Genomic DNA, 288358 nt, shown 5'->3' on the forward strand with positions numbered 1-288358 from the left:
GCATTTTCGGCAATGGATACAGCAAGCATTGAGTGGTGTCTTATTATACGCCTTTTACTTTTCGAAAATCTACAAGAGATTAGATTTTGGATGCAGTGTTAAAAATGTAATGTTAAAATTATGACGAGTAAATTAAAACGATCGTACTTCGCCAGCCTGAAAATGACGTTCAGATGATAAAAATTACAGGTGGTTAAGGCATTCGACTCGTAATCTGAGGGTTACTAAATGTTAACATTTAGTTGTCGTCGGTGGTTTAACCTACAACACGCCCTTTTTATTATTAAAAAAAATACTACGAGTGGAAACAAAATTAGCTAAACATCGTTATAGCATTTCAGTAGTTTCTAAATAAATTATTACTCGTATGTGTATGATAGTTGTAAGCACTATGACCTTATCAAACTCTTTCTTGTTTAACAAGTTTTGGTTTGTTAAACACAAAGGGCTATCTGTGTTGTGCCCACTGTAGGTTTCAAAATAAAATTTGTGAAGTTATTAGCCCTCAGGCTTAGTGCTGAGTCAGGGGTTGGACCTATATGTAACAAAAACTGGGGAAATTCAAAATATCAATTTTATTTTAATGGTTTAAACATTGATACAATAAAATAAACTATTTTAACTATGTTAAATACAATTTAACTAACTTGGTAAAACTTAAAAGTCACAGTTTAAATCCCAAAAGCTGTCGAAGCATTAAAAAGCAGCAGGCCTAAAATCTAGAATAAAAATCGGGGAATCAACACAAGTTTTTTTTTTCATATTCCTCTCAATTCATCTTTATTCGTATTCAAAATCGTAGACATGTAAGAATGGCATTTTAGATCTGTCTTTTGTCTCGCGTAAGTTTCTGTCAAAGTGGGGTTTTGTCGGTGGAAAGAATGTGAAAATTCTGAAACGCTATTTGTATATACAGCACACAATACTTTATAAGGTACGGTTTAGACAACGAAAGCTAGCGAGACATTAGAAACTAACATAAGTGTAAAATTTGTGATCAAAATCACTTGGACCCCAGTGACACAGCGAAATGTCTTTGGACTCGCACACCTACGAACACCTGGTGGGCAGATCACAGATGGCTTATTGTGTAGCTTTTTGCTTAATTCTAAATAAACACGAATTGCTTAAACTGCAATTTCTTTTCCCTTTTCACATTCTTCTTAATCATATTTGAATTCAAAAAGCACATTGTTTGTATTCTAGTATTATAACGGGTCTATTGCACTTCGTTGGTTTATGTTCAAAGCAATACTAATAAGCTTTGCTTTCGGCAATACTAGTTATTACACAGAGTAGCACAATAAAAAAACATTACACATGTATGCCATTCATGGATTGTTTTTCCTCACTGAGTTTACACATTTAAGAAAAAGAAGCGAAAATTCATAAGTAATTTACCAGTTATTCTCTTGAACAATTATTAATAACTGATTGTAACAGGATAGTCGCATCATATATTCAAATATCTAAAGCATTTTGTGTTATTAGTGATGAGTAAATGATTTTGTTCAAGACTATAAATTAGCTATCATGTGTTACGCATATAAAATAGGTTAAGAAATATATCCGAAATATGAATACAGCTTAATGTAAAATACACTAGCAAGCAAGCAAATAAAAAAAAAAAATCTTAAATAGTGATTGACAACTCATTGCATAAGCTGTGCAACTACATTTTCTTAACTTCATCCGGTAATGAAGAGTGGGTTCACCTATTCTATAAACATGACAGTACATCCATAAATGTTTCTAATAAATCCATCCAAAGACTCGAAGTTAAGAAACGTCAGTTTCAGGATTTTCGAACGTTGATTAGTTTTTCCAGTAAAAATAAAAACACTGAATTGTATTGAAAGAAAAACAAAATCAGTGTCGTTTGGAGGTAGTTTGTCTTAAATTCGCGGGAAGATTCTACAGTTAAATATACATTGTGTTAGGTATTATATTTAATCTCGGACGATTTTCCAATTCACTTTGTTACGAATTACGATTTCAAATAAACGGAAACTGAAATTTGAACATAGAAGTTAATTGAATGCTAAAATGCATCAAATTTACAATACTTGTCAGTAAGGTTGATACACACAATTTTCTCTCTTAACACAAATGGCCCGGCATGGCCAAACGTGTTAAGGCGTTCAACTCGTAATCTGAGGGTCGCGGGTTCGCATCCCGGTCGCGCCAAACATGCTCGCCCTTTCAGCCGTGGGGGCGTTATAATGTGACAGTCAATCCAACTATTCGTTGGTAAAATAGTAGCCTAAAAGTTGGCGGTGGGTGGTGATGACTAGCTGCCTTCCCTCTAGTCTTACACTGCTAAATTAGGGATGGCTAGCACAGATAGCCCTCGAGTAGCTTTGGGCGAAATTCCAAAACAAACAAAACTCTTAACACAAATATATTTTCACCAACAAACAACAGTACAATATATAGTAACGGTTATTACAAATAATTATATATATAGACACACACACATAAGTTTTACAAACAACATTAAGTCCTTCATCCGCTCTGAAACTGAATAATTTATCGACGGTTCACAAAGCGCAAATTACTTATGTTGATACACAGATCAACTTCACTTGACGAGAATTCAGCTAGCTCTGTTCTTAGGCCAGGTGAGTTAAGGCGTGTGACTCGTAATCTGAGGATCGCGGGTTCGTATCCCCGTTGCAATCAAACATACTCGCCTTTTCAGCCTTGGGGGCGTTATAATGTGACGGTCAATCCCACTATTCGTTGGTAAAAGAGTAGCCTAAGAGTTTGCGGTGGGTGGTGATGACTACCTGCTTTCCCTCTAGTCTTATACTGCTAAATTAGGGACGGCTATCGCAGATAGCCCTCGAGTAGCTTTGCGCGAAATTAAAAAAACTAACAAACAAGCTCTCTTCTTAACACGTGCGTTTTTTGTTTAACCCGGTGAAAATATTTAACGTCTTCATAGAAATAAATACTAACGCCCACAGTTAATTCTCTCGAGATGAACGGTAATGTTCTATAAACATTTCTTATTAAATATCTGTAGTTTCCTAATTAGTAAGCGTTTGTCACAGTTATAGCTTCCAAGGCTTATACTATATTGACTATCGCCGACCAACAATATTCTTCTGTCTCCTCGCGTCTTGCGATGGCTACCTTTTATACTCATTAGGAGAAATTCTCGAAAATTCACTTGCAACAAATACCCGAAGGTACGCTAGTACTTACGTAAAACATATATTGTTGATTCTAACACTCGATAATCTTCTACAAATTTAGAGAACAGGTGGGACTGGCATTTATGGGCTGTATGCCCACTATTTATTATGCTATCACAAAAATATTTTACTGAGACAGTTTATCCAGATATATATATGCATATATTTATTTCTCACACACACAAAAAAGCAGAGTCACGTCCAAAAAGTGACAAGAACTCCCAAATGAGTTTCACAACTGTCGACTGGTTTCGAGATGATGGCAGTGAGTCTGATAAGTTCAACTGCTCATTATGTAACTGAAAGATTTAAGTGAAAGGCTCGAATTTTGTAAATAAGTGTCGACTGGTGTTTCTCGCAAAGCTCTAACAATCGGGTAAATTATTCATTCTATTCTACAAATTATGAACAAATACTACGTGTATGCTTTTGGTTTTGAGAGATGGTGGTGGTAACATGACAACATGTTTAACAAAGTCGGTAGCATTGAATGTTTGGCTGCATATATCGCTTACTGCAACTATAGATCATAGATACATTTATCAGCCAACATATCTAACACATTGCGATACCGCAGAAAATGTTGGGTATTAGAAAGATTCCAATATGGTCCGTTCAAATACACTCCAGCCTCTCGAAACAAGTTTTGTGAGTACAAACCTACTATATGATTCTCAAAGGACATAACTTTGTTATTACAGATAAACTCTCACACAATAAGTGGTAGCTATCAGAGATTATTATTACTGTATTGCTTTTTTAAATGACAAGGAATGAATTTTTGCTACGTGTGAATCAAGTGCTATTTCTGTACCATTCTTAGAACTTCTAAATGTAGAATTATTGTACCCTAATAGACAATGGAGGATGAAGCTAGCTGTCCCTAATTTAACAGTGAAGACAAGTGAAAGGCAGCTAACCATTACCACTCATCGCCAACTCTTGGGCTATTCTTTTTACCAACGAATAGTAGGATTGACCATAACATTATAACCCCCACGGCTGAAAGGGCAAGCAAGTTTGGTGGACGGTGATTCAAACCCGCAATCCTCAGACTTCTAGTCGAGCGCCCTAACCACCTGGCAATGTCTGGCCTAGAATGAAGTGTACATGTCTCTCATCGCGCGTTTAGTAAATATTTATGAAAATTACTATAACCTAAATGCAACACTGACAGACCTCTAATTTAAGTTCTTTCTTCTATCATCTGTGTACCGAAAACATGCCGTAAAACAATAACAGCTTGTACAAAGATCTGAAAGTTTCATAAACGCTTCCACAATCATAATCAGTCACAAACATGTTAACCAGGATTATGTTGGCAATACTAATATCAATGGTTGCTTGGATGACCTAACGTCTACGCTCATTACATCATTAACATTTACGTGACGAAGACAACAAACTGTGAAATACTTTAAAAAAAAACAAAAAAAAAACAAGTAAAGCATCGTCGTATTGCATAACAACTTTAAGATAAAATTAATATTCAATAAAAAATACGTAAGCACTACGAAACATTAATATCATCAAGGATTTTGTCCAGTGATGTGTCTATGGTGTAATTTGGTCAACAGCTTTTTAGTGTGGTATCAGTTCATAAGAATGAATATTAATATCGTTTCATTTTTGGCGTATCGATACACCAATTATACACTGGTCAACAAAGATTTTGTTGCATTTATATCAAACACTTGGTATTACATAATTTCTTGCCCTGATTTCAGATCTGAAGTTAGTTTTTTCCTTAGTGCTCTACTTTTTTTGCAATCAAGGTATTTGAAAATCTCAAAATTTCGTCATCATCAGATTGACGTCGCAGTCTATGATGAAAAATATGTGATAAAATATGTTATAAAACTCTTTAATATAGCTGGGTAATAAAAAAGAAAATGCAAGATAGTATAAATGTATTCAAGTTATTTATATAAATTCAATTTTATATCAAGTTATAATTCAATTTATTTATATAAAACTGATTAGTAGATAAGACATTTGCTACTATGAGGAGGCAAAGCCCAATTGCAGTCTACTCAGGCACGAATTTCCGCTTGTAGCTCTTGCGTTTGTGGACTGTCTCAGGGCATTCTCGTTTAATGCTCCAGCAGTAATCTGCCATCATATGTTTGTCCCATCTCCCTTGGTAACGCTCTTCCATGGTCTTGAGGTCCTGATGGAACCGGTCGCCTTGCTCGTCACTTACAGCTCCTGGGTTCTCAGGGAATCTATCAAGATGACTGTACAGGTAATGGAGTTTGACACTCATGTTACATCCAAGATCGCGAAAAGCTGACAACATATTCGCTACAAGGGTTCATAGTTGTCAGCTTTTTTTATTACCGAGAAAGTTTGCCATCACCGCCACAAATGAAAGCCATGCAGTCCTTTCCTTGTCGTTCATCTTTCTGGCAAATTCTTGATCACGCACAGGGAGCATTCAGGGAGCACAAAAAATATGTGTTGGAAGCATTCATCGTCAGTATTCAACGCCTTCATAAACTGTTTCATCAAGCCCAGCTTGATATGGAGAGGAGGAAATATGATCTTTTCTCGATTGACAATTGGATCGTTCACAATATTTGGCATACCTGCCTTCAGAGTCTCACGTATGGGCCACTCCTTCTGGTTCCAGTGCTTTTCTCGAGCTCGGCTGTCCCACATACAAAGATAGCAGGGGTACTTTGTAAATCCTCTTTGTTGACCTAGGAGGAAATTAACCATTTTGAGGTCCACACAAATTGTCCAGTTGTGCTCGTGGTATTTTAGTAGGTCAATCACAGTCTTAATATCATTATATTCCTCTCGTAAGTACACAGAGTGTCCAATTGGAACAGCTGCATAGACATTGCCATTATGAAGTAGAACGCACTTCAAACTTTGCTTAGAACAATCTAGAAATAATCGCCAGTCATTTGAATGGTATACTGGCATCCCTAATTCCTGGAGAAGACCTGAGATATTATGACAATAAACAAACATATTTTCCTCTGTAAAAAATGGCACAAAAGCCTGCTCCCGATTTCGGAAGTATGACACTTTAGTTGTCTGGCTCAGCTGATCCTTTTCTTGCATCCTGGAAGCTAACACTTCAGCTGCATTTTTGGAGAGACCCAAATCACGCACAAGGTCATTCAACTCTGGCTGGCTAAACTGTTGAGGAGTTAATGACTGTGGGGTCTCATAAGAAGGATCGCCAGATTCTGAAAATATTTCTTGAGTTTCATCAGCAGTCTCTTGCTCTTGGTCACTACCCACATCTTCAGATGGAAGAAATCCTTTAAAAACTGGGCTTTGGAGCTCATCAGAGTGCAGAGTAGGTCGGATTGCTGAGGGGATACTAGGATATGAGATTTTGTGTCTGTTTTTCTTGCCAATGCCCTTTGTATTGACCAGAAAAAAATAGCAGTCAGTTATGTGGTCCATTGGTTCTCGCCAGGTCATGGGAATTCCGAAAGGTAAACCCTTACGTTTCCCTTTTGTCCAGTCACGCAGCATTTCCTCGCAGTTATGACACACAATATGTGAGGCCCATTTCTTGTCTTGGTCACCAAGAGCAAGTCCAAAGTATGCTTTATAAGCACGCCTCACAAACGATGTTATATTACGCTTTTGACGAATAACCGTGAAGCATCCACAAATATAACAGAAAGCGTTCGGCTTGTTCTCACATTGACGTCTCCTTGTAGCCATGATCAGATCTGAAACAAAATCAAAACAATTTTAATATCTCTGTTGATAACATAAACGTGTAAGTAATTAACACGTTTCCTGCGATGGGACCTACCGGTGTCCCACTATTGTCTTACCTTTAACTAAGTTACAGGCTAGAGACAAATGTAACGACAACCTCACGTTATCATAGCTCATGCAGCACTGAAGCTGTCAGATGTACAAGAGCATCGCAGCAGTTGCCGGTTTACCAATATAGGCATCGCAGGAAACGTGTTAATTTGACCACAAAAGGCTAGAATGAAAAACTTAAAATTGCATTAAAACTAGAGCATGTAGAGCTGAACCGTTTTCATATTTGAATTTAGCAGGTCACAAAGGGTAAGAATGAGTAAAAAAATCTTATGCAACTGAGATTTCGAAAAAAATTAGCCAGATACTTAAAATTAGTCTAAGTCATTCTGTAATACTTTAACACTCTCAACAGAGCTAAAAATAACCACAAAGAAAATGATCGCAAGGTAGTGATGCTTTATTGAATTTCAGGCAAAGCTACTTCAGGGTTATCTACACTGGCTAGACCTAATTATGAAGTGATAAACTAGAACAAATGCAGCTAATCACCACCATTCAACAGCAATTCGTGGGCTTCTATAATCGAATAGTGGGAGTTGATCGTCAGTCTTATACTAACTCACAACCTAAAGTACAGAGCGAGAGTTTTACTTGTTTTTTCGGTAGTAACGTAATGTGAGCCACGGATCTACAGTTTGTATGCCAACCATTGGGCTATGCTCGGCACCAAGGAGGTTGATAAATCACTTAAAACATTGAATAAATGCTAGGAGTACAGCTAATATAATTTTAGGATATAACTTTTATTCATAGACATATTGATTAAAAGACAAAGGGCGTACATAGCGATACAAGTCACTAACAAGGCTTAATTAAGAACTTTGTGTACAGTTTAGATTTCCTTCTCCAAGAAAGTGTATCGACTTACTGGAACATGTTTACCATGCAGATTCTGTGAACGACTGAATATCTATAGAATAAGATTCTGTGTCTTGGTGTCACCTAACTACTTCTAAATTACTGGATTCACCAATTTTTAAATAGTGCCAAATTAATCGTCTCGATCCCAAGATTTGAAGAAGAGTAAAACCTTCCACCCAACCGCTTAAAGAACTCAGATATTTGGCAAAATAATTTTTATGGGATTTCCCTGAAAGCTGACATTGATTTACATTAGAGCACGTAAATAAGTAGGCCAACTAATTAACGTTTGCAGCCTGGTTAAAGAAATTAAGTTTATATTATAGCCTTAAGGAAAAGTGCAAAACAGTAGTTGAAGAATTGAAACTGCATTATAACAGTTTTAATAAACTAGGTCAAAGACCTGCGAGTTCGCTAGTATTACAGAGAGACCTTAAGGGAGCTTATATTCTCTTCCAAAAAAGATAAGAGATGACCATATTGAAGTCTACAATATTATCCTATGTTCTGACGGACTTCTGAGATGTTTTTTCAAACTTCAATAAATAATAGTATGAGAGGTTTGATGAAAAGATAAAATTTGGAAAAATACAGGCGAGGTTCCAATTAATAAGTTTATTTTTCTACCTGTTTGATGGCCTGTTGAATGAGTTGACAGTCGGACAGCACTTTACAGAAGATTAAGTAGGGTTTAGAATTATTTTAACGTTTCATCAGCGATGAAAGTTTAAGGACAGCCTTAAAGAACCCTATCACATTTTTTTTTGTCTATATCTTACTTCGGTTACCTCTAGAGCACACAACGTTTACTTTATATACTAGTAATTACTTCTTAAAGAATTTATAAGATTTGATATTTATTTTTTATGGTTTGTTTGTTTGTATATAAGCACAAAGCTATGTAATGAGCTGTCTGTGCTATTTTGATCGCAAATATTAAAACTTAGTTTCTAGCAGTGCAAGTCCGCAGAAATACCACTGTGCCAGGGGGCATTTTTATGGAAGATCTTAACATTTTGAGGAGTTTTTTGTATAATTCATAATAATGTCTTTCTTTTCCTTTGAAAATCCAAATACAGTTCAGCTATTTGTATACACTATCTATAAAAACAACAATTTATGCTCTAATACATTAAACTTTTTCAAAACTGAGAGACCCATTTCATGTTTAATGAATTTGTAGCGAAGCTAGAGATCTATAACTCATTATAAAAAACTTATGAATGACCTAAGACACTTGCTGAGCAAGAAAACACTGTTAACTGCAAATGTGTTAAAACACTGTGGAAATTACCGCTAACAGGTTAAACTGACAAAATAATAATAATAATAATAAATTTCTGTAAGCAAATAACCATGTAAATTGTAAATCAAAGTAGCATTAAAAATACAGATGGCTAAAACCAGTGTTAGTGAACGTTTCACTCCACACACAATTTTGTATCAAACCAATGATTAAGAAGTTAGATTGTGAATGTATTCTCAAGACGGTTGGTAAAACTTTAATTAAAATACAGTATAGAACAATGTTTCGATCTTCTTAGGTCATCTTCAAGTAAACAAATAGTTTGCAACTGACTGTTGCCAAGCGCATTTCTTAGGGACGAGAATGTAAACGAGTACGGGATTATAGGGAACGTTGCAGTAGATGCTAGGTTGTTAATTAGTATAGGTATAAAGGTGTTTCTTTATATTGGTTCAATTTTGGTTTGAGTTGTTGCATAAGTAAGACTTCTTTGATTTTGCGTCTGTTTGTATTTATTTCCCTACTTTGTATGAGGGTATTTTCTACGATTATGTTATGTTTATTTGATATGCAGTGTCCAAAAACGTGAGGTGTTTTTGTGTGTGTGTGTGTGTTTTTTCTAATGTGGTTTCCATTTTTCTTCATGTTTCTCCAACAAAGAAGTCATGAGAGCTGTTACATTGTATTTGGTAAATAATCTTAGTGATGAGTTGCAGTGCAGTTTTACATAGTTTGGACTTCAGTTATACACCTGGTTTTTGAATAAATTTAGTGTTTACTGGAATGTTGTGTTTTAAGTTATTTTTCTAAATGTTGGTTGGTTGATTTGGCATTTTATGGCGCAAAGCAACTAGGCTATCTCCCCCAAACATCTGGTAAAAAGTTAAAATTAAAGTAAAATTATTAAAATGTGTAAAAAGGAAATCAAGGTAAAACATGGCAAAGTTTAATTTTTGAATTAAAAACATAAATATCATTAAATCCAATTTTTACATCTAGGTTACAGTTGTAAAAGAAAAACTACAGTAAGAAAAGTTGTAAAGGACTTTCTGTAACATAATTTTAATTATCACAACTCGCAAGGATGACTAACGGGTAAATTCATACATCAGCGTTAGATACCTGAAGTTGACCTTTCCAGCCCTGGTTTCGAGTTATTTGACGTTAAGGCCATTTTCTAATTTCAAATTGCACTAGTTGTACTTTAACTCTTAAAAATGAATCACATTAAAAAAGGTCTAATTTATAAACTAAAAACTTAAATTGCATTAAAAAGAGTAATGGCCTTTAAAAAACTAAAAACATTTGTAAGGTGGAGAGTGTTACCATCACCAATAACACTGTCTTACTTTTCGGATAAACCTTGGGACAGAACACGTTTAAAATGGTGCCGTCGTTGAGATTCATAACGACAGCAAGACAGTAAAATGTGGCTCATTGTGACCTGAGTGTTACACAGACAGTACATTGGTGCATCAGTCCCAGATAAAAGTAAACGATGAGTTAAAAACTGTGACCATGCGTAGTCTAGTTATAACAACATCCTCGTTCCGATCCTTACTGAAGCAAGATGGCCAAAGGCAAATATAGGGTTTTATTTGAAAAAGCTTGTTTTCAGGTTGCTCACTCCAAAGCGACTGCCAACTGGCACAGAGCCGAGCCTTGAAGGTAAAACCATAGTCCATGTATGGAACAAGTAAAACAATGATAGTGTCAGAACAGACAGATTTAGCTGCGGTGTCAGCGAGCTCATATTCGCGAATACCAACGTGGCCTGGTATCCAGAAAAACTAGATAAAAGTAGATGTTAAAGAGAAATGAGCCAGTCGGTTTTGAGTATCGGCAAAAACAGGGTGAGAACTCACATGAAGCCATTCCAGTATACTGAGTCAGTATAAATAGTGCAATTTGAGTACTGCTTGGCTTTTATGTCATCCAGGGCAAGAGAAATGGCGTACAGTTCAGCAGCGAACGCACAAACCGTGGAGAAGATTCCGTGCACAACCACCAAACCACAAGAAACCGTGGCAGAGAACACAGAGTCACCTGAGTTCGAAGCATCTGTATAAATAGGAACGGAAGGATGGTTCAAAAGATGTTCAGCAAATAACAGTCAGTAGTTCCAATCCGGAGTGTCTACTTTTCTCAGATGACTTAAAGAAAGTAACATTTGGGGATTGTAAAAAGCAGTGATGGGATGGGCTGACCAGTGGCTACAGCAATGTTATCCAAGGGCAAACCCAATTCATCAAACTACATCTGAACACAAAGACCAAAAGGAACAATATCAGATCGTCTGTTCTGAGAGAGCATGGTCCACCGAGGAGGGAAAACAGGTGGGATGCTGTGATAAAGATTAAAGTTTCGAAGCCATACAGTAAAGACAGTTGCAAACGGAAGTGTGGAAAGTCCTGGTGCAGAGCCGAAGTCCCTGGTGATGAATGAGATCCAGCATCTTCAAGGCCGAGGTCTTAGCAAATCCACAGATCAGTGATCCATAATCTATTTTTGATCGAATAGAAGCACGATATATCTTTAGAATAGATCATCGATCCGATCCCCACGTGGTAGAATACGGAGCTGCTTGACGTGTGGTATAAAGGTCACCTTATGGTCAAAGATAAGCCACAAGAACTTTGTCTCAGGGACCACAAATAACACAACTTCACGGATACAGAGTGCAGGATCGGGGTGAATACCCCGTTGGTGGCAAAAGTGCATGCAATCGGTTTTAGAGAGAGAGAAGTTAAAACCGTTTACTATGGTCTACTTCAGTAAACGATTGAGGGCAGTATCTGGTTGCCGCTCAATATACCTCATGTTCAATGACTGACATGATATGTGAAAGTCGTCGACATAGAGCCCGTTTGCAACAGTAAGAGGGAGTTGTTCATTGATTGCATTAATCGTTATACCGAAAAGTGTAACACTCAAAACACGACTTTGAGGGACTCCAAATTTCTGTAGAAAAGAACGAGAAAGTGTCGAACCTACACGACTTGGAATCTCCTGTCCATCAAAATTGTTTAATAAAATGGGCAAATGGCCATGTAACCCATATAAATGGAGGTCTCGCAAAATGCTATACCTCCATGTTGTATCATAAGACTTCCCAATCTCAAAGAATATTGATACAAGATGTCATTTGAGAAGGGCTTCTCTGATTGACGTTTTAAGTCGAATCAGGTGGTACGTGGTGGAGTGCTGTCATCGGAACCCACACGAAGTGGGTGAGAGGAGGTTGTTTGATTCGAGGAACCAAACAAGACGACCATTAGCCGTCCATTCTAAGGTTTTACGGAGACAGCTCGTTAAAGTAATTGGACAGTAGTTTGAAGGAATCTTGGGATCCTTCCCAGACTTAGAGAAAAGTGGGATAATAGCCTGGCGCCAAGCATCAGGAAAAACATTCTCTTGCCAGATCCAATTATAAACAATGAGAAGAATTGCAAGAGATGCAGGAGATATATGGTGTAGCATCTTGTAGTGTACATCATTAGGTCTGACTAGTGTACTGCCAGATCAATGAAGGGCCAGTTTGAGTTCCACCAGTGTAAAGGGGCGATTATAGTCATAGAGATAATCAGCTCGAAAGAAAAGAGGTGATCACTTTGGCCGAGTTTTGATCACTAAGAAGTTGGTGGATAAAGCAGAATTACAAGATACCCGTCAAAAGTTTTCACCTAGAGTATTAGCTACTTCCAGGCCATCAGAGAACAAGATCGAGAGAAGGACAGAATTATATTGTCCACTGACCTTTCGAATCTCGTCCCATATTATTTTGGAACTGTTGGTACAAGATATTCTGGTTGTGAACTTAATCCAAGATTCCTTCTAGCTTTGACGTCTTACCCCCTAAGCATGTACACGGGCCTGCTGGAAAATGATGCAGTTTGAAAGCGTGAGATACCTATGAAAAGTATCCCAGGTCCGTTTTTGAGTCTTCCATGCCATGTGGCAAGCAGGAATCCACCACGGACGAGGATATCGTGGAAAACGTGTCGAAGTTTTAGGACTACACTGAGCAGCTGCTTGTATAATACAGTCAGCCAATCAGTGATGTCAAGAAAACCCACTTGTAGCGAAAATATATATGCAAAAACGGCTCGTTTGGGTTGAGAAAATATTTTACATAGAAGAGCGAACAACGTTTCGACCTTCTTCGGTCATCGTCAGGTTCACAAAGAAAGAGGTAATTGACCGGAAGCTAACCACATGTTTGGAAGGGGTTGTGTAACTGAGTGTCGAAATGTAGAGGGCGATGTTAGATGTTTTAATATATAATTTTATTTATTTTATTATATTAATATAGGTATAAAGGCGTTTCTTTATATTGGTTTATTTTGGGCTTGAGTTGTTGTATAAGTAAGGCTTCTTTAATTTTGCGTTTGTTTCTTTATTTAGTATTTGAGTGTTTTCTATGGTTATGTTGTGTTTATTTGACTTGCAGTGTTCAAAACCGTGTGCAGGTGACTTTTTATGTTCTATGAATCTGGTTTCCATTTTTCTAATCTAATATTTTACATAGAAGAGCGAGCAACGTTTCGACCTTCTTCGGTCATCGTCAATGAATAAAATCCTATCAGACACGATGCAACTGAACAAATACAACTAAAAATGAAAAAAGCCAACACAATTTCACAAACACTTTATTCCTACCAACGTAAAATCGACTCACGCACACCACAAATATACGGCATCCCCAAAACTCATAAACCAGATTGTCCATTACAACCAATAATGTTCACATATGAATCGTTTAATTACAATCTTGGTAAATACATTGCATGGGCATTCTCCAAATATGTAACATCTGTCAGCTCATTCATCAAAGACTCTTTTAATTTCAAGTCTAATATAAATCAACTTAATCATAAAGCCTTAATGGCCAGTTTCGATGTTATATCCCTCTTTACAGAAGTTCCAACCACTGAAGCCTGCAAGATAGCCTTAGAACTCTATATCCGAGACCCTAACCCAACTATAGACATTCCTAGCAACCAATTAACAACCCTCATAGAATTCACCACGATAAAGACAAACTTCATGTTCAACAACCACAACTATATACAAACAAATGGTCTAAGCATGGGCAACCCAGTATCACCAGTTCTAGTCAATATTTTTATGACACAAGTTGCAACACAAGCAATTAACACAGTATACCGGTACAGATATGTAGACGACACGGTTGCGGGATTCAAATCTACAGAACACATACTTAATTTTTTCAATCACATTAACTCTATACATCCCAACATTAACTTCACATGTGAACAGGAAGAAAGCAATCAGATATAATTTCTTAACCTCAAAATTACAAGAACCGACACACAATTCAAGACAGAAATCCACCGAAAAATCACCCATACTGAACTATACATTCCTTGGGACTCAGCACATGAATTTTGTTTGTTTGTTTGTTTGTTTTGGAATTTTGCACAAAGCTACTCGAGGGCTATCTGTGCTAGCCGTCCCTAATTTAGCAGTGTAAGACTAGAGGGAAGGCAACTAGTCATCACCACCCACTGCCAACTCTTGGGCTACTCTTTTACCAACGAATAGCGGGATTGATCGTCACATTATAGCGCCCCCACGGCTGAAAGGGCGAGCATGTTTGGCGCGACGCGGGCGCGAACCCGCGACCCTCGGATTACGAGTCGCACGCCTTACGCGCTTGGCCATGCCAGGCCCCATCACATGAAACAAAACAAAAACTCAACATACTAAGAAACCAAATAAACACAGCCATAAAACTATGCTCACCAGATAAAATTAACGATGAATTAGACAAAATAAAACAATACTTCATCAACATCAATAAGTTTCCTCCACAAACCGTAGAAAACATTATACGCACACACCTAGACAGAAAGCAAAATCAACCAACAAAAGTAAATATATCTCACGAATCAAAAAATCACGAAACCAAATACTGCTGCATACCGTATATTCCTGACATCAGCAGACAAATAACCAACATTTGGCTAAAACTAGTAACAAAATATGACATTCCAGTTAATACCAAATTTATTCAAAAACCAGGCACAAAACTGAGATCTATACTATGTAAAAACTACACTGACAAACACCACACCAACATTATTTATAAAATACAATGTGATAACTGCCACAACTTCTATATTGGAAAAAACAAGTAGAAAAATGGAAACCAGATTCAAAGAACATAAAAAGTCACTTGTTTTTGTTTGTTTTGTTTGTTTTTGGAATTTCGCACAAAGCTACTCGAGGGCTATCTGTGCTAGCCGTCCCTAATTTAGCAGTGTAAGACTAGAGGGAAGGCAGCTAGTCATCACCACCCACCGCCAACTCTTGGGCTACGCTTTTACCAACGAATAGTGGGATTGACCGTCAAATTATAACGCCCCCCCCCCGGCTGGGAGGGCGAGCATGTTTGGCGCGACGCGGGCGCGAACCCGCGACCCTCGGTTTACGAGTCGCGCGCCTTACGCATTTGGCCATGCCGGGCCTAAAAAGTCACCTTCACACGTTTTCGAACACTGCAACTCAAATAAACACAACAAAACCATTGAAAACACTCAAATACTGAATAAAGAAACAAACATAAACAAACGCAAAATTAAAGCCTTACTTATACAACAACTTAAACCCAAAATAAACCAATATATACCTATATTAATATAATAAAATAAATAAAATTATATATTCAAACATCTAACATCGCCCTCTACATTTCTACACTCAGTTACACAACCCCTTCCAAACATATGGTTAGCTTCCGGTCAGTTACCTCTTTCTTTGTGAACCTGACGATGACCGAAGAAGGTCGAAACGTTGTTCGCTCTTCTTTGTAAAATATTTTCTCAACCCAAACGAGCCGTTTTTGCATATATACAGTCAGCCAATGCTGCCATGCAGTCGTCTATTGATGGCTTACAGACGATTGCAGGATCAAGTTCTGGAAGAGCAGTGAAATAAAGCTAGTCGGCTTGCTTCAGCTTCCACCAGGGCACGCGTGTCGGGTGGCATCGTTCACGGCCAGTCTTTCTCAAAATTATTAGGAAAATGATCAGTGACTCATAGGTAATTGTCAACACTCCATGAAAAGTGGGAGAATAGTGAAGGGGAGAAAATTGACATATCAGTTGTAGTGAAGGATTGAGGTGCATGAAATAAGTATAAGAACCGGTGTTGAAAAGAGAAAGGTTGTGATCTGAGTGACCCCTCCCATCAATATTAATTTCTTTCCAGAGGAGATTATGTCCATTAAAGTTTATCTGGATTAAAAATGGAAATGATAGTTATTCAAGGAGAGCATTAAGGTCTGACTGATGATAGGCCTCTTCAGGAAATATGTAGAGAGAACAAACAGTGATGATACTACCGAAGGAAACACGGATGGTAATGGTCTCCAAGGGTGTGTTGAGTGGCAAAGACAGAGTGGGCACATGCTGATCAACCAACAGTACTAAACGTCCATGCACTCGTCCATCACACGACCTGTCACTTCTGTACAGAGAAAAAGGTGACTGTATCGGAAGGTTTCAGAAATGTTTCCTGTAAGGAAAAACATACAGAGTGGTAGAAAGCAACCAGAGTTTTGATGTCATCCAGATTAAAACGTAAACCTCGACAGTCCCATTGTATCAAAGAGACCATTTTTATTTATGTGTAGGCGAAATGGTTGGAGAACCCTTCTGTTTACGACCATGTTTTTTTCTTTACTGCCTTTATTCGAGGGAGTTCAATTGACCACCATGGATCCTGCCCTGAGTTGATTGGGCAGGTATTTGCTGTTGGAAGAGGATTCCAGTGAATGAGAACGTGATCGGATAATCGTTTTACATATTGGGGTGGGGGAAGGTGTACCCAAGGAAATGCCCGTACCCGGAACCAAAGGTTTATTTGTTTTGAATTTCGCGCAAAGCAAGCCCTCTCTATTTAGCAGTGTAAGACTAGAGAGAAGGCAGCTAGTCATTACCACCCAGCCATCTCTTGGGCTACTCTTTTACCAATGAATAGTGGGATTGACCATCACATTATAATACCTCCATGGCTGAAAGGGCGAGCATGTTTGGTGTGATGGAGATTCGAACCCGCGACCCTCGGATTATGAGTCAAGTGTTTTAACCACCTGGCCCAAAATTAAAGGAAATGGATCTTGGGGTTTGCTGGAATGAATGTTAGGGACAGAGATGGGTGTTAAAGTTGGTTAATCAACCTTTTTAATATGGAGGTCAAAAGGCTTTTCACATGGTTTGAGAATGACTCGTTTGGGGGCACAGAGAGAACCTCCTGCACTCCCACTGTAGTAGTAAAACAAAGTGTTGCAGCATATGTCCAAGAAAAAGTGGTGGACAGTAACTTTCGAGCCTCAGGGTAAGTAATGTTTTGAATCGTCTTCAAATGCTGCGCCTCTCTTTCTTCCAACCACTTAGTGTAAGAACAAAAGTAGGATGGGTGAGAGTCATTGCAATGAATACAATGAGGGTTTGTTTCACACTTATAGGCATCGTGATCCTTGCCACCGGAACGAGCACACGTCAAGGAATCACAACATGATGTCTTCGAATGCCCAAACCACTGACAATGGAAACATAAGAGGGTTTGGAATGTATGGCTGTATCTTGCAATTAAGATAACCTGCCTTGATGGCGGCAGGTGGATGCGGTGATGTAAATGTTTAAATGAGGACATTAGTTGGCATCATAATTCCATCTTTGCGAGTGGAGATACGTCTAACTTCAGAAACTCCTTGGATAGAGGAAGCAGCGATAATCTCCGACTTCGAAATGTTCTTCAAGTCCCTTTCTACAATACTCCTCTTGACGAATTCAAAGTAGCATGTAACGTAACTTCAATGAGTATATCCTCAATCGCCTTTGAGTGTAAGAGGAGTTCACTGTGTTTAGATGTGAATGTTTCACCAATATGTCACCAGAGTGAAGCGTTTTGACTGACTTTGGAAAGCCTGCAAGTCTCTTCTGAATAAAAAAGGGAGACATTTGCCCTAAAGAGAATGTAGTATTAGAAAATGAGATACAACAGATGTTAGAGATGTTGAAGATTGCTGCTCAGAATCTTCAAGACATGTTCGTTTACCTATGAACTGTTTTTTCACTATTTTATTTAAGTCTTTATTTGGGGGATCCATAATTAAAAAGAACGTTTCGGCGTCCGCTGACCCCATCCACCATGGAGCCCTTTGGCGAAATACACTACAATACCAAAGAAGGATACTGCAGCAATGTCAGGGTTTCGTGAGCACTATACCCAAACACCAGCATTAGATACAATGTCCACAACACCTATTGAGAAGATCCAACACTGGTACTTGGTTGACCCTAGCCCAAATGGACCAGCCGATTGACCCTAGGAGGCCACACCAAGGCTGTACGTCTACAGGAATCCAAGACGAAAGTGGTGTGTTAGGGTTGGACTTCTCAACCATCATGATCCTCTACTCCCCTTCACGGGTCACCACGCACGGCAAACATGTGGGTATATGTTTAGATCCCAGAGGAGGTAAACTCATAAATCAGAATCTTCCCTGGGAAGTCCCCTCATGACATACTGGAATCCACACCAAAGGATTTTCTAAATGTTGGTTATATTTTCGCTCATTTCAGGATTATATGGTATAAAGCAGTGTAAGATTTTATAGTTTGTGGATTTGTTTTGAATTGCGTGAGTGTTTTCTAATAGCCAAGCCATGTCAGACTATCTGCCGAGTCCATCGAGGGGAGTTGAGTCCCTGATTATAGCGTTGTAAATCCGTAGAGTTACAGCTGTACTTTGAATTGTGTATCGATTCTTATGATATTGAGAAATGCTATTTGGTTAGTTTTCAGGTGTTCACAGATGAACTTAATGTTGGGATGTATGGAATTAACATAGTTTAAAAAAACTGTTCTGTAGATGTGAATCCAACAGTTGTATCGTCAAAATATCTGTACCAATACAGTGGTGAGTGTAAGGCTTAACTGATCGCTTGAGATTCAATCTGTGTCATGAAAATACTGGCTGGAAATAGTGACATGGGATTACTCATACTTAAGCCATTTATTTGTAGGTAGTTTTGGTAATTGAACATAAAGTTAGTTTTGGTGATAGTGAATTCTATAAGTGTTGGGGTCTTGGATATATAGTTCTAAGGCTATCCTTCAGGCTTCAGTTTTGGGGGCTCCTGTGAAGAGGGAGATTACATCGAAACTGGCCATTAAAGCTTTATGATTTAGTTGATTAAGAATATATTTAAAGTTAGGAGTCTCAGAAAAAGAAGCCGGCTGATGTTACATATTTAGAAAATGCCCATGCTACGTTAGGAGTGTGTACAGTTAACAATAGCTTAATGTAGATAAGTTATAACATCTGAAGCAACGTCTGTATAACCACATCCAGTATTTGAAATGTTACACTCCCACATTTTTATCTGGCTTTTCTGATCAGGAATGGATGACCCATCCACATTTCTTAGGTTATTATCAATGAAAATTAACATAGTGCACGGATTAAATAAATAAAAATAAACAATGAGGATATGCAATTTTACTTAAAGGAATGCAATCTTTTTCATAGCTTTTCCTTGAGTGAATGTAATGTTATTTCATTATTTATATCCCTGACATCTAATGATCTAGAATATGTGGCTCTATATTCACTCTGATGTGCACAACCTCCCAATCTGACTCATGAAAGATAAGTTTCTTAGCTATTCTTATTCTGAGTTTTGGTGAAATTTACAGTTACAAAAGGAAAACAAAATCCCTGGTGAGTAATTGGTGCTCAAAAACCCTATCATGTTTGCTGTGGTTGGTTTGAATGTAGTTTGTAACTGATGATCATATTAATTCAAGAAACAAGTATTCCAAAATATATGCTAAGTTTGGTTTGAATTTTGCACAAAGCCACTTAAGGGCTATCTGCACTAGCTGTCCCCAGTAAAGCAGTGTAAGACTAGAGGGAAGGCAATTAGTCATAACCACCCACTGCCAACTCTTGGGTCACTCTTTTACCACAAATAGTGGGTATATGCTAAGAGAATTAGTGCTGTGTTCTGCATGATGAAGTTCTAGGTAAAATTTGTTTATACTATAAATATCTTCTAATGAAAAGTAAGCAAATTAAATAAAATCAAAACTAAAAAAAATAGCTTAGAAGTTAATAAAGCCACTTCCACATAACAAACAGTACATAACCTTAGATATTTATAGATATGAAAAATAAATCTATAATGATTAAAAAGCACTGAATCAACATTAATAAAAGGAGAAGATTCATCAAGTGACAACTAAAATGTGATACTATGATATTTATATACAAATGTATAACATCTCTGGTATATCCAGTGAAATTTAGTTAATGTTTAACATATATATAATAAGTTTGTTAGGCGATGAAGTACAGTTATGGGCTGCCATGGATTGGGACAACTATGACTGCCCTAAACTAATAAATTATCAATTGCATGTGTTGGTTTTTACTTTTATGTCAAGTAACTAAGTTGGTCTTGAAGCCCAAGATGTTGAAAAACCCTGCACTACATAACAGGATCTGCACAAGATACTGACTACATAATAATCCCATAACTCTTAATAAATGAATCACATTAAAGTTAAGTAAGAAGACTGGATACAAAATGTTATACAATGTGCAATTTTTATTAGAAAACTAAACATAAACACATTGTGCACCTAATGTAACACTTACATAGGACAATTCCTTTCACTGTATCCCTTTTACATGGTGGCATCATAAGTTGTATCTTTTGAAGTGTTGGGATAACAAAGGCCTACTCTGGTACCAGTGTAATTAATTTCACAAATACTTGGCATAATTCTACCTACTTCCTTTCAGAATTTAATGAATTGCTAAAAATAGAGTATAGCAGTATTAAATATTATTATATTTTGTTTAACTGTTATTAAAAACTGGGCTTGAACTAAACATTTTTACATATAACTATGCAGGGAGAAAGTTTGGCCTTCATATGAGGAAGACATAACCATTGACTATAAAAACCAATACAGGATAAACCTGTGGATATAACAATTAGTTTAGTTGTTTGGCTTTTGTTGGTGCAAAGTAACTAGGCTATCTGTCTGCTCCAAACAACTGATAAAAAATATAAAAATAAAATTATTATAAAATGTAAAAATAAATCAAGTTAAAATGAAACAATGTCCAAAATTGAGATGAAAGAGTCAAACAGAAATGAACAGATCAATGGCTCATACAAGGTTACAAACACAAGCAAGTTGGGCAGTGTCACCACTGCCAGTGACACTGTCCAATGTCAGGGATAAACCCTTAGAAAAATGTGTGAGAAATGGTGCCTTCACTCACAGTTGTAACAATGACATAACAGTAAAATGTGGGCTTTTGTGACTTAAGTGTCGCAAAGGCCACACATTGGTGAATCAGTCCCAAATAAAAGAAAATGATGAGTTAAAAACTCTTACAAATGCATACCCTAGTTTGGCCAACTTCCTCCTTCCAATCCTTACGGAAACAATACAGCCAAGGAACAAGAAGGTTTGTTCTGGAAAAGCTTGTTACAATGTTGTTAACTCCAAATTGACTCCTGACTTGCTTGAAGCTGAGCCTTCAACACAGGACTATAGTCTACATACAGGATAGGCATGGCTGTGATGGCACGAGAGCAAACAGACTTAATTGAAGTGTCAGTGAGCTTGTTCTCATGATTACTGAAGTGGCCAGGTATTTAACAAAAAAAAAGATAGGAACAGAAGAGAAAGAAAAATGGGCCAGTTATTTTAAACTATTGATGAGAACTAACACCAAGAAATACCAAATTGATAAAATGTATAACTTACCGTTGCATTTTTTTCAACCTAAGTGTGACCTATCAACATCTACGGTTGTACTTGAAGCAATTCAATTTTTAAAATATGTCTTTCATGGAAAAATAGAAAGTCTTTGTTCCAGCAAAGAGAACATTTCTGAAAGAATAGAGATAAGGTTAGTAAGAGTAATGTTGAATATGTAAAACAAACATTAGCCATTAATCTTGCCAAAGAAAAGGCAACCAGAAAGTCTTTGTTCCAGCAAAGAGAACATTTCTGAAAGAATAGAGATAAGGTTAGTAAGAGTAATGTTGAATATGTAAAACAAACATTAGCCATTAATCTTGCCAAAGAAAAGGCAACCACTCTGGTTAGATGTAAGAAAACCATAGTAAAGATATCAGGAAGAGCCATGAAATGTCACAAGTTAGCTCTAAAAAAAAGCCACAAAAAAGATAGGCATAAAGCTGAGTCACTCTTGAGACTTAGTACCAAAAACAGCTATGAGACAAGTGTGAAACACTGTTAAATAAAATAATTAGGAAGTAGGAATGGGAGCACTAACATCTAAGGAAACAAGGTAGGAATGGGTAGGATAACATAACAACATTTGGTGGTTTTTGACACTGTGTAACCTCAAAGTTGGTGTGGCTATCTTTTTCACCATTCCGATTTTGTATTTTACTTTGAACTTCAATCCAATTATAGACTTGAAATGAGTGTTATCAGTAGCTAATCCCTTTGAAATACTAAACAAATTCAAAATTTTCAAACATAAGCAATTTTTATACTATTCTTTTGGCACATTCATCACTAGTCACATTACATACATGTTTCTGTACTTGGTTGCTGAAACAAACTCTATAAAAGAGAAATTTAGTGATATACTTCTTTCTTTTAGTTTGAATAATCACCAAGGTACATGAAGTAGGAATAGGAAGAATGATGATCACACCAACTTTGAGGTTGCTCTGTATCAAAATTCACTAGTGTTGTAATATTGTACCACATAAATTAGTACACTTTACTGCATATAAAGGCTTGTTTAGAATATGATAGTCACAGAAGAATTGGTGGTGGTTTGGAGCCATACTAGTTTGTTTGGATAGCTAGACAGGATGTTTCATGCTGGTATAATTTGCTGTGCTGTCAATTAGTGCCTCTCTAGCATATTGGGTGTTGGAATGCTAACTTCAAGAGGAAAGTTTTCAACTTTCAACATGAAAACCCATTTCGTGAAGTTCCCGACAAACTTCTTGTACTAACGTTGCTTCCAGAGGCAGTTTGGAACTTAGTAGTGAATGTTGGAACTGTGGACAGATGATTTTTATGTGCTATGTGCTTAAGCACTCATCAGTCCTGTTCTGTAAACTTCTGTGGCCTACCACTTTGTCGATGAGCTGTTGTTGCTCCTAAATGTTTCCACTTCACAATAACAGCACTTACAGTTGACCAGAGAAGCTCTAGCAGGGCAAACATTTGAGGAACTGACTTGTTGGAAAGGTGGCATCCTATGACAGTGCCACATTGCAAGTCACTGAGCTCTTCATTATGACCCATTCTGCTTGCAATGGTTGTCTATGGAGATTGCATGGCTGTATGCTTGATTTTATGCACCTGTTAGCAATGGGCATGGCTGTAATAGCCGAACCCACTAATTAGAATGGGTGTCCACATACTTTTGGCTATGTAGTGTATATATTTTTATATAAAAAATAGGAAATACTACAGTCAAATTATGAGATAGAAAGGTTTTTACAAACTGTTTAGCATGGTTATCTTCAACAAATGTTCAAGGAATCTACCAGGAACTGATAATTTAGATTTATTAACTTCTAATCAAGAAATGATTGATAAGGTGGAAATTGAGGAAAATATGGTTGTTAGTGATAATTACTGAACTAAACTTGATGTTTTGTTGCACATAGAGATAAGAAATAATGAGATTTTAATTCCAAATTTCAAAATGACGTGAAAGAGATAATTCTTTTATTTTATGGTTTTCTTTACTGTATTATTTTTTCTATCCTTTAGTTTAGCTATGAATTTACAGTTACAGTAAAACACTATTCACTTTTTACTAGAGCATGATGATTTTGAGTGTGTATTCAGTGGCAGTAATACAAATGAGGGTACAAAGGATGAAGAAAATTACACAAACAGGTGAAAACAAAAAATTCTATATTTTAGGAAGGTTTTATAAAGTGATGAGTTCCAAAATAATCACTTTCCTTTTTTTATCTTCACATACATGTAAACCATGTAAATCATAGCCAATGGTCAGAAATCATGTTGAAATATATATAGATGTACACAAACAAATTATAAGAAAGGATAAATAGAAGAGTAGGGTTTAATAGCAAGTACCAAACAATAATGGGAAGCCTACAAAGAGAAGTCACTGATTTGAAAATGTATTAATTATTAAATCAGTTGATTTACATGGTTTCAATAACTGGCTTAGGTTTGACTAAGCTGTTATTGATACTGTTTCTAAAACACTTTTTAACCTGCTTACATAATTTTATCCCCCCCCCCAATTGTCTTTATTAGCTAGATTTGTATGTATTATGAAGCTGACACTAGCTTCCTTTTGCTATGATGTAGAGATATTAACATTGTGAAAGAGTGAAAGATTGTCGATTTATGGTAATAGCTAGTCACAGGAGATACAACTTCATGTTCTAATCAGTAAGTAAGAAGTGCTCCTTTATCTTCAAAATGGATAAGTTCCCAAGGTATAATTAGAAATAATTATTGCTCAATACTGTTCTTAATATTGAGAGATGGTTTAATATTGAAACTTTATGTTATTCTGTTGTAAATTAGTTTTAGTTTTATGGTTCTTTCCCCTAATTTATTTGATGTTTATTGATACTGATCACCATGAGATTAATGTTGTATTGTTTATTAATGTTTTATCTAGTCCTGGTCAGACATGGGTTAACTAAATATTTTTTGTGATAAAATTTGTACACTAATTGATTGAAAGTTCTTTTTATATTTCTGTTGTTATATTTAATAAATTGTTTTTGTTTAACCCTGACTGTGGAAGCATTTTGTTCAGGCCATTAGAAAGAAAATTTTAAAGGAATAAGTGAATAATTATTTGTATGAATTTGATAACTGAATTAGCAGGATATAATGATCAATTTTAGAATTTTTTTAAAATAAATTCTTAAATATTCAAGATAGACATGTTTTTCACAGAAGAAAAATAAGGATGGTTATAAGTGAACAACCAGGTTGACTTACAAAGTATATAAAGGATAAAATTAAATAAAAGTACTAAATAAATATGTATTATATTAAATTAACGTAAAACATTAAAATTAACTACAATGATGGGCAATTTGAAAGAGCAAGAGAGTTGGTTAAATAGCAAATTTGGAAATTAAAAAAGTTATGCAAAAAAGGATTGCCTGAAAATGTAAAAATTAATAGTAAGTACTTCTTCAAATACAATAAGCATAAACAAATGTTAGGATGTGGGTGTATGGCTATTAAGGGATGATGTAGAAAAGCTAGTGTCCAATAGGATGCTTAGTTTATTAGATTCTATTTTTTATTCAGGTTTACTAATGAATGTTTAAGAAATATTCCTCATCCTGAACAGCTTGAAACAAGATTGAAGAAAATTATCATATTAATTCTAAGCCTGTCATGAAAAAAAAAAAAAAAAAGTGAAGTCTATAAAATGATAAAGCTCCTGGGCAGATACCTACCCAAGGGTTTTGAAAGAAATTAAGAACTGGATGACAAGAACCACTTGCTATTATTTTTTTTAAAGTCCTTGAAAAGTAAGCAGGTTGGAAGCTGGCTAATGTTACCCATCGTTCTGGAGGTGATAAAAATTGTCTCTGTAATTACAGACCTATTAATTTTACATAAATGATGGGAAAAAGCTATTGAAAGTCTGGTAGAAAGATGCTTGGCAAAGTCATTTAAAAAAAATGTAAAAACTTGTTGGCTAGTTGGTGTGGTTTCACTGGGGAAACCTTGCCCTAATAATACTTTGACATTCCTTAATGAGGTTACAGCTTGTGTAAATGAGGGTACAGGTGTAGATTTGATACATCTGGATTTTCAAAAAGCATTTGACAAGGTGCTACATGAAAAAGCTTATAAAAACATTATCTCTGAGAATGTGGTGGATAAGTTGACTGACTCAGTGGAAAGTAAAGTGGCTTGATGGAAGAAAGCAGAGACTGCTATAAATGGAATTCATTCAAGTAGGATTAATGTCACAAGTGGAATGTCTCAGAGCTTGGTATTACAACCTTTTATTTTTGATTCACACCAGTGATATAGATGAAGGAATGGTCAATAGTTTAATGATGACATTAAAGTTTTGGGTGTTGCTGCTGCTATACAAAAGGACTCAGATTATTTGGCTACTTGAACAAAGAAATAATAAATGGCTTTTAATTATACTAAATGAGATTTCAATTTTAATTATGATTATAATTTTGATGGGAATAACCTTAATATTGTTCTGAAATAAAAATTATCTTGATATTCTGATTGAACAGCATATTAAGCCATCCAAGCAATTTGAATAAAAATCTAAAGAAGTTACAATGTCATTGTATTGGTCACTGGTTAAACCACATTAAGAGTAGTGTGTTCACATCTTGGGCTCCTTACCTTAGAAAAATACACCAAATTGCAAGAAAGGCCTCAGAGTAGGGCTACTAGAATGATTGCTAAGATGAAAAAGCTGTCATACAAATATGGATTAATACTTCTTATTTTGTTTTCTCCTGACAAACAGAAGAATTAGAGGGGATCCGATCAAAGAGTTTAAGATTGTTAAGAAAGTTGACAGTGTTGATGCCATATCTTTTGTCATATTCAGTGGTGATAAGAAGATTATGGAACATAAATATAAATTTTGGGAGGAGTCATTTTCAGCTAAGACAGCTTTATGTTACTAATGGAATAGTTGGCCTTTGGAATGTGTTGCTTTTAGATGTAGTAAATGTTTTTCATTTAAGGAAAATCTAGATAAGCATTTGAATGATAAGGACTGGTTTTAAGTTTTTATTGTTTAACATCATAGTCAGAAAGAACTAAATCAAACAAAGGGTCCCATGTTGTTTTATAATATTATCTTATGTTCATTTAAAACCTTTCCCATAAGTAAAAATATTTTCTTAAATAAAGAGACCACAGTTGTACACACTATTTTAAAGGTGTCTATGTATTGATTTGTTAATCAATTTGTAAGTTTTTGATAATGGCTACAAAAGTTACCTAAGGAAGTCCCATCAGTGGAAGTTAGAGGAAAACTAGTGTTTTGGACTGTAGAGTAGCTTGACAACAAAAAAGTAAATTTTTTAAATGATAAAGTTTAGTTGAACCAGACTTTTGTTACTAATATTGTGGTATGCCTTGGGAGTTAGTGTTCAAAACTTTGCTCTTTCTTACTAATATCAATGACATTACATTAAAAGGTCTGTTGATCCACCAAGTTTGTCCAATTTGCTCAAAAAACAGCAATGCTGAAATACTTCCCTGATCATTCAGTTATTTATAAAGCTTTCCTTTAAACTTTTCTTCAACAATTCAATATTCTTCTTAAGCTTAAGATAAGGGGTCATGATACTTCAAATGATGCCTAACCAGCAACCTATATATTAAAATAGCATTATTTTACTTGCAGGTTACATTCAGTACTTCTGCAAACAGGAATATTATCACCATAAGCAGGTTTGCTGATAATATTAAACTCTTGTGAATTTCTTAACTATGTAGAGGTATATTACACTTACAGAATAATTTGGATCACATGCGCATGTATGCCCATACACAGAATGTGTGAAAGGAGGATTCTAACTGGTGAGATCAAGAGCCATCACATATTGTGCAAAGCACAATTAGCATACTCCCCCCCATAAAATTTGTATAAAATAGGTGCTACAAGATCAAATATGGAAGCAATTTTGCATGAAATATAGCTTAAACAATTGCATGGCTCCTAAATATAAAATCTAAACATCCAAAATATTAAATAACATAAGCAGCTGCTCTATAATTATATAAGCATTACCTTCTTACATCACACAATACAGGATTCAACTCAATATTGACTGAATTGGCAAATTGAACAGTTACTTAGCAAATTATCTTTTATTTGAATAAGTACACGGCAAGGCATTTAGATTATAGCAACATTATTATAGAAATATACTAAAATAGGGCCCCAATCAACAGCTTGACTTTGTCAAAAATGACCAGATTTTCATATCTAAAAATTGGGATCACTTTCTTATTTCTACTAATTGAAAATTATAAACAATGTATTTTTATTTACATTACTGATACTATTAGTACTATATAGATACCTCTCTCACTCTCTAACGAGTGAAGATTCTCGAGGAATTTGTTAGTCAGAAGTTTTTTGCGTAAAATTCTGAGCAAGTGTCATTCACTTTCATCCTTATGTTAGTTGTAATACATGCTTCATTACTTCAAAATCGAATACTGAATGTAAATAGCAGTTGCGATTTGAAACCGGTCATCTCTTTGAGAGGTGCAAAATCACATTTAGTCTTAAGAAGTTACAACTACAAATTGAATTGAATTGGGTGTAAAGGAAACTTTTTTTTTTATTTACATAAATAATTTTAATGAAGAACTACAGTTATCAATTGATATCGCCGTAATGATACATAACATTTTTTTAACTTCCTGGAAGCAAAGTTTTACGCGTATAATCCTACACGTTCACAATTTTTCTAACGTTTGTTCTTACATCAACACATTTTTGTTTTCAAAAATAATCTCGCCTCCAGAATGCTCCGATGATAACCATAATGGCAGAGGAACACCAATGAGAAAGAACTGTATTGGGCATGTGACTAAAGGCGTGTAACAAAGAGATGGCGGGGCGAATAGGTACTACCCTCTTTGTTTCGAACGTGACCTCGTTTCTAGTGTTTGGCCTGTAACGTAATGTAAGCGTAGAGTATGTTGACGGAAGAGAAAATTATATGTAACATGTGCCCATGTGGATTATATTTGCAAAGGAATAACCAGTTGAAGAAGAAAATTTGTAAGTGTTACAAAATTTCAGTCTAAATAGTTGAATATCATTGTTAATTTATTGAAACAACCATATAAAATTTTGCTTGTGTAAATATTGCGCATTCCGTCACGCGACAGAGAAGGCGATGGTCTTATTTAAATAATTTAAAACGTATATTTCATAGGAGATACTGTTCTTATATAATATGTGTTTTTTAAAAACAAATATTCAAAATGGGATATGGTGTTTAATATCTATTATATTTTAAATAACTGTCGTGCTTGTGTTAAGATCGTGGCTAAATTTTATTAGTAACTGTAGAATCAATCCGATGGGGTTATTCACTTCGGTACTAGAAGTAGGACAAAGGATTTTATTTATTGTCTATTCATCCCTGTATCTAGCCGCATTGGAGATGAAATTTCTAATTTCTTAAACTAAGTAAACATTTCAATAATGTACAACTTTAAGTATTTTGTATAAAAGTACACCAGAATGTTTTTTTTGTCTCTTGAAATGTGTTGTGCATACCGGTTGGATTTAAATACTTGATAAAATTTAAGAAGAAACGACTTTTATACTGCAGATAAATATAATATATATATTTATTTAAACCAGCTAGCTATAGTTAGTTACGTTTATTACCCCTGAAGAAGCCGCAAAGGTGAAACGTTGGTTTAAATAAAAATATATTCTTTTATATTTATATGGAGTGTAAAGGCCGTTTTTTCCTAACTTTTCCAAAAATTATACTCTTATTTAAACTAGCACCGTACCTTTTTATAATTTATAAACTTATATTTGGTTTTTACTGTTGTTGTACTTACAAGTTTACTGAAGTCGGTTTTATTATTATGATATATATTTATATATGCAGTTTGGGGCATATTTTTAGGACTCATTGTTCTAAAGGGCCCGTGAATAATAAGAATTTTGGACTCGTTTTCTGTCTGTATCCTGATACAGAAAAAAGTAGTGATGAATTTTATACATATTTATAGCATCAAAAATATTATTTTAAGCTGTCCGACTTTTACTTTTATTTCGGATAATTTGAATATATCTTGTAATGATTAACTTACGAGGTCTGTTCAAAAAATACTCGGACTGTTTGAATTGCGCGGCTCCAGTTGGTTCCAGGGGAATCCGCTTGGTGTCGCTAGGTTTGCACAGATCAGCTGATTACGACGCCATTTCCCGATTGCAGATATCTTCATTTGTGTATTAGCTACGCGGTTTTAAGTGAAGTGCGATTTTTTTCGTTTGGCGGATTTCAGAATGAATGACCTGAAGGAGCAACGACTTGCTGTGAAACTTTGTGTTAAACTTGGAAAATCTGCGACTGAAACTTTTGCTATGCTTAACACGGCTTAAGGTGATGTTGCTATGAAGCGCACGGCATGTTTCAAGTGGCATGAACGTTTTAAGGATGATCGACAGTCCATTGAAGATTATGAGCGTCCTGGACGTCCTTCCACGTCAACTGACGACCCACACGTCGACAAAATCAACACCCTGGTGCGGGCAAATCGACGTTTGACTGTCAGGGAGCTTGCTGAAGAGTGTGGGATATCAGTTGGATCTTGTTACGAGATTTTGACCGAAATATTGAAGATGCATCGCGTTGCTGCGACATTTGTGCTTTAGAACTCGTGAGTTTTTGGCCAAACACTCGATCACTGTTCTTCCCCACAATTTATCGTAATTGAATTTCAGAAAATGAATATTGATATCACATACTACGATTGTTTGTTTTGAATTTCGCACAAAGCTACTCGAGGGCTATCTGCGCTAGCCGTCCCTAATTTAGCAGTGTAAGACTAGAGGGAAGGCAGCTAGTCATCACAACCCACCGCCAACTCTAGGGTTACTCTTTTACCAACGAATAGTGGGATTGACCATCACATTATGACGCCCCCACGGCTGAAAGGGGGAGCATGTTTGTTGCGACCGGGATTCGAACCCGCGACCCTCGGATTAGGAGTCGAACGCCTTAACACTCTTGGCCATGCCGGGCCCACTATGATAGTACAGGGTATTACGTAGAATGTCGGATGTGGAAACTGTGGGCGAGTAAAGAATATAATGAAGAGAAAGGCAACATACAAATAACACGCAAGTAGAAGCCATTCCATATATATTTAATCAACATAACTGAATGTCTGAACTGATAAGCATACCACGAAAAGTAAATAGTACGAATAAGAAGTAGCTACAGTGACTTAAATATAATATAGTAGGCACACTAAACGTTACTACAGAACAAAAATTGGCAGCGGTGAGATATTTTAAATGAATTAATGTAGATAAGTTCTCATATTTGAGGCTGGGGGAAGATGACGGAACGTGCCCCAACCTTGAGCCCCTAGTGAAGTACCACTTTGAATTGTTGAATAAAGACTTGTGTATAATTGTTCGGGAAGGTCGTTGAACATTTTGGAACATTTGGAAATAAATGAAGCTTGTAAGAAGCTGTGAAAGTACCATATACATGTAAATCTTGGGGTGACATCTATCCAGGGTTAAGAATGATTTTCTTTATGAATTTCAGATATTTAGTAGTATAATTTTTGAATACTTTTTATGCGAAATTACAGGAAGTGCGTCTAAATTTTAATTGAAATCTCTGAAGAATCAGTATTTTACTTACATCTAAATTTCATGGGTCTAAATGGATTAGCATGGTAATTATAATAGCCAAGAGGAAGATGCTAAATTATATCCGGGTAATATTTATAAACTTTTTAAATATCTTCTTTTCTAAAAAGTAAAGAACTGAACGCACAAAAAATATAGTTAGTAAAAATTGTTTATTATTTGTTTTTAACTATCACCCAACGGCATCAGGAAACTAATGGTGTCAGTATTTGATTTTCCATGTTGTCACAGAAAAGCATAATTAAATTATAAGTGTGATCGCTGTGCATGTACATTTAACATACACCCACAAGAACCAGTAGAAGGACAGTCACTGTACTCTGACAGTATCGTTTTCACATTATGTCGTCGTCCTCCGCTGGGACAGCGTCTAGTCTACGGATGTACAATACTAAAATCAGGAGTTATACGTGACTTTGATATAAGAAAAAAAACAACTCATATGCACAAAATATACCTTATATTGTTTTTGCTTAGGTGAAGTAATACAGACAGAATTTGTAATTGTGTAAATATTTCATGATGCTAACCCTAAATACACAGAAGTAATTATCCGTGATCTTATTGTACTAAGTTGTCGTGCACCGTATATGTTTCAGTTATTCATATCATCTATACCAAGCTGCTTAATGACGAAGCAAGGTCTATATGATAGTGAAACGAGTTGTTAAAGGATAAAAAATCTCTGTATTGGAAAAAAACTAAAGAGAAAAACAAACTTAACAGACTTGGATAAATATTACTTTAACTCGTACTTAATTAAAACATCAAACAATTTCTAGCAAGAAAATATTTTTATTTCCAGGTGTATTTTTGTACACAGGATGGCCTTGTGAAAGAACTCTGGAGTCGGTGAGTCTGGTTCGAATCCATGAGATACCACAAAATATTTTTCACACTTTAAATTTCAACTATGGGGCTTTATAAGAGTGACAGCCAGTAGTTAGTAAGGTGCTGTTACACTTATAGCAGAGATGCTAAGGTTTTCTGCTGCCGCCACTCATTTTGAACTACTGACCAGATTGAAGACAAATAACATTAGTATCTCTGCTATAAATGTAGATATAGTCGTTTCACATTGTTGCCATTTGTTAGTCTAAAGAAACAGTTAATTTACTGTTGTAAACTCTCCTGCCTTTCGTTACACTTTTTGTTTTCTGTAATACATTCATTTATTAACGTGAATTTGTATTATTATATATTATACCCAATGTTCCACAAAGAAATATCCTCATTCAACTAATAATGCATTTACTTCATTTATTATAAAGTATCGAGAAAAATTAAGCAGAAGTATTAACACTAATTATTTTTTTACACTTAACGAAACAAATAATTTAATACTCGTTCCGAAAAGAAGTAGGAATAAAGAAAGACCATCAGAATGATCAATACATATGAGGGGGACAAAATACCATGAAGAAAATCTGAAATATTTCACTACGTATATACACATTTATTTATGTATGGGACGCGTTCATGGATGTGTGTGTGTGAGAAGGGTGGCATAATTTCATTTGAAAGCTCTGTCCTTAAATCAGCCCCTCCCTCACCAATAAAAAGTCATTTGGGATTTTTAAATTTTCCACATTGTCGCTCCTACTCATGTGGAAGGGGAAACTTCTTGTGCTCCCTTATGTTCCCTCTTCCTCACGAAACAATAACAAAACCATAGAAATACCACTGGCAGGGTTGTCCCAGAATCTTCTTTGATGTTAAAACACAGATTTTGACTAAACTTGCATTACATTATCCAACAGAAACCATTTAACAAAACACCTGCTTACATTATATTTAATTATTTGTGTTTTTTGGAATCGTTATTTACTGCGTTCACTCAAATTAATACAACGAGTTCCTCTTTATTAATAGAAGCTATGCCATAAGCTGCAACTCTATGCAGATAGCTTGTTTCTTAACGTTGCTGTGTCAATAAGCTAATTGCATAGAGTTGCAGCTTATAGCGTAGCTTCTATTAATAAATAGGATCTCGGGTTCGATTAAAGTTCTGTTAATGTTCGCTTTAGATAAGCAATTGTACAAGTCACAAAGCTCAGTTAGTTGTGTCGAAAAGTTATCGGTGATGTAAGTGTTGCCATCTCGTATCATTGAAGTGAGTTGCACATATCATTAACTTTTCGTCAAGTTAGACTGCTTACACGGGTAAGAACACAAAATTATTCCAGTAACTAATATACAAATTTTGGTTATACTGACTAAAATGCATTAAATTGTTAATTAGGTACCCCTGTGTTAACGATATTCCAGAAGATAACGAGCGCCATTAACTTGGGCACTGTAGTCTTATTTACTACCATCTCGAGACATTGAAATGAATTGTTATTCAAGTATGATACATTTAGAATCAGTGGGCGTTTATTAAAGAGGTAATATACTTTTGTAACCATGAAATCTACGACAGTAAATGAACCCAGCAACTAGTGTTTGTGTACTCTTCAATGTTACTTTCCTTAATATTGGTTATAATATTTAATATATCTACTTTATTATTTATACAGTTTCATTATATTTTTATCACAGAGATTATTTCGAATTGTTAGCTTAGCATATAAATTTGGGATTAACCTAAATATCTTAAGATGGTCGAACCTCATGATATATAATGGGATGGACAACCTAAAATATCGTTGATACCGAGGGTACCTAACTAAAAATGCAACTTCCCTAGTGTTTATAAGCGTATATATATATATATATACACACACACACATATATAATTAGCTATATTCTTTATCATACAAGTTTTCTATATTGATTTAAGTAGCTGGCTTACTTTAATTAGACGTTATGTTGAGCAACTCCTAAAGCACCTTTGAAACAAAGGTTGTATGTATTACTGGTGATTTACAATATATATTTTAACTAATTTTTCATCAATAGTTATCTGATTCTAGAAATAAGAACTAAAATATGGTTTATAAAATAATAACTAACTCTGTATAATATACTTAAAACACTAAAAATATGGTTTCGATACTCGCATTAGGCACAATACATAAAACCCATTGTGTAGCTTTGTACTTAATGACTACCAAATAGTGCATCAATACACACAGAACATAAAACTTATATTGTTTAAAATACATTGATTCATCAACTTGGAACACTTTTTGTTGTCTACGTGTTTAGTTTTAACTATGTACACTATTGACAGAATGAAACGAGAAATTACCAAGGAAAGATAGAAATATAGGCTATCTGCGCTCTGTCCATAGGAAGGAATCAAACCCAGGATTGTAAGCCCGCTGGCTAACCGAGGAACAAAACACAAGTAAAATGAAAAATTGACTAAAAGTTATTTTCATTTTGCTAAAAAATAATTGACTAATTTATTTAACAGGATCGAGATTATGATTGTAACTGGTGACGGTAATTCTTACAGTTTTGTTTCATTTCTTTAACAAACAATTACGAAAAATGATTTTAATATAAGATATTACCTAAATAAATACTATCTATCAGAGGTAAAAAGGTATTTGTAACTTTTACAATTTATGGAAAATTGTAATCTTCCCCCCAAATTGTGATGGTCTAATAAAATGAATTAAGATAACAGATACTTTGAATATTTTCATATTATTCGATTGTACATATTATAGTTACTACTACCACCCAGAAACGTATTCATTATTGTAAACGTTCAAAACACATTTATGTTGATGTTTTAGAGTTAATATCGCATCGTAGGGAACAAGGCGGTTTGTCAGCATCATGTGCTTAAAAAGTTAATTTCTAATTATTTAACTAAATACATTTGAGTGTCAGTCAGTACAGTCACTCTTCGCTGGTCTGTAACAGTAACATCACAGATTAGAAAGCACGGAATTTCTTGGCAACATGTGTACGTGAATGGGTTTGATTGCCTTATTTTATGTAAATTTGTATATTAAAACTAGATTATACTATAATTTTGCTTTTAGGACGGTTTTGTACGTTTGGTTTTTCATACATATTGAGTACAACCATAGATGATTTAGAAATATTGCAATTAATAATTTTCAAATTTCGTTTAGTAAATCATGTTTTTAGGGACATCATTGAATATCGGTGTGTATATTTTTATCAACTTAATGATGCAACGTAATATTGAATCTCATGTGAATATCAGCTGTGTGAATCGTCTTTTTATGGTTTCGTAAATAGTCTTTGGGTTGCATTACATAATAGTTTTCTCAAACCAAATGTATTGACCAGACAATGCTTGTGCTTTCAACAATACAAATACATATGTATAAATTAGCTTGTTTAACACCAGATGGCGATATTGTACACACTAAGCTCTAGTTGATGAACTCCGTTCACGCAAATACATTTTTATTCTCGTAGTGATAGAAATTATACTCAATTACATTAATTTATCTCTTTGTGGCATACTTATGAGTATTTATGTCAGATGAAATTCTCAAAATTCACATTAATGCTTTGTAACAAGATAAAGCAGAAATTTGCTATATTATATTTTTAATCAAAATTTGTTATTTTAAATGTTGTGTATATTGTAACTTGTAAAACTACATTACTACTCAACAGATTTCGCAATGATTTTATAAAGGCAGACTGCAAAGAATTTGTTTTCAAAATTTCGCGCACAGCTGTTAAAGGCTGTCTCTTCTTAGCCATCCCTAATTTTAAAATGATGGAGTATGGAGAAAGTAGCAAGTAAGCAATACACACTTCAAACTCTCGGGCTACTCTTGTCTGATCTAATATTTGGATTTTGATCGCCACTCTTTTAGCATCTCTACTGCCCGATAGAGTGGGATACATATTTGCGGCAATGGACTGCTGATTAAGAATCATTACGCTTACCGTTCCAACACGTTAACCTCGTAAAGTCTGTTAGAAAAAAAAATTGTATTGAATTACTATATATTAACCAATCTCCATAGCACATAAAAGTTGTTAAAATCAAAAGGTATTAGTTGTTGAAGGACAAAAATCGAAAAATTCGCGCTAAATATGTTCTTCACACAAAAGATATTTGTTTTTACCATACTATGTTTCGGCTGTGGCCTTTGAGCTCAGCTCAGAATAAAGAATAGTGGGATGGAATTGGTTTGATTTGTTTGTTTTGAATTTCGCACAAAGCTACTCGATGGCTACCTGCGCTAGTTGTCTCTAATTTTGCAGTGTAAGACTAGAGAGAAGGCAGCTAGTCGTCACCACCCACAGCCAACTCTTGGGCTATCTTTTATCAAAGAATAGTGGGATTGGGCGCACATTTTTACGCCCCCCCCCTCCGGCTGAAAGGGCAAGCATGTTTGGTGCAACGAGGATTCGAACCCGCATCTCTCAGATTACGAGTCGAGTGCCTTAACCACCTGGCCGGGATGAAAGTGAAACTGCGAAATAGAGTAATTAAACACAAGTAGATTTTAATAACAGCATATTCATGTTGTTTATAATAGTAACTACATGAAACTGGATTAAGTTAAAGTTGAGGTTTCTTTTAATATTTTTGATAAACAGTTATCAGAGAAAGCATAATTATAATTTTGGGTTAACTCCTAGTATTCCGACGTGTTTACTATGGATGAGATCCACGTATTAAATCATATTGAGTACTTTAATGATCTTTCCAGCTACAACACTCAATCATTGAGCTGATTAAGAAACAAACAAAACCACTCATTTCAGTGTAAAACATGTAGGAAACCTAACAATAAATAGGTGAATTAACTGCAGCACTATTGTTACTGTTGTTTCATTTTTAGCATCACTTATGACTTCAGTAGCTCAACGGTAAGTCTATGGGCCTATCACTCTAAAAATCGAATTTCGACACTCGTAGTTAGCACAGCACAAATTGCTCACTGTGTAGCTTTTTGTTAAGAACATATTAATACTTATCACTCATAATTTTATTATGGTTCTTGTAACAAAATTGTGAATTCATGCAATCTGGCACATACGAGTAAGTAGTTTTAAAAAGCATACTCAAGTATCCGATTTGATCTCTATCTGTATTTCTTGCTTAAACTTGTACATATTTAATAGTTATAATAAAAAGAAAAAAGATGCAAGTCTTTACAAAAGTTCTAAACTAGAATGTGAAGTTTATGTGCTCTGATTGTGAAATACAATTTTAAACCTCTACTTTTAGTTTTTCCAGGTCAACTGGTTTGTGTCTTCAATAAATATTTTTCAACCTCTAAAGAATGCAGCCTACAGTAATGATGTGGTCAATATAAAGATATGGAGAATTGTAAGGTCTACCAGACATATTCTCGGCTGAATTTATTGTTATAGTTAGGACGTCTAGATTAATGCAATGCAGAACTCCCTGTAAAGTTTCTAAGCTTAGAATTTTTAAGATTATGAACTTCACTTAGTCCAGAGCTGCAGATATAATGAAAAACGAGATTTTATACGTCATCTTTGTGTGTTTTGTTACCGCAAAGCCACATCGAGCTATCTGCTGAGCCCAGCGAGGGAAATCGAACCCCTGATTTTAGCGTTGTAAATCCGTAGACTTACCGCTGTACTAGCGGGGGAACAATACGTCATTTACAGTGTGTTTTCTGTTTAGTACAACTATCTTTAACTTTCTAAAACTGTATTTAAAAATGTGTTAGGATATTAATAGTTCTAATGTTTTTTTTATTAATACTGAAGGCGAGACCGTGTGTGTGTCGTTACCTGAGAGTATAAGAAACTTACATTTTAACCTAATTCTACATTGTTCCCGAATTACATTAGGTGAATATTTTTGTTCTTTTAATTACACGCGAAGCTATTTCACGACTATCTGCGATAGTCTTCCCAATTTTGAAGTAACATACAAACCACCGCAAGTTAAGTGTTTTTTGTGGTAATGTAACACGAACTACTGAACCAAACCATTGTGCCACGCTTGGCTCAAGTTCATGGAAAATGTATGTTATTTCCAGTTTTAATTAGTGCATAAAGAAAGGGAGATGTTGAGAAGGTGACTGTCGATGGTAAAACTGAATGTGTAAATTTTATTTAGTCATGTACGTTGAAAAATCATTAGTGTAGAAGAATGTATATGCAAAAACGGCTCGTTTGGGTTGAAAAAATATTTTACATAGAAGAGCGAACAACGTTTCAACCTTCTTCGGTCATCGTCAGGTTCACAAAGAAAGAGGTAACTGACCGGAAGCTGACCACATGTTTGGAAGGGGTTGTGTAACTGAGTGTCGGAATGTAGAGGGCGGTGTTAGATGTTTTAATATGTAATTTTATTTATTTTATTATATTAATATAGGTATAAAGGCGTTCCTTTATATTAGTTTAATTTGGATTTAAGTTGTAATAGAATATGTTTATATTCTATTATACAGAGAATTGTATAACAGGATGGCTGTTTTAGTTAGTAATCATAAATTAAGTATGATTAAGTGTTTAATCATTTTGTTAACTGTCAGTGGATAGCATCACGTGTTTGCTTGTTTTTGAATTTCGTACAAAGCTATACGAGGTCTATCTGCGCTAGCAGTCCTTAAATTAGCAGTGTAAAACTAGAGGGAAGGCAGCTAATTATCACCACCCACTTCCAATTCTTGGGCTACTATTTTACCAACGAATAGTGGGATTGACCGTTACATTATAATGCCCATACGGCTGAAAGGGAGAGCATGTTTTTGGTGTGACGATCCTCGGATTACGAGTGGGGTGCCTTAACAACGTGGTTGTGCCGAGCCCGGTTTATTTTTCCTTTTGATTATAGATTGGGCTTCGTTGTTAAGTTCAAGCTCTTGTGGTTTTCGGTACTGTAGGCTTATTGCCCTCCATCTAGTTACGAGTTTAAAATTAGGGTTGGGCGCATCTGTAATGTATGCATTTGTGAAGTGACCGCTTAGTCCACATAGACAAAAGGTGTTATTTAAGTTGAAATTTTTAATTTTACTGGAAGTGAAACGTGAAAGCGAGTAAATCATACATAAACAAAATCCTTTAAAACTTCCCCAGGAAGAAAACTCATTGCAATCATTTGAGAAACAAAGAAAAATACAACAACGGTGTGAAAAAAGCATTTTGTTTATGTCTGTATGTGGGGAGTTAAACTGCTGGAGGAGGTATGCTGTTAGGTTTAACTCTTTTATAATTAGAATGAATTTGATCTGTTAAATTAGGATTATATGGTTTCAGGCAATAATGATGTATTATGTGATATATCTAGTTGTATTGTTAGTATTGTTTAAATTTTAAATTATATGTTTGTTGTTGTTTTTAAATTTAATTATGCAGTAGTTGTGTTCTGGCATATTTATTGCGTTCCAAGTATAAATAAATCTTTCTCTAAAAATGTGTAGCTTTTAAAATGCTTTGCTGTTACAAATACTGTGAAACCTATGACTGACAGTGGCCTTATTTAGTCATGAAATTAATTATTGTTATAGTAAAAGGTCGCCTCCTATTCTCCATATCCTTCCACCTGATAATGAGTTTTTAACTTGTAGATAGCAATCACTATACAGGAGCCGTAACCTTATTATACCTTAGCTTTCACTACACCCTCAAGGATATGAAAACTGTTCGTCCAGAGCTTCCTGATCACATGTTAGAGAAGTGGAGCAAAGCAGTGTGACTCCTGATGAACAATACGCAGCTGTTCTTACCTCCAGCAACATTAGCAGGAGCTCCACTATGAGTTCCATTTTACGTTCGGAATTTTCGGGGTGTTTTTGCCTTAGGTCTGACAGATAACAGTGAGGAAATAACCACTTTCTGGATCGAATATCTGGCTGACGGAAGATTTGTGACCGACCTGTGTTTCACCAGGTCTGGAGCCTCGTTCAGGGTCAGATGAAATAGGCCATCGACTTCAGAGCGCACCCGCGTGATCACCGTTAACCATTAGTAAGCCAGCGTGACATTATCAGCCATTTGCGTGCTCGTTCAATAACATCTTCTGTGGCCCTCCCCTATCTTATTTTTCTTCTTCTCTTGGTAATTTCCTCGCTTTGTGTATTTCATTCAGTGTGGGAGATAAACTTTAAAGTAGGAGCCCATTTTCCCGTCTCCGCTAAATTAGTAAACCTCAATCCTCATTATTCAGAGCTTAATTTTGAGTTGTATGAATATTTTTGTAACATATTGCTATTTAACATATGACTTATGCACGTTATTTAACAATGTTATATCTTTACAGTTAAAATTGCATTACCTTTAACTTTTCATTAACGAATTTACATCTAGGAAGTGATCGGGTACTGCGACTCAAAATATACTAGTTAATTTGTTGTTTTGAAATAATGTGTATTGATGATGGAATTAGTAAATTTCGAAACACTTAACGACAATAACAGTAATATTCATCATCTGTTTAGTCTTGAACATTTTATTTTACGGCCCGGTATGGCCAGGTGGTTAAGGCACTCGACTTGTAATCTGAGGGTTCCGGGTTCAACTCCCCGTCACACCAAACCTGCTAGCCCTTTCAACCGTGGGGGCATTGTAATGTGACGGTCACTCCCACTATTCGTTGGTAAAAAAGTAGCCCAAGAGCTGGCGGTGGGTGGTGATAATTCGTTGTCTTCCCTTTAGTCTTACACTGCTAAATTTGGGATAGTTAGCGCAGATAGCTCTTGTGTAGCTTTGCTTCAAAAACAAACATTTTGTTTTTTACTCAAACTACTGCTCTATCACTAAGAAGTGAGAACATTTTCGTCGAACGATCAGTAATTTGGGTAATTTTTTATTATTTTTCTCACTGAAGTTGTTGGTTTTACAAAACGTGAATGATGCTTGCTTGTTAAAATGTTTTAACTGTTCTGCATTTCTGGCACGTTGCTCTTTTTGGAGCAAATAGTGACTTGTTCATTATTGATGTCATTTACAGGCTCTTTATATCCTTGTTAGTTCTGTTTCGTCTTGGTGAGTAAGGGTTGATTCCAAAGAACTTTAATTGAAACATCTTATCTTCACATCCTCCTGTAGCAATTGAGCATTAGTTATAAACTTTTTTTTTTTATTATCATGGGGAGAGACACACACACGTAAACCTGAGTCACTGTAGTGAATTGCCACCTACCGGAGGACTAAGACACTAACTTTATGGGAGATGGCAGATAAAGAAACAATATGGTTGTAGATCTGTTGGCGATCATTTATTTAACACTTTCTGTTTAAACATCTCGTGTAAGATATTGCTATTTTGTTAATAGGATTATGATGAATTATCATTAACTTAACAAATTAGAGTACTTATCTATCAGCCAAATACCAGTAAGTGACAAATAGTGATTTTGAACATACAATTGAAAACACTCTAAAATAAATCTATCCATTAAAAATGTTGTAAAACTGAAATTTTAAAAAATGCTGTTAAATAACAAAACTCATTTATGGAGACGTTCCTCGGAAATTTAAACGCAATTTTCTCCCTTATTTATTTATTAAACGTAAAATAAAATAGCATATCCAAATTAATGCGATTATATTTAAAGTGATTTTTTTCGAAATTCATTCCCTTCTGTTATACTACGGTAATATTATCGTGAACTAGTTTTCTCAGTTTCTTGCTTTCTTCTGCACGAAACAATTCTAGAACCTATCTTGTCATCAGTTGTTGAAAGAGAAAATATATATAGTTTAAGAAGGTTAAATATATTGTTAAATTTAGCACGAAAATATAAAGTGACCTATCTACCTGTCCTTCTAGGGGAAGGGAGGACAAGGGATTAAGAAAATATCACTTTTTGGACTTAAACATAGCTTCTCGGGTATGCCAACTTACGATATTGACAAAGCTGTTAATTACATTTTCCTATTAGAACAGCTGGTACGCTTTCTTGTAGAAGAACGTATTTTAATGACCTACTTTAATATTTAAAAAAAGAAATTTTGTGACTAGCGCAGAGTTATCTTTATTAAGGTACAAAGAAACAACTTCCAAATGGATAAGTCAAAAGAAGAAGACGCCTAATGAGTAAACGTAAAGTAGTCCTAACATTCACTAATCTATAAACATTCAATAACAATAACACGGTTTTGTGTATCAAAATAATGGATGAGTTTAGCAAACAGATTTGTGTTTTTATGGGAATGACATCAGTCATGGTTTAGTGCGATATGATGGATTCGATAGATTTAACACTGAAAACCTATACGTACGATGAAGCATATTTTGTTAAATAATGTAAAAAACGGGCATCTTAAATCTTGTTTTAATGGGAAAGTACATGAAATAGTTGAATTTTATTTTCATCCTGCTTATCTACCATTAAACTGTTTATGAATTTCTTTTAACTTTAACAAATATACTGTGGACCACAACTTTATCAGGTACAATAGGATACTCCTGAAAATATGGTATCAGTTTCTCTTCACTTTAATTGACTCTCTCTAAACACAACTTTACCAAATTTTGTTCATTTTAACTACTAGCTGCATTTTACTTTTATCAAATTTTGTTTCAATTAACTCTTTCAGAACAATTATTTCAAAACTTAAATAATTTTTGGTGTTTTGTCTAATTAAAATAAACCTATGTGTTTGATGTTTTTGGAACAACACAGTATTTTATTTTATTTTGTATTGAAAACTAATGATTACTCGTATGACTTTATCAAAATTTTCATTGAAATAAACTTTTAATGTGGGAAACTGATTTGTGACCATATAAAAGTTTAGTATATAGAAAACGTTTTACTAGCACATGTAAAACCCTCATTCAACTCTGATTTAATGTTTTACCGTTATATTTTTCTTTAACTTACATAAGAGAAACTAACTTGTTATGAGATAAATTTGTTAACATCTTGATAAGATGAGAATTAGATTTGTATTTTAAGTTTATGATGAATTAATATCAAGGGTCATTGCCTAAGAAGCTTTTCTTATTAATTGTTTCTTCTAGTAATCAAATTAAATCGTTATCTGTGTTAATCCGTGGGTATGGGTATGTTAATTAGCTGGTATGGGTAGAGAAAGCACTAATAGAGGATCGAACAACGTTTCGACCTTCTTCGGCCATCGTCAGGAGGTCAAAACGTTATTCTTGTTCGCTCTACTATTAGTGCTTTCTCTATCCATACCAGCCGTTTTTAAATATATAACGTTATCTGTGTTGTTTTATGTCCCCTTATAAGTCAACGGTCAATGTACGGACTTACAATGGTAAAATTCGGGGTTAGATTATTCACAGTGAACAAAGCACATATATATCCAATTGTTTAGCTTTACTCTGAAATAAACAAGCATGTGTTTAAATGTGTAGACCGTGCTGCTATCTAGTGGTAACTTAATATATTACGTGGCTACTTCAGAGGTGAATAATGAAAGTATTTAATCATTTATCAAGTAAATAAATTTACAATAACTTGAATAGCTGCCATTATAGGCTGCTTCTAATGATAACTGAATGTGGCATTTGTTGTTGTTTGTAGTTAAGCACAAAGCTACACAATAGGATATCTGTGCTCTGCCCACCACGGATATCGAAACCCGTATTCTGGCGTTGTAAGTCAACAGATATACCACTGCGTCAGTGGGTGCTAATGTAGAACTTTAAGCTTTAGATGGTCATCTTTATTTTATGATCAATCAACTAATAGACTTTGTTATTGATAATCAAGTATTTTGAACATTAAAGAATTATAATGTGTAGAGGGTGTAGGAACTTTTTATATTGAAAAAAATCTTTGTTGATGTGAAACAATGGAAAACGAAGGATTTTAAATTTTCTGAGATGATAACAAGGTTCAATTTTTTTAGCAGTTTACTTGTTTAAACAATGGCAGATGTTATCAAGTGTGGATGGTGCCGAGTTTGTTCACCTATCTCTGTTCAGCATTCAGGAGAAACTAAACACGAAAGTTATTTTAAGATTGACCTTCTTCAGCAAAGATTGCGTGTTCTACTTAGATGACCTTTTCCTTCAAAATATTGATTGACCTTGAATTTCCAGATTGCGTGTTTAGTCGTTTTAGAGGTTATCTTCCTCGAGGTCGATGCGAGTGTTTAGTAATAAATTATGGTCAAAGTTTTGAAATTTACGTTAAAATAGTTTTAATAAGAAAGCGATGAAGGAATCACTAGATGTTGAGCGTTTTAAGTATATACAGATTTGGCTCGTGTTTCTTTTAATATTTTATTTCAGGTTTCCTTCGTTTTTTAAAAAAATATTAGGTTGTTAACGTATTCTAGCATATTGAAGAGGTGAAAAATATGATGCTTTGGTGAACAGTTGTTCATTTATTCCGTGAGCAGTTTTTGTCTCGATAAAAATAAAGATGTTTGTTTGTTTGGAATTAAGCACAAAGCTACACAAAGGGCTCTCTGTGCTTTCCCCACAACGGGTATCGAAGCACGGTTTTTTGCGGTGTGGGTCCATAGACAATCCACTGTGCCACTGGGGAGCAAAAAAAAAAAAAAAAAGATCTAATGTGTTTTTGTATAACTAGTTTACCGTTTTCAAATTCCCATTTTAATTTTTACTCGTAAAGTTGATGCTCTGTCTTAATGGTTGGCTGTTTTTATAGACATGTGTTTAAGCAGATGATGTAGATACCAAGGCACTAATCCTGCTATTTCTCTTAATTTTTATGTGATGTAGAGTTCTGTTGTAGTATGGGACCCTATCTGTTTCGTGTAGTCCTGGTGTGGTGTAAAATCCTGCGACATCAGTGGAACAACTTTCTTAAGGGTCTTCATACGTACAAGAGTTTTAATGGTTTAGTTCTGCTGTAAAATCAATACCATGTCCAGTTTGGCTAATTTTTGACAGTATTAGACTTAAGGGTGGACATCGCCCTTTATTTTAAGAGAAACGCCCATTTACTTCTCTTGAACAGTAGTTTTAAATGGTTAAGTGATCCTATCTAGCCCACCCAACATTTTCTTTAAGTTTAACCCTAATAACCCTGACAATTTTTCAGCTATAAGTGAAGTTATCGTCTGTAGCGTTTGGAGTATATTTACCAAACCAAATATTTCCTGGGAGACATTGTTTTCTTTGAGATGTAACTGAATTTGCTTAAATTAATCTCATTCTACACTGTTAACTACTTACAATCTAGGCTGTACTTCAGTTTTGAGAAAATTAACTGCAGTTTGTTGTTTCATGTTTGTAGCAAAAAATGTGACTTACATTTAAATATATACTCCTTATTTATTTCATTGTTTAGAGGCAGCTCGAGATTAAAATCAAAATTATTAATCGTTATTTGATTAGAGTATGGAGTTGAGTTGGAGCCACTAATGATTTATAAGTAATCACTCCTCCCTTATAAGAACAACTTTAATTAGTGTCATCCACGCATCCACGTTTTAATTCGAAATTTATTCCAGACAGAGAAAAAGAAATATCTAAGAATGCTTGTTTGTATAATGCTTTCTAAACATTTCCAACTTGCGGCACATAAGCTCTTATAGCATGTATAATGCCACCCATCCTCCTCACTAAAGCAGAAATTATTTTTATTCTGTGTATAAGGGAGAAAAGAAATTAAATTTGAAATAAAAAATGTATTAAGTTTGTAATAAATTTACATTACTAAATAAAAATTACTTAATTGCAAAAATTCCGCGGGACAGAGTTTGGGAAATATTGATGTAAAGTACTGTGAGGGGTGTTGAAAACATTTCAACTATATAGACGATATGAACTACCTCAGTAGTCGTACTTGGTTTGTAGGGGAAATGAAACTGTCATCGGTGTTGGCCTGATTTGAGAAGTCACTCATGTCGATAGCATTGACTATCTAAAATAATTTAGGCAATCACTCCTGGCACGTGGAGACAACGTTAAGAACTAATTTTATCAGTGTTTCTATCTTGTAGGTTTCACTTCAGTAAGCAGTAGTTGCATTTAATCGGTTAAGCTATTAAATAGAACATCGCGTATAACGAGATGATCATACAAGGGATATGATTCAGGTACATATTGTTTCTGTGGCTGACCGAGAGAAAAGGAATTAAACGGCGTGGACAATATTTTGTATTTATCAGTAGAAGTGATTCGTGTTATATTAGTGGTTACACTCACAAAACTTATGAAAAGTAGTTCTTACTTTCTTATTAAATAACAATAAAAGTTATATGTGCATTGTTTAAATAAACACCAATAGACACGATAATTTATTTTTTCAGTTTGGCATCTGTTATTATTTAAAATATCTTTAAAAAATTTGTGCATTCAAAAACTGAAACTCCCTTGTGTTAAGAGTATGAAAAGATAAGCCTTTCTTGTAGAGTAAGTGGTCTCTCGTAACGTAAGCGAGACTCGAATTACCGGAGCACATTCTGGTCTAGTGTTGATTCCTCCAGTAGCCAAACAAATTTGCTCCGGCGACGTCTACCGGAGCAGCTGTTGTATGTCTGTCCATCATCTGGTTCACAGCTGCTAGGAGAAGCAGACTTCTTGGTAGAATAAGAGGGAGGGATGGTTGGGTAACGTGTCACTCTTTCAGCCACCTAGTTTCGCTTGGATGGGCCCAAATAAAAGTTCACTGTTTTCTTTTCTAGTCAAGAGCTACAATTCAGTAGTGAAATAGATAAATTCCTACTTTCTCTAGTCCAAAACTATTTTATTATGACACGAAAACTAGTTATTGGACGCAGCTTTGTGTAGCCAGTAGTCGAACAGTGTTTAAATGTTACCTAACGATAACAATTGATAATCTGTCGTCATTAGAAGAAAATGGAAAAGGAGAAAACGACACGTTCACAGTTTATAATTTCTTAGGTTATTACTGCATTTCTTTGCATATAATATGTATTATGTCAGTTATTACGTATTTTTGAAAAAGGTAAAAGGTATTTTATTAGGCCTGTCTGGAATGCGAGTTGTAAGATACTGAAACACTTACTTATAGTGTAATCCGTTTATTTCATAGTTTGTTAAGAATTTGGACAGCTACATATCAAGGTCTGTCTAGGATGTGAGATAGTACACATAGTTTTGTTTGTTTGTTTGTAGTGAAGCACAAAATTATACAAATATGCTTTATAATTTCGCGTACTTGCCACTGTGTCTCTTGAGAATACTACATAAAAATATTTGTCTAGGATGTGAGTTGTTACGCAGTAAGGCGTGCCTGGTATGCGAGTTAGGTTTACATAAGTTTGGGCTGTTACCCAATAATGTTTGTAGGATGATGTTGAAAATTGGACAATTTTTATTAAATGGAAAAATTACAAAATGGGAAAAAAGTATTTATTATCGAATAAACCTTTAGTTAATATAGATTAAATGAACTTAGGAAAAAGAAAGAAAAACCAAGACTTGTGTTTTCTTTAAAACGAAAGAAAACTACTGCCACTATTGTGAAAAAAAATTATTGTTTAACTAGCTGAAGTACCCGTCCCATGGATGAAAATTACGCAAATTCATGATTAATGAAAGGTTACGTTAGGACATGAAACGTTGTTTCCCTTATACGTATTTTTAAAAGACGCAAAACTGCAGAACACAAAATGTGAAAATGCAAACTTGCATGTATCTCCTCATGGACCCAACAAATCTTCATGCAAATTTGGTGAAGATCCATCAAAATAGGAGCGAAGCAGTAGTAAAAACCGAAAAATGTAAAATGTAAAAGTGGAAATTTGTATATACTTTGGCATTGATCTAATGAGCCTCCATTTCAGTTTAGGTGAAGATCCATTCACACCCTATGGGATCCGGCATGGCCAAGCGTGTTAAGGCGTGCGACTCGTAATCTGAGGGTCGCGGGTTCACATCCCGGTCGCGCCAAACATGCTCGCCCTTTCAGCCGTGGGGGCGTTATAATGTGACGGTCAATCCCACTATTCGTTGGTAAAAGAGTAGCCCAAGAGCTGGCGGTGGGTGGTGATCACTGGCTGCCTTCCCTCTCGTCTTACACTGCTAAATTAGGGACGGCTAGCACAGATAGCCCTCGAGTAGCATTGTGCGAAATTTCAAAACAAACAAACAAACAATCACATCCTATGAAGTAGTTGCATAGATACGAGCATTTTTAGTTGCTTTCTGGCGGATTTCCAATATTTAATTACGAATTTTATACTGATACAATGATGGTTCAAAAAGAAACTAGAAAGAATGATATCGTTTCGATATCTTAATTATGGTTAAATTTTTTATTTCTTATTCGTTGATCATTTATGTTTTCCGAATATCGTGAATTCATTTCTTTCTCATTAACAGTTGACTTTTTTGCTGCAAATATAGTATTGTAACTAGAAGGTGTAATACGTGAGCTCTGTCCTAATGTGTGTTTTTATATAGTATTGTAACTAGAAGGTGTAATACGTGAGCTCTGTCCTAATGTGTGTTTTTATGTAGTATTGTAACTAGAAGGTGTAATACGTGAGCTCTGTCCTAATGTGTGTTTTTATATAGTATTGTAACTAGAAGGTGTAATACGTGAGCTCTGTCCTAATGTGTGTTTTTATGTAGTATTGTAACTAGAAGGTGTAATACGTGAGCTCTGTCCTAATGTGTGTTTTTATATAGTATTGTAACTAGAAGGTGTAATACGTGAGCTCTGTCCTAATGTGTGTTTTTATATAGTATTGTAACTAGAAGGTGTAATACGTGAGCTCTGTCCTAATGTGTGTTTTTATGTAGTATTGTAACTAGAAGGTGTAATACGTGAGCTCTGTCCTAATGTGTTTTTATATAGTATTGTAACTAGAATATGTAACACGTGAGCTCTGTCCTAATGTGTTTTTATATAGTATTGTAACTAGAATATGTAACACGTGAGCTCTGTCCAAATGTGTGTTTTTATATAGTATTGTAACTAGAAGATGTAATACGTGAGCTCTGTCCTAATGTGTTTTTATATAGTATTGTAACTAGAATATGTAACACGTGAGCTCTGTCCTAATGTGTGTTTTTATATAGTATTGTAACTAGAAGGTGTAATACGTGAGCTCTGTCCTAATGTGTGTTTTTATATAGTATTGTAACTAGAAGGTGTAATACGTGAGCTCTGTCCTAATGTGTGTTTTTATGTAGTATTGTAACTAGAAGGTGTAATACGTGAGCTCTGTCCTAATGTGTTTTTATATAGTATTGTAACTAGAATATGTAACACGTGAGCTCTGTCCTAATGTGTTTTTATATAGTATTGTAACTAGAATATGTAACACGTGAGCTCTGTCCAAATGTGTGTTTTTATATAGTATTGTAACTAGAAGATGTAATACGTGAGCTCTGTCCTAATGTGTTTTTATATAGTATTGTAACTAGAATATGTAACACGTGAGCTCTGTCCTAATGTGTGTTTTTATATAGTATTGTAACTAGAAGATGTAATACGTGAGCTTTGTCCTAATGTGTTTTTATATAGTATTGTAACTAGAATATGTAACACGTGAGCTCTGTCATAATGTGTATTTTCTATATTTTGAGGTAATAAATTATCTCGAAGTTTAAAATTTCACAAGAGTAGAAAACGTGTCAGACAGTAAGTGATGTAGAATTTATAACGCATAAAATTGTTACGTAATGGTAGAATTATTGTAATGTTAGCAGAACAATTTTGTTACGTAACAATATAATTATTATAATACTAAGTTATAAAACAGCAGAATTCTTTTGATTCTTTTTGTCTACTTACGAAGTAAGAAACATGGCGGTACTTCTAGAAAAGATAAACGAGGCTTTAATTTATGTATTATATTTTTGGTAATTCAACATCAAGAAATCATAAATTTTATATATATGTGTACGTAATAAGTTTATGCTGTGTTGTTGGAAGATTTTTTTTATTTTATGGTTTGTAATTAATTAAGCACAAGGTTAAATCTGTTATTTCTTCTCTGCCCACTACAGGTATCGGAACCTCGTTTTTAGTTTTGTAAATCCATAGACATTCCGTATTAGGTATTAGTAGGGCAAAGTTTTTCTGTAAAAGCGCCTTCTGGACCACCACCTCTGGTTAATATGACGGAGGTGATTAAAACAAATCTTAAACACACTTTCTTCATTCTGTGGTTAGTAGATTGAAACCAAAGCTTGATCACACCAGCGCAGCAATGAATGTATTTAGTTTCGTAATAAGTTTTTATAAATCTTTTGTTTCTGTCCATTATTGTGTATTCCTACATTTCGCACAACGCAGCATGAAGTAGAAACATTTGTAAATAAGAGGTGTGTTGTGACATTAGCAGCATGAAGTAGAAACATTTGTAAATAAGAGGTGTGTTGTGACATTAGCAGCATGAAGTAGAAACATTTGTAAATAAGAGGTGTGTTGTGACATTAGCAGCATGATGTAGAAACATTTGTAAATAAGAGGTGTGTTGTGACATTAGCAGCATGAAGTAGAAACATTTGTAAATAAGAGGTGTGTTGTGACATTAGCAGCATGAAGTAGAAACATTTGTAAATAAGAGGTGTGTTGTGACATTAGCAGCATGATGTAGAAACATTTGTAAATAAGAGGTGTGTTGTGACATTAGCATGAAGTAGAAACATTTGTAAATAAGAGGTGTGTTGTGACATTAGCAGCATGAAGTAGAAACATTTGTAAATAAGAGGTGTGTTGTGACATTAGCAGCATGAAGTAGAAACATTTGTAAATAAGAGGTGTGTTGTGACATTAGCAGCATGAAGTAGAAACATTTGTAAATAAGAGGTGTGTTGTGACATTAGCAGCATGAAGTAGAAACATTTGTAAATAAGAGGTGTGTTGTGACATTAGCAGCATGAAGTAGAAACATTTGTAAATAAGAGGTGTGTTGTGACATTAGAGTACCTTAGCTTATCTTTTCTCTTGTTACGATGATAGTGAAGTCAGTCAAACTAGCTTCAAATTGACATTATGTATACTGTGCTCAGTGTATTGACTGTAGCACAAGTTTCGGATTAGCCTAATCTATATCGTCTCTATGAGTTGAGTTCTAAATCACAACCACAATGGCCAACTGGTTTTTCGACATTCTGTTAAATACCGATTTCATGGCTATACAGGAAATCATTGTTTGGATAAAAAAATATCGCTGGAGGGTCAAATTTTAAACCCTCTTGACAGTCACTGTTTTCAGCAGAGTGAGATGAGAAACATCTCCTGACCTCCTCTCAGAGCAAGATAATATGTTTACAATTACCTTTCAGTGAGGAACTTCGAAGATTGTTCTGTGTTGACAACATGGGAAGAAAGAGCATTATAATGACAAGTAACATAGATGAACAATTAATTTCAGTTTTGTTTTCAAGAGTTTTTCTACTTTGCAATATACGAATGAGGTCAAGATTTTTAGCGCTGCGTAAGTTGAAAAATATTTTCAAAAAATGATGTAACTGTATCGTATTTTTCAGGACTTTCTTATAAAACCAACTTCTAAACAACACTTTAAAAGGAATGTGGTCGTGGTTCTTAAACAAAGGGTGGGTGTTTGGAGGTGGGGTTCCAGGACCCTATTTCCATATTCGATATTACTTACTTTTAAAAAATATTGACTGATCTTTGCTAGTGGTGTAAGATACGTTACGCCTTTAAAGTTTGATTGAAGTGCTAGTAAGCAAGGAAATTTATCCATAGTTATACTGTTATAGTAGTTAGTTTCTTAGTGTTTTAATAAATGTGTGTGCTATCTGCTGAGTCCACCGAGAGGAATAGAACCTCTGATTTTAACGTTGTAAATCCATAGTATTACCGCTGTATCAGTGGGGGACTAATGTTTTGGTAAAAAGTGGAGTTCCTCTGTTATTTTAGTAAACAGGGGAGTTGATATGTGTTTTACTGTTACAGTAGTACGTTTATTAATGTTTTAGTAAATAGGGCAGTCCATCTGTTATAGTATACTATTATAGTAGATATTTTATTCGTACTGTAATAAATAGGGGTGTTGGTAGACACTTGTACGTGTACAGTAAATGATTATATGGAATAACCAAATAATCATACGTTTAGTTAGGTCTGTAATTTCTTATTTACGACAAGTTTTCAAATTCAGTGATGTCGATGACCGAAGAAGGTCGAAACGTTGTTCGCTCTTCCATGTAAAATATTTTCTCAACCCAAACGAGCCGTTTTTGCATATATAAGATTTCAAATTGATTAGTAAATGAGTCATCATGAATTATTTACGTGTTATTATTTGCTTATAGGTGGATCACTACATCTTTATATTATGTTCCACTTTTGTAATAAATGTTTTTTGTTGTTCACATATATCAACGATTATCGCATTGTACTGTTAAGCATAAAACAATATCGTAACGCTAACTTTTACGGTTTCTGTACATTTGCAGTACATATATAAACACAATACAAGAAAGATATTTGTTGTTCACTGTTGTGAACCAAGTGTGAATAAGAAGTGAATTAAAGTATATCCAAGTTGGAGGTTAGTTAGAGTTGGAAGTTTTATATTGAAGTTAAGTCCAGTAGCTTTCGGTAGATCCGGTTTCTAAGTAACCTGACCCAACGTTTGATTGTTAAACTTTACCTACCAGAAACGCAAGTAAAGCATTATCGAATGCCATTAGTTTTCGAGTTTTTATATTTGAGTATATATATTGTGTATATATTCCCTCCCTACAAGACCCATCATTCAGTGGCGTGATATACTTACATTATCTCTTTCCTCACATACCCCACACCGTTTTTGTGGTATTCTTACACTCTGTTTTTCTCTACATACCCCACACCGTTTCTGTGGTATTCTTACACTCTGTTTTTCTCTACATACCCCACACCGTTTCTGTGGTATTCTTACACTCTGTTTTTCTCTACATACCCCACACTGTATCTGTGGTATTCTTACACTCTGTCTTTCTCTACATACCCCACACCGTTTCTGTGGTATTCTTACACTCTGTTTTTCTCTACATACCCCACACCGTTTCTGTGGTATTCTTACACTCTGTCTTTCTACATACCCCACACTGTATCTGTGGTATTCTTACACTCTGTCTTTCTCTACATACCCCACACCGTTTCTGTGGTATTCTTACACTCTGTCTTTCTCTACATACCCCACACCGTTTTTGTGGTATTCTTACACTCTGTTTTTCTCTACATACCCCACACCGTTTCTGTGGTATTCTTACACTCTGTTTTTCTCTACATACCCCACACCGTTTCTGTGGTTTCTTACACTCTGTTTTTCTCTACATACCCCACACTGTATCTGTATTCTTACACTCTCTTTTCTCTACATACCCCACACCGTTTCTGTGGTTTCTTACACTCTGTTTTTCTCTACATACCCCACACCGTTTCTGTGGTATTCTTACACTCTGTTTTTCTCTACATACCCCACACCGTTTCTGTGGTATTCTTACACTCTGTTTTTCTCTACATACCCCACACTGTATCTGTGGTATTCTTACACTCTGTCTTTCTCTACATACCCCACACCGTTTCTGTGGTATTCTTACACTCTGTTTTTCTCTACATACCCCACACCGTTTCTGTGGTATTCTTACACTCTGTCTTTCTCTACATACCCCACACTGTATCTGTGGTATTCTTACACTCTGTTTTTCTCTACATACCCCACACCGTTTTTGTGGTATTCTTACACTCTGTTTTTCTCTACATACCCCACACCTGTTTTTGTGGTATTCTTACACTCTGTTTTTCTCTACATACCCCACACCGTTTCTGTGGTATTCTTACACTCTGTTTTCTCTACATACCCCACACTGTATCTGTGGTATTCTTACACTCTGTCTTTCTCTACATACCCCACACCGTTTATGTGGTATTCTTACACTCTGTTTTTCTCTACATACCCCACACCGTTTCTGTGGTATTCTTACACTCTGTCTTTCTCTACATACCCCACACTGTATCTGTGGTATTCTTACACTCTGTTTTTCTCTACATACCTCATCCCGTGCCTGTAGTTTATTCCATACTTTGTTTCTCTTATAACGTTGTATCTTATGTAGGCATCCCCTCTCGTTTTGATTATGTATACTTGCTTTTTATGGTACTCCAACGTAATACCTTTTTCTTTTTTTCTGATATCTTTTATCACTTTGTACTATTGTACTCATTTCGGGCTAATGTTGTTCCGCTTGTCCTTGACTATCAACTGGAAAGTAAACTTTTTAATTCTACCTCTGTCCCCCCTTCCCCCAATGGGACAGCTGTAAGTCTCCTGACTTACAACGCTAATATCAGGGGCTCGGCTCTCCTTGGTGGACACAACAGTTGCTCTGGAATAACAAAACACATACACACATTCTGCATTTGTACACGTGTACATGAAAAGGTAATCCACTACTGCCACGTTTATCAATCTTTTTATTGTTAAAAGGACAGTCAACCGACAGCTTCCCTTATTAAACATTTCTGTTGCACATGTGTTATATTAAATTATGTTTAATTATTGTCGGTTCGAGAAGGTTATTCTCGTTGTACGGCTGCAATAAAGAACAAATGTTTACGTAGCGGAAATAGAAATTAAGAGCTTAACAATAAAAAGAAACAAAACATTTTTTTCTCTCTCGTGACTTTAGTGTTTCATTCACGCTGTTTTCTGTTTTCATTGTATTTGAAATTTTATTTGCGTACAGACACATAACTGTACAGAACTATCCATGACAGATCTACAACAGATGGTTAGTTCTGTTTTTCAAAAGGTTTTTGAAACGCGCAACTTAAAAATATTTTGCCTTTTTTCTACTATATTCAGAACTAAAGGTACAGTCTCAAAGTTTAGTATCATAAGGACGTATGCATATTTCTAATGGATGCATGTTATGTAGTTTAGCCCTATATATCCTAATGTAAGAACAGCAACATCGGAATGTTTTAAAAAGAATTATGAAAAATCCAAATATCTCTAATACCAGTGCTCCTGCTACTTCAGGTTTTCAATCGATCGGGTGTTTCGAAGAGCATACCCCCCACTCCTTTAGAAGCTCATCTTTGTGTAAACTCTTTTAAAGAATTTTTCGTGTTATTCCACTTAGCCAGTAATATTACAATGTTATGCACACAAAATTCCGTGAGTTTTAGTAAAGCTGTCAGGCAATTAACCTTCCCTAATAATGTTGATTTGTGATTGAAAGTAACTAATGTTGTAAAACCGCTTATCTGGGGACTGACCCGATTCACCTTAGCAACAGTTGCTATGGCAACAAAGGATGGTGGAAAGGCGAGACAGCTCGAATGATTGCTGATAATGTGGTTGCCTGTATGTCTACGCTTGAATGTGTCTGCATGACGTGAGCTTTAGTAATGGTCCCGTATCTCCACGAAACAGCTGGAGGGAGGGTTAAATTACTCACGTCGGGATCGTGAGAAAGTGTACCGGGCCCCTCAGCTCCTGCCACTGGTTACCGTTACACCGGTCATGCCGTGTAGACTTGTAGGCCACGTGTGGTCAACATGTCGCGGCACTTGACGAGAAATAGCTCTAATGGTTTTTGGTATGACAAGGATATTTCACATAAAGATATTCCCGACAGTCCAAACGAGGGGCGGGGCCTCATCCAACAAAATATTTTTTTTTTCTGTTTCTTCTGATTCTTGCTAGAAAGCTGTATGCACCTTTATTAGAACCACCACTTTTTTTTCGGATGAGAAATTTTGTCATGTGAAAAATGGTTTCAAGGGAAGTTATATATATTTATAAGCGCCCTCTACACTTATGGTTTCGTATTAAACACGATCTGCCTCAAGCCAATTCATTATACAAGGTATTTGCCTTCTTTAGTAAAATTTTCCTCCAAGTTCTGCCAGAGGGTTAAAAAGCTGCAGATGCATATGACCAATATTATTGTTTAATGCTAACTTTTGAATCAATCCCATTAATATTTTATGCCAGGATTGGAAGTATAACGGATTAAAACACACATGTGGGACTTTTACTTTTCACAGCTGTTTTAATAAATCATCTTTGTTTCGAATCTTCCGATTGGAAATTTTGTAATTTGTCCACAACACATTTTCGTGACAGTTTTGCTGTTGAAATCACATCCTATCGTCTTCACGGATGTCTGCTTTTCGTTTCCAAATAGTTGGAAAATGAAAAGCTTTCAAATATAACATTTCGTCTACATCTTGTAGTAATGGTGTTAACGAATTAAAAGTGTCATTATTAAGTGGAAATTGAATGAAATATTTACAAATATGTAATATTGAAAAATCATCAAAGAACACTTAGTATACAAATGAGATAGTTTCAGTTGTTGAAAACAGTTTTACTAGCAATTACTTGTGGTTTAATCCTTTATGTAAGGTGAAGCGAGAGCATTTATGTATTTGAGATGTCTTGGATTCGCTTACGATCTGAGGAAATACAGAAATTACCACATATATGCACCTGTTGTAATTGCCTTGTTATTTATGTTTTCACTTTAATTTTGTTGATTCTGCAGTAAGCTACATGTATTTTGGTGTATGTTCTTTCTGCTTCTATACAAGGCAAAAAAAAAACAGAAAGAAACGCAGAGCAATATATATGTAGATATTTTAATGTAGTCTCTGTTGTTGTTGTTTTTTTCAGTTTTTCAGTTACCACGTACTTTATACAAAATTACACCAGTCATTCTTGCCAACCAAAGTTCCACTGGGTGACACTCTCTACCATTGACCTGATGAAAGCTGATAATTCAGTCCTAAACTGAGTGTGGTACAAGATTTGTTAACTAATGTGAGCTCAAGTGTTGCATTAGACCCTGACTTGGTTTAGTACATCATGGCCTCTTTAATCAAACATGAGGATAACTCGCCCGTGGGGCAAGGTCAAACAATTATACCACTTGTGAACTCCTTGGTAGGCACGAGTATACTCTGTTCAGTGTTTTCCCCTTGTTCTAACAATATAAGTAATGTGACTTTTCGTATTTAGTCAATGAAAATAAGATGTACTTTTCATAATTTTTGTTGCATTATTTTATGGCAGTTTTCACATCTAAATTATAATAATAAAACTTAGTTATACAAATAAACAACAGATGGCGTTAAGCAATCATCGTTAAGAATTCCGAAAATTTTATCGATGAAAGATGGCCGCTACTGTTTTTTTAAATAAACGTTGAACTTTGGACATCAAGATATGTGCAAGAAAATTACATAGTTTAGTATCTCTTAATTGCTTGTTTTATTGTTTTATACATCACTATTTATTTATTTTTTATTTCGGATTTCTTTCTGTGAATTATTTTTAACATTTGTTAGAAACCAAGAGCTTCTGTACAACTTGTACTAGATATTTTGCACATTTATTTGATTGAAATTTTCAGTAATATATAATATCATCCACAAACCATCCAGTGTTTCTCATTTATCTTATAAAACCGTGTGGATGTAAGTAGCTAACCAGTTATTGTAAGATTAAGCTCACCTAGCGACAAAACTGTTTAGCAATTGGTGTGTAAAATTTCTAACAACAAACACTAAACTATAACCAAACAGAGCAACGTCTTCAAAATATAAAGTTTGTTTAAATTTTCTTACAAATGGTTATAAACTGACAGTAATACATTTTATAGTTAGTCAGTGATATTTATCACCAAATTTTAACGCTTCATTGTTTACCTAAAGTATCACAGAGTATTACTGATTCATTCTTTATTGAAGATACTGTAGAGCGTCACCGCTACATTCCTTATTGAAGTTATCACTAATTGGTACTCCAACACTATATATATAGTAAGGATATCACTGACCTTTCTAGACCATTATATTTTAAAGCTAAAGATATTACTAAATGTCACTCCATTGCTGTGCAGTAAGAATATCAGTAAATATTGTGTAATAAGGATAATACTGAATATCACCGCTACGTTACATAGTGAGAATGTTATTGAATTTCATTGCTATGGTTTCTACTAGGAATATCACTGAACGTCACCTCTACGTTGTCTAAACAAGTTATCATTTGATTCATTACTGTAATGATTTCTAACAAAAAAATAAGTTTTTTTAATATACGCTGTAACTTTGTACAAATGGTAAGCGATACCTTTACACTCTTCTTTGGTTTAGTTTTGTGTTCAATTATTAGACTTAGGATAGAGGGTAGCATATTAAAATTATGAATCCAAGGGTTTATGGTTTACGTTACACCACCACAAAAACGCGCTATAACAGCGATAGTCAGATTAAGGCGCTCGACTCGTAATCTGAGGGTCAAAGATTCGAATCCCCGTCGCACCAAACATGCTCCCCCTTTCAGCCGTGGGGACGTTAAAATGTGACGGCCAATCCCACTATTCGTTGGTGAAAAAGTAGCCCAAGAGTTAGCGGTGGGTAGTGATGACCAACTGCCTTCCCTCTAGACTTACACTGCTAAATTAGGGACGGCTAGCGCAGATTGTTTGTTTGTTTTTGAATTTCATGCAAAGCTACACAGGGCTATTTGAACAGCCAAGAGTAACACAATAATTGGTGGCGGGTGCTGTTGACTGTTTGCTTTCCATAAACTCTGGCATTTCAAAATTAGATAGTCTAGGGGGTGTAGTTGGGCTTTCCAAACAATACCCTATTGGGAAAAAGTTTAATTTGATTTTCTGAAAGAGTGACATTTGAAAGTTTGCTAGAAATGCAAGATGTGGTATCAGTTGTTGTTGTTTTTTGTGGGACTTTAAATCGTAAAACTGCAAGAACAGTTGAACAATCACAACGAATTTTCATAATGTCAGACCAGTTTTATTCAGTAATACATAATCACATTTACAAAACTTTGAACTTTCATAACCTTCTTTAAACTTTGTAACTATGTATAAGTGTGTAGTTGCACAGTTACTACAAGAAAATGTCTACCAGCTAACAAAGTCGAACATCAAGCAAACCAGATGTAAATTGGGACAACATTCTTCTGTTTGGAAAATATTAACAACTGTATACATTCAGCCATGTATTATCACTTTAATTCAATAGCCTGTGTTTAGGAAAGGTTAGTTACACTTATTTACTGTAATAAAAAGTAGGAATGCATTCATTCGCAAAAAACAAACAAACATTAAATATATATACATGTACTCCACAATGTCAGTCATGCATTTGACGTAAACCTGAAGAAACTCGTCTGTATGTGTCAGTTAAATACAAGTCAACCATGGCCTGACACGTGTGAAACATATTATTGATTTATTTTTCATATAGGTACATACCTGTTCACAGCCATTTTAATTCTAGATGAAGAAGACAGCTTGAAGTCATTATGATACACAGTTCACTGTACTAAAGTATAAAATTCAACACTTTTCGACCATAAGCTTCTACTCGAAACCTACTGTCGGTATATAGCTTGAACACATACTGATTGGAATCCCAGTGCCACAACACTTCTCGTTTTGTTCACAGTCAGTTTGTAGTATAGAAGGTAGTGGATTATATTTATGGTCAAAGTAAACAGTGTATTAGGAAAAGATTTACATGTGTATCTAGTTGTTTTTACTTCGGAATATGGCCGGCCCACTGCTGTAAAATGGCAATAAAAACAAACTTGTTGACTGGGTGTATGAAAATAATAAACTGTGGAGTAAAATTAAAGTATTTTAATCCTATTTATGTGAATAAAAAAGATAAAAACTTTTGACTCCTGTTACACATGGTAAAAATTATTGTAAATCACTACTTGCGTATATTTAGAGTGTTTTATATGTGTGTTTATAAATGAAGTAGCGAGGAACAGATAGATTTAGCATATAACATTTATGTTCACGGTATAATACTAGCCAGTAATATAGTCTTTTTACTTTTCACAAGTGTAAGATGCGACTAGAATAAAATACTGAATATTTTAAATTTATAATATGTTTAGTTATAATTTTGCAGTTAATAGAAAAATTATGATAATTCCGATTTCGCGTCAACACATCTTGGCTTGAAGTACAAGGACATTGAAACATAGTATTATAGAAATGAAATGAAATAATACTTATTTTCATTTGACAGCACAGTTGGAAATATTTATAAAAGTTTTTTGTTGTTTTTTAAATATAAACTCAAGTCAGACCTTTTCCTTTAAGGGTGTTGAACCAGTCTTGAAATATGAGCTCTGTTGAGAATATTTTCCTTTCGAATAAATAACAGCAACGTTGTAAACTAGTAGATCTTTAAGATATGGTTAACGTAAAAAAAAACAAAAAAACACTAGCTTATAAAGTTTATTATATAACATAACTTTTTAGGCCTTTGTATGATAACTAAAGTTTAAGTCATATATATCCATTCAGACATGATAAAACTTAAGGTAAACGTTAATTAATCATTTAATAATAATGTTTAAAGTTTTGCTGCTAGATTTACACTGTAGGAATAAAATGTATATTACAGTACTATATCATCTTTTAAGAAGGAATGGTCTGGATTTACCGGACGTTGGTTGGCGTTATTTTTGTGGAAGAAATGGACAAATTTTAATTTTTGAATTTTGTACTATCTTATAAGTACCTTTATAAGGCTAAAATATGACCATGAAATAAGTTAGTGTTAAGTAAATGTAACTATCGCTTTTTATAAATGAACGTTGTACATCATAGTTGAACGTTGTACATCATAGTTACAGCTTCACAAAAATAAGTGATGGTAACGACTCCCAAACACAAAATGAATCTACGTAATGACCACCAAGCACAAAAATACATTCCTTATAATGATTACTAAATACTAAAAGAATTCCTCGTAATGACAACCAAACAGAAATAATTCCGGTTATTGTTACAAAGCACAGAAGGACGTAATGACGTCCCTCAATGGATTCAGCAGTAAGATGACGGACTTATTACACTAAAATTCGGGATTTGATTCCCTGTGGTGAATAGAGCGCAGATAGCCTATGAAATAATTGCGTTAAAACAAAGAAACAAACCACATAATGGCTGCTCCGTATAACGTGGAGTATTGATGTGTATGTGTTTTCTTATAGCAAAGCCACATCGGGCTATCTGCTGAGTCCACCGAAGGGAATTGAACCCCTAATTTTAGCGTTGTAAATCCGTAGACTTGCTGCTGTACTATCAGGGGACCTGTATAACGTGAAAACTTCAAATACCGAAAACATGCATAAGTGAACTGACTGACAAACTTGGTTTTTCTCTGTACACTAAACAAAACATGTACATCATTTCTTTTATTACCAAATCCATAATTACAGTTTATTTACTTTTCATGTTCCACAGTCTCTGAACATATTTGCAGGTGCAAATTGTTCTATCAGAATTGCAATTGCCATAGATAATTGGGCAGTGTTTAGTAAAATGTTCAATGAACTGTGTACACTATACGAGAATATGGAAAGTGTGTAATATATGCTGTATTTCAAATAGGAGCTTAAGAATGTTCTTCTGTACATGTATATGTATAACTTGGTGTTAAAAGCAGTGTCCAAGGGTGTGTCTTTCTACAGTGTATAAAGTTCGAAGATTTATTTCACACATTTTCTCTTTTATTGCCAATGCTGGCAGGGTGAGACACATTTGTCTGTCTATCTGTCAACGTATGAACAGGAATCAACTCTGATCTGTCTTCTGAGATCTGCAGTAGCGGCATAACACGAGTGAAAGAACATGTTTTTCTTAGCGTTGTGGTCCCGCCTTGCCCCTGGGTATCAACATGTGACCTGAAGATGTTACGAGGGTTAGGGTCTCCAGTATGTTGCCTACATTTTAGTGCTTAGAAGATCGTGTTTCACCCACTATTTTGTCTTTAATTTTTCATTCAAGTACCTGTGACTTTTTCCACGACGTCACACCACTGTGAATCTTTCCACAGCTTCACACTACTATAAATCTTTCTACATCTTCACATAACTGCGAATCTTTCTACAACACCACATTATTGTGAATCTTTCCTCAGTCTAATATCACTGTAAGTTTTTCTACAACTTCACATCACTGTGAATCTTTTCTCGGCCTAACTGTAAGTTAACTTATCACTGCGAATCTTTCTACAACTCCACATTACTGTGAATCTTTCCTCAGTCTAATATCACTGTAAGTTTTTCTACAACTTCACATCACTGTGAATCACACTACTTCACACTACTATAAATCTTTCTACATCTTCACATAACTGCGAATCTTTCTACAACACCACATTATTGTGAATCTTTCCTCAGTCTAATATCACTGTAAGTTTTTCTACAACTTCACATCACTGTGAATCTTTCCTCGGCCTAACTGTAAGTTAACTTATCACTGCGAATCTTTCTACAACTCCACATTACTGTGAATCTTTCCTCAGTCTAATATCACTGTAAGTTTTTCTACAACTTCACATCACTGTGAATCTTTCCTCGGCCTAACTGTAAGTTAACTTATCACTGCGAATTTTTCTACAACTCCACATTATTGTGAATCTTTCCTCAGTCTAATATCACTGTAAGTTTTTCTACAACTTCACATCACTGTGAATCTTTCCTCGGCCTAACTGTAAGTTAACTTATCACTGTAAGTTTTTCTACAACTTCACATCACTGTGAATCTTTCCTCGGCCTAACTGTAAGTTAACTTATCACTGTAAGTTTTTCTACAACTTCACATCATTGTGAATCTTTCCTCAGTCTAATATCACTGTAAGATTTTCTACAACTTCACATAACTGTGAATCTTTCTACAACTTCACATCATTGTGAATCTTTCCTCAGTCTAATATCACTGTAAGTTTTACTACAACTTCACATAACTGTAAATCTTTCCACAGCTTCACATCACTGTGACTTTTTCCATTACTTCGCATCACTGCGAATCTTTCCAGAACTTCACACCCAAGTAATTCATTCAACAAACTCACACTAACGCTTTCCTTAACCTCATATCATTGTGACCGTAACTTCACACTCGTACTTTGTAATCTGAATTCGCTCTGATTCTTTCCTTGGCCTCATAACATCTCGCTCCTTTCTACAACTTATATAATATCGTTTTAGTGATTTTAATTGTTTCTTACTACTGTATTAATTTACAGTGATTTATATCATTCTGGTCTTTTCCATATTAACATGTTGATAATTCTCTCCACTCCATTCTGTCCATTTGCGTCCACCGCTAGTACAGCGGTAAGTCTACGGATTTATAACGCTAAAATCAGGGATTCGATTCCCCTCGGTTGATTCAGTAGATAGCCTGATGTGGCTTTGCTATGAGAAAACACACACTGTCCATTTGTTAGTATTTCAACACTATAAATATGGGGTTTCCTGCTTTTATTTTTTTTTTTGCATGATTTTTCCACATCTTTTAGTGTTATCGTCCTAGGATTTATAAAGAAATATTAATAAAAATTACAAATTACAGGTTTCTAACTCAAACAATACACTTGTTATATAACATTTCAAAGGCAATTTTGATAGCGACAAGTATTAGTTGTGCAAAATCATTTTTATGCACTAAAACCATTGTCTATATTTTAAAATAATTTAAGTGTGTTGGTCCATTTTTTTTTAGTTAGAATCAAATACAGTTAAACATAGAAACTATAGGTATGTTAACTACGTTTGAGTCAATGCAGGTTCCAATATTGTGCACTTCAAAATTGCTGTGTAACCGACAGGTAAGTCAACAAACTATCATTAAGTCTAATGTCTTGTGGTTTGCTGGAAAACGTATTCTTAGGAAACCCCCAAAATTCTATAAGGCACCTATAAACTGGTATAAACTGAAACGATTCACAAAACACCTTGTGCTTTTCCCTTCCCGCTTCGTAGGGCTAGATGAAGGATGTGCTTTGGGCCAAGTGAAACAACTCTGCGTCTCTCTTATGTTAAAAGAGCTCTCTCCCAGAAACAACACCTCGTGCTACAAATCAGGGACAAACGTAGAAGGCCTGAGGTATTTTGATCCTGTTTTTACCATGATTTTAGGTGTTCTCAGTAAAAAAATCATGTTCTTTTGAAAACGTATTCCATCGATTTTTATTTCAGTTACACTATGTAATACTACACTTAGATAATCTGATCACCTTCGTTAAGGCGTTAAATATAAAAGTTTATATAAACATTATTTTTGTTTAATCGTATTTAGCTGTAACTATTTGAGATGTATTATTATGGAGCTGTTGAATTGTATTATGCTGTTATAACTTCAGATGTATTATCGTTGAACTGTCGAAGTGTATTAAGTTGTAATTGTTATGAATAAGCTGAGCTCTCCCTGTCACATTTTTTGTAATATTTTTACTTTTTCTGCGTTTCTATGAATTGATTTTCCCACTATAAATGACTTATTTAATTTTCTTTTCTTTTTAAGTTTAATTTCACTTTAATTTCGGCTTTTGATTTATTGTAAGCTACGTAAAAAAAAAGAAAAATATATAGGTGTTCTTAATAGGTTATAGAATTTCAAAGCGTGTGTAAATCAAGAGGCCTGAAAAGATTACTTGTTTTGAAATGCGATGCTCCGTAAAATGTAGATCTCACTGGTGTTGTCGTCAGGGTGATTAATTTATTGACAGATGTGTAAACACATCTTAACTCGTATACACTGTGGTTGAACGGTGAGTGTGTCGGTGCAAGGAGTTGGCATGCACTGGTATGGAACTTCTTTTATATGTTTTTCTTTCACGTGCACGAGCACTGCTTGCAAGTAGACTAACAGTCCCTGACCTCTGTGATGGCAAATGGAACTAATTATTCTATTACTTACTGGTCTGTCGAGAGGTCGTGGCTGCTCAAGAATTTCACTGTATTAGTTCATGATAGCTTGGTTTATTGAACGATCGCAGCGCTTAATAAAAAGACAGAAACAGTTAGATATTTTAATACCTGTGAATTTATTTACCCGCAATTAACCATAGTGATCTGACTACCCTCGAAAAGGTTCACAGATTACATGATAAACAGCAAATACCGATATTATATACAGAAAGCAATAGACTTCTTTGTTTTTATTTCAAACTTAGCAGTTAGCTGTCTTCAATAGACTTCTTTGTTTTTATTTCAAACTTAGCAGTTAGCTGTCTTCAATAGACTTCTTTGTTTTTATTTCAAACTTAGCAGTTAGCTGTCTTCAATAGACTTCTTTGTTTTTATTTCAAACTTAGCAGTTAGCTGTCTTCAATAGACTTCTTTGTTTTTATTTCAAACTTAGCAGTCAGCTGTCTTCAATAGACTTCTTTGTTTTTATTTCAAACTTAGCAGTTAGCTGTCTTCAATAGACTTCTTTGTTTTTATTTCAAACTTAGCAGTTAGCTGTCTTCAATAGACATCTTTGTTTTTATTTCAAACTTAGCAGTTAGCTGTCTTCAATAGACTTCTTTGTTTTTATTTCAAACTTAGCAGTTAGCTGTCTTCAATAGACTTCTTTGTTTTTATTTCAAACTTAGCAGTTAGCTGTCTTCAATAGACTTCTTTGTTTTTATTTCAAACTTAGCAGTTAGCTGTCTTCAATAGACTTCTTTGTTTTTATTTCAAACTTAGCAGTTAGCTGTCTTCAATAGACTTCTTTGTTTTTATTTCAAACTTAGCAGTTAGCTGTCTTCAATAGACTTCTTTGTTTTTATTTCAAACTTAGCAGTTAGCTGTCTTCAATAGACTTCTTTGTTTTATTTCAAACTTAGCAGTTAGCTGTCTTCAGTAGACTTCTTTGTTTTTATTTCAAACTTAGCAGTTAGCTGTCTTCAATAGACTTCTTTGTTTTTATTTCAAACTTAGCAGTTAGCTGTCTTCAATAGACTTCTTTGTTTTATTTCAAACTTAGCAGTTAGCTGTCTTCAATAGACTTCAAACTTAGCAGTTAGCTGTCTTCAATAGACTTCTTTGTTTTTATTTCAAACTTAGCAGTTAGCTGTCTTCAATAGACTTCTTTGTTTTTATTTCAAACTTAGCAGTTAGCTGTCTTCAATAGACTTCTTTGTTTTTATTTCAAACTTAGCAGTTAGCTGTCTTCAATAGACTTCTTTGTTTTTATTTCAAACTTAGCAGTTAGCTGTCTTCAATAGACTTCTTTGTTTTTATTTCAAACTTAGCAGTTAGCTGTCTTCAATAGACTTCTTTGTTTTTATTTCAAACTTAGCAGTTAGCTGTCTTCAATAGACTTCTTTGTTTTTATTTCAAACTTAGCAGTTAGCTGTCTTCAATAGACTTCTTTGTTTTTATTTCAAACTTAGCAGTTAGCTGTCTTCAATAGACTTCTTTGTTTTTATTTCAAACTTAGCAGTTAGCTGTCTTCAATAGACTTCTTTGTTTTTATTTCAAACTTAGCAGTTAGCTGTCTTCAATAGACTTCTTTGTTTTTATTTCAAACTTAGCAGTTAGCTGTCTTCAATAGACTTCTTTGTTTTTATTTCAAACTTAGCAGTTAGCTGTCTTCAATAGACTTCTTTGTTTTTATTTCAAACTTAGCAGTTAGCTGTCTTCAATAGACTTCTTTGTTTTTATTTCAAACTTAGCAGTTAGCTGTCTTCAATAGACTTCTTTGTTTTTATTTCAAACTTAGCAGTTAGCTGTCTTCAATAGACTTCTTTGTTTTTATTTCAAACTTAGCAGTTAGCTGTCTTCAATAGACTTCTTTGTTTTTATTTCAAACTTAGCAGTTAGCTGTCTTCAATAGACTTCTTTGTTTTTATTTCAAACTTAGCAGTTAGCTGTCTTCAATAGACTTCTTTGTTTTATTTCAAACTTAGCAGTTAGCTGTCTTCAATAGACTTCTTTGTTTTTATTTCAAACTTAGCAGTTAGCTGTCTTCAATAGACTTCTTTGTTTTTATTTCAAACTTAGCAGTTAGCTGTCTTCAATAGACTTCTTTGTTTTTATTTCAAACTTAGCAGTTAGCTGTCTTCAATAGACTTCTTTGTTTTTATTTCAAACTTAGCAGTTAGCTGTCTTCAATAGACTTCTTTGTTTTTATTTCAAACTTAGCAGTTAGCTGTCTTCAATAGACTTCTTTGTTTTTATTTCAAACTTAGCAGTTAGCTGTCTTCAATAGACTTCTTTGTTTTTATTTCAAACTTAGCAGTTAGCTGTCTTCAATAGACTTCTTTGTTTTTATTTCAAACTTAGCAGTTAGCTGTCTTCAATAGACTTCTTTGTTTTTATTTCAAACTTAGCAGTTAGCTGTCTTCAATAGACTTCTTTGTTTTTATTTCAAACTTAGCAGTTAGCTGTCTTCAATAGACTTCTTTGTTTTTATTTCAAACTTAGCAGTTAGCTGTCTTCAATAGACTTCTTTGTTTTTATTTCAAACTTAGCAGTTAGCTGTCTTCAATAGACTTCTTTGTTTTTATTTCAAACTTAGCAGTTAGCTGTCTTCAATAGACTTCTTTGTTTTTTATTTCATTTCAAACTTAGCAGTTCAGCTGTCTTCAATAGACTTCTTTGTTTTTTTCATTTCAAACTTAGCAGTTAGCTGTCTTCAATAGACTTCTTTGTTTTTATTTCAAACTTAGCAGTTAGCTGTCTTCAATAGACTTCTTTGTTTTTATTTCAAACTTAGCAGTTAGCTGTCTTCAATAGACTTCTTTGTTTTTTATTTCAAACTTAGCAGTTAGCTGTCTTCAATAGACTTCTTTGTTTTTATTTCAAACTTAGCAGTTAGCTGTCTTCAATAGACTTCTTTGTTTTTATTTCAAACTTAGCAGTTAGCTGTCTTCAATAGACTTCTTTGTTTTTATTTCAAACTTAGCAGTTAGCTGTCTTCAATAGACTTCTTTGTTTTTATTTCAAACTTAGCAGTTAGCTGTCTTCAATAGACTTCTTTGTTTTTATTTCAAACTTAGCAGTTAGCTGTCTTCAATAGACTTCTTTGTTTTTATTTCAAACTTAGCAGTTAGCTGTCTTCAATAGACTTCTTTGTTTTTATTTCAAACTTAGCAGTTAGCTGTCTTCAATAGACTTCTTTGTTTTTATTTCAAACTTAGCAGTTAGCTGTCTTCAATAGACTTCTTTGTTTTTATTTCAAACTTAGCAGTTAGCTGTCTTCAATAGACTTCTTTGTTTTATTTCAAACTTAGCAGTTAGCTGTCTTCAATAGACTTCTTTGTTTTTATTTCAAACTTAGCAGTTAGCTGTCTTCAATAGACTTCTTTGTTTTTATTTCAAACTTAGCAGTTAGCTGTCTTCAATAGACTTCTTTGTTTTTATTTCAAACTTAGCAGTTAGCTGTCTTCAATAGACTTCTTTGTTTTTATTTCAAACTTAGCAGTTAGCTGTCTTCAATAGACTTCTTTGTTTTTATTTCAAACTTAGCAGTTAGCTGTCTTCAATAGACTTCTTTGTTTTTATTTCAAACTTAGCAGTTAGCTGTCTTCAATAGACTTCTTTGTTTTTATTTCAAACTTAGCAGTTAGCTGTCTTCAATAGACTTCTTTGTTTTTATTTCAAACTTAGCAGTTAGCTGTCTTCAATAGACTTCTTTGTTTTTATTTCAAACTTAGCAGTTAGCTGTCTTCAATAGACTTCTTTGTTTTTATTTCAAACTTAGCAGTTAGCTGTCTTCAATAGACTTCTTTGTTTTTTATTTCAAACTTAGCAGTTAGCTGTCTTCAATAGACTTCTTTGTTTTATTTCAAACTTAGCAGTTAGCTGTCTTCAATAGACTTCTTTGTTTTATTTCAAACTTAGCAGTTAGCTGTCTTCAATAGACTTCTTTGTTTTTATTTCAAACTTAGCAGTTAGCTGTCTTCAATAGACTTCTTTGTTTTTATTTCAAACTTAGCAGTTAGCTGTCTTCAATAGACTTCTTTGTTTTTATTTCAAACTTAGCAGTTAGCTGTCTTCAATAGACTTCTTTGTTTTTATTTCAAACTTAGCAGTCAGCTGTCTTCAATAGACTTCTTTGTTTTTATTTCAAACTTAGCAGTTAGCTGTCTTCAATAGACTTCTTTGTTTTTATTTCAAACTTAGCAGTCAGCTGTCTTCAATAGACTTCTTTGTTTTTATTTCAAACTTAGCAGTCAGCTGTCTTCAATAGACTTCTTTGTTTTTATTTCAAACTTAGCAGTTAGCTGTCTTCAATAGACTTCTTTGTTTTATTTCAAACTTAGCAGTTAGCTGTCTTCAATAGACTTCTTTGTTTTTATTTCAAACTTAGCAGTTAGCTGTCTTCAATAGACTTCTTTGTTTTATTTCAAACTTAGCAGTCAGCTGTCTTCAATAGACTTCTTTGTTTTTATTTCAAACTTAGCAGTCAGCTGTCTTCAATAGACTTCTTTGTTTTTATTTCAAACTTAGCAGTTAGCTGTCTTCAATAGACTTCTTTGTTTTTATTTCAAACTTAGCAGTTAGCTGTCTTCAATAGACTTCTTTGTTTTATTTCAAACTTAGCAGTCAGCTGTCTTCAATAGACTTCTTTGTTTTATTTCAAACTTAGCAGTTAGCTGTCTTCAATAGACTTCTTTGTTTTTATTTCAAACTTAGCAGTTAGCTGTCTTCAATAGACTTCTTTGTTTTTATTTCAAACTTAGCAGTTAGCTGTCTTCAATAGACTTCTTTGTTTTTATTTCAAACTTAGCAGTTAGCTGTCTTCAATAGACTTCTTTGTTTTATTTCAAACTTAGCAGTTAGCTGTCTTCAATAGACTTCTTTGTTTTTATTTCAAACTTAGCAGTTAGCTGTCTTCAATAGACTTCTTTGTTTTATTTCAAACTTAGCAGTTAGCTGTCTTCATTAGACTTCTTTGTTTTTATTTCAAACTTAGCAGTTAGCTGTCTTCAATAGACTTCTTTGTTTTTATTTCAAACTTAGCAGTTAGCTGTCTTCAATAGACTTCTTTGTTTTTATTTCAAACTTAGCAGTTAGCTGTCTTCAATAGACTTCTTTGTTTTTATTTCAAACTTAGCAGTTAGCTGTCTTCAATAGACTTCTTTGTTTTATTTCAAACTTAGCAGTTAGCTGTCTTCAATAGACTTCTTTGTTTTTATTTCAAACTTAGCAGTTAGCTGTCTTCAATAGACTTCTTTGTTTTTATTTCAAACTTAGCAGTTAGCTGTCTTCAATAGACTTCTTTGTTTTTATTTCAAACTTAGCAGTTAGCTGTCTTCAATAGACTTCTTTGTTTTTATTTCAAACTTAGCAGTTAGCTGTCTTCAAGCTTTTTTTACAGAAAAAAGTTAGACTGTTTTTAAGCTTCTTTTCTGTTTTTGTGAACCGTGCTGTTTAAATCATCTTAAGAGCAAGAAAAGCGCATTTTATTTTATTTTAACAGGCTTCTCATATGCCCCCGCTAGTACAGCGGTATGTCTCCGGATTTACAACGCTAAAATCAGGGGTTCGATTCCCCTCGGTGGGCTGAGCAAATAGCCCGATGTGGCTTTGCTATAAGAAAAACACACTTCTCATATTTTGAAATTTTCTGGAGAACTTTAATATTTTCCAGATTTTGTGTATACTTTCTGATTTTTTTCTCTTTTGGCGCATCAAGCTTCATAGTTAAAAGCACATGGCTTAAGATTGTAAGCCAGAAAAAACACTCGAGCGCTTTCAGAAGGTTAAAATTTTTATTTCAGTAAGAGAAAACGTTTTGGGTTATACATGTCTCCTTTGCTAAAAGTTATCGTTAATGTTAATCCTCTTGACTATAAGTTTGTTTTTGAATTTCGCACAAAGCTACTCGAGGGCTATCTGTGCTAGCCGTCCCTAATTTAGCAGTGTAAGACTAGAGGGAAGGCAGCTAGTCATCACCACCCACCGCCAACTCTCGGGCTACTCTTTTACCAACGAATAGTGGGATTGACCGTCACATTATAACGCCCCCACAGCTGGGAGGGCGAGCATGTTTAGCGCGACGAGGGCGCGAACCCGCGACCCTCGGATTACGAGTCGCACGCCTTACGCGCTAGGCCATGCCGGGCCGACTATAAGTTAACAATTTCAAGTTAAACACACATGTTGCTGTAAAATTTAGGTTAAAGTGTTATCATATCAAAAATACTCTTTCATTTTCAAAAACTTCGAAAAATTTTAGCTCTGGGGGTTGAATTAAATTTCACATCAGTATGTTTAATACAAGTTTCCTTTTTTGTGCCTTTAAAGTCCATCCGTTCTTGTTCGAAGCACAATATATGTTTGAGTTTGAGAATATTTTTAAGCCTGAACAATTTGGTTTTTGTCCAGTCATTAACAGATTATTTTTCTATTATTACAAGTATATTTGATCTAAATTTTGGCACATTAAAATAGCTGTAAATACAGAAAATGTCAAGAGTTATACAATTACATTAGCATTCTGATCATTGAGCCACCATTATCATTGTCTAAGGCCTTTGGTCTGTTCTGAATTTTCAGGATATATTTCAATCGAAACCTCGAATTTTCATGTAGAAAACTTGATTTTGTCTCTGCAACTGTGAACTTTGACATTTGGCCCTGCCTTAGAGATCATTGAGATCCTTCGACAAAACAAATTTTAGCCTGTTCTTCTGGGGCAATCAGTAGTTCTTCAATTCACAAACACGTTCAGTTAAACATTTTTTAAATGCCCCACAAAGCGAGCGTTTATTAGAAATTAGGATTTGATGACTAGAATGTTTAACGATGGTAAACACTTGGTATTGGCTGGTTTCTTCTTGTTCCAATTCTTCGTGGTTTATTTTGAAAATCATACTGCGTGTTTTATATCTGTCTGGACCTCCTTGGTGGAATACATAGCTATAACAAGACCACCAAGAACGTAATAACTTAATAGTATTATAATTAATTATTTATGAGGCCACCCCAAGGGTATTAAGAACTGTTTCCGCCACTAGGAGGGCTAATAAATATGTAAATTCTCAAAGACAGGGAAAAGAACACATTACAAAAGAACTTGTTTAGGTCCATTTGTTTACTATGACTGTCGTTCGCTAGTGCCGTGACGACTTTGTGTTCATTGGTCTTGAGCACTCTTTTGGTAGCGACTTCAGGAACTATTTGAACGGAAACTGTTTAAAAATTAACAAATATTACATCATTGAAACTGTTGCAAAAGCTGGGTACTAATTAATTACAATTTTCTGACGTTAGGTTTTTAGACCAGTACAAATTGTTATGATTGTTATAACAAATTGTTAAGATAAATTATATCCATTTTGAAACACAATTTCGAAACAAATAATTCAAGCAAATTACTTCGATTTGATTCATTCTAAATATGTACTAAACTCTTCAACATGTCTTCCTTTAAAAAAATCGAACTTAAGTAATAAATCGTGGTATTGTTTGAACATATGTATTATTACCGTAACAAAAAAAAGAAGCTAGAACACAGCTCAACAGGTCATGCAACAAAGTAAAACCTAAAATGACCTAAATCATATATGCAAAGACAAAAATGTATCAACTGAAATGACATACACCTACAGAGTCCCTCTCCCACGGCTCAGCGGTAAATCTGATGACTTATAACGATAAGACTCAGGTTTCGATACTCGCTGTGGGCACAGCACAAATAGCCTATTGTGTAGCTTTGTGCTTAATAATAAACCAACAGAACCAGTATTCACAGTCGTTGTCTGTTGCTAATGTGTTTTATATATATAAACTTAGTTTTAACGACTTCTACTTAATAACTGAGTTGAAAAAAAACAGATGTAATTATTTATTGGTTCGTTTAGAAAACATCTTGCGAGTTTTGTATAATAAAAAAACTAAACTGGAATCCAGATAATATGTAATAATTTGACTAGGTGTAACGCGCGTGTGGGTCTCACGTGATGTAATTATGCTGGTCGTGACAGGAAATATTTTTTTCAGTGTTGTCTTGACTGCATAAATACAAAAGTTATGTAAGAAGGAATAATATTTATATTTTGATAGCAACTCAGTTTGTACATTTTTGTTTTTTACACGCCTTCAACAGTTTTGAGAAATGGTATAGTTCAGGAGGAACGAATCTGTATACACGTGTTTTTCTTTAACATAGTAAATAAGTATCAGAATTTATCTGCGTCGTTAATTATCGTTACATTCCAGAGGCCTATCAAATTGCAAGCTGGACTTCAAAGAATAAAATACAGCATTTGTCTAACTTTTTATTTCACGAATCTCAGTTTCACAATACTTTTCTTATTTCTATATCTGACTATAAATACAGGGTGTTCGGAAAGTCACTGTGCAGTTTTGTAATCACATCTTATTCAGTCTATTTCAAGCCAGTAACTGATGGCGGTGTTTAGAAACAAAATAAGAAGGATCCAGGCCTGTATTGATGCCAACGGGGTCACTTTCAAGATTGTTTACAATTGTCATTCATATTTACCTCATGTATTTTTTATTGACACATATCTGTTAATAAATATATATATATTATTTATAAATATAAATGCACAGTGACTTTCCGAACACCTTGTATATAATACACCCTTCATCCAGAAGACTGAACACAAGGTTTATAGCTCATTATTTGCTCAGGAGTCTGAAAATGAAACATATCAATTTATTTATTTGTAAAACTAAACATGTTCTGTTGAATTCAGAACACAAACTTTACATTCAGCAGATAGCCCGATGTGGCTTTGCTATAAGGAAAACACAAACAAATAAACTTTACATTAAATTAATCCATAAGTCTACTGATGTGGTCTTTGCTTCGTTTTTATCAAATGACAGTATTTCACTTTTGCGTGATATAAGTTTTGTACGTTCTATATACATGTTAAACCAATGACTTCGCAAAACTGGCTTTTAAGAACCATTTGATCTTCTGTTGCATTAACCACTGGTTAATGAAAAAAATAAAACTCTTTATTTGTATAATTTGTTTATGTTGCTGTTGGCAGTTATTTATGATAAGAATTATTCCACGAGACTGTAATTCTAAGAACTTATGAGTGAAATTAAAGAAGAGCATGCTATAATACGTCGTGTCTTTACTAGTTTTCACTGAATGTTCACCTAAACCCCACTTCGTAATTGGCAACGGTTTGAATTTGGCTGATGGCTGTTAAATACGGGAAGCAGATGGCTGAGTTTTCGTGTAGGCCTTTCATCGTCCAACACGATCCTAGTTCGTGCATGATTTGTAAAGAACTAACGTTCCCGTGGAGCTTTTGACAACCCGCAATTTTTGGGCAGGGTCACTATCTACGGTAAACAAGCTCTAACAGCAGAGATCTGAAAAGTTGGTAAAACCAGCTGCTGGTAGACAGCGCCGTTGAATCACTCGAGACAGCTGATTTCGGTTAGAACCTGTTAGATTTCTAAACCGTTTCAACGGATCATCCTGTATAATCTCCTTTGTTGTCTGTTCACGATTAAGTATGGTGTTTATTATAGTCGCCAGGTGACGAAACTGCAACACATGAAATTAGTTCTACACTGAAAATTGTTACACATAGATATAAATGTACACGTAAAACAAAACATTTTCCATTATATTTGTTCAGTGTACGAATATCGTAAAACGAATATATCCACATCTGTTCATGGGTATGATATTTGTTTTGGTTATCAGGTGACGGGACTCTTAACACAATTTTTTTTAACCACGAGATATAGTTCATGTAATATAAAAAATATATATACTTAAATTGCTTTGAATCTACTTACTTTTTTACATTAATTAAAAAAAATATTTTATATAATTCATATCCCTAATTTCAAAACAAATATATATTAACAGTAGTGAAGTCAAAATCACTCTACTTAAACTAAATTTCTGATTATGCATGAAGCACTAAACTATTTTAATTCAGTCAAATATATCATTTATTGATTGATAAGTGTCGCATTTAAAGTGAAAAGTACCAATCATATTAGTCCGGCATTGCCAGGTGGTTAAGGCACTCGATTAGTCATCTGTGAATCGCGGGTTCGAATCCCCGTCACACCAAACATACTCGCCCTTTCAGCCGTGGGAGCATTATAATGTGACAGTCAATCCCACTGTTCGTTGATAAAAGAGTAGCCCAAGAGTTGGCGGTGGGTGGTGATGACTATTTGCCTTCCCTCTAGTCTTACACTGCAAAGTTAGGGACAGTTAGCGCAGATAGCCCTCGTGTAGTTTTGCGCGAATTTCAAAAACGAACAAACAATACATTTTTCGGCGCCCCCTAGCAACTCAGCAGGCTCACAACACCGGAAACAGGGTTTCGATACCGTGGTGAGAGGAACACAAATAACCCACAATGTAACTTTGCTTTTAACAACACCAAACTGTTTTCTGTTCATGGCTCAGAAATATATTTTCTTATTCATTAACTACCTAGATAATCGTTTGTCTCCAAACTATCAATAAATTTAAAAGGGCTTTATGTGAAATTTAACTTTTTCATTATTACAAAATAATAAAATAACAAATACCCAAAAATTAAACGTTGAATTTTGGTATTTTTGTTGCAAAGGAACAACCTAGGCTGAGGCTAATGAACTACGCATTCGTTAATTGTAAGTTACATTTCTGAACGAAAACATACTGATTGAATCTACTTTTTTTACTCTCAGTGGCTGAGCGGTAAGCTAACCGTTAGCATCTCCACTCAAACGATGTTACATAAGATGGGCGACTTTCATATACAGCAATATACATATATATAGATATGGCTTTTAGTTCGAAGCATTTAGGTAATTTAAATGTCAAGAGAACACCCAGCACTTGAAACTCCCATAAAAAATTAAGAACGTTACACAGGAAGAGGTACTACTTTTTTTTTCTGGTATACTTGTTATTTTTGAAAATAAAACAATTGTTTAAGCAAGCTTGTTGTAACGCGAAATTGCAGTTACCTTTGTGTGAATAAATACTGAGCTTTTAGTATAATTACTCTTAAGTTTACAAACGATTTATTTGTGTATCAAATACCATAAAGAATAAAATAATAATGTTAATGGTGAAACGGGGTAAAAGGTAAAACATTCTGATAAAAGAAAGAGGAAACTTTATGTGAGAGATAAAGACTCGAGATAAGGCAAGTCGAAACGATACGAAGAATATTAAATCTATTGAGGGTTGTGAGGTAAAGACTCGAGATAAGGCAAGTCGAAACGATACGAAGAATATTAAATCTATTGAGGAGTTAATGTAAACCTTCCTATAGGTCTGGAAAAGTGATAATATTTGTGAATGATTTCCGAAATGTAATGTAAGATAAACATCCAGTCAACTATTGTTTTACTTAAACATAAAGGACATTGGAAACAACTTCTTAAAATTGTTTCCGAACACAATCACAGTGTTTGAAAACGTATGTTCATGCGTAACTACTTAACTCCTAGATTATATTACTATAGGACTGGTGATACAGAGATCAATCTCAAAATAAGAGCACAAATGTAAAAAGAAAACGCTATGAATATTCTCTTATTCATGTATTCATGATGTTACAAAAACACGTAGGTTCAAGAAGTCTTGATAGAAATGAATAAAAACGTCGAGTTTTAGGGTTTTTATTCATTTCTTTTATTCGTATATTTATTTTCTGCAATGTAAGTAGAGTTTTGTTTGTTTCCCTGCAATGAGAAACTTTTTGGGTGGTTACTAAATATTTTTATTTGGTTGAAAGCTTTTTTATTTGAACTGTTATTTTCTTTACTGTGACAGTGTTTTGGATTGGTTGAAGTTTTGCGTATCAGATTTGTGTAAATATATATATATATTTTTCAGTTGGAGAATATCTCTTGATGGCTAAATCTATCTTGTTGATGTGCTCATATTTTATTTGATGGGAGAACTATCTCTTGATGGATAAGTCGTTTGATTGGTTGAAAATCACGTTTGAATTGTTTATTATAATAAATTTTTGGTACAGTTTATTTTCTAAGTGCAACCAATCTTTTTTGAACATATTAGATTTGTTTTAATAAAACAGTTTGTCTAGTTTTTTTATGCTATACGTAATATGGGTAAGGCCATGATCACGTTGGAATGTGCAAAATATCTAGTAATTCGAACCATATGAGAAAAATAACCACGAGAAATAAACTGGTGTATCCTGAAAATTTGTTGCCCCTAAAATTCATCTTGTTAAACTCAATAACATACAGAGGGAAATGTCGGTGTTTCACAGGCTGACGAGAGGGGTGTCCAGAAGTGGTTGTTGATGGGGTAGGGGGCGACAGAAGGGATTTTGGAATATCCAGCCCTCCAGTTTGAACTGAGATACCGCCTTGATGTTTATTTGGATGTGAAGTTTTAATTTAAAATGTTAGCAGTTCCCGGTGGGGTAGAGCAGAAGTAGACATCACAGATGGGGACTTACGTCTCGGTGAGAATGGATTAAACCTTGTGAAACACTCGTGTTTTGAGTCTGACTCACCATGCTAGGAGGTCTAGTGAAAAGCCTGCAGCTCTGGTGTGAGAAAATGGAGAGGAACATCATGTTTGCGCTAGGCTCATTAAATCATATAAAATACGATTGTATTATACAGTGATTTCACCTATCGCTCTTCCGGCGTCCCCATAAGCTGGTATCACACTTGTACTAACCGTTATTCACGATCCAGACATGTAGATGCCATATCCACAGAAACACTGGCCACTATCTAAATCTCCCAGTTTTGAATATGGTGTGATTAGTAAGGCATAAACAGCTGTGCCTCCAAAAAACTTGTTTGCATGCCTGAATGTTTGATCCGGGCAACAACAAGTTTCATTAAACACCAAATACACGTGGATAGATAGATAAATGAATGAATAAACAAAGATAGACAGAGTACATGATATATAGATAAAGTGGTGGAAAAGGAAATGAAATCCGAAATATTAAGCAATGTATTGTAATAAAGTAACAGATATGTTCACATTTTTAAATTGTGTGACCTGTTTCTTTCTTTCAATCTCAGTGTCCGTTCATATTGTGCGTCTAGGTGAATTTGCGATACATTTTAAGATCTGGCAGAAACTATGTTGGGGCTACATATATTTGTGTAGGTAGTTAAAACTACTTGTCTTACTTGGATCGTGTTATTTACTTTATTATCTGCGTTGGAAATGATATATTTTGACAACCCAATTGCTTCGCCCAAAATACACAGCAGGCGAGGACAGTGCATATTAGCCTGACATCTTGTTGCAGTTAGCTTAAAGAGCTTCACATCTTATTTTTAAATCGAAGATAGTCCATGAACATGGAAGTCAAGAGATGGTAGATTTCATGCTAGTTCTAATGTTACAATTTCGTTTCCAACATGAAAAGCTTGGGCATCTCTATCGCAGGAATGCTCCATTGCAAGGCGTGCTCTTAATATGTTTGTAATATTAATTAAGCATCAACAAATTACATCATGTGATGTTTGAATTCTAACTTCTCAGCGAGAGAAATTCAACAAATATATGTTTGTGTATTCTTAGTTCAACATCCGCTAGTTACATCATTGGGTTTTGAACTGCAATTTTTCAAAATAGAAAACTGTATAAATTTTATGCCTCATTACAGGTTCTGTAATTAATATGCTTGTAATTATAGTTTAACATCAGGACTTTACAACTTGTGATTCGGTGCTTGAATGTTAACTACCTAACAAATGAAATACTATAAATATAGTGGTTTATTATAAGGCTGTTAATATGTTTGTTATTTCATTTCAACATCAGATAGTGCTTGAACTGTAACTACATATTACTTTACCAGTAATTGATGGAAATGATATTTTGGAGAACAAATACGACTGTATCTGTACACTGTAACTTCCAGTACTGATTGTTTGTTTCTTTGTTTTCGAATTTCGCACAAAACTACTCGAGGGCTATCTGTGCTAGCCGTCCCTAATTTAGCAGTGTAAGACTAGAGGGAAGGCAGCTAGTCATCACCACCCACCGCCAACTCTTGGGCTACTCTTTTACCAACGAATAGTGGGATTGACCGTAACATTATAACGCCCCCACGGCTGAAAGGGCGAGCATGTTTGGCGCGACCGGGATGCGAACCCGCGACCCTCAGATTACGACTCACACGCCTTAACACGCTTGGCCATGCCGGGCCTTTCCAGTAGTGAAGTCTGATTCTCGAAATATTTTCCCATGCGCATAATTTTGGTAACAAGTTAAACAAAACGTGTAGTTGAACTTAACAATAGGATCGGACTTCCATTCCACTTCAATATGAGTATCGTTGTGATGTATATGGCATCCGAAAAGTAACAATTTACTTTAAAAAATAGTGGATTAAAAATAAAATTTTCTGTAGTTAGAACCTTGCATGACTGGTGGTTATAACTCACAATTTGCAGGTCAGGAGTTTGAATCCTATCACTAAACATGTTCCTCCTTTCATCTGTTATAATGTGATGGTCAGTCCTACTTTTCTATTTGAGTTACCCAAGAGTTAACAGAAGATGGTGTTGACAAGCTGTCTTACTTCTAATCTATCACTTCTAAATTAGGGACGGCTATCGTAGAAAGCCCTTGGTAGATTTTTGTAAAATTCCAGAAGTAAATACTTTTAAAAATAGCAAACCTTTTTTAGGAATTTCTATGATTTCTAGTTTCAGTAGAATTGTTGATAAAATCTATCATTCACAGATATTTTACCTAGTTTAAATAAATGAGAAACATAGTACAATGGATTTTTGATTTAAAAAAAAGCGTATAAAATAAACGACTTCTTTAGTTTTAAAATTGCAGGAATATATCGGAAGATCACGGTGTTGATACTCAAGGGAAGTCAGTTTTATACTTGATATTTCTGTATACTTAAGTGTGAATTATTTTTTACGTGCAAACAATTATATTTCATTGTAAGCGGCAGTTGGGAGCATTTCAACTGCAGCATTGCAGACAAATGAGGTCCGTCATGTCCAAGCGGTTACGGCACTTGACTCGTAATCCGAGGGTCGCGGGCTCGAATCCCGATCATGCTACACATGCTCGTCCTTTCAACCATAAAGACGTTATAAAGTGAAGGTCAATACCACTATTCGTTGATAAAAGAGTAACCCAAGATTTGGCAGTGGGTGGTGATGACAATCTGCCTTCTCTCTAGTCTTACACTGCTAATTTACGGAAGGTTAGCGCAGGTAGCCCTCGTGTAGCTTTGCGCGAAATTCAAAAACAAACAAACAGACAAATGATGAAAATAGATTAGATATACTGAAGAGGAATTGGTAGAATATAAAACAAAAATACAACTTATATATGTAAAAACGGCTCGTTTGGGTTGAGAAAATATTTTACGTAGAGGAGCGAACAACGTTTCGACCTTCTTTGTGAACCTGACGATTACCGAAGAAGGTCGAAACGTTGTTCGCTCCTTTACGTAAAATATTTTCTCAACCCAAACGAGCCGTTTTTACATATATACTTTTCTCTACAAGTGGGTTTTCTCGACATCACTTAAAAATACAACTTGTGGGCATACTTAGGAGACAGAAGATATTTTGGTTTGAGCATATATTTAAATTGAGGAGGGTCAGAGGAATCAACTCGAGAGGTATGCAATGAACCATTCGGTTCAAGAGTGCCAGAAGATACACTGGAGATGATAAGCTTGCATTAAGAAAACTGATACACGTGGAGAAAAATATAGAACATTGGAAAACCATAGTCGTCGACATTCAGAACTTAGAAGGACAATATAATTGGTTGAAAGATATTCTAAATTTATCCGTATTATTACAAGTTTCGCAAGTTATAAAGAAGTTTCGTATCTTAATTTAATTTATTATTTTTAGATTATAGTTTTCTAGTATTGATCAAACGTATGTTTGAGTGTTTATTATTACTACTGAGACATAATTGATAGGCTTATGCACCTATCTTGGTTTTCTTTCTATCTTTACTATCTGTATCATTTCGTACACGCATGTAACGAGTATCGAAATACGGAACACACGGAACTTTTAATTAAGTTGTGTCATTTATTTACTTGTTGTCTATCTTTACTATGTATCATTTAAAACATGCTTGTGTTGAGAACCAAATAAGCGGAACTTGTTTCTCATGCGTGTTCTGTTTTATAAAACAATATTTTTCCACATTAAACAGAACAAGATAAAATATTTACATCGAGACTCTTACAACCGACATGCTTCCAACATATTATTCAAATATTCGTGCAACTTCGTTGGGTTTCCTACAAAAGGTGTCCTTTTGTATAATATCGAGAAACGTAAACATTATTACTACCTCAATATAATGCAGGTTTGTCTAGGAAACATAAAAAAAAGCTATTAAAGCTTTCATATGTTAACAGTATTCTTGTTTTTATGAATACATGAAACCTTAGCCACTCCCACAACCACAAACTTAATAACATCGCTAATGTATGTATGTGCGCTTTTATGACACTTAATGCTGTTATCGTGTTAAGGAAGGGTGAGTGAAAAGTCTATTTCATATTTAATATATGAACGACTATTTTTCAAAGCACCATTACACTTTTGCACACGTCAGTTAAACAGTTTGTGATAAGCGGCCATTTGTGCACACGTCAATTAAACAGTTTGTGATAAACGGTGTTACAGTTGTGCACACGTCAATTAAACAGTTAGTGATAAGCGATGTTACACTTGTGCACACGTTAATTAAACAGTTAGTGATAAGCTTTGTTACATATGTGCACACGTCAATTAAACAGCTTGTGATAAGCGATATTACACTTGTGCACACGCCAATTAAACAGTTTGTGATAAGCAGTGTTACACTTGTGTACATGTCAATTAAACAGTTTGTGATAAGCGGTGTTACACTTGTGTACATGTCAATTAAACAGCTTGTGATAAGCGGTGTTACACTTGTGTACATGTCAATTAAACAGCTTGTGATAAGCGGTGTTACACTTGTGCACACGCCAATCAAACAGTTAGTGATAAGCGGTGTTACACTTGTGCACACGCCAATTAAACAGCTTGTGATAAGCGGTATAAACTGTAAGATAATGAAAACGTAACAAGATATACAATATCTGTACGACATTAAAATACAAAGTTTTTATTTTTGTGTATTAAATGGAAAACGATGCACAAACAGTTAAGATGGCATTTGTTAACTTAGGACGCTTTTGTGATCACCAAAACCCGTTTGAAGTAAAAATGTAGCTCAGGATATCTGGTATGGGCATTAACAATAGAGCAGAGAACAAGGTGTCTACCTTCATTCGTCATCTTCAGATTAACAAACTCACAGTTCTCATTGTTAAACTGACTGAGATACATTTGGGACCCGTTTACTGCTTTACTTCTGTTCCCAACGGAAAGTTTAGTTTGAATTATCTGTCTGTTTTCTATTCCAGTAATTAACTGGTTTTATCTGACTTCAAAAACACGTGTTTCTTAAAACACGCCTGTGTTACGTAATGCACAATACATATGACATATCTATACAGTGAACAAATGTTAAGTATAAACAATTAAGCAACGTTACAACCCATTAATATATTTGAAAACATTATCATATCTTAGAATTTTTTAAACGCTTTTTGCAAATCTGAAAACCTGAGCTTACATTATTTTGTTGTAACCTTATTTTGAAAGTTTTTTTTTTATTCTTAAAGGATATGTTGTTTTATTGGTTATCTGTTAAGAATGTTTTCTGTTCATTCTTAACATTTACACATAAAACAAGCCAAGTTATGTCATCTATATAATACAGCAACATTAAACCATCATATTTCTTTATATGACCTGCGGTTCGAAGTGCACGAGTGTATGATACGTTTCAGCAAAATGATGTTAAGGAGTGTAAACAGGAAAATAAAACATTAAAGCATGAAAATGAAGAATTGTGGAAGGAGATGGCAAGTTTTCGGAGGAAGATGTGTGAAGCGGATATTGTTGAGAAGATTACAACTACTTTTGTTGTATTGACACTGTTTAAAGAAAACAACTTGATCTGCTTAAACTTAAGTTTTCGCTCTCTTAATACTAATCTGTTATAAATTTCTTTGGGTATCGAGCCCAACGTTGCTTGATTGATCTTAATAATTTATAAATACTGCAATGGCTGATGATTTTGATGATATTGTTGGTGTTACACCAACTTTGTCTTCTCTTTCTGATTTACCAAATGTTTTGGATTTGTTTCTGTAGTGGAGTGGCAGTTTTTGTTAAATTTGAGATACAGCGGATTTTCATTAGAATTGAATTTATACAAATATGATATTAATATACTTGTTGGTGATTTTAATATAGATGTTTTGGCATTTGATGATGTTTGTTATAAAATGCAGTTCAGTATTTAGTAAAGTATGTTGAATAAAAAGTTATTATAGACCGTTTTTATTATCATAACCTGTTTAACATTTACACATATTTAATTTGACAAGCCAAGTTATGTCATCTATATACTACAATCAGTTTGTATCCATAATAATTATAGTGATTGGCTTACAATTAATGCAACATTAATGGTGTCATTCCAGCTTTTCCTTCTATTTTTTATCATTCTAGTGATTGTTATACCATCATATTTCTTATATATGACCTGCGGTTCGAAGTGCACGAGTGTATGATACGTTTCAGCAAAATGATGTTAGATGAATCAGGTTTTTGAGTTTCTTGATGGTATGCACACTTTTACGATGATAGGCGTTTCTGTAAAGCTTTTCTGGTATGAGTCATGCACGTGATTGTACGCCTGTCAGCTCAGCTCGAGAGCATAACAGATGTTTTGGTATTTGAAAGAAAAAAAACCCATCAAAAACGTTTAGGTGCTTTCTTTTTACCCTTGATAGCTTCTCAGTTAGACATGTATCTCACAGTGAATCGCGTTTTGTGTTTAGAAACTGTTTTACTCGACAATGGTACATGGTTTTAAGTCGATCTAAGTGTTTACAAAATGAACTTGTACTGACAGTGCTACATGATTTTTATTCCATCATCCTGTAGAAACTGAGTTTATACTCGACAATGCTAAGAGATTTTCGTCCATCACGCTGTATCATAGCGTTTAGAGTTTGAATTTGTTCTCCACTATCAGTGATGACGAGAAACCCACTTGTTGTGAACCTGACGATGACCGAAGAAGGTCGAAACGTTGTTCGCTCTTCTATGTAAAAGTGTTTTCTCAGCCCAAACGAGCCGTTTTTGCATATAAATGTTCTTCACTATGCTACATGGTTTCCGTGCATCATCTTGTATTTAGAAACTGTATTTGTACTCCACAGTACTCTTTCATTTTTCCAGCTATCAGGCTGTATCATAGTGTTCAGAACTTGTTTGTACACCACAGTGCTATATGATTTTCAGTCTCTTAAACTGTACCATGGCGCTTGAAAACTCAGTAGTACTATACAATGCTAAATTATTTTCAGTTCTTAAATCTGTATCATGGAGTTTATAAAATAAATTTGTACTCCACAATAGAACATGATTTTTAGTCTGTCACATTGTACCACGTTTCTTTATAAACCGAATTTGTACTCCAGAATACTATGTGCTTTTTCAATGTATCATAATGTTTAAAGACTCAGTTCCATAATGCTAAATAACTTTCAGTCCATTGCACTATATCACTGTGTTTAGAACCTAAATTTGTAGTATGCAATGTTACTTGATCTTCAGTTCTCTTGTGTCATAGTTTTGACAAACTGTCCGAGAACGTCTGAAAGAATTTTAAGTCTTTCACAGCTATGGGGAATTCTGATTCTCGATATTTCAAATTCAGATCTTCTACCTTACACTGCGGAGTTCCGTAGTTTTGAAAAACTAAGAATGTATATGTGTTAGTGTCATACTATTATTTAACAGATTTTCCGAGGTTTAATCGTAGTTAACAAAATGATGTTCTATATCACATGCTTTTCTTTAAACTTCTTGTTCTTTCTTCGCTAGCTGTACTCAGTCTTATGGACATGTATGCACATTGTCACAATGTCAAATTACTATTGAACAAACGCACTAAAACGACAACTTTGAAAATTTTCCAACTAGTCCACCGATAAGTTTTGAGTATCACTGTTATAATGACCAAAAGTCACTAAGCCTGCTTAGGCAGACTTGAGAAGCATATAGTCGAATGGAATGTCTTCCAGTACAGTTTTCCCCCCTATCTTTCGCATAGAATAGCCGATGATTTAGAGGTGTGGCTTTTTATAAGCTTATGAACTTCAAATACTTGGTTATTATCTTGTTAACAGTTTCATGCAATAAATATTTTCTGCGCAGAATAGCTTTTCTTTTCTTTGGGTATAATAAGTATATGTAAAAATACTAAAACTCCTTTGTTAGAAATATTGTAACATTTGTTTCTACATCGTTTGTTATAATATACGAATATCATTCCCCGGAATTGGTTGTGAGGCTACAGTGGTGATGTTTTATGGGAATTTGTTGGATTCAGATATATAGATACTAAAATATGGCGTCAGAACTCGTATCTTCTACGTCATTTTCTCAAGCCTTTTTTACGTAATTCACTACCCTTTTGAAATCTGTATGCTAGAATGTTATACTGAAGTTCATAATCTTGTTTCACGATTAACATAAACTGTACCACAGTGTCACAGTACGAGTTTATTTCATTACACAGGTTAACAATGTAATACATTCATGATGTGATTTCATTCCATTTTGTGTATCTAGCTGATGCAAATGGTTTGGGTACATTTCAGTTTCATTTTATTGTGTCGCTTACAAACCAAGATTAAAAGGACGACTAGCTTAGAAAAACATTATAAAAGTATAGAAGACCCATCGTGGTAGATTCTATACAAGAGAAGAGGCCTTCTCAAGGAAGGTTCTGTGTTTTTAGTTTATCACCTCTTGGATCTGAACATTCACTCACGTATTTGCTATGGGTGGCGACCTGTGAAGGGGAGGAGAGAATTCATGTGGTCGAGCGGTGTCTGGGGCACTATAACACACTATTTTGGCCTTAAATTTCTGTAGATGGGTAGCCTTATGGTCAGTTACTGGTCTTGTTGGGTTAGGGTTAACTGAGTACCAGTATTAGGCGTTCTCAACGGGTGTTGTAGAAATTATGTCTGATGCTGATGTTTGTGTATAGTGCTCACGAAGCTCTCACGTTGTTGCAATGTCTTTGTTTGGCATTGTTGTGCATCTCCTCGTAGGAATCCATCATCGGCCAAGTCAGTGGGCACTAAATCAGTCTCCTTTTATTATGGCTCCCCTGTCTAAAAAGTAAAAATAAAGTAATAAAACTCAGTTCATTGGTAAACTACCACTCCTTGAACACTATGACTAGAAGTGTTCAACACATCTTCATTCTTTACCTCGTTTTCGATTTTACATTCCTTATCAGAAGATTATTTAGAACAAATGTCTCCATTTTTATTCAGAAGGGATTACAGGGGCTTCTGGATTTCCAAATTCAGTAAAGAAGTTACATTGTGGAGACATCTTGGTCGAAACATCTATACTACACGAGAGTAAACTCCTCTTGAGGTCAAAAACCCTTGGAGACATACCTGTTGAGGCTATTCCATACGCTACTTTGAACTTCTTACGAGGAATTATCGTATGTAGTGATTTAAAAAACATCCCCGAGTCGGAGATTCTCATTGGTCTCTCTAGTGAAAGACTGTCTGGTGTTCGATGCATCTCATCTTTCAAGGACAGAAATAAATATGCTGCCAACCAGTGTTCTTATTTTTACATTTACAACTCCACGTCAACCTGCCTCTGTAATGGCAGGTTATCTTAACTTTAAGGTACTAGCCCCCTCAGATATTCCTAATATCAATAGTTTGGACATTCCAAGACATCTTGTCATGGTTCTTTGACTCGTGTTCGTTGTGGTGGCAAAGACCTTGATGCCTACGAGTGTCAACTTGACCCTCACAGCATCAACTCCATCCCTCTTAAATCTGATCTTCCCTAAGTGGGTAGAAGAGAAAGATATACAATGTCTACATACACTTAACAACATTTTTTTATCCAGAGGCTAGGACGTTGTTGTCCCACACTCAATTTCGAGCGCATGCTGTTGTACTATGCTACATTTTTACTGTAGGAATACAGACAGATCTTTCTGTGCTTCCAACACTCTTTCTCACATCGTGTAACGAGTTGTTTGCTTTGTAAGGATAAAAGAGTAGACAAGTCAAAGTTTGCTCCCGTCTCTGTACCAACTGTTCAACCATTATCTTTTTAGGTTCATCTCCTTTGGTCCAGGTTTTAGGTGACAGCTCAAGTCCATCTTCTTTGGCTTTAACAGACAGAACGATTATTCGTTCATGCCTCTAGTCAGTGGAATTTCCTTCTGCTGACAGAGATCTGCCCAATCGACCCAGGGCAGGTTCATGGAGGTTTAAAGATCTCCTTCCATTAAAGAAAAATGACGTGGTCGCAAGCAGAAAGGTTTTACACCCAGTTCTCTTTCACCTAAATAAAAATGGCTACTTTGATACATTAGAACTGTCGAGGTTTCATTCTAATTTGTATGAAATTAAGGCCTTCATCATTCCGTGTGTTTCTCCTTACAGGAAATATTTCTCGAAACTTGCTGATATCATAACCTTTTGGCAGTTTTTTTACACTGATTTTACACTGAAGGTTTGATTTGTTTTTAAGTTTTGTTCAAAGCTACACAGGGATATCTGCGCTAGCCATCCATGATTTTACAGTGTAAGACAAGAAGGAAGGCCTCTAATCACCATCAGCTAACACCAATTCTTGAGCTTCTCTTTTACCAGTGAAGTGTGTCATTGACCATCACATTATAAAGCCTCCATGGCTGAAAGGGCGAGCATTTTTGATAGAAAGCGAATGCGAACCAGCGACTCTTGGCTTGCGAGTTGAACACCCTAATCACCTGGCCATGCTGTCCCCATACACTGGAATGACAGGTTGTGTGATAGACAAGTTCATGAAGGGGTGGTATTGCTTGTTGACCAGTGTGTACCCACCTTTTCTGTGCCATTGATACATCTTTGGAGGCCATAGCCATCTGTATCTCCTCAGGTTATATCATCACTGTTTGTTCTTTTTACCTGACTCCTGGAGAGATTTACGATTAGTCAGACCTTTATACTTTTATAGAACAGTCGCTATCTCTTGTATCAAATTGGGATGATGATGATGATATTGATAGCAGGAGTTGTTCCATGGAGCATATGTTATGAAATCACAACTCTCTCTCTTCAATAATTGTTCTTTTACCTTTTTTGAAACACCTAGCCAGTATTTTACTGCTGTTAGATTATATATCTGTTCCCCTTCACTTTTCACTCATTTTTCTTGGAGGTTTGATAATGATCCATGGGTTAGTGAATTGTATCGTTTTGAGGGAGATTGGTTGTCGTCACTGCTACCCCTACTGGAGTGCCATGGTGGAAGTTGAAACAAGCTGACTAGTTTTCTTATATCTGTCCCTCTTGGAACTTGATTATGCTATTATGAGACTTCCATCTGTTAACTATTGAATAAAGGCAGTAACTAATTGTATCATCTAAGCAGCTGTTAGTTCTGTACTTAAATCATTAACAAGTTCCCCATAGTATTCTTGTCTATGATGGTCTCCTGCCTGCCAACAGGCACAGAAGGCTCAGAAACAGGCCTGAGATAGTGCAAAACGTTTTCCAGTTGCATTGCTTCCCAGCAGGCTTGTGCCCTTGCTTGGTAGGTGTCACTTCTAAGCCAAAAGGAATCTTTTTTTTTAAGTTTGCAACCTATATGTCTTCTACAACCAGTTCTAAAATCACATGGATTAAGATTCTGAAGGTCACTGGTAGGTATACTTTTCATCTCCTCTCTATTTTGCTCTCTCATGGTCAGGAAGTTGCTCAGGTACAGAGCATAGTGAACACTCTCAGAGTGTGCTTTACTTATCTTTACAGTACTCCTGTTTCTTCCTCTGCCTTTATAACCATGAAGTCTTGGTTAATACAGCCTTTTTGTTTTGGGGCCGATAGTATCTATGATTATAATTTCTCCTTTACAATGGTGAGTCTTCAGATCACTCTTTGTTGGTCTGGTAGTATACTAGTTGGACCAATGACATTCATTATAAGATGTTGCGCCATCTCCATCCTGCCTTTCTTACTCTACATATGGTTTTTATAACCAGATATGGCAGAAAAACATTTTTCCCGATGCTTGGCCCAAGGCTATCGTCCTAACTTTTTCTAAGCCTGGTAATTATTTCAAGATTCCTTCTAATTATCGTCTAACTGTTTTCACTAACTGTCTTCGTAAGATCTTACTGATGATGGTTAATTCTCATCTTGTTTGGTTCCTTGAATCAAACAATCTCCTCTAGCCCACGCAGCGTGGGTTCTCTTAATATCATTCCACTATGGACCACCTTAGGCTTATTGTGACCTCAATCAGGGAAGCCTTCTCAAGAGAGAACATATTTATATGTCTTCTTTGATCTTAAGAAAACTTATGACACTACTTGCAGGTACGGCATTTTGTAGGACCTTCTTTCTTTCATATGGGTTTTTTTGGCCACTTGCCCATTTTTATTCATAATATTTTACATGACAGGTGATTCCAAGCCTGAATTTTTCAACACAGGAACCTGGGGTCTCTTAAAGCTCTATCTTAAGTGTGAAAATCAATGCTTTTACTCAACAACTACTTCTTACAATTGCAAACAGCCTTCATGTCACAGACTTCCACATCTTATGCCAGTCATTGAACATGAGATTTATTGAGATGCATATTCACAGTGCCTTCAATTGCTTATCACAGCAAACAGTTTTACCATTAATATCTCCAAGACTGTTTGCATGCAGTTCTTTCCATCAGCAAGGTTTACGCCTCAACTTTGAATCCCATCTTTGTGATGTTGCTTCTCCCATGGTCCTAGAAGCAAAATTTTCGGGTCTTAACTTTGATCACAAGCCTACTATCATTTTTCACGCCAAGCAGTTACGTTTAAGTGTACTAGGGCACTGAACATTCTCCATGTCATCTTTTTCCACCTACTGGGAGCTCGGCATGGCCAGGTGGTTAAGGTACTAGACCTTCAATCCGATAGTCACAGGTTCGAATCCCCGTTACACCAAACATACTCGCCCTTTCAGCCGTGGGGGCGTTATAATGTGGCAGTCAATCCAACTATTCATTGGTAAAAGAGTAACCCAAGATTTGGCGGCGGGTGATGCTTACTAGCTGCCTTCCCTCTAGTCTTATACTACTAAATTAGGGATGGCTAGCACACGTAGCCCTCGTGTAGTTTTGCGCAAAATTTCAAAACAAACAAATAAAGTGGATCGATCTTCTATGCTTATTATCCATCATGCCTTCATTTGATGCAAACAGGAATATGGGTCTCTGCCAAGGCCTATATTTTGAAAATGTTGGTCTCTATTCACCATCTAGGGTTTTGGCTCTGTGCATGAATATTCTGCACTTCTCTAGTCTAGAGTTTGAACACTGAGCCTCACGAACCTCATCTTCATCACCATTTTCAACTTTCTTTGTAGTATGCTACCAAGCTTCGAGTCTTACCAGAGCATCCATCTGGTATTATGGCTTTCTTCCTCAGTTGGGTATGCTCTTTCATAATAGATGATCTGCTGTTTCTTCTTTTGGTTTTTATATACAGGCACAGTTGACTAAATTAGGTTTGTCTCCAATAATGAGCCCATCCTAGTTGTGACCTTTCTTTGATTCATTTGAGGAAGGTAAATGCTTTGGATTGGAAATATCTTCTCTTTACCGAACATTTTTCTTTCGAATCACTCTTCTCTTTCCATTTATACAGATGGTTTGAAATCATGTGGTCTTTGAGCTCTGCTATGGTTTGTTGTGCTCGGTGGTTGCTCACAGGATCCCCTCTACAGTTTATGTTCAGTACCGAATTGTTTTCCATTCATCTTCTGGATCACGTAGAAGCTATGCAGTACATAGAATGTGCTACCTACACTGGCACGCTTAGCAGTATACTGTAATCGTTTAACGTTAGTTCTCACCATGTTCTCGTTGTTACTTATCAACCACTGGCTTAATTTTGTCAATATTTTGTTTCAATCCAGTTTTTCGCGGGAACAAACTTGCTGATACTGCTTTGCTTCTAAGTGTGTTTACTCTGATGCCGTCACAATCATGCCTGCCCTATATATGATGTAATGGCCTCTATTTAAGGCTTGGTTAAGTGCCAGTTGGCAGTCGACTTGGAGTGAATAACGTCATAACAAGCTTTTACAAATTAACCCCACTGTTGCTCTTTTGCCGTTTTATTTCTGTAAGGATCGGAAAAAGGAAGTTGTTTTGGCTAGACTATTCATTGAACACAATTTCGTAATTTATAGTTTTCTTTTATCTGGTACTGACCCACCAATGTGTAACCTTTGTGACACTGAAGCCACAGTTGCACACGTTTTACTGTTGTGTCGTCGTTACAACTATGAGAGGTGGCGCCTTTTTATACACAGGTTTTCTAAGAGTTTATCCCTGATGTTGGACTATATCATAGATAATGGTGACACTGTCCAACTTCATCGTGTTTTTAGTTTTTTTACGGGCTACAGGCCTTTTTAATTCTATTCAAGTTTCTTTTTTACCTGATTTTTGGCTTTTGTTTAGTTTTGAAGTTGATATTAATTTACATCTTATATTATTTTACTTTTGATGGTTTTACTGGTTGTTTAACGCAGATAGCCTGGTTATTTTTGTGCCAAAAATCGCCAAACCAAGCAAAATATAGAAGGTTCCAGCAAGATATTAAATAGCAGATAAAAAAGGGAATGAAAATGCAAGTTAAAATCTTAAATTCATTTTCCCACAGTCAACGTCTGTTGAAAATTAAGTCTCAGTACGAGCAGAGTTTCTTCTCTAGTGATATTCCAAAACTCGGTATTTTAATTAAAGATAATTAGGTGTATTTTCTGTATGCCACAAGTTCAGGGTTTTTCAGACACACATTTTACTGATTTGCAGTATTTTGGTTAGGCAACCGAAATACATATCTGTATGCTCTAGATACCTGTGAATACTTTTTCAAACCTAGAAGGCACCCAGTATAGATACCACTTTAATTCTTTTGTTTAAAAATTAATAAAATGAAATTGCCTAGTGCGTAACTTGTTTGTTTATTTTTGAATTTCGCGCAAAACTACTCAAGGGCTATCTGCGCTAGCCGTCCCTAATTTAGCAGTGTAAGACTAGAGGGAAGGGAGCTACCAACTTTGCGCAAAATTCAAAACAAACTAAGTTAATTAGTGATGTCGAGAAAACCCAGTTGCAGAGAAAAATGTACATGTAAAAACGTCTCGTTTGGGTTGAGAAAGTTAATATTGTAATGCATAAAGGATAGGCATGCGAAGTTGATTTAATTTATAAGTTGTCTGGAATTGTTTGAAGAAATTATAAGTTAGCATAAAACGTAAAAGATATCATGCTATAAACATTAATAACTGAATGACAATGATTTATTTGGAAATATACATGTATGAAATCTGAGGAAGTTTTTCTCAAAACTGTTACGCTCTTGAAACATAAACACTGATAGTGATGGAAAATTTGAACTTGTCGTGTGAAATCTAGCGGTATTGAATCTGAAACTATAGCCTAATATAGATTATGCTGTAGATACACAAAAAATGATTAGTAAATACGTTTTCTGCGAAATCAAATGATGCAACTGGAAATGAATCCCTGTAGCATGAAATACAAAGTGAAAAGAAACACTGGTTTACACTATTGACTTGTTTGGCTGTCCATAAACCACCTTAATTCATTTCTAAAGGAAACAGCCTTAATGTAACATTTTTATACGTTGTATATTTGTATAATGCATTGTGAAACCATTTAACAATAATCATTTTTAATGAAACACGTGGTTTATATAGGGTTTTAAAATATGCTTCTTTAAGTAAAATTTGTTATGAACTTTCAGTTAACGAACAGAAAGTTTTACTAGTTTATTACTAAGTCTAAACAAAAATAATAATAATAAATTTACAGGTTTATTTTACTTCTATCTTATTGACAATTTTCCATGCAGACGTCACTTTATTGTTAAGGATGTAAACGTTAATCAGAATCGCGATATTTTTGAATATTTGGGTTTGAGAGTGTGTATGGAAATAAGGATAAGTATTACAAGAAGTAGCATCTAATTAAGTTAGATTGCTAGAATATAATTGAGTTATATGATTGAGACTCAGAAATATTACAAGTTAGTGCTAATACTAAGAGATAAAATGATGCAAATAAACAAATTATCGTTGTATCAAATAATCTTCGAACGATATAGCAGATGAAACTAACCAAGTATTACACTGTTTACTACGTTATATTACACAGAATGAGAAACTTAACAGTTGTTGCATGTTACGCTTCGTTATAGTATAAAAAGTATTAGCAAACATTGCGCTTTTCGTTACCTCAGTTGTACCTAAACTTTTCCATCTCACAACTCACCTGAGTAGCAGGACAATTTTCTGAATCCCACTTATAAATGGAGATGAGGATATTCTAATATATTACAAATAAAAGTCTAGTAGTGCTCTTATAAATAATTTCAAAATAAAAATATTTCTATATCCTCTTGTGAGACTCGCAGTTTGGGAACCATTGCACTGCATTATTATTATTATACTTTTATTAAAGAAATTGTTTTGCGCATTGTTAATTTGGCTGAATAGTGTCAGATGTTAGTGAATTAACGGCTGAAAATATCATTAACAGTGTGGGTATCCAACTATTGAATTGTTTATTTGTAGTTAAGCACAGAGCTGCAAAATGTACTATTTGTGCTCTGCCCACGGTTGGTATCGAAACCCGGTATCTAGCGTTTTAATAAGTTCGCAGACATACTGTTTTGCCACTGGGATGTCCAACTGATTAAATCTTTAAAAGTAAGGACAGTATATTTGTTTAGCTCTATTCATTACCAGGTTTATTTTTATTTTTGATGTAATTAGGAGATACTCTACTTTTGTTGAACGTTTCACTGCATTAAACTAGAAAATTACACAGCGTTCTTTATTTAGTAGGTTATCGTGTACGCAAAGGTCAGTAGTTGTTGCTTTTCTTGGTAGGATGTAATAGGAAAAAAATAGACGGTTATTGCACTTTTCATCAGTGGGAGAAAGTTAACAGTTATTATACTTTACGTTGTGATATATTCGAAAGAAGCTAAACTTTTTTAATGTATTTTTACAAAGTCGACGGTTGTTGCACTGTTCATGAGTGGAAGAAAGCTGACATCTATTATGCTTGATGTTCTGATATATTTGAAAGAAGCTAAACCTTTATAATGTTTTTTTCAAAGTGTGTACATATTTGGTGATACAATTATCAAGTCATATTGAACTGTAAACGAAAAAAGTGATATCGTAAAAAATGTATGATCACATGAACACCAAGATTTATACTTACACGTATCCGTCAATCACTGTGAATGTTTGAACTAATCCGCAAGATGGAGCTGTTTTGCTAGTTTTGATTCGATTCGATGTGAAAGAGTAAGGATAACGAGTCAAGTTTTGGCACGTTTTTGACTTCTGTACACTTGGTAAAATGAGGTCGGTATGAACTGGTAACCCTAATTTAAGTGCAAGTGGGAAAATCATTGCTTTGTTAACAAAGACATTTCTTTTTGAAAACTTAGTTTTTATTAAACATCTCATTCTGTCCCACACTGGGATAGTGGCAAGTATCCGCATTTACAACGCTAAAATCAGGGGTTCAATTTTCCTCGATGGACACAGCAGATAGCCCATATGACTTTGCTATGACAAAAAATACACACTTCTCGTTTTTTCAACATTACTGGTTAAATAATTCATTTTAATTTCATGTTTATTTCATAGACACATATTACCTACACATGTTTTTTTTTTCGGTTATAATAATATTTATGCAAAAATATTCATTTAAGTTGTAAAAGAAACGGTAAAAGTTTTAATTTCAGTCGACCACTTATCGTAGAAGAAACGGAAAATGGCTCATTTCAATAGACTGTTGTAAAGTTACAACTATTCTGTTGTAAACTTTGATTACGTTTTTCATATATGAGAAATTAGCCAGCAGTAAAACGAAGTTCAAACATCCTCAACTGTAAACACAACCTGGTAAATATACTGTAGTATACATCATTCTAATTCGCCATTCCATTTGGATATAGATTAAGTATATCCTACCACGCCGCTATTACGTTTTTTTTTATTATTATTCTATGCTAAATGTTGTACATGCATGGAATAATAATCATAACTTAACGTTGGCTCCATCTTGAAAAAATAAGCCACCATTAGGGCAATGAAATGACAGCATTTGGAGACAAGCTTCTTACATAATTATAATCAGTTTTATTTATGGGTAGATGTGTCTTAAAATGTGACGGATTTACTGTTATACTATTATATGTACTGTTAAATCTGTATTCCGAAATTCCCGCTTATTCACTAAAGTTGCAGAAGAATCTTGAGTGTGAGAATAAACAAAGTATGTGAGTACGTAAACACTAGTATATCCTAGTATTGTTGTGCGGGCTAAAATTTCTATGAACTCTCCTCACGTCTATAAGTGTAACCAACGCGACATGCCAAAAGACAATATATATATCTTGGTTTGCTACGGCCAGTATACTATAAACCTCGGAAACTATAATTGTGATTTAACGCTTATTGATTGGGCACTTTAGATATTTGACCAGAAACATTTATAAATTTCGAACGTTACAAACCATTTAACTTTAACAAACTCAGATCAAACATTAGTACTTTTACTAAAACATTATATAACTTCGGTAAAAACCTCGACGTTTGTAATCAACAAAGAATGCAGAGCTACATAGCTCTCTGTTAAAAGAATTGTACCACATCAATTCGAAATTAAGTCGCTCATCGTAAACCTTCGATAAGACATCAAGGAAGTTCCAGACCAGAAAGAAAACTCGATATTGTTTGTAATACTTTTGTCCATAGATCATTATTTGTAATAACAGATATTGTAAATTGTGTTATTGTTTGTATATTAAAGCATATTTGTATAAAAAAAAATAAAAGTATGTATGTGTTAATAATTTAGTACCCATACCAACCATCTTGAGAATGCATTTTTACTTCAAGTGGGTTTCTCGTCATCACGAATTACGAAAAGTGTGTATGCATCAGTGTTGGTTGGCAACTACCATAAATTGAATACATATTGACATTTATTTAACTTTTAAATATAAATTACAATTTAACTCAGTTTTAGGCTATTTGAAATTGTAATACGTAACACAGAGTAACTACGAGGGCTGTTCAAAAAATACGTGGACTGACATCATAAAACAAAATGTACTTTATTTAGAAGTTACAGGTCTGGGACCCCTTCAAAGTACTCTCCTCCCCAACGCACACACTTATCCCAACGGTGTTTCCACTTGTTGAAACAGTCCTGGTACACTTCTTTTGTAATGTCTTCCAGCTCCTTCGTCGCATTTGCCTTAATCTCGGGAATCGTCTCAAATCTTCTTCCTTTCAAGGGTCTTTTGAGTTTGGGGTACAAGAAAAAATTGCAAGGAGCAAGGTCAGGTGAGTAGGGGGGGTGGGGAAGAACAGTGATCAAGTGTTTGGCCAAAAACACACGAGTTCTGAGGCACAAATTTCGCAGCAACGCGGTGTATCTTCAATTTTTCGGTCAAAATCTCGTAACAAGATCCAACTGATATCTTACACTCTCCAGCAAGCTCCCTGACAGTCAGACGTCGATTTGCCCGCACCAAGGTTTTGTTTTGTCGACGTGTGGGTCGTCAGTTGACGTGGAAAGACATCCAGGACGCTCATCATCTTCAATGGATTGTCGACCATCCTTCAAACTTTCATGCCACTTGAAACATGCCGTACGCTTCATAGCAACATCACCGTAAGCCGTGTTAAGCATAGCAAAAGTTTCAGTCGCAGATTTTCCACGTTTAACACAAAATTTCACAGCAAGTCGTTGCTCCTTCAGGTCATTCATTCTGAAATCCGCCAAACGAAAAAATCGCACTTCACTTAAAACCGCGTAGCTAATACACAAATGAAGATATCTGCAATCGGGAAATGGCGTCGTAATCAGCTGATCTGTGCGAACTTAGCGACACCAAGCGGATTCCCCTGGAACCAACTGGAGTCGCGCATTTCAAGCAGTCCGCGTATTTTTTGAACAGACCTCGTATTTTGTAAGATTCTCGAGTTACAGGTCTGTCTTAAGTAAGCTGCATTGTTATTTACTTCTTAATGACCATATTTTGTTGTAGCTGACACGTAACAGAATAGCATATTCAGTGGTGTTTAACAGTTTTAAAAATACCATTTTAGAAGGAATTCCTTTATTTCTTCATCACTGGAGCATAACAGAAACATAAGTTAATGTAAATATAATGTTTGTAGAACATTACTTGCTGTTCAACAGTGCTTAAAGTCTGTAGATAATATAAATGTGTTAAATTTGATCATACTGTTATGTTAATGAATATTTCAGTTTTGAAAACGTGGCTCAGTATGTTCTATACGTTAAAGATACGACGCTGCCCCTTACAGTTTATCTTAATTCTTGTTGATGATGTTTACTGAAAGGAGATACTAAATATGTTGATTGAAGAGGATAAACATGCTTTTTTTTTGTAAAATACACATATATAGCATGGGAAGAGCTGTTCCTGAGAACTGAGTACCAGCTTTGGACACTTTCGTTACCAGTCTCTGATACACGGAGGGATGAGAAAATACTCAAGTGTTATGATAATGTGATGGCTATACGGGTTAGGATTGAAAAAGAAGTCCGGTTTAATTACTCCGTCCATCTGTTTTAAAATAAAGATAACGTAGTGTTGACTCAGACTGTTTCCTAAAAAAATTAACTGTACTTGTATTTATGGCAAAACTGCTAAAGCTATTTCTTAGTGTCCCTAATTTTAAATTGCTGACTAGGGTGAAGGCGGCAGATTAGCAATATCTGCCATTAACGCTAAGGGATTGACTGTCACGCTTACAACGTACCAACAGCTTAAAGTGCCTAGAATTTTTGTAATAGCTACAAATTCTAATCCAGTTTGTCAGCTCCGAAATCCAAAGTTCTATCATGTGTCTAATTTCTGCCATGATTAGTTGTTAGGCTAAAATTTAAAACTTTATTTATGATACTTCTTCTTGTTGTTCATAAAATTGTAAAATAGTCATATATTGCTTTAACTTCTAATATAATATATAATAATAATAATAATATTAAAAGAAAAATCATGTGATCATATTCCACATTTAATCGTGCTCATTTGACGATCGCTCATCTTGACAATAAATTGTAGCATAATTTTCTTTGCAGAAAACTGGTGTAAGGGTTTCACGTCTGAAACATACCATTCCTCCCTGTTGATCTTCCAGAATTCATCTAGCACAGGAGGGTAACGGTTTCTCAGCACCAAACATACTCGCCCTTTCAGCTATGGGGGCGTTGTAATGTGATGGTCAATCCCACTGTTCCTTGGTAATAGAGTAGCCCAAGAGTTGGCAGTGGGTGATGATGACTAGCTACCTTTTCTCTAGTCTTACACTACCAAATTAGGGACGGCTAGCGCAGATAGGCCTCGTGTAGCTTTGCGCGAAATTAAAAAAAAACAACAACAAAAGTAATTTAATCGTGCAATAGCCAGAACATTTTAATAAAAATATGTATATATTAATATTTTCGAATCAATCACTGAGTGGAAATAGGAAAATTACGTACTGTCTAATTACGTAGCATCCAATACTTTTTGTAGTAATCTAAAAACACAAAACTGTTAAGCGTTACTCGTACTTCCCCTCAGGTGAATCAAATTAAACATTTTAAAGTCTGCTTTTACTACTTCTGATGAAACTAACGGGAAATATGAATCATTGCTTGTGGTGGGCAGTCTGGTGCTTTTAATATTAACCTAACTGGAAACATGAACTGCTATTAGTGCTCTTCTGATGAACCTAGCATAAAATATGAAGTGCCACTGATGCTGTCTCGATAACTGTTGTGTTAAAGTAGTATGTGGTTCCTTTGGTGAATCTAAAATATCTAAGGACAGTTGAATGCATAAGCGTGAACAGCTGCCGCATAGACAGGTGTTAGGTTCCAGACATTTCATGGTTAAAATTAATATCCGTGATCTTAGTTGAGGCTAGAAAAACAACAAAACACTTTCTGGCAGTATACCGAAATACGTATCTCTTGGGAGAAATTCACAGCACTTCTAGAAATGAGGGTAAAGAATGGCGGGTTCTTTCCTTCATCTCAAGGTTAGGCTTGTCACGATTCATAAGAGATGGGGGTACCCCCTCCGGATTTCCGTTAATCTATCTTGATGTATTTTATTACAGTGCAATCCTGTGCATTGGAAGGAAAAAAGCGAGTAATTTCAACGATAATGTAGATTTTTAGATCACTTTTCAACTGTACCTAACAATACCAGGACTAGAATGTAGTGGTTGATTGAAGAAGTCGCGAAGAAAAAGAAAGAAACGGAAGTTAGTACATAACGGTATGAAAATGTGTTTTATTGTTATTTGTTGGGAAACTCTCATTTTGAAATGTTTAGTAATACTGAGAAAATAAATAAGAACTGTATCAGATTATAGTTTTTCAGTTGTAAATTTATTATTTTAATACTTGGAATTGTATTTTGTCAAACAACTGTCTTTTATCGTTACTATTTCTCTAAAAGTTAGCTAGAAATTAGTTATAGATGGTATATTCATCTTAATCTTCAGAAAAAATATAATAAAATGTTTTGTGTAAGTACTTAAGGCGTATGTAATGGCATGATTCTACTTCACGTTAATCTGTGGGTATGATCCGAAGGATTTAGAGCGAGAGTCATGTAAACCATTTTAATTAACTGCTTGTCTGTTTTTTGTACTGTTGTTGCTTGCTTATTCGAATGAATAGAATGCAACTTGACGAAGACGACAAGTACTGGAAAGGTTAGGTTATCGGTCGATATTTTTCATTGTATGGAAATTTTAACTTATGTAGAAGAAACTGGAATTTCAATGGGATGAGTTGGTATGCTGAGAATGTTCCAAACAATAAAAATATAATATATACAGTTTCAGTTATCAAATTTAGTTGTGTATTAAAAGTTGTTTATGTAAAAGATTAATTTCGTAAAAAAGGTCAGGGAAAGGCGCTCAGTATTCCTTTTTAAAATTTGTGTTACCTCAAATTTTTTTAAACTGAAAATGAACGTTTCTAAGGAACTTTTTCATGGACCCGTAGCTTTCATAGGCCCTAATGTATTGTTTTGCGAGCTGTGAGTTTTGGACACCAAATTACTGTTTAAATTCTTCGTTACCTGAGACTGCCCAACCAGGCGTGGACAGGGTCGTAGTTAGACTTGAACAAAAAGTTTGTTAGGTAGGGTTACGCGTGCAAAAGGAAAACGAGAAAAACAAAAGAGCGAAACAATGGTGCTCGAGCACTTTTTTTATGCGTATCGTAACTTTTTGACAGAACTTAGTTATGTGGTATAACCCTTATTTTGTAATTTCATTCTGTATAACTTGTTGAGAAAGTACGCGCCTGGCAAGATCGTGTAATGAATCCTAATAAATTAGTACTAACAGTAAGGTCACATGACGACTGCTGACAAAATACTAACAGTAAGGTCACGGAGTGATTACTGATAAAGTACAACTAACATGTTAAGGATACGTGGTAATTACGAAGAAAGTGCTGCTTGTTTGTTTTAGAATTTTGCGCAAAACTACATTAGGGCTACCTACGCTAGCCGTCCCACCGCCTACTCTTGGGCTACTATTTTACCAACGAATAGTGGGATCGACCGTTCCTTCATAACGCCCCCACGGCTGAAAGGGCGAGCATGTTTGGTGTGATGGGAATTCGAACTCGTGACCCTCAGCTTGCTAGTACTTCATCAGTAATCACCACATATCCTTACCATGTCAGTAGTACTTTGTTAGTAACCACCTCGTATGCTTTCCATGTAAATAGTGCTTCATTAGTAAACACCATGTATCCTTACCATATCAGTAGTACTCAAGCGACCTTACTAAAGTATGGATCGGCTTGTCCAGGTGGTTAAGGCACTCGACCCGTAATCCGAGGGTCGCGGGTTCGAATCTCTGTCACACCAAACGTGCTCGCCCTTTCAGCCGTGGAGGCGTTCTAATGATACGGTTAATCCCATTATCCGTTGCTAAAAGAGTAGCCCAGGATTTTGCGTGGATGGTGATGACTAGCTGCCTTCCCTCTAGTCTTACACTGCTAAATTAGGGACGGCTAGCGCAGATAACCTTTGTGTAGCTTTGCGTAAAATTCAAAAACCAAACGAAACTACTGACATGGTGAAAGACGTGATGTTTGCTAATAAAACACAACTGACATGGTAAGGATACGTGGTGATTACTAATAAAGCACTACTGACATGATAAGGATAAGTGGTGATTACCAATAAAACACTACTGACATGGTAAGGATACGTGGTGATTACTAATAAAGCACTACTGACATGGTAAGGATACGTTGTGATTACTAATGAAGTGCTACTGACATGTTTATATATTTATGACATTTTTTTTTCGGACTCGTGTTGATCAATGTTTCATAGGTATGAATATGTTGGTGATTGCTGGTAACAAGCGACGTAAATGTTACTGGTCGCTAGACAAACAAGTAGATATATAATTTTCTTTGTTTAAATATTCTAATACATGAGTAAACGTGAAGGAACAAATGCATTAAGCAAACTACATCTGGCATAGATCGAGAGTTATTTATTTTGTTATTTTATGATATGTGCATGAACACTTGCTTTACCCGTAAGTAAAAGGTAAAAATTTTTATGCAAAAACGGCTCGTTTGGGCTGAGAAAACACTTTACACTTTACATAAAGTGTTTTCTCAGCCCAAACGAGCCGTTTTTGCATATAAATTTCTCAACAAGTGGGTTTCTCGTCATCACTGATTAAAAGGTAAAACAAATGTCCTTCGAGAAACCTCTCGGTTGTGATGTTAACTAGAAAAGTTGGATTATATTCTGATTTTACTGCTTCTATTTCCATTTCTTTTGTCATTTTAGAAATATCTACATATAAAATCTATCGTTTTTGTTAAGTGTATACACACTGTCTGTGTGAAGTGTATAAATTATGTCGAAATGCACTGTATGAAATTGATTAAAGCTTTGTTGTGATAACTGGAAAAGAAATACGTATAGACGTTAGATTATTAAAGGCATTACACTTTTCACCACCTATAGTTTGAAGATCGTGTTTACCTTTGCTATCACAAAATGTAATAAACTCTTTTGCTTTTCATCCAGGAAAATAACTACATTTTAGAGTAATTCTGAAAGCTTTGTGTTCAATGTAATGGATTTTCCTTGAGCACATAAAATAGACTTGGGTTCTTATTTTACAATAAAATATTAATTTATTATTGCTACAAAAATCCCATGGTCATTCTCGAAAAAAATGACCTTGTTAGCTCATACATAGGTTGTTCGTTTCGTAGGAACTGAACCGTCACAATTTGTACTGAAGTTGAATATCCTTTTTGAAGGCTAAGTACAAAATATGTCTACAAAACGTACACAGACTGATGAAGGTTGACCTTGTCACTAAGACAGAGGGATAGAACTAGATTAAGTTGTGAGTTAATTGTTGCTCAGAGCCACGTCACGAGGATTACAGACAGCATCTCACTAGAAGTAGACATATAGAGACAAATTATTTATAATATTATGTTCAGTGGTAAGTTATTTTCATCTTGGTGCATTACCAAGAAGAAACTTATCAACATAAACACACGCTGTATTTAATTAATGTAAGCTATATAAGTTATCGCTACTTGATACTACACCAGGATGATTACAGCAACTGGTTAACATAAACATGTTGGATTTAGTTGTAAGTTATTCCCTACGTGACACGACACCACGATGATTGCAAGGATTGACCACCATGAATATATGTTGAATTTAATTGTAAGTTATTCAGTACTCGGTACTATACTGAGAGGATTACAGAAACTAGCCACAATGAAGATACTTAATTTAGTTTCATGTTATTAGACCATTAATTTCACTTTACTAGTCTTTTAACTCTATATTTATTGTCATATTAAACCTATAGTTTCTTTATATGTTGCTAGGCGTGGGGGTTAGAGCGATTGACTTCCAATCTAAGAGTCAGGGAATGAAAATCTTCTCGAACATATTCGACCTTTCAGCCTTTGTTATAATTTGATAGTCAGTATCATTATTGATAAGCAGTAGCCCAAGAGTTTGCAGTGGGCAGTTATGCCCAACTGCTTTCCCTTTAATGTGTCACTTCAAAATTAGGGACGATTCGCAGACAGTTCTCGAGAAGCTTTGCACGAAATTTTAAAAAAATATGTTTTATGTGTTATCTTACGGAATTTGCATGGTACATGCCTAAAGTCCATAAACACGAATATTTTGTGGATGGATTGTTTTAAATATTGGCAATTATAACTTAACCACACATATAGTCAGTTTTTATCGAAGATGAACATGTAATTAATATATAATTAAAGACAGTTTGAATTTTGTCAATCAGTATAGAATTTAGAATTTTATCATGGTGTTTTATAGTTAACTTTGAGGGTCGGTTAATCTTTATGAATATTCCTTTTCAAGATACTATTTTTCTGTGTCTTGATCTCTTTTTTTTTTTTCCTTTTCGAGAAAGTTCACAACTTAATAAACGCATGTTTATAAATTAATGTGTTTTTGTTGTTAAAGAATCTCACTTTATGCGTAATGAAAGCTTTTATGATCAAATGGATGGAATTCTTGTGAGATCTCAGTTTGCATCAACCGTGACTTATCGTCTTTTAGTCGTTACTTAAGACAGTGGGTGAAAGACTGTTCTTTTTGGCTTTCACATTTCTGTATTGAGTCGCTACTGGATGATACATTTATATTTACATTAAAAAAGAAGACACATTTTTTATAATAAATATACAAATATTCAGTTTACTGTTAAATGAGGACATGGTTCAAAATTGCAATTTTTAGATATTTTAATACGTAATGAACGAAGAGGTTTTGAAAGGAATGTCGAATAATTTTGGATTTTATGTGCATTTTTTAGATTCTACTCATAGCTTAAACTTGATTTAATAAAGGTCTTTTTTAATCTGATTTACCGATAACATGGAGATATCATGGATATTCAGAAACTTTTGAAATTGAAAATATTTTATTCTGGATCTATTGATAACACAATCTATGAATATTTGAACAAAGCTATTATCACTCTGATTTTGTTGAAAATTATTAGCTATTTAGTTCTACATCTGTAATTTAGTTCTGAAAATTTAAAGTTACATATTTTAAGCTGTTAGTTATAATGCCTAATCGTATTTGAAGCCAGTTTTTATGTGGTTTTTAGGCCTATAAATTCTTCAGACAAATAATGTGTAAAAAGTGTTCAGGCTTCAATCAGCTTTGAGCAGCAGACTCCATGTGTAGGGATGGCCAAAGTACTCAAAAAGCATAATACAAATGTACGTGTTAGAAAATAAGTGACAGAGAGTTTTACTTTAAAAGGTGATTGCCTTTCATGTTCATTTGTTTGTCTATCCATTAATTCTCAAAACAAGGCAAAAAACCAACAGTAAGATACAAAACCATTGGTGTTCCTTTAAAAGGCTTACTTACATGATGAAACAGGAATTACCAGCCAATAATAGAAAAACATTAGTTGACTATAACATATAGAATTCTTAATGCTCTGTACACTATATAATCGGTATCTTTGGGGAGCCAACCCTTATAGTACACTTTTGGCCAAAATCTTAAGGTCAATGAACATAAAGAAAAAATATGCATTTTGCGTTATTAGACTCGACCACGTATTTAAGTAGAGCTTCAAAAGATAAAAATAAGAAAAGGGAAAATAAAAATAAAAACCTTTTTTAGTATTTAATAGGGAAAATGTGAACACTATGAAATTAGCCTGAATACTAGCTGGTCAAAAGTTTAACACCATACTGAAACGAAGCGTTAATCGGTAAACACGTAACGAAATTTAGTCATTTGTGTCCAAACATTAGCGTTGTCAACATCTCCCATTGGCATCTCCTGTGCTACACTGGGTAAAAACATAGCAAAGGCTAAAAAGTTGACAGAGTTTGAACGTGGCAGAATTGTCGAGCTGCAAAAGCAAGGTCTCTCTCAACGTGCCATCGCTGGTGAGATTGGGCGTAGTAAAACTGCTGTTGCAAATTTCTTAAAAGACCCTGAAGGATACGAAACGAGAATTTCAAGTGGTCGGCCCAAGAAAATTTCACCGACGTTGAGCAGTAGGACTCGACGGGTTGTCCGGCAAGACACCAGATTAAGGCCCTTACGGACGCAAAATGCAGCTCAAGAATAATAAGACGGCTTCTGCGAGAGAAACGCTTTAAAAAACCGTAAACGTGGGGAAAGACCACGCCTCCTTCCACACCACGAAACAGCTCGGTTAAACTTTGCTGAGAAGCACCAAACATGGAACGTATAAAAGTGGAGGAAGGTTTTGTTCTCTGATGAGAAAAGTTTAACCTGGATGGTCCAGATGGCTTCCAACGTTACTGACACGATAAGGAAATCCCACCGGAGACATTTTCTAGACGACACAGTGGAGGAGGTTCCATCATGATCTGGAGTGCTTTCTCCTTCCATGGAACAATGGAGCTTCAGGTTATACAGGAGCGTCAAACAGCAGCTGGCTACATTGGCATGTTGGAAAAAGCATCCTTATTGACTGAAGGCCCTTGCTTGTGTGGAAGTGACTGAATCTTTCAGTAGGACAACGCTGCAATCCACAATGCCTGCAAGACAAAGAACTTTTTCATGGCGAATAACGTGATTCTTTTCGACCATCGAGCGTGTTCGCCCGAACTGAACCCCATTGAAAATGTTTGGGGGTGGATGGCAAGGGAAGTTATAGAAATGGACGTTAATTCCAAACAGTGCATGATCTTCATGAAGCCATCTTCACCACTTGGAATAACATTCCAGCCAGCCTTCTGCAAACGCTTATATGGACCATGCCAAAGCGAATGTTTGAAGTTATTCGCAATGACGGCCTTGCAACTCACTACTGAGACCTCTTGTTGGGCATTTCCTATCCTGTTTAGGAATTCTTTTTGATATGGTCTTAAACTCTTGACCAGCTAGTATTTAGGCTAATTTCATAATGTTCACGTTTTCCCTATTTCACTCAGGAGGGGGAATGCCATAAAACAAGTAATTAAAATATTTTGTAAAATTAAAATGATGTACAAATGGCATTGCCATAAATAACGCATTCAAGAATATAGGGATGATTCAGCTATACATAGGTCATCCCTACATGACTTTGAATATTAAAATTTAATAATATTAGACTATAAAATGCCTACTTGACTTTAATATTACTACTGTTGGAAGTTATATATTCCTGACCCTTGGCATGCAGTGTGTTTATCCTAATATTAGGATCATGTCAGGGTGTTTGGAAAGTCACTCTGCAGTTTTGTAATCATATTTTATTCAGTCTATTTCAAGCCAGCAACTGATAGCGGTGTTTAGAAGGATCCAGGCCTGTATTGATGCCAACGGGGGTCACTTTCAAAATTGTTTATTGTTGTCATTCATATTTACCTCCTGTATTCTATATTGAAACATGTCTCTTCATAAATATATAAGTGCACAGCGACTTTCCGAACACCCTGTACAAGGAAAACAAAAACGGTTGTTTGTTCATGCCCTCAGTCGCTGGAATCTCCTTCATTTGATGGAGATCTGCTCATTCGACGTAGGACAGAATGCATGAAGGTCAAAAGAACTTCTTGTCATAAAAAATGGCGTAGTTGTAAACAGAAAGGTTCTCCACTCAGGTTTCTTTCATCTAAGTAAAATTGACTGCTTTGATGCAGTGGAGCTGTCAAGGTTTTCGTATAATGTTTTCTACGGTTTGTGGAGGAAACTTATTGATGTTGATGAAGTATTATTTTATTTTGTCTAATTCATCGTTAATTTTATCTGGTGAGCATAGTGAACATAAACGATGAATTAGACAAAATAAAACAATACTTCATCAATATCAGTAAGTTTCCTTCACAAACCGTAGAAAACATTATACACACACACCTAGACAGAAAGCAAAATCAACCACCAAAAGTAAATATATCTCACGAATAAAAAAATCACGAAACCATATACTGCTGCATACCATATATTCCCGACATCAGCAGAAAAATAACCAACATTTGGCAAAAACTAATAACAAAATATGACATTTCAGTTAATACCAAATTTATCAAAAAACAGCACAAAACTAAGGTCTATACTATGTAAAAACTACACTGACAAACAACACATCAACATTATTTATAAAATACAATGTGATAACTGCCACGACTTCTATATTGGAGAAACAAGTAGAAAAATGGAAACCAGATTCAAAGAACATAAAAAGTCACCTTCACACGTTTTCGAACACTGCAAATCAAATAAACACAGCATAACCATAGAAAACAATCAAATACTAAATAAAGAAACAAACATAAACAAACGCAAGATTAAAGAAGCCTTACTTATACAACAACTCAAGCCCAAAATAAACCAATACAAAGGAACACCTTTATACCTATATTAAGAATAATATAATAATAATAAAATAAATAATATAAAATTATATATTCAAACATCTAAGCAGGCCTCTACATTTCGACACTCAGTTACACAACCCCTTTCAAACATGCGGTCAGCTTCCGGTCAATTACCTCTTTCTTTCTTTGTGAACCTGACGATGACAGAAGAAGATCGAAACATTCGCTCCTCTACGTAAAACATTTTCTCAACCCAAACAAGCCGTTTTTACATATATATTTTTCTCTACAAGTGGGTTTTCTCGACATCACTTAATCAACTTTGATAGGGAACCAGAGTTAATGTTATCTAATACTTATATTTATTTGTTTTTTAACTTGTTACTTTTGATATTATGTTTTTTGCCCACCTTTTTTTTTGTAATGCAAAAACATTTATTTCAGAAAGATGGAGCAGAGAATGGCATCATGCCTTTGTTTACATTAGGGGTGTCTATTTCAACACAGCAGTTGCTACAGTACGTATCTGGATAGAAAAGTTTTACTAATGGTGTGTTACAAGTTTGACAATATTGTCTATAATTAATTATCTATATCATTAACACTGTTTTAATTAAGTACATCACACTTTAAACTGTTCGTTTTCAGTTTCCAAGGTCTGATTAGCTAGATAACAGATGACATAAGAAGTAAAATAAAAACAATATCTGTGTGTCTATTTTATTATAATTCATTTGTTTTGTTACTTTCCATGTAATGTTTTTGATAAAATAAATGAAGGCAGCGTGTAGTGCTCTATACTCACCTTCCTTTATTGAAATATTAATTTTAAATAAACATACTTTATTTAAGTTTTTCAAGTTTATACAGAGAGGTTCGATAGTCTTCATAATGATTATCTATTGAAAAACTGGGTAACAACCAACACCTTACACAAATATTAAAAAAAGAAAAACGTAACACATGTATAATACTTACTCCTCCACCAGATTCTGACTTACGTCTGCCTTAACTATTTCAAATAGTTTTATGTTTTAAGTTGTAGCTTAAACAAGTAATGACATGATATTAGAATGTTATTAAGCAAAAAACGAGCAATGGAAAGAATTATTGTTGACATTCTTAAGCGCTTTTTTCAACACGTTTTTAAACCGTGAGTTCTACGAACTTTGGTACCACGACGCTGCACGTCCTTAAACGACTTACCCTACAAGACGGTTCTTGCTGGTGGTTTATTTTATTTAAAAACTCCACTATATAAAATACAACGTTGTTAACTGGGAGTTATCAATCTGGCGTTTCAAGTGAAAAAGAAACGTCTTTTTTTTCATATTTTCTACAAAATTAGTAACATATGTTTTAATTATACATTCTCGTGTTACTGGGGTTTAATTATACCGAAAGAGAAATCTACGGTTTTACCCAGTGCTTATCATTGATTCTGAACTAATCACCGTCTACTCAAGATACTTTTGACCAGCTGAATCTATCGGTATTTGGCTTTCTAGACTAACTTGATAATGAAGTGGGTTAAGTGATCACAGAGAAACAAAGATCGGATTGGGGCAAGTCCTTACAGGAAGAACGATTATTTAGTACCTTTCAACTGTAGACATTATTCTTTTAAAACTTGTGTTACGAGACATTTTTTTAAACTGGCAATTTTTATGTCATAGTGAGCAAAGAAAGGTTCATGGAAATTATGCTAAAACAGGTTATGTGTATGGAACTGTTAGCAGTCGTCTTCGAATTGCATGTGGGTTACAACGACGTACCGAAATTGTTGCAATGCCATCAATAATGTACATGAAAACTAGAATTAGAGTATTAATTTTGAAACTGTACACATTGCTGGTATTCATTTCAATATTTAATAATGTAATTAGCTAGATATGACTAAAATATAACACCAAATGGGAAGAAATATGTTATTCCAGTCATTAGTTTTCTTCATTCAGAGTGGCGAGTGCATACGTGACCATATACCCCTGTATGTCTGTAGGTTTATATTTTCAAAATTATAAATTTGCGCATTTATGATATATAAACTCATTATAATTTTGTTTTAATGTATCAATGAAAATTTCTGTTTCTAAGTTCAATCCCCTTGGTGTGGATTCCTGTACATGGTGAGGGGACCTCCCAGGTAAGGTTCTGTTCTTTCAGTTTACCTCCCCTGAGATCTAAACATCCACCCACGTGTTTGCCGTGCGTGGTCTTGAATTCCTGTAGACGGGCGGCCTTGGGGTGGCCCCCCTGGAGTCAATCGGCTGGTCCACTTGGGATAGGGTCAACCAAGTACCAGTGTTGGATGTTCTCAACAGGTGTTGTGGACATTGCATCTGATGGTGGTATTTGGATATAGTGCTAACAAAACCCTGCCGTTGCTGCAGTATCCTTGTTTGGTATTATAGTGCGTCCCCTTGTAGGGATCCATGATAGGTGGGGTCAGTGGGCACCGAAATATTCCTTTTTTTTATTATGGATCCTCCAAATAAAAACTTAAATAAAATAGTGAAAAAACAGTCCATAGGTAAACAACCATGTCTTTAAGATTCAGAGCAGCAATCTTCAACATCTCTAACACTTGTTGTACCTCATTTTCTTATACTACATTCACTTTCAGACAAACCTTTAGGGCAAATATCTCCCTTTTTCATTCAGAAGGGATTAGAGGGACTTGCTGGCTCTCCAAAGTCAGTAAAGTAGCTTGGATCTGGTGACATATTGGTGGAAACATCCATATCTCAACACAGTGAACTCCTCTTGCATTCAAAGGCGATTGGGGATATACTTATTAAGGTTACACCTCATGCTACTTTGAATTCGTCACGAGGAGTTATTGTTGAGAGGGATTTGAAGAACATTATCGAGTCAGAGATTTTCGCTGGTTTCTCCACCCAAGGAGTTTCTGCAGTGAGGCGTATCTCCACTCGCAAAGATGGAATTACGATGCCGACCAGTGTCCTCATTCAGACATTTACATTTACATCAACACGTCCACCTGCCACCATCAAGGCAGGTTATCTTAATTGCAGGGTACGGCCATAAATTCTCTCAGATGTTTCCAGTGTCAGCGGTTTGGTCACTCAAAGACGTCATGTCGTGGTTCCTTGACGTGTGTTCGTTGCAGTGGCAAGGACCATGATGCTTACGAGTGTGAAACGGACCCTCATTGCATCAGTTGCAATGGCTACCACCCGTCCTACTTTCGTTTTTGTCGTAATTGGTTGGAAGAAAAAGAAGTACAGCATTTGAAAACGATTCCTAACATTACTTATCCTGAGGCTCGAAAGTTACTGTTCACCACTTCATCTCGGACTATGCTGCTGCACTTCGTTCCACTACTACAGTAGGAGTGCAGACGGATCTCTCTGTGCTTTCAAAAGAATCGTTCTCAAACCAGGTCAAAGTCTTTTGACCTCCATGTTTAAATAAGTTAATGAATCAACTTCAATACCCATCTCTTCCTTACATACATTCCAGAAAATCCCAGGATCCACTTCCTTTCGTTCTGGGTACAGGCACTACCTCGGATACATTTTCTTCTCCCACCCCAAAGTGCAAAACGATCATGCGTTCACGTCCTCAGTCGTTGGAAACCTCTTCCAACAGAAAAGACCTGCCATATTGACCAAGGGCAGGATCCATGATGGTCGATAAACCTCCCTCGAATAAAGACAGTGAAGAAAAAAGACGTGGTCGTAAAGAGAAGGGTTCTCCGCTCAATTCGCCTATGTATAAATAAAAATGGCGACCTTGATATAATGGAACTGTTGAGGTTTACGGTCTAATCTGGGTGACATCAAAACACTAATTGCTTCCTATCATCCTGTATGTTTTTCCTTACTGCAAACATTTCTGAAACCTGCCGATATAGTCACTTTTCGGCGGTTTTCTTTCTACAGAAGTGACAGGCTGTGTAATGGATGAGTGCATGGAGAGGTGACACTATTGACTGATCAGCATGTGCCCACCCTGTCTTCGGCACTCGACACACTCTTGAAAGTCTCAGCCATCATTGTTTCCTTGGGTCATACCATCACTGTTTGTTCTCTTTACCTGTCGCCTGGAGAGACCTATGATCAATCGGACTTTGATGCTCTTGTTGAACAGTTCCTTCTCCCTTTTTAATCCTGGGGGACTTTAATGGACATCATCCTCTCTGGGTAAATGCTGATATTGATAGGAAGGGTCGCTTAATCTTGGATTAAGTTCACAACCAGCATATCTTCTACCAACAGTTCCAAATTCATATGGGACAAGATTCAAAAGGTGAGTGGACAATATAATTCTGTCCTCCTCTCGATCTTGCTCTCTGATGGCCAAGAAGTTGCTGATACTCTAGGTGAAAGCTTTTGACGGGTATATAGCAATTCTGCTTCATCCTCCAACTTCTTAGCGATAAAAACGGCCAGAGTGATCACCTCTTTCCTTTTGAGCTGATTGTCTCAATGACTATAATCGCCCCCTTACACTGGTGGAACTCAAACTGGCTCTTCATGGATCTAGCAGTACACCAGTCAGACCTGATGATGTACACTACAAAATGCTGCGCCATATATCTCCTGCATCTCTTGCTATTCTTCTGATTGTTTTTAACTGGATCTGGCAGGAGAATGTTTTTCCTGATGTCTGGTGCCAGGCTATTGTCCTACCTTTCTCTAGGCGTGGAAAGGATCCCAAGATTCTTTCAAACTACCATCCAGTTGCTTTGATGAGCTGTCTCTGTCAGACCACAGAGAGGATGGTTAATGCTCGTCTTGTTTGGTTCCTCGAATTGAACGACCTCCTCTCGCCCACACAGTGTGGGTTCCGACGACAGCGCTCCACCATGGACCATCTGATTCGACTTAAAACGTCAATCAGAGAAGCCTTTCTCAAACAACATCTTGTATCAATATTCTTTTACATTGAGAAGGGTTAGGATACAACATAGAGGTATGGCAGTTTGCGAGACCTCCATATATATGGGTTACGTGGCCATTTGCCCATTTTTTATTAAAAAAATTTTAACGGACAGATAATTCCAAGCGCTTATGGGTTCAACACTTTCCCGTTCTTTTTTATAGGAACTTGTAGTCCCTGAGGACTGTGTTTTGAGTGTCACACTTTTCAGTATAAAGATTAATGCCATCACTTAACAACTCCCTCTTACTGTTGCAAACGGGCTCTATGTTGACGACTTTCACATCTGAAGTTAGTCGTCAAACATGAGGTATATTGAGTGGCAGCTACAGACTGCCCTCAGTCGTTTATTGAAGTAGACCATAGAAACGGCTTTAACTTCTCTCTCTAAAACCGTTTGCATGCACTTTTGCCGCCAATGAGGAATTTATCCTGATCCTGAACTCCGTAACGGTGAAACTGTGCTGCTGTGGTCTCTGAAACAAAGTTCTTGGGGCTTATTTTTTATCGTAAGCCGACCTTTATACCACACATCAAGTAGCTAAGGGACAAATGTATATAAGAGCACTGAACATCCTCTATGTCCTCTTTTCCACCAGTTGGGGAGTGGATCGATGTTCTATGCTAAAAAATATATCGTGCTAAATATATAGTCGAAACTCGACTATGGATCACTGGTCTATGGCTCTGCCAGAATCTCGGCCTTAAAGATGCTGAACCCCATTCATCATCAAGGAATTCGGCTCTGCACTGAGGAACGAAGTTTCAAATCATCCCACATGGGTTTGTGTTTTCCTTTCTCGGTGGGCCATACTTTTTAGAGCAGACGATCTGCCATTGCTTTTTTTGGCCTTTGTATCCAGGCGCAGTTGGATGAATTGGGTCTATCCTTAAAAAACATTGCTGTATCCACTGGTCAGCCCATCTTACCATGGCTTTTTACAGTCCCCAAATGTGATTTATCTTTAAGTCATCTGAGAAAAGCAGACACTCTTAATTGTAAATACTGTCTGTTATTTGCTGAACATCTTTTGAATCATCCTTCCATTCCTATTTATACAGATGGTTCGAAATCAGGTAATTGTGTGGGCTCTGCCATTGTTTGTTGTGGTTCGGTGGTTGCACGCTGAATCCCCTTTACAACGTCTGTATTCACTGCTGAACTGTACGCCATTTCTCTTGCCCTGGATTACGTAGAAACTAAGCATTACTCAAACTGCACTATTTATACTGACTTGCTTAGTTCACTACTGGCCCTGGAATCGCTTCACGTTAGTTCACACCCTTTTCTCGCCGATATTCATAACCGACTGGCTTATTTCTCTTTAACATCTGCTTCTATCCAGTTTTTCTGGACACCGGGCCATGTTAGTATTCGCGGGAACGAGCTCGCCGACACCACAACTAAATCTATTTACTCTGGCACTATCACCGCTGTGCCTTTTCTATACATGGACTATGGTTCTGTATTCAAGGCTTAGCTCTGTGCCAGCTGGCAGTTGACTTGGAGTGAGCAACGTGAAAACAAGCTTTTTCAGAGAAAACCCTATATTGGACTTTGGTCGTCTTGCTTCCGTAATAATCGGAAAGAGGAAGTTGTTATAAGTAGATACGCATTGGTCAGTGTTTTTTAACTAATCATTTTCTTTTATCTGGAACTGATGCACCAGTGTGTAATCTTTGTAACACTCATATCACAATAAGCCATATTTACTTCTTTGCCGTCGTTATGACTCTCAACGACGGCACGATTTTAAACATGTTCTGTCCCAAGGTTTGTCCATAACTGTAGACAGTGTTATTGGTGATGGTGACACTGTTCACCTCGAAAATGGTTTTAGTTTTTTTAAAGGCCATTAATCTTTTTAATGCCATTTAAGTTTTTAACTTATATATTGAACTTTTTTTTTAGTGTGATTCCCTTTTAAGAATCACAATCCATCTTCTTTGATTTGAAATTAGAAAATGGCCGTAATATCAAATAACTTGAGACCAGGATTGGAAAGGCCAACTTCAGGTGACTAACGCTGTTGTTTGAAATACTCGTTAGTTATCCTGGTGAGGTATTATTAAAATTTTATTACAAGTCTTTACATTTTCTATTACTTTACTTTTTGAAAATGGTCATAACGTCAAATAACTCGGAACCAGGACTGGATACGCCAAATTAAGGTGACTGATGGTGTTTTTTATAGTTACCTGTTAGTCTTACTGGTGAGTTATGATAATTACAGTTATGCTAAAGAAACTCCTTTACAACTTGTATTACTGCTGTTTTCTCTTATTGCTGTAGACTAGATGTAAACATTGGTTTTATGCTATTTATGTTTTTCTTAAACTTTGTTTTGTTTTACTTTAATTTCCTTTTATGAATTTTACTAAATTTACTTTAATTTTAACATTTTACTGGATGTTTGGTACAGATAGCCTAGCTGCTTTGTACCATAAAATACCAAATCAACCAACCAACCAACTAAGTTCAAGAAAATATTGGTGTTCATTTTGAGGAAACGTTAAAACAGTGATAAAAAACATGATACTGAAGCTACGACATTTGTTTAGTGACTAGAAAAAATAAGATTTGCAAAAAATATTAAAAACCTCTATTCAAGTGAGGTAGTTTATTTTAGTTTTGGCTGACTAAAATGTAGATAGGACTTGAACCGAATGTCATAATATTCTGTACATGACAATAGGTTTGGTGTTTTCTTGGTTTCTGAATTTCGAGCACAGCTACACAAGGGCTATCTGCGTTATCCATCTCTAATTTAGGATTGTAAGACAAGAGGGAAGGCAGCTATTCATCATCACCCATCACCAACTCTTGGGCTACTCTTTTACCAACGAATAGTAGGATTGAACGTCACATTATAACTGCTTTAATCACCTGGCCATACTGGGACTCATTACAATAGAGAACTAACTATACAGGGATAGCAATAATATAAGTTGCATTAAAGTAATGGGTATTGATGTTCGTTGTAATAGAACAAATAAAAGATCCCTACTATTAAGAGGCATCATTGCTACTGGATATCACTAAGCACGCTGTATACGGATGGACCGAGTAAAATATGGTTACCGTATTCAATCTGTTACAGTATGATACATGCGCATAACTGTTAAACATAATTATGTTTTTGTTTGAGTATCTGATTGTCATTATATTATTCCATCGCTTGTGAGAACTAACTAACAACCATAGTGTTTATCTTTCTTTTCACGCATTAGCCAAAAATACGTTAACTTTTCGCAATGGCTTTAGTACGACAGAAAATCAGTTTAAGAGCACGTGGGAACAGCTCTCACTAAGCACTATAGTGCTTAGTACAAGCTAAGAAAATCATAATTATAGTATAAACGATGTTATCATTACCCCTTGAAGCTAGCTTTCATGCATAAATTGGTGTTCTTTTAATTTAAAAGCTTAAGTACAGGATAAAACAGGAATCACCAGTCAATAACAGATGAAGATTAGGTGATTGTAACATGCAGAATACTCAATGGTTTGAACGACTAAAAAATTAATACATATAATATTAAATTTTATTGGCCACACATTCACAGAATGCACTAACTTTCAGTGAGGGGAGGAACCACAAAACAAGTAATTAAAATATATATTGTAAATGCAAAATGATGTAGGGGTGGCAGTACCAAAGATAATGCAAACATGAATACAGCTGTACATTTTTCATCTTCTTTTCTTACTGTATGTTCCTCAACATTTATGCTCTTAAGAAGTCAAGATTATTACCAGTGATGATTAATAATCTATTTTAGCTAATTGTATAATACAATATCAATATCTAAAGTCATTGTACAAGTGCAATGAAGAAAGTGACAAACTTGATATGATATTAACAATATACGTGTATGAATTATACAAATAAAACAAACTACATCGATGAATTTGTATTTTTTTTTAAGGGGGAACAAGTAATAAAAAAATTGTAAATATTTGGTATATGTATGGATGGAAATGCCAAGAAGTACTAAAACAAAGTAGAGATGAGTACATAAACCACACAAAAATCACTACATAAGTAACCAAATCTTTCGAAGAATAACTTTCATCTACAACTAGATGTTAAATTCCTGTCAGTATCATAAATTCAGGTTGAATAAAAGCATTTAAAATGAATAATGTTATATGGTCTTACAGTGTCTAATAACCATAAGTGTAAGGTTGACTCATTAGTTAGAGGCTACTCCACTACGAATTTTTATATCGTTGGTATATTCATCCCTACCCGCTTCTCTACTTTTTGCCATTGTTATCCCCACATCATACTTGTGACATATAGTGTATTTGACTTGTATGATATTTTCCTTTAATTTCACTCGTGTTCTTATCTTAGAATATTGAAATAATATTTGTTACGTTAAAGATGAAACTAATAAGACTTGCTGCAATAGAACAGACACTAGTAATATTTACCATATCAGAACAGGTGAAGGTACCATTGTTATGTTAGAATAGATAGCATTAGTACTCACTTTATTAGACTAGAGGACAGCACCCTCTCCTTCACCACAATGGTACAGCGGAATTTCTGTGAACTTACAAAGCTAGCAGCCAGGTTTCCATACCCTTGGAGGGCAGAGCACAAATAACTTATTTTGCAGTTTTGTGCTTAATTTCAAACAAACAAACCCGAAGCAGAATTTGTTATATAGAACGGTAGCAATAACATTCATTCTATTAAAATAAAGGACAGCAACATGTTATAGTAAAACAGATATGAATAATATTTATTAAACTACAACAGACAGCAGTAATGTTTATAATATTACAATAAAAGACTTATTATCCGTTACAATATACCAGAGAACTAATACTCTTAACAGTTGAGTGTGTTTTGTTTCTTATAGCAAAGCCACATCGGGCTATTTGCTGTAACCACCGAGGAAATCGAACCCCTGATTTTAGCGTTCTAAATCGGAAGACTTACCGCTGTCTCAGCGGGGGAACTCTTTAACAGTTGAATAAGACCAGTAGTATTCCTTACATTAGATTAAAAAGCATCAGTTTTTGTAAACTAAAACATAGCATTAACCATTTATTATATTGTAACAGAGAACAACTTCTTTCGTTGTACTAAAACAGGTAGAAATAACATCATTTTTAATTGAATCTCTGTGATCGTTCATTGATCATGTGGTTGGTATTTAGTATTTTTCAACCTGGAAGTACGACACATAGCTAGATGAACGACTCGCACACCTCAAGGTTCAAGCATAGCCGCCCATGCTTTATAACTCTCAACCACTGAAAGGAAAACAGCCAGCAGCCCATGCCGCCTACTTGGATATTCTAAATGAATAACAGGACTGGTTGCCATGTTTGTAGCTTCAAGTAGGAGCGTTGTTCAGCTGCAGGAATCTTGGGCCTTTAACACCACTTACCATGTAGTTAATATTGTTATTACCCTCTTCTTAACTAAATCATAAACTATTGTTTTTCTTTTTAGAAATTAAGTTTTCGCTTTAGTGGGATTAAAACAACACATTTTGCACAAAAAGATACAGTTGTGCATACCAGATGTTTGAAAATTTATGACTCGATCATCGTTGAAGTATCCCGTGTGTCTAATATCTGTTTTAGTGAAAACAAGATTTTGAAAAGTACTCTTTATTTGGTACTATACTGTATGATATGTAAGATATATAGACGTGTACATTTATATGTACGTGTGAGTGTGTGTGTGTGTAAAGTGGAATTTTTTAAATACGATTTTATTATTGTCCACTTTATACATACCATTACGATTTGCAGCTCGCCCTGCCTATGGTATTTCTGTTTTATCTCGCTCGCGACACGTTATTGATAGTGGGCAGACATACAAACAGACTTAAGATAGGTTCGATTTAATCAATGAAAGTGGGCCAGAAGAAAAGTCAATCACAGAATAGACGCTCATGTCGTAGGAAAGTTTTGTGTCCCTCTTCTGGAGCCGGCGAATAAGGTAAAATAATTTAAAAAATAAAAATCACCATTATTTTATCAGACAGAACCTGGGAGATATTTATATCATCAGTTACAAATAATAAAAATATGCTTCTATTGTACCAATCAATACCAAACTTGACTAAAATACAAGGAACACCATTATATAAACCGGAGCTTGCTGTCATGCGCCACCTCTGTCGCCCTCTATTTTCCTGTAATCTTTTGGAACAATAAACCCTTGTGTTGCTTTCGTTGTATATACAGCTGTCATGAGTGTATGGAATTGGACAAGAGACGGATGAAAAAACTTAATTGTGCTTTAAATTAGTAATATTTACCATGGACACAAAGGGGAAATGTGTTTTTATGTATATTACAGCCATGTGATATTTCGTTTGTCTGAAATGTAAAGAAAATTACTGTTCTAATATGAAAAAGACTTGTTTTTTATAAACACGCTGCGTATAAAATCGTATTTGCAGTGGATTTTTCCGTAGAAATTAATCAGGCATACGAAAATACTTTCGTTCTAATTTATACTTGAAAATTTTCATAAACTTTAGAAATTTCCACAGCATATAAGAAATATCAAATTTTTATTAAAAGGAATAAAAAATATACATACGAATTTAAAAAAGAAAAGAAACAACTTGAAAAGGCTATGTGGTTTGGTTTTTTTTATTTTACATGTTATTCGAATGTTAATGTTATTCAGCTCTATTGAGTTTGGGTTATAGGAAGAAGATGAAGAGAGATTTATAGGGTGCTGAGACGTTCATAAAAATTCTTTCTGTTGATCAAAAGCTTTTACACCTTTTTTGTTACTTGTTAAATATTCTTCTTCTTTTTGTTACTATTTGGACATTTTTATTCTTTGTTATATTACTTTTTAAACATTTCATTATTTTCTCTGTCTTTTCATTACTCATATTCTTTCGTCTAATTGCACAGATAATTTTACTCCTTACTATGTTACCTTCTTAAACTCTTTTTCCTTTTTCTACCACTTTCTTTTGTTATTCCTTAAATATATATATTTTGCTTGTTCTGTTACTTTCTTCAATATGTATCGGTTTTCATTTCAGTTTCACATTTTTGCTTTCTCAATAACGAAAAGAATGTACCAGACTCGTATTTCTGTTCGTTTTCTGATTTGAAAACCATCTTGTTTCTCTCTGTTATCTCGTTTTTACGATTCTTATCATTACGATCTTATTTCTATTGCACCATCATAATCTTGATTCTGTCTGTCTTCTGCCTTGATAACTTACATCTTCATGGTGTTGTTTCTCTCTGTTCTCTGATAATAAGACTTCTAAGGTTTTGTTTACGTCTGTTCTCTTATATGACGATTGCACCATAATGGACTTGTTTATCCTGTTTTCTGACATCTCATGCACCATTACGGTGTTGTTTCTGTTTGTTCTCTGATAATATGACTTCTAGGGCCTTATTTCTTCTATCTATCCTCTGACAAAACGACGTGCACTATTATTTTCTAATGTTCTTCTTATTTCATTTCTTCGTTAACATCAGTTATGAGATCTTTCTACTAAAACCTTCTTTTGATTTCCATATATTTCCCTTTTCATCTCTGTCAGATATCGCATTCTGCTACTTTATTTTCAAACGGATTTCTAACCATTTTAAACTCATCGACTTTTCATACAAGCTTAGCTGGCTTTGTGTTCAGAATGGCTAGTGTTCGTAGGTTTCAGGGTCAATTATTTCTGAATGTATAGTATTAACCTAACCCTTCCCCATGGTGGTATAACATATATGATTCGAAATTTGTTATTGCTGAAGGATGTGTAGCACAGTTACTCTACCATACTAGAATGTGCTCATAGATAGGTAAAAGATGGAGGTATCCAATCTTTCAGTTAGTGTAGATAAATTATGTCGTCTGATACAGCTGTATAGATTAAACTTCATAGATAAAAATTTAAATCTAAACCACTTGGATTACAATATAAATCTGTCAAAAACGGGTAACATGCAATTGGGTATTTTTGAATACCTGCATACTTAAATGATATTTTATCATTTTTGTAAAAAATAATATCATATGATTTTAAACATTTCGACATAGTTATAAAATTTCGCAGAAAACTGAGTATATATTATATCAGTGTGAACATGTTTACCTATAATATGCGGTTTATCATTTAATATTATCTTAATTCAAACTGTATATGTTTCAAAATGAGAGCTGCACTTAGTTTGCTCTCTGATTATCACTTCTTTTTTTCTAGAGCAGTTTTCTAACCAGTCTCAAGATAAAAATTATGAAGCTTCTGAAACCTATTTCTTACCATGGATGTTCATTAGATGGCGTTTCTACCTAAATATTAGTTTGTTTGTTTTTTTTGTTTCAATACGAGTTTTCATGAAAGGAAATACACTTCGTTGATCAGTATCCTATTTGTTCTATAAGATCAGCTTTTGAATAAGATCCATGATAGTGATTGCCAGAGAATTTCGGAGTTGTGGTTTCGTCAAAGGACACACATAGTTTGATAAAATTATATCGGAGTTATTTATTAGATTTAAAATTAAGCAGTGTATATAAAACAATAAATTTGTGCTAATCAGCCATATTAAACAAACAGTGCTACAAATGATCTGACTGAACGAGTGAAGAAAGTTTACATGATGTATGGATAACGATTAGATATTTGTGCTTGTGACAACAAATTCATTATTACTCAGAGGGCATGGCCAGGTGGGTTAAGGCGTTCGACTCGTAATCTGAGTGTCGCGGGTTCGAATCCCCGTCGCACCAAACATGCTCGCCCTTTCATCCGTTTGGGCGTTATAAAGTGACGGTCAATCCCACTATTCGTTGGTAAAAGAGTAGCCCAAGAGTTGACGGTGGATGGTGATGACTAGCTGCCTTCCCTCTAGTCTTACACTGCTAAATTAGGGACGGCTAGCGCAGATAGCTCTCTTGTAGCTTTGCGCGAAATTCCAAAATAAACCAAACAATTACCCAGAGGGTGGATTTACCCCAGTGAAACTTGTCTTCTCTCCCCTTCCTCTTACTTTCTGGTCCTCGATCTTCTAACCCTTCCGAAAAAAAAAAAGTTATTAGATTATGTGTTGAATATAACCTAAGTTATTTAACTCTGCTTTCTTATATTAACTTACACATTTTCGTCTTTTTGTATTTCATTAATATATTAAAATATGCTTACCTCAAATATTTTTTACCAACATGCTTCAGGCTTATCATTTTTAACCTCTGTACCAATTCAATCACAATCAGGATTCGTTGTTTCGTACGTAACGCCATCATCCTATAGTTCAAAATTCGTTATATTTAATTTTTTTCAAACACTGACATCTTTTGCTGTCCGTTCACGTTAATTTAAATTTATCTATCCTAAACTTCATGTACAGAATGTCTTTCACGCTCAATGAAATCAATAATTAGATGTTTAATTAGCGAGAAACCACAAAATCATTGTATATTTTGGAGGTACGTCCAAAATGACTATCCTCATTTAGAGATACATAAAGAATATCTTGTTTCATTTATAGATAAATTACAGAATACCTTTATTCACCTGGGACACGTTAAAGTAGACATTGTTGAATTTGTAGTGTCTAATAATACACTGTGAAACTTTGTTAGAATTAAAAATACGTTTTTGAAGTTGATAATATAGCCAACATACGCATACTCTTTGAAACGGAGTACGGCCAAATGGTTAAGTATCAGATTATGGTTCCACATTTTGTGTCTCGTTACAGCTCACACAAAAAAGCGCTATACATTTTAGGGCCATAGGTTCGTTATAAGAGCGGCAATCAATTATCAATCTCATTGTTCATTTACAGGAGTCCACAAGTTGGCGGTAGTGCTGAGTACTTGCCTTATTTTTAACATTTATCTTCAAAATTAGGAACAGCTAGCGCTGATAGTCCTCGAGTCTTTTTGCACGAAATTAAACAAACAAACAAGCTAATGCTTTGTAATTTGTCCAAGTGTGGTATTCAGGTTCGTTATTGTCTAACAGATAACTAAGATGTAACGCAATATTAGGGAAGTGGAGAGCATTCGTTTGCAAAATAACTAAATTAACAAAGATATAACTCAAACACTTGTATAAAACAAATAAACAAAATCTCTGGCTGCTGGACGTGTGCGTGTTTTCTTATAGCAAAGCTACATAGGGCTATTTACTCTGTCCAGTGAGGGGAATCGAACCCCTGATTTTAACGTTGTAAATCCGTAGACTTACCGCTGTCCCATTGAGGGTGTGTGTGTGTTTTCTTATAACAAAGCCACATCAGGCTATCTCTGTTGAGTCTACCAAGGAGAATCAAACTTCTGATTTTAGCGTTGTAAATCCGTAGACTAGCGGGGGACCCCAATGAGAAACCTGGCTACTGGAAAAATACTTCTGTACTCAGTGAGGGCAGAAAGGGTTGTATTTATATCATGCTATTAATCCTCTTCATATGTTTCAAGGGCTGTATTTGTATCATGCTATTGATCCTCTTCTTATGTTTCAATCGCTATATTTATATCATGCTATTGATTCTCTTCTTATGTTTCAGGTCTTTTTGATATTTCAGTAATTCAAGGCTGTTTTAGTTTATTTGGAATTACATAATGTGACAAGGTGCATTTGGTTAAAGAGTTATTATTTTGCAGTTATATAAGAACAAAAATATAGTAGTTTAGAACTGCTAAGTTGCAATTATTTGTTGAATTCGCTGGTATTATCACGAATGCATTGCGAGGTGTTTGTTTAAACGTAAGTCCGCAAACTGGGATATCTGCAGTGTGTCCATCGCAGAAATTAAACCCCGAAGTCTAGTGCTACAAACTTTGAAACATATCGAAGATCCATCGAATAACAATGTATTGTTCAAGTTGATTGAGATGGTACGTTGTTATACATAATAACACAATTAATAATGCATTGTTGGACATAGTAATAGTCTAGTAACGCAATTGTGAACTATTTTTTATATGCAGAATTTTCTCAACCCAAACCAGCCGTTTTTACATCTATATTTTTCTCTACAAGTGGGTTTTCTCGTCATCACTGACGATGATGAGTATGGCTGGGAGGTTATCGGAGACTTCAAAATAGTGGCATTCCTGATGGGTCTCCAAGGAGGCTTTACCAAGTTTCCCTGTTATTTTTGCCTTTGGGACAGCAGAGACACCGCAGCACACGATAACAGGAAGCACTGGTCACGACGGACCGAGTTCTCTGTGAGGAAGCACAATGTCAAGTGTAAACCACTAGTGGACCCCCAGAAGGTCTTGTTCCCACCATTACACATAAAATTGGGTCTTATGAAACAATTTATAACAGCTCTTGATAAGGAGTCCGCAGCCTTCAAATACCTTCGAGACTTCAAGCCTAAGCTGTCTGAGGCAAAGGTCAAAGCTGGTGTCTTCGTTGGACCACAAATAATGAAGATCCTGGAGTGCACAGAATTCCCCAAGAAGCTCAGTAGAAAGGGAAAAAAAGCTTGGGGCAGCTTTGTCGCAGTGGTTCGAGACCGAAATTTATGTGGAATTGGTTGAGGCTCTGGTGAAGAACTACGGCAAAATGGGCTGCAGGATGTCCCTGAAAGTCCATATCCTTGACACTTATCTCGATAAATTCAAGGAGAACATGGGAGCATACTCAGAGGAGCGAGGCGAGTGCTTCCACCAAGATATCCTGGACTTTGTACGCCGCTACCAAGGAGCGTATTTGCGGGCTGATACGTGAAAGTGATTTACATTACAGTCGCAAATCTCGAAAACCTACTCACTTCTAAACATTTTTGTTCATTTTTGTATAACTTTAGTATAAATACATGTAAATCTTGATTCATATGTTGTTTTATTCAGACTTTATGTAAATGAAAATGTGCAAATTTGCCCGTTTTTACATAGAAAATAAGTTAATTTTTAAATTTCATTATCCAGGTCACAAAAGCAAAGTTTGAAGGGAATAATAGTCATTTTCTGTACTTTTACAACATAAGCAATTAAGAAATAACGTATACTATCCAGGAACATCATATGTCATTTAACAGAAATATTATCATTGATGATGTAGTATGAAATATCAAAAGCTAAGTTTGGTTTAAGAACATAACGTATGAGGAATTATGCTTAAACATCACTACATGTTTCACAGATATGTAAAACTTCAATATATCTAGAAGTGTTCCTGAAAAATAAACAGCTGATGTATGTTGCCAGGCAAGTTACCGAGGTTTTTATATTAAATTCAACGTACTCAAACCGTTTTCACCGTTACAACTTCTGTACTGAACAATTATCGCACGTCGTAGCTGTTTTTTTTTTTTTAATATTCTTCTTTGCTGTAAAAACTGTGCTTTAAAATAGTAATTGTTGAATACTATTGAACCTAAAGATATTAAAAATACGTTGTTCAACTTGTTGATATTTGTTTGTTTGGCAGACTTCCGACCTCAGGAGTGGATATCCCAACCAGTCAGTAATTAGTATATTTAGTTGAGTGGATAATAATGTAGCCACAGTTGTTTTAAAAAAAGAGAGAGTTCAGAATGACTATCTAGAAGGAGTCGGTTACCATCTGTGGAGTGCGTCATGTACCAATCTACAAACTACATACTCGTTGTTTCTAGGTGGGATTGAGGAACAAAGAGGGGTGATGCCTTTTTTATGGTAAATAGATATATTTAAACAAAGGACGCCGTTTCATCCGCTAAAGAACACCACTAGCTACTTCACTTACAACTACTGTGTTGTTTTATATATTTTCAAATATTTTATATTGTTTCAAATAATCGCAATGCATTTCCATTGTGTTATATACACTTCTAGAACTTACCATAAACTGATGACACTGCATTTTATTGAAATGTTTATTATGAAACAACTTATTGTTATTGGTGGATACTAAATTATATTACAAACTTTATAGCGCTACGGCTAACAATGGACCAAAGGTATTATATTTTACTGTGAAATTTATGATAGTAGAGTTTAACACAGATTAAACAGAGGACAATTTATTGCGATTTATATTATGTAACAACTGCTGTGGACTGAGGACGCTGCTGCAACATATTGTATACTGAAGACTACATTTTGTTGCAATATAAAACAACAGTTTGTTAGGGATTTAGAACACTACAATTTAATAAAATATTTATAACATGATATTTTCCTTATGCAATAAGGAAATTAGAGTTTACTATTTATTATATTTAAGCTTTCAGCGTACTATGATACAAAATTCGCTATGTTGTACAGAATAATACATCTTACTATCGACGGAAATATTACATTTTACCATGATGCTGCTGATTTGTATGGTATTGCAACTTATTATAGGTTTAAACATTAAATTTTACTGTGATATATATGAAATTACAACTTGTTATAGATTGGGGACACTGCAGTTTTGATGTAGTGAACAATAAACAGCTCATGTATGATATTAGATAAGTTACCCAGGTTTTTATATTAGATTCAATGTACTCGAACCGTTTTTACCGTTAAAACTTCTGTACTGGACAATTATCGCACCAGTGATTGAAACGTCGTAGCTGTAGTGTAAATATTCTTCTTTGCTGTAAAAACTGTAATTTAAAATAATAGTTGTTGAATACTGTTGAACCTAAAGATATTAACAAGTACACATCTTTGAACCTGGTGTTATGGTTAAGAATACGTTGTTGAACTTTGAAGATAAGTAGTGTAACTTATAATAATAAAACTAATATAGTATAATATAATACTCATAAACAGTAAGTAATACAGGTATAGACACAATACAAGTAAGAATAAACTAGTAAAGTGTAATATATAGTGGTTTTAGTGTGACTAAACACAACGATAAATTACACGGTAATTTATTTCTTAATTTCAGTATGAAAAATGTTTACTATAAAATACATCAAAAAAACAATGACATTCATTACAACTTTGGGATTGCTTTTACTCTGGATTAACAGAATACCCCCTCCCTTTGTTTTTTACTAACATAGTTAGTAAAGTGTAACACACGGTTGTGTGTTCTAAATTGTAATTAATAAATAGGCTGGAGAAGTATAAGTTATAGAAGGTATTCTACATGAGGACATTGCACTTTATTGTGAGCTATATAATAATACAGCTTGTTACAGACTGGAAATACTACGTTTTACTGTAGTGCACATTTTACCAAAATTTATTAGTAGTTGAAAACACCAAATTCCACTGTGAAATTAAACTTATAGGTTGAAGACAATACCTTTTACTGTAATGTATAGCATACTAAAGCGTTTTGGAGTGAGGACACTATAGTTTAACGTTTATATGCTAAAACCTTTCAGCTTGAGCAAATTACAGTTTATTGTGAGGAGTTAACATCGCTTCATTGTAGTGTGACTAAATAACTTTTTACTACAGACATTGAGAATTACATATATTCTGTATGTGAATTTATAGACTGTTAATTTATTTTCAGAATTCTACCAAAAACCAAGGGATCAGAACTGCGATCTCCTGTACTTGAATTTCCAACACGACTCACTCACTAACTTTTGATCCTAAGATTAGGCCCTCATTTTCATAATACTGAAAACAGAGTGAGTATGCGTATTTACTTTTACACGATAGTCATTTATATTTTTTATCTGTCATTTAAACTAAATATTACCATATGATACTAACACACGCCCCTTTCTGCCCAGTACTTCAGCGGGAAATCTAAGAAGGTATAACTAAAAATCGAGTGTTTGGCAGAGCCCAAATAAGCCATTGAGCAGCTTTGCACTTAACAGCAAACAGTAGTAATAACTAACGATATTTCTCACAAAAACGCAGGTAACTATTGTGTCAGCACCATTCCTTGGTCGTAATGGTATAATTGTCGTTTCAGTATGAAAAATGTATATGATGAAACGATAAAAACAAAACTAACTTTTCTTCAAGGACGGTCTGTTTTATGGATACAAAAAAGGACTAGATGCTTATTCCATAAAATGCTATGAAACACCTGCTAGACCACACAGCATTTCACCTGGATAATGGCGACAACCGCTTTTTTCTTTTTCTTTTTGTTACGTGTCCTGGCCTAGATCTATTACCAGGATATCCTGAGATTAGATATTCACGTGTAGTTTCGAGAGTGTAGCTTATGATGCAAGTCTATAAAATATGAACAGTGGACTTTAATAAAATAGTTTATAGTGTAAAAAATGTTTTGTTTCTCTACCAATAGACTAACAATGAATAAGTCAGTAATACTACAAAGGAACATTCGACACAGGTCCTGCTGTTATGAAATAATCACATTTCCGATTGACCAAATCTCACATGCTCGGCATGTGGTTAAGGCGCTCGACTCGTAATCCGTGGGTCGCGGGTTCGAATCCCCATCGCACCAAACATGCTCGCCCTTTCAGACCTGAGGGCGTTTTAAATGTTCGGTTAATCCCACTATTCGTTTGTAAAAGCGTAGTCCAAGAGTTGGCGGTGGGTAGTAATGACTATCTGCCTTCCCTCTAGTCTTACACTGCTAAATTAGGGACGGCTAGCGCAGGTAGCTTTACACGAAATTAAAAACAAACCAAATCTCACTTGACGATTAGCCGTTTAACCTATGCTTGTAGGACTTTCATATTTTGTATGCCCATGGTTCGTGATTTGTAGTTATAATAGTAGTATGGTTAACAATCAAACCTGAGGGACTTATGAAATTGTTAATTATTCTCACTGTTACAGATATGGACATAACACATTGTATTAAAATTTAGTTAGTCATCTGACTAGTAAAGTATAATGAATAGGCTAGTAATATGTAACAAAATACTGCATAGTAAAGTGTGCTTAATGAATAGGTTAGTAATATGTAACAAAATACTGCATAGTAAAGTGTGCTTAATGAATAGGTTAGTAATATGTAACAAAATACTGCATAGTAAAGTGTGCTTAATGAATAGGCTAATAAAATATAACGTACAAGTGATGTGTACAAAAGTGAATATACTAGTAAAGTGTAACATGCATTGGTGTGTACTACCGTGTAATTAATGAATAGCCGAGTAAAGTGTGGCTTACATTGGTTTGTATTGAAGTATAGTTAATGAATAGGCTTCTAAAATGTATCATTTGTAAGTACTAAAGTGTAAGTAAAAATTAGGCTAATAAATTGCATAATAAAGACTAGTACAGTATAACATGCAACGGCGGTGTTTGCTAAAGTGTAATTAATAAATAGGCTAATAAAGTGTATCAGAAAAAAAGAAAGAAAAGAAAAATGTTGAAGGTCAAACCACCAACAAGTTACATACGAATATATAGTTTATATATATATATAGTTAACTTCTTGATGTTTTGACTTTCAACATTCCTTTTGTTGCTTTGAACAACCACTACGCGTAATTTCTTACATAATTTTATAGTAAATTTTAATTTACTGTTATACGTTCTAAAGTGTAATTAATGAATAGGCTAGTAAAGCCTAAGGTACAGTAATATATAGTAAAGTGTAACATACAGTGGTGGGTACTATAGTGTTTTTAATAAATAGGTTAGTAAAGTGTAATTCACACGTGTGTAATAAAATGTAATTAATGAATGGGCTACTAAAGTGTAGTTAATACATAGGCGAGCAAAATCTAACTTACAGTGGTTTGGACTCAAGTATACTTAGTAAGTAGGCTAGTAAAAAGTAACTTACAGCAGTGTGTACCGAATAAGTTAGTAAAGTGTATTAAAGCGCGATAAGTGAATAAAAAGAAATATATAGGATATCACATAGGCAACAAAGATATCAAAATTCAAGAATAGGTTAAACATTCGCCAGGATATTTTATATTTTTATTTTAAGAGGATGACGTTTCGAACTAGCTATCTCAGTCAGATCGTACAGCCTGCAACAAAGGTGCATGCGTAGATGTTTAAAAAAATCCATGTGTTATATTTTGAAAGCTGAGAATAATTTTTTTCTATGAAATTTACTTCTTATGCGTAAATACTACAAAGTAAGAAAAATAAAAACAGATTAAAATTCAACTGAGACAAAATATCTTTCCTCTAAATTATCTTTTTTTTCGATATTTTGTTTCAGTTTTAATTTCAATCTTTTTTATGTTTTCTTTACTTCTATCATAATATTTAGGTATAAGTTGTAACGTTGCAGAGACGTTTCACGCTCATCGAAAAATGCTACTTACGCTTTTTTTTTTACTATTCTCTGATTAATGAAAAGAGTAGAAAGGTGTAAAATACAGTAATCGGTACTAAGGTGTAACAAATGAATAGGGTAGTAAAGTTGGTATTATGTTGGTGTGTGTAAATAAAATGCACTTAATGAATAGTATTTTAAAGTTAACTTACTGTGATGTGTATTAAAATGTTGTTAATGAATAGCCTAATGAAATGTAACGTACAGTTAGTTATTAGTACTAAAGTGTAATTAACGAATAGGCTAATAGTGCGTAACCAAATACAGAAATGTTTATTAAAGTGTACTTAAGGAATAGGCTGCTAAAGTATAACATACAGTAGTATGTGCTAAAGTGTAATTAGTAGATACGCCAGTACATTTTATTATACAGTGATGTGCACTAAGTTGTAGTCAATGAATAGGCTAGTGAAGTGTAATATACCGTGATGTGTGCTAAAATGTAGTTAATTCAACCCATGATCTAGTTAATTGAAAGTAGTAATGGTTAATAATAATATGAAATCAATGAATAAGCTTGTAACGGAAACATATAGTGGGGTATACTTAAATGTGATTAATTAATAAGCTTGTAAAATATAGCGTAAAGTGATGTTTACTCAAGTGCAGTTAATGCATAGGCTAGTCAATTGCAGCATATAGTGGTTTGTATTAATGTGTAGTTAATGAATATGATACTGAATTGTAACATATAGTGGTGTGTACTAAAGTTTAGTTAGTATATAGGGTTGTACATTGTAACATATAGTGTTGTGTGCTAAAGTGTAGTTAATGAGCAGAGTACAATGCAGTAAAATGTAATAGAGGACGTGCTTGTAAACTATAACACTACACTGCTGTGTAAACTAATTACTTTTGGGACAGGGGTGTTAGATAAGAATACTTTCTGTTGAAGTTATGGCTTAGAAATTCCTCTATTTACTGAAACAAAACAACGACATTGTGCTTAGTTTCTGACGAGGTTTCAGTATCAAACTTGTAAGTTCGTACTGTTTAATGTTATTTAAATTTTCGTATTCACAATATTCCTTAAATTGCGTGATTCAGTGTGAACTGTCTTTTTTTATGGTTTCTGTTAACTTGCTTGAGTTCGTGTAAAGCTAGGGTTACTTTCAGTTAATTTGGATACTTTACTGAGAAGGTATGAATAGATTCTGTTACTTTCCAAAATATATTTTGTGAAAAGTTTTTGCTGATTGTGACAGGTACCTGGTTGGTATGCACAAATATAGTTTTGGTTTTGCTTCATCATGTAGGAACTCTGAGAAATAGACAGTTAACTGTTTACCGGCAATAACGTATTTAATTGCGTTTATGTTTCTAATACGCTATTAAGTTCAACATAATTAAAAGTGTTTTGCTCCTGATTTTCGTTTGTATTCAATGTCCGGTGCATCACGTTACAGTATCCAACAGTAGTCAGCAAGCATTGACGGATACCAGTTGCCCTGATATCGTTTTTCCATTGTAGCAAAACTGAAGATTTCGATGAAATGGTACGTGATGGGCAAATGTGGATGTGATATTCGTGATCAGCAGCCAAATATCTATAAGGAACACCCAACAGTGTTCAAGAAGCAAAAACTTTGTTGTGCAGTATATTTAGTGTATAGCTAGGACTACTTTCGGTTAACATAGATTGTTCATTGTAAATCTGTGAATAGATTCTTTTTACTTAAAGTAGTTAGTCTAAAGTTAATTATAGTATCTACTTCTAACTAAAATAGTTCAATGTAAAGATAATAAGCAGATACTGTTAAATTCATTTAATGAGTGTAAAAGTAGGATTACTTGCAGTTAACTTAAATTGTTCAGTGTAAAGCAATGAGTACATTCTCTTAACTTCGATTAATCGGTGTAACACTGTTATTTTTTGTGAAGCTATTTTGTTAGCACTTTCTTACACAGATCATTATGTGATATTGGGCAGAGAAGCCTGCTTGAAAGTGCTGTTTCTACACGATAATAATATTGTTTTCACACATGTATAAAACTACTCTATTTTAGAATCTTCAGTGCACTTCCGAATCTAATCATTTACACATTTTTTTTTGGTTTTTAGCATCATAATTTATTTTGCAGAAAACAATGTTGCCTTCGTTTGTCCTTTAAGAATAACAAATGAAACCCACAGATTTCATTTTCATGCTGCTATTCAGGAACACCTTTTCAGGTTTCAGCAGCTCTACGTTTTTTTTTAAGGTTAAAATATAAAAAAATTAGTCTATTTTGGGAGTATTTTTATTATTTCCTGTATAATTTAATAAATATCTAAATAATGTAAACTATTTATTACTGACCTTCTCTCTTTATCTAAATGGCACAACTGTGGAAACTTGTACAGTTGCTTTTTTATGCTTCCCACTCCTACAAGTAAGGTTTACTCTTTAATTTTTGTCTCTCTATGTAAAACGGCGGTATTCCTTTTATGTGTAGTATAATATATGAAATGTAAACGATAGCTTTCATACTGACTTTTAGAATTGTCTTGCAGGTTTTTTTCTCGCTCACTACTAGGAAAAAACGCTTTCCAGAAAGAAAAACAAATCTAAACATTTTATGATGAACTTTCAGAACCGACTGAAGGCTTTAAGTATTTTAAACATTATCGTATGATACACGTTTTCTGATTAAAGAAATATTAATCTTATATTCTTGAGGATATAAGTAGTGACTTTATGAAAGTCACTCGTTCGTCTGTCTTGCTCTATAGCAGATGAAGATTCGTTGGAAGAATTATTTAAGCATGATTGGGTTTTTGAAGGTAATTAATAAGCAGGCGTTAGATCAAAGGGTAGTTGTTATTCGTATATTTCTTGAGGCATTCGCGGTCAAAATTATAAGAGAGAGAGTACAAACATTAATCCCTTCTGAGTGTAGGCTCTAACGTAAAGTTTCCCTTATCGCTGTAGCATTAATTTAATGCAAGTTTTCTTTAGATACTGTATTATACATTACATTAGATGATGGGTTACTCGAGATTAATCATTACTTGATCGAAGCCGACAACAGCGTTCAGTGAATGATTTTTCTTAAGTTTTTTTTACAACATACTCATGATTCTGAAGATGAGGAGAGCCAGCCAATAAAAGAATGTATATGCTTGAAATATAGTAGAAATTGAAGTATAAGTTGTGGAAAAAATCCCACGTGGATAATATTATTTCTTATGGAAAAGATACGAATGTAAAGAAATGGAAAGGGAGACAGAGATATCAAGAAATTTTAAAACAGAACAAGAATTGTATGTCTAAAGAAAAAATATAAAAGATAAACGGAAATAAGAAAGGCAGAATGATAAATTGTTTAATGTTTTTATGTTAAATACAGTGCACAAAAGAAAATATTTGCACCGAGAGAAACGTGTAAAGTTTATCAGATAGACACGCTGTTACCGTATAAGATCATTCAAAAACCATGTATTTAGTTCGTTTAAATTGTAATATAATTTATGTCTCTCTTCTCATACTCTATTCATCTATTTCAAGCACTGTTTGAAATATTCTAACGAAACGTCGTTAAATTAGAGTCCTCTAACAACACTTTAAATGTTGAAGATGGAGACAAGCTTAGAAGGGATATTTTCTTAGTCAGTATCTTCCTACAAATTTTAAAATACACATCAGTATTAACCACAAGTAATAAAATAGGTCTTTACAAGGTGTGATATAGATATTCGTAACTTCTGATGGTAATCATCGCATTTGGTGTTGGTTTTACTATTCTTCAGTTTATAGCTGTGTATAGAAAAATGAACGTTATTATAACCACATATTAAATTATAATAAGATTACATTTTACTACAACAGTAAAGCAAAATTTCGACCGTTACATGTTTGTGACTGTTACTATGACAACGTAACTTGGTAACGGTACAGAGTAGTACTAAATATATAACTTGAGACATGAAAAGTAGTGCGTTATGAAGTTTTAATTTTAGAACTTTTGTTGGTTTTGTTTTAGTATAGAAGTTGCTTGGTTTATCCAATTTTTTATCATAAAGACTATATGCATACATATGTGGATACAGGCTCGTGTACACAAATACATATATAATGTTAATTTTAGGTGAAACTTAACCCTTTTTGTTTAATTCAGTATTGCTTTTTTAAGCGTACATCAATATTTAATTTTTTAAACTTAAATTGGTATTTGATTTTCTTCGACAGTTAATTCTATTTGGAAGCTTAGACGTCTTTCAAGTTTCAACTTAAATTACTGTTTTAAATCCACGATCAATTTCAAATCTGAACATAAAGGACTGTTTGAGATTTTAAACCACAAGCATGTTTCTTCTCTGGTCAGTACTTCAAATTAAGGACAGTAACTTTGTCATAGATATGAAATATATTATTTTACAAATAGCTAAACTGCTGTTTCTATGATAAAGTTACACTATTGTTTTTATTCAGTCATTATATCTAACCTTAAGCAATTATTTTATTTGTAAGTTTAAATTATTGTTTGTTTGTTTCAACGAGCGTAAACAGTTGTTTAATTTTTAAACTTATTCTTTGAAATCATAAATTAATTTATTTTATTTTTTACGCTTTATATTTCAAGACAGCTAGTATGGGTATTAAAACTTTTATTAAAATAAAGTACAGAACAACTTTTCGATTGTTTTTAAGTCATCTTTGTTAACCTTTAGAATACATTTTTATTTCAAGTGGATTTCTTGTCTTTGTGAATTACCTCAAGCTTTATCCATTACTATAAGATCATTGGTGACATATTCACTGTTATATACGTACACTGCACCCCCGCTAGTACAGCGGTATATCTTCGGATTTACAACGATAAAATCAGCGGTTCGATTCCTCTCAGTGGTCTCAGCAGATAGCCCGATGTGGCTTTGCTATAAGAAAAACACACGTACGTATACATTCCAGGTTTTATCCTTTGCTGTGAGATCACTAAAAGCATATTCAGTGTTTTACACATGCCATGTTTTGTACATTGTTGTAAGAAGATCATTAATGACGTATTCAATGTTATACATGTGCCATGTTTTATATATTGTTATAAGATCACTATCGATGCATTCAGTGTTATACATGTGCCTCGATGTTTGATGTCACGTCGATGAAGTCATATGCTTTTTAACAGAAAATCGTTCCCCCTTTTCTATCTTTAAGCTGACTATGGTGTCACGTAATGCGCTTTCACTTTTAACGGAGATCAAATTGTTGGTGTAAAAAAAGATTTATTATAACTGTTAATATTTTGTTGGGCAAGTGATCCTGGTTTCCATACTGAAATTATCGTAGCAAATTTATCTTTTTGCTTGATTCATTCTGTTGCCCAACGTTTCTTAAAAGACTTTAGAGCAATTGTTTTATCCAAAAATTTCAGTCGTTACAAAATGTTATATCAGTTGGTCATATTGCTATTTTTTAAATTATTCTATTGAAGTACTTCATTTAATTTGAGAAATCTGTCTTTTTATTTAATATTAAACATTACAAACCTTACACTTAAACTTGTTATTGTTTTGTTTTGAATTAAGCTCAAAGCTACACAATGGGCTACCTGTGCTCTGCCCACCACGGGTATCGAAACCCGGATTTTAGCGTGTAAGTCCGCAGACATACCGCTGAACCACTGGGGGGCTACACTTAAACACAAATTATAAAGTTTCCTGTGTGAACAACCCATTTTTTAATAAGTAAGTATAAAAATAAATAGATGAGTAGAAACAAAACTTTAACAACGAAGTTTATTAAGTTTTGACCTACACATAATTATCTAAATCACATTTGTTACAATAAAAATTCTCACTTCATAGATTTATTACACATTTTATGTACGTGTAACTTCAGTTTTCTTTTCCTACAAATGATAATTTATTTATTTCTGTGTGATTTCTTTTCAATCACTGATAATTTTGAAATGGCGGTTGCAATTTCCTGATAAACAGAAGAATTTATATGTTTACAGGGTTGAACATAACCTTGTATCTTGTCTCTCTGCTTGCTTGAACTTATAAAGACAACGTTTCTTTCCCTGACGCAGTGGTCGAACAAACAGCGATTTCAAAGTCTGATTTATATTTGTAAGGTCAAATGTTCAGATACCTCGGGTCTGTTACTTTATTCAATGCTTGGAGTTTATATCAGTCATTCAAGCCTTTAATTCTGTATACAATGACACTGTTTGTGGAGGATAAAAAAAAAAAGTTAGTCCTAGGATAATGATATAAGTTGACGATTATTGGTAATTGTCAGATTTTAAAAATATAAAATACTTTTACTTATTATGATCTTTAGTAATATTTCACACAGTTTCAATTTTTTATTAAACAATTAATTTTAGTCACCACAAGTACACGAAAATATACTTGGATATATTTGTAATTTACAATAATATAAGACAGCTTAATGTGATCTTATGAGCTAGTCTTCCAACTAAAAATTATGAGTTTATGGAGTACTCATGATTATGATTTCAGCCATTGTTTGTATGGAAAAACTTCCATATATAATACGAACTGGATACATAGTACCCGAAAATATTTGTCTGGAAATGAATTTACAAAATAGGTAATACTACAACATGATCTGAATGCAGAGTAATCGACAATGTTTGTCTGGAGATTAACGTATAAAATACACAATATTAAAACGTATTCAGAGTGATCACCAATATTCATCTGGAGATGAGCTTATAAAATAGACAATGTTATAACGTGTTCAGTGTAATTGTCAATATTCATCTGAAGATGAGCTTATATAATAGACAGTACTATGACATGTTCTGTGTTCAGAGTATTCAACAATATTTGTGAAGAGATTGTGAGCCTATAAAATCACTATCATTACAATCTGACAGTGGTCTTTATAATGTTTGATGTATGAAAAGAAATGTTTGTGAAAGTTACACATTCATTTGATTAGAATTTACTAAACTAGATGTGTTATCACATTTTGTGTTTAAAACAGAGCTGTGATTACACTGCCAAAGGTACAAAGTGAAATATGTTGCTGAACAACATGGATATGTTGATGCTCCCTGTTTCTATTAGGAGCTCTATGGGGTGCATTTTTCACAAGTATAGTATATTGCTATGATATGGCCATAATTGGGACCTAGTAGTAGCTCGTTTTAAGCTGAAGCATTATATGGAAAGTAAAATCTATTTACCTTGAGGGTGAATTATTGAAGTCGAGTGTTAACAATGTCAGACAAAATTAGGATTAAAAAATTTTAAAATTGTTACATTGATTTCTCTCCCTTTTGTAACAAGAAATTGCTGAATACCATTTTTGACATTCCGGTTTTGAAGAACCATCTTTTTAATAAGAAAATGAAATCGGTAAAACAATTAAAATAATTAAACTCCAATTATCACCAATTTCTTAAATATTTAACAATGTTGTACAGAGCTTTGCGACTTTGCAACTGAACAAGTACTCAAACACTTAACAAAAAATAACGGTTTGGTTCTTTAGTTGGTATGGTTCCAGCTGATGAATCAATACAACTCGTTAGGGAAACAGAAAAGAAAGCACGCACACGTAGTGACTAGTAGGCACAGTTGTGTATTGACACACCTACGTCAGACTGTGTTTTAAGGAAGTATAAAATAATATGATGTCTTTAAAGTTTTGTGATAGCTACTATAAACTTTTTTTCAAACTAATATGCGGGAATGCTAATGTTAAAATCAAAAGTAACTATAGGTAATATTCCCTCCTTAAGGAAAGAGTTAATCGATTTACGGTTTTATTATAAAAACTGCATGGTGCTAGACCCTGTTCACAAGTGAATTGTGATTATATACTAGTGTATTTTATATTCACATTAAGCCGTTGTTCCGAGAGAAGGTTAAAGTCACAAATTATTTAAAAGGAGTGTGTATGAAGCTAATCCGGCCGAAGTATGTAATTTGGCAGTTTGAATAATCTTCATCTAAGAAATAAGAAAAAAACAAACTTCTTTTTATGGACCATTACCTCTCTAACTTTCGCTTGTCCATTTCAAGGTCACGAAGTGTCGATGGTCATATCCGGTGTATTTCTTTCCCACCTCCGCTTTGAAATTGTACCTGGTCTCTAGGGAGAAAGTAACTTCCGTTGGTACCTAGTATTCTACTCTGTAGGATCGGCGTGACTGTATTTCCTGTCTCAAATAGATGAGAAAGAACTGAATTTGTTTTTTAAATATCTTTTATACTTTCGCATATGTTTTTTCTGGACACAGGCAAACCTGAGTTCAGCTGTGGAAAAGTCTCGGTGTAACTTGATATGAATAGTTTTTAAATAACTTACTTATTTGTTGAAGTGGAAGAAAGTGGTTAAGCTTTAAGTCGGAGGATTGTAACTGAAATTTAACAACAAATATGATTATTAACTTTCATAACACTCAGTTTATCAGCCTCTTATATGTTGAGAAGGAAATTATAGTTTCTTGTGTCGATTGAGTTTTGGGTGTCTGATAGTTTGCATACAATGAAACAAACTGTGTTCTCCAACATTATTGGGCAATCATTTGGTCTTTGATATTTTATATTTTATATTTCTTCTCGTCTTACGTTCGCCGCGGGCCCGGGATGGCCAGGTGGTTAAGGTACTCGACTCGTAATCCGAGAGTCGCAGGCTCGAATCCCCGTCACACCAAACGTGCTCGTCGTTTCAGCCTTGGGGGCATTATTATGTGACGGTCAACCCCAGTATTCATTGGTAAAAGACTAGCCCAAGTGTTGGCGGTGGGTGGTGATGACTAGCTGCCTTCCCTCTAGTCTTACACTGCTAAATTAGGGACGGCTAGCACAGATAGCCCTCGAGTAGCTTTGTGCGAAATTCAAAAACAAAGAAACAAAAAGTTTGTTCATCGTCATTCTACTTTTTCTACACATAAAGTTCAAAACATCTCTTGTTCACATTCTGTTTCTTTTTAACTTCAGCACTTTTGGTTTTCGTTATTTTTCATTTTAACTTGAGCTTTATCATCCTGCTCACCCTTTATCTCAGCTCCAAAACATTTTGTTTTGTTGTTTATCATTCTCCTTTATTTTAACTGCAGTAGGCGTCTTTTGCTCATCATTGTGGCTTCACATTTCCGACTGCTCTATTAACTGCTTACCAGTCCGTAGGTCGTTTTTCGTATTTTTACGAAAAAAATAAAGGTTATCATATTTTTCTAGATTCCAGATTTTCACGATTTTTTTCCATGTCGCCAGTTTTTACTTTTCTTTTTATCTTAGTATATTATGTTTATTAGCCGTTTGCTATCCCGTTATTTTCTCTACAGACCATTGGCTGTTTTTAATTCCATAAACAAATGCGATTATGACGAGTGATATTTGAAACAGTCAAATTTGTTGGGCCTATAAAATATATATTAAGAAACACTAAAAAGACCTAAACTAACAAATGCCGTAGTTACCTAATGTCGAATATGTGATACTTGTGATTATTAGTTTTGTCTAACAATGCAAAAACTGGTTGCTGAGCCTAAAATGTATGTTATAACTCTTTTAATGAAAGAAGGCGACTTATCATATTATTTTTATGAGTTTCTGTTCACAAGCTATTGACTAGTCAACTCATGTCAATATTAAGCAGTAGATTAGCTATATTTTTTTAGCGATTAAAATACAACTGGAAAAGTTGTTGTATATTATACTAAGAACTATACGCAACCGTATTTTGTCTTAAATTCATTACTCAACTTAAGTGTATGTCAGGTTTCAATTTTAAACAATAAATTTGATTTTACCAGCCTGTAAACATAACCTCGAGCTGTCTGGTTGCTAGTGATCTAGACTGTTCGTCTTCTCATTTGATTAGGGCTTTGTGACCAGTAAGCTGACCTTGTGAGCTAGCTGACTCGAGTTACGTGAGCTGGTTCCTGATTGTGTTTGTTTGTTTAGGAATTTCGCACAAAGCTACTCGAGGGCTATCTGTGCTAGCCGTCCCTAATTTAGCAGTGTAAGACTAGAGGGAAGGCAGCTAGTCATCACCACCCACCGCCAACTCTTGGGCTACTCTTTTACCAACGAATAGTGGGATTGACCGTCACATTATAACGCCCCCACGGCTGGGAGGGCGAGTGTGACTTGTTTAATTGGAAGAAGTGATTATGTTTGGCAGGTTGGTACGGACCTTGTGGTCAGTAAATTTTTCCTATTTGAGGAAATAATCATTATTTCAAGTGATTGTAAATTTAAGTTGTTGTCCACATGTCTTATAGTTTGCATTAATCGTTGTTTTACTTATTTTTTTAGCTTTGCTTTTAACATTTTTCATAGTCTTCATCTTACTGGTTAAAGAATTTTTTTTTCTTGGTTGTGCTGAGAGAAAAGCTATATTGTAGAAAATGTCGAATATGTAAGGCAAATTGTGATAATGTTTTGTTTTTAGAAGTTCAAAAAAAGTATTTTGACTAATGAAACTCATTTATATTGTTACCTATCTCATTAAAACATCTTTTGGTTATAAGGTATTAGAATGGTAACTGGACATACGTAAGAATGATTCCCTGAAAGAACTGATGCCACCGGGATCAATTACATCTTTTACTGTGAGCTTGAACTAATAATGTGAGTTGATTTTGTTTGTTCTTGTGTAAGTTGATCAAATTAATATATCCCAACATAATATATGGAACTTTGAGTGGCAAACATATTTGTTGTATGAAAATGCTTCTAAAATATCTTCAAGCCAACCACATCTTATTATCGTGGTACTAGAGTTAGCATCTAACACAAGTCTTCATAATCTAGTAGTCCATTTATTCTCTACTTAAAGGGCCTTTATATTTACTTAGGACTATATTAGTATTTAGATTACTCTCGACTAAAAGGGCTTTCGTACTTAGAACCATATTAGCATTTATTTTACCCTTGAGTGGAAATGCCTGTATTCTTAATTAGAATAATATTAGTTGTTAGTTTATTCTCAACTATAAGGGCCTTTTCATAATTACGTGTTTTCAAAATTTTGAAAACCATTCAACCTTGTCGGAAATGGTGCCAGTGCCATACTAATTATTTCACGATAATGCATTTCCTTGCGGGTTTTTCTTGGACTTATTAATATTTCCTGTTCCAATCTTTCCTAATTTAAAACAGGCATTATTTATATCTCATCAACACTTTCTCTTAGCATCCATGCGCAACGCAAATTATCCGTCGTCAGGAAACCTGTATTCACAATAGAAATATCTTGTCACTGTACGGCGAACGTGGATATGTGTAGTTTATTCGTATTTATGTGTGATTCTATTTTTTCTATATCTTTTTGTATTTCAATAACTGTAGAACTAGTTTCTCTTTTTCTTTCTTTTTTTTCCCCTGGTGCCTGGGCCGGCATGTCCAGGTGAGTTAAGGCGTGCGACTCGTAATCTGAGGGTCGCGGGTTCGCATCCCCGTCGCGCCAAACATGCTCGCCCTTTCAGCCGTGGGGGCGTTATAATGTAACGGTCAATCCCACTATTCGTTGGTAAAAGAGTAGCCCAAGAGTTGGCGGTGGGTGGTGATGACTAGCTGCCTTCCCTCTAGTCTTACACTGCTAAATTAGGGACGGCTAGCACAGAGCGAGATAGCCCTGGAGTAGCTTTGTGCGAAATTCAAAAACAAACAAACTTTTCTGGTGCCATTGTTTCCTCTTCGTGTCACAGAGTGCGCCACCTCTGATTGTTTGCAACGATGATCATTAACTAAGAGTATAGATCAACGAACTTTGTGCGAGTAGCCAACCAGGTAATACCAAGGTTAATTATGCTTGAAAGTTGTTAAGTGTACTTTCATTCATTGTTGAAAGGTTTCCTAAAGCTTTTTTTTTTTTTTTCCTTTCAATCTAGGGAAATTCTACGACAGGAATATTGTGATAAAGATAAAAATTAACAAGTAACATTTAGATATGATTTTAACATTATATTGAATAAAAATGTACAAAATGAGCATGCTCAGTCCGATAATTTATTGTGAATGTCATAGGTTATATGAAGTAAGTCAACTGTGTTCGTGATATTCATTTTTAGATACGTAAGTTACTTGGCTAATTTCAGATGAACATGAACAAAGCTTTTTTCATAAACAACAATGAAACGTCTTTAACGTGTTATTGTTTTATTTTACATTATCCATGTTAATATCGTTTTAAAATGTATTTTCGTGATTTTGGTTGTAATTTTATAGTGTTTGTATTTGTTTTATAGTGTTTGTATTTATTTAATTTTGCATATTTTTTACTTGTATAATTTGATATTATGTTTGCAGTTTGCGAAATAAAACTAAATCTTCTCTACAAGTGGGTTTTCTCGTCAACACGGATTACTAAATATTATGTAAAAAAAATTATATGCGTAAAAAACGGCTGGTATGGGTAGAGAAAGCCGTTTTTTACATATATAATAATACTTAATACTGTAGAGCAGTGGTTCTTAACCTGGGGATCGTGACCCCTTGGGGGTCGTTTGAAGTTTCTCAGGGTCACGGAAGGTTTGGGAATTATTGGGGAAATCATGGAGCAGTTTGTATTTTTTGTGGCTAGTGTCTGTAACTGCCCACCAATGAGAAACACAGTTGAACCGCGTCGAGATGCTTGTTGCGCAACCACCTGTCTAATTTTGAGTAAAAATGTTCATATATTACAACGTTTTGAATTGCTTAAATTTTAACTATATAATATTAATACATCGAACTAAAAATTTAAATATCAAAGTTTCTATCGTATTTAGTGTATTTTCTCATTATATATATTATATGAACCCTCACACTGAGTGAATAAGTAGGTTTGTATGATGTTCAGTAATTCCATGGATTTTACATTTGTTTAGCACTTGTAGCATTTCTCAAGGTCATTTATTTGTAACATTTGCAATAAATTAGGATCTTTATATAGTTTTGTTTTATTCTACGCAAAGTTCACCATTACAAAAACTATTATAGGGGTCACGGTAAGTCTCAGGAAGTTAGACGATGAAAAAGGTTAAGAACAACTGCTCTCGAGGGTATCAGATTACAGTGACTTAATGAGGTAGAACCAACATTGCTGTCAGCAATTATTTGCAGACGTTTTCTTTTTTTGATATTCTCTTATATTCAAACAAAATATATTATTAACTTAAAATTAGGGTAAGATATTAATAGATTAATTAAGTTCACAATATAACACAATTATTTAAGAGCACTTCCTGCAGGATAAAAGTATACAGATTAATTCAGTTTAAGAAAGTATTGGGCGTAATAGATTAAGTAAGCCTATAACAGATTAGCTGAAAGAACTTTATGTAGGATTGTTTCTTGATAAATTAACTCAATTTAACATGGGATTGGATGTAATCGATTAATTTTATAATAAAATTAGATGTAATGGTTTGTTTTATTTTATAAATATTAGGAATGGACTAAATTAAGTTTGTTTGTTTTACCTTTCAAGAAATTGATGTTTTTCTAATATTTCTTCACGTCAAAATATTTATTATTAATTTCAAAGTTAAGTGTTTAGAGTCGCTAGTGGTGTGGCTTAAATATCTCCAGTTCAAGAAAAATAACAAAACACTGAAGACTTCATAGCTGAACTTCAGAAGTTATGGTCTATAGTATTAAACATATTAAAATAAACGATATTTATATCGTTAAAGTTTTCTATAAGTAACTATTTTCTTTTTTCACGACTTGAGATTAAATAAGTCTTTCTTTTTATAACACGATATGATTTTATTATAAGAGTTTAATAAACATTTTTTCTCTTGCTTCACTTCACAGTCATCATTTAACCAAGAATTACTTCACAATACTTGGTATTCATTCACCTGTATGTATACTGACCTTTGTGCTTGAGTCCTGGCTGGACCCGACATTCCTAGTTTCTTGGGGTAAGCTCAGATTTCTTCTATGTTTGCACGACTAAGTACACCATCTCTCACCTTCTCTCTCCATCCCTGCCTGTGCTTACCCAGTATATTTTCTCTTAAAACTAGAGTGTTTTTATTCTTGTAAACTATTGTCCCAGTAAACTGTTTTAATACTTTTTTGCTTTCATTATTATGTTTTTATGCCGCTTTTACACAACAGTATATTACAGATTCCAGTTTATTCACCTGAAATACACCTATTCCTAAAAATAAATATATCGTTTCGTCTTTTTGTTTATTTGTCATTTCTGTTTATTCATAAGTGTATGGTATTTATACCACACCCATTTGTTGATATACAGAGTATCTATAGAAGTTATAATTTCGAGTCATAATCGGCGAACTGTACTGTCAAATATCAAATATTAAAAATATACCCTGTTCTATAGTTTCCAGTACAGTACAACTAAACTCAGCATGAAACTCTGCTTTTAAATGACATAGAAACAGTCCACTTTCTAATCAAACCAGTTAAAATACCAGCTTGTGTCTTTACAGTGTACTTAAAAGTCTTTCAATTGAACTTTGTATAAACTGGTGCCTTTAAATGAAATCTTGAGTTTTTTTATAGTGTCAATTTTTAAAACATGTTAACAGACGAAATGGTAAAATTACACGGATGAAAGAAGTATGATGGAATGATTTAAGGATTTTTATTGTTAAAAAGGTGTTTTCGTTTAACAAGCATTTGTTCTTAAAACAGTTACATGTAACGGTGTAAGTTTATTTTGATCAAAAGTGATATTTTGTAAGATCAAACAGGTTTAATTTTTTTCATATCCGAGAAAAACGCTTTAAGAATGCAATTTTAAAACCATTGTTTTCAAGAAGGAAAAAAAGGGTTTAGAAAAAATTCTAATGACACTGCGACTGTTCTTTCATCTAAACTGCTATAGTAACCATTGAAGGAACAAACCAGTTTGTAAGGTGAATTTTATCTTATTTTTGTTCTTATTTTATTTCTAAGGAAAAATCTAAACTCGTGCTGTTGCTTGGAGGTATTCACATGCCATATGATAGTTTTATCTTTTAGATGATCACAATAAAATACAGACTGACGTTAACGAGGTGATAGTTTCTTCTTCATCACGAAAGTATTTTATTAGCAGTCAATAAAATATTTTTCAATCAATAAAGAAACCTGCACATGCACTCACGTTTTTATGTAACTTTTTTCTTTACCTCATTTAAAAAAAAGAAGATTTTTCTGCTTTATGGAAAAAAAATTAAGCGAGGCAAAGTTGTTGGTTTAGACAACACTGTATTAGTGTTCGTGTTGCAGTTTTTGTCTCTATGATGAAATTATGCATTGAACGTAACAATTTAGTGCACGTGTGTTCAATCATTTTTAATAAGCCAGAAATACGCCATGTTGTGTTAACTCATGGACATAGGCCTACTGAAGTGATTGGCCAATTTAATGAAGTTTACAGTATCCTCATCTTCCAGCACGTCTTCTTGATGTACATGGTGATTTACTCTAAAATAATACATACAACTGGAAGAGAATATCCATACAAACTCCTCGTTTGCTAATTCAGTGTTTTCATATCATACACACACACAAATAAGAACATGTAATAATAAATAAGAACATGTAATAATGATCTGTTCCATCAGCCCAAAAATGATAAGCTCTAAAGTTAACGACTCAGAAGAAATGACTTAGTAGCTAAATGTCTTGATTTTTTAATTGCTAGTCTTATACATTATAATTACAACCTGAACGTTCACAAAATATTAATATTTATAAATATCAGTTTATCAATAACGTTATTTGATATTGATTTTATTGTTTTCTTTTATTACTAGTGGCACAGCAGTATGTCTACGGACTCACACCATTATAAACCAGGTTTCCATACCCGTGGTGGGCAGAGCAGAGTTAGCTCATTGTGTAGCTTTGTGCTTAATTCCAAATAAACAAACAAATTTTACCGAAAGAGATCGTATAAAATGTTGGTAAGGATCAAGTTGTTTTTTGAAAAGGTTCATTTAAGTTTACGAGATCAGTAGATTACTGCTAGCCGAATTTTATGGATGTTAGAAGGTGTTTAACTATCGACGTTATTTAATTTAACCCGTGTTGTTTTTATATTAGTTTACAGGCAGACAATTTGGAGAAAGTGAAAGAATCGTAAAACTTCGTTTAATACACACCAGTGTTTAGTTTAGGTTACAGAAGTGGAACTATTATATTTGTAGTTTATAATAACAAGTGTGCTTGTTTTATGATATAATTGTTTTCAGGTATATCAATCAATGACATTTGGTAGAATATATTGTTTACAAAATTAACCCTAATTTAAACGAAGCTTTAAGTAACATCTCTCTGATAGAAATTTTTGGACAAAATAAAAATGATTTTGTTCGCATGTTGCAAGAAATGTATCGTAGGTGTTTGTTTATAAATGATAAATATAAAACTTTATATTCTGTTTATTAATTGACAGAGCGTAACAGTAGTGATTTCAAGATAATAGGTCAAATGGATTTAATTGACCTCAATTAAATAGCATATTTCTGAATGATGCATCGGAAATTTTAGGTGTGTTCTTGTTTATTAAATTCCTAATTATTAAGCGTAACGTTCGTGTTTATTACTTGCTTTAAAATATAATAAAGTATCGTAAATAATCAAAGACCCTTTAAAATATGTTAAAGGTACAAGCTTATGTTTGTCTGCAATCTACTTAATATACGTTATTTGTATATTTGAAGTAAAGTGAGAACTAAGCTGGATAATATTATTTGTTTTTTGTTGTGCCTATTTGGCTATTTCCACCACAGGAGGCCCGGCATGGCCATGCGCGTTAAGGCGTGCGACTCGTAATCTGAGGGTCGCGGGTTCACATCCCCGTCGCGCCAAACATGCTCGCCCTTTCAGCCGTGGGTGCGTTATAATGTGACGGTCAATCCCACTATTCGTTGGTAAAAGAGTAGTCCAAGAGTTGGCGGTGGGTGGTGATGACTAGCTGCCTTCCCTCTAGTCTTACACTGCAAAATTAGGGACGGCTAGCACAGATAGCCCTCGAGTAGCTTTGTGCGAAATTCAAAAAACAAACCACCACAGGAAATTGTTGTAAGTCCTGACACTTATTGCCAACCCATCTGGGACTAGATATTAACTACTTTATTAAATGCATGTTAATTTAAGTAACAAAAGCAACTGAAGTAGCTTGGTAGGAAATAATAACATTGTCATTCTTGAAATTTCACACACAAATAATATACTGAAATTAAGGCTATTACTACAGGTTGAGATTTTGTTCAAGAAAAGCCTCAATAGGGAAATGAATAAACTTTATTTAAATCGAAGCAGGAATAGTACCTTCACATCTATGCGGCTTGATTTTAAATCTTTTAGAGTAACAGAGTTACATGCTGCAACAGTTTCGGTAAATAGTGTTCAAAATATAAACATTAAAAACCTATTATTAGAATTTTGTTTTTCAAAATAATATATTATTTCTAACAGAAACAAAATGTTTTCATTAAGTTTAATTTGACATCGTCATCTCAAATCCAAGAAGCTACATCAACTTTGTACGTAACAAATAGTCGTTATCGTTGGTTCTTTCCTGTTTGTTAAATTTCCTGCCTTTAATGAGACAAGAAAATTCAGGCTATAAACATATATACCTAGGGAACAAACGTACTAGAACAAATCATTTATTTGAACTTTAAATGTGATTTTTTGCTTCGATAATTGGTGTCGTTGGCTCAGTAATAACAAGTATTGAAGCAAGAAACGTGTCAAGAGATCAAACAAAATATTTTTCTCCGTTTAAAGTTTGAGTGAGATTTGAATTTAGTTACTAAGCATAAATAATGTTTTGGTTTTAAATGTTCTTTTGCATGCAAACAATAATTAAATATGCTCTTTATTTCACATTTTGTAAAAGGTTATTTCAGAATATTTAAAATTTCCTCCGTATCAAGAATCATTTAAAACTGCTTTTTTTCTGGTAATATATACCTTAATGATTTATAACAGCCTTTTAAGAAATTCCCTGCTTTGTCTAGTTTTAAAATTGAAAAAAATATTGTTTGTCTATTATATATTAGTAACTCCAGACTGTTACAGAAATAAGCAACTGTATGAGTTATGAAAACTGTTTGTATAATAAGACAATAGAGTACAAAATAAAGTGTTCTGACCTGATTCGGTGTACCTGAAATATCCATAATATTAATAGTTAGGGATTATATCCTCTAACAAATACATGTTCGAATTCTTTGATGGCTCAGATTTGTCATGTGAGAGACGTTTGTTTGGATGAGTGTTTGTTATTTACACAAAGATATATATAGATTGGAGAAGCAAGCAGTCTCAAGTTGTGCAAAATATATTTTACGTCACAGCTAATGATTAATTTCGAATTGTGTGACAAACGTCCTCTCCCTGAGGGCATCTGAAGATAACGTGTTAAGCTGCTAGCTGAGATCTTCAAGTTCTGATAAAGATCTGTACTACCAATTCAAAACATCATTAAAACAGTTGGGATCATTGTTAAAGATAATTAATAGCAGTTGAAAACGTTGTTAAAATCAATGCTGTAGTTAGAAATCTTTCTTTTGAAGATCTACGATTGCGATTCGGAACATTTTCTCTTAACTACTAATGGTGGATGACTGTTATCATATTCTAAAACTAGGGATGTTACTTTGGAAAAATTAGGAATATAAAAGAGTAACATTGAAAATCCCAACATAAAACCTATGTAGGTGGAAAACGTCAATATGCTACAGAATATTTGAACAAATACATCATTAGTAGGTGATTAAAGTTGGTCTATGAAAAATCACCTTTGAAAACTCTACTAGGAGGTGGAAGTGAGGAAAATGATAGTATGTTACGCTGACATTTTGTAAATGCCATGACATGTGCGATAAACCATTATTTTTTGTCTTTTATCGTTTTCTATAAACATTTTTCATTTTTGGTATACATACATTTAACATTCAGCTAGCCAGACGCATTGCTAGTTTTAAAACCAACTAGACAGTTGTACCTCCAGTTCTTTGTTTGTTTTTGAATTTCGCACAAAGCTATTCGAGGGCTATCGGTGCTACCCGTCCCTGATTTAGCAGTGTAAGACTAGAGGGAAGGCAGCTAGTCATCACCATCCACCGCCAACTCTTGGACTACTCTTTCACTAACGAATAATGGGATTGACAGTTATATTATAACGCCCCCACGGCTGAAAGGGCGAGCATGTTTAGCGCGTCGGGGATGCGAACCCGCGACCCTCAGATTAGGAGTCGCACGCCTTAACACGCTTGACCATGCCGGGCCCACCTCCAGTTCTAAAACTCATTCAGTCATTATAATCCAGTACTTACATAAATATACTCTTCAAAACAAGAAACGCAAAAGGGATATTTTTGTTATTTTAAAGAGAAATATATGTAATAACGTTACAAGCTCAGAGTATGTGATGTTACACGTGTTAAGGCACTGATTGTCAGACCAAAATGACAATAAAAGTTGTGCACTTTAAAAACGGAGGAAAACATCGGATTTTTCGCCAAAACGCATGCGTGTCCAATAAATTTGTTTGAGAGATCTGCATGTTCTGCAAGTGCAACATGTGCAAAATCCCTATAAAAATGACGGGTTCTCGGTTTCCATAGCTCAGTGTTAAGCCACCGACACGCAATACAGTTACGCCAAGACTAACTGAAGCACAACGCAACAAAGCCATTGGTCGCTTGGAAGCAGGCGAATCTCGATCAGATGTTGCCAGAGCTGTGAATGTCCACCCAAGCACCATCACAAGGCTATGGAATTGTCACCAACAACATGGATCAACTCGTGACCGTCCACGATCTGGCAGACCTCTTGTGACCACGCCCGCACAAGATCGCAACATCCGGTTACGTCACCTTCGGGATAGGACCACCACAGCGACGTCTACTGCCTCAACCATACCAGGGCTGCGTAGGATTTCCGATCAGACCGTACGCAATCGTCTACAAGATGCAAGAATCCGACCTCGACGTCCAGTCAGAGGCGTCATCCTCACCCAGCAACATCGTCAAGCACGGCTGCAGTGGACTCGGGCACATCGGGTATGGCCTCATCGACGATGGAGGCATGTTTGGTTCAGCGATGAATCACGTTTTATGCTTCGTAGGCAGGATGGAAGGACCCGTGTTTACCGTCGCCGAGGTGAACGTTTTGCAGCAAACTGTGTGCAGGATGTTGACAGATTTGGTGGTGGCAGCGTCATGATGTGGGCTGCCATCGCCTACAATGCCAGAACAGACCTTTTGCACATTCGAGGGAATCTTACGGCTCAACGATACGTCGACGAGATTCTTAGGCCCCATGTACAACCCATCATGGTGAACATCAACGACGTTTTTTCAACATGACAACGCCCGTCCTCACACAGCCCGACTCACAACTGTCTTCTTGAGACACCACAACATCAACGTTCTTCCCTGGCCCTCCAGATCACCAGATTTAAACCCCATTGAACATCTTTGGGACGAGTTGGACCGACGTCTGCGACGGCGACAACCTCAACCGCAGACTCTACCTCAGCTTGCAGCAGCTTTGCAGGCTGAGTGGACAGCCATTCCACAGGATGTGATTCGTCATCTCATCGCTTCCATGGGCAGGAGATGCCAAGCAGTTATTGATGCTCACGGGGGGGGCATACTCGTTATTGACGTTGAGTGACGTGAAACTTCACCTAGTGAGCGTGGACTTCGCCTTTGCCGACTTTGGATGTTCAGCAGTGAATGTGCAATGTTTCACACATGTCATACAGAACTACCCGGAATAAACTTGTTAACAATTGTCTCATATTTTGCCTTTTGCGTTTCTTTCTTTGAAGAGTATATTTTAATTTTAGAACTTAACCAACAGGATTATTTGTGTTGACCAATTTGTAAGTTAAAATTTTAGCCACCGGAAACAAGAGGTTTTCATTTTTCTTCTATCTCGTACAGTTTAGCCTTATTACAACAGCCTTCAAATGCATTCAAGTGAAAGGAGCCACATTAAAGAGTCAAACACAACTATAATTCGAACATTCACCTTTCTTCAAGTCCAAAACTTTAGACTTGTTTACAGAAGGCGTTTCTAGTAATGAACAAGTTGGCACAGAATTTATTGTTTGATCATATAATTTATTCTATTTGAAAGACGCTTGTTTATTGAAATGTCAGATATTTTTACACACGCATCTATCTCTATGTCAATTTATCCCTAATACTCCCTCTGTTTCAATCATTCCTCTTATCAGTTATTCAGCTCATAATCAAATCGGCTGTACTGACTCGCACATTGTTGTCACGTGACCGGTGGTGTTTTTCCCAGTCTGACATTCACGTGATAAGCTATACATCACAAATTTAAACCCCAGCAACAGGCTTCCTTGCATATATGTATGCATAAATAATAGGGCATACATAGGATTAAGTGGTAAACATAGAAAGTAACGTATCCATTTTCCTGCTGGGCAAATACACCTCCCCAAGGAGAAGCGTGCGGTCGAGCTCTGTATTCTAAGTAATACTTGGAACATTGAAAACCAAGCAGGTTGTATAATATAACTTTCACCACATTTGCATTTTGAAAGAGGATATTGTATTAAGATGGCTTTTTGTGTCACTTGTTTATTCTCTTGACACGATCTGTATTTAGAATATACACTAAAAATAAATAAAAAACCGCGCACTCAAAATTGTTCTGTTTTTGGATTCTATTGGTTTTTTGGAGAAATAGGTGAATAAAAAAGAGCAGCCATGAATAACATTGTGATGTTCAACAAACTGTAAAGTATTCAGTAGCAAGACAAATGCAATTCAACATTAAGTTGGCAAAAATCTATATTTTAAGGTCAGTATCTAACTTTATTACCAGTCGAAAGTGTCCTTTAAACCAGTAAATGAGGTTCCTTTGGCAGATTTCAACTCCTAACATCTAGACTTAGCGAAGTTGGTATTCAGGTTGAAAGTACGTTGTGAACACACAGGTACTCACTCAAAGAAACTCTTCGTTTAACTCTGGTTTATAAGAACCAGAAGAGTTTATAATCTATGTCTGTGAGCTTGTGTAAGACGAGGGCATTCATCAGCGCTGTTGCCTGGTTTGATGTGGTTTTTAATTTCGCGCAAAATTACACTAGGGCTATCTGCGCTATCCGTCCGTAATTTAGCACTATAAGACTAGAGGGAAGGCAGCTAATCATCTTCACCTACCGCCTACTCTTGGGCTACTCTTTTAGTAACGTATAGTGGGATTAACCGTAACATTATAACACTCCCACAGCTGAAAGGGCGAGCATGTTTGGTGGGAAGGGGATTCGAACCCGCGACCTTCGGATTATCAGTCGGGTGCCTTAACCACTTAGCCATGCCGGGCCGAAAGAGTGCTTTTGATATTAATCGAAAATGCTTTCAATCAAACGTATATTTGTTCTGACATCATTTCTGAATATCATATTCAGGTTTGAAAATGGTGTTGGCATCTTATCAGGAGTCAACAACTAGAGAATTAAGAACAAAAACTGATCCCAAAATATAAGGTAAGAATACGAACAATTTTTTTCGTAGCCTCAGATATGACGGTCAAGTTAGTGAGAGTGTTTGCTTTATATAGCCCCCGCTGGAACAGCAGTATGTCTTCGGATTTAGAACGCCCAAACCAGGGGTTCAGTTCCCCCTGGTGGGTACAGCATATAGTCCGGTGTGGCTTTGCTATAAGAAAAACACACACACATATTGCTTTATTTAACGTTCTCCATTGTTTCAGAATAAACTGTTTCGAAATGTCACATTTGGCATGAATGTGATTAAATAATGAAAGGCAAGGAACCTTGCTTTATTGGCAAGATTAACTTTTATTCTGATAATGGAGACCAGCCATTAGTTCTATCCCTACCCTCGCCCACTCATCATTTTACCTCAGTTATCCGTTTCTACTGAATGAAGGTCATTTCTTAAGCCAATGGATTTCTCTGGACACCATATGTAAACCCCGTATTGTTCACAGGCTAAGTTCTTTTGTTGAGAAATTTATATGCAAAAACGGCTCGTTTGGGCTGAGAAAACACTTTTACATAGAAGAGCGAACAACGTTTCGACCTTCTTCGGTCATCGTCAGGTTCACAAGCCGTTTTTGCATATAAATTTCTCAACAAGTGGGTTTCTCGTCATCACTAAGTTCTTTTGTGTTCAATGACGCGTGACTCAATGTCTTACTCTGATTGGCTACAGAGCGTTCAGTATACCTCCACCGTTCAGCTGCTTTGCTTATAGTCTTAGACCTTACATTATGTGCTGTAATAGGAATCATTAACATGCCCATATCAAATAGTATCTTATATCTTTCTCTTTGATATTATTTTTGTTGGCATTCTGATTAAAATATTTAGCAATATAGATAATCTTAAAGAATCTTTGTCATTTCTTTGGTAATTAAAAAACAGGTAACTAAAATAAATATATAGAGAGAGTACATTTTAGCTAGATAGACAGAGAATCGGATGTATAGACAGAAAGATGGACAATGGACAGACAGATAGCCTAAAGGTTAAATATAAACATATTCAGGTATTACTCCCTTGGCATGCAACAATATAGGTTTTCAAGTTTTGCATAAAGTGCTAGTTAGAATGAGACAAGTCCGAAGCTCAATAACAACAAAACATGCATATAAATTACCCTACAAATAAGAAACTCTCATCTAGGGAAATTCAACAAGTAAAATGCTGAACATGTAACATTTTTTCTGTATTTCTAGCATTACCTACTTGTTCTAAAAATTCCGTTGAAATGGCACACACACGCAAAAAACACGCTTCCAATTGTTTTGTTCTTCTTTCTTACCGAAACAGGGTCATGGTGATAACTATTAAATAGTGTAAAGCTTAATAATCCTTGTGTAAGGTTTAGTTAACTACAAGTAAATTTGTTATTCCGTCCTCCAACTGGCTAATGGCTACCGTGCCAAGGGTGCGTGGTTCACGCCTCGTTGCCATAAAAAAATCGCACTCCGCTCTTTGGGTCCGTGATATGTTTTAAACTCAAGGTCACATCCTTATTATTTGATTAGTCTAAAAGTTGGCGGTGAGTGCTGGCTTCCCTCTGGTATATCAGTTCCGGATTAGGAACGGTTAACGCATAAAACCCTTGTGAAGCTTTGCACGAATATCCGAGACAAACGATATCAAATTGTTGCAAGAATAACAAATGGTAGACATAAATATATGTGAGGACTGTAAGAAACACTTCCTTAACTTCTTCAAAAGCATCAGTTAATTCTAGTAATACAGACTAACTGGATGTGTTGCTTGTTATATAACGCATCATCATGACATGGTCGTATTGAAATTTCAACTACTACTCACATCATTCGTTATTCAGGCAACAATGAAAAAATCTCCCACGTTTGGTTTTTCATATCCTGGTTGAGATATTCCGTCAGACCACCTTTTATTGCTACGTAAGGAGGCATTGGAAACCTTTGTCTGTTACCATACCAAAAGGAATGCTGGTGTATAACGTATTCGGTAATATGAAAATATACCAGTCAATAATGTTTTAACGAAAACAAAGAAATATAGTTTATAACAAATGTTAATACTATGTCGATGGATTCTCATATAATGTTTAACCATTCTTTTGTCTTTGTAAAACCAACAACAGTTTACCAACATTGGAGCTAAATAAATACTTTTCATTCTGACTGATAATGCTATCGTAAGATTGTAAGATCGTAACCCAATATGATTTAAATTTAGCTGATTTTGTGACCCAGAAGAAATATAGAACGTTATAATTCCAGCAGAAGGTTTAGTGCAACAACCACTCAGGAATTTTAAATGCTATCCAAAATGTAGAGGGGAAAATGTTCAGATGGTAAACGATCTATACATTCATCAAATTTAACAATAAATAAAACAACTCAGATAATGGAAACACATTTTGTGGAATATATGCCAAACATACCCACGTTGCTAAAAGTAGAACAACTCTTTAAAGCCAACAAGAAGAGAGTCCATTGGTTGATGAAAGATATACAAACTGTATAGAAAGAACAACGAGAGTACACTTCAGTTGATGACCAACGGACAAACGTTTTAAGATTAAAAGTGGACAAACGCCTCAATTAACAAGTGTTCGTTATTTAGTTGGTGATAGCTTGCTTGATGAATGTAGTTTGATACTATGATATTATCAAATAGACCAATATATAAAGACTAGTGAACATTTAAGTTTGTAGTTATTAAGAATTGCGAATAAATCCAGTCTAGATTGCACAACTTCCTACATTTATGAACTTCACGAACTTTCCTTTATTGATGTACATTATACATGTTTCTTGCAAATCTTGTTCCTTTTTTCACAGTTAAAATATAATTTGAATAATTAGTAATTCTGGAATATTTAGTAAAATACTATTCTCGCTAGTTTATAAGCCTAACTAAAACTTGCTACAACCAATTATAAGTTTCATCAAAATATGAAAAAAAAACAATCTATAAGACGTATTATAAGATACTAGAACCACAGTGAAGCCTAATTAAAACAGTAACTTCATCCGGCATTTGCTTGCATTCACTGCTGATAGAAACCAAATATTGCGCCATATTGAGAAATTTTACGTTTCTATTTGTTGCAACTATCAATGTAAAGAATTAATTAAAAATTGGAGTGACATCACTGACTTTCTTATTTAAAATGTATATGAAATCTCAGTAGTAATTAGTGAGGTTAATTGCAAAGCTGATGGTGTTTTTATTTGATTTTTTTTTATCTAGCACGTATGATATTAGGGAACTACAGCCAACAAAGATATAGAGCCACAAATAATGTAGTGCAAAAATAGTTCAAGATATATATTTTTTAAACTTTAGTGAGGTTCATATCACTTCTATTGGTGACTAGAGCTGTTTACAAAAAATAAAAATATGTCACTTTATAAATTCCATCATCAGCCATTTACATTTACCTACATTACGAATGAAATAAGATAATAGCAGTGAAGCGTGCAAATATTAAACTTTTTTGTAATAGTGTTCTTCCTAATTAAACATATCACAGTCATAACAAAGCCAAAGTTAAACATTCTAGAACAACTTTCAAAAATCTAATTAAACATACTAGAACCATGTCCAACCATTAGACTAAGTAATATACTAAAAGTTTAGCTATGTCTAATTAAATCATATTAGGAACATAATTTGATTAAATAAAACATACTGAAGCCATGCTTGCAGATATTGTTCAACAGGAAGAAAGAAGACTGTGGCATTGTTTAAAATTTAAAAATGAAAGAAAGATAGCAAGTCTTACAATACCTGTAGTGAAAGATCTCTTGATCATACACGAAACTGGTGTTCTAAAGACGATATTAAATATTATAAAATTCAGGTTGTAAACAAATAGGAAGAAGGCTTGATATGAAAAATGGCGTTATAGGAATGCTTATACGAAGACAATTATTGTCTGTTTTGGCGCAAATATACACAATGGGTTATTTGCGCTCTGTTCGTCATGGGGAATTGAACCCCGAATTTTAGCTTGTAACTCCTTAACCTTATTGCTGACCGACTGAGTTACTACCACGGTTGAGAATTTTTCTCTAAATGTAAGTTTCATGATATATAGGCGTACTTTAAGCCTATAAAGAGATTTATAATATAAAAAGAAGTACCATGGATACTCAGTTTCATTGAATTGAGAATACTAAGACTTATTAATCCAATAGGCAAAAATAAATTTAATTTATTCCTAACCACCCTCTATCCGTTGTGTCTACTCATCCTACCATTAACACCGTTTCAGGGTCAAGTAGAGGTATAGAAATGGATTGTTCTCTTATCTCAGTGAATAGCCTTACGTTTTCAGTATTTTGGTTGCTTGTGCGTTGGTTTAAAAATAAAACACAATCCTTAGCACATAGAAGTTTTGTGAAAGGGCCGGATGGAACGCTGGTCAGTTAGATGAATGGTTGCGAATGTAGCTGTGAACTGTCCAGTGGTCGACATACCAAGAAAAGAAGCATTTTGCCTCAGTCTTGACACAAATAAGATTCTATCTATACTTGCGAGTAAATTTTCTCTCTTTGTTGAAAATGGGAAGCAGGTTAAAAGTGCTTTCTATAATTATGTGTCTTGGAAACTCTTTGTAATGTTGTGAATGGTAAATCTTCGTACGAGAACACAAAGATACTCACATCAGTGGTCAATACTTCAGGCAAGTAGAGCCAACACTGTGTCATTGTTGAAAGAAAGGCTCAACTAAGTTAGCGCCGTAAGACTTAAGCTTTAAGTTTATAGTGACTATTTTATGGAACTGAAAAGTAGAATGTGCCACACCTCTTGTGCCTGTCCATTCAACCGTTAACAGCAAAGAGCACCCCTCAAGTCCCTACAGAGATCTCAGAATCATTCTGTAACCTTCAGGTACCTGAACTTCTTCTTAAGAACACTAGCACCTGTTCTAGAGTTTCCTCAATAGCATGGGTGGGACCATAGGAGATCACTTTTTAATTTAAACTAAAATAAAATGTGTCATAATTCTCAGATATGTTCTGAGGGGTTAGCGGATCACGTACCGTAGTTCACAAAATACAGCTCAATTTACAAGATATATACGGGCAGTTTGTAGAAGAAATAAATCAGTCTACTGCAAGTTCATTCAAGATGTAGTAGAGCGTTCTATTGTTGATATAGGATACAAGTGTTTGCAAGATATAGATGGGTGTGCGTGTTACTAGTTTATACACTACAGTTAAATTGTAGATGGATGTACTGTAGTGTAGACTACATACAGACTAGTTTGCTACAGGCTTATACAAGATCTATATTTTACTGTGGCTTATATAGGATACAGACCAGTTCACGAAAATCAGACAAATGTGCTGTAACCTAATGAATATACATACAATCGAGTTTACTACGGATTCACAAATGATATAGACGAGTGTATTGTAGTTTATACATAATATAGACAACATTTTGACAATGTTTTTTTTTTAAGTTGTACAGGATAGAGATCAGTTTACTACAAGTTCATTCGAGATGTAGGCGATCGTGTTCTACTTTGTCGACGAATACAGACCAGCTTATTAGAAGCTCGTACAAGATATGGACGAGTATAGTGACATTTATAGAGGATACAGACCAGTTTACAAGAATAAGACTGGCGTACTGTAGATGATTCAGGATCATAAGTTTACTGCAAGATGACTGTACTTCTGTTGGTATAGTATACAAACAAGTTTACAAGATTTACACTGGTTCACTGTAGCTTATGTAGAATAAAGGCTAGTTGACTCATATTAACACAAGGTGTAGACAACTTTACTGTAGTTTATAGATGGTCCTAACTAATTTACAAGATTTAGACGAATGTACTTTTATGTATATAGGATATATTTCAGTTTAGAAGATATTAAGGAGTGTACCTTACTACTGGTTCATACATACCAGGTACAGATGTCAGAATTGAACTATAGTTTATTCTGATTACAGACCAATTACTGAAGGTTTATACAATATACTAACGGTTGTACTTTAGTTTTTAGAGCACACAGAAAAGTTCACCAGATTTATATTACAGTTAAAGAGATATGAACGAGTGTACTGTAGCTTACACGTTATACAGGCCAATTTACAAGATATATACATACTGATGTAGTGTATTTGATGTTAGATACAGGTAAATTTAGTACAGGTTCTTACAAGATATGCACAAGTATGCAGTATATAATATACGATATAGGCCAGCTTACAAGATATAAATGAGTGTACTTTAGTTTTACGTGATGTATGCAGTTTACAAAATATATATAGGTGAGCTTATACATGGTAGAAATCAGTTTAATACAGGTTCGTACAAGATTAAGACTATAGCTTATACAATATACAGATTTTTACCAGAGTATGACGAGTGTACTGTAGTATGTATAGGGTCAAGGGCTGTTTACAAGATATAACCAAGGATACTGTAGCTTATTGAAGATACAATTCAGTTTATTTGATATATGTTGGTGGATTGTAGTTTTTAGAGAATACAAACCAATTTATAAGCTTTAAGATAATGTACTGTTGGTTGTATACGAGACAATCCAGTTTGGAAAATGTAAAGGAGTGTACTCCAATTTATACAAGATACAAACCATTAAACTGTAGATTTGTACAAGATATAGTCAAGGGCGCTACAAGAAGTACACGAATGTATTGTAGTTTATACAGTATACACACCAGTTTACAAGATATAAACAAGTTGACTCTAGCTGGTACGATACAGACCAATTTAGATGATATTTACATGTATACTGTTGTTTTTACAAGATACATACTAGTTTGGTACAACTAAACTGAAGTGGTGAGCCCCTGTATATATATATATTACTAAGGACACTTCTAGAAAATTCTAAAAGGTTCTTGAAAATTCTCGTAAGTTCGAGAAAATTCTCTATCAGCTACTCAGCACTGAATCTACCTGGAATGTTCTGGAAAATGGGTAAATTTGAAAATTTCATTACCCAGGTCACAAAAGCAAAGTTTGAAGAGAAAAATAGGTCTTTTCCATTTACTTTAGGCATAAGCAATTGGGAAATAACACTTTCTGCCCAGGAACAAGAAAAAGTAAAGATTTTGTTACATAGTGTAATTAGAAGGTCACATACGTAACAATAGTTCATAGATTGTCCACATTTGTTAATATATTAGATCTTGTTTTAACCACCATTAACAGACTTAAGTTTGAGAAATGACCGGTAGTGAGGGAACTGCGTATTGTTATGGTTTACGTTTGATTGAAAAGCTTATTTCATTTTGATACAGACAAAAAATACAGTGTATATCTTTCATGGTTAATTCGTAACTTGTTTTTCGGTTCACTGATTACAGTGATATATTATTTTCTTTACGGTAATAAGAGATATCTGTATGTATCCTACGGTTAGTGAGACTATAAATTGTGGCTTACTTTAAAGATATGTCAGCACAAAAAAAATCATATTCGCACATATAACGAATGAAATAATTCATTGATGATGATTTTATGGTGAAACGAAATTGAACTTATTTTTACGTTAATCACAGGTTTTGCATGTGAGTTTTCACCTTATGATCAGTATGAGGCAGGCGTTAGTACTGTCTATGCAGTGATAGCTCGGATTGTTAATCGAAATGGTATTTAAATATCTCCTCAATATGTCTTCAGAACTTCACAATACTATACAGTGTTTTCTTTTATAACAATATCTATGTAATGACCAAGTCACAAGTTATGAGAATGTTTGTAAATATAGCAAAGAAATTTGAATTTCTTGTTCTTTCTGTATTACATGATAACTCAATAACTAAAACTGGTGTTAACCAATTTTACTGAAGTGACATAGTTTCAAACAAACTACCCTGCTTTTATAAGTATTAATAGCTAATAGTAATTTCTCTAAAGAATCATAATTCTAACGTAAACCCTTGAAGTTAGCTTTCTTACAGACATTTTGTGTTCCCTTCCAAAGCTTAAGTATAAAGCGAAACAGGAATTACCGGCAAATAATAGATAAACAATAAATATTACAGCCGTAACCTTATTGTATTTACTTGGTTATAAGTACGATCTTCCTATGTCTGTTTAAATACTGCATTAAACGAAAACAATAAGCAAACAAGTAAAGGAAAAACTTTTCAAAACAGAAAGTAAATATAGGGATAGCTGATATCGGTCTTTCAAAAATAATACAAAAAGATAGTAGGGATAATAGTTACATCATCCCTACATAAAATTACAGTCAAGAATTAACATATATAAATATATGACTATTCAATCACAGTTTAGTTTAATTTATCATATTTTGGTGTAACATTTTACTACACTGCAAATACCATCCCTACTAACTTCTTTACATTGTTTTTGAAGGATTGGTATTAGCTATCCCTACATGTTATTCCTTTTTGGAAAGTTTTTTCTTTACTTGCATATGTTAATATGTTAAAAGTGAGGTATGGCTTCACAAAATGTTGCCTTTTTATCACGTACGGGCTTCACAGATAAATCACGTTGGATATCATGTTCCACTCTTTCTTAAAAATTGTTTGTAATCAAATAATTGAGATAAATATATCTCTTCTCTTTAGTGTTCAAATCTGAAACGGCTGATTTTCCTGAAGTGTTATCATGAGAAGTAACATGGTATATTTTATTCTTTATACCTAGGCTTAACCGTTAATATCTTCCTGAAGTGCTGAGTATTAAAGTCATATCCTTTCCTACTTTATGCCTAATCGTATTCGTGAATATTCTTCTGAACGTGTTACGGTGAGAAGTGACGTCATAATGTTTCATATTTTATACCTTGTCTTACCCGTGAATATCCTCCTGAAATGTTATCGTGAGTGGCAATATGATATTCTTTCATACGTAATATCTATACTTACCCGTGAATATCCTCCTAAATGTGTTACCATAAGCAAAGTTGTTTATACCTGCAAAAATACAAATATTGTACTACAGTAAGAAGTGAGATTTAATGTTGTGTGAACTTGAAAAAGACTACAGTTTGTTGTTCAACAGTAATTTTAGCAACATGTTTATTTGTAAATAAATGTCTATTACTCAAAATCTTGGAGTGATATCGTGCACACCTGCAAAAAAATCAATATGTTATTCTGCAACATGAGTTTTAATTCAAGGTATGTTTATAAAAGTCACGATTAATGTCGTGTAACTCTGAAAAAGTTTCATAAGTCGTTCAATAGTGACAATTAAATGGATCTGCAAAACATTAATATGTCCTTCAACGGTGACTTTTTTTGCACTAAGTCTTCAACAGTTATGTGGTTTAATTTATTAACATACATGCTGTTATGTTTAACACACTTATATTACTAACAAATGAGGCATAATCTCCCGTATTAATGTAAAAGGCTTAATATTTCGTTCATCATTGAGGTTTAATATTTTGCACATCCGTTCAACAATGTCGCACATAATTTAAATAGGCTTAATATATCGTAATGTTTTTTTATGAATGCTGTTTTATGTTTACTTTTTTAAAAATTCATGCTCAGCTGATGGTTAAATTTTCACATTGTTGGTACAGTTTTTTGACGCTTGTCTTTTCAACAAAAATCAATTATATGTCCAAGAGTTCATGGCTTCTCACCATGTCGATCAAGGTAGTTTTCACTCTGTATATTATATAATATTATTCTACGTTCTGTAACTAATGCGGGCCCTCTGATGCAACTTTAAAATTATTGCTTTGACTTAGAGCTTACGGAGGTGTGGTTTCCAGTGGTTCAGATGCAAGCGCAAGGATTTTTATACTAAAATTTGGAGTTATCTCTGTGATTGGTAGAACGTAGATAAATCATTATACAACTTTGCGCTTAGCAACGAAAAAACAATTTGTTTTCTGATTTTTCAGCAATTTAATTATTTTGTTTTCTAAAACAGTAATTCAATCGATGAAGTTTATGTATAGCTTCTATGAAAGTAGGTTTAAAAATCTAAACAATTATAAGTCTCTTTTTAATTTGAATTTTTTTAATGATATTATTAAATCATTAATCATATCACACACTCTGGAAGTATGTGTGGTGCGGGTGGATATGAGAAATAGCCAGAATATTTAAAAATTATAAACTGTTATATGGAGAAATCTTCTGTTAAGTCCGTCATGTCGACTTCATCTTTTAGAAGAGCTGACGTTGATAGTGAATGATGATCTAAAACATAAGGTATCATGGATCGACTACAAGCTGCTTAGCCTAATTACCAATATTAACACCAAAACTGCAACCCTTCCAGAACACATGCTATACGATAAATTGGCTAAATTCTTTCCAGATTAAAACACTAACAGCATTGATTCTAACAAGGTGATTTTCAACTTTAGTGGTTATACTTAGCGTATCCTGCAAAAATGCTCTAGCTAAGGGCTGAAAAGGTGTGCTTACCTTCCTTTAAACTTAAATTCTGTGGTTACCTGTTCCACTTTGAGGAACCATTTGGGAATGGAATAATAAGTAGGTAACAAAATTATCTTTAATAAACACTGGAAATAGACAATATTATAGTTATCACTATACGTAAGGCATGTATTACCTTTTAATGTTATCTAGAAATTCTTTGTTTAACTGTCTGAGATATCAGTAAGTATCTTCTACCTTGGTATATGGATTATCTTCATAAATTATCTAAAAATGAGATGAAAACCATTCATAATCCAGAGAAACCTTTATAAACCTTCTGAAAATAGATAGGTATTTCCAAACTTAATACAAGGATTAACCAAAAAATGAAATTCTTGGAATTTGTAAAATATCTTTAAACTCAACACATCAATTATCTTTGGAAATTTCATGGAAACTAAATTAACATATTTGGAATTAGTACAATAATTATGTTTAAAAACCTTTGAAATGTAGCATGGAAAAAATAAAAGTTAAAGGCTATTTTTCTGCAATGTTCATTGTGTTAAAGTTATATTTGTTTAGAATTTCGCGTAAAGCTTCTCGAAGATTACTTGCGCTTTTCTTAAACAGTTGAGTAAATAAACTTTTCACGCCCTTGTATGATTTGTAAATGCAGATGTTTTTAGATAGAAAAGTACATGGTACATAATGCTTGGTTATTTTCCAATATAACCTTTTAATTTTGGAATATCGAGTACCAACTAAAATAACTTAGTGAGAGTTTAGTAGTTTCGGGTGTGGTTTTGTATAATTTATTTTATACAATCAAGAACATATATGAGTAGATGCTTGAAGTATATTTTACTTTGTATGGAGATGAAAATGCTTATTATGCAAAAGCAACCCAAACTGTTTTGGTAGTATGTTTAACTCCTTGTTTACAAAAGACCAAATTCAACAAAATAGGGAATCTGGACTTTTCGTGTATCGTTGATTGTTCAGTGCAGCGAATGTAAAATATTTTCACATGGTTGTTGCAGTATTTTAAATATAAAGCATATCCTTGGGTTAGACCTAATTACAGAGGGTGTTTGATATATGTTTATACCAAGATTAAACCTTTCTCTAAAGGGTGTTTTCAAAACTTTTATCTTGTACTTTCTGTTTGGATTGAGCTGGATTGACTATGTAAAGCTTTTCTATCTGGTTGAATTGAACTGTGGAGGTGTTTCTAATGAGAGCCGTGAGAGGGCATTAGCCTTTACATGATAGCTGGAAGAAGAAATTGACCATTTGAATTTTAATTCTTATACGCGATGTGCATCTAGGAAATTTGATAGGGCAAAGGTATTTTTATGAGAGAACCAGTTAAAACTATGCTGTGAGTTTGCAGTCTGTAGCTGTTTAATTATGAAACTGACAACGTTCTCACGCATTGTCTCTAAGCTGTGTTTTGATTGTTCTGGTATTTCTCCTTTGTTCGGTCTGTGTTGTGTTCGTTACTGTTCTTCTACCCCTCATGCCCCCCGCTGTACAGCGGTATGTCTCCGGATTTTCCTCCTTCCAAATGTGCTTCAAACAATGACAGCTTTCTCCGAAATCCTTTAATGATGAAGTTGCCGTCAGTAAAGGGTTTTCCTCGCTCTGCCATCCCATGCACTATTTTGTAACTTGTACGAGTGATAGATTCATTTTCAGCAAACTTTCTCGTGAAGAGATTCTTTTAAGATTCAAAAACACCTTTCATGGATTCAAATTTCTCAGAACGGAACTTTCCTGAAAATTTCAAATATATTGATAGATGTTTTGTTTCATAAAATCATGAATCATGTGTTCGATTTCCCTCGGTGGGCTCAGCAGATACCCCGATGTGGCTTTGCTATAAGAAAACACACAAGCACACAAACACGCCAGTAGAGAATTTGACGAGGAAGTAAATAAGTTCATTTGATAGTCGTCATGGGACTGACCCTACCTTATCTAATCCGATTTTTTAACGAAGTGTGATGGAAAGTTTTGGTTCCTTCGCTCTATTTCATGTTCTACATGTTAACTTAGTTTTTCAGCACACGAACCTTTGAATTTAATGTTTTTGCTAACTTATTGTTAAAACTTCTTCTGTATAAGTACATTTTTCTATTATGATTTCGAATCCAAAAATAAATGTATTTCTTTTAAAATGAGTATTTGCACAAGAGATTTAGTGTATGTGTCTATTTTTTCGTAAAATAATACCGTAACTCTTATTCTACATAAGTTACAATAGTATTTCTCTGGTGGACTGATCATGTTGGAACTTAGTGTAGTAACACGGCAGTTTCAGGAATGCCAGGAAATACATGACGAAATTAAACTGAGTTTCTAGAAAGACGCCATAAATTAAAGTGAATGTAATCTTTATGAATAGCAAAAGCAGTCAAAAGTAAACGAGTTCACTAGATCAGGGGTCACCAAACTACGGCGCTCGAGGTCATTTTGTCCGGCCCGCCAGCAGCTCGCCGCTTGGAAATAAAAAGCGACATTTCATCAAATGTCCGACTGTCATAACAAAATAAATCACACCGATGGTCGCTTTAAGCTGGCAAACACAAGACGTTATGATAAAAATAAACAAGGCTGTCACGCGCATATTTAACCAATAGGAAAATTCTTCTTTCATTCTTGCTGCACGTTTATTCATATCGAGAGGCACGTATCTGTGAAAGCATTAGGATTTCGAAAACAAGTACAGACTTAACCCTTGTCCTATCGACTCGTCTTGTAAATTCAGCGGTCTAGGGTAAATTCAGTAAATTCAGCAAGCTCTTTTCTCTTAGTAGTCGGGTTATGCGCTTTTCGTAACTCGTTCTTAGGTAAGTGTCGTGGCAAACGTACGTTTCAATATATTTTTTTTTGTGTGTTCTTGGACCAGTACAATACTTTCTCACAGCGTTCTGTGTTTTTCATTTTCAGATCCTGTTTTATTTCACCCATCGTTATGGCTGCTTTTAAAAGAAGAAAAGTGGACTCTGAGTGTCGTGCTTTCAATGAAGAATGGGGAGAAAAGTACTTTGTGGAAACAAAAAACCAGAAAGCTACTTGTGTGATATGCACCGAAAGTGTTGCCGTTTTGAAAGAGTACAATCTTCGGTGTCACTATGAAACAAAACACCTATCAACATATTTGAAATTTTCAAGAAAGTTCCGTTCTGAGAAATTTGAATCCATGAAACGTGTTTTTGAATCTTAAAAGAATCTCTTCACGAGAAAGTTTGCTGAAAATGAATCTGTCACTCGTACAAGTTACAAAATAGTGCATGGAATGGCAGAGCGAGAAAAACCTTTTACTGACGGCAACTTCATCATTAAAGGATTTCGGAGAAAGCTGTCATTGTTTGAAGCACATTTGGAAGGAGGAAACCTCTCTCATTTTCAGTGTTTCAATGAGTTTCATCCTGGAATCACAGAAGATGTCAACCTGGAGTTTCAGGAAAAGATTATTGGTGATTTAAATGAGCATTTTTAGAGAGATTTTTGGATCTCAACAAAATCGAAAGTGACATTCTCCTTTTTCAGAATCCTTTTGATTGTGTCATTGATGACGTGTCAGTGGAACTTCAGCTGCAGGTCATCGATTTGCAAGGAAATGACTTGTTGAAAACCAAACATAGAGAGGGGCAACTTATTAAATTTTACAACTGCATACCTAAAGATGATTTTCCAAAGCTGAAGCAGTTCGCATCTGGTATGGCATCAGTGTTCGGAGCAACTGCCTAGGCCACATTCCTAGGACAACGTTTTGTTGTCGAAACTAAACACCCTGCTGGAAATATGCGTATGTAAGTTTATGGAAATTCTGTGTGAACATAAAATGCTATATATTTTTCTCCTTCATCTTCAGGCCATCTCTAAATTAAATTTTAAAATCCAATAGAAAATAATAACATCTGTGCTTTGATTATGAAATTGGTATAAGTTACTTTCCTGCTCCTGTGAAGTACTTACACAAATACACAAATCTACAACAAGACAAGCGAGATAATACAACACTTTATTAACAATAATACAATTTAAGTTTTAGGATACAAATAAAAACTCTAACAACCATGTAATTTAACAATATATAATAAAATGGTCAATAACAATGCTAGAGCAAAGATAGAAAAATATAAGGATTAAGTTATTGTTACAGCATGGGAAGTCATATATTTATGCACAAATTCAGTTGGTAAATATACTCAAATTATTTGATGAAGAGAAGTAAAATCAGCAATAGACGAAAAAGGTTAAAGTCAGATATAACATTTAACTAACAAAACACTGGAAGATACAAATTATAATTGATAAGCTGTCAATAAGAAGAACAATGCCATTTTGTGCACACCAGTTGTTGGTAGAAATGATTAATGAGTATTTATTTGATAAAGAGGTTGTTGTTGTTTTAAATTAAGCACATCATTAAAATAATAATTAAAAATCATCCGGTTTTTAGCATTGTAAGTCCGCAGACATACTGTTGAGCCACTGGGTGGTTGATAAGAAAGATAATGTCATTAATAATGAGTTTATTAAAACAGTTGAAGATAGAGGTGATAAGTATAGGTAATTACAATCACATCATAGATTACACCAAATGTAATTAAAATTAAAATCAAAAGTTGAAGACAGAAATGGGGACAGTATATTCACTTGGTATTTATTTAACTCTATCTCACTGGAGTCCTAATGGTAGCTTTTCCAAAGTAGCAATGGATTTGCAACTTGTGCCAGTTGTCTACTGAATAATTTCTTTAATCTTAGCCAGGATTTTACAGGTTTGATCTAGTTTAGCCTTAGCTTTTGGTAGTTTTTCTTTGTCCTAGGTAGTAGTTCTCCTCGTCCTTTTACGTAGGGCCCACGTTTTAACCCCTCTTGCTTACTTAGCTCTAGCATTGGTGTTTGAGAGCTGAGATATTATGCAGCATATAATGTGAAAGGGTATGCATGGGATACCTTGTCAGAAGTTACAGTGAGGTAGACAGTATAGGTCAAGATTTCTTGGCTTGAAGTGCAAAGTTAAATGATATTGGTGCTCTGACATTTGTAGCAGCAGTTGATAGTTGTTGTTGAGACAGCACTTTCTGCATGGAAACTGTCATCATCACTCTTTTCTAGAGCTTGAGTGGCTTCCTTTCAAACTTTAGCTGTGGGAAGGTTCTCTTTAGGTAAATTATATTATATTCCCTTTGAAGATGGAGTTAATTTGTCACAAGATAACCTGTAATGTGGTACTATAAACACTATTCTGATGAAGATTTGACTGCTGCAGGCTTGAACTTAATCATAGATATCAACATCTTAAAGACAGTTTTGGCTATAACTTGTACACTGCAGGAAGTCCAGGCTACACCATGATAAAATCTCTCTAACACTGACTAGTTCTTCTTATATCGACTTGAAAATTGATGGGACATAAAAGTAGGTGGCATTTGGGAAGACCTCAGAGCTAACCTATTCATGGCTTCATCAAAAGCCTACATGTCAAGCAACTCATCTTATGGCTATGTATCAGAAGATAAAACATTAGGTCTACACTGGAGATCTTTAGAACTGCAAGGAATTGTCCAGGTATTTTAAATTGCCAAAGATAAAACTATCAGAGAAATCTATATGCAAAAACGGCTCGTTTGGGTTGAGAAAATATTTTACGTAGAAGAGCAAACAATGTTTCAACCTTCTTCGGTCATCGTCATCTTTGTTAACCTGTGGGTTTACAAGTGGGTTTTCTCCACATCACTGATTATCAGAGAAACCATCTTCTTCCAGAAGAATCAGTGAAAAATGCTGGGTTGTCAAACAAGAATGAAATACCACTGGCTAGATGAGTAGACAAGTAGCCAAAAAGGTTAACAACTTAATCTTATGCAGAAAAAGTCAGGATTGAAAATGTGTGATTTAGTATAAATTCTGAATTGTTACAAATTCAGCAATATGTGTGGATTTCCAAATTCAGACAATCCAATTACACTACTGTCTGATCTAATACAGTATTAAAATTATTATTGAGTTTACTGCTATTTCTTCAGGTGTACATGTACTCACATGTATGTTGCCTGTCACAAATGTACTCTTCACACCTAAAAACTTCTCTGTCCAACAGGCTTTGTTAGAGTCTTGCATTAGATTAACAAACAGCTGTGACATTCACTGTTATATCTACCATGACAATAACTAATACAGCTACACCTAACCCCAACTGCATCCCTCCTATCTCAGTCTATTGGTTATACCAACAAAATCTGAGTACAGTGGAAGGGGGAAGAGTGTAAAACTGTAAGCATTGATTTCTACAGCTTAACCAAATAAGGAAAAAAAAAAGTTAGTCAGTGTACAAGTAACAGCCTCTAGTTTGTGACATTGTAAATCCAGAATATCTAACTTCTACTATACCTTTTCAGATACAAGTTTAGTATGTAACAGGGAAGTTTCAAAGCAATGTCCTACAATTGCTACTTTCTGCCTTAGGCTGTATACTCACAGTCTACTATATCCTGCATTTTTACTGCATATTGCACTGAAAATAGGTATTAAAACTTCTTTCTTCCCAAATATTTAAATCTACACAGCTAAACATGTTAAGTGATAATCAAATAAAACACCTAACACAACATGTTTATCTCTAACACATAACTACTTTTCTTAACAAAATTTCTTCCAGTCATGAATATTTTGACTTAATTCTAATTGAAAGTGTTTTTCACTATGGCCACTGAAAACATTGAGCAGAACTATTAAAGTAACATAAAGCCACCCATTACTTTCATCCCTTTAACAAAGAATAATATCTAAAAATTATTTCAGTGTAAAAACTGAAAATGTTATTTTATGAGAATTAATGGAAATACTGGATGAACTGTGTCTTTCAATAATGCTTCACAGAAAAGAATTACAATTTAGTTAATATTTCAGTGTTTTTAAATTCAGATCACACCCTTTGGGGTTTGGTACAGCCAGGTGATTAGAGCACTCAACTCGTAATCTGAGGGTCACAGGTTCGAATCCTTGTTACACCAAACATGCTCACCCTTTTAGCTGTGGGGGGGTGTCATAATGTGAGAGTCAACCCACTTTTTATTGGTAAAAGTGCAGCCCAAGTGTTGGCAGTGGGTGGTAATGACTAGTTGCCTTCCCCCTAGTCTTACACTGCTAAATTAGAGACAGCTAATTCAAATATCCATAATATAGTTTTGTGTAACATTCAAAAACAAAGAAACACACCCTTTATTTTTGTTTATTTATTTCTTGAAAATTGTCTTATTTTTGTAATGCATTCATTCTTGTGGTACAACACTAGCAATTGACTTTATGCAATGTTCATATGTTTTACACTTATATTGCTGTATACATATATCTCAATGTTAAATTTGATCAAATATACTGGTAGCATTAAACAGACTGCCTCTGGGTTGCACTCTGTTATCATGGTCACTAAGATGAGCTACTTCCATCAGCTGCCTATGTCTTGACATCCATGGTATCACTATGTGCTTCCAATTCATTTGAATTGCTCTCCATTTTACAATACAAATAATCTCTACCAGTCAAAGCTCATTTATTCTGGATTAAATGCTAAAACTTTAATTAAAATTCATTTTAACAAATGATTCATTTTATCTGAAATTTGAATCTGTGTTTAGTGAGAACAGATAACAATGTGGACATCTTGGTAAAATGGACCACAAAACATTGGTAATATGATTCAAAACTAAAAAAATTGTGGAACTCTAGTTTAGTAACATGATAAGGCCAATCTTGTAGGGATCATAGTAACTCCATATTTACCAACAATATAATCAAGGGACTCTGTTGCATATGCATAAGCTCACACTTCCATGGTCTCAATTTCAAATCTTCCTTTCTTATTTGCTGAAGTACCATACTCATGGTTTTACCAATAGACATTAAATTGGGGCCAAATGTCAAGACATTGTCAACAGAGATCAGACACCTCTCCAACTGCATTTCAGTCAAGTGTCCAACTATCAAAAGCTAGCATCAAACATTTAATCTGCTATCCCTGAATCAGCTATTCAAATCAGTTACCTGCTTGAAATACTTCAAGAAGTGGTCCAAGTCTTCTTTAGCTACATCCATAAACACTGTGAAAGAAATATACTTATTTTTACCTACAAGGGCTAACTATCTCTCAAAGTGTCTCAGCTAAAACAGGCTGAGATGTCCTAAACTTTGGGGCTACAGTATAGTAGATGTGCTCATGGATCCCTGTTAGATCTCTGTTTCTGGCCATAAAAACAATGAGTTGTCAAAGGTAGCTCATCCATTTGCTCTGCATGACCCCAGGATTTTCTGTGATCAATGTTCACACTGGCAACATCTCCCCATCATGAAAAGGGTTTTAACTGTCCCATGAATTACCATTTATACCAATTGGTACCTGCTGTCTCATCTGTTGGAGAAACATTTCAAATTGGAGAACCTTATCTACTAGTGGCATATCCAGTTACTCTTGGTTGGTTTCAAGTGCATTTTATTATGTCAGTGTTGGACTATCCTGGTAGGCAGCCACCTGAGAGTCCTTTAGAGACTTTTTTTTTTCTCTGGCTACCCAGAATGCAAATGCACATAACTATAACAACCCTCAGTCAATTATACCTTCTATGTACTGAGACTGATCTTTAGTTCTAGAAGCTCCAGGAATGTAGTTCCTTTTGCTGAGTCTGTTGTTGCAGTGAGATTGTTATCATTAGCAATGAAAGCCAGAAGAAGAATTTTTGAACCCTCTCTCAGACAGCCATCTAACTTCCTTTTTTTATGCCCTTTAGTTCATAAAAAATATAATTTCCTCTTATGCAAAGGAACATAAAATGCATAAGAGTTAAGAAAGACAGTAAAATATACTCATTAGAGAAATGGAAAACTCCACAAAAACCAATTATTTGGTCACATTACCAAAATTTCTTCCTACTACCTTATTCTGTAGTATCCTTAGATGTACTGATTTCCTTAGCTTGAGGAAAATCAGAAAATGTATCACAAAATTAAATTAAGATTTTCTCTTTCTGACTTAAGGCATCCTTGTTACTCTCTTGTATCTTATTCTAGACTAAGAGATAATAGCATTGTATATAATACTCTGTAATACTCAGTACTTGTGTATTATCAACCTCATAAAAAAGTATATGGCCTTCTTTTCTTGCATATTTTTAGTGACATTAAGATTTAGAAATTTTCTTCACTGTCTAGCTTGAGTGAGGTGGGTTGGGCTTCAGCAAACGTCTTTGAGTATGTTTCAAATCAAGTAGAATTTTTTAAGAAATATCTTCCGGTGTAGAAAATTTTCTCTGTTTTGTTGTTGTTGTTGTTCAATGAAGTAGGACAGCATTAGGCAACTCCTCCAAGTGTACTGAGTGAAATAGATCCAGCTTCAGGAAACCTGGTGTGAAACATGTTTTTATCAGGTGTGTATCCAGCTTCTGGATGTCTTTATTCATGTTTCTTTTATAACATAAGACTGCCTCTTACATAAGACTCACATTTTAAATAATAATAATAAATAAACATGTTCACAAATCTAGATGTATGAATTACTCTTGGGACACTGGCACAACAATTGGGGTTAGATATAATTATTATTTTCTCTTCATCCTGGACTGAGGGGAACATGGCTATCCATAGACATGAAGTACATTTAAAAATAGTTCTGAGAAATGTTATCTTTTATTTTAAATATATAAAATAAAATTTTAAGATATCATGTATATCTCATCATTATTTATCTACTTTCTAGCTGACATAATCACTTTCCTAGTCTTCTTATTTCACGTACTCCAAATCAAACCTTTGAACCAATAGCCTACCCTAACACATATAATCTATATAAAAAAAAAAACTTGCAAGTGATATATATTAATACAAAAGGTTTAAAAAAATTACAATTCACAGGTGAGTCAACAATAAGCGAACATTGAGTACTGGCTATATTAGTGAACTATTTTTCATTTATGAGGTGTGGAATTTATTTTATTTTTAATGTTTTTTAAGGTTTTCACATACTACAGGTTGGGAAGACTTGAAAAATTTACATATTATGTGCAGTGAGAAAAGCACTAAAAGGAAGTATTAATGCTTACCATATTAATTTCACAAAAAGTAACCTTAGAGTCTTGGAGTATATAAATTTATTCATGCAATCTTTCTACATAACACAGAAACTACAATGGTTTCTTTGATTTTTTGTTGCTGTTGTTTAAGGGGTATAACTAACAGGTAAACATAGTTTAAAGTTTTTCTTTGTTTTGTTTATATGGGTAAACTGCCTGGTGAAGTAGTATTTAGATAGCTTTTGATCTACTTCCATATACCTTTCTTCATCAGGTCAGGTGTTTTTTGTGTATTCAGTTCCTGTTGGTTACTCATAAATTCTGCTAGTGTACAAATCATGCATTTCATGATAGTTAACAATGTATATATATAACCATGTGGTTTTGGAACATTTTATTTGTGAATGTAACACTTGAAGGCGCCTTGCAATAAATAGCTCATGGAATCCAATCCAATCACAAAGAAAAGCTAAAATGTGTTCTATAATGGTTTAAGGTGAAGAACTTTATTGTATACGTTTTAAAGGTTTTATTTATTTGAGTTTCAAATAAAATGTTTAGTTTTAGTGTTTTGGGCTTTCGTTATAGTTTGATGCATTTCAGTAAATCTATCTTATGTTTTAGGTTTTGAATGAAAAGCAGATAATTTCTGTTTGAATATTAAGAATATATTATTCCAAATTAGCTTTCTGTTCACTTAAACAAAATTCTAAAATAGTAACACTGATAATTTAATCTCCAGTGCTATCTGATTTTGCGTAGTAATCCTTTCATTTCCTTTTGGGTGCAGACTACATTCAGGTAAGATAAGCAGTTCAGGATCTGTAAACTTGAAGCTAACATACATCATTGCGTCAGAGTTCTATTTAACCTATAATAATAAACACTCGTAGACCTATTAGTCTTTTTGTTAGAGTAAACACGTAAAAAGTCGCCAAGATATAAGAAACAAACGTTAATAAACATAGCAAGTGAATGAAAATGCAATGGCATATACTCAAAATTAGAGTAATTTTGTTTCGAGATTTGTAAGATAATTATAACTTACAATAATTCAGTATGTGTGGATGAAGCTTAGACAACCTTTTTCAACCTAGGCATTCGTTTAGCTTATATTTTGAGCGTTAACTATTTGGATAAAACTTAATAATAAATGTTATTAATTACTCATAACTAGTAGCTTTCTTAATTTATTTATTTGATGTATCTTGCGTCCCTTAAAGATATTTATAAAAGTCTATACAAGAAACTCACTTAACGTATTTAAAGTTTGAGTTACATATTTACGCACTGGTTGCTTAGTTCTTTTGTAGAATTTCGCTAACAATGTTTAACTAGATATTTCAGTTAGTGGAAAATATAATATTACTATACTATATAAAATGGCCCGGCATGGCCAAGTGTGTTAAGGCGTGCGACTCGTAATCTGAGGGTCGCGGGTTCGCATCCCCGTCGCGCCAAACATGCTCGCCCTCCCAGCCGTGGGGGTGTAATAATGTGACGGTCAGTCCCACTATTCGTAGGTAAAAGAGCAGCCCAAGAGTTGGCGCTGGGTGGTGATGACTAGCTGCCTTCCCTCTAGTCTTACACTGCTAAATTAGGGACGGCTAGCAGAGATAGCCCTCGAGTAGCTTTGTGCGAAATTCAAAAACAAACTATATAAAATATAATTTTACTATAATATATAAAATATAATATTACTATGGTATATAAAATATAACATTGCTATAGAATATAAAATCCCTAAACAAATCGAATTTCAGTATTCGTATTCGAATCTTTGTCTCTCCAAACATGCTAGCTCTTTCAGCTGTGGGGGTCGTTATACGTTCTGTTAATCCCACTATTTGTTGATAAAAGAGTAGTCCAAAAGTTGACTGTGGGTGGTGATGATTAGTTGCCTTCCCTCTAGTCTTTCACTACTAAATTAGGGACGGCTTGCGCAGATACCTCTCCTGTAGCTTTGCGCGAAATTCAAACCAAACCAATATTCCTATATTTAAATATTTACATGTGTTAGTGCTTTTTAACAAGTATTATATAACTAAAAATGGATTGATTTGTCGTCAAAACGATTAAAGACAGGATTTTAAATTTGATAGAGCGTCTAACCTTCCATATAAATTAATTATAACATCACTTATTGGCCTTTGAACCCTTGAACTTTACTTTTACAGAAAGAGTTGCAAAATATTTTGGTAAAACAGAACTACTCTATATTAAATGTGCTTTACCAGCTTATCCATTTTATAGCCTGGCTAATGCTGTATAAAGGCATAATCATTATAGCAGTGTTGTTCGTCTAATTATTGTGTTTATTGTTCCAAAATATCGCCCTGATTTTACCGAAAGAAGTCTCCAGAAATTTTAGAAAAAGTTTTTACACAATGTGCCGTTTAAACCTAGGAATGCCAAATGAGTCCTGGGGCACATAAGTAACATCACCAGAAAAACAACTGCACCAAGATATATCAATATTCATTAGATAATCGTTCAAAAATGTACGGAACTTGTAAATAAAGATCGATATTTTTTAGGCGAAGGAATTTAATGTTCCTGAATAGCTCATTGTGACAAAAGTAATTGTGTAATGCCTGGTAGGACTGTAAGAAAATAATTGTTAGCAGTTCAGGCCGTTTTAAGAACGAGTGAGGTGTAATCGGTGATGTCGGGAAAACCCACTTGTAGAGAAAAATATATATGTAAAAACGGATCGTTTGGGTTGAGTGAGGTGTAATAGTTAATAATATGTATTTGCAATTCTTTATAACATGTGCATTGTCTAGATAACATTATTTTTACTATAAAAATGTTCGTTTTTATTTACTTTTCAGGGCGAGGCACCATTTCAGATGCTAGCCACCTTTGCAGTATTCTAGCTACCACACTACTGGTTAATACACTTGTTCTTGTAACTTAGCTAGACATCATTTACTTACAAATATAAATATATTTTCTGGTGAAAAATGCTGAAAGTTTTGCAACGATTTGAGGTAATGTATTCTGCGCGTGTGGAATATTATTATACATATATATTAGTACCTGAGGTTTCAAGTTGTGTTGCGAATCGAATTCACCGTTATAATATGCTTAAAAATAAGTCCATGAACGTTAGTTGGTGTTAGGTAATATTCTTGGTTTTTGAATAATTTATTTTAATTTTACTACTGGTACCTGGTTGCAGTTCCATGAAAAACTGTCATCTTTCATTTAATTGTAATTCATTTTAGTTTTCTGAGATTATATTAACTTCCATTTCATTATGTCATACTTTTTGTAATTAACTTATATTTTGTTGTCATTCCCGGATAATATATTTGAGTTAGCTAATGTTTAATTTAAATTTTTCATCCCTTAAGCCCCGTGGAACGGATACGCTTGTATTCTTGACTTAATACATTAAGATAATGTTTTGTCAAGCAAAGTTTCAGTTTTGTCTTGCGCTATGACTAACTATTGTTTTTATTGTTACCAGTTTGTATAGTGATTTTATCCTCAAAGCAAAGCCAATGAATGCATCTTAGTTACATATAATGACGTTAGTTTCAACCCTGTTTCGTAACACACGGAATGTTAAGAGCATGACAGTTCTGTAACACCTGTATGGAACATTTTTGTGTAGTTTCTCATATAGCAGCTGCCTGTTATGTTTCCAAACCTATTGCTTAAAATTTCCAAGAATTATTGTAGTTACGAAGCTAACAACTGGCAGATTCCAATTGTTGAGCCTGACATATTAGTATGTAGGCATATAAACGCTGTTGCTAGGGTAACAAAACAAAGTTGGATAACCAAACCTTGCCACCTGTTCCTGATGTCAAACAGATGCTGATAATTACTCCGAAATATGTGCGTTACCATGGTTACGGAGTAAGGGGCAAAATGCAGAAACTATGATAACAAAATACATGTAATATACTTTTAATTCAACATTGTTAATAAATCGCCATTCAATGTTTAAACTATTTTACCACTCTTGATACGTTGATATAGTGTTACTCGATGTATAAACCTAGTTACTAGGCGTCATACATTGGTAAGATATCGTTAGTTAGTAATCAGTTATTCTACCAGCTCTCAGACGTTTTAAAAAAAATTCAGTATGTACCATTTAACATGTCAGTAGATTTTAATTACATTGTTTGGAATGTCCAACCCTTTAAATGATTACCAGTTATTTAAAAAAAAGAGAGAGTAATTTCCAGTTCTTAAGGCAGTTTAACAGACATCAAACATTAATGAAGGGATCATTGTTTAAACCTTTTAACGTTTAGTCATTTCTTATACAGGACTGTGCAAAATTGTTAGGACAAGAGAATATTTTGTCGTTCTTTCTATGTCGTTAAAGAATGTAAATTTCAACATTATGGTAATGCTTCACTAATCCCTGTTGACGACTGAATCAGCCAGAGTGAGATTGTTTGTTTTTTGAATTTCGCACAAAGCTACTCGAGGGATATCTGTGCTAGCCGTCCCTAATTTAGCAGTGTAAGACTAGAGGAAAGGCAGCTAGTCATCACCCCCAACCGCCAACTCTTGGGCTACTCTTTTACCAACGAATAGTGGGATTGACCGTAACATTATAACGCCCCCACGGCTAAAAGGGCGAGCATGTTTGGCGCGACGGGGATGCGAACCCGCGACCCTCAGAATTACGAGTCACACGCCTTAACACGCTTGGCCATACCGGGCCTCCAGAGTGAGAATACTTATCATTCTTTAGAATTTCAATATACTTTTAGAAAGAACATGTTTTAAGGGTTCTACTTGAATGAGTATGCTGAACAAATTTAGGGTCTGAACTAACTGATATGGAACTCCATGCATTGTTTCAACTATATAGAAAAGTGCCAGCATGTGATTGGGGTATATGCTAGAATAAATCAATTTAAAAGCACTCCACAAACAAACCTTGATGAAAACAATGTTTCAGTATTATACATTAAATTTTGTTGTCATTCCACAACCCAAAAAAGTGTAGAGAATTCGCATGGAAGCTTTACGTTATGCTGTTTGGAGTTTCCGACAAATTGCTGCAGACTTGAAATGCTCCTCCAAACACTGTCAAGTACAACCTAGATCGTGAGACCGAGACAGGTAAATTTGAAAACAGGAAAGGAAGAGACAGAACATCTAAACGTAATGATAGTGATGTTAAGTATCTTCGTTTATGCCGATTTTGAGAAAAAGAACCACTGATCTCAAACATGAGATAAACGACCATGTACCAAATGACAGAAAAGTGTCCAGATCTACAGTATCAAGAAAACTCAACAAGAATAGAATGTTTGGTTCTGTAGCAGTTAGAAACATTTACTTCGTTCTCAAGATATTCTCAAGAGGTTGAAATTTGTTAAAATGTGTAAAATTGAACGATTGAACCCAAGTTTAAAATATTTATTTCAAACCAGAGATTGTATATCTAGCGGAAGAAAGGTAAAAGATACCCTAATATATAGCACTTATCATGAAGCATGGGGGAGGCTGTTTCATGGTTTAGGGATGTTTTCTGCTGTGACGAGAAGAGATATTTACAAAATATATGGAATAATAGACCAGCGCATGTACCATTAGATACCGATCCCATCATGGTATGTCTAGTGGTTTGTGTATTATTAATAAAGGATTGTACTACCAAGAAGATAATGACCTCAAACACTCATCTATTCTATGCAGAAATTACTTGGGCAAGAAAGAAACTGCTGGAGTCATTCAAATGATGCAATGGCCCCTACAGAGCCCCGATTTCAACCCAGTTGAGCAAGTCTGGGATTTGATAGATCAAATACTTTACAAATCAAATGTTATTTCCAAAGTTTATGAGGTTTTATTAGAGACATTTAAAATAAAATTCTAAAGGACACTTTCATTAAGTATGTTGCAGCAATGCGTGAAAGACTATTTGCAGCTATTAAAGCAAAAACCGAAACACAAAATATTAACCCTTTGCTGAATTCAAGCACTTCCACCGGATTTCTGTTGTAATAAATAGGAGATTAATAAAATTTTAATGTTTCACCTGTGAGTTACCTTCTGTTGTTCTTTAAATGTAGTCTGAAATCTAATTTTTGACTTTATTCTAACACTTCTGTACAAATACTTTACATTGTAAAACATAAGTCTGTGTTTGAACGCTGTTGCTCGTCTAGCGTTCATTAAACCGTTCAGTAAAAATGTGCATTTAACATATGTTAAAATTTACAATAACCGTACATTTACCATATGATAAAAAAACCTTGTTAGAGCTAAAGAATGCTGTCCTCTTTACTTCTGTTAAACATGCAGAATGTATTTTTACTAACCCGTTTCGCAACAAACTATCTGCAAAACACTTCAAACGAATTTATAAGCATGTGAGGCGTGTTGTTTAACGATAAAGTACGTTAATATCAGGAATCACATGATGAATTCGAGTCACTGAAGCTGTGTGAGGTTGGCTATAGTTTAGAGCCAAAGTAATGGTTAATATTGAGTTTAAGCATGTTTCAAAGATATTGATTATTCTAATTACTTTGATTTTGATATACTTCTTATTTTAATATACAACATTAGTAGTAATTATGGAAACAGTGAACAAAATGAACTGCACTTTAATAGATCTAACGTGCTGACACTTTACGCTGTGATTGGTTGTCATCCAATTGTGGCAAGATTCCATTTTCCAGTGAAACCTGTGAGTAAAATTTAAAAAGAAAAGAAGAAGCTATATCTTAATATTCATTAATAGAGCGAACATAATCAGTTAGATTTATTATAATCAATGATACAGAAGTCGTTTGTTTTAACCTAACGAAACATAACCAGTACAGGGCAAGTTTGTTTTAGATAAAAGCTCAGCGATAACGTATATTTATAACGAAGTTTGATTTTTCACGTCTGAGTTAACTGATTATTTTAAGATATACTTGCAATAAACTTGTCACAAACATATGTCATAGAATAAAAATAAAAATCACCTATCTCTCATTATAGCAATGTCCAGTAAGATTGTCTTGTTTTGAATATCTTGCAAAGCTACTTGAGGGATGTTTGCACTAGCTGTCTATAACTTAACTGTAATTTACTAGAAGGAAGATAGCTAGTCACCATCACCCACCGCCAACTCTTGGACTACGCTTTTACTAACGAATAGTGGAATTAATCGTAATATTATAATGCCCCCACGACTGAAAGAGCGAATACTTTCGAAGAAGGCGATTCGGAACCTCCACCCACACAAGAAGAACCCCTTTAAAAATTCCAGTATTCAATATTCTATAAATTCAAAACGAATAATGGATAACACATAGCCAGATTCTGGTCGGTTGTGAAAAAAAGAAAAATATTTTTTCAAGATGGCAGGGCGCGATTTAATGGTGAGTTTACTGGACTGTCTGTCTGAAGACCCAATGTTTGCATTTTATTGCCACAAAAGAAAAAATTGCGCTCCACGCTTTGGGACTGTGAATATGTTATGAGACTGACGGTTAAATCACATTATTTTATTAGAGGAGTTTAAGAGCTGGCGGTGGGTGCTATAGGCTGGCTGCCTTCCCTTTCATCTATCAGTTAAAAACTGGGGACAGCAACATTTTAAGATGAATAGATTCGTCTCACTCATGGTCGATTTATAAATTTGATAACATTGGGGAGGGGGCTTATTGTTTTACAGATAGCCTATTACATATCTTTTATTTCTCTCAGTAGTGAGGCACGTGTTATTATTATTATTATTACCTCACCCATCCTTTACTTTACAGTGGAAGTACTTGTAACACCCGCCCATGTTAGAGTAGCTACTTCCGGCGTAAGTATAAACTTACATAAAAAGGGATTTTGACCTGAACTTGCGATGACATCTGGTAATGCCATATTACCTGACGTCTTTATTTCTTACATGGAGATGAACTATTTTTTATTTTGCAGTAAACTTGGAAGCCATTTTTTGTCAATCAAACAGGCACGCTGCATTTCTTGGTCAGTAAATCATGTATTTAAAGAAATATGCAGATCTCTACGTATGTAAGAACCATGCATTTGCCCACGAACAATTTTTTTTGTTGTTTAAAAACTTAAGAAACTACTGGAACGAAGAAGAAATGGGGATGTTAATAAACTTAACTTCTATTTTGAGCATTTACTTAGTAATTATTCATAACCTACCAGTATAGCATTCACCCAAGCTGTAGAAAACCAAAACCTTTCTCTGTAGGCAATGTGTGTATGTTTCTTTTTTATAGCAAAGCCACATCGTACCGTCTGCTATATCCACTGAGGGGAATCGAAACCCTGATTTTAGCATTGTAAATTCGAAGACTTATCGTAGACCTACGAAAGAGACCACAATGAACGCACTATGACAACATTAACTTTTTTATAAATGTTGTTTCCAAAAAAATTTCGTTTTGTTTTTAAGATGGTTTCTCACGTTATCTCGAAATCGTTACTAAAAAGGGAAAAACACACATAAAATTGTATAAAAGACGCGTAGTATAGTATAATAAATAATAGAAAAAGTCAAATAAGGGTAATTAGTAAAAAAATAGTTTTTATTTTTGTACCTTTCTACGTAAACGTTAGATTTCGATTATAATGTGACGTAAGTGGGTTATAGCCATATGTTCCAAAAATGGAACGTAAAAGCAGTTACTGATGTAGGCCTGATATTAATTCATGTTGCTATGTTATGTGGTATGTGTATATTATATTAGGGACTTAAACCGAGAATATTTTGAGGTATATCTGTAATCATTCCAGAACTCTATATTATTGTTACTTATAATTACAGTTTCCTAACGTTTAAAAAAATTATGTTAAAATTCTCGTAACTCACACATTCTGGTTAAATTTTTTCAGAATATAGGTGGCATTATTTTATTCTGAAGTAGAACGTATGTGCATCTGTTATCGATTATGTGTGGTAGAAACACCAAGCACGAAAGTGTCAGGTTTTTAATTCATTGTATTTTCTGTGAATATTTAAGTTTCTGCAAACTCAATTCAAAGCTATTTTAATTTTTTTATTGTTCTCGTCACGAGAGTCAAATCAGTAAAACTGTCTACCTCCGATCTATCTGTCTATTTCAATTTGCCAAGCTTTCTTTTGTATTTATAAGTATTGTTTTTGTCTACATTTCACTGTCATGTTGCACAAACATGACAAATTATAGTGGCTGATAGGCTTGTTAAATTTCTATTAGTTCTTTTAACAGCTACGTTCAAGGTCACATGGTCGTATGAAAAACCCTATCCTGTCTGGCATTACTTTATACGTTTAATTTGTATTTATCCTTGTAGCACGATAAAATAAAATAAAAAAACAACATATTATTTGTTGAATATTAAGACTAGTTATTAGTTCATTACTTTAACCTTGTTTCACGTGTTTTTTATTTTGTCTACTTATGCAGCACCCCTGGGGGTGTATGAGTCCGCTCCCAGGACTGTTCGCCCGCGCTTGATGACAGGAGCAGGTGACATTTCTAGGGTAAGGTTTTCAACTGGTTCCCTTGGCACATGTCCCTACACTTTTTTCTTTTCTTTTTTTGTGAAAATTTATTCAGTCCCATAACCATCATCCTGTCAAGTATGTAACTAAAAAAGGATTGTCCGATGTCAAGCTAAACAGGACACATAAGTGTCCTTTAGTCCAGCATGAGAATAATCAGGACATATGGAAGCCATTAATCCTGGTACAAAGTTAAATAGGACATAAAACTATCGCCCAGTTTAGTACATAACTAAAAACTAATGAAAACCGCCCAGCGTAGTAAAATTATTAACTTCAGACAAGAAAAAACTGAAAATCAATCTGGTGATGAGTACACTTGATGGGATGTACATTTCTCACGTATTTCCTTATAAGATTATAATACATATAGTTTCATCAGTTGGTATCATTGCTGTTAACGCGATTTTCGGCTGTAAACCGAATAATATCTCATGAGATTCATCCAGCATAAGAGATTTAGTTTAGTCAAAAATACATATATTAAACTATTAACGTAAAATATTTTCCATAATAGAAATGTAACAACGAAAACTAAAATTGAATATAATAAAATTAAATATTCTGATCAATTATCTCGATTAAAGTAATAATAAAGAAATAGTAGAGTATACCGTACTTGGAGATTGGTGTGTTTGTGTTTTTGTATAGCAAAATCACAAAAGGCTCTCTGCTTAGCCCACCGAGGGGAATCGACCTCCTAATTTTAGCGTTGTGAATCCGGAGACATACCGCTGTACTAACTGGGTACCATGAAGATTGGAAACAAGACCAGTGTCCAAATTTTGTTTAAATATTCATCTGTACGAAAATATCCAGACGTTTTGTACTACCAAAATCACTGTGGTTTACACAATCAAATATTGTATAACTTTGGCTAAGAATAAATAAACGAAAAGTCGAAGCTAATTTATTTTAGTATTTCCAGGCTCATTTCGTGTACCATAATGACATTCATTACCCCATGATAATTCTGATGTCGAAAAAAATCTGAATTAAAAATGTACTGTATATTTACATATAATGAATTATACTTCCCCAAAAAGCACTTCCATACATATAAATACATAACTAAATGTCTGTTTGTGCATTTAATGTCTACATAAGTAGTATATTTCAATATTTGCACATTTGTAAATGTTTTTTTAATAAATATGACATATACTGTATGTTATCTGAAACTGAATTTGAATATAATTATTAATCAAACAAGCCTACAGCTATCAGTAGTAGTAGTAGTAAATACAAAAATAGTCTGTTGTACAATAGACTGGTTACTTTACTTTGCTGGGGTATAATTAGCCTGTAGTATATGTCATTTTTTGCAATCACACATTCTCTGTACTTTATATTTGTATACTAATCTAATATTCACATCAGAATTCAGGAACTTGCGAGTAAAAACCATTGATATCATCTCGCTTACCGTATATTAAAAAAATAATTGATTTTATATTGTAAAGACAAGTTCAGAATAAAGTTGTTAATCTAAGGGTGAAATATTACCTTCGAACATTTATATGACGTATATGACGTCATTTCCGATCGTTGAAGTTATATTATTTCAGTGTGAATAATAACCTTAATACTGTTTTCACACGTACTTTGCCTTTACGAAGTATTTTGTTTCTATTTACAACTATGATGCCATGAGTAATTAAGTATCATACATTCAGCAAAAGTGCAGCATTAGTTGAAAATGCATTGGATTTGAAGTAAGATGTTGCTGGTTAGTTAAAAACATTCAGAAAAGTAAGAAGTTGCTCTACATCTAGTAGTTATTACTGTTTCTTTTCTAATCGTGACTCATATATATATATATATATATATATATATAAAATAAAACTGCAGTTGTTTCGTTGAATGTTATTGACAGATACGAGCTCAGAGTCTGACATATACTCTTTCGTAGATTTGAAAACCACCTGTTAGTGAAGAACTACCTGTGAATAGTAACCGTTGGATGTTAACGCCAGCTATCTATCCGAAAACTGCACTGAAAAAACTCGTTCTGATCCCAGCTTGTAGTATCCAAATATGTACCCCATTTCCCTATCATTCATATAGCGCAGTAGTCCATGTTGCTTTTTAACTCTGAGTAGAGTTTACCATTTTACTCTAATTTTCACTGTGTACGTAGCAATGATATAATAACCAATTTGAGACCTATACTTATGTAAAACAAAAATATTGAAAATATCGGCATTGTTTGGACCAAAGAGAATAGAAGTGTCAGTGATGTCGAGAAAACCCACTTGTTGAGAAAAATATATATGTAAAATTTACTCGTTTGGGTTGAGAAAATGTTTTACGTTGAAGAGCGAACAACGTATCGACCTTCTTCGGTCATCGTCAGGTTCACAAAGAAAGAAAGAGGTAAGTGACCACATGTTTGAAAGGGAGCATCCCTCATAGAATTCACCACGATGAAGACAAACTTCATGTTCAACAACCACAACTATATACAAACAAATGACCTAAGCATGGGCAACCCAGTATCACCAGTTCCACCCAATATTTTTATGACACAAGTTGAAATACAAGCAATTAACACAGCATTACATCCACCACTATACTGGTACAGATATGTAGACGACACGATTGCGGGATTCAGATCTACAGAACACACACTTAATTTTTTCAGTCACATTAACGCTATACGTCCCAACATTAACTTCACATGTGAACAGGAAGAAAGCAATCAAATATCATTTCTTAACCTCAAAATTACAAGAACCGACACACAATTCAAAACAGAAATCCACCGAAAAATCACCCATACTGGACTATACATTCCTTGGGACTCAGCACAGGAAACAAAACAAAAACTCAACATACTAAGAAACCAAATAAACACAGCCATAAAACTATGCTCACCAGATAAAATTAAGACAGAAAGCAAAATCAACCAACAAAAGTAAATATATCTCAGGAATCAAAAAATCACAAAACCATATACTGCTGCATACCATATATTCCTGAGATCAGCAGACAAGTAACCAACATTTGGCAAAAATTAGTAACAAAATATGACATTCCAGTTAATACCAAATTTATTCAAAAACCAGGCACAAAACTGAGGTCTATACTACAGTCATGTGAAAAAGTTAGGACACCCTATGAAAGCCTGTGTATTTTTGTAACATTTTTGGATATATAGATATTTAATCTCAATTTCAACAATACTGAGAGATTATAGGAATATAACTAAACAATTAAAACTGAAGAAAAGACTTTTCAAGATCTTCTGTAAATGTAATGCTACAAAAATGCATGTTCTAACTGAGGAAATAGTTAGGACACCCCCACATTTATACCCACTTAAAATGGCTCAACTCACACACATGTGTATCACACCAGGTGCACGTGATTAGAAGATCGTTACTCAGCATTGTGAATGAGGCTTGCCCTATTTAAACCTCAGACATTTAGTTTGGTGTGCTCTTGATTGTTGAAGTGAGAGTGAGCACCATGGTGAGAGCAAAAGAGCTGTCTGAGGCCTTCAGAAAGAAAATTGTAACAGCTTATGAGTCTGGTAAGAGATTTAAAAAAGATCCCAAAAGATTTTGAAATCAGCCATTCTACTGTCCGGAAAATAGTCAACAAGTGGAGGGCTTTCAAAACAACTGCCAACATGCCCAGGTCTGTTCGTCCAAGCAAGTCCACCCCGATAGCAGACCGCAAGATGCTTAAAGAGATCTCCAAAAACCCGAAAATGTCATCACGGGACCTACAGCAGGCTCTGGCTACTTGAATTATTTGGACACCAGAACAGAGGACATGTTTGGTGCAAATCCAAATACAGCATTCCAGGAAAAGAACCTCATACCAACTGTGAAGCATGGAGGTGGAAGTGTCATGGTTTGGGGCTGCTTTGTTGCAGCAGGACCTGGACAGCTCACAATCATGGAATCCACCATGACTTCGACTGTGCATCAGAGGGTGCTTGAGGAACATGTGAGTCCATCTTTAAGAAAATTAAAGCTGAAGCGGAACTGGACCCTGCAACACGACAATGACCCAAAACAAAGTAGTAAATCAACCAAGGCCTGGTTGAAAACTAAGAAATGGAGAGTCCTGGAATGGCCGAGTCAAAGGCCACTACTTAATCCAATTGAGATGCTGTGGAGTTACTTGAAACGGACTGTACATGCAAGAAACCCCTCAAACATCTCACAGCTGACAGAATTCTGCATTGAGGAGTGGGGCAAACTTTCTTCAGACCGATGTCAGAGACTGGTAGATGGCTACAAGAAGCGTCTCACTGCAGTTATTTCAGCCAAAGGGGGTAACACTAGCTATGAGGGGGTAGGGTGTCCTAACGTTTTCCTCAGTTAGAATATGCATTTTTGTAGAATTACATTTACAGAAGATCTTGAAAAGTCTTTTCTTCAGTTTTAATTGTTTAGTTATATTCCTATAATATCTCAGTATTGTTGAAATTGATATTAAATATTTATATATCCAAAAATGTTACAAAAATACACAGGCTTTCATAGGGTGTCCTTACTTTTTCACATGACTGTATGTAAAAACTACACTGGCAAACACCACACCAACATTATTTATAAAATACAATGTAATAACTGCCACGACTTCTATATTAGAGAAACGAGTAGAAAAATGGAAACCAGATTCAAAGAACATAAAAAGTCGCCTTCACACGTTTTCGAACACTGCAAGTCAAATAAACACAACATAACCATAGAAAACACTCAAATACTAAATAAAGAAACAAACATAAACAAACACAAAATCAAAGAAGCCTTACTTATACACCAACTCAAGCCCAAAATAAACCAATACAAAGGAACACCTTTATAACCTATATTAAAAATAATAAAATAAATAATATAAAATTATATATTCAAACATCTAAGCAGGCCTCTACATTTCGACACTCAGTTACACAACCCCTTCCAAACATGTGGTCAGCTTCCGGTCAGTTACCTCTTTCTTTCTTTGTGAACCTGACGATAACCAAAGAAGGTCAAAACGTTGTTCGCTCCTCTACGTAAAAAAATTTCTGAACCCAAACGAGCTGTTTTTACATATATAGAATAGAAGTGTATGCTATAAAAAGTCATTTGAGATAAATAAAAATATTTACTCTAACCAATCACTCTTATCATATCCTTACATTAAACATCAAAGCTGATGAATTTACTATCAAATCTCAAACAGTAATGTTTTGTGCAGGTTAAACATCATTACATAATTGATATTTAGGTATTATGTTTGTTTCATTATTGTCGACAGAACTGAATTTCATTCCCGCCTACTGGTTGGTTAATTCTTTAAGTTTTAAAATAACAACTGCAGTTACACACTTAAAATTAAATAATACTAAACAATAGATATATAGTTTCATATAAGTTCCATTAGAGTAAACAAAAACAAGACCTTGAAGTAGTGTTTAATGACGTCAGACGTCTATGGTTGCCGAGAAGTAAGCACGATCATTCACCTAGTCTGTCTCGTGTTGCTACAAGTTATATGTAGAGGGGCGTTGTCACGAACGCTGAAATAGCCTAAACTTCCAGATTAATGACGAGAAAAACAGACAAATTGAACTTTTACACTTTACTCTTTTAATCATTTTAAGGTGGAATACTTCTGTCATTAAGTTAATCGAAATGTTGTTTACCTCAAGGTAAACGACATGTATGGAACAGTGGTGATGGAATCCAGTATGAAAACATTCGTATTTATAATTATATTAGAAAAATTGATTTTACAAAGAAAACAAGAAAATATGTTCGTTTTATGGTGTTGTTAATTAAATCTATAGAGTATATTTCGAACGTTAGTTTATTTTTTGCAGTCCAAATTTAGCGACCTCTAACGTTTATGTCATGGAAAAATAACAGTTTTTATAACACTTTTTTTATTCCTGACTTTTACATCATTTTTTTGGTACAAGTAGTATAACGATGAGAGAATTTATCATAAGGCCATATCTGTAATATCTACATTTTGTGTACAGACTATATATATATTTGAAAATAACGTTGAGGCATTTAAACTAAACTAGTATCATTAACTCTGTCAGGTACAGTACTTTAAGGTTTTATTACTCTAAAAAAAATATTATATTCTGTTTAAGTATATGTGAATTTACGCTTTGAAAAAAGTTAAATCAATTAAAACATAAAGAATGTAAACAAAATCTTGCTTGATTGGCTCAACATCTGTGATAAACTATGCATAAGCGAGTAACGCAGTTTATTAAGCGATCTAATCAAGTGTATATAAACCGATATTATAGCTTATTCAGTGACCTGACCAACTACACATAAACCATTAGAACAATTTCCTCTGCTAGCTAACCAAATACATGGAACTAATAACATGGTATCATCAGTGATCTGACCAACTAACTAAACGAACAACACTAGTATAGTTTCTTAAATGGTCATATAAGGACTACAGGAAAGAGATTCACTACTACACTTCAGGTACATGTTTTCCTTAGAAATTTACATCTATAACAAAAAGTTGCATCGATTTCTGTGCTTTCTTCTAATATGTGAGGGTTTGATCCATTAATTTCAGTGGCTAAGCATATAAATATCTGAGTATGGATGTAGATAGTACTGAAGAAAGAAAAATGAATAAATGTGGAGACAGTAAATCACAAAACAAAAAGCATAAGGTATCTTTCCGTGTCGTGCCAGTCTAGTTAGTCTCTTAGACGGTTCCTTCATCCAACTATGAACCAATTAGAAACGAGGATGATGTTACCCCGACAAATTTGTCTTATTACCGTGGAACAGAAATGGTCTTACCTGCCCATCGATAACAGTGAAATTACACACATTGTGAGTACATATGGATTTAGGTGAACTATTCAAAGTAAAACATTTCAGTCATCGACTCTTCATTTCACGTTGATTTGTTTGTTTGTTTTTAATTTCGCTCAAAGCTACACCAGTGTTATCTACTAGCCGTTACTAATTTTGTAGTGTAAGACTGAAGGGAAGGCAGCTAGTCATCACCACCAACCGCCAACCCTTGGGCTACTCTTTTACCAACGAATAGTGGGGATTGACTGTAACATTATAACGCCCCCACGGTTGAAAGGGCAAGCATGTTTGGTGTGACGAGGATTTGAACCCGCGACCCTCAGATTACGAATCGAGTGTCTTAACCACCTGGCCATGCCGGGTCTTTTCACATAGAATAATATCATTTCGGAAAACATCGGGGCTGCTCTTAGCTAAGTCAACTTTTTCAACTGGTCAACTAGCTCTGTATAACTCTATCCAAGGTACAGTTATTCGATAAGTTAAAAATTTATGTCCCTTAAGGTGCTAATATTGGAAATGTTGTTTACAAGGAAAATCTATAAACAACATTACCTATATGACTTGAAATATCACAACTTTATATATTTGTCGAATTTCAATACATTCTACAAGCAAAATAATAATATATGAGGAAACGAATGTCTGTCTGATCATGGCGTATGAGTATAAATAAGAAGAGAGGAAGAAATATCAATCATATATGTATAGATGCAAGGCCTACTAAAAGCGACTCCTATGAATGTATGTTGATTTCTGTGTGTATGCGTTGTTAAAATGTAACAGAAACCTTGTTTCTATTGCAAAACTGTTAGATCACAATTATATTTAATGCTATTACATAAAAATGGATTTTTAAAATTGAGTTTCAGTGTAATCTTTGTGTCCCTTGTTGTTTTAAAGGAAATGCGCATGCAATAAACATATTTGAATAAATTTTGAATTTATTTCTAATCCATATATGCATTTATTTCTCTTTCGAATACGTTTCGTGTGTAATTTTCTAGAACTTTGTTTACAAATGCAATATTCTGTTGAGTCCTGAGAATTCTGTTAACAAGAGCAAAACATGGATGACTAATTCAAACTTTTGAAGAAGGATTGTTATAGAGTCATTCTGCTGTGAACAGAAGAAGATTGTCATAGAGTCATTCTACTGTTAATAGAAGAAGATTGTCATAGAGTCATTATACTGTTAACAGAAGAAGATTGTCATAGAGTCATTATACTGTTAACAGAAGGAGTGTTATAGAATCGTTGTATTGTTAAGAGGAGTGTTATAGAGTTTTCTACTGTTAACAAGGGTGAGTAATTAAAAACTTTTGAAAATGGAATAAGTACTCATATTTTATCCCATTAACTGAAAAAAAAAACATTTTTAGAGAAAGTGTTATTCCGTCTAGCGGAGCCGAATGGTTAGCGCGTTTAATTGTGAATTCAAGGGTTTGCACCTAACCTTTCGTGGATCTGAGGGCTACTGCCTTATATTCCGTTTCGAAAGAAAAAAATATTTCACAGGTCTTTTTTTTTTTCGTGTGTATGTTATAAGGGCAACAGTCAGATCCCATTATTCGGTCAGACAAAAATTGACGGTAAGTGCTGTTGACTCACTGCCTTCCCTATATTCGATCAGTTCAAAATTAGTAATGGTTATGGCAGATAGCCCTTTAGAAGCTTATCGTGAATATCCAAAAACAAACCATTCAGCTATTTTTATTTGGTTTTGAAATTTATTTTAGTCTTAGTTTGTGAGTAACTAATCGTATATTTAATAAGTACACTTCTTTATTTGTAGAATAATTCTTCAAGGGTAATGTGAAACTATTGGTGAACCGGCTGTAAAAAACAGTGAAATTGAAATTAATTTTTTATCCTTTTTTCTGTTTGTCTATAATTCCTTTTTATCCTCCATATTTCAGGTTTCTTATAAACACAAGCTGTTTAAATAATAAGCTTAATAGACAATATCTGGACTTTAGAGTAACGTTAATGTTTCGCCATGAGTTTTGATATCTTTGAAACTTGCAAAATGAATCGATTGCTCTTAATGTTTGATATTTTCCACTCTTCCAGTCTTCCTTTTGTTAATCACAAAACATCTAGCAGTCACATTTATCCTTCTTCATAGAATGTTTCACTATATAACTTTTGTATTGAACTAAATCAGCGAGAAAGTGAATACCGGGAAAAGTTATGGTAATCTCACAAATGTTGAAATCTTTTAATGCGTATGCGCAAGTTTAGCTCGTGTATTTCTATCTACGAAAACACATACACACACAAAAGTGATTTTCTTCTTTTCTTTTTTTTCTATCACAATATCTACCATTTCCTAGTACATCTAGCTAGGAAAATTTAATGGGCATAATTTTGAAATATTGTAATACGTCGGCTGCAAACTCAAAAATTTAAGTAGAGGCATGACTTGTTTAAAGTTTACATTTTCCTTGTGTTACTAATTTTTATTAGAATGGTGAAAAAGAATATTATACAAATATCGCCAGTTTTAGATTAAATTATTTGTATAATGTGAGGGACAAATGCATGCTGGAGGATTACATAAACTCTAACCAAAGTCAACCAAAACGAAAGCAACAAGACCAGGCCAACGGGAGAAATTTATATTAGTAATTCTAGTAATTCCATGAGTGGAAGTGAAAGAGAATATCTTATAATATATAACCCACGCCATATACATCTGCTATATACAGTGTCGATGTGACCTTTCGCCCAATATCAGGGCTCATTAAGCCGGGTAGGATACCACAGACATAAAAATGGTCCAAGCGCTATATATATATATCATCACTTTTCATGAACGAACACTTTTAGGCTATGAATCAGGTTAAGCAACGGACTAAGGTAGTATAGGCCGCCAGTATACTACTTGAAATTCTTTTTTGGTAGGTATTGACAGTTATTGTCAGATTTGCAGAAATACAATAGCTTTCTGGTCTATGATGGAGTTAGAAAGCAAGAAACTAAATTATTTCAACATTAACTTGTAAGCAGTTTGTCAAAACAAAGTTATAAATAATCCTAGGATTAAAGATGTTAAAAAACTATTTTGTTCTTCAAGAAGATGCCTGGATGAAACATTTCCACTGCTGTGCCTGGGAAGTATACTATATCTGGATAATAGATTTCAAGCTACAGTTTGCTGTGGAACTGGAGAATAAGGAGTATTGGAAGTTCATTTGACAACACTGGAAGACTTAATCCTTACCGTTTAGGTCCGGCATGGCCAGGTGGTTAAGGCACTCGAGTCATAAGCTGAGAGTCGCGGGTTCGAATTCCCGTCGCACCAAACATGCTTGCCCTTTCAGCCGTGGGGGCGTTATTATGTGACGGTCAATCCCACTATTCGTTGGTAAAAGAGTAACTCACGAGTTGGCGGTGGGTGGTGATGACTAGCTGCCTTCCCTCTAGTCTTACACTACAAAATTAGGGACGGCTAGCGCAGATAGCCTTCGTGTAGCTTTGCGTGAAATTCAAACTAAACCTACCGCTTCTCTTTGATAGACCAAACGGCGATCGTTGCTGTAGCAGCTAATAAAAGCATGTTCCAGAAACTTTCTTCAGCAGTGTACAATGAATCTAAGAGAGGCAGTTTTGCAGTATAAAGATAATTACGTTTCAGTGAACCATGCACTGAACAAACCGTCAGTTGGTCTTTAAAGGTGCAAGGTGGATTAATTAACGTATCAGCTACAAATGAATTCGTCATCAGGTGGCATTTGACGTATCCCATAAAGAATGAACTCAAACTAGAATGTAGATGTAAAAAGGACTTCCAAAACTTGATTGAAAACCAACTGAGTCCAGACCTAGAAGAAAGCTGTATAAACAGTATAATTAGTGGAGTTGAGATTAGTACAGTCGTTAAAGATGCTGTGCCCTGTTTTCTCAACAAAAGAACACACCAATATAATGCTCTTAAGACAGAAAGTTTCAAATTACCAGCAAAAAAAGAGAAAAAGTCTCTTTCATCTTATGAAACATCCGAAAACATGAATTTAAAATTCAAGCAATGTGCAAGCCTATCATATAAGAATAAGTGAATTGTTTCAACGACCATTATTCTTGCATAAGAATCTGGATTTGACATGAGGAAATTGTTCTTTTATGAACTGATGCCACTTTCTTCTGTACTGGTGTACAGTAAGGGCACGTAAGGAAGTCAAGTGAAGGTTTTGTACAATATAATCTATTATACTGTCATTGAAAGCTGAAACTAAAGCAGTATGGCTATAGTGCTGATTGTTGATACAGATGGTGTATTTAATCGTCTGAGAACTTCCCAACGCATGAAATTGCATGATATACATAGAACATTTTTATACAGAATAATTAAACTCGTCTTTACCTGTCCTGATAAAGAAATAGTTTACATTATTTTCGGTAGGTATGAAAGATAGCTGTCAACGAAATCTGAAAAGAATGAGGCCACGAAATAAGAATTAATAGGGTGTCAGTGCAATGGGGTAGATGCATCTCATGCTCCCAAAACAAGTGTTGGCTTACATATTTCTTCTGCAAATCATGGAATCAGTGTGGATTATAGGATTTAGTAGTAGGTGAAGATGCTTACGATAGATAACCTTAAACTACTGATTTCATTGCGAAATGTTGAGGACCTTTCTGACTTCAGGTCAGAATCACCAGCATTATATTCCCCAACATGATATTGCTGTGTCAGTTAACAAGAGATATTTGAAATGCAACCAGCCGTAATCGCTTAACAGGTTGTGACACAACAAATATGTTGTTTTCAAATTGACTGCTTTAATTTGCGTTTGTAATTGAATTCCTTTTAGCTGTACTTATAACTGTAATATCATAGACCCAGATAAACTGAGCAATTTAGAATGTAGCCTGTATGAACGATCCTCGGTTTTTAGACATTATCATCTGTGTACCAGCTTTCACCAGCAGATCTGTATCAAACATGTAACATTTTCTATTCGCATGTTTGGGCAAACTTTCAAGTAAAAGTCTGAAAAGTTTTCTTTCAGCCCTTGAGTTGAAGTTCATTACTTACAAAAAACGAGTACAGTGGTTGTTCAATTCAACCGTCTTTTTTCATATGCGAAGAAATTTTTACAACGTGTATTTACATGTCCTTTCTTGCTATTAACAACATCTTTTGAAAGCTACCGCTAAAATTTGATCCCATTACTCCACATGAGATCCCAACCTAGTCAAAAGAGAGTAGAATGAAAACGTAAAAAACTATAATTTTACATGCTCAGGGTGAAAGACAGAATAACATTTGTTTTAATGGAGTACTCTGTGTTTAACACATCAATGACATGGTCTATTTACTTTGTGTTTATTTGTCCACAGACTTACCATAAAGTGAACGTGAAAACCTATATCTGGAATTAACATTCTTCTTAATGACACACAAAAGTAAGCTTAAAGCACAAGAGGTTAAAAAACAACAACAATGTTATTAAAACCAAATGGTTAAAAAAACTTCCAAACGTTTCGATACAGTCCAGTGTCAAGTGGTACTAAAGACGTTTTATAACCTGTCGATTTTAAATTCAATTTTGTGTGGTGTGTCACTAAAATAGCTGTTGGTGTTATATATAAAGACTATTACACCGTTCTTTATACCAAAATATGAGGGTAGCACATACACATATGTTGCATGAGCTGTTTCTATTCGTACCGTCGTTTTCATTACAGAATAGTTAAATATTGGTAACTTCTTCATAAAAAGGTTTTCTAAAGAAGCTGTGGTCCAGAGAGTTCATGATAAGGTTGCTCAAAAAAGAGTGTACCTTAGAGACAGAAAATAAAGACATAAAAAATCATAATTTTCCATTTTTTCCCGTTATGATTGTTTGTGTTTTCTTATAGCAAAACCACATTAACATTAGGCTATCTGCTGAGCCCACCGAGGGGAATCGAATCCCTAATTTTAGCGTTGTAAATCCATTGATTTGCCGTTGTACCAGCGGGGGACTCCTTTATTTTCCGGAGTTTAAATATTTTCAGTTAGTTTTAAACTTTCTTGTTTTTGAAACGAATGTTTGTTTTCCTTCATATTTCTATCAATACACTTATATTAATGAAATATGTTAACGCCTTTTTATCTGCTTCTGGTAAAGAGTAAGCGAACTCCATAAATTATACAAAAATTACACACACATTAAAGAAGATAATCCAATGTAACAACTGAAATATGATAATGTTATAATATATATATATACTTAAATCAATGCACCTGAATATTACAACTTATAATGATCAGCTTAAATTCAGTCATCACTTAGATATTATTACTTTTACCAATGTTTCGGTCAGTATCTCCAGTAATCTCTCATATCTGACAATAGTTCCAACGTCTTACAAAGATCTGCCATTCTTATTTGTTTGTATTACAATTTTACACAAAGTTACGTATGAGCTAACTGAGCATAGTTGTCTCCAATTTTGAACTGATAAACTAAGTAAGAAAAAGCAAGTAGTCAAACAGCATTCACTCACACCTTTTGGGATACTTTCGTCATATCCAGTGATGGTGTTTGACTGTCATTCTCATAGTGCATCCACAGCCCTTAAGTTTATGTAGTGCGTTTTTACGGCAACAGATCACGATGCGTGAATTATTGGATTCACAGACGGAAGAATGCTAAACCCTGGGACACAATAAATATCAGTATACAAACGAATTCAACAGCTCTTTTAGCCAAAGTGGGTTTTACTGTTTTAACGGACTGTAGAACAATGATCGCTTTTGTAAACATCAAGGAATCTCATTAACATCTGTTTAGTGTGTTTGTTTGTTTCGAATTTCGTGCAAAGATACTCGAGGGCTATCTGCGCTAGCCATCCCTAATTTAGCAGTGTAAGACTAGTGAGAAGGCAGCAAGTCATCATCATCAATCGTCAACTCTTGGGCTACTCTTTTATCAACGAATAGTGGGATTGACCGTCATATTATAACGCCCCCCCGGCTGAAAGGGCGAGCGTGTTTGGTGTGATGAGATTCGAACCCGCGACCCTCGGATTATGAGTCGAGTGTCTATACCACCTGGCCATGCCGGGCCTCTATTTAGTGATTGTCAAGGTAAGGCTACTTGAGAAGGCTGCTTCAGACAATTTTACAGCCATTGTAAATATAAGCAAACTTGAGATGGATGTTTCAGACAACTTTACTGCTATTGTTAAGGTAAAAATACTTGAGATGGATGTTTCAGACAACTTTACAGCCATTGTTAAGGTAAGAACACTTGAGATGGATGCTCCAGACAACTTTACAGCCATTATTGAGGTAAGAATACTTGATATGGATGCCTCAGACAACTGTACAGCCATTGTTAAGGTAAGAACACTTGAGATGGATGCTCCAGACAACTTTACAGCCATTATTGAGGTAAGAATACTTGATATGGTGCCTCAGACAACTTTAATGCCAATGTAAAGGGAAGAACACTTGAGATGGATGCTTCAGACAACTTTACAACCATTGTAAAGGTAAGAACACTTGACATGTTTTAGACAACTTTAGTCATTGTAAGGTTAAGAATACTTGAGCTGGATGCCTCAGACAACTTTACAAGCATCGTAAATTTAAGAATACGTGAGATGGATGCTTCAGACAACTTTACAGCAAACGTAAATTAAGACCACTTGAGATGGGTGGACAACTTTCCAGCCATCTCAAACTTAAAACTGCTTGAGACATGCGCCTCAGATTTTATAATTTGGAAATATGTTGATATACACATGCTTAGTACATACTCGTAAGCATAATTTTACGACGGAAACAAGGATACCTTTCCAGGTTACTTGTTTGTAATGAGAATAAAGATAACGAAGTCTGAGATTATTTTGACGTAATATGTAAACATTGAAGATAAATATAAACTGAGTTTCGAGCTTTTTGACCCTGTTAACTAAAGAGACATTCTATCAAATGTCATGGATTGAAATAATAAAGTGAAAACTGCACGGTTAATGGTGACCTAGGTTAGAAATCACGTCCAGACTTAGTTGTTGTTTTTTAGAATGTTACATAATTATTACGATTCAATATATCAACTCATCTTATTAAAATGTAATAACAAACAATACGTCCCACCAAAAGCTGACAAAGATAATTCTGGACTCTTGATTGCGTCAAGCACATTTGAAAAAAAGATAATATAAAGTGAGGGTTCAAAAGGAAGATTCTATGACTTGATTTGACGTTCAGATACTGACTGCACTTTCTCTTTTGGCGGGGCAATAAATTACAGTCCTATATTATGATTGAAAATAATTTCCCTTGTTTTAGAATTTTTGTGTAAAGCTACTAAAAGGACTATCTTTTGAACTGACAGACTAGAGGGGAAGGTAACTAGCTAATCTATAGCACTGATTAATAAATCTTCGGGTGTTTTTGCCAAACAAAATAGTAAGATTTGACCTTCACTCTTCTACACTCTCGGCCCCAAATAGTGGAACGTGCTATGCATTGTTTTGCATCTACGGATTAACTGTTCGACAGCACTAACTCTTAGGCTATCTTTTCCCGGCTCAAGTTTAAATACTATTAATTTAACAAAGTAATTACTAGTTATTAAGAAAGCTTGCTTATCAGGCAGCTGTTTCTGGAGAAGTGTGTTACATTTGATAAAAAACAAGGATGTGTTAAAGCGGACCCATGAGGACCAGGTGTTCAATACAGTCTTCGTATATTGATGAGCCAGTCCTTCTCGAGTCCAATCTAATTATTTATCAGATTTTTTCCATTTATGTTTCGAGTTACTAAATACGTAAAGTGTAGTAAGTACATAAATTCAAACACATATCAGAGTTAAAACCATTTTAACCCTTCTTTTAAAAACAAGTAGTTCATTTCTGAACCTGAAGCACTATAATTTCAGTATGACGCCATCTGATGGTACTTTCCAGTGAGGCACGCGCCAAAGAAAGCATTCAACGCGTGCCCTGCACGAGCTTATTCAGGTCGATAAGTGTCAAATAGGCTATGTTATTTTTCATTGGTCGTTGGAATAAACAGCTGTCGCTTGACGTGTGCCTTCTATAATAAGTGAAACCGTTCGCTCGCACACCTGCTCGTGACGTAAGAGACGACACTGAATTTGGAAAGAAAAATGAATTAGGTCTGAAGGTTTGTTTGTTTGTTTTTGAATTTCGCGCAAAGCTACTCGAGGGCTATGTGCGCTAGCCGTCCCTAATTTAGCAGTGTAAGACTAGAGGGAAGGCAGCTAGTCATCACCACCCACCGCCAACTTTTGGGTTACTCTTTTTCCAACGAATAATGGGATTGACCGTCACATTATAATGCCCCACGGCTAAAAGGGGCTAGCATGTTTGGTGGGACCGGGATTCGAACCCGCGACCCTCAGATCACGAGTCGAACGCATTAACCCACCTGACCATGCCGGGCCTAGGTCTGAAGGAGAACATTTTGAGAAAACCTGGATTCAAGCATTTAATCCGCATTTGAGTAGAATTGATTAACAGTTAACTTACTAAATTTTCTGAGCTTAACCTTTAACCACTATGGTGGAGCTTTTGTGAACCCTAGTGATTTTATTTTGTTGATAAAGTATTTTCGTGCTTGCAATAATATTGATATTTTTTGTACTCTTATACACAGTGGAAACTTTTGAATGCAATAATGTACATTTTATAAATGAATTATATTTTTTTTTATAAAAAATAAAAATCTTGGAAGTCTTTTTGATCCCGAGAAACATCAGTGTAGTAGCTTAGAATTAAAAGATCTTATGTACGTTCTAATATACCTTCTCGTCGTCCTGGTGATTAGGACGCTCCATTCACAGTCTGCGAATTTGAATCCATTCATACATTATACTCACTGTTTCAAACGTGGGACGTCATAATGTTATAATCAATCCTATTTCTCGTTGATGAAAGAGTTACCGAAGAGTTGACAGTGTGTGGTGTTGATTAGCTGCTCTTCTCTAGTCTGTAAGTTTTAAATTAGGAACGGTTTGTGGATATAGCACTCGAGCAGCTTTGAGTGAAATTGAAGATAAGCGAACAAACTTTCTACCCACATACCTCTCAGTGATTGTTAAAGCAATGTTTCAGAAACCTTTTAAACAATAGATTCAAATATTAGTTTGAATACTCTTCTCTTTGTACAACATAATTAAAAGATAATTCCACATAAGATGTTTGGCTGGTTCTTGTTAAGCAACAAAACTACACAGTGGGCTGTTTATGCCGCCACGGATATCAAAACCAAATTATTAGCATCGTAAGCCTTCAGACTTACCGCTGAGCCATTGCACGGCCTAAAGATAAGGAATCTACAGGTTCTAAACAACTTATTCAGTCACTTGGAAGATGTCTGCCGTTTGTAATGAGTTTATGGTCTTATGAAAGACATGTTTCGTGGCTTTAATGAAACACCTTAAAGAATCACTATAAAAAAGTGTTATATTAAATCAGAAAAAAATCCCTGTAGAAGCGAGAAACATTATGTAAAACTCTGAGAATATCCTACAGAATAATTATGAGAAATACTTAAAAATACTGAGAGGAACATTTTTTTTTTTTTCGAATGATCACAATATATATGTATTATTGTGGAATACTAAGGAAAATACTCCATACAATGGCCCGGCATGGCCAAGCGTGTTAAGGCGTGCGACTCGTAATCTGAGGGTCGCGGGTTCGCATCCCTGTCGCCCCAAACGCGCAGATAGCCCTTGTGCAGCTTTGCGCGAAATTCAAAAACAAACACTTCACACGAAAATACTCCAAGGTTGAGACTAAAGGCATAGGATAAACGATATACATATTTTATCGTTCAGGTATTTTATAAATGAAGATTTTCAAGTCAATAAGGGTAAAGCGTTTAGTTATTTTTTGTCCCATCTTGTTTTGAAGCTTTAGTGCCCGATTTTTGTAATGTAGTGAAAACTTGCCTCAACGTGTGTCTGATATTATTATACCAATAAGAACGTTTCTCATTCGTTTCAAAAGTGTTGCGACATTGAACTTTATTAAACTGCAAAACAATATCTGGAAGGATGCGATTTCTGAAAGAATTTGATGTTGGTTATAATCGGCCACTTTTCGTGCGTACGATAGGTTTCAAATTACAAGACTGCATCAGTCAAACTGAAAATTATATTATTAGTTATTGGAGCATCATAATCTGATACTTGAAATTAGAATATAGTAATATGAGGTTTAAAACAAATTAACATTGCTTACGTAAGTAGCGCACGTCAATAAGGGAATAATCACAAAAGCAGAAAACCTGCTTTTACTCGGTAAACAATAGAAACAAAACATATGCTTTACCTTGAGACTCATGTCGTTTCTGCCCTTAATCCAGTTCATCGAAACATGTATTTTTAACCAACTGGACTGAGTTTCTACCGAAGCGCCAATCGTAGCGTGCACTTAAAAAAAAAAAAAAAAAGAGAGACTGGAGCTTCACGTTTTCAGGAATAAATTATGCACTTACAAACAAGAAGCTGAGTATTGTGTTCTAAATAGGTCAGCTGCTTTAATTACAAATATGTAGCCATATTATTTACGGAAAATAATCAAAGCATTTTCTAGAATAGCTGAAACACTATTTAAAGTATAAAATTAACTTTTCCAGTGAAATCACCTGTATTTCTTTACTGAAAGGGACTATGGATAATTTACAAACAAGCATGCAATTAAAACAAGTTAGATATGTTTTCAGGTACAGAAGTGATACTTTTTTCACAAGTGTGGAAAATATCCAATGAAGTGTTGTACAAAATTAATGGTTTATTATTACTATTCTCTCTACATCAGCGACATCAAAATAAATTAGAATTTTTCCTTCCAAGTAGTTTTTGTAAGTTCTGACCTTTTGCCTACGTTAAGTAAAGTACTTTAGGAAAGTCAAGCAAATTAGGTCTCATTATTTATTTTAACGTCTTTAACAAAGAAAGCATCACTGAATGGAACTGTACTTGTGCCACTCCTCAAGATGAATTTTGAAGAATGTACTGTTGTGTATCCTTTAAAGGATATGAAAGTTTCAACGTCAAAATTATATAATTTTGTCTCTTGAGATGAATTGATTAAAGAGATATTTTAAAATGTCGGAGGTCTGGAATACATCACAGTCAGAAGTTTTTGCAAAATGAATTAGTAAAACTTGTTCGGAAGTGAAACATTTATACTTTACTAAAGACAGTAAACGTTATGCGTATTTATTTTGTGGAAATTATGTCATTGTTTTATGCAACATTAGTTGCTTATTTTACTATGAAGTGAGTGAAATAAAATATGATTTAGTATGTTGTCTAAAGCATATGTTGTAGTGTTACTGTGTCTTCCCGGAGAAGTTTTATTGTTGTTAATCAACTTGGGCTGGGTGTGGCCCTGTGACTAGTGTATCGAACGACAAAGGGGGAGGTCCAAGACTCAAGTCGCAACATGTCACTGAAGACATTCAGAACTTTTAGTTGTGGAGGTTTCATGACAGTAGTTAAGCAACAGGTATTAGGTGCTGTTGGGTAGTTTATGTAGTCCTATATTAGGTATGGTTTTGTCTGAACCTTAGGAGCTACTTGCTGTTTTGCCCATGTGTCGCAAAATACTAATAAGTTAAACAACTAGATAATACCTTGTAAAACTTTTAAATTAAGTATGTTTTTAGCCGCGGCATGAAGCCCAGTAGAATGGCTCCGAGTTTGTTTTTGTTTTGTTTTAATCAAGTACAAACTTTTAAGTCGTAGCTCTCTGTCATTCCTTGACCGGTTTGAGATCCAATTACAGTTTCAGACTCAGGAGGTCAAACCCTTCATATATTTGACCACGCCCACAGTCTCTTAGATTAATTTACTTTAACCATCCCTAAAGGAAATTGAATTTCATGATAGGGTAGTAGAGCTCCTGATGACTAATTCAGGGTGTTCGGAAAGTCACTGTGCACTTATATATTTATTAACAGACATGTTTCAATATAGAATACAGGAGGTAAATAAGAATGACAATTATAAACAATGTTGAAAGTGACCTCCGTTGGCTTGGATCCTTCTTATTTTGTTTCTAAACACCGCTATCAGTTGCTGGCTTGAACTAGACTGAATGAATGCTGTTACCGTTGCTTTCAAAACTGCACAGTGACTTTCCGAACACCCTGTAAAATTGAATTGGATATACGCGCGTCCAACGCTTGGTATTGTTGCTGCACGAAAATGTTGCTAATTAAAAAAAGGGGAGGAGGTCTCGTGGATTAATTTGCTCTAATTTTGAGTAAAATAAATTTTAAGTGCCGCTGCTATTGAGGATTCTCTTTATTTTTTAACTACAAAATGTATTAGTAACACTATTTCTTGGTTGTAGACGTTTTCATTATCCTTCAACGTTACTGTTAATTTTTTATTAATCGTCCTGGTTATTGCAAACGAGTATGAAAAATGTTTAGATGTGAATATTTATGTGGAATGGTTATTAGCATAAATGTTATATTGGGTACTGTTATTGATGTAAATCTTTATTGGTTATTATCTTTAATTGTAAATGTTTATTTGCTACTGTTGTTAGTATACATGTTTAATGGTTATTATTATTAGCGTAAATGTACTACTGGTTTGTTTGTTTTGGAATTTCGCACAAAGCTACTCGAGAACTATCTGTGCTAGCCGTCCATAATTTAGCAGTGGGAAGGCAGCTAGTCATCACCACCCACCGCCAACTCTTGGGCTACTCTTTTACCAACGAATAGTGGGACCGTCACTTATACACCCCCACGGCTGAGAGGGCGAGCATGTTTAGCGCGACGCGGGCGCGAACCCGCGGATTACGAGTCGCACGCCTTACGCGCTTGGCCATGCCAGGCCGTACTATTGGTTAGTATTGTTAGTGTAAATATACTACTGGTTACCATTATTAGTGTAAATATACTATTGGTTACTATTGTTAGTGTAAATATACAATTGGTTACTATTGTTAGTGTAAATAGTTATCGGTTATTATATTTAGTGTAAATATTTATTAGTTACTGTTGTTAGCGTAAATGTCTTAAATATTATTATTGTTATTGTTTATGTTTTATTGGTTACTAGCGCGTAGCGTAAAGTTTATTTTTACTATTGTTAGTGTAAATGTTTATGGTCATTCGTGCTAGCTTAAATGTTCATTGGTTATTAACGTAGATGTTTTGGATCATTTGTGCTAACTTAACTATTTTATCGATTATTATTGTTAGTTTAAATGTTTATTGCTTACTATTGTTAGCGTAAATGTTTTATTGGTTATTTAATGTTCTTTAACAGTTCTCGCTAGCATAAGTTTAATGGAGAAATTACATTAATATATCTTTAATTTTGTCACTCTTGTTGTTTTAAGTGTAATTGATTGCTCTTTCTTATTAGTATTAATATCGATTACAGGTAAATGTGGTGTCATAGGCCGTAATCCATTTTTACCTAAAGAGATATGTAGTGAAAGAAAAACGCCATCTTTAATTAGTGGCCGACAGTTTTTAATTTTGAATTTCTGCTTGTTTTCGACTACTTGGGTGCTTATGTTGAAAGTTGGATTTTCTTGGATGAACAACACTTTCCGTAACCTAGTCATGACCTTTGGAACTTTATTATGAGATAATTAATAAGACAAAATGTCATTCGAGAGAAAACAAATTTTTCTGGAAATCTGCGACAATCTAGAGAGCTGTCCAAAATAGCTTATTCAGGCCTAATTAAACTTCCATAGGATGAGTTAACACGCTTAGTTTTTTTATCCAGAAGAAAATATACAGGATTAATAGAACATTATCCTGCTTTCTCCAGCTGTGTTTCTTGTACTGACGTCAAGCTTTTATGAAATATTAGGTTAATAGTATAATTTCATGTTCGCCATAATATGTTATAACAAATCTCACACTTTTGTCCTGATTTTTCGCGAGCTATATTTGGTGTACAACAGATGTATAGGCAGCAGCACTGGTATCAAATAACACTAAAGTATTCTTTAATTGCATGCAAATATCCTTGTTAATAATTTATTAATTACAAAAATATCAGTCTCTTTACGTTTAAAACAAACAAATTCTCTTAAGACTAGACATTAAACGTAAATTCCTGTTTCCGGAATGAGTCTTTAAACTAAAAGAAAACTAAAATTTTCAGAAACAATGCACAAAGAGAAAAGACTTTTTTCTAAATCTTCAAAGATCAAAATCTAACGAAATAATTTTTCCCTAGATATCTCCCCAATAAGAAGCAAACTTTCCGTACGAGGTTTCAAATTGTATATACTGTAACTCTAAATGTAATAAGTATATCTTGACAAGTTTCTAACTCCTGCCGCACCAGCCAACCCAACATATTTTAGTACTGAACTTAGCAGTTGTCAAGAAGGAAATTATTCCGGAAACCAGTGTTTTAGGGTTAGTTCAATAGATCTGGATGAGCAAAGCTCGCCAGAACTTCTAAAGTAAATATATAAATGACATGATGACATCTATTATATATAGATTATATTATGGTGGTACCATACTGGGTATTATATCATTTTTCTTATATTTATTCTTCATTGCGGAAACGGTATTTTTTATTTGAGAATCACTAGGAACATCATCTTGTAATGTATTGTGCATTTGCTTCAACTTCAACTGCATCTTTGGGTTTTACTGTGCATATAATTTCACGAAATATTGAAGCTAATGATTTCTTATATGTTATTACATTCCCACTTTTTGAAGATAATGATACTATAGTGCTCATTGTTTTATGTTTTGCTACCAATGGAGTAATTAATCTCTAATTCAGATTGTATGTCAGATTGATTTGGATACCTCTGGATAAGCTCTTTCCTTATCCGAAGGGCCCGGCATGGCCAAGCGCGTTAAGGCGTGCGACTCGTAATCTGAGGGTCGCGGGTTCGCATCCGCGTCGCGCCAAACATGCTCGCCCTCCCAGCCGTGGGAGCGTTATAATGTGACGGTCAATCCCACTATTCGTTGGTAAAAGAGTAGCCCAAGAGTTGGCGGTGGGTAGTGATGACTAGCTGCCTTCCCTCTAGTCTTACACTGCTAAATTAGGGACGGCTAGCACAGATAGCCCTCGAGTAGCTTTGTGCGAAATTCCAAAACAAACCTTATCCGAAATAGACCTACGATTTAGCTTAATCACTACACTTAAAACACCACATTATAACCACATCTAAAATATTTCAAGCATGTTTCATTTTTACATCGTTTCACTTTACATCTACAAATTAACTTTGTAGGTCTCATCCAGCGACCTAGACCTCGAAAATAGTGCCAGATGTCCTTTTGATGACTGGTAAAAAAAACAAAAACAAAATGACTTTTTTTTTCTTGGGGGTGGTAGCTTGAGTGGCAGGTGTTAATAAAACATTTCTATTAAACTAAATGTTTGGTATTTTGCTTATGAAATGTCTAAAGTTCATTCCTTCAGCTCTTTATGACGATAGTAACTGTATAATCATCTATTTTTCTGCACTATACAGTTCTACTTATATGTGCATTAATTTGTCTACCATATGTATCATTATGTATTCAATAATCTGAGCGCATTATCTCTATATGACGAGTATTCAGTCTAAACTATTCATATGTCTTCCCTATCCGCTCACTTATTTGTTTACCCTATTCCCCTGCCTGTCATGGCCAGGTGGTTAAGGCACTCGACTCGTAATCTTAGGGTCGTGGGTTCGAATCCCCGTCCCACTAAACATCCTCGCCCTTTCAGCCGTGGGAGCGTTATAAAGTCACGGTCAATCCCACTATTCATTGGTACAAGAGTAGCTCAAGAGTTGGCGGTGGGTGATGATGACTAGCTGCCTTCCCTCTAGTCTTACACTGCTAAATTAGGGACGGCTAGCACAGATAGCCCTCGAGTAGCTTTGTGCGAAATTCAAAAACAAGACAAAAACAATCAAAACAAACCAAACAAGCTACCCTATCTCAATCACTAATCTGCTTACACGCTTCCCCTCGTTTATCCAACACTAATCTATTTATTCTATCCTTATATGTTTGCGAAATTCTCTACCTTATCACTATATGTCCACTAATCTTTGTAGGTTATACTTCTTTGTACTCTGACTTGTCTACCTTTTCACTGTAGGACCACTAATCTGTCTACACTGTTCCTGTTTATCTGCTAACCATTCTGTTTATACTGCCTTTATGTATACTAGCTAACGTATGTGTGACGTCTCCCAAAGTCTTTGAAATACATAGTACAACAGAACTCATAAATCAACGTATTTTTTGTGCGTTCGTTATAAAAATGTTTATGGTTCAGCTCAAATTTAGCAGTTTAAGCCTTTGACAAAACAGGATTGGGCAGAATTATTTGTTCAGCAGTTCGTGTACTTGCCGTCCCACAAGTACCTTAATTATACCATGAGGGAAACTCTCCTAATGGAAAACTGGGTGTTGATAAAAAAAATCAAAACAAAACACTCTTCAGTAATGATGGAGTACTACAGACGAACAATTCAATAAAAGCCACTTTGCATACAAAATACCATGTGACCTCAAGTTACAATGTAAAACACGCGCAACCACCGTGGGGAGAGTATAGCCTATTTTACTGTTCAACTTCGCACGTGGCGTGTGACACGTGTAAGCGTGAGTCATGGGTGCTTTAGCACGTGCTCTGCTCTACTCGGTAAATGTAAATCTGGATCCATAGAATTTTTCTGACCAGAACTAATTAATACCAAAATACGCTTTTTACGTTTTGAAATCGGAATACCTTCCTGAACTTTAATATTTCATATGAAGTATCGCTTAATGTAAAAAAAAAAGAAAAAAATGAATACATTTGACACAGTGAAAATAATTTTAATGTACTTCTCTTACCAGCCCCGGCATAGTTAGGAGGTTAAGACGCTCGATTGGTAATTTTAGGGTCGCGGGTTCGAATCAAATATGCTCGCCCTTTCAGCCGTGGGGGCGTAATAATATGATGGTCAATCATACTACTCGTTGGTAAAAGTTGGCGGTGTGTGGTAATGACTACCTGCTTTTCCTCTAGTCTTACACTGTTAAATTAGGGACGGCTAGCGCAGATAGCCCTCGAGTAGCTTTGCGCGAAATTCAAAAACAACCAAACAAGCTTATCTTAGCATTCATCAATTGTGAAGTTTACGAGCTAGTATTGTATTTTTCAGCGAATCTATACATCCTAACATTTTTAGAAGTTACTGAAAGAGTACTTAAATCTTAGTCTCGTGAAATGTTGATGATTTATATATTAAACTATGTAATCTGTTTAATAGTGTTCAAAAACACTTGTTTATTTCAGGTTATTAAAGATAGAAACAAAATGTTTTACGGATACGTATACATAGAGAAAAATAAACATTCTAGAGTGAATTTTATGTGCCCATAAAGAGTAAGTATAGGACAGTAGGTTCACAACATTTATAATACATTTATTTTTCTCTTAAAGTAGTAAAGTCAGAATCAGTGTAAGATTTCATTTTGTAACGAAGTTGATTAAGACATCGCCAAAAAAATTAATACAGTGAGATAAAGATAGTTGCGTGTCCCGCCTTTCGTAATCCCTTTAGAATCTATATCTTTATAATTTATACGTAATGGTCTCATACAGTCTTGTCTCAGTTGTAACTTTGAAATGAATCAAAGAGTTTAAATGATTCCAAGTGTTCATGAACCATTTATAGGCTTCAAAGTGTAATTGTAGATTGACATTATTGCAGTGAGTCATCAGACTAGCAACTTGGCGACGGGGCTTCTAAATTTATTCTTAGCAATATGTGGAACCGCATCGTAACTAATCTTATAGTTTGTATGAGATTCCAACAGACAGACCACACGAGTAACAATTGATATATATCAATTCTGATTCTCTACAATCGTTAAGTGCTTCCTTCAAGACTGAATTATATGCTCTCAGCTGCAACTAACTACCTTTCATATTAGTCTTCGGATGATTAAAAAGTACTTCAGTAAGCAAGTTTATGAACCAGACACTAATGAGGTACATTCTTCTCAAACCGGACACAGAAAAAAAAACACTCGTCTGTAGTGGTATTAAGAATGTTCAATAAAGCACTGAACCCAGGTAATAGTCGTACACTGAAACCAGGTAACAGTCGTACAATTATTTAGAGAAAAACTGGAACTAGATCCAACTTAATTTTCACGCATGAATGTAACGCGGTCAGTGAAGTATAATGTGGCAGAAATAAGTACTAGTAGACGTACTGTCCTTTACATCCTGTAGAAGAGTACTATTATTTCAGGATTCACGTTCAACGACTCTTGGAGTATGATATGACAATATTCCTTATTGAAATGAAACATCATATAATGTAAAAATTTAAAGCCATATTTCACAAATTATTATTTAAAACCTATTTAAAAACTTAACTGAAGGAAAAGGGATCGAAATGATTTGATAAAAGTGTTTATTTTTTATTTTTGTCATTGCCAAAATATAAATTCCAGTTATGATTTTATAATTATTTTGCGCAATATCACTAAATGTTTTGGCAAGCTGTACGTAAAGCTAGTCCTACTATCAAATTAAAAAAATTGGATTTGCAGCTGAATCAAGCTTATTGTGAGGTGAAAAAGTTATTGTAATGATGATGCGTAATCACAGCTCTTGATTACACTATATGACAAAATCTTTACTTTTTCTTGTTCCTGGGCAAAAAGTGTTATTTCCCAATTGCTTATGCCTAAAGTAAATGGAAAAGATCTGTTTTTCTCTTCAAACTTTGCTTTTGTGACCTGGGTAATGAAATTTTCAAATTTACCCATTTCCCAGAACATTCCAAGTAGATTCAGTGCTGAGTAGCTGATAGAGAATTTTCTCGATCTTACAAGAATTTTCGAGAACTTTCTAGAATGTTGTAGAACTTACGAGAATTTTTAAGAACCTTTTAGAATTTTCTAGAAGTTTCCATAGTACAGGAGCTCACCACTTCAGGTGCCTAAGTGAACACACAGACCTATCTGATTTTATCAGAGATGACATCAAGAAGCTGCAAGCAATCACCAGACGCATTCTGCTATGTATGTGCCAAATTATCAAGACAATAGCGAAAATTTACTATTTGAAAGCATCTGCTAAAATGCGTGAAGCCTACAAAGCATATTTCGGCATGCCTATCAGGAATCAAGACAAACCCTGGGCACCTCATTTTTACCTGCGAGCACTGCAGAAAGACTCTAGAAGGTAAAACGGACAATTTTTGCTTCCTTGAATGGTAAGGTTTTATATTATATAAATTTTAGACCTTTTAAAATTTAAATATCTTTTAATTATTTTTTTAATTTCCAATAGTATAGAAAAAATATCACACATAAAATATTTTGCATGAACATCTTACACATTAGTTGTGGATGAAATAAATTTAATTTTCATAATAACATTTTTATTTTGCTCTTTTCCAGAATGGTACAAAGAGGAAAAGAGAGCCATGAAGTTTGCTATTTAATTGCTACTTCTGCGTGGTAGACACTTCCAAACGTCGGGCTGACAAGAATGCATCTGCTTTTATGTATCCGGGCCTACCATCATCCATCGCCCCAGCGCCACACTGCCCTGAGCTCCCTATACCCACTTTGCTAGAGAGAAAGCAGCCATCCTCAGAAGAGAGCAACAAATCAGAAGAGAAGGTAGACGTTGAAGATCCTTACAATTTTAGAGGTGCAGCTGGTGAGAGAAACCCATGCTACCCCAACCAAAAAAGACCTTAATGACTTGATCAAAGATTTTGGTCTAACAAAGTCGAATGCCGAGACTATATCTGGGGGGCTAATACGTGAAAGTGATTTACATTACAGTGCCAAATCTCGATAAACTGCTCACTTCTAAACATTTTTGTATAACTTTAGTATAAATAGATGTAAATCTTGATTCATATGTTGTTTTATTTAGACCTTATATAAATGAAAATGTGCAAATTTGCCCGTTTTTACATAGAAAATAGGTTAATTTCTAAATTTCATTATCCAGGTCACAAAAGCAAGGTTTGAAGGGAATAATGGCCATTTTCTGTACTTTTACAACATAAGCAATTAAGATATAACACATACTATCCAGGAACAAAATTTGTGTTACATAGTGTTATTTGTATATATAAAAGTGTATATAAATGTGTGCACACTTGTCTGTTTAAATGTTTATTCTCTTAAAATAAAGAAGTCATATGTATGTATGTATTTACACTAATATAACTAGTTATACTATAAGTGAATGTCTTTGTATTTAATCGTGGTAAGAGCTTTTTCTTCAAAAGCTCTTCATAATGGTGGGTTTGTAATATACACAAAAATAAAAACGAAATTAACAAAATGTAATGGATACATTATAGCAATTCGATGAAAGAATGATTTTATAGGTTTAAAGTTAATCAGATTGCGGTATCTGAAAATTATATTCGGGTTAAAGTTTACTTAAAATTGAAATCTTACGAATAAAGGAATCACATAGAAGTAAAATAGAGTTACTGATGAGTTAATTTCACCAGATATTTGAGTATTCTCTTAACTGATAAAATGATAATTGAAGCGATTTTTTTATTATAATCCATAATTATAAAATCTCCACAAAAATATTCATGTATCGTTTGAAATTCAAACGCATGAGATGATGAGCTTTATATACATTTTTATGACCACCTTTTATTCATACATCATGTCACATAGGAGTCAAATAAGTAGAAGATCAGCCAATGAACTGTGAAAGCTCTGCAGTCACATATTTTAAACACAGTAACAGTAGACTACATTTTGCTTAGTAAATAAGATGCATCATAACATATGAGTATAAATGTTTTAAACACATTATATATATATGTATCATAACCATAAAATATTCAAGCCTTTAACCAAAACATATTAACATGATTTTTTTTAAATCTAAAATATATATGTATATATAACCTAATCAAAGCCGACGTTACCCACCTTGTCTGTTTTCTCTCTTGCTTTTTTTCATTATTTCTCAATGCACACACATATTTGTATCTATGTGTATGTAGAAACATAACATATGATAGATTCTGAGGAACTCACACAAAAGGTTAACGTTCGAATGAGTTACTAAACTGCAAGAGGTTTCGAGAAATGTAACAATAGCTTGTCGTCTCCACTTTTCATTCTCTCAGTTATCGACCTTGCTTCTAGGAAAGCCACGTAAGAAACAGCTTGTGAAATTTCGTTGATCACATGAAGTCAAAATTTGCCTTTTGCTCCATTATTTACGTGCCTGAATGATTTCTATTTCAAACCAGAGCTTCTAAAAACTTATTAAAGGTTGTTATTTTGTACTCACGTGCAAAAAAAAAGGAACAAAGTAAGCCATTAATTTTTCACGTGTCAGATATTGTATTGAGAATAATTAAAGAATACAGAATACATAGGTATTCAATATCCTATCAGGTGCTTAGAAATTGTTCATTCTAATATTACATAGGAAAGAAGAGGATATACCAATAATATCTCGTTGCTTTGAAAGATTTGTTTTTGTTTGTTTTTTAATTTCGCGCAAAGCAACACGAGGGCTAGAGACAAAGCAGCTAGTCATCATCACCTATTGGGCTACTCTTTTACCAACAAATACTGGGATTGACCATAACGTTACAACGCCCTCACGGTTGAAAGGGCGGGCATGTTTGGCATGACAGGGATTAGAACCCGAGTCTCTCAGATTAGGCGTCGAGCGCCTTAACCACCTGGCCATACCGGGCCCGTTTTGCTTCGAAAGAAACTAAGGTTAAAATTATATATCTTGTGACTCTTTGTGCTCATGTACATGCTAAGAATTTTGTTTGAAATAGAGCAAAGTATCATCAAATAGCTCTTGCTTATTTTTACTAGAGAGTAGTAAAAAATTCTCTAACATATTATTATGCAAAAACGACGAGAAAAATTTAAAAACTGTTTTCCATACACATACCAAAAATCAACGATCAAAAGTATTTTTAACGTTACATCATTTATTGACAGCATTAATAAGAAATAACGATATATTTTTAACGAATAAAACAGGTTTTGATCACTAACATGTGGAAGAATTATCAAGTTACGTATCAAACAACTTTTATCTACCCTTATTTGGATATAATGATGAAAATCATTTTACTACGTACAGCTAGAAGTTGCCTTTAAACTTTCTAACACTCTACACTCACTCAGAAGTAACACTTTTTTTAAAAACGGAGTTCTTGACATCTCTCATATGAACGAATGGCCACACCATTTAGGGCCGGTATGGCCAGGTGGTTAAGGCACTTTACTCGTAATCAGGGGATCGCGGGTTTGAATCCCTGTCACACCAAACATGCTCGCCCTTTCAACCGTAGAGACGTTATAATGTGACGGTCAATACCACTATTCGTTGGTAAAAGAGTAGCTCAAGGATTCGCGGTGGGTGGTGATGACTAGCTGCCTTCCCTCTAGCCTTATACTGCTATAGTAGGGATGGCTAGCGCAGATAGTTCTCATGTAGCTTTGCGCGAAATTCAGAAAAAAACAAACAAACCAAATCATGTGCCAGTTAAAATATCTCTTTGACCAATACATGAAACAATAAAAACATGTATCATTAAAATATTCTTTACTACCAACATATAAAGTACGACCAAACAAAACATGTATCATTCAAACTTTTCTGTCTTCCAAGGTATGGAACAATGACCAAACCATGTATCATTCAAATGTTCATAGTAAGAATCGAATTAATAAAACTCTAACTTTTATTTTTATTTTAATTAACGAATCATTTCACAATCCTAAACAGTTTAGGGAAGAGACAAAATACGAAAAAGGCTAAGCTGGTGTTGTATACATTCATCTAGATGTGTAGTTTGCACGAATATACTTTACTAAGCCTTGAATAATAATTTAGGAAGCACGTTGCAGTGTCGTTCACAAACGTCTGTTTCAGAACTAGGAGGTCTTCTAACGTACTTTTCTTTTTTTCACGTGGGGTCTTGTTGAATTACCACCATAGTTTCAGTTGGTATCTTAAAATATTTTTCTTTTTGTGTGTGAATTTAAATATGGTTGTTTTCGTCTCTGGCGCCATGTGTTTCTTATTCCTCGTTGATTATCTTAGCGATAGAACATTTTATTGAAATAAAACCTACAATGGACTATCATAATCTGAGTCTGTTTCTTTATTTAGAATTGCATTTCAGTTTGAAATAACGATAAAAAGTATCATATTAACGATCTACGGGGTGGGCGTAGAATTATAACTAGAAGCGACTACTATTTACTCGTAAGTTGCATTAACGACCTTTGAAGATTCATGTTTAATAATTAGGGAGCTTTCCCTTTAGTTGACCAGCCAGAAGGAGACTATAACATATAGGCCACATTTCTTTCTTCTTGAAGAAAAAGTTTGTTTATCAGGTGTTATAATAATAATCTGATACATTGTCTCCTCAGCAATATCAATCAAGTGAAATTATATATTCACTTCAAGTATACCTTTCAAGCGACAATATATACATGACATACTAAAGTAACCATCTGATTGATTGTCTCTTTGTTTATAAAATGACAATAGCTTTCACTTGTTATAATGATCATCAGAAAGATAGTACTTCAGTTGTATCTATCAAGTGACAATGTGTTTAAGAAATGTTCAATTAATCAATCACTTGATGAATTTTCTCTTCACCTATTTCTATTAAGTTACAGCATATCTATGAAATATTAGTCTTTCAATGGATAGTCAATTCAGCTGTCTCTGTCAAATGGGTAGCTTTTTTGGAAGTATTTATAAAGTGACACTAGCTTCTGAATATCAAGTAACAATATATATAGGAAATGATAAAGTAACCATCCAAGTAAATAGTATCTTCAATTATATCTTTCAAGTGGCAATATGTTTATAAAAAGCCAATCATCCAGTAGATTGTTTCTTCATGGCATATAGCTCATAACAGGAATTGCACAAAACCCTAACAGAACATTTGGAGAAAAAGCTTCTTAAACAGTAAAAATTCAGTTTAAACAACACTTTAAAACTTTACTACTAACTGCTAAGGTTGGAGACATATAAAACGCATAAATAGCACACATATTAAACTTAAAATGGAAAGAAATTCCACTTAAAACAGTTCTTTGCCCCCCGCTAGTGCTAGTACAGTGGTATGTCTACGGATTTACAACGCTAAAATCAAGGATTCGCATCCTCTCGGTGGGCTCAGCAGATAGCACAATGTGGCTTTGCTATAAGAAAACACAAACACACACACAAAACAACTCATTTGTAATTCTTCTTATAATTATTCTTTTGTCAGCCCACAACAAAAATGGTTTGATATATTGCTCCCTAACCTTCCCTAGAATACTAAATAAGGTATTGCAAAAGTCTTAGATGTAATGAAAAATCAAATTGTTTCTTTTGTTTTTTACATAAGCTGAAAAACATCATAATTCTAGTGTAAACAATGTTATCATTAATCGTTAAAGTTTGTTTTCTTATATATATCTGGCATTTCTAATGCTTAAGTACAGGATGAAACGGGAATTACCAACCAATAGTAGATGAACATTAGATGATTGTAACATGTATATACTCAGTGCTCCATTTGCTATACAATTAGTCTATAAAGAACCAACCACTATTTTATCTATGAGGAGACTGTATCAGCCAGCTACTAGATAAGTTAAACTGTACAACAATTTTTGTGAAAAGTTTTTGCTGATTGTGACAGGTACCTGGTTGGTATGCACAAATATAGTTTTGGTTTTGCTTCATCATGTAGGAACTCTGAGAAATAGTCAGTTAACTGTTTACCGGCAATAACGTATTTAATTGCGTTTATGTTTCTAATACACTATTAAGTTCAACATAATTAAAAGTGTTTTGCTTCTGATTTTCATTTATATTCAATGTCTGGTGCATCACATTGCAGTGTTCAATAGTAGTCAACAAGCATTGACAAATTCCAGTTGCCCTGACATCGTTTTTCCATTGTTGCAAAACTGAAGATTTTGATGAAACGGTACATGATAGGCAAATTTGGATGTGATTTTCGTGATCAGCAGCCAAAAATCTATAAGGAACACCCAACAGTGTTCAAGAAGCAAAAACTTTGTTGTGCAGTGTTATTATTGTTACAATGTATAATGTTAGCTACCATATTAAGTAATCCTTTGTCCAAAGTTGAGCATAAAAAAAGCAAGTAAACAAAATAAATAAAACAATTTGAATTAAAAACCTGCAAATAGGGATTATAAAAAAATTAAGGAAACTATACTGGAGACACCATAGATGTTATTTACTCAAATTACAAATCATATGTAATAGTAGGTAACAGTATGAAGCCAAGATAGCAGTTTTTAATTTGAGTAAAAAGTATCTATAATATTTCCAGCTTTGTGTCCTTACTTTTGATGATCACTATTTGTAAGTTTTTAATTCCTTTTTTTTTAAATCTTGTACATTTTTCAAGAGACAGTATATCTAGAAAATGTTATAGTAATAATTTGATGAGTTGTCTCTTCAGTTATATTTATCAATTTACAGTATTTCTATAAAATGTTACAGTAATCATCCAGTGGATTATGTCTTCATCTGTACCTGCCATATTATGGTACATTTTGGTCTATCCTATTGACCATTTCAAGGATAGTCAGTTCAGCTTTATATTTTCAAGTGACTGTGCGTGTCTCTGAAATGATAAATTAATTATCAAACGGGTTTTCACATCAGCTACATCTATCAAATTACTTATATATCTATAAAATTTAGAATTGATCATTCAATTGATTGTCCCTCCAGTTGTATTTGTGATTTGAGAATATATATATGTAATTTTTAAAATAATCTTCAGATAGATTTTCTCTTTAGCTACATTTATTAAATAACATTTGTTTTTAGTTCTTGTAGTGATTGTCACAAGGTTAGTCATTTCACTTATATATTAACTGACAGTAAATCTGAAGTGTTCAAGTTAATTTAAATAAAAATAAAAGTTAAAGTTTTATTAATTTGATTCTTACTATGAACATTTGAATGATACATGGTTTGGTCATTGTTCCATACCTTGGAAATATGCAATGAACTGTCATCTCATTTATCTCTGTAATGTGATATTATATTTATAAAATGATAAAGTACTCATCACATGGATTGTCTCTTTACCTACGTCTATCTTGTTTCAGTAACTTGGTTATTATAGTGATTAACACAAGGGTAGCCACTTCAACTCTATTCTTCAAATCACAGTGAATTTATGGAATATCAAAGTAATCATCCAATGGATTGTGTCTTCATTTATCTCTATCAACTAATAGTCTATCTATGTTAATTTAATCATCTCATGTATTTTTTTCACCTGTATGTATCAATTAACAGTATATATTGACTTGTTAAAGTAAGCATCTCGGATATTATCTCTTTAGCTAAATGAATCAAGTGATAATATCTATTATGTTGATGTAATAACAGGTATTTCCTTCAGCTATACCTATCAGTGTCACAGTAATGATCCTAGGGTTGTGTCTTCAACTATGTCAGTTAATTGACAATATACTATCAGATTTTTAACTGAAGATACCCAAATCATTACTTTAGCTAATATACCATGTGACATGTATTTATCTCTCACTGATCAATCCTTGCAGCCATATTATTTTTAAAGATATATATCACATGTTAACCATTCCAGGGATCTTTCCTTTACACACTTACTAGATGCTGTCATGTATAGTTGAAGTGGCTTCCATGAACGCCATCCTTTCTAATGAAATTAGTAGTTTCAGTACTAATAAAGGAACTGTCATCGTTTTCCCTTTTGTTGTTGTTTCATCAATACATCTTCGTGACCTTTGCTGTAACGTACTAAACAATGTGACTAGTTACATTTACACAACACTGATTAACTAAAAAGTCAGTGTCATCAACATAATAAATATTATAGTTACAGCTTGCTACATAAACACAAAGCTGATATACTCCAGTCTCTTTTCTCACTTAACACCTTCTTTTAACTTCTAGTTCGTTTTTAAATTTTAATGTCGGTAAAATTCTATACTGATCAAATTTCATTGTCATTTCAAAATGCCATTTTGTTATTTGTTCTAGCTTATCTTGAAACTAAAGATAATTATGAGCATTTTTTCTTTTCAAAAACATACTAAATTTAGAGTAAATAACAAACAAAAAATGCATTAAAAGTCGACTTTTATCCTCTGTGTTAATGTTTCAATGAATCAGTACAGATTTTACGGTTGTATCTTAACCAGTGATAAAGTATCAGGAAGCACAATCAAATCATCGTAATGACAACAGCACATTGATAGAGTTCCGACACAGAAGATGAACAATAAACACGTCATCCAGGTGTATAGTAGCCACACATAATAAACAGGTAATAGTTATGAGTGATGAACATATATCCATGTATCTAGAAATTAAGTGTAAGGAACATATATCCAAATTTATGTATTGTCGCGTATTATAATTTATTTAAGACGCGTATCCGATTTATTATGTTACATATGTTAACGTATTACTATTTCAAATAACGGGAAATTTGAATTTAAAAGTTAATCAAATGTTATATATTAAATTGATGGTATTTGCTAACAAGATTGATGCACAAGATTTTTTTTTAACACAAATATATTTTAATATACAAATAATACGATTTTTAATAATGGTTATTACAAATGCTTAGTATAAATGATGATTTATATACAAGTTTTACAAACTTATACACAATAAAGAGTCTTATATCCGATCTAGAGTAAAGTAATTGTGAGTTGATATTGTCACACTTCGCTTAGGCTGACTAAGTCGACTGGCCTAACGCTACTTATAAGCTGACTTTTACCCATGAATATATTTAATGTCCAAATCTATTTCGCAAATCTATTCAAGGGTTGTCTGCACATAATCATATCTAATTTTGAACTGACAGATTAGAAGGAAGAAAGCTAGACAAAAGCACTCGCCGCTAACTTTTGTCTTACTATTAGTTGATCGAATAATGGAAATTGTTTGTTTGTTTTTGAATTTCGTGCAAAACTACACGAGGGCTATCTGCGCTATCCATCCCTAATTAACAATGTAAGACTAGAGGGAAGACAGCTAGTCATCATCACCCACCGCCATCTCTTGGGCTACTCTTTTACCAGCGAATAGTAAGACTGACCGTCACATTATAACTCCCCCACGGCTGAAAGGGCGTGCATGTTTGGTGCGACTGGAATTCGAACCTGCGACCCTAAGATTACGAGTCGAGCGCCCTAACCACCTAGACTACTCTTTTACCAACGAATAGTGGGATTGACCGTGACATTGTAACGCCCCTACGACTGAACGGGCGAGCATGTTTGGTGTGACGAAGATTCGAACTCGCGACCCTCAGATTATGAGTCAAGCGCATTAACCACCTGGCCATGTTGAACCAGTGGAAATTGACCGTTAATCTTACAGTTCATCGACGGCTCCAATGTAAGATTCTGTAGCGATAGTCTGGTACATCATAACACGACGTATCTTTTTTTAACAGTTCAAGATATTTTGTAATAAGGAAGTCGGTGTGTGCTTAAAAAAAGCAAACAAAAAACAAAAACTGTGAATAGATATTTTCCTTAATTATTTTCTTAATGTTTTCACCAAACTGTGTACAATGCTAATTTGACTTAAAAAAAAAGATTTTTTTATCCCATTAGTCTATAAAATGAAATTAAAAAAAAATTAAAATCACTTTTTTGTAGTGATATTTAATAACTTATTGTGAACTGAATAATTGTAAATATGGGGACAAAAGTTAACTCGTCTGACAAATTGTGCATTACGTCCAATAGCTTCGACAAATTTACATGCCAGCTTTGAGTTCCTTGTACGGGAAATACTATTCATTCAACTTGCCCCTCCTTTTCTTCTTCCCTCCGGTAATTTCATGACGTAAAAATTGACAGGATTACCATCGTCTAATATTAAGTCAAGGGAAGGGGACCTAAAACGCTGATTACTGTGTAATTAACACGCATCACTTTGTTTGTATCTTCTCTTAATCTTTTTTCTTAAGACTCTTTTGTTTCAGCGTACTATCCCACATAGTGGGACAGTAGTATGTCTATGGACATAAAATGTTAGAAACCGGGTTTCAAAACCCGTGGTGGGCAGAGCACAGATTGTCTAATGTTTAGCTTTGTACTTAATTACAAACAAACAAACTTCGTCTTACTTTTTGTTTCCTTTGTGTTGTCCCGTGGTAATACATGTACTAAATAAACTTTGATCTAATTGGCCAGGTGGCTAAGGCACTCGATTCATAATCTGAGAGTCACGGGTTCAAATCCATCTGACACCAAACATGGGGGTGTTATTTTGTGACGATAATCCCACTATTCGTTGGTAAAAGAGTAGCTCAAGAGTTGGCGATGGGTGGTGATGACTAGCTGCCTTCCCTCTAGTCTTACACTGCTAAATTAGGGACGGCTAGCGCAGATAGCCCTCGTGTAACTTTGCACGAAATTCAAAACAAACAACTGATCTAATCGTAAATGTGCGGCTTTATCTGTTATTTTCCCAGATGTCTGTGTTTATTTGGACATCACAGATTAACGCTTGTGGGGCATCTTGCAGTAACTGAAGATACATGAGAGCAGGTGCACACAACAACATGGGGGACATGAAGACAAGTTTTCAAACAGTTGAACTGCTTCAATAAAGTAGTTGAAATATTCTACTGATGTACTGGGTTTTAACAGGCAAAATTTCATATAAACATGCCATGAAAACAAATGTTAGAAACCTTAGTTTGTGGTAGAAGCCTTGCACGTAGTGACCAGGCATTACATTAATTAAAAGAATCTCGACATTCTGTCAGATTGTTTTTAGAAAATAAGTTGAAGTCAATAGTGCAGCTATGATAGCAGTTAGACAAGAAATTTAGTCATAAATCTTCTTGCAAACCAGTGTGGAAAAAATAAAGTGAAATAAAATACTAGTTCTCATTGATTGAAGATGGATTCCCAGACACAATTTGTGATATTGCGTTAAATTACCCCAAATAAGACCTTCGTAGAATAATGTAGAAAAGTCTGTTTGCACAAAAAATTACTTTTTTTTTACAAAATTACAACAACTCAATTTAATGTATAAAATTTATTAAAGTGATTCAAATCTTTTATCATGGTGTCAATGATAATATAATATTCTTTGTGTGGTTATAATGTCTGATTTTTATCGTGTAAAAAATTTGTCATTAATATTTGATCTTTCAATTTCAAAAATCTTTAAAATTTCAAATTCCGGATGTTAGAATATATCAAGATTGGTGTTTTTGTAGCTTTATTTCTTATAATGTAATAAATCTTGAAAGTTGAAACAATGTTTACTTATGTAGATAAACTTTTAGAAGCTGTAAAGAATTGGTTGATTTATGTTTTACCTTTTACTTTGTTATCATATAGCAGACTTTGTGCCTTTCACGTATTCATTACAACGGTTATTAATTTTCTATCAGTTTCATACATTACCGTTTTTCTATCGCTTGTTATATATCTTCTTGACTATAACAAATCACACTCTTCGCCTACCATTTTTAACGATTTTCTTTAATGTTAAGTATTAAACTGTACAAACAGCTGTTTGCGCTCTTCCCACAGCGAGTGTCGAAAGCTGGTTATTTTTTGTCCTAATAAGATCTCAGACTTATCACATTGGAATTTCCTATAGACCTTTCATCTATACAGTGATATACTCTCGCCGAAAGTGAATAAAATGTCAGTATTATCGTAATTCTTATTTCATTAAACCTCTAACCTTAATTTTATGTAACAGATTATTTTATTTGAAATCTTAGTTTCTTAGCTAGGAAAAACCCTTTCTTTGAAACTACGTGTATTATGTTATTAAATTCTTATCGCTCCAAATATACGTAATCAACAGCAAAAGAGCTAAAATAACTTTTATGACTAATCCTCCGAAAAGCCAACGCTGGTTTCAAGCTACAATACTTAAATGTTTGATTTGTGAAACGAACCGATTATTTCCAAAAGTGAAAGTAGCGTTGGTTTACTTCAGAAACACCACGAATCGGTTAGTGTAACTAACACAGACTCGTTACAAATATCAGATGAAAATAAATTATTGTATGAACGTCACAGTGATGAGTTTATCTTTAGAGGGTGTACACTTGACATTACAAATTTGCTGTCCGCCATCTTGAGGGACAGACAGTAGTTCCCAACCAGACATCGATTGAGGCTAACATTAAGAGGATTGTACTGGTATAGTACCAATTACAAAATGCTTACATTTCGTGTGGTGGTAAATTGTTCGAACAAAGGCAGCATGTATAAAGAAAAGTCACTTTTCCGTTTGGCTAAAATGATTGAGATTCAAAGGAAGAAAACCAGTTATGAAAACAATGACAAGACAAATGCCTACATATTTCTATGGCTGATGTTAGAAAGTAGTTAGACCTACATCAGAGTTTGTTCTGTACTTTTTGTTACTTGTAATTTTAAAATTAAAAACAATTTATAAACAATTTCCATTTATAATAATAACTGAATGCAATCGTTTTACATGCAAATAATACATATCTAAAACGTATGGTTTAAGTGTCGAAGTGTTAGAAATCAATAGGCCTAAAATCTGTGACAAAAATTACGTTAACTGTAAGCGAGTTTGTTTGTTTTTCTTTCAAATTTCCTTTTATTTATTCATTACGGGTTCAAAATCAGAGGTTTTACTTTTAGAAAGACTCTCCAGTCATCACACTAATTAAGGATTGATTGATTGATTGATTGATTGATTTAGTGTTTTATGGCACAAAGCAGCGAGGCTATCTGCGCCAGACATTCGGTAAAAATGTAAAAAAATAAATAAATAAATGTAGTAATAGACATAAATGGAACTGAAGGTAAAACAAAAAAGTATAAAACCAATGTTGACACCTAGTCTACAATGTTAAGATAAAAGGTAGAGTATAAGAAGTTGTAAGGTATTTACTCTAGCAAAAAGGTAATGATCATAACCCGCCAGGAAGATTAACAGGTAAGTTCAAGAACCACCGTCAATCACCTGAAGTTGGCCTTTCCAGTCCTGGTTCTGGGTTATGTGTCATAGCAGCTATTATCAAAATGTAAAAGAAAGTAAAAGTTTTAAAAGACACTCCGCAAAATCGTAATAATGAGTAGCCAAATGTCCAGTAAAAGGATAAAGTCAAGTAAATGGAGTAAAATTTGTAGAAGTAATTGAAGATAAAAGCAAAACGGCAATTAAGACAGAAAATGGCGTAAAAACCAATGTTGACATCCAGTCAACAAAGTTGTAAAGAACTACCTGTAGCAGAATGGTAATGATCGTAACCCGCCAGGAAGACTAACAGGTAAGTATAAAAACCACCGTCAGTCACCTGAAGTTGGTCTTTCCAGTCCTGGTTCCGGGTTATGAGCCAATATGGCCAGTACTAAAAAGTTAATTAGTAAAAGTGTGAAATGATATGCAGTAAAAGTATAATAACAACTCGCCAGGATGACTAACGAGTAGTTCAAACGGATAGTTCAAACAGGAGCGTTAGTCACCTGAAGGTGGCCTTTCCAGTCCTGGTGTCGAGTTATTTTATGTTCTGGCTATTGTCCAATGTCAAATTGAATGAGAGAGATTAAAACTGTAAAAAAGGAACCACAATTAAAAAGGTGTAATGAATAAACATGCAACACTTAAATGAGATTAAAAGGTTAATGGCCATTAAAAATTAAAAACATTATCAAGGTGGACAGAGTCACCATCACCAATAACTCTGTCCAATGTTACAGATTGACCCTGGGAAAAATATGTTTAAAATATTGCCGTCGTTGAGAATTGTAACGATGGCAAGAAAGTAAAACGTGGCTGATAGTGATTTGAGTGTTACACAAATTACACATTGGTGCATCAGTTCCAGATAAAAGAAAATGATGAGTTAAAAAACTGTGACCAATGCGTAGCCTAGTGAGAACAACTTCCTCCTTCCGAACTTTACGGAAGCTAGATGGCCAAAGTCCAATTTTGGGTTTGATTTGAAAAGTTTGTTGTCACGTTGCTCACTCCAAGTGGACTGCCAGCTGGCACGGAGCCGACCCTTGAAGATAACACCATAGTCCATGTACGGAATAGGCATAGGAGTGATGGTGCTGAAGCAGACATATTTAGCTGCCATGTCTGCAAGCTCGTTCCCGCGAATACCAACATGGCCTGGTATCCAGAAAAACTGGATTGAAGTAACTGCTAATGAGAAACGGGCCAGTCGGTTACGAATATCAGCGAGAATAGGATGTGAGCCAACGTGTAGCGATTCCAAGGCAAGTATAGAACTAAGCGAATCAGTATAAATAGTGCAGTTGGAGTACTGCTCAGCTGCAATATGATCCAGGGCAAGAGATATGGCATGCAGTTCAGCAGTGAACACAGAAGCTGTAGAAGGGATTCTGCGTGCAACTACTGATCCATAGCAAACCATAGCAGAGCCCACTGAATTACCTGATTTGGAACCATCTGTATAAATAGGAACTGAATGATTGTTTGAAAGATATTCATTGAATAAAAGACGGTACTTCCAATCTGGAGTATCTGCCTTTTTAGGTGACTGAAAGAAAGGTCACATTTGGGGCTGTAATAAGCCATGGTGGGATGGGCCGACCTGTGGAACATGCAATGTTATCCAAGGACAGACCCAATTCATCCAATTGCTTCCGGATGCGAAGGCCAAACGGAGCAATGACAGATCGTCTGTTCTGAAAAAGTACTGCCCACCGAGGAAGGAAAACACATTTCCAGGTGGGATGCTTTGGTAAGGAATGAAGTTTCGAAGTATATTGTAAAGATAGTTGCAAACGGCGAAGGTGTAGAGAAGGTTCATGAGATTCAATGTATATACTTTGAACTGGAGAGGTACGGAAAGCCCCGGTGCAGAGTCGAAGTCCTTGGTGATGAACGGGGTCCAGCATCTTTAAGGCTGAGGGTCTGGCAGAGCCATAGACCATTGATCCATAATCGAGTTTCGATCTAATAAGAGCACGATATACCTTTAACATTGAACAGCGATCTGCCCCAACTGGTAGAAGAGAGAACACGGAGAATGTTCAGTGCTCTTGTGCATTTGACCCGAAGCTGCTTTAAGTGTGGTATAAAGGTCAGTTTACGATCAAAGATAAGCCCCAAGAACTTGGTCTCCGGGACAACTGGCAGCAAAACTCCACCGATATGAAGTTCAGGATCAGGGTGAATACCCGTCGACGGCAAAAGTGCATGCACACAGTTTTGGAGAGAGAGAAATTAAAGCCGTTCGCCATAGTCCACTTCCGTACACAATTGAGGGCGGTTTGTAGTTGCCGCTCAATATATCTCATGTTTGACGACTGACATGAGATGTGAAAGTCATCGACATACAGCCCATTCGCAACAGTGAGAGGGAGTTGTTCAGTGATGGCATTTATCTTTATACTGAAGAGTGTAACACTCAATACACATCCTTGAGGGACTCCAAGTTCCTGTACAAAAGAACGGGAAAGTGTCGAACCCACACGAACCTGGAATCTCCTGTCCATTAAAAATTTTTTTAATAAACATGGGTAGATGGCCACGTAACCCATATGTATGGAGGTCTCGCAAAACGCCATACCTCCATGTTGTGTCGTAAGCCTTCTCTATGTCAAAGAATATTGATACAAGATGTTGGCGGTTGAGAAAGGCTTCTCTGATAGATGTTTCAAGACGAATTAGGTGGTCTGTGGTGGAGTGCTGTCGACGGAACCCACACTGGGTGGGCGAGAGGAGGTTGTTTGATTCAAGGAACCAAACAAGACGAGCATTAACCATCCTTTCTAATGTCTTACAGAGACAGCTCGTCAAAGCAATTGGACGGTAGTTTGAAGGAATCTTGGGATCTTTCCCTGGCTTAGAGAAAGGTAAAATAATAGCCTGGCGCCAAGCATCAGGAAAAACATTCTTCTGCCAGATCCGGTTGAAAACAATCAGAAGGACATTAAGAGAAGCAGGAGATAAATGGTGCAGCATGTCATAATGAATATCATCAGGTCCAACAGACGTACTGGCAGACCGATGAAGGGCCATTTTTAGTTCCACCAGGGTAAAAGGACGATTATAGTCAAAGAAACAGTTAGTTCGAAAGGAAAGAGGTGATCGCTCCGCCCGAGTCTTGATGGCCAGGAAGGTGGAGGAACAAGCAGAAGTGCTAGATACCCGGCAAAAGCTTTCACCTAGAGTGTTAGCGATGTTCCGAACATCAGTCACCTCCTGACCATCAGAGAGTAAGATCGAGAGGGGGGATAGAATTGTAGTGTCCATTAACCTTTCGAATCCTGTCCCATATGATCTTGGAACTGGTGGTAGAAGATATACTGGTTGTGAACTTAATCCAAGATTCCTTCTGGCTGTGACGTCTTACCCACCTAGCATGTGCACGGGCCCGTTGGAAAACAACCCGGTTTGAAAGTGTGGGATATCTACGAAAAGTATCCCAGGCCCGCTTTTGAGCCTTCCGTGCTAAGTGGCAAGCAGGATTCCACCACGGACGAGGATATCGTGGAAAGCGTGTCGAGGTTTTAGGAATACACTGAGCAGCTGCATGTGTAATACAGTCAGTTACCGCTGCTACACAGTCGTCTATTGATGGCTGATTTACAATGGCAGGATCAAGTTCTGCGAGAGCAGTGAAAGTGGACCAGTCTGCCTGATCCAGCTTCCACCGGGGCACGCAGGTAGGGTGGCATCGACCACGGCCAGTCTCTCTTATAAGGATTGGAAAATGATCACTGCCTAGTGGATTACTGTCAACCCTCCATGAAAAATGGGAAAATAATGAAGGGGAGCAAACTGAGAGATCAATAGCGGTAAAGGATTGACTAGGTGCATGAAAGTAAGTGGAAGAACCAGTATTGAAAAGAGAAAGATTGTGATCAGAGAGCATCCGCTCTACAGATCGGCCCCTCCCATCAATAATAGCACTTCCCCAGAGGGGATGATGTCCATTAAAATCCCCCTAGGATTAGAAACGGAGATGGCAATTGTTCAACGAGAGCATCCAGATCTGATTGATCATATGTCTTTCCAGGGGACAGGTACAGAGAACAAACAGTGATGGTATGACCCAAGGAAATACGGATGGCTACAGCCTCCAAGGGTGTGTTGAGTGACAAAGACAGGGTGGGCACGTGTTGATCAACCAACAGTGCCACCCCTCCATGTACTCGACCATCACACAACCTGTCATTTCTGTACAGAGAAAACTGCCGAATGGAGACAGTATCAGCAGTTTTGAGAAATGTTTCTTGTAAAGAAAGACAAACAGGATGGTAGGAAGCAATCAGCGTTTTGATATCATCCAGATTAGAACGTAAACCTCGACAGTTCCATTGTATCAAGGTGGCCATTTTAAGAACGGGTAGGTGAAGTGGCTGGAGAACCCTTCGGTTTACGACCACGTCTTTTTTCTTTACTGTCTTTAGTTGGAGGAGGTCTATCAACCTCCATGGATCCTGCTCTGTGTCGGGTGGGCAGGTTTTTGTTATTGGAAGGGGAATCTAGTGACTGAGGACGCGAACGAATAATTGTGTTGTCTCTTGTGGTGGGAGAAAAGATGTATCAGAAGAAATGCCTGTATTTGAAACTGAAGGACGTGGATCTTGAGGTGTGTTGGAAGGTATGGGAGGGACAGAGATAGGTGTGGTAGTTGATTCATCAACCTTTCTAACCACGGAGGTCAAAGGCTTTTCATTTGTTTTGAAAACGATTCTTTTGGAGGCACAGAGAGATCTGTCTGCACTCCCACTGTAGTTGTGGAATGAAGTGCAGCAGCATATGTCCGAGATGGAGTTGTGGACAGCAATTTCCAAGCCTCAGGATAACTAATGTTATGTGTCGTTTTCAAACGCTGCACCTCTTTTCCTCCAACCATTTTGGGCAAGAATGAAAGTATGAGGGTGAGAACCATTGCAGTTTACGCAATGTGGGTTCATGTCACAGTCATAGGCATCGTGGTCCTTGCCTCCACAACGAGCACATGTCAGGGAACCACGACAAGATGTCTTTGAGTGGCCGAATCTCTGACATTGGAAACATCGAAGAGGGTTTGGTATGTATGGCCGAACCCTGCAATGAGATAACCTGCCTTGATGGTGGCAGGTGCACGTGGTGAAGTAAATGTTAAAACGAGGGTATTTGTTGGCAGTGTAATTCCATCTTTGCGAGTGGAGATGCGCCTCACTGCAGAAACTCCTTGAGTGGAGAGACCAGCGAGAATCTCTGACTCGGGAACGTTCTTCAAATCCCTTTCAACAATAACTCCTTGTGAAGAATTCAAGGCAGCATGGGGTGTAACCTCAATAGGTATATCCCCAATTGCCTTTGATTTCAACAGGAGTTCACTGTGTTGGGATGTGGATGTTTCAACTAATATGTCACCAGATCGAAGTTTCTTTACTGATTTTGGAGAGCCAGCAAGTCCCTCTAGTCCCTTTTGAATAAAAAAAGGGGACATTTGCCCTAAAGGTTTTTCCGAAAGAGAATGTAATATAAGAAAATGAGGTACATGTGTTACTGATGTTGAAGATTGCTGTTCTGAGTATTCAAGACGTGGTCGCTTACCCATTGACTGTTTTTTTACAATTTTATTTAAATTTTTTTGAGGATCCATAGGAAAGGGAAAAAATTTCGGTACCCACTGACCCCACCCACCATGGAGCCCTACAAGGGGACGCACTACAAAGTCACGCAAGGACAATGCAGCAACGCCAGGGTTTCGTGAGCACTATACCCAAACACCAGCATCAGGCACAATGTCCACAACACCCGTTGAGAACTTCCAACACTGGTACTTGGTTGACTCTAGCCCAAGTGGACCAGCCGATTGACCCAAGGGGGGCCACCCAAAGGCCGCCCGTCTACAGGAATTCGAGGCCAAAGTGGTGTGTTAGGGTTGGACCCCTCAACCACCAGGATCTTCTCCTCCCCTTCACGGGTCGCCACGCACGGCAAACACGTGGGTGGATGTTTAGATCCCAGAGAAGGTAACCAGATAGAACAGAACCTTCCCTGGGAGGTCCCCTCACCACGTACAGGAATCCACACCGAGGGGCTAATTAAAGATAGCATCTAGTTATTTCTTTACTGCAATTACAGTTGTTTTATATGTAACATCATATCTATCCCAGGTAAAACTGACGCCAAAATAAGCTTCAAAGAACCTGGATATCTTACTAGTGGCTCCCCGCTAGTACAGCAGTAAGTCTACGGCTTTACAACGCTAAAATCAGGGGTTCGATTCTCCTTGGTGGGCTCAACAGACAGCCCGATGTGGCTTTGCTATAAGACACAAACACATCTTACTAGTAGCATTATTAATATCTGACATAAACCAGTAGGAAAAGACAAAAACTACTTACGACTTTACGTTAACTTTATGTGTCATTTTCAGTAAGATCCATATATATATATATATATGTATATACATATATGGCGCGAAATAGTAAAATCTGACAGTTAATGACCTAGCAACAGCCACTAATTTCCTGTACAACTGTTGCACCCCCTGAGGACAAGTTGGGGTAAATGCATGAAAGCTATGATTGGAAGAAGGCCATAGTCATCTTTGACCTTTAGTAAACCTGTGAGTTGTGTGTCCAGTCGTTCTCGGTATTTGTTTCGCAAAGTTGCACAACAGATCTCGATTAACTAGGTCATGTGTGGGATCCCAAAATTAAATATCTCTCGAAATTTTATGTACATTCTCTTCCATTTCCAGTTTTGGACTAAACTGTATTAATACCGAACCAATCTTTTTTTTAATCACTTTTTGTGTCAAAACTTTTACTCAAGAAAAGAAATAACGAGTGCAGTTCTTATTTTATACAAGTACTTAAACCCGTCATTGTCAAACTTGATATCATTTTAAAACATTAGCTAAAGTACTCGTTCCCTGAAGAAGTTATATAAATTCATGATCTATGAATTAACGATTTGGGCATGAAAAGTTTATTCCCTTACATCTCCCTATGGACTCAGTTAACCTCCATACCAAATTTGATGAAGATCCATCCACACCATGCGAAGTAGTTAAATGGATATACAACATATATTACTATTATATTTATATAGATTTGTACACTAGACGTATATTAATTGCTTGTGTATTAAAATGAAATATCTAATTAGCTAATATGTATATTTTTTTAAAATATCAAACTTTAGTTGATTGTGTGTTTTAGAAAAGAATAAAATAAAACAGGTTTTAAGACTCTATAGTTCACTATACCTAAATAATGAATAACTGTAGCATTGAAAACAAAGAAATGAACTGAACATTGTATTATAACACTGAAAAATAATACGATTCATGTGTAACGTTAAAAAATAAAATTGTCTTATGTTGGTTATGATATTAATAAGAAAAAAAGATCAGTTGTATAATTCATTTAAAAAACTACATTTATTATTAAGTAATAATAACAATAAAAATATTAATGCGTGTAGTTAATGGAAAATATAACTGTACTGTGTGTTACTCAGAATAAAAAAATAATATGTTACTCAGAATAAAAACAATAATATGTTACTCAGACTCATAAGGAACAGAAAATTCCAAGTGTGCAGTTCATTAAAGTAACCTTTTGTAGATTTAATAGAAATGGTATATCAATATTGTAGCTAAATTTTGAATGTAGTTGGGTGTAACGTTTAAAGAAAGTATTTGGAAAAAATATAAACATTTCTACATTTCCGCTGAAAACACTAAAGTATGTAATAATTATTTTGTCATTATCTCTACTCGGTGTCAAGAGTAAATAAAACATTTAGAGAACTGACAACAATGCTGTTTAAATTGCTGTTATGTTTAGTTTGTTTTCAATTTCGCTATCTGTACTAGACGTCTCTAATTTAGTAATACAAGAGGAAGGCAGCTAGTTCTCATATCAACACCCACCGCTAACTCTTAGGCTACTCTTTCACCAACGATAGTGTGATTGACCGTCACATTATAACACAACCAGGGCTGAAAGGGCGAGCATGTTTGGTGTGACGTGGATTCGAACCCGCGCCCCTAATATTACGAGTCGAGCGCCTTAACCACCTGGCCATATCTGGGCAGAATTAAAGCTATTGGCTTTATTACATTTTTGTCGCAAGTTACTATGTTATGTCAGGCTGCCGTTATCTTTTAAATGTCTCGCAAGCTTCTAAAACTTAATTCTGTTTTAATGCAGCTCATTTTTTTAGTTAATTCATAGTTCAGTTTAAAAATAGGTGTGTTATATTTTATTATTTTTCATTAACATGAACGTGAAATTAATCTATCGTTACTTCTAATTTTTAAGTTTATGAGTTTTCGAAGAACACAACGAATAAAAAATCTTCAAACACTTCTAAAACTAACATTTCAATCAAACTTAGTGTTAAATGTGTAAAACACATAATATTATTTACACAAACAAATATATAAATGATGTGCGTACTTTGTTTCAATAAGATTACAGCGGTGAAAACACAGTTAATGCGTTAATAGCGATGTCGTCTCCGCATGTATTTAGCATTATGGGTTATATAGTTAGAAATGTGTACACAAAAAGTGGAATAATTCATTACTGATTTTAGATATTTTTATAAGAATTTGACCTTTGTTGATTTTTTCTTGAAGCTTCCTGATCAAACTGGACAGGAGTCGTTCACCTCTTGACTTCCCAACTATTTGTTGGCCATTCTAATCGTGATAAGGACACAGTTAAAACAATGGAACTTTTATTTTAAAACCGGTTTATGTATGCGTGTCGTCCTTGGCTAGCAGCTTCTGCTCCCTTAAACAACTAGATGCAAGAAGCGCTGTATGGCCACACCTGTTACGGATCAACACGGTTTTAACATGACTTGACAGGTGTCCAACTGAGCTAAGATTCATTAACAAGGATAACCTCAGGGTCCAGTTTAATGGTCAGCAAAAGACACCGAATATCACGTTGGACAACTTTGGTTAAACTTGAAACTGTAGAAGTTAACATTAACTTATATGTTCTCAAACTGTGGGCCACGACCCCACGTAAAGGTATCGCGAGAGATTGAAAAGGGAACTGTGAAAGATGTAAACTTTTGAATTTATTTTAATACAAATATGTTGAGAGGAAGTTGCTGCATTTTCTCAATATATTCTGGTTGCGGTACATGAAAATACCCGCTGGAGCCTGATCACGTAGTAAGACATGACCATCAATATTACAGCGTATCCACGGCTTTAAACTACGAGGGACACGAACCACAAATCCTTAAATTCACAGTCCGGGCAATCCTAAACACTAAATCTGCGATATTCTTATATTTATTATTTTACATGTTTTGCGACTGATTGTTTTAAACCGTACTATACCTTGATAATAAACTGAATGTGTACAATTATATTATTGTACTAGCGTTAGAGCAGTAGTTATTCTGCATTGATTTTTAATTACTTTACGAAAGGGGTTATAAACGTTCGCCCTCTTAAAGAGGGTGTGGTTTGTTTTGAATTTCGCACAAAGGGTCAACTGCGCTAGCCGTCCCTAATTTAGCAGTGTAAGACTACAGGGAAATAACTACTCATCACCACCCACCGCCAACTCTTGAGCTACTCTTTTACCAACGAATAGTAGGATTGACCGTAACATTATAACGCCCCCACGGCTGAAAGGGCGAGCATGTTTGGTGCGACTGGGATGCGAACCCGCGACCCTCAGATTACGAGTCACACGCCTTAACCCACCTGGCCTTGCCGGGCCTCCAGCAAAGATATTTAATGTCCTCGTATAAATAATAATGCCCGAAGTAATTCACTGAAGTTGAACTTTTTGTAATGTTCAAAATCTTTAAACGTTCCTGGTCCAGTTCTATAGTTTTCAGATTAATAGACGTTAATCACAATTAGTCTTCAATAGCACATTGAATAGCTGCCAAATGATATTATCTTCTGTTTGTCTGCGCGTAGGTTGTTATACAGTATCACGCGAGACTCTCAAGGTTTTCAACAATGTTCTAGCACGTTTTTGTATATATATATATAAGATACCAGTCAATTCCACTATTCGTTGGTAAAAAAGTAGCCCAAGAATTGACAGTGGGTGGTGATAACTAGCTGCCTTCCCTCTAGTCTTACACTGCAAAATTAGGGACGGCTAGCGCAGATAGTCCTCGTGTAGCTTTAAGCGAAATTCAAAAGAAACAAATAAATCTCTACAAGTTTCAAGAACAGGCTGGACTTGCGCAAAACATGGTCAAGGACATATGTCACATGCAAAAAAGAAAACTACACAGAAACAAGCGTAGGCACTAAAATAAATGTGAACGATAAATCCGTTACACTGAATATTTTTATTAGCTTAATTTCTGACCAAAGCAAGCCACCTGTGTAGGACGAAACTAAACATACACACCTCGTGATAACTCATGAGTATATCTACTTAAATATAGTGTTCAAACTATAATGAATGGAATGTATTGTTTTATCAGGTACGTACTCTCTCTTTAACTACATTTTTCGATCGTATATACATTGTTTAGTTTAAGACATTTAAAGAAAAATAATTTAAAAATTAGACTCTTAGATTTTCTATTACAGTATATGTGTATATTTATATATATGTACTTAATTGTAACTATTATAAATATACATATATATACACATATACACGTAAGCAATATCTTTCTAACAAATAGCAAAACATTAATGTAGAAGAAATTGTAGAAGTGAAGTATAATTCCTACAACCATTAAGAGTATTTATTTTCTCTTTGTTATTACGAGTAAACCTGATGTTAAAAGCAACATATTTGCCATTGTCAGGTTTTCTACGTAAAATATTTTCTCAACCCAAACGAGCCGTTTTTACATATATAATTTTTCTCTACAAGTGAGTTTTCTCGACATTACTGAAGAAGGCCTGATTCTATGAGGTCGTAGGTGTCGGTGACTTGTTGGCTATAAAGTTTCAACAATAAACGGACAGCGCACAGTCTACTTATTTCAAAATAATATACTCCAAACAAGTAAAACGTATGAACAAAACTTCGTTAAAGTGTTGGTTATCACACGTGTATCCATAGCTTCAAATTTTTTTGTTTTTTCTTACACAACTTTTAATACAGGAATAGGTCTTTCCCAGAACAATTTTTCACTGCTTAACTGCTATGTTTGGGGATACTGCTTGAAGTTTCATTTGCCTTCAGTATTTCAGTAACGATAAGAGTAGTCACTATCTCCTTATTGGGTTCGGATTGAAGAAGGTTTAGTAAATACGAGCATTCCTCAGCTAGAGTAACAACATTTTACAAATAATCTGGATATATATTTATTAAATTCCAATAATCTTGATGAATGCCAATAAAGCTACATTCCCTCGGATTTATGACACAGTCAACTATGCCAAGCGTCTGTCTACCTATACGCCTCTCGTCTTTTTCTTGACTGGGAAATTAGGTTTTTATCAAATACTAAGAATCCCTTGACCCTGAATTGACGTTTTTCTCTTAGCTACGCCCCCCGCTAGTGCAGCGTTATGTCTACGGATTGACAACGCTAAAATCAGAGGTTCGATTCCCCTCGGTGGGCTCAGCAGATAGTCCGATGTGGCTTTGCTATAAGAAAATCACACTCTTAGCTACGTACTTTTTACTGATTGGTATTGTCCATTCGGTTTCTTCTTGAAACTGTCTCGTATTCACTATAACCACTCAACATCTTTCTTAAAGGATTCTTAGTTGTTACGGAAAAATGTCACATAATTTTCTAACAACAAGTTCAATTTGATACCATATCAACCCCAATATCAGCTGACTTTAGTTTCTTATTTCTGTCATTAAACCTTTCAAAAATGGAGTTAAAATACATTCCATTAATCTTATTTCAAGCGTTTTTAATTTAATTTTTATTCGCCCAGCTTCAATCATATTCTCTTATTCCACTAACGGATTTGAGTGCGGAAACAACATTAATGCAATATTGAAGAAGTATTGCATTCACCTGTATTAGCACTCTAATGAGTAACCAAAAGATTTTCATTGGTTCTTGTTTCATATGCATTTAAATATCTTCAATCAAAGGGCTGAAGCAAGAAAAAAAAACATATACAAAGTTCACAGAATGGGCAGAGCAAATACATACCAGGTTTTACGGCTGACTAATTTTATTATTAGTGCTTGTAGGCCAGAGTATTAACTTAATTAATTTATAAGTTAGTTTTTATTTGTTTTTTGTTAGGTATGAAGTATAAAGCAGCTGACTCTTCATCAAAACTTATCAATGATTTTTATTAATTCGCAGGCGCAGTCCTTTGTCTTTGTTTCGTAGGAAAAGTGATAATTCAATCTTTATCTATTTTGTGAAAATATTTTATTTTCGGTAACTGGTTTGCGAAAAACATTAAAGCATATTTTTCCGTAACATTATCTATCATGGAGTAGTTTCCTAGCACTGTACTGACGTGTGGTCAGACACGCGCCGTGTACACGCCTCCTTGTGGCAGTCGCGCTTGTCACCTGCGTGTTCTCATGCGATCTCACTGTGCTAAGAACGTTGCTTGAGCGCATTGCGTACCCCATTATTGTTCGCGACCCTGGAGAGGGCTTGGGAGCTACTAGAATTTATTGGTGTTCCCAGGTTGTTCACGAATTAAGTTTGTTACGGGCACTAACACCGTGTTCTCTAACCGTCATTCTGTGCTATATATCAATTCTTAGGAGAGGAGGGGCTATCAATAACGACAAGAGAAAACTTTTCGCGTGGCCAACTATACTTGCTCTCCGGTAAGTGTGCCTCGTTCTCAATTTAAGGGTCCATGGTTCGCATTCCGTCACAAAAATATAACAGTATAATAAGTTGTTGTTGTTTCGAATTAAGCACAAAGATACACAATGGGCTATCTGTGCTCTGCCCACCACGGGTATCGAAACCCGGTTTGTAGCGTTGTAAGTCCGGAGACATACCGCTGAGCCACTGGGGAGCAAACTATATAATAAGAGTGAAAATTAAATCGTACCATTCGGTTAGAAGAGTCCAAGGGTAGGCGATTGGTGCTGTTTAACTATAGCTCTTGTGTAGCCTTGCACAAACATCTTAAGCAAACCCAACTTTTTGCGACATTCATCAGACACTAACAAACTAAATAATTACGAACTATACTTTCACATCAATTAATTTGTTTTACAAACTGGATGGTTAGTTAAAGTTAAACACAAACCTGTACAATGGGCTATTCATGTTCTGCCCACCAAAGGTATCGAATTGTGATTTCTAGTGTTGTAAATTCGTTGACATACCGTTGTGCCACTGGTGACAGCAAACATTCTTTGACAAGTTGCTTCCACGATTATAATAACAATTAAAGTTTAAAATTAAATTATCATATAAAATTATCTTATTTGAAATTGTTGAATTATTTCTGCAGTAGAACAATAAAATATGAGTTTGAAAACAAATAAATAATATTGATAGTAAAATTTTAAATATTACTAATCATGTGTGCGGATCAATATTATTGCCCCCCACTGGCTCAGCAGTATGCCTGCGGACTTCCAACGCTAAAAACCGGGTTTCGATGCCCATGGTGGGTAGAGCACAGATAGCCCATTGTGTAGCTTTGGTGCTTAATTCAAAACAACAACAACGGTTAACCATGCAATAATTTTTTAAATAAAATACCACAAAACAACGTAGTTTGCAAGATTTTCCGCCAGATGGGGACAGTATTGCCTCAAACACAACTTTTGCTAAAAGTATGTTTTCGTATAGCAAAGCCAGCGATGGGAATCCAACCCCTGATTTTAGCGTTATAAAGCCGTAGATTTCCCACTGTACCAGCGGGGGACTGCTGAAGGTGACTGTTACTAGAAAGATCTGGGTTTGTGATTATTGTAATATATATCATTAGAAAACTGGTTAGAACAAAATTTGTTTTTGAATTTCGCACAAAGTTACTCGAAGGCTATCTGTGCTAGCCGTCCCTAATTTAGCAGTGTAAGACTAGAGGGAAGGCAGCTAGTCATCACTAACCACCGCCAACTCTTGGGCTACTCTTTTACCAACGAATAGTGGGATTGACCATAACATTATAACGCCCCCACGGCTGAAAGGGCGAACATGTTTGGCGCGACGGGGATGCGAACCCGCGACCCTCAGATTACGAGTCGCACGCCTTAACACTCTTGGCCATGCCGGGCCGGTTAGAACAAGATGCAATCCATCTACAGAATCTAAAAAAACGTCTCTTACTAAAAACATTTTAGTTTGTCTTTGTTATAAAAATCAACATATTTACTTTCAATCATTGTACATATTTTGATCTTTGGCTGGACTATTTTTTTTTTTGTAGTTCATCGGTTTAAATTTAAGTTTTTAAATGACCAAATCTTGTTAACAGTTGCAGCTTATATAATTTTTTTTCCAAATTTCATTCAGTGTGTAGTATTAATTTACGCTATTTAATAGTTAAAATTATTATGATACATAAACTACAATAACAAAATATCATATGAAAGATTAAAGAACTATGAGTGCTTAAGGAAGGTTTGGTACCTCTCAGCCTGCACGTTAACAACGTTCTGCAAACGCGTGAATAGCAACTGGAAACTCACATATTACAAGCTTTCTCTTTCTATGTTAATATTATTTAGCTCCGCCTTCCAATTTCCGGCTCACAGAGCAGATAGGCCTTGAGATATATGGGGGCGCTAACCTTGAAGCTCATTGGTTAACTAGAATGTGATATCAGCATTACGTACTTTCAAAAACCACAATCTGACAGATAGAGGAGTTAGACGTTCGTGGAAGTAGAGAGAGAAAGGTAGTACTGCAAGTTTGGATAACTTAACTGCACTGCAGTTGTGAGGAGCGTGAATGTTAGCGTTTTTGTTGCTCAGGTTACAATAGTTCTACTAAATGTTACTAGCTCTTGCTGTACTGTGACTTGATATGTCTTCCTAGTCTGTACAAGCGAAATAAGGTGTGTTGCACTAAAAAACAACTCAGACTTACAACGTTCATGTTACCATTCAACGGACTCTCGATAATGATGGCTACATCACCGACGAGCAATGATGACTTAGGTCAAGATACAGAAAGAGGAGAGATTATGTTTGGTTCTATGAAGGTTCTTTCGAACTCTCGTACTCCGTACACGGATGCTACACGGTGTAAAAAAGCAGCTAATCATATTAAACGTCCTATGAACGCTTTCATGGTGTGGAGTCAGATTGAACGTCGTAAGATTTGCGAGCAACAACCTGATATGCATAACGCAGAAATTAGCAAGCGGCTAGGGAAAAGGTGGAAGCTACTCACCGATGAAGAGCGTCAGCCTTTTATTGAGGAAGCTGAACGACTGCGCTTACTTCACATGCAAGAATATCCTGATTACAAATACAGACCAAGAAAAAAAGTGAAACCAACCTCTAAGTCTGAAAAGAAGAGCCCTGTGAAACACAAGTCTAACGGAGATAAGGGTGGTAGTAGGCCTAAAGAGCCAAGATTTTATCTATCAAGTCCCACTGTAAACCAAACCACTGTCTCTACTAGTGGCATAAATCATAACAGACTCAAACTGAAGCTCACCATCGATAAGAAATTTAAAGAAAGTATTCGACAGAGTAAAGAAATTCCTTTGTCTGTGAATCAGTTCACACCTCCGGCCAAAGTACCGTGTTCGCCTTCAGAGGACCAACCCTCTTCTCCGGAAAACACTAACGTTAGCTTGTATGAAGACAGCATCTATGCCAAAAATACCAAAGCAAACTTGATTGCAGCAAATAAAGTAGCGGTATGTGTTAAGACTGAACCAGTTGAAACAGTGGAAACATCTAATGGCTCACCTGACAACAGCCTAGTCGATCTAGACACATTGACCGAAGTGTTATTAGTACCCTCTACGTGGACTCAAGAACTGGGCAGTTTGAACATTTCACCTTTGACGGACTTTGATGCTTTGGAAACTGGTAGTACTAGTTCTGGCTCGCACTTTGAATTTCCGGACTACCAGAATTCAGAAATGACCGATATTTTGGGAGAAGACTGGCTTGACACCAGTTTTGATACCTTTATTTAACTGTTAGGCAGTAAACCCTTCAGCTAGAAACACTCAGATAGTGACCGTAAAGTTCTTTGTTGTTCCGTAGTTGCCTGTGGAAAAAGATAATTTTCTGTGAACATCGAACATAGTTGTACTATCTATCACCAAACCTATGCACATGAATGAAAATACAAAAATATATTTTCACAACTACTGTAATTGTAAGTAAGAGTATTAATTTGTTTCTTTTTTGCTTAATTTTGGAGGCACTTTGGGAACGTTTGCATAGCTTAAGTTATGTTTATTTTCTAGTTGCAAGTTTATTACGTGTAAATACAATGTTTTGAATCTTTTTTATGTAGCCTAAAATTCAACAATGCTTGAAATTACTTACAGAGCTAAGTCTGTGTTTAATAACTCAGTTTTTTTACAATGCTATGAGGCTAAACTTTTATTTTTTTATTTTTTACTTTGTAGATAAATCATTCAAAAGTATGTTTCGCCAAGTAGGCAAACATTACAAATAGTCACCGTTGTGTATAATAGTATTACTAGTTAATAATACTGTACATAGAGCCCAAATGTATGTTGTTTAATTTTATATGGTGAGGCATTTTATCATTTTTGATTACTGAAGCTGACTGAATAATGTTTTGTACATTTATACTAAAACGAAAATCGACGCTGTATATAAAAAGCGTCTAGCACATAAAAGGGGCCATTACATTTTGTACTTTTATTAAACATTGCACGGACACTTCCAAATAAAATAGGGTACATGGGAAATTCCGAGTGCCTCCATTATAGTCGTTAATACCTCAGTAGTCTTGTGTGAAAGTGTTAAACTGAGCAAAGAGATGTTTAAAAGTGTATTATTTTAAAGTATGTTGGAAATGTAATTGTGTTGTGTTGAAGCTTCAAATGGCTCTAGTATGTTATAACTTTGCCACAAGCCCATATCTTAGACGTTTTAAGCTTTGCGGGGACTGATATTTATTTCACGTTAACTATAGAACTGCAAATGTTTATATTAAAATTCTTTAGTGCTAGCTTAGGCTGTTTCAGTTTAAATTTCTTGTCCCCGCCCTGCTTAACTTCGTAAGATAGCCTGTATTAGACGTAGTCAGTCGCTTAGTTATTTATAAACCGTAGTGGTGATGGGAGACTGTATGTGTGAGTGTGAACCAGAAATGTACGTTTAATATCTTGAACAGAATATAAATGGCTGTTTTTTGTACGACAAATTTTCAACTGTATCATATCTTGTTACATAGAAATGAATAACTTTTTTATATACCAAAAGCTGTGTCATGTGTGATTTATTTAACACAGTTTACACTCAATGTGTGATTATACAAAATAAGTTTCAAGCTGGTTAACAATGCGCGTGTAGTTGAAAGGTCATTTTGTTGATACTCTTAACTTTTCGGGGAGTAGAAATACTTGATGGGACGTATTTGAATATGCTGTTTCATTTTAGTTTTTTTAAATCCGCGCAACATTGTAATGGTATGATCTTGTGTGGAAAAATACATTTAAAGAGGGTTGAAAACCTACTTGTAATTCATTAAGTCAAACACATCTACATGTGCTGTTAGTCTTATTTCTCGCGTGTTAGAGGTTTTTTCTCAAGGTTAAGTATTTACCACGTAACCTTAGAGGGCGGTAGTTTCTGTAAAATAAGACAGACTTATAAAACAAGTTTTATGTACTTATAAACATACTGGCCTGGCCCGTTCTTTGTCAACAAAGTTATTGTTGCACGAACCCTGTACTAATATTTTATTTAGCTGGTTAAAACAGTACCATGTATTAAGGGTTTTAAAAAGTGTAAAGATTTTTTTTCAAAGTTTTAATGTAATGTTTGAATAAAACTGAATTTCTAAAATCAGAAGTGGTGTTCTTTAGTAAAGACTAGTAATCTGTTAAAGGGAAAAACTTTGAACGAACTATGAAAGAAGCCATTATACGAAGTTAGTGTTAGGTGGCATAATTATTTGTATGTGTGATAAGGAGTCGAAATATGCCAACCTTTTTTTTCACTTCTGAAAGCTGGGAATGGAAACTAGGAATTTAGACGAAATATTAAAAGTTAGATGACCTTAAATATAAATTACATTATTTATCAAGTTTGATGCAGATGAATTTTGAATTTTTTTCCAGTTATATTCTATGACTAGACACCAGACATTTAAATAATTGGTAACATTTTCTATGAAATGAATTAACATTAAAATTTCTTTGTTAACATCTGGTAAATAAGTAATTATTTGTGACCAGAAATTATTTTTAGAATAATTAAAAATGTTACCAATAAACATAATTTGAATATGATAAATCGAGATTATGTTTCAAAAAATAACGCGTGTACATGTAATGTAGTAACATTATTTGTTTGTTTTGAATTTCGCGCAAAGTTACATGAGAACTGTTGGCGCTAGCCGTCTCTCATTCAGCAGTGTAAGGCTAGAAGGAAGGCACGTATCACCACCCACCGCCAACTCTTGGGCTTCTCTTTTACCAACGAATAGTGGAATTGAGTGAAACATAACGCCCCCACGGCTGAAAGGGCGAGCATGTTTGGTGTGACGGGGATTCGAACCCGCGATCTTCGGATTATGAGTCAAATGCCTTAACCACCTAACTATGCTGGGCTGAAGTAACATCAACATGGTACTTTTATGTAACAGGTAAATATCAAAGTATTGCTTTGATAATAAAACCGTTAAGTTAAAGTTATTTTTTTATTTTACCAGTGAAATGTGCTATATTTTAGAACCAAATAGTAAAATGTATTTTAGTTTAATATCGAAAAGTATTATACATTATTTGTAAACATTAAAAGTACTTTTAGAGTACTTTATTTTCATTAATCATTTAAATTAGTTAATTTTTTTTTACAGGTAAACAGGCGTGTAATTAAAGTAAACAGTTAAATATTTAAGGTACTTTAAGCTATTACAAAGACAGCTGTGTTTATGTTCTGCAAGAAATTTAAAATTATTTTGGCGCCTCCTGGTGGTTCAGTCGTAAGATATAATGCATAAAACACAGTTTCAATACCCGCAGCGGACAGGTGACAGGTAGTTTATTGTGTGGTTTTGCACTTAGCAACAAACAGATAAACAAGAGTTTTAGACAAACGATTTTCATAGAGACCTATTTGAACCACTTCTTTGTATTTTCATACTTTACTACAAGTAGCTGTATTTGTATGGATTTATAGTAGTGTGTTGTCCTGTCAGTATACATTTAAAATGGCGTTGCATGAGGGATGCTTAACGTTGCGATTTGTATTGTGACGTCAGTAAAACGTGTGTATGCCATGAATCACAAGATGATTTATGCACCGTGTAGGTCACAACGAAACATGACATATGGACACGGAGAACAAGAAAAAAACGCGTAACTTTGGTTCTCTTTACTTTTAAAAGAGAACATTTTCAGAGATCCTGCGTAGTACATCTATTTTTAACATTTTGTTTAATTATAATTTGAATTATTATCTGGTTATTTCTTCATCCCACACACACTCAGAAATTGTGTGTATGTAACGTCTTATATCTATATACACACTGCTGACCAAAAGCCAATGAACGTATAGAAAAAGTATACATTTTGCGTTGTTAGACTCAACCACTTATTTGTGTAGAGCTTCGAAAGAGGAAAATAAAAGGGAAAATAAACTTTTTTAGCATTTATTAGGGAAAATGTGAACACTATGAAATGAGCCTAAACACTAGCTGGTCAACAGTTTAAGACCATATCAAAGAGAAGTCCTAAACAGCTAGGAAATGCCCAACAAGAGGTCTCAATAGTGAGTTGCACGGCCGTCATTGCGAATAACTGCAGACATTCTCTTTGGCGTGGTCGATATAAGCGTTTGCAGAAGGCTGGCTGGAATGTTATTCCAAGTGGTGAAGATGGCTTCACGAAGATCATGCACTGTTTGGAATTGATACACATTTCTATAGACTTCCCTTGCTATCCACCCCCAAACATTTTTAAGGGGGTTCAGTTCGGGCGAACACGCTGGATGTTCTAAAAGAACCACGTTATTTGCCATGAAAAAGTCCTTTGTCCTGCGGGCATTGTGGATTGCAGCGTTGTCCTGCTGAAAGATTCAGTCATTTCCACACAAGCGAGGACCTTAAGTCAATAAGGATGCTCTCTCCAACATGCCAGCGCAGCCAGCTGCTGTTTGACGACTCTGTATAACCTGAAGTTCCATTGTTCCATGGAAGGAGAAAGCACTCCAGATCATGATGGAATCTTCTCCACCGTGTCGGGTAGAAAAAGTCTCCGGTGGGATATCCTTATCGTGCCAGTAACGTTGGAAGCCATCTGGACCATCCAGGTTAAATGTTTTCTCATCAGAGAACAAAACCTTCCACTTTTCTACGTCCCATGTTTGGTGCTTTTCAGTAAAGTTTAACCGAGCTGTTTCGTGGTGTGGAAGGAGGCGTCGTCTTTCAAGACGTTTACGGTTCTTAAAGCCTTTCTTTCGTAGATGCCGTCTTATTGTTATTGAGCTGCATTCTGCGTCCATAAGGGCCTTAATCTGGTTCGACAATCGCCTAGTGTCTTGCAGAACAACTCGTCGAGTACTACTGCTCAACACCGGCGAAAGTGGCCGACCACTTGAAATTCTCATTTCGTATCCCTCAGGGTCTTTTAAGAAATTTGCAAGTTTTACTACGCCCAATCTCACCAGCGATGGGACGCTGAGAGAGACCTTACTTTTGCAACTCGACAATTCTGCCACGTTCAAACTCTGTCAACTTTTTACCCTTTGCCATGTTTTTACCCAACACAGGAGATGTTGACAACGCTAATGCTTGAACACAAATGACTAAATTTTGTTACGTGTTTACCGATTAACGCTTCGTTAGAGTATGGTCTTAAACTTTTGACCAGCTAGTATTTAGGCTAATTTCACAGTGTTCACATTTTCCCTATTAAATGCGAAAAAAGTTTATTTTTATTTTCCCTTTTCTTATTTCCATCTTTCGAAACTCTACTCAAATAAGTGGTTGAGTCTAACAACTCAAAATGCATATTTTTTTCTTTATGTTCATTGACCTTAACATTTTGGCCAGCAGTGTGTATATATATACTTGTCTGTGGTATGCATTTTCTTAAATACAGTATATGCAAATACACCATTAAAACCATTCCATATAATGAGCACGTATTTAGTTACGCTTACTTTTTTGACATGTCTGTTCAACTATTTAACCAAAATAAGTCAATTAACTTGAGCGCCCAAAATATATTATATATATATATAATATGACTATTATATTATATATAATAGTTCTCCTGACTATTTATTTATAACAAACATAAAGCTTACATCCAAGGTAGAAGAGGTAATGAACGCTTATACATTATTGTTTTAGGTTTATGATACCCAAAAGAGAATTTATGTGTGTGTGTGTGTAATCTAAGGAGCTAACAGTTTTTTAGTTAAGTGCTCAATTTATTCACGTAATTAAAATTGCTTGTTCTAGGAAGGAAATGAAAAAAAAAAAAAAAACATAATTTATAGTATAATCTTCAGGTAGTTCTATCCGATAACGCTTCCGAATATTTCAGGGTGTGGTTTTTAAGTAAAAGTATAAACATGATTATAATATATTTAATAACACATGACCTATTTCGTTTGTTATATAATTCCCGCTTTTTCCACCCCCACATTCTGTGTTCGTTGCAAGATTTAATGTCTGTGTGTGTGTGTGTATATATATATATATATATTCATTTGCCTACGTATGCACACTGTAGTCTGTCTTTGATAAAAATTAATAAATTTTAAAACAAGAAAGTTTTTCCCCTATTATTAGAAGTGAATACTTCTGTATATATTGATATCTTTAGCTATTCTACAAATATGATCTTGCTGTATCTTTTACGCACAGTTTTCTGGTGCCGACTGTTGTTTTGTATTAGTACTAATTTCCGGGGTGTGCGACTCGTAATTTGAGGGTCGCGGGTTCGCATCCCCGTCGTACCAAACATGCTCGGCTTTTCAGCCATGGGGCGTTATAATCTGTCGGTCAATCCCACTATTCGTTGGTAAAAGAGTAGCCCAAGAGTTGACGGGAATTCGAACCCGCGACCCTCAGATTACGGGTCGAACGCCTTAACCCACCTAGCCAATTGAAAATACACCATTAGTAACTGGTAACTGTTGTGTGATCGAAGACATGTCAGATGTTCATTATTTTTAGTTGTTATTTGATTTGTAATATTACTTAATTTGTTGTTAATTTTGTTGTATGGTCCTTTAATGGATGGATGTCTTATGTGTTTAGATAACGTGCCTTTTTTATTACATTTAATTATTTATTATTATATATAACGGGCTAATTCGATATTTATTGATTTACTTTCTTCACAAATACCTAAATTTCAATGCAGAGAATATAATGTTGGAACAAACTAGTTTTGCCGAATTCATGCGCGGAAAATCGAATCAGATGAATACAGTAGGCTTTATACAGTTGTAGAATTTAAGTAGTTTGTTTGGTTTAGATACAGTCCTTCACTCGCCATTGATGAGTTGCGATTTTGATGAAGCTGGTCTGATGCAGCGGGGTTAGTTACTCAGAGAATAATAGATCAGGCATCTACATTGTATATATATATATATGTTCGTCATTGAAATTTTCGCTTTGATAAGGAAAATACATTAATAGCTAATTATTATATTACTTGTTATATTTTACCACTATATGAAGCCTACCTTATTTATTTGCTTCGCTCTCCCAAGTAGCACTGATAGTACGTGAATTCGGCGAAACGTTTTTGTTAGAGCTAGTATAGTGAACCAAAAAATAGACTTGGCTTGTACATCATATTTTCACACTGAAATTTGGTTTTGGTGAGGACAATAAACTAAGAAATAATGAATACTAGCTGTTTTATAATAATACTGATATCCAGTTGTCTTTAATAGCTTTGAAAGAAACTTTAAATTGTAATGAATGTTTTGTAATGATACTTATCTTCAGACACTTCCCTTGACGTTTTGTAATAATGCTGATTTTCGTTATTATGTTATGATAGTGATCATGGACGTTGTGTACTGGCACTGATCTTCAGGTGTTATTAATTGCACTACTTGCTAAATGTTTAAAATTTGTAACAGATTTACTAATATATATTAAATATAATATATATGTTTTGATCAATTTAATATACACCCTTGTGCAAGACGGAAAATTACGATTTTTTTCAGTTTTTTGCGTTTTATTTCTGAGAATCCAAAAATTACTCGCAAATTAATACATGATATGTCCGCCTTTATTTTTCAGAAGATCATTAATTCGCTTTGGCACGAGGTGACTGCAATCTTTACTAATTTTTGGATTGCGGTACCACACCTCAATTATGGCCTCAATTAGCTTATCTTTCCTAGTACAGTCTTTTCCCCGAAGTCTTTCTTTACAAATCGTCCAAAGATTTTCAATAGGATTTAAGTCCAGAGAGTTTCCAGGCCTGTCCAGCACCTTGTAGTCTCAAAATTCTTCACAAGTTTCGATGTGTGGCACGGAGCCAGAACTTGCTGAAAAATGCCAAATCCATCTGGAAATCTCTTTTTCAATTCTGGAGCGACTCTTCTCTGCAAAACTTCGATGTACTGTGGTCCTCGCAACGTACCTTCTACGATATGTAAGCCTCCGGCGCCATAGTAGCTGAAAAAGCCGAAAAACATTTTCTTCAAGGAATGTTTTACGAACTGATTGATGTGAGATTCTCGAAGTTTCTCACCTGGAGATCTGCGAACATGCAGACTTCTTTGACCCTGTACGAAGAAATGAGTTTCGTCACTGAATAACACCTTCCTCCAGTTCTTGTATTTCAGATCTCATTGATACCGTTTTTTCTTCATTGAGTTGGTAAGTTGTTTTTTCTAAGGCAATTTCGAATGACGTAATATTCCTAAAAATTTCGTCATATATCCCAAAAATAGATCGACCGTACTGCAAAACACAGCTAATGACGCCGTCTGTGTGAAAAAATGACTATTAAAGGAAATCAGCGGGTCCAACGAGCCTACACCGGCCGCCATGCTGAAAATATTGTAAAATAACCATTTGTTTCAATTAATTTGCACAAGAGTGTATATTTATAAATGCCTGTGACTCATACTGTTAAATGTGTATTGCGAAATTCTCGCCTATTCTCTACATTTGTAAAATATTCTCAAGCGTAGGAATCAACAACGTACTGCTTATCTATATAAAATATCAGTATTGTTGCCTCAGCTAAAATTGCTAGAAAATTTCCTTTCAAGCTTATAAAAGGTAATCAACCCAACGCGGAGGGAGATACAGCTTATATTGTTGGTTTACTGCAGTTAGTAGCTATAACTTTGATTAATGCTTATTAAAAGGGAAACCACAGATATTTATTTGACCAGGAACGATTATAGATTTTCAACACTACAAACCGTTTCACTTCAGCGAATTAACTGCGAACGTAAGTATTTCTACGGGGATATTGCATAACTTCAGCGGAAAAATTGATGTGTAGAAAGATGGATAGCTAGGTGTCCGTTAAAAGCGCTGTAATGATATCAACTCGAAATTCGTTCGCTCATTGTGAACCGTCGATAAATATTCTGTTCCAGACCAGACCGGCGACTTCAAATATTATTTGAAGGTTTCTAAAACTTTTGTATATAAATCATTTGCAATAACCCTTATTATAATTTTATTGTTGTTTGAATATTAAAATATATTTGTGTTGAGAAAGAACACTGTGTATATCAATCTTGATGGAAAATATAAATTTCATACATATCTACTTTATTGTTTGTTTGTTTAGAACTAAACACGAAACTACATAATGGGTTATCTGTGTTCTGCTCACCAAGGGTGTCGAAACCCGGTTTCTAGCGGTTTGACTCTGCAGATATACTGCTGTGCTACTGGGGAATATCGAAATTTATTTAATTTCCAAATTCACATTACAGCTTAACTCAGTTTATGCTATTTGAAATCTTAATACTTAACATAATGAAACGGAGACTCGTTCGGGATAAATATAATACATAACATAATAAACTGGGGTCTAGTGTCCGAGATCTGAATCAGAGACAAAATTTGATCTAAATTACAATTCAAATCTTAATTCAATTTATATTTGTCAGTGCTAAAAAACTTTGATAATGTATGATTACCAAGCTTTTCTTCCTTATCCTCCCTCAAACAACTAGAAAGATATAACAAAAGTAAATTGTTTAAAATTGTCAAGATTTTTGGAATATAATTTAAGAAATCAATGACAAAAATGAATTAAAAACGGTTATTACTGAAATACTAGTCGATGATGATTTGTTGTCTAAGGAAGCATTAGGGAAATACTCTAATGGGTCCGGCATGGCCATGTGGTTAAGGTACTCGACTCGTAGTCCTAGGGTCGCGGGTTTGAATCCTCGTCACACCAAACATGCTCACCCTTTCAGCCGTGGAGGCGTTATAATGTGACAGTCCATCCCACTATTTGTTAGTAAAAGAGTAGTCCAAGAGTTGGCGGTGGTGATGACTAGCTGCCTTTCCTCTAGTCTTGCACTGCTAAATTAGTGATGGCTAGCGCAGATAGCCCTGGTGTAGCTTTGCACGAAATAAAAAAACAAAAAATTACTCTGATGTCTCCACTAGCTAGTCTGCTGTTTGTTGCTGTTTTGAATTAAGCACAAAGCTACACAATGGGCTATCTGTGCTCTGCCCACCACGGGTATCGAAACCCGGATTTTAGCGTGTAAATCCGTTGACATACCGCTGAGCCACTGGGGGGCCCACTAGCTAGTCAGAATTAAGTGATAAAAATAAGTTAGGTATCCAGCTAAAACTCAAAGAAATCAATCTTCAGCAAGCTCATATCAGAGCCAAAAAGAGAAAGAACTAGCTCGTATCATAGCTGAAAAAGAAAGTAAAAGTCTCGCAGCCAAACTCCTATAGAAGCTGAAAGAGAAAGTAAACGCCTCGAGGCCGATGAAACTCGTATTGAAGCAGAGAAAGAGAGGGAAATTAGACTCAACTCCGATCGAACGAAGTAAAATGATAACTTTGAACTCAATCGCTATATTAAGGTACTACTATTTAATAAAAGTGGAGTTGATAAATGCTTCCAACATTTTGAGAAGGTTGCCGAAGCCTTGGAATGGCCCACTGAGAAATGGTCATTATTATTACAAAGTGTTTTGTCAGGTAACGTACAAGAAGCTTATGCCGCTTTGTCTCTCTAGAAGATTGTACAGATTATGATATGGTTAACCTATTCTCAACACATACGAGTCAGAACCAGAGACGTACCACCAAATGTTTTTAGGTTATGCAGCTAGAAAGTCAATTTTATATGGAATTTGCTCATGAAAAAGAGGCTTATTTTCATCGATGGTGTATTTCTATGAATATTGGCAACAGTTTTGACAAACTAAGACAGCTGTGTCTAATTGAGGAATTTAAATATTGTGGAAGTGACAACCTCATGACTTATTTGGATGAAAAGAAATTTGAAACACCACAGGAAGCAGTTGCTTTTTCTGATGATTACATTTTAACGCATAAAACCACTTTTTGTAAAAATAAATTATTGCCTTATCAGTAAAAATCTGGGTCTGTTCAGTCCACTGAGATTGAGGATTCTTCTAAAAAATTCAGCTCTTCTACTTTGAAATCTTTTGACAATCAGGACAATGCTTCAACAAAACCATCAAGGCCTGTCTGCCATTTCTTTTAAATACCTGTTGTTGTTTGAAAAATAAAAGTAGAAAACACCAAATGCATTTACATCCACATATGGACTTCTCATCCAGCTCATCCGATGTTGTTGATTTGAGCAGTGATAAAAAGGCTGATGTAATTGAGAAAGAATTTAGAATTTTTGCACATGTTGGTTATGTCTTTAACAAAAGACACTGCTAATTCCATACCCATATGTATTCTACGTAATACTGTGGCGACTCTGTCATTTTCGTTAGAAGGTAAACTACCTTTAGATTCGAGTTCTACCTTTCGTGACTCTGTTATTGCTCAGGGTATTGAGGATAGCTTTCTTAATATTCCTCTTCATAACATTTATTTAACATAGTTTCTGGACCAGTTGTGGTTTGAGTAAGACCTATTCTGCCAAATTAATGGTGTTATCATTATTGTTGAGAAATGATTTGGCTGGGGAAAACGTTGTTGCCAAACCCAAAATATTAGTGCGCCGATCACTGTTTCATCTAAGGATGGTGTTGTTGTTGAGGAGAATCCCGATGTGTTTGTCTTATTTTCTGTGATTCGAGTTCAGGCTAAGAAAATAAGCTAAAAACAAATGATATAGAAGTATTTGGAAAACGATACAAAAAATTTCTGTCAGACATTTTTTGGATACAATAGGGGTTTTTATCAATAATTATTATACTGACAATTTCGTGGTGAGTGACAATGATGGGCATGAGGAATCTGGTTCAACTGGGGAAGTTATTTTTGTAAGAAGTAAGCTTATCGCGAAACAAGAAAAGGATCCACAAATTTCTTCACTACTTAAATATGCACTTCCAAAAGATGAACTGTAAAAGTTCCAAATGGTTATTTTTTTCAAAAATGGTATGCTTTTGAGGAAATGGAGACAACCAGATGTGCCTGCTTTATAGGATTGGGCTATAGTTTACTGAGTAATTGTTCCAAAAGCATATCATTTTGAAATATTAGAAGTTGCCCATGAACTCCCCATGAGAGGTCATTTAAGTGTTAACAAGACGTGACAAAATTATGAGACATTTCTTTAGGTCAAATATTAGGCAAGATGTTTCGTAAAACTTATCATAAATATCAATGAATTGGGAAACCTAACCAGAACATTCCTGTTGCTCCTTTGAAACCTATCCCATCTTTCGAAGAAAACTTTTCAGTCACATGATTGTTGACTGTGTTGGGCCTTTACCAAAAACTCCACCATGGAACCAGTATTTATTAACTATCTCGTTCATCCACTCGATTACCTGAAGCTACCCCCTTAAACATTCTAAGACTTTGATTAACCTCTTTACTTTTGTTGGCTTGCCCAAATAAATTCAGTCTGATCATGGATCAAGTTTTATATCTGGTTTGCTTCAACAGGTTTGTTACCAGCTCAGTGCTAAACAGATCAAATCTAGTGCATCCAAGCTAGAAAGAAAAACGTTTATTGACCACAAGGCTGAAGTGTGTAAGTTCCATCCTGATTTGATGGTCTTGGTATCACCTATGGGACATCCACTGACAGCTTGGTACCATAGTTGCTATGAGATTGCTCGGAAAGTCAGTGGTACAGGCTATGTTGTAATATATATTTACAAATGCATGCAAATTATACTGTTAAATGTGTATTGCGAAATTATCGCCTATTCATTAAATTTGTAAAGGATTCTCGAGCATAGTCAATAATGTACTATGCATGTATGTTTAAGTTTCTAGAAAATTTTCTCTGAAGCTTATAAAAGGTAACCAACGTAACGAGTAGAGAGAGTTTATATTCTTGGTTTGCTACAGTTAGTATACTTTAAATTTCGGAAGCTATAATTGTGATTAACGCTTATTAATCGGTAAGCTAGAGATATTTGGCCAGGAATGGTAATAAATTTCGATAATTACAAGCAGTTTTACTTCAGTGAATTAACTTCAAACGTATTCCTACAAAGGTATTGCATAACCTTTGCGGAAAAACTGATGTGTGAAAGGATAGATAGTTAGTTACCCGTAAAGGATTCTGTATTTACATCAACTCGAAATTCATTCGATAATGTGAACCGTCAATAAAATATTCAGTTCCAGACAAGATAGAAGACTCAATATTGTTTGTAAGTTTGTAAAACTTATATATAAATCATTATTTGTAATAACCATATTTATAAATTGTGTTGTTGTTTGTACATTAAAATATATTTGTGTTAAGAAAATACTGTGTCTGTCAATCATGATGGCAGATATTATAAATTTGATACACATCGACATTTAATTAACTTCAAAATACAAATTGCAATTTAACTCATTTCAGGCTGTTTGAAATTGTATTACGTAACATAATAAATTGGAAACTCGCCCAGGATCAATTATAATGCATAACAATATATATAGCAATACAATAGTTTCAGAATGTTTTTTTTTTTAGAGTGTTTACTACGAAAGTTTATAAAGACAGTTATTCTAGTTGAAACGAAGAGAAACGTAGCAGTAAGAGAGCGATGTCTTATAAAGTATTAACAACTTCCGATATAAAACTTCTAATACGAAAAACATGCAGTAATTGTCATAGCGATTAATATTGACTTGTTCAATTATTTTAGTTGATAATAAATAGCTAACGCTTCTTATTGAGCATTCATTGTTGAATAGTAAGTAGTTTTGTAATTAGTTGAAAAAAGAAAAATCAATATAACGGTATATTTATTTATACAAACGTTACTGCGAAGTCAGTAAATTCATAAAAAGTATTTAATAGTTAAGTAGTGGTGGTTTGGATGAATAAAACTAGCATAAATTGGTAAAATAGCTTGAAAATAGTCATAATTTATATTATCGAATTAAGTCTAAATAATTACATGAAAGCGACTTAGAAACTGTCACGTATGTCACGTACTATTCTCAACTAGGTAAATTCTAAAGTACAAAATATTGACAGTTACTTGCTTCAAAATGATTTTACTTTATACAGTAATATGTTTGTAAGATTTTCTAAGGATATTTTAAGTCTAAACTGGTCGTCAGATCCAATATTACGAAAACACCTAGATTAGAGTATATAATTAAAATGATGAACTAACTATTTACTATGGGTTTATATGAAGTCGGGTAAACGTTGCTCAAATCCACGCACGTGTAGAAATAGCTTAAACAAGATGAAATAGAGTTGAGGAAGTAGCATAAACAAATAAATAAAAAACAATATGTGTGTCTCAGCAACAAGACTTCTTTCACAAACGTGTTGATGTTTAGAGAAAGGGATCAACTAGAGAGAATAAAATACATCGTTGTTCACATCAGAATACTGTATCAGGTCACTGCCAGATGCTATCGATAGCAATATGTAAAACATCATCGCCAACGCGTTCTGGTTGTTTTCAACGTTCACGCATTATTCATTAGTCCTCTAACCCAATTCAGTTCAATGAATGGTTCATTTTATTATCAAATTGCAATTTGTTTTTTCTGTAAATTCTAAGTTTCCTCTTTCCAACAATGGTATACTTTTTATTATTTAAGTACTATTTTTCCTAACTACTAAGCTTCTTTGTAGATGGATATGTAATTTACGCTAGATATGAATAGAAAGCTTACAAAAAAAGTAACCAGAAAACTGCGAAATGCAAGATAATAAATATTTACACCGTTTCATGTTTTTTGTCTTGAGATGTTGTGTGAAGCGAACTATTATTTGATTTTACTTTTCAAGAAACTGTTTTGGGCAAATTAGTCATACGGTATTGGAGATAATTTTTTGGAAGTCAAGAATTTTAATAAGGTCAAGAGCAATAAAATAGTAAGTTTATTTCTAAGAATATTAAACAATGACGGTAATGAACATTTTCTGTTAGTATCAAACAGCGTTTCAAAACATTAATTTATTATCATACTGTGTGTCATTGTTTATGTTTGTTGTATTAGTTTCAAGTCTTGTATTACAGTGTAACGGTTTCTATCTTTGGGTCGGTTCTTTTTCATTAGCCCCTAAAAATAATTAAAAGTCTGATCCTACTTAACGAAAAATAAGAAATTTTATCATACCCCCGTGGCACAGCAATTTGTACATGGATTTACAACGCTAGAAACAGGATTTCGACACCCGTGGTGGGCAAAGCACAGGCAGTCGATTGTGTATCTTTGTGTTTAACTTTAAACAAATTAAAAATTCTTTTATCACAAGTTCTACGAGCCCACATTGATAGGCATAACTTACCAATAAAATTAAACAGTTACTTATTGAATTACCTCTTTTATCTGTGGCACAACTTATACTTGGCTGACTAACACTCGCTAACTCAGTAATCGATCGATAACACAGTAACAGACTAACTCACTCATTCGCTGTCTTTCTCAATGATCGACAAGAATCCTCTGGAGTTTGTATACTGTATTTTTTCTTCAAGTTCTTAAAAAATTCAAGACGTCACGTTAAACTGAGACACAGGAAATGTCTAGGCGTCACACCTCATCACTGTGTCATGCCAAAACGCCCTCTAACAAACAATATAAAACGTGTGTGTGTTTATAGCAAAATTACATCGGACTATCTGCTGTGTCCACCCGAAGGAAATCCCTGATTCTAGCGTTGTAAATCCGTATACTTCCCGTTGCCCCAGCGGGGGATACAAAATGTTTGAATAAAAAATATTAAAGCATAATTCATAAAACTACTCACCCAGCTTCTATGGATTTTGCACTCACATGAACTATCCTAATATACAATAAAGCAACATTATATTAGCAATGGAATCACCATTTAAAATTAAATAATATCCAGGTATCTAATATCACAATTATTGAATCAATACTGGATAAGACACAAAGCACACTCTTAATTTTTATAATGTTTAAATTGTCCATTCATCTTTTTTTCCATGGCTTATGGTACCAAGATCAGAAGACCTTGTTCGTTACTGTCAACTGCTGTTTTGTCACTGAAGGGCTTCATTTCAGGGAGATGTCGAATCAGTCCTTGGCGATAATACAGTCAATAAGCATCACCGACTTTTCATCATATCGTTTTATTTGTACTGAAGTCTTCACTGAAACTTAGAAATTGGATACTTTCCCATCAAAGTCATTTCAAAGATATTAAGAAGCAGTGATCTTACTTTTGGACCACATGTTTTTCTTTTAAATCCTGCTCTGTTCCACTGTGTTGATTACTTTATCTTTGCTATTTTTAGAAGTCCAATCTCTCGTGGTGTAATTGTTGTATAGTGGGTGCATGAGAATTATTCTGGTCGTATGGTATAAAACTGTTGGAAGCTAGTCTAACCTCACATCTATGTTCCTTGCGCAACGAGTTCCTAATGTTCACTTTTCCTCGATGATAACTAACCACATGATTCATTGTGTAGAGCAGCTTCCCACAGTGAGAATGCTTCCAACTTTCCTCTTGTTAAAACTTTATGTACACTTGCTGCTTTCATTAATCCACCTTTATATGTATCCGGAGGTAATTTCCCACCTTTCATTATCAAATAAGATCGAACAATTGCAATCATAAAATCAATATACAGCGAGGATTCCCATAAACAAACCCTCTTTCTTTAGAATTGGTTTCTTAAATAATACTATTCTTATTTCCATCGCGACAGATGAAATACTCTAAACCTCAAAATACGTTACTAACAACTGTTTCGTCACAATCGTGAATGTTCATGTTTTCCACACTTATAGCAGTTTCCTTCAAGAAATTAAACAAAGCCTTAGAAATTTTTTGACCAAAATGTTTCCTAAGGGAATAGCTTCAAGGAATTGAGTGGATGCTCAACCGATAGCCAACAAATATCGGTTTCCTGATCGAGTTTTTGGTAAAGGCCCAACACAACCAAAATAACACGATTGAAGAATTCTTCAAACACTGGGATAAGTTTTAAATGAGCCGCGGGAAATTGTTGGTTAGGTTTTCCGACTAATTGACTATTTGACAAGTTTTACAAATCCGAAAAATATCTTTCTTAATTTGTAGCAAAAAGAGATGTTTCATAATTTTGTCAGATGTCTTGTTCACACTTAAATGATCTCGCATGGAAAGTTCATGAGCAACTTTCAATATTTCAGAATATATGCTTTGGGAACAACGATCCGGTAAACTACAGCCCAGTCCTATGAAGCTCGCACATCTGGTGGTTTCCATTTTCTCATGAGCACACCATTTTTGAAAAGTAACCATTTGGAACTTTCTTCAGTTCATTCTTTGGGAGTGCGTATTTAAATAGCGAATAGGTCTGAGGATCCTTTTCTTGCTTGGTGATCACTTTACTTCTAACAAACTAGATTTCACCAGCTGAATTAGATCCCTCACGTTTATCATTATCACTCACCGATTACTTGTCACTAGGATAATTATAATGATGGATCTAAAAAGTGTCTGAGACAAATCTATAATATCTTCCTCTGAACAAGTGTGCATCATTTGTTTTGGGCTTAACTTCTTTGTCTGGTCTCGAGTCATAGCAGACAAGGTAAGCACGTCTGGATTCTCGTCAACAACAACATTATCCTTAGATGAAACAGTGATCGACTTACTAATCATTTTCCTCCAGCAAAATCGTTTTCCAACAATAATGATGAACCATTAAGTGGCAGCGTTGGTCTTACTCCAACCACAATTGGTACCAAAATTAGGTATAATGTTGAATAAAAGTTTTGAGGAACGACAGAATCGGCCAAGTATCACGTAAAATACGTATGGGTATGGGAATAGTAACGTTATTTGCCAAAGCACAGAACTAACAGACACAAAAAGTCTAACTTCCTCCCTAACTACATCAGCTTGTTTATCTGTAGCCAAATCAATAACACTGGATGATCTGGTGAGACTACATTCATATATGGACTCAAATGCACTGGGTGCTGCTTCCTTTCCGAAACACCAACAATTGTACAGAGCATGACCAGATCTTTTACAAAATAGTAGACTTGATGATTTTCATGAAGTTTTATTCTGTCTGTAGTAAGATTTCAAACTAGAGAAGCTGGATATTTCAGAGGAAACCTCAACTTTAATGGATTAAAAAGATGCAGGTTTTTGCTGAGATGGCAAAAATTCATTTGTATGAAAAGTGGTTTTATATGTTAAAGTATAATCATTGGAAAAAGTAGCTGCTTCCTGCAGTGTTTCAACTTTCTTTTCTTCAAAGTGAGTTTTTACGTCGTCACTTGTATAGTGTCTAAATATCTCAATTAGTCATAATTATCTTAATTTACCGAAACTGTTGCCAGTATGAATAGAATTACATCATGAATCGAAATATATTTCTTTTTTTTTTCATGAGCAAATTCCATATAAGTTTGAGTATCTTGCTTGCGATAACCTCGAAACCCTTGTTAATAAGCCTCAGGAACTAACTGGTATGCTATGTGAATAGCTGCTTTTACCTTGTCATAACACGTTCAATTTTCTAGATAGAGCAGCAAAATTATCTTGTGTTTTACAAGTTAAAATAATAATTACCATTTTTCGATGGGTCATTCCATAGTTTGAGCAACTTTCGTCAAGTGTTGGAAATATTTATCATCGTTATTTTCATTGAATAATGTAATTTAATATATCGATTCAATTCAAAGTTGTCATCGGGGCTGAGTGTAACTTTCATTTCTTTCAGCCTAATTCCTTTTTCGGCCTCGACACGAGCATGTTTAGCCTCGAGATATTTGCTTTCTCTTTCAGTTTTAATACGGGCTTACTCTTTCTCATTTTCGGGCTCAAGACATTTATTTACTCTTTCAGCTTCGATTCGAGCTTGCTTAGCCTTGAGACTTTTATTTTTTTAAGCCTCGATACAAGCTTACTCGTTCTTGGATTTGATACGGGCTTGTTCGAATTCAATTTGTTTGAGTTTTAAATGGATTTCTAATTTATCGTTATCAGTCAAATCTGGTTGGCTAGTGGAGATACTAGAGTATTCCCATTATGCTTCCTTAGGTAACAAATCATTATTGAGTAGTATTTCATTTCGCTTTCTTTAACTCATTAGTTCTCATTAATTGTTTAACCTCTAATTGTAACATTTTGGGGATTTCGAGCAATTCACTTTTGTTGTATTCTTCTAATTGTTCGAGGGAGGATTATTCAGACATGATCAAAATTTGTTGTAACAGATAAATATAAATTTATTAATGATTTTAATTTAAATTTAGAACGAACTTTGTCTCTGATTCAGATTTCAAAAACGAGTCCCTTATTTATTATGTTACGTATTAATAATTTATCTTGAACAAGCTTTCATTTCATTATGTTACGTATTACAATTTCAAATAGCTGGAATTTTGAACTCAGAAGTTAAATAAATTCCGATTTGTAGTAATCTTATATTTTACCAATAAGATTGATACACACAAATCTCTTTCTTAACAGAAATATATTTTAATATACAAACAACAATACAATTTGTAAGAACAGTTATTACAAATAATGATTTATGTATAAAAAGTTTACAAGCTCACAAGCAGCTTTCAACCTTCTATCTGGTCTGGAATTGAATATTTTATTGACACTCCTGGTCCACGTCGACCAGATTAATTTAATTTTTATACATAGACACACTGTAACAGACCAAAAATACTTTTTTAACTGTCTTTAAGGCGACATTTCAGAAAGTTCACTTGGCAACAATTTCGAAGATACAGTAGTTCTGTGGTGAAACATAATGTTGATTTTTATACTTGAGAACCTTCAACAAATTTAGAAGACAGGCGTGTGTGTGTGTATGTGTTTTTCTTATAAAAAATCCAGATTGGGCTATCTGCTATGTCCACTGAGGTGAATCGAACCCCTGATTTTAGCGTTGTAAATCTGAAGACTTAACGTTTTCCCAGCAGGGGACAAAGAACAGGTAGTACTTGCTCAATTGACATTTAACAGTATAAGTTAAATACATTTCTAAATCTATATTAAACTGGAATAAACATAGATATTAAAATAATATTGAATTCGATACAGTAGGTATGAAGTTCCCACACACACAAACAGGATGGTACACTACTTAGTTTTTTTTTGTTTTTGTTGCTTTTGCTTTATTTAAAGGATCAAGTTTGTTTTGTGTATTCAGTGCATTAATTAAGTAATTATTCGTTTATTTGCTACTTCTAAATTATGTAAATAAATTATTACTGAAATTTCAAGAAGCAGCACAAGCTATTTACGTGTAGGAAAATTTGTTGTATGGTACTACCTTCAAGGGCCTGGCATGGCCAAGCGCGTAAGGCGTGCGACTCGTAATCCGAGGGTCGCGGGTTCGCATCCCCTTCTCGCCAAACATGCTCGCCCTTTCAGCCGTGGGGGCGTTATAATGTGACGGTCAATCCCACTATTCGTTGGTAAAAGAGTAGCCCAAGAGTTGGCGGTGGGTGGTGATGACTAGCTGCCTTCCCTCTAGTCTTACACTGCTAAATTAGGGACGGCTAGCACAGATAGCCCTTGAGTAGCTTTGTGCGAAATTCTAAAACAAACAAACAAACAAACTACCTTCAAGAGACTGAACGTTCTTTGATAGATGGTTTAGGTTTAGCATTCGTGATTAAATTTAGTTAAATGAACAGCAATTATCTGTTGTAGAAACATAAGTGTAGAGAATGACGTTTTGAAAGTATTTCGCCTTTCGTCTTCACAGCCTTCAGACTAAATGTTTATCATATGGTATTCTCTCCAACATACGAATGTTTATCATATGATAGTACCTTCAAGAAACTGAATGCTTCTCCATAACTCTAATATTAGATTTGAGGACGGGTCTTGTTAGTGAGAGAGGAGGAATGTTGCAGTCTTAGTTGCTAAAAACTTATTATGAATTTTTAAGAAGTTAATTTTTAGTTAAATTTTGGTTTCGAATGCAGGAAATACAAGCGTTACAATACCATACAGGAACAAGAGTCAAGCCTCAAAAACTAATTCTATTGAGCTGACGGAATCTTTCATTAAGAGATGTATTACTTAATATTAAAAATCATCGCCACAAATGTTTCCTGTTTTTAAGGGATTCAAAGCCATATTAACTGCAGAATATTGTTTAACGATTGTTTCTGATTTTTTAAAAAATAAAGCACCTAGATAGAAGGTTTATACTTAATTTGAAAGGTTTTGCTTGAAACTGGAAAGAAAAGTATTATACCAATTGAATTAATTGCAATCAGACAATTTACATAATAGCCAAAAATACAGGTAGCAACTGAAAAGGGAGTATCTTTTTTATCTCGTCTTTTATTCTAAGTGCTTAGAATATTATGTTATTTATTACACGTATTGTCTATTCAACTTTAATCTGCAGAGTTTGTTAGTATTATATGATTAATAATCGAAATAATGATATGAAGAACTTGAATAAGTTCAAAAGTTAAAAAAAAGTATTAATATTGTAATACTTAGATGCATTCATGAAGGTAAACGAAGAAAGTTGTTGGTGCTTAGAAGAATCTCAATACAACAAAGGTATTTTATTATGGTCAGTGTACATGCTCATAAATTGTAATGCAAATAAATAAAATAATATTTTCTTATGGAAAACCCAAATATTTTATAAAAATAGTAACAACTCCAAGCAAACTGGAGGTCATATATCTCCCACATATACTTTTCTACTTCTTTTATTTTAAAAGCCACCTAAATCCTTCCAGCTACCGAATCCACCAACGGCAGCCATCAAACTCTCTTCAACAATCTCGTCCTTTCCCGGTCTTCCAGCCCGAATCGCTCTTCGACCTCCCATCATCCAACTCGTGCAATGTTCTATAGATAGATAGTCCATTGAGCCTCAACCATTGCCTACTGACAAATTCGACCAACCCCGCACCCAGTTCTCATTTTTCTGCCCCATATTAACTACTGAAGATGAAGCCCCCCCCCCGACTGACTGTTCCTGACACAACTTGCCTTCTTTAGTTACCTATTAAACAAGACAGACTTTCTCTTACAATAGTCCTCCACCTTGCAACTCACTTCTTCCTTCTTCATCAGTTTGCTACAATATCATCTACGTTAAGGTAGGTTATTCGACGTCTGACCAAAGAAAGCGGATTTTCTTGAGATGCTCCGGTTTTCCCCGAATCATAGGCATTAGATTTTTTGATTTTTCACTGCCATGGATGAACTTAAGTCCGATAATGGCCATTGGGCAGATCAGAAAAGATGCAGTAATATCACCACAAACTTTATGAATACCGTATATCATACCTCATAGTATAGTATAGCCCCTAACTACTACCACAAATGGGGCGAAGAGAAAACAATGTTTGTAAGCACCAGCGATAGTCTTGTGAGACTTACCTCGGAAGACTTGTTAAATTAAGTATCAAGTTTTTCAAGTTTTCTTCACTCAATGTTTCTTGCATGGTGAACTGCTTTAAACACGCTGTAATTTAAACTGTTTTCCTCAGTAAGTGTTCCTAGTATGATGAACTTCTTCAAACGCGAATATTGCTAAAACTGGTGATAGTTATAAATTTCTTTGGGATTTTAATGTAACCGACACTTATGATAGTGAAATAAAACCGAAAGGTTAGGTATTCTGACCGTGTGTCAGTATGGTCACCTGCTTACAACCTTCATGGAATCGCCTCCCACAGCTAGAAAAAACTGTTTTAAGAGTAAAGAAAGAGGTAAGCGGCCGACCTTATTAATACAACCAGCAGCTCCTAGCAACAGTGTTGCGATGAAATAAGTTCTTATTCAATATGTAGACAGAATAACGCGTCTGAAAACGCTGTACGCGTACGTAAGTGACTGGACTTTCAAGGGCAGCGTTCTCTTCCCACCTGATGGCACACGTTCGTTAACGCGGGAAAAGACTCACTCGCTTCTGTTCACGAACCTAAGCATTATCGTTGGTCATAAAACATTCTCTTTGTTTTTGTAGTAAAATGGTCACTTTGACTAGTTATTTCATGCACTTGTTGAAACGAAGGTGCCTTTCTGTCAGATGCATGGTTGCATTGCAAAATGTTTCAGCGTTAATTATTAGATATTTTCATGACATTTTATATCTAAAACTAGCAGTACAAATAACGAAAAATGATTCTGTACGCTATATACAGAAGAGGAAGAATGTTTAGAAAAACTACATATATTTATATATAACAAATGGAAATCAACTGTTCAATAACATGTATGTACAGACCACATAATTCCAGTAATACTTGGAAGTTGGACAATATAATCATAGCAGATGATTATATTATTATTAGTATTATTTCATCCTTATTTCGACCCACCATGGCCAGGTGGTGAAGGCACTCGACTCGTAATCTGAGGGTTGCGGTTTCGAATCCGCGTCACACCAAACATACTCGCTTTTTCAGCCTGGGGGTGTTATAATGTTACGGTCAATCCCACTATTCGTTGGTAAAAGAGTAGCCCAAGAGTTGGCGGTGGGTGGTAATGACTAGCTGCATTCCCTGAAGTCTTACATTGCAAAATTAGGGACGGCTAGCGCAGATAGCCCTCGTGTAGCTTTGCAGGAAATTCAAAACAAACCAATCATCCTTATTTATTTTTGTGTTAAGTACTTTTTGTGACATAAAAGGACAAATATCACGCGTGCTGCAGGTATGTTGACGACTTAACTGTCTCTATCTCTCTGCAGGTGCGATTTTACATCACAAATTTTAAAAATAATAAAACCTTTTATTTCAGCCCTCTATTTAATTAATTAGCTAAAACGTATGATGATTTTCTGTATTAAGTACGACAACACAAATAACAAGAGCTCATAAAAGAGAAAATTAACTTGAAAAACTCCCTCACGAAATTATTCCACATAATGTTATCTAATGTTATTGTAAGGGTACAACATCTATTTTGAATGTTTTAAGGAAGTTCTTCATCAGGATGTTCACAACAGTGACCAAATACCTGTATTATTCTGGATACCACTATGTAATTATGTTCTACAAATGTCATCATGTTTGCGACAGTCGTTCTAGAGTCGAAAATTCTTTTGTTATTCGAGTTCTGAGAATTTGGAAGTTATTAGTCTGAGATTGTATTATTTATTTTGTTGTTGCACGAAAAATGTTTATGAGACCACATTTCTGAACGTACTTATTCTTCAGTCTTAAACGAATCATAGATAAGATATATGTGGACATCATGAGAGAATGAAAACCAAAGTTAGGTGAGAGAATGCACAGAAAGAGAGCAACAATGAAAATACTGTGGTAAAGCATGAAGCATTTTATCATTTTTGTTAGGTTTATGTCAATCCCTTCACGTTTTGGTCTTAATAAGTAAGATAGTGATTTGCTTTTTTATACTAAACCATAATTAAAACTAAATGTAAAGTAATTCGTCAATGCCCCTTACATTTTAGTCAGAATGGCAAATGATGCTCAAAAACTCAGTATTTCGTAATCGTCAATTATACTCTAATGTCATTTTTTTCGTGTGTTCTTTGATGTTATGTTCTTTCATTAATAACAATAAATAATTGATATAAAGATCTATGAGGACCATTTCTGAAAATCAACTATATTGTAATCTTTAAAGTCAGTCAATACAGATAACGTAAAATGTACGATTTGGAAACCCAGTGACGAACGATCAAACATGAGAACTGGACCCCGCCTGACATCTGCTCAACCTCTGGCGTCAGTATTCACTGTCTGGTTAAGAATAGCTCTTAAAGTGGTCGTTTTCAGAAACTATATATAGTGAGCGGCGTTTCCACTTACCACAGAAATTACTTTTCTCTTCTGAACAGACACAACCGACAATATTTAAGTGTAACACGGGCCAGGAAGGCCTTTAAATTTCCTTACTTTATAGTCTTCTCCTTTACCAAGTGTACATGTAATGTCCTAAGTTGATGGAAACGTAGCACGAGCGTTTTAAGAAATTTTCTAATTATATTTCATGTTGAAGATAATACAGTTTAAAGTGACCGACATTTCCCTAAGGTAGCTTTTAAACTTAAGTGATTAAACCTTGGTAGTTGATTTTGTCTTAAATGATATATGTTATAATATTTTTTAAACTAATATAATCTAATGTAAAAAGAAATATTTGACTAAATTATATTGTGGGTGCGGCATAGCTCACTGGTTGGAGCGCTGGACTCGCAATCTGAGGGTTGTGGGTTCGAATTCACGTCCCACTACACGTGATTGCTCTTTCAACTGTAGGAGCGTTATAAGCTAACAGTCAATCCCAGTATTCATTAGTAAAGGAGGTGATAATTAGTTGCCTACCCTCTCGTTTTCCACATCTGTATTAGGGACGGCTAGCTGTCGTGTAGCTTATTGTGAAATTCAAAATAAACGAAAAATGAATGTTTTACCACAGAATGCTCTTCTCTTAAGTAAATGTGTAAACGGTAAATTTTGAAATACAGATAGACATTTAAGATTATGATTTTAAAACATACACTCGCTAGTGATTTAGCGGTACCTGTGAGTGCTTATAACGCTAAATATCGTATTCTCAATGGCAATGTTCCTATCTATTATCTAGCGAAACCACAATACGTAGGTGGGGGTTAGATCATGATGCTATTTCAAGGTGCATTATATTCCACCATATTTCGTTGGGGTTAGGACCTGCGTTGTTGTTTGACCAGTGTATTGTCTTGATTCTCTCCATTCGAAAATAGTCCTTCACCTAAGATGTTTTTGCAATACACGTAGTGTGAATATCCTCTTTATTTCACGTCACTGCATAGAGTACATGAATATTACGTACTCCATTAACCATGTGGCATGGAACAGAGTCATCCCAGAATGTACACTGGTAAGCTGCACCGAAGTTATCCCAAATTGTTGGCTTAAGCCAGGAACTCGAGGATCTCGACATACTTTTCGGAAGTGACAGTGCCTTTAACTAAATGCAAACCCCCTACACACTGGCCTGAGATGCAATCCCACATTATTTTATCACACAGATGCTTCCTTCGTAGTTGCACTCAGGCATGCTGAATGAAAATATTCTCCAAATCAACATTGTACAAAGTGCCTCTCATCAGACCTATACAAGTTGAATTTTGATTCGTCTTAAACGATCGTTTTGCTCCACATTGCTTCAGTCCAATTAGCTCTTTGGTCAAGTTAAGCTTCGTCTTCCTTTTTTCGAAGATTGGAAATGGTTTCTTTCTTGGCCGCCGTGCTGAACACTGGAGAGACCGGAAGGTGCGTGTGGTGACAGTAACCCTTGAAGTTTCCAATCATGTTATTTTGAGATTTGAGAATGACAATAAATAAGTCTGTAGGCTCATGCATTCCGGAACATGATCATCAGCTGCTGTGGAAGCTTTCTTCCTACCCCTTCCCTTTCACTGCTTCACACAGATAGTGAGTTTCTTTCTGTATCTGTAGGCCTGGCATGACCAGCTGGGTTAAAGTGTTCGACTCGTAATTTGAGGGTCACGGGTTCGAATCCCCGTCGCACAAAACATGCTCGTCCTTTCAGCTGTGAGGGCGTTATAATATTACAGTCAATCCCATTATTCGTTGGTAAAAGAGTATCCCAAGAGTTGGTGGTGGGTGTTGATGACTAGCTGTCTTCCCTCTAGTCTTACACTGCTAAATTAGGGACGGCTAGCGCAGATAGCTCTCGAGTAGCCTTGCGCGAAATTCAAAAACAAAAAAACAATCTATATATGCACGTAACAGCTCGCATTAGACTGGCTAAATTTAATAATTCTTCAATTTGCCTTATAGGAAATCCCTTTTATGGTAAAAAAGTAATAACTGTTTGTTTTTTCTGTGGAATCAACTCGCAACCCTTGGCCATGGTAGCACCATATGCACGTTGTAGCAGATAGGCTTCTAAACTGCCTGTAACAATACCTTCTACTTATACCTAAAAACGACTGATGTAATACCAAGACAACCAAAAGCTTTTGATGTAATAATAAGACAGTATTGAATCATCCGTGAAACACCTTTGCAACCACATGCATTAGAACATCAAAATAAACGATAATCCCGATGAAAAGAGAGAAACAACTGGGTGAGACAATCAAAATTTTCACCACTGTATATACATTTACAAGAAAACGTAAATGTACATTATCTTCTAAAAGAACATATATATTATGTAAAGCCAGCTGCAAGAAAAAGAAATATACAACATTATCTATAGCAAGGTTTTTTTGCACTAGTTATTCTTCGTCTTATCTTTTCCATATATGTACCATCTTTTGTGATTAATTGTCCAAGATAAATAAAGCTTTCAAGTTCCTCTCTATTTATTATTATTATTTTAACTTTGGACTTTTGTTTCTTCTTGTTGATAGTCATTGTCGCTGTTTTATCAACATTCATATTCGATCCAAGTATTTAATCTATATTTTATTACATTTTTTCAAGACTTTAAGCTTATATGTTAGGTTATTTAAATTTATGCTAACATGCTAACTGCCCTCGCCCAGTGGCATAGCAGTATGTCTACGGACTTATAAAGCTAGAAATTGGATTTCGATACCCGTAGGGGACAGTCTATTGTGCAAATTTGCGCTTAACTACAAGCAACAATCATGCCAACTTAGGGTAGTCCTTCTATGTTATTGAAAATCATTTATGTTGAAGGGAGATCACTCATTCACGTCTCATACCTCTTCTTATTTTAATGAATGCAAAATATCATTATTGGATCTTATTATTGCTATTTGTTCCTAGTATAGACTAGTAATACGTCAAATGACTTTGCTGTCAAAACCAAAGTTTTCAATACGTTCTATCAGCTTTCAATCATTAACTTTGTTGAATGTCTTGGCGTAATCTATAAAACAGGCATAAATATCTTTTTATACTTCATTTTTTTTTCTGATACCATTCTCATGCTGAATATTGAATCTCTAGTTTCATTATTAGGTCTAAATTCAAACTGTTCCTCGCTGACCTCCTTGTCTGTTTGGTATTTGATTCTCTTCTATATGATCCTACGTAATCCTTTAGTGACATGGCTTTATGAGGCTGATCGTTCTGACGTTTGAGGAATCAAATGGTTTTGGCTTACTTTGGAGAGTAATAAAAGCTGATTTCTTTAAGTCTTCTGGTATACGTCCTGTGTTATATTTGTTATTGCACAATCCTATCACCTTGTTGACATTACATTATTGAAGTACCTTTAGTATTTCAGTAAACATTTTCTCTATTCCACATGTCTTACACATTTTCTTTGATTTTAATGCAGTTTATGCGTCATATTTGTAAGTAATTGTCCTTTCTTAATTTTTCTGTGATTTATTACCCTATCCATAGTCTTTAAATAGGTCCTAAACATATTCAGACTTCTTCCCCGCTGGTATTAGCGGAAAGTCTTCGGATTTATAATGCCAAAATCAAAGACTCGATTCTCTTCGGTGTATATGGTATATAACCTGATGTGGTTTTGCTATAATGAAAACAAACACACACACATATTCGGACCATCTCTGTAGAATTTACAATTTATTTAAGATTCTGTCTTCATCTTTATTCACTGCTTTTAGTACACTGCTGGCCAAAATCTTAAGCCAATGAACATAAAGAAAAATATGCATTTCACATTGTTAGACTCAACCACTTAGTTGAGTAGAGCTTTGAAAGATGAAAATAAGAAAAGGGAAAATATATATAAACTTTTTTAGCATTTACTAGGGAAAATGTGAACACTATGAAATGAACCTGAACACTAGTTGGTCAACATTTTAAAACCATACCAAAAAGAAGTAATAACCAGCTAGGAAATGCCCAACAAGAGGTCTTAGTAGTGAGTTGCACGGCCGTCATTGCGAATAACTTCAAACATTCGCTTTGGCATGGTCAATATAAGCGTTTGCAGGAGGCTGGCTGGAATGTTACTCCAAGTGGTAAAGATGGCTTCACGAAGTAATGTACTGTTTGGAATTGACGTCCATTTCCATAGACTTCCCTTGCCATCCACCTCAAAACATTTTTAATGGGGTTCAGTTCGGGCGAACACGTTGGATGACCCAAAAGAACCACGTTATTCGCCATGGAAAAGTCATTTCTCCTGCGGGCATTGTGGATTGCAGCATTGTCCTGCTGAAAGATCCAGTCATTTCCACACAAGTGAGGGCCTTCAGTCAATAAGGATGCTCTCTCCAACATGCCAATGTAGCCAGCTGCTGTTTGACGACCCTGTATAACCTGAAGCTCCATTGTTCCATGGAAGGAGAAAGCACTCCAGATCATGATGGAACCTCCTCCACTGTGTCGTGTAGAAAAAGTCTACGGTGGGATTTCTTTATCGTGCCAGTAACGTTGGAAGCCATCTGGACCATCCAGGTAAAATTTTTTCTCACCAGAGAACAAAACCTTCTTCCACTTTTCTACGTCCCTTGTTTGGTGCTTCTCAGCAAAGTTTAACCGAGCTGTTTCGTGATATGGAAGGAGGCGTGGCCTTTGAAGACGTTTACGGTTTTTAAAGCCTTTCTCTCTCGTAGATGCCGTATTATTGTTTTGAGCTGCATTCTACGTCCGTAAGGGCCTTAGTCTGGTTTGACGATCCGCTGGTGTCTTGCCGGAGAACCCGTCGAATTCTCCTGCTCAACGTCAGCGAAATTTTCTTGGGCCGACCACTTGAAATTCTCATTCTGTATCCCTAACGGTCTTAAGTAATTTGCAACAGCAGTTTTACGACGCCCAATCTCACCAGCGATGGCACGTTGAGAGAGACCTTGCTTTTGCAGCTCGACAATTCTGCCACGTTCAAACTCTGTCAACTTTTTAGCCTTTGCCATGTTTTTACCCAACACAGGAGATGTTGACAACACTAATGCTTGAACACAAATGACTAAATTTTGTTACGTGTTTACCGATTAACGCTTCGTTTCAGTATGGTTTTTGACCAGTTAGTATTTAGGCTAATTTCACAGTGTTCACATTTTCCCTATTAAATGCTAAAAAAGTTTTTATTTTTATTTTTATTTTTGTTATTTTCATCTTTCTGTGTATCACTGCTTAATAATCTGATCTTTGCCGTACCCACTAGAGGATTATGGTCCAGTTTAATGTCCATTCTCGAATATGTCATTCTCTGTTTGATACTATTCTTAAAACGATCTTTGATCATGACATAATTGTTGTGATTTCTGTGCAGCTTTCCTGAGCTTTTCAAGTATATCGTTTTTTTTTCTCTTATGGTGTTGGAAGAAGGTATTCATTATAACTCTATATGTAAAAACTAAAGATAAAAACACGTTATCGTCTGGAACAAGAAATATGTATATGCATTTAAAACGAGATAAATAAATACACCATCACCTTTAACAAGATACAGAGATGCATCTTCACATACAAAAAACTCTATATTCATGGAACTAGATAAAGAAATGTACTTTAAACTTCGACAAGACACACAAAAAAAGACGGCCAGTTATATGATCATGTGGAACGAGACACGCGCACACATATATATTTACATTAAAGGGCTCAACTACATTACGATAAAGAACAAGACGTATATACACATATATATGTATATTTACTAACAACAGAATGAATTCATATACATCAATAACAAAATACACAGATACGTCATCAGGTACGATAAAACATCTATATATAAATTCAAAAGCTCGGCATGGCCAGGTGGTTAAGGCGCTCGACTCGTAATCTGAGGGTCGCGGGTCCAAATCCTTGTCGCACCAAACATGCTCGCCCTTTCAGCCTTGGGGGAGTTATAATGTTACGATTAATCCCACTATTCGGTGGTAAAAGAGTAGTCCAAGAGTTGGCGATGGGTGGTGATGACTAGCTGCCTTCCATCTAATCTTATACTGCTAAATTAGGGATGGCTAGCACAGATAGCCCTCGTGTAGCTTTGCGCGAAATTCTAAAATAAACAATAAATTCAAAAGACGTTTATAATTTCACTTATAATAAGATACATGAACAGATATATCATCATTTACAACTGGTACACCTATAACTGGAGGAACACGCAGTAGAGCACATACCTCTGTTGATCATACTCGCTCTTAAAAAATACGAAAATGTGTCTGTATCTCCATTGTTGTCAACAGATACAAAACATTTTTGGGAGAGCCGTGTTCTCCCAAACACAGACCATTTCTGGCACGAAAATGAAGAGTAATATTATACACAAACTTTCATCAAAAATACGATCATTTTTGACTGAGTTATAGAGGGACAATAATTTGAAAAATCGGTTCTCATGTCACAGACAGAGATATTTGAATTTTTGTGATCTTGTAACTACGAAAACTAATCAATTATAAATTGTATACCAACTTCTGTCCAAATCCATTCAGCCGTTTTGGATAAATCTTGCTGACAATCAAACACAAGAATGAAAACATAACCTTTGTCCATCTTCGGTGTGGAGTTAACAAGATTTATAACTAATCATCCAAGACAAGGCACATTCACGTACTTAACAACAAGATTAAAAAATACCTCATTATCTACAGCAAGACTTGTACATACATATATACGTGTACAACAGACAAAGACACGTTATGATGTACAAAAAGCAACCTAAATATGTATATACATCTACGCAAGATGCATGAATATATCAGTATGTGCAATAAAATCCTCGTGCATGTCCATCTAAATCAAGGAGTGTATGTACGTCTACAACAAGATCCATAAATGCATCATTAGTTACAACAAAACACACAGATATAATTAAGCGTACAACTGGACTCGGAGATACATCATAATATACCACAACACACACACAAATAAATGTAAAACACGATTTAAATGTGCAACATCATATTATAGAAAAATACCTACATCATCTACAGTAGTAAATGTTTATATATACATCTGTAACAAGATTCGTGGATATTTCATTATTTACGCGAACATAATCACGTATGTGTGCATATATATATATATAAACATACAATAAGATGAACATCATCTACATAAAGACATACGTATATGCATGCATCATCATGTACAGCTTCGCATAGTATTCTCTTGTTGACGCATTACTCTTATACAAATCACGTGAGTCTCTAGAACCTTCATCAAAGTTCACTTGGCAACAATAATTTAACGCGTTTCCGTAAGCAAATATTGTTGCTTCTCACTTTCAAGAATTTTCTAAAAGTTCGAGAACAGGTGGGACTTGCGCAATACACAGTCAAAATTATGCGTCACATGCAAACAAAAAAACTATACAGAAACAAGCGTAGACACTAAAATAAATGTACAACAGTAAATCCGTTATTCTATATAGATTTCGAACTAATTGTAGCGGTATATCACAGATATACACATACATTTAGAACATGATTCCCAATTACATCATCATCTACAATAACATATATATATATATATACGCACATAGCTATTATGATATGTAAAGATACAAGAACATGCATGTATATGTAACATGTAAAACACGACGCATATACACCTACAACAGGATGTTCGTAAACATCGACATCCGTGATAATGCACACACATCATCATCTACAACAAAACACACATATTTATTTATAGTAATATTCACTGATACATATATGCTTATAAAGCAACATGCAAAGACAAATGCAGCGTCTATAAGAAATAAATGTATGTCTTGAAAGATGTGAACACATACACCATAATTATTTGCAAGAAGAGATGTATGTACATCAACAAGAAATACAGATACATTATTTTCTAGATGAAGACATAGATATGTATGTACATCTACAAAAATGCATAGATACATCATCATCTGTAACAACACGTCTATGTATATATATAAGAATATGCATAGATATATCACCATCTATAACAAGACATATATATATATACATCATGCACACCCAAATGGGCATGTACGTAATAATGTTTAAATGATGAGTGTAATGTACAAAACATACACATCTATGATGATTACTATTCAAAACATACCGTCATACTGAGTAAGTTATAAATATAACTGGGCGAGCACATAGTACATAATACATTTCACCACATATACATATGCAGACCCACAAATTTTCTACCCGAAACCACGTGTCAACTAAAAATTATTTTTAAAGATCCTCAAAGATTAATGACCTTGAAAAATTACCTCAATTTTTTTTTTTTTTGACATAAGATCCACTGATAATTGAACTGGGAAAACATTTTGCCAAAATATTACTATTTTTTCCTCTCCCATACGTAACATATAAGTTTCAACTACAAGTACAAGCTATTCTTTTTGATAAGGTAATATTCTTTCTTAAAAATTATAATAAAAATATCTAAAGCTTTAAAGGTACTAAAATGTTTTTGAAAGTGGCGGGTATAATGGATGTAATCGGTTTCAACTGTATTGTATTTCAAAACATTTAGAACGCTGTGTGCTTGAATAGTGCAAACATGATGGTTTTAATTTAATTGATTCACATATAATAACTTGAAGTTTTGCAATATATACTGTGAAAAAAATTATTAAAAGTGAATGGAAAATATTCTAAAACTACTTTTTTTCCATTTCCGTTTGGCTAAACTGTTACTGCGTTTAGAACAAACTGCCAGATTTTTAATGTCCAAATGTAACTAATTTTATCTGATTTTATAAAAGTTCTTCAGATATATTTTCAGCTTTATTTGGACTGACTCAAACAGTACATCACGAATGCTTGGTTTGTTTGTTTGTTAGTATTACACCACTAAAATTTGAAGCTTGGTTCCCTGTGGTAAACAGATTACAGATAGGCCATTGTGAGTTTTGCATTAAAGAATCAAAAACAGCCTAATCAAATAATTCAATAATAATAATTGATATGAGAAGGTTAATAGCGAATTTAGCAAATCTGAGATTTAAATCCTAAACATACAGTTTTGAAAACCACAAAAAGCTCGAAAAACTTAAATAGACAGTGAAGTACTTGCATACTCCATTCTTTTCACTGTGTTAACAGAATTCTCATTCTTGTTACTGCCGACTATTGTTCCAAGGTTCACAAAATGATCACTAACCTTCATTGAAATTTGGTTTAATTAAGTTAACTAGTTATGCTAAAAAAACAACAACAAGTTCAATGACATATATAAACCGACAAACTCCTAGCCAGTTCTGCCATGAAAAAAATGAAAACGTAATTTATTGTAAAATTACAACAACATGAAAAACAACTGTCAGATTAATATATCTGCAGCGATGTAATGAAGCCCACATACTCACTCGATAATGAAGTGATAAAATATTGTTTCTCATTCTGCAATCTACTGAGTAATGAACAAGTAACTGCTAAATATATCCATTTTTCTTGAAATAAAACCATTTTATTATTTTTTTAAAGTTCTTAGAATTTCATTAATAATATCAACATGTTTTAAGAAAAACCGATTCAATTTTTTTCAACATAATGATTTGAAGAAACATATTTGATTCCAATACTCAGTCCCGTTATATGTCAGAGTTTGTGACCCGTTGCCTTAAAATTACGCTTCGCACCTCGAGGACATGGATGTCTTAAAAAAATGACATTTAAATCCAACTATTCGACTAAAGAAACCAAAGAATTGTCGATGTTGATTATCTACCTTCTATTTAGTTTATTAGTTTAAAATTAGAAACGGATATACATGCCTTGCGTATCGTTCCTCGAACATCCGAAACACATCAGAACAAACTTGCGTCTTCCAATAATTTAGAAAGAAACTCTTTGCTTGATAGCGCCTTCTGAAAGGAAAGAGTGTAACTTAATTCTAAGTACTTCTAGTACTTATATTAAAATTAATAAACAAAAACGACATTTTTTTTTCACAATGAAAGATAAAATCTTTATCAGGTGTTTCAGCCGACGATGTTAGCTTAACCAGCCAACAGAGCTGATGATGATAAATTTGTTAATAAAACTAGTCAGTTGAAACAGCTAATAATTTTATTTTTCAATGTGTCAAAACACGTTTTTGTTGTTGTTTTTACTTCTAATTTACAGTAGCACAACGTGAATAAAACGAAATTACTTCTACGACTTGTTAACTGCAAACCCATACACAAATGTTGCTTTCTGGCGTTAGGTGATTTTGAGAAAAAAAAAGAGCTGTTAAAGAAAAATAAACAAATGGGCTGAATTGCTTAACCTCGCACGCTAAAGGGCGAAGAGTAATAAATCTAATAGATAAGTATATGGAAAAGTTTATATGGATATGAGTGTTTTATCAGAAGCAAACTAGAATCCTAATAAAGCATGTGAGTTATCAGCTCCTTCGGTGTTAGCTTTGGCGCCACAGAGAAATGACGTTTTATTTCCTCCCCAGCTTCAAGTAGGTTTTGTTTTTTTTAATTAACAGCTTCAATTAACGTTTGAATAATTGAGAGTATGTACATACAGGGCGAGATTAAGGGAAGCAAATGTGTGCATTTGTCCTAGGCCTCACGAATCGAGTAGTTTCCCTATTAAGAAAAAAAAAAGTCAAAAACTGGTTATCTGATTTAAAAGAACATGTTTGCAAAGCACTATTACAACAGGGATTTCAATCATTTCATAAAGATATATTATTTTTAAATTTTTCATTAACATGTTTTTACATTTATTCTTTCATAAATATTTGCTCGACCAGAGAAAAAAAAACCGTTTTTATTACCTTATATTTACTATAAAAGTTCGTTGTCCATACCGTATGTTTTTAATAAAAAATTATAATTGGCATTTTATAAATTTATCTACTCATGTCTTATTTTTGTGTGTGTTTTTGCTGTTCTTGTTGTTTCAGATTATAGTTAATATATATATTATTGACTTATTTATGAAGTTCAGTTCTGAGAGCACCCGTACAAAATTTGGTCCTGACACCCAAGTCTTTAATCTTTCGTGTGAAGATTTAGTCTTTTACTGATGTGTACGAGTACACATTAACTTATTTAATGTTAATTAAATAGCATACATACTCCTACAATACTCAGAGCCTTGTTATATCCAACTATTAACATGTGAATAACTCACATGTGACCCGTTTGAACTTTGATAAGGCTCAAATTATATATACAGTTGATATATAATGCATATATTTAATATATTATAAAGGATATAATTTAACAGAAGTTCTATATTACAAACAGATTTGCTACCTTAAATCGATTCTTTCCCCGCTGATTTCTCCAAGCCCGTTCCTTGGCTGTGGATTCGCTAGATAGTAGACAGGGACAGTGGGAATCTCGTTAATCCATTCATGCGCGTCACTAATTAGATGACGAGGCATTTGGCTATCGATATTATACAATTACCCAATTTTACGTCAGGGTCGACGATATCGACAGATGCCGATAGTGAAAGCGCATAGATCATTTTCTCAGACTGCACATTAACCTACATTGTTCTATCGACTAGAGGCTGTTATACGACTTCGTTATGTGTTGCGGGCGGTAATTGCCTTACCAGGCGAGGTGTGCTTCATTATTCGCCTTCCACAACACATCTAGGGTGTAAAGCATAGTACGTCGGCACAAGAACTCTTCAAAATATTTTGATCTTATGTCCAGGTCCGCCAGTACTTCCGTGTTTCTCGGATACCAGGCACCGCGGGCACCAATTGGTAAACCGTGGAAAACAATAGAAGTTGCACCAGTTAGATCTTTAATTTGTGGTGCGAGCTCTTCATAGCGGGCGACCTTGGACTTGTATGCTTCCTCGAGGGAGCTATACATGAGTTCGTATCGGACCGTCACATCAACAACCACCGCTTTATCCTCACGGTGGAAGATCAGATCCGGTCTCCGACGCTCACCATTGCCTGTCTCAATGGTGGGTTCTTTGAGTACTTTCCACCCTTTACTTACACATTCTGCTACCAAATGGTCGCAGATCTTGTTGTGACGCCGTGTCCTCATAGATTTTAATTTAGGACATTGACCACTAAGATGACATATGGTCTCTCTCGGGGCCGAGCAACCCCGGCATTTAGCAGCTTCTTTGCTCTTACTCAATTTCCCTCGACTGAGGGCTTCCCGTGTGGGATATACATTTGCCCTCAAGGCAAGACATTTCACCCAGTGGTGGTCCTTCATTCCCACTGGTTGTGGCAACCAATGGTTGGCAGATCTTGAGCCTTTGAAGAGACCGTGCCCTTGCAGGGCAAGACCTTCCCAGCGCTTCCTTTCCATATCCCTCCAATTAGAATGATATGTCCCAGAAGTCTGTTCGGGCTTAGGGATCGGAAGTCCCGCCTTTAAGGCAATTCCTTGGATGTTATCAATCAAGTTATCAGCTTCGGCTAAATATCTAATGGTTTTGTCCGTTGAATGGACATGCCTTAATCCTGTCTTGATCTTAAGAGTTGGAATCAGAGATTCCAACTTGACAAGTGCTAGGCCACTGTATCGGTAACGGGAATAAAGTAACCAGTCGGCCGTGCAAGGCGGAAGATGACATCAGCTCTTCACGGCCTTTTTAATTAGATTGTCCATTTCTCTTAACATTTTACCACTCGATGCTCCCAATTCGAGATGGTAAAGGAGCCGGGGTACCGCAAATCGGTTGAGAATCTCAACACGTTGGTGTGGTTTTAGCGGTACCCTCGAGATGTTATCTATCCACTTCTCGACGAGAAGAATTACAGGCTCGCTGTATACCCCGGTCCATGGACAGACATTGGCCCCTAAGTAACGGTAAGATTGTTCGGGTCCGATCATCGGGAGTCCTTCGCAATTAACTGTCCATGGTGAACAATTATTGACGGTAAAGGTTTTACTGGACCCCCTAATCAGCATACCGGCACTCTTCGAGATGTTCAGTGACAGGCCGTTACCCAAACAGTAATCATTCACAGTGTTCAACATTTCATGGAGGCTAGCATGGTCTTTTGCTAGCACTGCCATATCATCGGCATACGCCAAGGTAGAAACTGGATCCAGCTTCCTGTTTAGTGATATGCCTCGGCCAACCTCTTCAATCTTGCGGATGAGAAGATCCAGGGCAATGTTGAACAAAATAGGGGACATGGGGTCCCCTTGTTTTACGCCTCTGAGGAGGCGAATAGGTTTGGTATGCTCGATACCAACCCTAAATGTCGTTACACCATCTTGATACATGTCCCCTACAAGTCGGACGAAATGTGGGTGGACATGAAATCTGGCAAGGCTGGCAAGAAGATGTTGGTGGCCAACCGTATCAAAGTCTTTACACAGGTCTAGGAAGGCCATAGCCAAAGTCCTATGACGCTTGGCTTTCCTCATGATGGAACGGAGCAGGAAGATGTTGTCTCTGCAACCCACTTTAGGAATAAAACTGCGCTGTCTGGGATTTATCTGCACGGCCTGCTCGAGGCGACGGGCCATTATCCTGGAATATAACCTAAGCACGATAGAGGATATCGTGATAGGCCTCCAGTTTTTGACCTTCTGCAGATTACTCGATCCTTTCGGAAGGAGCACCGACTTATTGACCTTCATGCATTCAGGAATGCGGCCCGTGAATAACCAGATATTATACAAACTTGCCAAGGAGGCGTCGATACCATACTTAAGGCGGTAGAGTAAGAAAGGAAGAGTGATCTTATCGGGACCAGGGGCTTCTCTCTTCATGCCTCGAAGTGCCTGACTCACTTCGGTTGATGTTATTGGTTCCAGAATATTAGTGTTGTCTGCCCTGGGTGGAAATGGACAGCCGTCAAAATTAACGTTATTATTCGCAACACCGTAGCCCTGATCGTAATGGTCTTTCACCTGATCTTTACTGAGGGGACATCTGACAGCATCCCGATCATCTAATATCTCCTCAGCTAGGCGTTTTCGTTCAAAATCGAACATTTTCTGGAACCTTTTAAAGCGTTCTACCCTGTGGAACCGCCTCTTGTATGGCCTTCGAGCAGGATTAATGACCTGCGTCGAAGTTCTCTCGTTTCTCCATTTTGTCTGAGAATGGGCGATCTCGTCAACCCATGTTTTGGTCACAACTTCGACCTCCTGCCAGGTTGCTTCGTCCAGTCCCTTCTGATCTCTCAGCTGACATATGTACGAGCAGAACTTAGAACTCCGGTCGGGGATATTAATCCCTTCCCAGTCGAGCTCCTCGTACTGAACGACGTCAGCAGGATCTCCACGACTCTTGATGGTGTGTGAAGCAGTGCAGACGGGCGGTTTTTGTTTATTAAGATCTCGGCGTTTGTCAGAGATCTGTTTTGGAGTTTTGCCGGGTAGATGTTCTGCACAGAGAACATTGATGTTCTTTTGGCCCGAGTATACTACCACCATCTCTCGGAGGGTTCGTACTTCTTCCTCGGACCAGACTACCTGGCGCGGGCGCTCCGACGGCGTCCGAACTCCAGTCATTTGAATGCGCTTGGCATTCCTAATCCTTGGATGTTTATGTCTCTTATGCTGAGACACGCCTGATTTGGTCTTAAATTTCAGGCTGCAGACTTCACAGCCGAAGCTGGAAGACTGACTGGCGAACGCTACGAAACGCCGATAGAGACATTTCGGTATATGACATGCGATAGCATGATGGTGGCTGTCGTCTTGTCCACAAAACATACATCTCGCTTGTGCCACCGAGTTATGAACATTTGCCAGATGGTCCGCAAATCTAGGAGAACTCGTAAACTCGAGTGGACACTGGTCGCAAGCCAAAAGTTTATTCTTAGAGGGTAGGTTAACAAATACTGTCCTCCCTACCCTTTCAACCGTCAATTCCTTGTCACAAATCGGTAAATCTGTCCTTTGTCCCTTGTTGACTATGGGACTGTAAGTTAAGCCGTCCACCTCTGTGGTTCGGCATCTGCCTCCCCTGGCAGTCTGACTAGTTGCAATCAAAACACCTTGGATATGTGTCTGGTTGTTGGAATAGGTTTCATTCAATACCTCTATTCCGGATGTTACGCTTTCCTCTCCCTCGACGCCGGGAATCGCTCGGAAGCTACCATCCCCGGGCGGTGCCAAGTAGCATGGCTTTGGCCGTCGCCCTGGCACCCCACGAACGCCAAACCTTAGCTTTTATCATTAATATTTCTTTCCATATCTAAAACAACCAGCTCTGATGTAGGGTAGGTCAGTCCCTACAAAATGCTAATACAGGGTAGGGCTGCAACCTCCTACCGGGCACCCAGATAGCTAGCGAATTCGGTGAGTCCTCGCCACGGTTTAAAAGGTTTTCCTTCCTTTGTCTGGAGCTGACTGCCCCTGCCTTTGGACATATGATGGTCGGCGAGCTCATCATACGGGTTTTTAGTGTTCTCCTTCACGTGTGGAGGATTCAGTTGCAGGGGACCCTGTATCCAGCCGCACCACTGGGAGGTACCTCCATGGGCAGTACATTGGCAATGTTTTATGGCTCTGTAGAGAGTCAATCCGTCACTATTTAGATGACGAGGCATTTGGCTACCCAAGAGAGTCATAGTTACTCCCGCCGTTTACCCGCGCTTGGTTGAATTTCTTCACTTTGACATTCAGAGCACTGGGCTCGTAAAATATGTGTGTCACATTCACTCACCATACGTCATTAGACCCGCAGTGTAGTACTTCAGATGTATATTTATGACATTTAATCAAACTTCATCTATTCATTATATGGTTGTTATCTCTAACCGGCTGAAGTTAAGTGTATAGTAGCTTTGCAAAAACCGTGCTGCTACAATTCACGATAATTATGTAATACACTATATTGTATATTGTAATTATACAATACTACTTAGTTTATAGTTACTATATATAATCAACATATAACAGGTATTTTGTCGGATACCTATATTCTTCTTACAGATTTTAGGAACCACAAAAATTGTATAACACTCTTCTTTTTCAGTTTGTTTTTCATGTTAAGACAACTTTCTAAAGTGCATATTAATTCAGGTATATATATACAAAGAGTTTGTATTAAGTCTTCTTATTTTCATAGTAATATTTAATGACACTTAAATATAACTAAAAAACCCAACTTCTTAGTGGTTGTGATACCGTTTCGAATTTATAGCAGTGCATTTATTCTATGGTAATTTGAAACCTTCACACGCGCTTTACCGAGCCTGGCATCGTCAATGACGTAGCCAACGAACGAAAATCTACTTAATCTAATGGGTATATGGGGTAAATAAAATTTCGCTGTAGCTATCTATATTCAGTTAACTGGATTCACAGCTCGTAGAATTTCAAAATTATTTTTTGACAAAGTCTTTTCTTTCAATACAATGTATATACATCATTAGCAGGGATCGATCGGTTAAAGATCACGTTTATTATATTTTATCGTATCAGTCATGGCGTGCGTAGAACGGAATTAAATTGTCTCTTTATAATTTGTTGTTACAAGTCTTGAACTAGATATGTTTAACAAGATGATTGCATTATCTTATAATGTGTCCCCGTCGGACAAAAGAAAAATGCATACATTACTTTGGAAATTGTAACATCTGCTCACCGTTATTGTAGTTAATCATCGGCAACTCGTAACTGTCTTTGCCTTTATTGTATTGAACCAACTATTGATCATAACGTTTCTTTATTTACTGAATCAGTTGTCTTTGGCTCTCTGGTTTTTAAACAATTGTTACTCGTGACATCTGCGCATTTTATTTATCGCATATTAACTGATCAACATTTCTTTCTAATGATCTAGTTTAGCTGATGAGAATCGAAACGTCTTGATATTGGAGCTCTCAAAGGTCCAATAACCCTTAGTCAGGGGCGTACATTTTTTACACCCGATGGGACGATTTTTGTAACCACTTATGTGGACTGTTCAGTTTGCAACTTGGTAATCTCTGATTACGTGAACCCGAAAGCTGTAAACATGCAGCCACAGAGTAATCTTGTTGCTACGATACTTCAAGGTTTCCATACAGGTTTGTATAAGTGAGGTGTTGTGAACAGTTTTCAAAATGTTAATAGAATAAGGACAAATATGTCACAAATTAACTACCACATGAATTTATTCCTGCACACTGCACAGTATAAAAGATGGTCATTATACTTGACAAGGTTACTAATAACTTTCATTGCATGAATTACGTTTTCAAATATTAATAAAATTAGTAATTACCTTGATAAGTTTTTATCTAATGAAAAACTGTCCATGTTGTTTGATAAAAATAATTAAAATGTCTTTGCGAACTCTTGAAAATTACACATAAATACAATGTAGCACATAATTATTCATACTTTTCATTGAAGTAAGATTCATTTAGTCCTCTAGTTTACATGTTCCCAAACGTAGACCTCCTTTGTGATGATCTGTTTATGAATACTTTCATAAGCTCTGCTATATTTATCTTGTCGACCTCATTTTTGTGAGTGTGACAAACTGCCACATGGTTGAGGCGGCACTGAGACATAGTTGACCTAAACCACGTCTTCAACCGTCTTAATGCAGAAAAGCTGCGTTCACATTCGCAGCTGGATACTGGACATACAAACAAAATTTTCATGAGAAGAAACACTTCATTAAACATCTGCTGGCTTGTTTCATGCATTTTACAGTAAGCATCCTTCTCAACTTTCAGAAATACTGCTTTTGTTGTTCCTTTGAACATGGGCAACTGAAACTCCCGCTGTTGTGCAGAGATTTCTGGATAGAAGTTTATAACCGAGTTGTCAATCTTGCCATATGTGATCATGTTCTCAAGTGCCAGATATTGCCTCAAGTCATTGTTGTCTGCATTGAATCTAGTGGTCAGATGTTCTATGACTGTGTCCACAAATTCAAAATATTGGCTTCTGTTGTAATCTCTAGTTGTTGCAAAATGGTGTGCTCCTTTTGGGGGGTATGCGAATACGTGGTAGTTCAATAGGCAGAAGATCTAGAGAAGTTACCTTTTTCTCAGCTTCATCAAATATCTTGTTGTAATTTTCCTCTGTTCGCAATACTTGCAATTGCTCAACTGTCATTGCAGATGCTTCAATCATGTCAGATACAGTCGCTGATTTTGCTTGGAATGCACGGTTTAGTTCCTCTAACGCAGCTAATGGATGCTGAGCTATCGCCAATCCTAAAACTGTCTTTCCTTTGTCAAATCTGTCCAGCAGACCTCGTGTTTTCACTGCTACATCTGATTTTTCATTTGCTAATTCAGACAAAGAATCAACAATGTCACTGTAGTGATCATTAGCACATGTAATTGCAGATAGGCGGCACAACCAGCGTGTTGGACACAGTGAGCGGATGTATTTAACTGGACCATTGTAGCTGTCTGACGATACAATATTTTCAGAGATTGTCTTGTATTTGCCTGACCTCTGAAGTAAGACACCAATTTCATATACCCACTGGATAGAATCTCGAATACATTCACAAGCTTCAACTGCATGTTGCATTATTAAATTAGCCTTGTGTGCTCCGCAGTGAAAAAACAAAGCTGTCGGTTTTATTTTTGCCTGGCATCCACTGTACGCACCACTCATGCTAACGGCTCCATCATAAGTTTGTGCTCTTAATCCTGACAGTGGTAAATTGAGTCTAGTCAGTACATTAAGTATAGTCGAGGATATTGTTTCACCAGTTGTATTGGAAACACTGTACAAACCAAGAAATGTCTCATGGACGTCAAGGTTCTCATCTACGTAACGTACACATATTGCTTCCTGTTCGGCACCTGTAACATCTTGAGTGCCATCAACCATTAATGCAAATATTTTACTCTGCTGGATTTCGTGTGCTATGTTCCTCAGTATTTGATGGCTGAACATTTCCATTATTTCATTCTGAGTCTTGGGTGACGTGAATGTGGTTTTCTTTGACAAGTAGGCCATTAACTCAGGATATTCCTCTTCCAGGAGCTTCATTAATTGCAGGAAGTTCCCTTCCGTATCAGTATGTCCACGTAATGCTAAACCTTGACGCAGTAAGAAAGTAAACTTCTGAATATTTTGGCTAGACTTATTTTGCATTCTTCCTGCTGCTTCTTTTCTCCATCATGTAGCTGGACAGTCATTGGAGTTACATCAAGTGAACCTTCTGGAGATATAGCGAATCCGTGCTGAGAGGAGGATTGGTGTTCGTTGAATTTCTGTTTTTCCTTTTTCCAGTTGCAAAAACCGGTGGATATACTTTACTGGCCTCTCCAATTTCCCTGCCTCTATTTTCCGCCTTGGCAGAATAAAAGCATATGACTTTTTCAGTCTGATTGTCGAAGTGCAGCCATGGAAACTCATCAAACCACTTGCCCTGGAAGTTGATATTTTGAAATTTTGCTTTCTGTCGTGGTATTAGTTGTGCGTCTGGATGATATGGCTTTCCACACTGTATCTGTGAAGTGTAAGATTTTTCATTACTGCACAACCTTGTTTCACAACTATCTGATGGTTCATGATGTGCAATAGTTGCACAAGCATTTTCAGACTCATCCTCTGATAAAATCTGAAATTTCCCAAACACAGGTCTAATGAGCCTTGTTGTAAAATCGAGGCTAAGACTAAAGGGAGCGGAGGGGGGTGTTGTAGGGCACGTCTGGATCCGAGCGGCCCGAACATGTCGTTAACAGTACACTAAACGTACACTATGGTCAGCAACTTCGGCAGCTAAGAAGAGTAAGGCGTTTGACAATAAAACCGGCTATACATGCATAAGAACGAATGGCGTAGGAAAACCGCACGATATACACATAAGATTGATGCAGCTACAAGCTACAACTGGCCTGCCAGATCTAGATCACAGGATTTTACGCTTGGGAGTAATATTTTCGAATTTCATGCTCTGTTCGATCTGTTGTGATGAAAATTTTACTTGATCTTACACTAGGTACAAAACGTTGGTAGATTCTGTGATAGTGCTTGCAAGCCTTGCATGTATAATTAGGCCTATTAATTGATACTTACGAACTATCGCTTAGATCGAAAAGCGTAGAAGCACGCCTATATTAAAGATGTGCATTTCGGCTACTGAAAAGCCTACATCTAGGCCTAATTATGTAATTCGATTGGTAAAAACACGAAGATCACAAGAACAAACACACAATTTGTTGGCTTGTGATGCAATAAAACAATTCAACAGACCAAACTGTATCCCCACCTAAAATGAAGGGGGATGTATCCCACCCATTCCCTCCAGGATCTACGTCCCTGCCCTTTGTATAGACGTGTATGTGTATATACATATATATTTAGCTCATAAGAATCGAAATAGTTCAACATTGCAGTTGTAAACTGGTCAATCGTTCTTTTAATTAGTGTGTTTTGTACTTTCTATTTATTATATTGATTTGGCAGCATACATGTGAAATACCAGAAGTGAATACTTCTGACACTCTTACTTATGAAAAATGAAATATAATTTTGTATCAATTAACTTGCTTTCGTATTCACACTACGCTACCCCATAAACATCTAGAAAATGAATTCTGATTAACATAATTTGTTTTTGTTTGAACACGATTGAAAAAGGTTATGTTTTCATGCACTAGATACGTTTTAATAGGTGGTTTTCTTGATATCTTATCGCGTACTGAATAAAATAAGCCCATTTTGGCAAAAGTTACTGGGCTAGTATTTACATGCGCCTTACTTTTAAGCGTAGTTAGAACCATTACTATTGTCATGACGACGTTACCAAGTTAAAAGGTGTCATCCAAACTATAGCCTTGTCCTGATTTTCACTTGTTAAGCTATTATATTTATTATGAGGCAGGGACGAATCTCTTTAAATAGACCAATAGTTGTTTATTCATAGGTGAAAGAGCTAACTGCCCTCTCTAGCCCTTATGTACGGCTGGAGTCCTTACGATGTTTTTTTTTTTTCTTTTAAATATATACTTCAAAAAAAGAAACACAAAAGGCAAAATATGAGACAATTGTTAACAAGTTTATTCCGGGTAGTTCTGTATGACATGTGTGAAACTTTGCACATTCACTGCTGAACATCCAAAGTCTGCAAAGGCGAAGTCCACGCTCACTAGGTGAAGTTTAACGTCACTCAACGTCAATAACGAGTATGCCCCCCGTGAGCATCAATAACTGCTTGGCATCTCCTGCCCATGGAAACGATGAGATGACGAATCACATCCTGTGGAATGGCTGTCCACTCAGCCTGCAAAGCTGCTGCAAGCTGAGGTAGAGTCTGCGGTCGCAGACGTCGGTCCAACTCGTCCCAAAGATGTTCGATGGGGTTTAAATCTGGTGATCTGGAGGGCCAGTGAAGAACGTTGATGTTGTGGTGTCTCAAAAAGACAGTGGTGAGTCGGGCTGTGTGAGGACGGGCGTTGTCATGTTGAAAAACGTCGTTGACGTTCACCATGATGGGTTGCACATGGGGCCTAAGAATCTCGTAGACGGTTGCGTACGGTCTGATCGGAAATCCTACGCAGCCCTGGTATGGTTGAGGCAGTAGACGTCGCAGTGGTGGTCCTATCCCGAAGGTGACGTAACCGGATGTTGCGATCTTGTGCGGGCGTGGTCACATGAGGTCTGCTAGATCGTGGACGGTCACGAGTTGATCCATGTTGTTGGTGACGATTCCATAGCCTTGTGATGGTGCTTGGGTAGACATCACAGCTCTGACAACATCTGATCGAGATTCGCCTGCTTCCAAGCGACCAATGGCGTTGTTGCGTTGTGCTTCAGTCAGTCTTGGCGTAACTGTATTGCGTGTCGGTTGCTTAACACTGAGCTATGGAAACCGAGAACCCATCACTTTTATAGGGATTTTGCACATGTTGCACTTGCAGAACATGCAGATCTCTCAAACAAATTTATTGGACACGCATGCGTTTTGACGAAAAATCCGATGCTTTCCTCCGTTTTCAAAGTGCACAACTTTTATTGTCATTTTGGTCTGACAATCAGTGCCTTAACACGTGTAACATCACATACTCTGAGCTTGTAACGTTATTACATATATTTCTCTTTAAAATAACAAAAATATCCCTTTTGCGTTTCTTGTTTTGAAGAGTATACTTTGATAACTAAAGGGTGGTTAGAAGACTAATCAATTGTGGATAAGGAGAGGAATATTTACTTCTATAGTTTCAATGATAATAGTAAAATGTTTAAATATGCTTTATTTAAATTAATAGCATTGTGGAAGATGTTTCAGGAAGCACTAAGGTGGAAAATAGAGGTTATATTACCAAGTGAAAAATAAACGGTTAGGTTTCTTCGATGTTGCAGATACCTTTGTGACTATAGTAAATTAACGCTTGTTAATCAAGTTCTGTATCACCAACAACAGTTTGACACCGACATCTCTGGTGTGGTTGCATCTCGTATATTTATAAATAAAACTGTTTTATTAATATTTTGATACAAACAAAATTCATAAATTTATAGCAAGAGAGTAACATCTCAAAATGTGTGTGTGTGTATTTCTTATAGCAAAACCACATCGGGCTATCTGCTAAGTCCATCGAGAGGAATCGAAATCCTGATTTTAGCATTACGAATTCGTAAACGTACCACTGTACCAGAGGGGGGTCTTAAAATGGCTCCATAATTATTATAGAAATTACATACTTGAAGTTAGTCTTATTGAAAAAAATTACAGTTTTGTAAGATAAATTTTGACACCACATTTTATCGCAGTGGGCTTGATGAACAAAATGCCTCATTATCAGCGGTAGATACTGCCCATGTAGCGCGGTTCACATATATTATTATACATTGTTTATATACCAGCAGTAGATACTGTCCATGTAGCGCGGTTCACAAAAAATTATTATACATTGTTTATATACCAGCAGTAGATACTGCCCATGTAGCGCGGTTCACATATATTATTATACATTGTTTATATACCAGCGGTAGATACTGCCCATGTAGCGCGGTTCACATATATTATTATACATTGTTTATATACCAGCGGTAGATACTGCCCATGTAGCGCGGTTCACAAAAAATTATTATACATTGTTTATGTACCAGCAGTAGATACTGCCCATGTAGCGCGGTTCACATATATTATTATACATTATTTATATACCAGCGGTAGATACTGCCCATGTAGCGCGGTTCACATATATTATTATACATTGTTTATATACCAGCGGTAGATACTGCCCATGTAGCGCGGTTCACAAAAAATTATTATACATTGTTTATGTACCAGCAGTGGATACTGCCCATGTAGCGCGGTTCACATATATTATTATACATTGTTTATATACCAGCGGTAGATACTGCCCATGTAGCGCGGTTCACATATATTATTATACATTGTTTATATACCAGCAGTAGATACTGCCTATGTAGCGCGGTTCACATATAGCAGCGGTAGATACTGCCCATGTAGCGCGGTTCACAAAAAATTATTATACATTGTTTATATACCAGCAGTAGATACTGCCCATGTAGCGCGGTTCACAAAAAATTATTATACATTGTTTATATACCAGCGGTAGATACTGCCCATGTAGCGCGGTTCACATATATTATTATGCATTGTTTATATACCAGCGGTAGATGCTGTCCATGTTGCGCGGTTCACATATATTATTATACATTGTTTATATACCAGCGGTAGATACTGCCCATGTAGCGCGGTTCACATATATTATTATACATTGTTTATATACCAGCGGTAGATACTGCCCATGTAGCGCGGTTCACATATATTATTATACATTGTTTATATACTTTCACCCATAAGTTATTAGAAGTATTTAAATATTTCAGGATTTTTTTGTGTATTTTATCTAACACATCATCATATGATATATTTATATATATCACTTCTTTGTTTGTATATAGGTTTTCCCATTTAACCATTATCGTAGATATATATATATATACATACATACATACATATAATATATATACATAATATAGTGAAATTAAATAATTACATCCAAATGAAGCTAAATGAATAAACAAAATCATGAGGAAGGACGGCGTTAAAAAACAGCATACGCTGTTTCATGTTAATGTGTTTTGTTTATAGCTTAAAATTTATTTATATATATATATATATGTATGTTACTTAAAAAAGGAATAGCTTCACCACTATTATATTATTTACATTAATGATCAAGAGGCGATAAAAATCACTGCTATAAAACAATAATGAACTTAATACAGGAAATTTCAAAACGTTTTTTTTTTTTTTCAAATAAAAAACTGTCTGAGAGATGGGATATACCCAACACTTTTGGGTGCTATTACCACAGCTGAAAAAAAAAGCACATTAGACTTTTAATCAACGTGTTGAAAATACTGGTTGGTTTGTTATTTTTCCTTTGCTCCTGTGTATTTTTAGTTTATTTTCTATCTTCATTGATGAAATGGAGTTGATACATCTTTTGACCAAGTCAAATAGAACTTTCTCAAAAACTAAAATGGTGGGAAACGACTATCAACTCGGCCTGTGAATTACCATCGTTGATTGTTCCCTTTACGTGCTTTAGGCCTATAATCTAACCATGAACAGACCAACATAAACAAACTTTAGAACGGTTAGTAATAATATTAATTACTTGGTTGACTTGTACACAGCCCACGTGTTTTTAAATAAAGAACCACACTTGTCCTTTGATCCAACGGGACCAGGAAAGTCAGTATGTACATGCTTTAGTGTAAAATCTTTAGGTGTGCAAGTAGAAGATTTTCATGTGAAAGTGAATCTTTTTATTTTGTCTTAAAGTTATGAAAAGATATATTCTTACACAGAAGTAAATGAAAATTCATGAAAGAGAGAGAGAAATTACAACCGCAATACAAACATCCAACACGAAAGCACAAATTATAAGGTGGGTCATTATGTAATGTACCATAGTTTTTAGAGATATTGGCAGAAGGATAACCCAAATTACATTTGGAGGTACACTGTTTATCCAGTTTAATCTCAACTTCGCCAGCCTTGGTGAAAATAATAAAAAAATAAAGAGCTGATGAGGGTGCTCTTGCCCACAACGTCCCACATTTTTACCAACTTTCGCTGTCTGAACCAGATGTGGGAAGGTGGTTGCTCACAAGAAAAAGAACAATTAAATAAGCTATTTATTCATTGCGCATATTACAAATTGTTTAAAATCACCATTTGAACTGTGTTCAGTGATAATGGACTCGGGAAAAAGAACCAGAAAGTAAAAATTTAATTTCTCCCAAATATATAGAATAAGTACAATAGTCCAACAATATATAGAACAAGTACAATAGTCCAACAATATATAGAACAAGTACAATAGTCCAACAATGTTTTTCAATATAAACAGCAATAACTACATCCTTCACCAACTCTCTCATGATTCTCTTTCTTTTAGCAAAGCTTCTGGCTTCTGGTATTTATTCACAGAGCCGATCACGAAAGTACACCTCGTGCATATTCTTCTGCTATAATAACAATATATATACTTAACTCATAGAGGCTCCTCAGTGCCATAGCGATATGTTTGTGAAGTTATACCGAGTTTCAATACCCATGGTGGGCAGATCACACACAGCCCTTTGTGTAGCTTTGGGCTTAAATACAAAACAAACACTTCTGCGGAAGCTAGTGTCAGTTTCATCATACACAAGTATATATATATAACTGAAATTACAAATTATTATATAGAAGGTAAGTTAGAGTTTTAATACAAGTATTAAGTCATAGATAAATTAAACAATGGAAAGAAACAATAAATTAATAATAAACAGAACCATAATCATAAAAAAAAAGAATTTGCTACCTCACACTGTTTGGGAAGCGAAATCCATAAGTTTGAAATGTAAAATCAATTCTTTTATCATATTACTATTAGAATAATTATTAATTATCTTAATTTTTAAATCTAAATATATATATATATATATGTAAATAACGGAGTTTCTGAAGATAATATTTACATGTCTTTCTGTATGTGTGCAAAGTGATTTCAATAATTTATTCTCATCATTAATACGTTGCTGAGAAGCATATTTACAGTATCGTTTACTATATTAATAGAACCGAAAGCCTACAGTGTGTGTAGGAAGTGTGCTGGACCATGTGATAGTGTACTTTAACTTATTGATCTATGTTCTGTACATGTG

General features: G+C 35.0%; 1 protein-coding gene and 2 long non-coding RNA genes across 4 annotated transcripts; all 3 read left to right on the forward strand.

Annotated features, from left to right (window-relative positions):
• Positions 1 to 28857: 28857 nt before the first annotated feature.
• On the forward strand, positions 28858 to 108326 carry LOC143228223 (uncharacterized). The gene is made up of 4 exons (XR_013015270.1): positions 28858 to 28956; positions 32393 to 32439; positions 64126 to 64249; positions 108124 to 108326. It is a non-coding gene; the product is annotated as an uncharacterized LOC143228223 (long non-coding RNA).
• Positions 108327 to 126997: 18671 nt separating this feature from the next.
• LOC143228224 (uncharacterized) lies at positions 126998 to 145963 on the forward strand. The gene is made up of 4 exons (XR_013015271.1): positions 126998 to 127120; positions 140167 to 140266; positions 143438 to 143547; positions 145399 to 145963. It is a non-coding gene; the product is annotated as an uncharacterized LOC143228224 (long non-coding RNA).
• Positions 145964 to 236586: 90623 nt separating this feature from the next.
• Positions 236587 to 246682, forward strand: LOC143230361 (transcription factor Sox-11-A-like). 2 transcript variants are annotated; one of them, XM_076463806.1, is made up of 3 exons: positions 236587 to 238089; positions 240286 to 240558; positions 245188 to 246682. In XM_076463806.1, the coding sequence occupies exon 1, from the start codon at positions 236846 to 236848 to the stop codon at positions 237902 to 237904; it is 1059 nt and encodes a 352-aa protein (XP_076319921.1). In that variant the 5' UTR covers positions 236587 to 236845; the 3' UTR covers positions 237905 to 238089; positions 240286 to 240558; positions 245188 to 246682. The 2 variants fall into 2 exon arrangements, with proteins under 2 accessions (XP_076319921.1, XP_076319920.1); XM_076463805.1 differs by having other exon boundaries at positions 236588 to 238089; positions 240310 to 240558.
• The last annotated feature ends 41676 nt before the right edge of the window (positions 246683 to 288358 follow it).

Source organism: Tachypleus tridentatus, chromosome 10 (assembly GCF_004210375.1).
Source record: "Tachypleus tridentatus isolate NWPU-2018 chromosome 10, ASM421037v1, whole genome shotgun sequence".
Classification (NCBI taxonomy): domain Eukaryota; kingdom Metazoa; phylum Arthropoda; class Merostomata; order Xiphosura; family Limulidae; genus Tachypleus; species Tachypleus tridentatus.

Bases quoted from the DNA above. Each gene is read 5' to 3' on its own strand.
- LOC143230361 (XM_076463806.1), top strand. From the start codon at position 236,846: ATGTTACCATTCAACGGACTCTCGATAATGATGGCTACATCACCGACG.